A 257,251-nucleotide genomic window follows, 5' to 3' on the forward strand; every position below is an offset into this window, starting at 1 on the left:
AGGTGTCAAGAGGTTGGTGCACAAATGCATGGGCACCCAGCAGCAGGGAGGTATGGCTGTGTGTTTGCGCAGGAGAAGTGGGATGGGCTGGGGGAGGCCTATGCATACTCGGGGCAGGGAGTGTGGAGGGGGCTCGGGGCCTGGGCGCTTGGAATGCTGTATGTGGGGGGCAGGTGATGGGGTTCAGGTGCATGGGGTGTGGGGGGAGTCAAGGGTCGGGGGCAGTGGGTTCAAGGACACATTGCTTGGCTTACTTCCTAGTGCCCGTCTCCCTGTCCGTGCACTCCTGAGGGTTCCGGGCCTTCGTCTGGAAAGAGACGTGTTAGGCTGTTTGCACCAGCTGACGGTCTCCAGTTCTCTTAGTCTCCTTCTTCAGCTTTTGAAACCAGGGCCTCCATATGTGGTGTAGAAGACCTTCTGAGTTCACTTACACCCTGGAATCACCATCCCAGTCACCTTCCCATCCCTTCTCTAGCTGTTCCTTGGAGCAGTGGTGAACTAGACCTATCCTATCCCGCTGTCTTCCTGCTCAATGGATTGATTTCAGATATTTTACTTTTCAATTATAGGATTTCTACCTATTTTCCAGATCTCTTCTGAAATTTCCCACTTTTTGTTTATTACATCATTTTTCTGTATATATTTAAAACCTAATTATTTTGAAAACCTGGTCCCTAATTCCAACATGTAGGTCACAAGTGGGCTTGTTTTTATTCTTTTAAAACTTTTTTTTTTTAAGAAAATAAAGTCACTTTCTTGTTTCTTTATCTGTATATTAATTTTTAATTGTATATTAGACATTATGATTGAGGCGTTGAAAAGGCTCTGGATTCTGTTTTCTACCTTATACGACTTGAGTTCTGTTTAAACAGGGAGTTAAATTAACTGGCAAACCAACTTGATCTTGCAGAGGCCTGGCTTCAGGTTTTGTTAGATTTGATCTATTTCTGTTTTACCCTTGGTCCTAGGAATAGCCCCAAGACACACAAAACACAGTATTTACTCCTAAGCATGACCCTTCTTGTGTTTCAATGTAAAGTTCTAAGTGTTTATACAACTCTTCCAAATTGAAAGAATTTGAGCTGCAACCTCTGTGTTCTCAGTGCTGGGAAGCTGTTGAAATCTTTGCTCAAATCTTTCTGCCTTCTGGTTGTTGTCTCCCACTGGGCTTGAGTCTTATCCTGCATACGCTCAATTTGTCAGCCTAGTATTTGATAAAAGTTTGTAGGCAAATTTGGAGTTCCCCTTTTTGTGGCTCCCTTCTGTCCGTGATTTCCTCCTTCAATTTTCAGCCACTCTATTTGCTTCCAAATAAGACCTCCAGTCCCTTGGCTTAATAAAACTGTCACTTTTTCCATGAACTTTAACTCCAGTATGGCGTGTGTTGGGGTGGGCTGTCTGGGAAAAAGCCATATAAATGCGATTCTACCAGTGAGGTTCCTGTTTATCATGTCACCTAAATTTTCTCTTTTGCAAATCACTCTCCAGGGCTTACAAAAAAATGTTCTTTCTTGTTCCAGGTCTAAGATATTACAGGAGGATTATACAAGCTACTTTCATATTACTGGAAACCAGAATTAAATTTGTTTTTCTCTTAAATTACACTTGGTGGCTCATTTCCTCATTTTGATAGTGACTCTGTATTTGAATTGAATTTGCAGGAGAGTACAGCGGTCTTGACTGAGGACATTTTATTCTAATGGTTTCCAACAAGTGCTATAAATCTAGACTCATTATTGTCATCTGTGGATTTTTTGACTGTAGTTTTAAACCTCTACGAGAAAGCACGTGGCATCCTCATTATCATTATTTACTACCTAGAAAAGGGGTAATCTGTTAGGTTCTTTTGGTTTCTTTCACAGGAAGGCAGACTTTTTTCCTAACTCACCCTTTCACTTGTAGGTATAACTCCTTGAATATCCCAACTTTATGGAAGGGTCTTCAGTTTAATTCCCTAATTCTGCTCAGGCCCAAGGCCTAAGATCCCATTCTCCAAACTGAGTAATTACATTTTGTTCCCAGGACAGAAACAGCTTTCATATCTAATAGTTTCTATTGCGGTTTGAGTTCATGCATTGTTTTTCATTTCTTTTCTGACCCTGAAGGATTTTATTTTCTTGTGAGCTTGGTCTTCCATTTAAAAGTAAAGTTTGTTGCAATTTATTTAGACTTCGGATATTTTGTAGCAGTGGAAGGCTTTTTAGAAAACCTTGATGTCAGAAGTGTAAATTTCTTTATTTTTTTCACAGCACTTTACTGAGGTATAATTTACGTACAGTGCAATAATTTAAAAGTAGTGTCTAGGCATGAGTTACCATTACCTAAATCAAGATAGACAGCGAATGCTTCCATCATTCCAGAAAGTTCTCTCATGCCCCTTTCCAGATTATCTATATACTCTTTTGTGTCTACTTTTCCTTTGGTCAACGTTTTCAAAGATATACCCCTATTGTTATATCAGCAATTTGTTCTTTTTTAAAACTGCAGATAGTGCTCCATTGTATAAATATACCACTACTTGATTATCCATTAACTTATTGATGGGTATTTGGGTAGTGTCCAGTTTGGGGGTGTTATAAATAAAGCTGCTATGAATATTCCTCTATGAATCTTATTGTGGGACAGGCACTCATTTTACCTCTAGAAGTGCATCTGTTTAGTCATAGGGTAGATGTGTGTTTGCCTTCATAAGAAATTGGCTGTTTCCCAAGATGACTGTACCAGTCTACACTCCCACCAGCTGCTCCACATTCCCATCCTTCTGGGGGTGGGTACTAGTGTTTCCTTGTGGTTGCATTTTGCATTCCCTTATGGCTTGTGTTGAATACTTTTCCCTATGCTAATTGGCTATTTGGATATCATTTGTGAAATGCCTAGTCAAGCTATTTATATAATCCTATATATCATTTTTATATTGGCTTGCTTTTCCCACGGGTTCCAAGAGTCCTTGATTTCCCATCTGTGGCTTATTTATTCATTTTAACATTACCTTTTTGATGAGAAATTAATTTTGATGAAACTTAGATTTTTTTCTTTTATGGTTAATGCCCTTTGTGTCCTAAAGCAAAGATACCTTTTTTACTCTACGATCATGAAAGCACTCTGTGTTTTCTTCTAGAAGTTCTATTACTTGGCCTTTCACACTTATATCTATGATCTATTGTGAATAAACTGCATGGTGATAAGAAGGCATCCAGGCTCAGATTTTTTTCTCATTCAGATATCCATTGATTTCTTCTTCCACTGAACTGTTAGGTGCTTTTGCTGAAAGCAAATGACCATATATATATACGTGGGTCTATCTGTGGACTCTGTTCTATCCTTTGATCATGTATTGATCCTAACTCTAGTATCACACTCTCATCACTACTATAACTTTAGAACAAGTCTTGAAATTGGGTAGTTTAAGTCTCCAACTTTTTCTTCTTATAGATTATCTTAGCCATTCTAGATCTGTTGTATTTCTATGCATTTGCCATTTCTACGAGAAGACTTGATGAGATTTTGATTTTGCTGAATCTGCAGAGCAATTTGTAGAAACTGACTTTTTAATATTATGGAGTCTTTCAATCTATGGGTATACAGATTATCTCTTCATTTATTAAGGTGTTTTTTCTCTCAAGAATGTTCTGTTGAGTAGAAGTCTCCCATATCTTTTAACTTTCTTCCCAGGTATAAAAATTTCTTTAGTGTGATTGTAAATGATATCTTTTAAAATTTAATTTTCAATCGTTTGTTGCTAGTGTGTAGACATACAATTGACTTTAGTACCTTTACCTCATATTCTGCAAAACTATTAGTTCTAGTAGATTTACTGACACAGAATTTATCAAGCAAACACTTGCTGGTAATCTTCAAGAAATCAGAGACTGGAAGAAGTGTCATATAATTGAAAACATGGAATTTTTCAAACGGAGCAAAAAGTTATTTACTTTTTGGATATCATCTCATATAATCAACTCAGAAACACTACCTTTTGAATTTCATTCTCTTCTGAAGGAATTTAACTCTGGAGTTAAATTAGCTCTTGGTATACTTCTTGGAAGATGAAGACTGGCTTTGAGGAGAGAACCAAATTCTTACAGAACGGAAAGTTTGTCTTCCAGTTGAATGTAGAAAAAAGTACAATTTCTCAAGAATGCCAATGAGAATAGAAAGACAGACATATTAAAACAGAATGCGGTTGGGGTAGTGTGAAGGTATGGTCAGCTTTGTAAGATTCAAATTATCCTTTACTGTCACATTTGAGTATCACTCCTTGGTTAAACAATAATCCCATCTTTTCATCCTTTCTTTCTCATTCATTCTTTTCTTTTCAACTTGATTTAGAAGTGATTAGCATACTGTCTTGTCTACAAATGGCTACAAGGACTAGCTTTTTACCTTCAAATAAGACCAATATAAGGCACAACTATTCAGGAATGTTTTATATTTTCAAAGTTTTTAAGAACTCTTTAATTAGAAAAATAAAGGCAATGGAATTATCTATCAGGCTCTAAAAGTATGCATGAATTAAACCACTCATATTCCCCATTTAAAAAACAAAAAATGAAACCTTAAATCACATTGCTGTCAAGTCTTCTTACAGTAAGGAATAAGTCCAAACTAAACTAGAGTACAAAAATCTAAAATAATTTATTGATTAGACATCGGGTTTACTGAAGCATTAGGCCTAGTGAAGATAGAACTAACACAGCTCATGGAGTAGGAATAAAAATTCCACGTAGTACCTGCTTCACTTCAAATTTCCTGGGGGCAGAGTTTATGCATTCTGTATTATATCCTCTCTCTAAAGCATCTACATGTCCTTGATGTCACTTAACTTGAACAGAATACAAGAAACTTTGTGAATACTCAATTTGGCAAGTTATCATTAGTGATGTGACTTTCAGAAACATTCTTAGGCACAAGAAATAGCACTGCCTGCAGTGAGAGTCTCTGATAATCAAAGAAAAGAAGACTATTAAATATATTCTTACAAATAGGAAAGAAAAAATATGCACTTTGTCAATGGACTGGTTTACATATCAAGAAAAATGTCACACTGAGGTTTTCTTTTTATAAGATTAAAAGATTAACTTCTAATTGATACTCAGGTTGTTCTGTGGGATTAAAAATCAGAGAAAAAGAAAACTGATTTAACTTACATGGAATTTAGGGAAGAAATGCAGGACAAGTAATAACGGAGTAACAGCTGCACTTCTTTGGCTAACTCATTAAGAAATGCCAATTAAACATTTTCAGTCAAATTTTATTAAAAAAAAAGCAGCAGATCAACATTACAATTCAAGAATCTAATCTAAATATGCACTTGACAATGAAGCACATCTGAGTATGGAGTGTAAAAGGTTTCCCAAAAAACCATCAAATATATCATCTCCAAATACCCAAATAAATCATTTCTGTAGACTTTTCATTGAGTGGAATCATAAACAAAGAACTGAAGATTTATTGCTTGTGGAAAACAAATCTGTAGTACAGTAGTATGAATCTTGGGTATTAAGCATAATCAAATGAATCAAGTTAAGAAGTTGAAAATTTAATAAATTTTTTTGAGTGTAAAAGTCTACAAGCCAGTTGACCCAAGAGCAACTGAGATATCTAACTTCTTCAGTTGAGACCAGACATTATGTTAAACTTCCATTTTTCCGAAGGCCATAAAAAATTATAATTTCAACAGCCCACAGACCAAATAAAAAATTTAAAAAAACTGTAGAAAGAAATTAAAACTATTCTCAAAGAGCCATTTTTTTTCCAGCCCAATTTCAGCACCCCAAGGAAAAAAAAGCATCCATGACTATCACAGATGAAAACAAAATGAATGTCATTGGAATCAGTTATTTTTCCCCACTGAGGTATAAAATCTATATAGAAATTTGATACTATACTATAACAAATTGTACTTCTCATAGTTCTGATTTTATTTTCTTTAAACCCTGTTTAATATAGTTTTTTAAATTGTTGTAAAAATGTTGTTTTCATGATTTTGAGTCTGGTTCCAGTTCTTTTATTTTTATATCAATATTAATATACTGGCTACCAGTTCTAATCAGGAAAAAAAAAATCTTGGAAATCTCTTCATCATGATAGCACATTCAGCAGAAATTACTGATGTGCAAGCAAACCATAAAAAGTGCAGCTCTCCAGAAAGCACATTTTGTTGACTGTTTCATTGTTTGAATATTCTTTACAATGACTCTTGATGAAAGACTCTTTCAATCTTGTAAACATCAGTGTGCACAGTCTCACTAGTATGTAGTTTCACGTCCTGGGACAGGAAGGCTGGTTCACAGCTAGTGAAAAGCTAGAGGAGTCTAAGTTTTAATGGCTGATAAACCTTACATCCTGCAGAGCAGGAAAGCACTTTTCCTTTTTTGCTACTTAAGAATGTGGCAGAAATGTATGCTGAGGTAGCCCAGTCAATCCTTATTTTTTTTCTTTTTTTCTTTTTGAAAATTTGGTCTCAGAATATTTCTGGAAGGGTGACGTTTCTAAGAAGCCACTGCTGGGACCGGCTTCCACTGCAGTCTCGGATGCTGGGCACCTGGCTGTCCTCTTCCGTGGCTCTGTCCAGGCACTGATTACTGTTCACATGCTGCAGGGTTAACTTCTGAAAGAGAAAGAAAAACCTCTCAACATGAAAATGGGAAAAAAAACACAAAAGCTCCAACTAGCATTTGGTGATTATTAAATTCTTCTTCGTAGAAAGGTGACTTCCTCCTTTGTAACATGAATTATTTAAAATACAAAAGAGAAAGCCTAAAGGTAGAAGCAACCTATGTTTCCATTATCAGATAGATGAATAAACAAAATGTGGTGTATGCACACAATGAAATACTATTCAGCCACAAAAAAGAATGAAGTTCTGATACATGCTGCAGTATGGATGAACCTCGAAGACGTAATATTGCGTGAAATAAGCCAGACACAAAAAGTCTTCTATGATTTCACTTACATGGAATACCCAGAATATGTGAATTCATAGAGACAGAAAGTAGATTAGAGGTTATTAAGGGCAGGCCAGGGGGTGACAGGATGAGGGAGGACAGGCTGTGGAGATAATGCTTAAGGAGCACAGAGAGTTTGTTTGGGGTGATAGAATAGTTTTGGCAATGGAGGTGGTGACAGTAGCACAACAGTGTGAATGTAATTAATACCACTGAACTGTATACCTGAAAAGTGGTTAAAATAGGAAATTTTATGTTGCATATATGCTACAATAAAAATTTTTTAAATTACAATGAAAAGAAAACCTGATGTATTTAAAGACAGCATAAGAGAGCAGGGAGAAAGGCACTGGGTGCAGTGAAACAGAAACTGGGCTTGGAGCAAGATGACTGCTGTGGGTTGAACTGTGACTCCCCCCCACCCCCCAGGATATGCTATAGTTCTAACTTCCGGTACCCGTGAATATAATCAAGCTAAAATGCGGCCACGCTGGGCTGGGGTGCGCCCTAATCCAAAGACTGTCTCTGTAAGAGAAAGCAGCGGGAGATCTGGACAGAGACACACAGGGAGAAGACGACCATGTGACGATGTAGTTTTGCCATTCATCTGCTCAGCGACCTGGGATAATTCATTTCTATTCTGGGGTTCAGTTTCTACAACTCTAAATTAAGTCCTGGATTTTATTTCTAGGGCTCTAAGATTTCATGATTTTAGGTTTATCTTATAGGAACTAAGATAAATATTCTGCTACTTTCCCAGATTGCTATGGTTTAGGCTGACAGAGGCAGGGCAACTCTGACTGCCGCTGGGCTCCAGAGCTCCCTATGCAGGTGGCTTAAACTGTCGGGCCTGATTGTAGCTCAATTTCTCTGTCTGCACAATTCTGCCGTCTCCCTTTTACTTTCACAGGTACGAATCCAAAGGATGCTCCCTAAAAAGACATCTTGAACCCTGAACTCTATCTTAGAGTCTATTTATGAAAGAATCCAGCATGTGATATTAAAGTTTTACCTCAGGGAAAAAAAAAGTTTGGTCTCTCATCAAAGTATTAACCTAGCAAAGGGATCTAGAAGTTTTAAAGCTTGACACTCAACTAGCCCTTCCTCACCCAAACCATCTCTAGCTTCTTAATTTCTTATCATTTACTTTTGGAAAACTTGTTGTGGTAGACTCTGCAGGTTGGCTGCCCAAGAGCCATTCCCAAACTCTTCCACCTTGCCACCTCATGCCATAAAGGCTGGAAAAGCAAGTGCTTGCTTTCCCAACCTCCCTTGCAGCTGGGGTCACTATGGGACAAAGGTGAGGCTTATGAAACATAAGCAGAGATTGATAAGGGGACTCCAGGAAAAGTTTTTGCTTTCCTGATAAAGAGCAACACAGATGGTTGTGTAACCCTCTCCTTTCTTTCTGCTTTGAGGTGGGATTTGATAGTAAGAGCTGCAGCAGCTCTCTTGTGGTCACAAGGAAAAGTCAAAAGAATTGCAGAGATATTAGCTCTGATATCACTGTGCCACTGAATCCACATAGAAGCTACCAACCTCCAGAATTATTATGTAAGAAAAATAAGCCCCTCTTTAAGTTCTATATAAGTACATTTAGCACTGCCTAATATACTGTCATTTTCCAATGAACTTAAAAGTGGCAAGCTTTAATTTCTTTCTTTTTTTTTTTTCTGGTTGTCCCAATGACTGTGGGATATTATTGGCATTTACTGTCTGGAGCAGTGACACTATACATCCTATACTGTGTGGGGTGGTCACACTTGAAATGGCAATATTGCCTGCTCTGGGAAACCCTGGAACAGAATATTCAGGCCATTTCCAAGGTCACATTCAATGAGTATTAGTATACTATATTTAATATTATTTTTTACTATAGTTTGACTGTGAAGGGAAACCCAGGAACCATAAAACATAATCTCTACTCTCTAAGATCTAACAATAGATTGTTAGAGAAAACAACACATTGTTAAAGAAATCGGAGAAAAGGCTGGTAGATAAAAAAACTACAAAGTACAAATACAGCACGGGTCAGAGAGGATTATAAGTAAGTTAGGACAGAGAGAGCTTATTTCTGGCTGGGATTCATGAAAGTAATGTCAAAGCAGAGCTCTTAAGAATGGATACAATTTGTTAGGCAGAGGGAACAGTATGATTTTAGATGTGAGGTGGGAAACTACAAGGTATGGTCAGGGAACAGCAGGCTGATGACTAAAGTAGATCAGGGTTTGTATATGACACAGTATAGGGAGAAAAAACAGCTAAAGTCATAACTTTGGACAACACCTTCATTTAAGTAGTAGAACGAGGAGGCAGAGGGAGCCAAGCAGACAAAGTGAACAGAGAGAAAGCTAAGAGAAGATAAATTTTAGTGCACCTAAAGTCAAGGGATAAGAGGATCACCAGCTTAGTAATAGTATAATGCTACAGAGAAGTTAAGGAAAAACAGAGACTGGGAAGTGCCTGGCTTCGCATTCAGGAGCAGTTTCCTTACGGCGTCAGGCCAAGGCGAGAGCTAGTGTTGAAGAGCCAGAGACACGTGTGCACGCCTTTCACACCCCACTCCACAAAGCAGAAGTGTCAGATGGCATGTAAAAAGTAAAGCAGGAAATAAAGTTTTTCCTAAGATGAGGAAGAAAACTGGTTGTGCTTATAAACAGAAGCAAAAGAACGAGAGAAAGAGATACTAAAGATGCTGGTGCTAATTCAAGACTGTATAGTCGCAGGTACAATTTGAGATATTAGCTAGAGATAAAGAGGAAGAGAGGTTTATTGGAGATGCTTCTACTGAACTAGTACTTATGTGGGCATAACATATGTAGGCCCCCGAGGAAAACAAAAATACAAATATGAAAATTTCTGTTTTATATGAATCACGATAATTCATGTCAGAGAATTTTATTAATTAAAACCCACCTGTCACCTAAGTGTTTAATTCATTTATTTAAAAAGTGCACTTATGGCTCCATTCCTCCCATGCTAATGGTAGAACTTGAGGACATGCAGAAGGAAAAGTGGCTACTTATTAACAAGAACTATGATGGCACCTGTGATTTTGTAAGACTAATTTAAATACTAGGAAATATAGAATATGCTTATTTTATTTACATTACTTTTCCATCAGTCAATTTTTAAAACAGTTTGATCCACAGTCATACTCCACAAGAATTCATTTCTTTAGTCATGAAGTACATAAATATACCCACGATACTCATAATTTTATTCCTACAGGCAACCAGGTAACTTACCACTGAGTCATACTCCCACAATTGGTTGCCTTTTAGGTGGTGGCATTTGAGCATCGTGACTGGGCCATTAAGTTTGGAAACATCCAAGCAAAGGTCATCTGTTCTAATTTCTTTGTTGGCAGTATAAGAAAAAACCTCAAAAACAAAAATGCACATATATAAGCGTTCACAGTAAAAACAAATTAGCATTTTATAGCCCAATAATCTGGCATAAATCTCAAACTATTTTGAGAAAGATGATTTTTGAACTTTATTAAAGTAATGGAGAAATAAAACTTTGTAAATGTTTATTCTCTGAATAAAACAACTCAGAAAAGCTACCACTAAGTTTACAAAAGAAAGTGAAAATGACCTTGAATACACTGAGTACACTGACAAGAGTTGTCATCACCTATCTGACTAAAAAGGGCAAAATACGTCTTGTGCTCTGCTATGTAAATATTCTCACAAAGGGCCTTTTATAAATTTTTCATTAAAAATAATTAGATTAAATGCTCCCTTCACCTAAAGGTCTTTATTATTTTCTTTTTAAAGGCAGGAAACTATTTCCTGAATGATGTGATAAAACAAAAAGGGCAAAAGATAAAAGCAAATCTGAACAGTATCCCTTTTAAATTTTACTGATACTTACCTGATTACCTCCCATACCATGACAGTTAAATATTCCAACTTTTTCATTCTCTTTTCTTGCCATGTTATCCAGACATTGATTTGTTTCCATATTACGTATCTATGGGGCAATGAAAAATGAAAATATCAGGTGTGAGAGAGGTTAACTAGACAGACACATACACACATCACAAATAAATCTAAACTTTACACAACAATCTCAAACTCCCCAGGTAAAAGCTGTACCTTGGGGAATAAAAATCACTGTTCTGGCTATCTAAAATTCATTGGTCTACAAGTCTTACTAACTGCTTTTAGTAAATGCCTGTGTTTTAGAGTGTGTGTGGGGGGGTGTTCTTTAAATTATTGCTTTCATTTTTCGAAGCTGTAGTTCTAGGATTCGTATTTTGTTCAATAAACTCGACTTTGCCTAAAAACTTAAAGCAACTTCACAACTCTCTGTGGACATGGTTAACAACAAGATTAGGGACACTGCTTTTGGGAATGACTGATGATTTCTTAGGAAACTTAATTGGGATATTTTCTAGTCAAAGAGCTTTGAGCTTGGCTTAACTGGAAGCATAAGCATTGTATGGCACAAGCACACTGTTGTTAGATATTTGTTGATTAGATAAAAGGAATTTAAATCAGTCCTCAGTTTTAGGGAGAATATTTCAAACAATGCCCCTGAATATTTTGTTTCTTCTGAACTACTGCAGTTTAAAAGCATATGGTAAATTAACAGACATTTGAGTCTTAAATCCATTCCAATGGATGATATTGTTAGCAGGTGAGCCAGAGTGTAACAGACTGCAGATGGCATTGGTCATATATAGTCAAGAAAAAAATGTAGCTAATTTGTGTGGTAATGTAGGGAAAAAGTTAAAACCACAAATAGATCACTTACTTTTTTTTTTTTTTTTTTTTGCGGGGGGTGCATGGTCTGGGAATCGAACCTGGGTCTCCAGCATGCAAGGCAAGCATTCTACCACTGAACCACCTGTGCACCCCAGATCATTTACTTTTATAAACAAAAGAATGGCCTGGATATATTCCAATATTTTAATAAGGCATTAGTAAGTCCAGATCAATTTTTTCTTATAAAGATATAGGGGCAGAGGCATGAAAAACTACAATTTTCCCAGGCCAGGAATAAGAACTGAGCTTGGGCATAAGAAACATCTGGGTTTTTAACCCAAGTTACTCAAACCTTCAGTTTCCTAACTGGTGGATGATGTCACTTCTATGCAGAGATTTGTATACGTCTACACAACAACACAACAAATTCAGAGTCCAGTACTTTAGAGGCTCAAAAATAGCAGATAATCTGCATTGTCACCTGATAGCTAGTCATCTTCATATGCTACTCTATCAAAACCTAAAACTCAGTTTATACAAAACTTTTTAAGGCTAATAGTTCCTTATCTCAACATTTTATTATGCCTCTGCCACCCTACCTCCTACCTTGAGAATTGCTACATAAAACGCATTATCATTCTTCCAAAAATTCCTCTGTAACTCCTGAAATCGCTTTTATTTATAATCCCACAACTTGTCCAATTATTCAAGCTGGAAATACCAGGTCCATTTTCTCTCTGGTCCAACAACATATAAACATCAGTGCCGAGAAATCATTTTACCACAATTTATATCATCTTTTAAATCCATTATTTTGATTCAGGAACCTATTACTTCATACACTGATTTTATAGTTAAATACAAATTTGATAAAAACATAACTTTCTATATTCCAGTGGGTGACCAACTAATATCTGATGATCATGGCTATCTTATCTGATAAAGAATTTAGTTCAGATTGTAACAAGATGAGGCTTTATCTCATTTATTCACATAAAACAATACCTTCCTTGTACTTTTTTCCAACCTTCTATTTTGAAATACTTTCAAACTTACAAGACAACTACAAAAATAATATAAACCCTATACAGAGAACTCCAACAACCCCCATCCTCTCCCAGATACCCAAACACACCAATTTGAGCATTCTGCCACACTTGCCCTATCATTCCTTATCTCTCTTTATCCATCCATCCATCAATTTTCTGCACATTTAAGTGTAGAGTGTATACATCATGCTCCTTGAACACTTATGTAATCACTTAAGTGCTGTTATCCAGCTCAGGAAATTTAATACTGATATAAAGCTTAAAGTCTATATTTCAAGTTTTTCAGATGACCTAATAATGTCCCTTTGAGGTTTTTCTCCTCCCTTGTTAGATCCTATTCATGATCCTGTACTGCATGTAATTGTCATTGTCTCTTTAGTTGCTTTTTCTTATCCTTTTTACAATTATGGGCATATGAATACCAGATAAAACGTCTCAACTACTCCATTCAATGGGATTAATGACATTCACGATATTATGGTACCCTCATCAATTTCCATTACTAAAATGTTCCCATCTCTCCATACAGAAACCCTATACCCATTATGCATTAACTTGCCATTCTCTTGCCCCCCATCCCTGGCAGCCTGTATCTTACTTTCTGTCTCCATGAACGTGCATGATCTCGGATGTTTTCTTTGTGGTTACCATGGGGCTTAAATTTAACATTCTAAGTCTATAGTAACCTCATTTGCTTTGATAGCAACTTAACTTCAATAGTATACACAAACTATGCTCCTATACCCCTTTGTCCCCCTACCTTTATGTGGTCCTTGCTACAAATTACATGTTTATACACGGAGTTCAAAACCACTGACTTACCATTACTTTTTATACATTTTACTTTTAGAACCTGTAGGATGTAAGAAGTGGAATTACAAACCAAAAGTACAATAGTACTGGCATTTATATTTACCTGTTTTAAAATAAAGTTTTTTATTTCTTCATGCAGCTTCAACCTATTGTCTAGTGTCCTTTCCTGTTAGCCTACAGAACTTTCTTTAGCACCTCTTGTAATGCTGGTCTAGTGGTGGTGAACTCTCTCAGATTTTATCTATCTGGGAATGTCTTTTTTAAAAAAATATTTTTACTGAGATATCTTCACACACATACAGTCCATCCAAAGTACAAAATCAATGGGTCACAATATCATCACATAGTTATGTATTTATCACCATGATCATTTTTAGAATACTTACATCACTCCAGAGAAAAAAAAAGGAAAAAGAAAAAACTCATACCTCCCATATCCCTTACCCCTCCCTCTCACTGACCACTAGTATTTCCATCTACCCAATTTACCCCTATTATTTATTTTTTATCCATACATTTTTACTCATCTGTCCATACCCTGGATAAAAGGAGCATCAGACACAAGGTTTTCACAATCAGAAGGTCACACTGTAAAAGTATAATGTTATACGATTGTCTTCAAGAATCAAGGCTACTGGAACACAGTTTAATAGTTTCAGGTACTTCCCTCTAGCTGCTCCAATACACCATAAACTAGAAAGAGATATCTACACGATGCATAGAATAACCTCCAGAATACCTCTTTAACTCTGTCTGAAATCTCTCAGCCACTGAAACTTGATTTTGTCTCATTATCTCTTTCTCCTTTTGGTCAAGAAGCTTTCTCAGTCCTACAATGCTGGGTCCCGGCTCATCCTGGGTGTCCTGTCCCATGTTGCCAGGGAGACTTATATCCCTGGGAGTCATGTCCTACGTAGCAGGGGAGGCAGTGAGTTCACCTGCTGAGTTCGCTTAGAGAGAGAGGCCACATCTAAGCAACAAAAGAGGTTCTCTGGGGATGACTGTTAGGCATAATTATAAGTAGGATTAGCTTCTTCTTTGCAGGAAGAAATTTCACAGGGGCAAACCCTAACAATGAGGGCTCAGCCTATTGAATTGGTTGTCCCCACTGCTGCAAGAATACCAGAAATTTCCCAGGTGTTCCCAGTGCAGTCCTCTGGTACTAGTTTCACAAAGAGCACAGTAACTCTTATGCACACGTATGTCTGACCCAATCTGTCTGGTGGTGTCCTGAGGGACTCATCATCCCACAACTTGTCCTGCATGCAGAAGACCGCTCACGGAACTCTCCTACAGAATGCTGTGGGAGATTAGCCAAGCTGTCCTTCTGGGGCAAAGGACTTAAGTACAACGTCTGGGACCGTGAGGAAACTGTTCCCTAGGGAAGAGGGAAACAATCAGAACCATGTAAAATATAGGGGGATTCCTAGGGTCACACACACATGTCTACTAAAACAAGGCTATTTGACCTGTGATGATGGAAATGTTCTATATCTCTGCTGTCCAGTACAGTAACTGCTAGTCGGTCACAGGTGGCTACTGAGCACTCTAAATGTGGCTAGTGTGACTGAGGAACTGAATTTTTAATTTCACTTAAATATGGCTTGTGGTTTCCGTATTTTGGATGCACAGATCTAGATGCTGACCCATAGGATAAAGTTTTTCACTGTTTGTGATGAGCTACTTGTTTATAATGGGAAACTATGCCAAGTGTGCTAATGAACTTGAGTTATCACATCCTCAGGCACTCTGTGAAGTCACATGGACAGTGCCTCAAGTTGTACTTTCTGGGAATTAACAGAAGTCCTAGGGGTTCTAATGGACTGTAAAGGAGAAGGCTAGTAGGCAAAAGTTCTTTTTAAAGATTTCTTTATGACTGATTAGGTAACACATCGTTCCTTACTTACACAGACAGACATGTCAGTAAGCCAAGAGAAGGCAATCTAAGGAACCAGGTACAGACTGGGAGAATGCCACAAAGGTAAGGACTGTTAGAAACAGGAAGCTGTCTAGATGAATCATAACAGTATCTGAATTATGGTGGTCTGGGGAAATCTATTCATGTTCAAGAGTCTGGAGGGCAGAATGAGTAGTGGTGAAAGGTTAGGCCGTGGAGACATGCAGACCTGGGGTCTGATTTCTGACTCTACCATGAGTAGCCATAAAACTTTGGGCAGGTTATTTACTCTAAACCAACAAGTCCCAAAACTGTGATCTCAAGAGCAGTATCTTGCAAGCACATGTACCATTAAAATAGGATCTCTGTGTTCAAATACATTTGGAAAATACCAGGTTAAACAAGCTTAAATGGCTTTCTTTATTGAAGGACTTTTCAAAGCTTCTTAGTAACAGTGACTCTTGGTAGGGGTGGGAATAGTGGTTCAGAAGGATGTAAGATATAAAAAGCAGTATTTCCCAAACAAATTTGGTCACAAATTCCACTCCTCCCTCCTCTGACCTTTTAAAATCAAGGACCTTGAGGGACAGCAAATATCAGTATTGTTTAGAACACAGTAATTGGGAAATGTTGTTTTAACAACTTCATTTTCTCATCTGTAAAATAAGAATAAAGATCTCTCTCAGGTTTACTGAGAGCTTTAAATGAGATAATATATACAGAGCAGCTAGCATAGGCTGACGCATAAGTAGGCACACAATACTTGTTTGTTTTCTTTCCTTATTCACAGATCAAACAACTCTTCAAAGTGGCAACACAGATGTATACAACTATCATTTAAATATTTTTGGCCAAAGGAATTAAAAACAGTTGAGAATGCACTCATTCCTGGGAAACCAGGGAAGAAGTAAGAACCTACATTTCTTAGGTCTGCTAGTCTCTCACAAATACTGATACTCCATTAAGGTGGACAATACAGGAAGCTAAAGGGTTTTTAGAACCTGGTATTATGGAATCTGTATTCACTCTCTGACAAGAGGGAAATACAGGTTAGATCTGAGAAGGAGTGTGGGTGTTAGTGGTTAAGAGCATAGCCAGACTGCTTGTGTTCAAATCTTGTCTCTTCTACTTTGTGGCTGTGACCTTAGCCATGTTATTTAAGTAATTTATTTGCACCTCAATTTACTTACCTGTGAAGTGTGAATAACAACACCTATAGTGTTGATGTGGGATAAATGAATCAATATGTAAAGTATTCAGATTGGTGCTTAACAAAGAGTACATGCTCAGGAAATCTCAGGATGCCTAGATCTGCCTGGAGAAGCAATTGGTTGGCTCATAAGAAGGGCTAAACTGCCAAAGGTTTGGATCCTTTGCTTGTTTTTGCATCATTGAGAATATTTAGCAATGCAGATTAACAAGTATTAGAAAACACAACGAAACATATTTATTTAGTCCCAGGTCCTGCAGGAGCTATGGCAGTCAACTTTAGTTGAAACGAGAAACTCTAAATTGTACCTAATAACCTTGTCATACTTAGACCTAATTTACCTTTCTACGCTAAAATCCCACGATTTTAGGTTTCCCTGGGTACTTACAGCATGGCAAGAGATCTTGACTGATTACCTTCTAGGCTGTGGCTAAGGAAGCCTCACGTGGTGGAGCTATGATCATAAACGTAAGATCCTTGATGCACTGTGATGCATACTTGGGAATAACCTCAGCCCCAGGAATCAGAGCTTTAGAACCTGCATAGTATGGCCTGGTATTAAGGGCACAGAAAGTTTAAGGCTAACCGCTTAGGTAATAATGTAACAACAAGCAGGCCACATAGGGTAAAATCTGTTCCTTTCACAGGAAGCCAGCTGGCAAGACACAGGTAAGAGGCAAGCATACCTTGGCAACACCACCATTGGCTAGACAAGTGTCTCTTTGTAATACGCCTGTGCTCTGGCCAAGTTTACAATGCCTAGGTGTTTTCAAAAATTGGGTCAGTTCAAAGTTAAAAAACAACTTCTCATTCTCAATTCTAAAGGCAAGTTATAAGAGAGACTGCTCTAATTCTTCCCACAGCAATTACCCATACCCCACTCTTGACAGAATGGGGTTGTAACAAATTGAACAGACTCTCGTAATGAGGCATTGATGAGTAATTCTTATTTAACTGTAAGTGAGAATTACCTAAGGCTCAAGAAGCTCTGCATGCCTCTCACTTGTTTGAGGATGAATTCCTTAAATCACAACAAAGTTGAGAGGGAGTCAACCCTGAAGTAGCCTCAAGAACTACAGAGGACAGACACAGGGATCTGCCTGCCCCAGGACTGGAGAAAACACAGCCAGGCCGAATAGTTTCACACAAACTCACCACCACTCACCACCACTCTGTGACCTGTTTGCTCTCTCAAATCCTACTCTTCTATTTCCATTTCTTCAAACTCCCGTCATGAACCCCTTTTTCACTCTCAGCTGATGATGTGTGTTCAAACGAAGAAAGACGTCATTAAAAGAGAACTTCCTCATACTTGAAACTACAAACTATCAGTTTCTACCCAATAAAATCTATAACTCACCTGCACTCATGGCCATTCCCTCTACCTTCGTTCTTGTTACAATCCCTACCCCCCCACCCTATGCCCTTCACTTGTGCACTGGACCTCATCTTCTCACATGACTCTTAAAATCATCAGCCCTTTCTTTTGTACCTACAAATTTTCTTTCTTTCTTTTTTTTGATCATCATTCCCATCAGCATTTCCATCTTAACAAAACAAACAAACAAACAAAAATACTTACGCTTCCACCATTTCTGCTCTCCTTTACAACAAAACTCTTTACAAGAGTTGTCCACATTCATTGTCTCCACTTCCTCTTCTCCCATTCTCTCTTGAAGCCAACAGGCTTTCATCCCTACCGATCTCCATGGGAACTCTATTGACACTGTGAGATGGAAATCACCTACAGCTTCTCTTTTACCAAATCCAATGACCAATTCTCAGTGCTCATCTTACTCTTTTTTGAAAGCCATCATTTAGTCTCTGGGACACTACTCTTTTTTTTTTTTTTTTAATGTTGAAAATAGATTTCATTTATTACCTGGTAGTTTTATAACTGCCAAACTACCAGATTAATAAACTGGAGACTATCAAGTGCATATTCATTTATGAGACTTGAGTCTTGGTTGTATTACTTCCTTGTTTAAGATTAATTATTGTAGCATCTTTGGCTGTCCCAAAGAACAAAACAAAACAAGCCATTATACAAATGAAACTATGATTGATTTTAGGTTTGTGCCTGCTTTACGCCTTTAAGAACCTGATTTAAGTATTACCTTTGTTGTTTTTTACGTATTAGCAGTATTTGTGTTTTTACTATGATTCATCCAATTTGTCTAACAGCAGTTTTTAACAATTGTGATTTACAAGTATTATATTTTTGGAATTGTAGGTTGCTTGTTCTAAGAAACATTTTAGAAGTAACAATCACATAGTTAAATCCTAAAATAAAAATATCTAAATGATAAAATGAAAAAACATAAGTAAGAGACTCTTTGGAGTTGTGTCATTAATAAATTGCTGGGAAATATATAGGTGTTAATATAAAAATGCATATGATCTATTTATTTCCCTTTATTTATCTGATTACTTTTAAAAAATACTTCTATTGCCAAATCTTCACACACATACATTCCATACATGATGTACAATCAATGGCTCACAATATCTTCACTAGGTAGTGTATTCATCACCCTGGTAATTTTTTAGAACATTTGCATCACTACAGAAAAGAAAAAATGCCCTCCCCCCCTCACTGACCACTAGTATTTCCATTTACCCAATTTATTTTACCCCTTATTTCCCCTACTGTTTATTTTTTTTATCCATTTTTCTACTAATCTCTCCGTATCCTGGATGAAAGGGGCATCAGACACAGGGTTATCACAATCACACAGTCACACTGTAAAAGTTATATCTTTATACAATCATCTTCAAGAATCAAGGTTACTGGAACCTAGCTCAACAGTTTCCAGTATTTCCCTCCAGCCACTCCATATATCTTAAACTAAAAAGGGATATCTATATAATGCATAAGAATAACCTCCAAGATAACCTCTTGAGTCTGTTTGAAACCTCTCAGTCACTGAAACTTTTATTTTTCTCCTCTCCCTTTTTCTCAATCTCTTGATGCTGGGTCCTGGCTCATGCCAGGAGTCCTGTCTCACACTGCGAGGGAGATTTATACCCCTGGGAGTCATATCCCACCTAAACAGAGGGCAGGGAGTTCACCTGCCAAGTTGGCTTAGAGAAAGCGGCCACATCTGAGCAACAAAAGAGGTTCTCTGGGGAGAGCTCTTTGGCATAATTTTAAGTAGTCATAGGCTATCCTTGCAGGAATAAGTTTTACAGGGATGAACCTCAAGACTGAGGGCTCCGCTTATTGATTTGCCTGTCCCCACTGCTTGGGAGAACATCAGAAATTCTCCAAATGGGGAAGTTGAATATTTCCTCCTTTCTCCCCAGACCCCCCAAGGGGGCTTTACAAATAACTTCTTTATTCACTACCCAAATTACTCTGGGATATATCGAAGCATCACACTAACTTGTTCAAACCAACAAAATCTCATGCCCTATTCAAGATTCCATGTACTTATGGTGTTCAACTAAACTGACCATACAAGTTAAATTAGGTAATGCACTACCCAAAATATAAATTTTGCACCAAACAAACATCTCTCCGTCTGGTCTCACACATAAGTTGAAGTTTTAAAATATGGACACCACTCTTCTGATATTCCTCCTATTTCACTGGCCACTGCTTCTCAATCTTTTTTTGCTGATTCCTTCTCATCTTGGTTCTAAATTTTGGAGTTATCTAGGGCTTGGTCCTCAGTCCTCTTTTCTTTTCCACCTATATTTGCTCCTGCCAAGGTGATGTCATGCAGTTTTATGGCTTTCAAAACTATCTATAAACTGACAACCCCAAATTTTAAATATCTATTTCCAATTTCTCCCCCAAACTGCAACTACCTACTCAACACCTTCATTTGGAGGATTTATCTCAAATTTAATGTGTCTCAAACCGTACTTAGCACTGAATCCTTTCTGAACCTGCTTTGTCTTATAAACTCTCTCATCTCAGTAATGGCATCTGCGTTATTCCAGACTCTCAGGCCAATACTTTGATATTATCCTTGATTCCTCTATTCCTCTCAATAATACCCAAGCTTCTACTCTTGCTTCTGTATAGTTTTGCCCTAGTCTGATCCACTTCCCAAAAAAGTTTTTGCTCATATTTCTGTAGGGCTTTTCATGTCACTCAGAATAAAATCCAAATCCTTCCTATGGCCTATAAGTTCTATGTGATCTGACCCTCCCAAATGTCTTCCTCTTTGTTCATTCTATTCCAGACAACCGGCCTCCTTGCTGTTTCTGGAACATGCCAAGTATACTCTCATTTTAGAGCTTTTGTGCTTATCCTTCCCTGTGCCTGGAATACTCTTCCCCCACAAATTCATACAGCTTGTTCATCGACTTCCTTCAGATCTGCTCAAATATCACCTCATATGAGAGGACTTTCTCAACTGCCCGACAGAATGCAGCACCACTACCCACACCCACTAAAGTCCTTCTCTGTCCCCTTTGCTCTTACAACCTGACATACTTCTTATTCATTGCTGTGTTCCCAGTATTTAAAACAGTATCTATTCCACAGAAGGTACTCAAATATTTGTTGTATGGGTAAAAGGACTGAAGAATGACAACGTCTTACAGAGTGGGGGTCACTTTTCCTGAGTGTCAGGAAGATTTGGTCCTGGGATGGGACCTGGTTGTGGCCCTATCCACGAGTATCATCGTTTGCTACTGTGACACAGAAAAGGAAATTTTATCCTTCTCTCAATTTCTACAACAGAAAAGCTGGATTTTCCCCCCCTTTCTTGGTTTCGTATGTCTTTTTAAATCCAATTTTGTAATTAAATGTTTATAAAAAAGACTTGTAATGAATTGCTATAGTCCAGCCTCGTAAGGCAAAGTATTGTTATAGTAAAAGAATAATAGAAAAAAACCCACATGCTTCCCCAGAACACACATATCTCATGGTAAGTCAATTCAATGGAAACTGAAATTTGGGGTTGGGGAGGCGTGGGGGGAGAAAGAATACTGTTTGGACTTACAGGGGAAAGGTGTAGAAAGGAAGCAAACCAGTTTAATTTTAGACATGCCTCAGTAAGGCTTCTAAGTGACAAAAAGCAAGCGGGAATAATGGGTAGAGTGAGGATGAGGAAGGTTGCCAGGGAATCCTCCTTACCACACAACTCAGGTCAGCCAGCTATTTCTTAGAGTCAGAAAGTAAACATTTTAGGCTTGTGGGCCTCATGGTCTCTGGTACAGCCATGCAACTCTGCCACTGTAGCACAAAAGCAGCCACAGACAGTGTGTAAATGAATGGTTGTAGCTATATTCTAAGAAAATTTTACTTACAAAAACAGGCAGCTGTCTGGATTTGGCCTGAGAAGCGTAGTGTGCTGACCCTGCCACAGATATTCTTACATGTCTTTGCACCTGAATGTATTCCTCCCTCTCCCTCTCTGGAGCTTTTCTTTAAATCAGGTGATTATAAGGTCAAAACAAGGATTGATACATTTTTTTATATAGGGCCTATGTACAAATAAGGCTTTCTAGCACTAAGGACGTGCCAGAGGAAATGAGCCAGCTAAGCAGAGGAGTCTGAGTGAAAGAGTGGGGGAGGAGGTAATGACTCCATTATTAAAAGGCAGTAGGAGTCCTGTGTTCTCTGGTGAGGAAGGCAACGGGACACAGAAAAATCTGGGTATAAACCAGAGAAGTGGACAAAGAAGAGAGTAAGAAAGAGATGAAAAACATCTGATAGTAAATCAACTCTAAAAACATGAATTCAAGGCTACTGAGAAGAGAATTATTTACCCTTTAAATAGTGGCTTTCAAACTTTAATTGCAACTCATAGTAAGAAATACATTTTATATAAAGATTCAATAAAACAAAATTCTTTTATATAAGCAATGCACTTTCATAATTTATTTTCTAGACTATAGAAAAAACGGTGGTCGTGAGCACTAAATTGATTCATAACCCACTGCAGGGCTATGACCAGCCAACTGAAAAACAATACCTTGACCTAATAAAAAATAGGGACTTCAGGGAGTTAGAGGATTATTAAGAAAAGAGATCTGGAATCTTCATGGTTTACTGGTTTAGGGTATTACAATGTAGTGAGGAAGAGAAGTTCTGCTTCTAGGTAAGACAGCTCACAACTCTACTCCAATAATTAAGGGAAAATTAACAGTTAAACTGAAAAAAAATCCTATTTTTAAGGCTATCAAAGAGTCACAGAAGCAATAAAGATGAGATGAACTACGATTCCAGAGAGGGAAGAACCAGTTATGCTCTTCTGCAAGGACACTTGCTGGTGGGTGCAGGCTGAGGAGGGGCTTGGCACAGCAGAGAGATTCTCTTAGGGTGCTCAACAAAGAACAAAGTATGGGGCTAACAAAACTGGTTAGATGGGGCTAGACTGACAGATTGAAAATTAGAAGAGCAAGGCCATTTCCCTAATGAGACATTTGCTGAATTCTGGGTGGGTAGGAAGCTGAAGCTAGAAAGGCAGAGTGAAATTTTCCACAGTCTCTGGCACTTACGAGGCAAACTCTTGCTAGAGGGAAGGCCTGGAACAAATTACAACTGGTCCCACCACTGAATGAGGTGGGAAGCTGACATGTTACTCTCAAAACCTCAGAAAGGCAAAACTTTCAGGAATGAGGGACTAGAGAAGCCCCCATGTCATTACTCAAAAGCTCTAGAGGACCAGTTCTACCAAACAGACGAATCAAAAAGTACACTGTCTTTCTCAAATTGCAACTCACCCCCACCTAGTTCAATCCTGGACTTGGCTGAGGCAATCCATTTCTCACACTAATCTACCTAACCAAAGAAATCACTGTTGGTGGAAGAAATCATCTGGAGCCTCTATGATTCTTTTATATACAACATACAGCAGACAATAAAAAAAATTAGAGATGAGAAGAGGCAAGAAAATACAATCAATAATCATTGTGCTCTGGAGTTGGCTTCTGAGGTTACATATGTCAATGATGTGCTACTGTGCATCTCTTCCCAACACCATGTTCCGTGACATCACTGAAGTTTGATATGGTGGGTGTGCTGGTTTGAAAGGATGTATGTCCCCTAGAAAAACCATGTTTTAATCAAAATCCCATTTCATAAAGGCAGAATAATCCCTATTCAATACTGTATGCTTGAAACTATAATTAGATCATCTTCCTGGAGATGTGATTTAATCAAGTGTGGCTGTTAGGCTGGATTAGGTGATGACATGTCTCCACCCATTTGGGTGGGTCTTGATAAGTTTCTGGAGCCCTATAAAAGAGGAAACATTTTGGAGAATGAGGGCGATTCATCCTTTATATCAGTAATACTTAAAATAAACACATGGATATATTGTTACATATAATTTTTTTCGGGAGAATTAAGAGTTAGACATTTACCAGCTAGCTGCAGCAAATAATCAAGACCAAAAAATGAACAACAGGAACAGACACACAAATGATCCAAATGCTGAAATCAGCAAATACTTTGAAATAACTATGCTATGTTAAACAAATAGAGGAAAAATGAACAAATGGATGGGAGAATTTCACCAGATAATTGGAATCTATATAAAAGAATCAAGGAGACATTCAAGAATTGAAAAATATGTCTAAAATTAACGTAGTAAATAGGTTAACAGCAAAGTGGATACCACGGAAGAAAAGGTTAGTGCATTCAAAGGAAGGTCAATAGAAAAAATCCAAACTGAAGCACAAAGGGAAACAAAGAATGGAAGAGCAGAATGGAGCATAAGAGGCATGCAGAATCTAATTTATGTATAAATGGAGTCCCAAAGGAGAGGAGGGATAGAATGGGCCAGAAAGAATAGTTTAAGAGATAATGGCTAAGACGTTTCCAAACTGATGAAAGATATCAACTGAGATTCAATAACTTCAGCAAACCTCAAGCAGGAGTTTCATCTAAGTTAAACTATTAACAACCAAAGCAAAAAAAAAAAACAAAATATTTAAAGTAGGCAAAGAAGGTACATTAGGAGCAACAGTAAGATGGATGGCTGACTTTTCAACAGACTTTGGAAGTCAAAAGGCAACAGAAAAATAAAATATTTAAAGTGCTGAAAAAAGGAAAACAACAACAACCACCCTAGAATACTCAGTGAAAAAATTCTTTAAAAACAACAAAGGGCAAATAAAGCTATTTTCAAACAAATAAAAGCTAAGAGAATTTGTTGCCAGAAGACAGACTAGGATTAAAAGAAATTCTAAAGGAAGCTCTTCAGGTTGAAGGATAATGATTCCAAGATGGAAGCACAGAACTGTAGAAAAGCATGAAGAACTCCAGAAATGGTAAAGTGGTCAACAAATATAAGATAATAAAATAAAAGAATAACAACAATTTGAATTGTTTATAACATGGTTGAATGAAAATATACAACAATAGTATTAAAAGTAGGAGACAGTAAATGGAGTTTAACGGTTTGAGGTTCCTGCATTAGGTGGGAATTCATGAAAGTTCCAGCTCCACATAGACTGTAGTAATTCAAGGATGCCTAGAAAAGAATGATAACTAAAAAGCCAATAAAAGAGAAGAATGGCTTTTTGAGAAAAAAAGGAGAAACATGGATTTGCTGAGGGCACAGGTAAAAATAATCGTGTATTTTTCCAAAAGACGGGAAAAGAATTTCAGGCTTCTGGGAAAATTTTTATCTAGAGACTCTTTGATTTAATATTTAAGCATTTCAGATTAAAAAGACAAAACAAAAGACTGGGATAAAGAGCAGTACCTAATTTAATTTCCTATACACAGAGCAGAGCTTTGGCTAGGAGGTAGAAGGAATGACTACTGGCACTCTAGGAAATAGTGGAGCAGAGAATAAGGAATAGTTCTTTGTGACCATCTGGTAGTTACACCAGAAAGTGAGAGTGTAAATCTCTCATACTAGATCCTAGAGTTAAAAAAGGTCATAGAAGTAAAAAGGTCAAACTTCAAAGTATAACTGTGTTAACTAATTATTAAACATTAATAAGCAAACTCCTTCAAGTTTCAAGAAAAACTGCTGCTAAATTCTAAAATAAATAAATAACTAAAGGTATCACCAGAATCAAACATGTTCATTAACATTCTCTCCAATCTCCCTGCCCAAACTAAGATTTAAAACTCCCAAAGGAATATAAATGAGTGCAAAAAATGCAATTTATTATGAATGGTCCTTCAGGTTTCCTTGTCCACGCTCTAAAATTTACCCTGGCATTGAAGTTCCTTGAGGCAACATTAGGATATTAGCTTTAAGAGTATATGATCTCAACTAATTGAGTTAGTAAGTTAAAAAATTATACTAAGATATTGTAGCAAGAGTCCAACTTTCAAAGGTTTGGGGCAGAGAATTCTTATGTTAATAAAAAACAACATGATTAAAAGTTATATTTAATAAAATATAAAATGACTAAAAATTAAAAGCATTTCAAATTATGAGGTAAAACTCTTGTCAACAAACAAGAACTTTGCCATATTTCAGATTATTTAATTTTAATATGCAGATACTTTCCTTGCTGGCTCTATTCTTTTTGAGAAAGAAGTGAGAAATAACTATATATTATTATTATATATACATATATATATAAATCTATATATATTTACCTCCCCCAAAGAGAAATAGTGACGTGGAATTTGAGAATCAGGATAAATATTCTCCAGGTACCAAGAGAAAGGCCTGCATTGTAACTTTTGTCTTAGACCAAGTCTTGATGAAATATCTCCATAATCTACCTTTGTAACACCTGCAGAAGGAAATAATTGATATTATTAGTGTTCTATTAAGTAACATGCTTCTAATTACATATGACATCAAACAAGCCAGACAAACAGGAAGGGTAGCATTATTTTGGTGATGTGTGACTACACAAGTGATATACCATGAATCTACTCCCCAAGGTATAAAGTAAGGATTAAAGACATTAAAACATGCTTGAATTTTTCAAAGAAAAATTAAAAGTATATGAGGAGGAAATTACTAATTACTAAAAACTATTACATGCAGATTCAAATTATATGGGGTCAGAAAATTTTAATATATATTAGGACCAGAAAAAATAAAATCAAGTTCTCTTTTGCTCAAACCAATCAGATATTAAACACAGCAATTGTTTCTAATCAGGTTTCTCTCACACGATGCGTTAATTGTGCAAAGTATCACGTGAGGATCTCAGGTTAATACAAAAATGAGGATGAGGTGGTAACAAGGTCCGGCAGGCATAAGGCGGACAGAACTGAACAGCAGGGGGAGGTTCCCGGGGAGGAGTCCTGGAGGCATGTGGTGGGGCTCTGCACGGGCCTCATGCTCCCAGAACGTCTAGGAAAGCCTTTCACGAGGGCACTGAGGGGCTGCTTATGGAGAACGCACACCACATACTCCTGAAACTGTGGTGTGCTGTTTTGGTAACAAAGTCAAGGACCCAGAAAAATCAATACAATTAAGGAAAATGGCTGCAAATTTAAAAGATGAAATTTAGGAATAAATATAAAATGCTACAATTAGGCTTAAAAAATAGTACATGAGTAATGCCCTTAATAACAGTAATTTATGTAAAACAGACCTGGGTAATTTATAATTATTAATTGTTACTAATAATAAACCAGGTCTTCTGCTAAGCACATTTTACACTGTGTGTAATTTCACTTATTCCTTATAGTGACCCTATGGGGGAGGTGTTTGGCTTCTGTTGAAAGCTTCTCTTCCACCCCCCTTCTTAACCTTTTCTCAGAATACATTAGGATCGCGGATAGGAAAGTTACCATATTTAGGTTTTAATGCAAAATAATGCTAACCTGGGGAAATTATATAGAAGAAATTCTTGAATTCATCCATCCAAACTTCCGCAAGTCGTCTGTTATTTTTATTGATAATCTGCCCTGTGCCTCCTGGAAATGTGTAAGGTGTAGCTTTACGAAATACATGTCCAACATGTGAACATGTAACAATTTCTAAAGTACCTCCACACTGCCAAATCTGAAAACAGGAGCAAAGAAGATCATATGAGACACAGCTGGATTAAAAAAAATTGTTGACATCCACTGAGTTTCACTGCTGGAATTTCACAGAAACAAGGGCATACAGTGTAGCTTATATACTCACCAGGCCAGTGCATCTTCAGGAGCAAAACTCTCCCAAGTTTTGGGTTCTGATTAAACCAGACGTTGAAGGTTAAAATACAGAAAAGACAGGCTGAAGTCTTAATACCAAAAGATATGAGCTGAAGTCAAGAGCAGTGCTGCTCCAACTGCAGGACATGACTCAAAGATCACAAATTCAAATATGATGAGTTGCAACCTGCACTTGCTAACAAGGAAATACTGTTCATGAAATGTTTGCTTAAGTTGTTTGTGTGTGTTTAATATAAGTTTACTAATGTGGTTTGTGGTAAAAAAAAATCTTTGACCATGGAGTATTCAGCCACATTTTTATCTGCCTTCCCTGATTCACAGCCTGTGCATTAAACAGAACCTAAAGAATCTAAAGTGGATTCATCATGAGCTATTCAAGTGAGACTGTGAGATAGCGACAGCATGCTTTTGTTGTCTCTGTTAGAGTAACAACAACAAAACAAGGATAAAGCAAAATAGATCAAGTATGGTTTCACATCCTTATTTTAATTTAATGAAATTAGTCTTCTGCTTCTTTCGAAATACATTCTTAAAGTTCCAAATCTCATAACTATTAGTAATTAAAACTCATTATGAAAAGTATTCAGCTTGTTTACTTTAAAGTTTTCCAAGGATCATAAAACAGAGAAAACAGGATCTCCAAGATATGTGGAGACCAACCCTCTCTTACAAAGGGGCAAAGTGATTCCCAGGGGTATACAGTGAGCTGATTCAAATAGTGTGGTTTCACTATAAGAAATTATCTACATGTTTGAAGTTGATTATTTGTTTAAAATGCACGTTACTCAAGTAATATGTTGGTTTTAGTGAACATTAAATGCAAATGACTTAGTAGACTGGAATAAATGAGTTTAGACCAATTTCAGAATTCTTTGCCTTCTTTTCCCTTTTTTTTTAGGTGCATGGTCCAGAGATCAAATCCAGGTCTCCTGCATTGCCTTCTTTTTATTAAAAAAAAATGGGAAGCTGGTAAAGTTATTAGATTTTATGTAAGAAAAAATAATGTTCACACAAGAAGTGCAAAGCATATTACAAATCTAAAATTATGTTTTTGGTCATTAAACATTAAAGTAGCATTTTATAAAAACTATGTTTGTTTTATTTTTTACTTCTTTTTCAGACTTGAACTACTTCCTACAAAATTAATAAAAATGAATTAGGGAATCTTGTGCAAGTTTGATAATGGGATTATAACTTAAGATAATTGAACTATTTGTTTAAAATAGTTTACAATGAATTCTTAATAGCATCACCAAACTTCTCAGGGATACAAAGACAAGAATTATCTATAAATAATATAATTAGCAGTCTTAGAAAAATAAATATGAATTTCTCTAAATACTTAATTTTTATTGAAAGGAATAATTTTGTATTTAAAATTCTTATGAAGATGCTGAAATAAAATTAAATTTATATTAAATTCAATTTTTAGTTTTATGAAGAGATAACACGAATGATTAAAGCATATCCTTATTGGAGAAGAAATAAAATATTTAATTTTTTTTAAAAGGAACTCACCCTAAAGGAAATTTCTAAGTTTTCTCCTCCCCAAATATCCATTCCAGCATCATATGTTCCAATTTCCTGAAAGTAATCTCTGTCTATTGAAAAAAGTCCTCCTGCCATTGTCGGTGTTCTGAAATGTAACCATAATATCACATTATTAATCATAATTTAAATTTTACAATCAGTTTTTGCTTTTAAAAGTAGTTTTACAGTTCCTAATAACTACAGAATAAAGGCTTATTCTCACACTCTTCTGAAACCATCACAGGCGCACGCAGATTTCTGTATCTTTTGCTGTGTTTGGTTTACAGACAAAACTGGCATCCCAGTCATACCGTCCCTACTGGACCTGCTCCCCATCGCAGCTTCTGCCTGGGCATTGCTCTCTGCCACAGTTTTGACTTCCCCAGGGCTCTTCCTGTCTTTAATATCTTTCTTGCATCTCAGGTCCTGGATAAGCTTCCCCTTGAACTTCTTCTAAAGTTGAAGTTAATTCTCTGTAACTCCCTCCATCTGACTGTGTAACTATTTCATAGTTCCTGGCAACTATACATGCAGCTGACTGTATTAACCAGCTGGACTCTGGCTGAAGGTAACATGTCAGGTTCTATACAGTGGCAAACCAGGTGAAGGCGTAAGATTAAACAGGATGAAAACAATGAGGGCCTTTCTCTAAACCTATAGGAACCTTTCAGGAAAGGAGCTGAAGTGCAGAATAAAATCAATACACTCCTAAGAGGATCGTCATCCTGATCAAGTATGGTACGTCCTCTGCAAATGATGAGCCCAACTCATTAAAACAGGTGTGTGTGTGGGGGGGGGAAAGGTGAAATTAAGAAGAGAAATAATAATGGAGGATTTAATTAAATTATTAACAGTCAACCTTTTGATTTCCATGAAGAGTGACTGTGGATGAAAAATGGACTCCATTCAGGAGAAAATAAAGAAGTTCATGGACTGAGGCTATTAGGAAGCCCATATTGTAGGAGGAATTGGCCACCTATGAAATTTTTAAGTGTACTTCTTCCTTGCCTTAGTGGAGGTGGTAAGCATTTGTCCTTCCAGTGGAAACAGTTGTTTCCAATTGTAGGTTAAGGATTACTTCAATTTTAGAAGAAAAAAGCTAATATCTTAGGAGTAAAAGAAAACAGGCCAATATCCAAAGTTATTATTTAGTGCAGGGGCTTCTTTACCTAGTGTTTTGGGATTCTCTAAAATTTCTAGAGTTATATGCTAAATCTTCTGTTCTGTATATATGTATTATCCCCTATTGGAGAAGGCCTATAGCTTTGAGCAAATTTTCAAAGAAGTCCATAATCTAAGATTGTTCAGAAACCGCTGATTTAGATGGTGGACTGAACTGTCAGCTAAAGAGAGAAAAAGTCTCTTCTACGTCTAGAAAGGACTATAGAGTTATTGGGAATTCTCCAACTTTGTCACAACTGGAAGTGAATTTAAGGGAAAACAGAGCAGAGGAGCCTAGGATAGGAGGAAAAAATCAGAAAGCTTAAGTTTGGTTCTAAAGAAACTCCTCATTACTATAGAAGCAGCAGGGTATGCAATTGGGATAAATTCTAGGATGGCTCTCAGAAAGCTCAAAGGTCTCAATTTAAAGGTTCTAAATAGCATGAAGAATTTTACCCTTTTCTGAAAAAAAGTTTATAAATGACCAGGATAAAATAAAAGAAAATCAGAAAATGCATTAAAGAAAATTCCTTCTTACACTTGTGAATTCTAGTTATTTATATTTGAAATTAGCTTTTCAGACCTTACTGATCAAAAACTATCATCCATATGTAATAAATTTGGATTTAAAATCTTACTTTCTGATGTAAGAAACCTGTTTTAGGTAATATTTTCACACACAGACACAATTAATTAAGGGACATTCTGATTTAAACTAAAAATTATCTCTAACAACCAAAGTATACCACAATCTGACTGATATATCTGCAAGCTGTCGTTCATACAGGAACAAAAGCACACATCAGGCCATCATCCTTTCTCATGTGCATTAGATTTATATAAATGAAAAATTCTAATTTTATTAATTGATCAGAAGAAAAAAAATCCCTGATGAAGACACTGATATGGGAAAGATGACTCTACCTATAAGGTGTACAAATGCTTCACAACCCTCTAAACACACTTACGACTCCTTTGATATGATTCCCAAGCTTCACAATCTCCTTATAATAACCCTCTAGGGACTGGGAGAAAGATCAAAGGAGAAGGTGCAGTTATAACAGAGAAGATAGGATTTAACGAATGAACATGATTGCTGAATCATTATATATTGGTATTTTTTTAAGTCTCCAATGTCTTGGAGTAGTTAGAAGTAAAAACCTAAAATTGTGGAATTGTAACCCACATCATACTCTGAAATCTACAACTAATTTTTGCGGTATGCTTTAAAATTCATTGCTTTTTTGTATAGATGGTATTTTTCACAATCAAAAAAAATGCAAAAAGAAAACAAACCAAAAACGAACACTCCAGGGGGAACATTTGACAAACGAATTACCTGACAGGAAGAGTCCGATCACCTTTCCTTCTGTCCATTTCTCTTTGGGGAACAGGATACCAGCGAAAATTGAGCTTCCAGTTGAATCCCCCATAGGTCATATCAGAACCTGCCATGTACTCAAAAGTATCATCACTGATCACATCAATGATAGGACATACCACTGTTTTCCTAAAATCATAAAAGAACATTGAAAATAAAACTTTTCCTATGTGACAACTACCACAGCAACAATTATATACTAAACATTTTATACTACAGTTAACATTTTTATTTTATTATCTTTCAAATTAATAATAGACTTTATTAGAAGAACTTTAGGTTTATAGAAAATTGAGATTTCCCCAGATAGTCCCTCTCCATGGCTCAGTTTCCCTGATCATTAACATTTGCATTATGTGGTACATTTGTTACAAGTGAAGAACCAATACTGCTAACATTATTAACTAAAGTCCATAGTTTACATTAGGGTTCACTCTTTCTGTTGTACAGTTCTATGGGTTTTTGACAAATGCCTAATGTCATGTATCCACCATTATAGTATCATACAGAATAGTCTCACTGCCCTAAAAGTCCCCTGACCTCCACCTAGCCATCCCACCTGCCCTTACCCCTACTCCTCAAATTCTCGGCAACCACCAATCTTTTTACCATGTCTGTAGTCTTGTCTTTTCCAAAATGTCCCACAGTTGGAATCATACGGTTCGCAGCCTTTCAGATTGGCTTTTCATACTAAGCTATATGAACTTAAGGCTTTTCCACGTGAACTGAAGGCTTTATATGGCCTGATAGCTCATTTCTTTTTTATCACTGAAAAGTATTCCATTGTATGGATGAACCACAGTTAGTTCATCCAGTCTACTACTGAAGGACATTTGGTTACTTCTAGTTCTTTAGCAATTTTGACAAGGTGGCTATAAACATTTGTGTGCAGATTTTGTCATCAATGTAAGTTTTCTACTCATTTGCGTTAATACCAAGGGGGCATGATTGCTGGATCATATTGTAAGGCTATGTTTAGTTCTCTAAAAGACTGCCAGACTATCTTCTACAGTGGCCGTATCATTTTGCATTCCCAACAGCAATGGATGAACTTCCTGCTGCTCCGTATTCTCACAAGGATTTGGTGTGGTCACTTTTTTGGATTTAGTCATTTAATTGAAGTTTCAATTTATAATCCCCTAATGATATGTTATATGTTGAAAATCTCTTCAACGCGTATTTGCAATCTTTACACTTTCTGTGAGGTATCTGTTTAGATCTTTTGTCCATTGTTTATAGCTATCTGTTTTATTTAATTACACAGATAACAAACACAAATTCATTCTTGTATAAAATTTAAACTACACAGAGGTCAGAACCAGTGTGCCCCTTCCCACCTTAATCACACTGTTTTCTGAGATAAACTTGATTAGTAGTCTGGTGTTCATCCTTAAGGCCCTATCCTGCATTCCTACAGCTAAGACTTTCTTTGGTTTGAGGTTTATTGTTTAATATACCATTATACCATATTATACCATATAATTACATATTATACCATATAATATACCATTATTAAGAAATGGGTATATTTTATCCTTCAACCTACTTTTTTTTCTTATTGTGGGGAAAAATATATCTATCTATATAACATAACATATATATAACACATCAACTTTCCCATCTCAATCACTCTTCAGCATTCTATTTAGTGGATTCATCACATTCACTCCGATACTGTACCCTCACCACCTGCTGTTACGAAAACTTTCCCATCTCCTCCAACAAAACCCTACACCCATTATGCATTAACAATTCATTCCTCTCATCCCCTTTTCCTGGTAATCTGTAGTCTACTTCCTGTGTTGATGAACCAGCATACTCTCCAATATTTCTTTTGTAGTTACCATGGGACTTAAAATTAACATTCTAAATCTATAGCTATCTCATTTGCTTTTATACCATCTTAACTTCAATAGTATCCACAAACCATGTTTCTATACCCTCTGTCCCCCTACCTTTATATTCTTGTCACAAAATACATATATATATATGCACTGAGTCTGAAACACTGGCTTAGCATTACCTGTTACGCATTTTATTTCTAATTCCTATAGGAAATAACAAGTGGAATTACAATGTAAAAACAGAATCATACTGGTTTATATTTACTCATGTCATTATCCTCATTGGAGAGCTTTATTTCCTCCTGTGGTGTCAGTCTATTGTCTAGTGTCCTTTCTTTTTGACCTGCAGAACTCTCTTTAGCATCTGTCATAGAGTTGGTCTAGTGATGATGAACCCCCTCAGCTTTTGTTTATCTGGAAATGTCTTACTCTCGCTCTCATTTCTGAAAGACAGTTTTGCCAGATATAGAATTCTTGACTGGCAATTTTTTGCCTTTTGCACTTTAAATATGCCATCCTACTGTTTTCTTTCCTCCATAGTTTCAATGAGAAACTGGTATTTAATCTTACTGAGGCTACCTTGTACGATACATTAGTTTTCTTCTGCAGCTTTCAGAATTCTATCTTTATCTCTGGTATTTGACAGGTTGATTATAATATGTGGTAGCATGAGTCTATCTGAGCTGATCTTGTTCGAAGTTTGCTGAGTGTCTTTGATGTATATTCTCATGTCTTTTGTTAAATTTGAGAAGTTTCAGCCATTATGTCTTTGAATATTCTCTTTCTTCTCCTTCTGGGACTATCATAACATGTCTATTAGTTCACCTAATGTGCTCCACAGGTTTCTCAAGGTCTGTTTACTTCCTTCATTCTGCTCCTCAGACTGAATGATTTCAATTGTCCTAACTTCACATTCTCTGAATCTTTCTTCTCTCAGCTCCAAGCTGTTGTCGAACCCCTCTAGGGCATTTTAAATTTCTGCTACTGTGGTTTTCAGCTCTGTTTGGTGCCTTTTCATAATTTCCATCTCTCTATTGATATCCCCTTTGTGTCCCTTCATCGTGTTCCTGACTTCTTTTAGTTCTTTGTCCGTGTTTTCTTTTAGCTCTTTGAACATATTCACAACAGTTTTAAAAGTCTTTGGTATAGCTCAGGACTGGTCCTTCTCATGGATTGTTTCTAATGCTTTAAACTCCTTTCCCTAGACCACTGCATTCTTTCTATGTTTCTTTTTTTTGGGGTGGGGCACATGGTCTGGGAATCGAACCCAGGTCTCTCGCATGAAAGGGGGCATTCTAACCACGGAACTACCAGTGCACTCTGTTTCTTTTTAAACTTTGGTTGAAGCCTGGATATTTTGAATTTTAAGGTATTGCCATTGGAATTTAGACTCTGCAGTGTTTGTTTCTTAGAGCTATATCCAGCTAGCATTATGACAGAGCTTTCCTTGACTGCCAGGAGAAGGATAGAAAGACAGAAAGGAGGAGGAAGGAAAAAAGAGAAAAATCCACCTTCCCAGCCTTTGCAGACTGACCTGTACAAGTGCTCTCCTTCAGGGTTTATCCATACAGTGAGTTCAGAGAATAGCTCCAAAAGAAAACAGAGGGGTCTTCCTGCTCCTGCCTGCGCATGTGTCTTGTCTTGGGCATGTGGCCTTAGGATTTTCCCCATTTACATGGATCCAAATGTCTCTCTTGCCTAGGAAAGTTTCCTCATGGTCCTGGACACTGTTGTCCTATAGCCAGCAATCCCTTGTCCCAGTCAACCACAGCTTGACAACCCTCTCATGGTGTTCTGTAGGAGAGTTCTGTGACCTGCCTTCTACACTTGGGAGCCAGCTCTGGATGGCAAACAAGTATTCTGGGTTGGTCTGGGTTGGTCCACTAGTCAGACTGTGCCAGATATACATACTTCCAGCAAATGAGGGAGGGGGTTCTAGTTTGCTAGCTGACGGAATGTAATATACCAGAAACGGAATGGCTTTTAAAAAGGGGAATTTAACAAGTTGCTAGTTTACAGTTCTAAGGCCGAGAAAATGTCCCAATTACAAGTCTATAGAAATGTCCAATCAAAGGCATCCAGGGTAAGATACCTTGGTTCTAGAAGGCTGATGAAGTTCAGGGTTTCTCTCTCAAGTGGAAGGGCACATGGTGAACGTAGTCCGAGTTTCTCTCTCATGTGGAAAGGCATGTGGTGAACACAGTCATGGTTCCTCTCTCATCCGGAAGGGCACATGGCAAACACAGCATCATCTGCTAGCTTCTTCTCCTGGCTTCCTGTTTCATGAAGCTCCCCAGGAGGCATTTTCCTTCTTCATCTCCAAAGGCTGTTCGCTGGTAGACTCTGCTTCTCGTGGCTATATCGTTCTGCTTTGCTCTCTCTAAATCTCCTTTTTATTCTCCAAAATGTTTCCTCTTTTATAGGACTCCAGGAACTTATCAAGATCCACCCAAATGGGTGGAGACATGTTGTCACCTAAACCAGCTTAACAACCACTATTGATTAAATCACATCTTCAGGGAGATGATCTGATTATAGTTTCAAACATACAGTATTGAATAGGGATTATTCTGTCTTTATAAAATGGGATTTAGAGTAAAACGTGGCTTTTCTAGGGGACATGCATTCTTTCAAACCAGCACAGAAGGTTACTCTGCTCCCTCTGTATATGGGTGTAGGGACCCACACTGGGAGTGCAGGCTAGCTTTGTGTGGAGCTGGTGAGGGGGTAGGAGAGGGGCCAATTAGGGTGCCATGAGTCACTCCACATTCTTTTTTTAACTTTTTTTTATTGCATAGTATAGCATATATAAAAAGCAAAGAAATAAAAAAGCAATAGTTTTCAGAGCACTCTTCAACAAGTGGTTACAGGACAGATCCAAGAGTTTGTCATGGGCTACCATACGATCCTCTCATACTTTTCCTTCTAGCTGCTCCAGAATATAGGAGACTAGAGGCTTTTATTAATTATACTTCTGTTCCCCCTTTTGGTCAGAATGGACTTGTTGATCCCACGGTGCCAGGTCTGGATTCATCCCTGGGAGTCATCTCCCATGTCTCCAGGGAGACTTTCACCCCTGAATGTCATGTCGCACGGAGTGGGGAGGGCAATGATTTCACTTGCAGAGTTGGGCTTAGAGAGACTGAGGCCACATCTGAGCAACAACAGAGGTCCTCCAGAAGTAACTCTTCGGCATGCCTATAGGTAGTCTAAGCTTCTCCGCTACCTACATAAGCTTCATAAGAGGAAGCCTCATGATCAAGGGCATGTCCTATTGATTTAGGTGTCCCTAAAGTTTGACACACTATCAGGGGATTCCCTGATGGTAAGGTTTAATAGTTCCATATTCTTTCTCACCTCCCTCATGGGACTTCGTCAATACTTTTTGATTATCTGCTTAATATACTCTAGGATGTTTCCAGGTATTACAATAATCTACATAGGATAAAGGACTCCTTTCTTATTCTGTGCTTCCTGCATTTCAGTTGTTCAAAGGAACTATATAGATAGGTTGAATTAGATTATGCGCTACAAAAAATTTCAGTTCCAGATCAAATAAACCTTTCTTCCATTGGTTTCAAACAGTATGTGTGGCTCTAAAATACAGACACTGTCTTCCTTACTCCTATGTACTGAATTACTTTAAACCCAAACTGTTTAGTTTCATTCCTATCTCTAAATATCAGGTTATATATGCAAAACAGCCTCTCAAAATCCACAAATAATAATCACAATGAACAACTGGACTTTGAAATAAAAACCTCTTCAATTATCACCAAAAAGTTTGAAATATTTTGGTATAAACCTAACAATATGTATAAGTATTAGGAAAGCTATAAAACTGAATGTACTGGTTTGAATGATGTATGTACCCTAGAAAAACTATGTTTTAATCCTAATCCCATTTTGTGAAGGCAGCCGTTTCTTCTAATCTCCATTGTTCATTGTGACATATAAAAAAACAATTGCCATTTCTACATTAACCTTGTATTCCAAACCTTCTTAATTACTTATTAGTCCCAGGAGATTTTTGTTTTTTGTGTTTTAAAGATTCCTTGGGATTTTCTACATGGGCTATCATGTCATTTGTAAACAGAGACAGTTTTATTTCTTCCTTTCTAATGTATATACATTTTACTTTCTTTTCTTGTCTTACTGAATTGTTAGGACTTCCAGTACAAGGCTGAATAGGAATGGTCAGAGGGGACATACCTTGCCTTGTTCCCAAACTTTCTAGAGGGAAAGTATCCAGTTTCTCACTGTTAAGTTTGACATTGTTAGTTATCGTAGATGCTCTTTACCTGAAGTTGAAGAAATTCCCCTCTATTCTTAGTTAGCTAAGAGTTTTTTTCTTGAATGGGTGAATTTTGTTAAATGTTTTTTCTATATATTTTTGATATGATCATACGATTTTTCTTCTTTACCCTGCTGATGCAGTGGATTGCATTAGTTAATTTTTGAATGCCAAACAAGTTCTGTATACCTAGAATAAATACTATTTGTTTGTGGAGTATAATTGTTTTTATACATTGCTGGATTCAATTTGGTAATATTTATTAAAGATTTTTGCATCTATGTACATGAGATTTATGTCCATATTTTTTCTTTCTTATAATGACTTTGGCTTTGGTTTAGGGTATTGCTGGTCTCAAAGAATCAAATATAAATAAGTGTTCCTTACTCTTCTATTTTCTGGAAACAAAATATAGAGAATTGGTATCATTTCTTCCTATGTATTTGTTGAATTAACCAGTGAAACCTGGTGCTTACTATTTTGGAAAGTTTTTAACTGTTGATTCAATGTCTTTGGTAGATATAGGCCTATTCAGATGATTTATTTTTCCTTTGTATGAGTTTTGGTAGACTGTGTCCTTCAAGAAATTGGCCCATTCATTTAAGTCACCAAATTTGTGGGCAAACAGTTGTCTAACATATTCCTTTATTATCCCATTAATGTCCATGAGATCAGCAGTGATCATTTTTCTGCTGATATTAGAGATTTGTGTCTTCTCTCTCTCTCTTTCTTTTTTGTTAGCCTGGTATTTTGGTTTGCTAAAGCTGACAGAATGCAATGTACCAGAAATGGGTTGTCTTTTTAAAAGTGGATTTATTAGGTTATAAACTTACAGTTCTAAGGCATGAAAATGTCCAAATTAAGGCACCCAGAAAAGAATATCTAGACTCTGAAGAAAGGCCAATGGCATTGGGGTTCCTCTGTCACATGGGAAGACACATGTCTGGCATCTGCTGGTCCTTCACTCCTGGTTTGTACTGCTTTCAGCTTCTGATTCCAGTGGCTTTCTCCCTGAGCATTTGCGGGTCCTTACTTGCTACTTCGGGGACACCTCTCTGTGCTCTCTGTGTCCTGTGAGTCCACTCTTAGTGTCGCCAGGGCATTTGTCTCTCTCTCTTGGTTCTGTGTCAGCTTTCTCCAAAATGTCTCTGGGTGTTTTTATTGTCTCTCTAAAGGTCTGTGGGCTCTCTAGGCTTTTACTGTCTGTTTATCTTCTCACAAAGGATTCCAATAAAGAGGATTAAGACCCAACTTGAATTGGGTGGGTCACATCTCCATGGAAACAACCTAATCAAAAAGCTTCACCCACAATAAATCTGCATCCACAAGAATGGATTAGAATGTGGCTTTTCTAGAGTACATAACAGTTTCAAACCAGCATACCTGGCTAGAGGTTTATCTATTTTATTGTTCTTTTCAAAGAACCATGTTGTGGTTTTATTGATTTTATTTTTCTACTTTCAATTTCATTGATAGCTGCTTTAATTTTTACGATTTCTTTTCTTCTCCCTGCTTTAGGTTTATATTGCTCTCCTTTCTCTAGCTTCCTAAGATGAAAGTTTAGATTGTTATTTTAGATCTTTCTTCTTTTCTAATATATGTATTCAATACCACAAATTCCCCTCTCCAACACTGCTTTCATTACATCCCATAAATTTTGATAAATTTTATTTTCATTTGCTTAAAAATCTTTTTAATTTCTTGAAGACCTCTTTGATCTATGTGTTATTTTGTATTGTGTTAATTTCCAAATATTTAAAAATTTTTCACCTACCTATTACTGATTTCTAGTTTAATTCTACTGTGTTCTTAGAACATACTTTGTATGATGTCTATTCTTTTATATTTACTAAGCTGTGTTTGATGGACCAGAGTGTGATTTACTTGGTGAATGTTCTATGTAAATCTGAGAAGAATGTGTATTCTACTGTTATTGAATGAAGTATTTTATAAATGTCAATTAGATCCATTTGATAGATGGTGTTCATTTTAACTATATCCTTACTGATTTTCTGGCTCCTGGATCTGTCAATTACTGATAGAGGGGTGCTGTAGTATACAAATACAATAATGAATTTGTCTCTTTCTCCTTGCAGTTCTATCAGTTTTTATTTCATGTATTTTTGGTGCTCTGTTATTCTGCACACACAGATTAAGAATTGTTACACATTCTTACAGAATCATTATGTAATGCTTTTCTTTATTCTTGATAGTTTTCTGTGTTCTCAAATTTATATGGCTACTCCAGCTTTCTTCTGATTTGTGTTACTATGATATATATTTCTCCAATTGTACACTAAGTACTTGTAAAATTTTAAGAAAAAATTATAATGTTAAAGAAAATTGTGAAAACTTCCTGTGATATCCTCACCAAACTAGCAAACAATCACATTTTGTTGATTACCTACTGTCCCTTTTTATGTTCATATTTACCATATATAAAAATACTTAAAACATTGCTATAGTTTTCAAAATTAAGATTTTAATGACTGCACATTTAACCACTTAAGGTAATTTTCTTAATAATCAACTCTTGAGTATTTGTTCTTCATAGTTTTTTGCTATTAAGGTCTTATAGTGAACATGCTCGTATACATAGTATTTCGCTTTTGCTTTAAGAGTAAACTTTCAGAAATGAGATCACCCAGTTAAAAGGCAGGAACTTTTTTATGGTACTATTCTTTATTGATTTCATTTTGTGGTTAGTCTTTTAAATATTAATTTAGTCAGTCTTTTTTTAACCCAAGGTCATTAAGATATTTTACTAAGTCATCCTTTAGAATACCTATTGTTCTGTGTTTTACCATTTTGATCTACCATTCACCTTGTATTGATTTTTGTGCATGGTTCAAAGTAAGTGCCAAATTTCATTATAGTCTTTCCATGTGATTATCCAATTGATTCATAGCTTTTATTAAAAAGAATCATCTACAGTTCTTCCACCTTTGTCACAAATCGCATGTTCATGAATGCCTGGTTCTGGTTTTGAACACTGGGTTCTATTCCAGGGGTCTATTTATCCTTATACCAAAACACTACTGCTGTAATTATTACAGCTTTATAACAAACCTTAATAACCAGTAGCGAAATCCTACAACTCTTTTTTTCAAGATTATTTTAGTTATTCTCGGCCCTCTGAATTTTCATACATATTTTATTACTTAGTCTAATTCCATATTAAAAAACAACCTGTTGTGATTCTGACTGTTTTGAATCAATCTGTGAAGAACCGACATTTTTTGTAACAATGAGTTGTCACACATATGAGCATGCGTATCCCCCATTTGAGTTTTCTTTAGTTCCTCCGAAGAGATTTTGTTTTTTTTTAATGTTAAAGATTGTGTTAGTTAGATTCAGTTGTCAACTTGGCCAGGTGAGCATACCTATTTCTGTTGCTGCAGACACAAACCAATGGTACGTGAATCTCATCTATTGCTAATTACATCTGCAGTCGGCTAGGAGGCGTGTCTGCTGCAATGAGTGACGTTTGACTTAATTGGCTGGTGCTTAAATGAGAGATCGCAACATAGCACAGCTTAGCAGCTTGGCACTCCTCATCTCAGCACTTGCAGCTCAGCCCAGGCCTTTGGAGATGGAGAAAGAAATCACCCCAGGGAAAGTTGTTGGGACCCAGGGGCCTGGAGAGAAGACCAGCAGAGACCATCCTGTGCCTTCCACGTAAGAAAGAACCTCAGTGGAAAGTTAGCTGCCTTTCCTCTGAAGAACCAACAAAATAAATCCCCATTTATTAAAAGCCAATCTGTCTCTGGTGTGTTGCATTCCGGCAGCTAGCAAACCAGAACAAAGATGTTACATATCTTTGTTGAGATTTATTTCCAGCTAGTTCATGCTTTTTGATGTTACTGTAAATGGCATACATTTTTTAGACTTTTGATTTTCACATAATTTTAGACTCACACAGACATTGCAAAAATGTTACAAAAATTTCCCTTCACTCAACTCCCCACAATGATAACATTTATTTAGCCACAGAACAGAAACACTGCTATAATGCCATTAACTAAACTGCAGGCATCGTTTGATTTCCCAATTTTTACATCACTTTTTTTGCCCATAGTTCTTCGAGATTTTATCACATGTACAGATTTGTGTAACAGCTACCACCACAATCAAGGTACAAAATTTCCTCATTCCCCAAAGAAAATGCCTCATGCTATATCCACCCTCTTAAAGCTGGTACTAGCAGCCACTGACAGGTTCTTCAACACTTGCTAAAAATTTATCGTTTGAAGAATATTATATATATGGAATCATGTAGTATGTAACTTTTTGACATTAGCTCTTCTCAGTCTGTTTAGTAATGCCCTTGAGATCCATCTAAGTTATTGAGTGTATCAACAATTTGTTCCTTCCTATTGCCTAGAAGTCCATAATATGCATGTATCACAGTTTGTTTATCCATGTACCCTTTGAATGGCATTTATGTATGCATATATATTAGGTTGCTAATACTTTCTCAATGTTCCTGTTTCACTTCAGCAGGCCCTGCATGTCTGGAGACAGAGATATCCTCTCTCCTTGCTTCTGCTCCTTCTCCAATGGCAGACTGCTGTTGGTTCAATACTTGGTGCTAAGCTTGTGGTAGGGTTTGGAGAGATCCTCTGTGGTCCTGGCCCAGCCACAGTATTAGCCAGATCCTACGGGAGTGGGCCATGGTGATGGAGCTTTCTCAGTATTCCTAGTCCTCTTTTCTGTGGCAGGCAAACACTGCCTTTAATCTGTGGTTGGTCTTGGGCTCATGCTTCCCATCCGTCCCCTAGTCAAAGCAGACATCTGCTGGTTCTGGTACATGATCTTAGATCCAAGACCCAGGGGCAAAGGATTCTGCTTCTATCCCACCTCCAGCAGCACTGGATCTTTGCTATTTCCTGGGGTACAGCCTGGCAGAGGGAATAAAAGCACTTGCTACATCCTCCCTCTAACAGCAGCCTTTGACAACCATGGATATGTTCTTCTTTGAGTCTTGATTTATTTAGAAGCATATTATTAAATTTTCAAGTGACTATTTTCTTTCCACTTTGTCTCATATTAATAAAATTGTGCATTATCATGCAATTATTTAGTTCACTTATTTCAATTATGGATATATCTGAATTAATCCACCATACTATTATTTGCTTTCTAATGGTCTCTTGTTCTTCTTTCTATTAAGTATGTTTATTACCCATTTCCCTCTCAACTGGTTTATTGGATATAACTTTTATCAGTTATCCTAGAAATTACATGTATCTTTGGCTTCCTAACAGCTATAATATAGATTAATACTAGTCACTTCCTTAGCAATGTAAGGACCTTTAATCGCTTTAACTCCATTTATCCTCCCATCACTTTCTGTGCTTTGACTGTCGTATATACTAAGTATACATGTATATTTATGCCTGACAAGACACTATCATTTTTGCTTCACGTATCATTAACAGTCATTTATACTACTCATGTTTTTCTCTTCTCTTTTCACTCTACCTACCCTCAATACTATGGTAGCTCCATTTGGATCATTTTCCTTCTGCCTAAAGAATTCTTTTTGTTATTTCCTTTAGTGAGGGCCTTTTGCTCGTGGAATCTTTCAGTTTGTGACTAAAAATGAATTTATCTCACCATCATTTTTGAAGGACTTTTTTTTTATATAGAACTCTAGGCTGGTTATTATTTTCTCTCAGCAGTTTATGGATAGCATTCCATTGCCTTCTGGGTTCTACTGCTTGTTGAGAAGTCAAATATTAGTCTTCTTTGTACTAAGTCTTCTTCCTTTGACTAATTCTAAAATGTTCTCTAGTCCTTGGTCTTCAGCAGCTTTATCGTGATATGTCTAGATGTACCTTTCTTTGTGTTTACCCTGTTTACGGGCCACAGCACTTCCTGAATATGAGTTTGTTGAATTTTCTTAGTTGTGGAAAATTCTCAGATGCTTTCTCTTCAACTACTGCTTATTATCCTTTTCCAGTCTTTTTGGGACTCTTATTATACATATTAGGAAATTTTTTTTCATATCCCAGGTACCTCTTTATGTCTTTCAGTATTTTTCACTTTTCTGTTTCTCAGTGCTTCAGTTCAAGATATTTTTCTGACCTAAGTTCCACTTTCATAATACTACCTTTGTGTCTAAGAATCCATCTATTGTAGAATTCTTACTACAATTATTTTTTCAGTTCTAGAATTTCTAGAGCTTCCAGTTCTCTACTGAAGTCTTTAAATTCCTTGAACACATTACTCATAACTATTTTAAAGTCCTAGTTTAGATCTACTGTGGGTCTATTTTCATTATTTTTTCTTAGATTTTGTTAAGTCTTCTTATGTCACTGTTTATTTCTTATTAAAAGTCTGAGAGTGAATATAAAAAATTTAGAGATATTTTGATACTTTGGATGACCTTATCTTCTTCAGAAGAGGATTTCTGCGTCTACTAGTATCCAGGCACTAGCAATCCTAGATCATTCTAATCCAGTCAGACCCTGACATCTTTTGAAGCTGGCTTTAGTTACCGTAATGATGGATTTATCCTTGGTTTTCTCTAACTTCTAGGGCATAGCCTTTAGGGATCCTAACTGAACATTTGTGGCAATGACCAAGGCTCTTTTTTGCTACCTGTGAATTCCAATTTTTGTCTCCAACAGTCCCCTGCATCTTTTGAAAGCTTTCTTCAGCATCTGTCCTCTAAACCAACAGTTTTAAAACTGGCATCTGCTTCAAATAGAAAAGTGAATCCAGTGTGAGGTACTATTTTCTGGACTTCCCTCTACCCCACATCTTGGCCCCTCAACTCTGGCAGTTCACTGATGCTTTCAAAGAGGTATTTTTTAATATCATTTTTTAAGTTGTTCTAAATGGTAGGATTGTTCCAAATCTATGTAGTCAGCCAGAAGTGGAACGTGTGCCTGGATAATTCACCAGCCTGCGCTTTGCTTCACCACAGCTAACTACTTTCTCTATATGGATGTTCCTAGGATATTTTTTCTTTTTAAATTCCATTTTTTTTTACACCCTAGAATATGTCTACTATTGATGGACATTTGAGGTGTTTCCTAGTTTTTGCTACTTTGAACCAGGCACAAGAACATTCCTGCACATGCATCCTAGTTCATATGTACAAGAGTTTCTCTAACTATATTTCTAGAAATGGAAATGCCTGGTTGCAAGGTACATATGTGCTAAACTTCAGCTGGTAACCAAAAACTTTCTATTTTTCCAAAGCAATTGTACCAATTTGGCCTCCCCCATAAAGAGATGCTGTTCTAGTTTGCTAGCTGCTGGAATGCAATATACCAGAAACAGAATGGCTTTTAAAATGGGGAATTTAATAAGTTGCTAGTTTACAGTTCTAAGGCCGAGAAAATGTCCCAATCACAACAAGTCTATAGAAATGTCCATCAAAGGTATCCATCCAGGGAAAGATACCTTGGTTCAGGAAGGCCAATGAAGTACAGGGTTTCTCTCTCAAGTGAGAAGGCACATGGCAAACACAGTCAGAGTTTCTCTTTCATATAGAAGGTCACATGGTGAATACGGCGTCATCTGCCAGCTTCTTCTCCTGGCTTCCTGTTTCCTGAAGCTCCCCAGGATACATTTTCATTCTTCATCTCCAAAGGTCGCTGGCTTGTGGACTCTCTGCTTCGTGGTGCTGCAGCATTCTCTGCTCTTTCCGAATCTTGCATTCTCCAAAACGTTTCCTCTTTTATAGGACTCCAATAAACCAATCAAGACCCATCCAAATGGGTGGAGACATGTCATCATCTAATCCAGCTTAACAACCATTCTTGACTAAATCACATCATCCAGGGAGATGATCTGATTACAGTTTCAAATATACAGTATTGAATAGGATTATTCTACCTTTATGAAATGGGATCTTGATTAAAACATGGCTTTTCTAGGGGGCATACATCCTTTTAAACCAGCACAGATGCTATTTGTTATCATTCCACATCTTTGTCAACTATCAGTATTTTCTGACTTTTTCTGTTTCCACTTCAGTTTTTCTGTAGGGTTGTTGTCTTACTGTTTTGTACGTGTTCTTTATGTTTTTGTATATAAGTTCTTTGTCATTATATATGTTGTAGATATCTTCTCTCAGTTTGTGGCTTGTTCACTTTTCATGGTATCCTTTGATGACCAGAGGTTTTAAATTTTAATGTAGCAGAATTAATTTTTTCCCTTCTTTAAGAAGTTTTTCCCTATCTCATATCATAAAGATATTCTCCTATATTGTCTTCAAAAGGAACTGTATTTTTGCCTCTCACATTTAAGTTTTTACTCTGCAAGAAGCTGATTTCTGTATATGACATGCAGTTAAGTATCCAACTTTTTAAATTTTCTTTATGGGGAACCAACTGTTTCCCCACTATTTATTTAAAGGTTCATTTTTCCTCTGCTGTAAGTATCAGCACCTGCTCTGTCAAATTCATCATAAATCAAGTTTCCATATAAACTTGGAGTTATTTCTGGATACACTTCTCTGGTTCACTAGTCTATTGTGAATTCCTACATCTATAAATCATTGCCAATATTAGTATAGCTTTAAAATAAATCTTGATATCTGGTAGGGTCCCTTGTGCCTGATTTCTTCCTCAGGAGCTTTTTTTTTTTACTTCTTCATATAAATGTCAAAATTGGCCTGTTAATTCCTCAAATAAAGTTCTGTTGAGATTTCAATAGGAAATGTATTACATTTATAGATCAATTTTGGAGAACTGATATTTTTATGATATTGAATTTTCTATCCATAAGTATTATCCATCTCTCCACTTAGATTTAGTGAATTTCAATAGTTTTCTATCTTATGCATCTTTTACTAAATATATTCCTAAATAGACATGATTTTTACGGTTGTCATAAATGGTATCTTTCATTTTTTTTCTTTAAACACATGACATTTTCTAACACTTCCTTGATAGTATGGAGAAAGGCAATTGTCTTTTTAAATTATAATTTTGAAAAATAAGTTAATGGGGTATACTAAACAAACTGGTTTTCTCATATTAAACCAAACTTGCATTCCTGGGATGAACCAAAATTAGTCATGGTATGTTACAGTTTTAAAATATGTTGCTGGTATTGTGAGATTTTCACATTAGTGTTTATGAGTGGGCTTGGGCTATAATTTTCCTCATAGTTCTTTTCTGGTTTTTGTATAAAGGTTAATCTAGCCTCATAAAATGAGTTAGGTTGGCTCTCTCTGTTTTTATACTGTTTACAAACTAGTAGAGGAATTTTTTCCCCCCTTTCTCTACCCCAAATCTAGTAAATTTTCTTGCTGGTCCTTCTGGTGAGGTGAGATTTATTTCTCATTCACACTGAGAGTACAGACTTTCAGGATTCCAGCTTTATGCAGTTTTTGCTATTAGTCTCCCACCTTAGGATGAGCATAGGCGTTATCTCCCATCCTCTTATCCTCTTTATCCATCAAGGCAGAAGAAGCTCAGTGTCTCCAGGGTTCAGCAGAAACCTCGAGGTGAAAGCTAGCATTACTGTTTACTTTCACCTTGCTTTGAGATCTGCAAATTTCTTATTTTTGTGCCAAATGAGTGATGCATTTTTAAATGCTTTGTATTTTATCCAGCATTTTGACCTTGGCACTAGAAAGGTTACTCAGGATATCTTCTACTCTATCAGAGAGCCAAAAGTGGAAGTCAGTGTGGTTGCCATTTCAGCCAACTCCCCTTTTATACTTCTGTCATCACTTCATATGGTTTTCTCTCTATGGGTTCAGGCTCTTGTTTCATGAAGGTTATGTGTTCTCTTTATGCAAGCAAATTATTTCCTAAAGCAGTCATCTATCACTTGTAGGAAACAATTTACAGATAATCTATCCTTTGATTCTTCAGAGCAATGTCCCCCTTCCTAAGGCTGCTGCATCTTTTCAGTGGCCTAAAGATTGTTTTTCCTCTTTATTTTCATCCATGAAAGAGGAGGAATGTAGATTCAATATTTGTTTGTTACCAAACAGAATAGAAGCAGTGGCTTTAGCTCCCCCATGCTCCACTCAACTACTAAAAGTTTATTAACTGAAATCAAAGTCTTATAGTTAAATTGACATAGATAGCCTTGAGAACATATTACAGTACTCAGCAAAAATTCAACTGATAGAGCTAGGAGACAGATGTCAGGTTTTCACACAAGCAAGAACTAAGCCACAACCAAGTAGTTAGCAGTTCTTTGAAAAGTATGGCACATGAAAGACTATAACCATCGCCATGCATTGTTCTCAATGCCCTTCCTGCAGTATCTAACATTATAGAGCTTTTCCACGAACAATGGAGCATTTCAGGATGCAATGTATTGCTTTCCATCCCCTTCTAACTACCTGCTGTGCTACAAGAGGTGAGGCACAGTCTCTTGTACACATGTAGATAGAGATACGATGACAGGGCATGGCACACACACCTGCCTGCCCTAGCGTGAGTCTCAGATAGCAAAGACAAAGAAAAGGGTTTTATCCTATTGTGATGGTTTGAAGTTGCATGTATCCCAGAAAAAAACACATTCTTAAGTTCAATCTGTTCTTGTGGTTATGGACCCATTTCAAGTGAGACCTTTTAATGAGGTTACTTCAGTTAAGAAGGTGAGGACCAACTCAACCAGGATGAGTCTTAATCCTCTTACTGGAGGCCTTTATAAGCACAGTGAAATTCAGATAGGCAGAGACAAACTTATGGGGAGCAAGAGGCTGTACACTGATAGAACCCAGAAGAAAAGGGAGAGACCAGGAGCTGCCATCATATGCCTTGTCATGTGACAGAGAAGTTAAGTTTTGCTGCAGTCAGCCCCAGGACACCTAGTCTTTGGGGAGAAAGCATCTCCTTGACATCTGGATTTGGATTTTCTTTTAGCCTCAAAACCTTAAGCTAATAAATCCCTATTGTTTAAGCCAACCCACTGCCTGCTATTTGCTTGAGCAGCCTAGGAAATGAAAACACCTACCTTCAAGTTCATTGTCCACCTGTTCTGCTCTAGCTTAGTGAACAGAAAATACAGTACATGTTCCAACAACATATTTCCCAATCCAGCCCCATAAAAAGAGTTTTTAAACATTCCTTCTTCTAGACTCTAGAATGTGGTCTTCTCTCACGTTTAGTTTAGAATGCTCTTCATTGGAGGAAACTATTTTTGTATTTATGTAAAAATATACAATTTTGCCACTTACAACATAGTTTAGAACACATACACTGAAAACAAACTTATTTACCTGTCATGTTTGATTCTGGCTAAGAGAGGCTCCAGCCATCCCACTGTACACTCACAATGAGCATCTAAGAAGGTGATCACTTGACCTTTAGACACAGCAGCGCCTTTTAATCTAGCTCTGATCAATCCAGAACGTTGTTCCATTCGAATTACATGAACTGGTACTTTTAATTTCCTCACGTAACTCTCCAGAGGCCTTTTCAAAAAGTCTGAAAAATTAACAAAATGAACAAAAAATAACATGAAAAAAGGTGAACAGGGGCTATGTAGATGTATAGCAATTTTAATTTGCAATATTCATCCAACACATATTTACTGAGTACTTTCTCTACCAGGAAGCATTTTTATTCTTTAGAACCATGTACTAGAGCTGCCTCTACCCTATTACATGTGGAATAAGGAGAGAGCTTTTGCACTCAGGCTCAATCAAGGGGAGGCATGTTACCACATTTCTCTAACCAACTTTCTTGGCTCATTTCTTCTTTTTCTGTCTTGCTAAAGAATCAGGAACAGAAAGAGAGCAATTAAAAAGCCTTAAATCCAGACCTGAACAGTGAGAAGAAACAGAATAAAGAATAGCTGTTAGAAATCAGAAAATTGTGTAAATTCTTCAAAGGTAGAAATGAATCATCTTATTGATTAATATAGACTTTGACTATATATTCCTTGTATCAGCAGGCAAGAAGAGAGGTTGAGCTCAGGAGAGAAATGCTAGACTGTGACTGTAGGTCAAATAGAGATTCTTAACAGACAAGTAGGTCTAGGTAAAACAGTTCTGTTTGATTTTTAAAAAGGAAGGACGGCTGAGAAGGGAAAGAGAAAAATGGAGGGAAAAGGGAGAAAGAGTATGAGAGCTATCGTGCAGAATTCAGGTAGAGATTATACACCTAAGCAAAGATGTACTGTCTCCAAAATACTTAATTGACTTTAAAAAGCAGAAAAGGCTCCACTTCCTCAAAGCAAAAAGAATGGATTTTTCAGATAAGGTCAGTTCATGGAATTTATGCTAGGATGATCATATGGCCACATGTCTTTCCAATTATAATCTATCTAGGGAAAGAAATAATTGAGATGGAACTAGGGAGGGGGCTATGACTAGCTCTTCCCACAGAACTCAAGTATTGGGAAGGTCATACAGAGATTAGGAATGCATGCACTAAGGGCTCTTAACATACTAACAGTGGGTACTGAAAGGCTTCCAACATAGTGTGAAGGGAAAGATAAATAGCAGTGAAATGGTTCTTGCTTTTTTGCAACAGTAAGACCAGAATGACTCAATAAGTAATCAGAGATAAGGAAACTGTGAAAAGAAAGAGCTATGTGACTGACTACACCAGAATACTGATCATTTTCATTTCTGCTAATATACTTTCTAACATTGGGTCCAAAAAAGAGTATCTGAAAAATAACTGGACTAGAATTCCTGATTACCACTGTGACTTTAGGAACCAAGCAATGTATTCTGAATAAAAAAGGTTCTGAAGGTAGTGCTCAATCCTGGAGAAAAGCGACATTGAGCACTGGTAGCTATCTGTGTCTGGTGAGCACTATGCTAGTCTCTCCACATGTTTAATTTAATCTTCACAACAACACTATGAGGTTGAGTATTAATATGAGCACTTTCGAAACCAAAATCTGAGGCTAAGAATATTACATGAACTTGATCAAGGTGTCACAGTTGGGAAAGTGATGGAAACACAAGTCAATCAAACCTAGATGTGCCAGATTTTGAAGACTATTTTTTCCAACCACAGCAAGAAATCTTAGATGAGAACTTCAGAAAAAAACAGCTAAGGACTTTGGAGTCACACGATCTGACAGGTTTAATTACTACTTCATGTCCTGCATTTGATAGACTCTTATATGTTAGGCTATTGGGTATGTCACAGTGTGCTTCCCAATATGTTTTTCAAAAAATATTAGACAGATTAAAGTGCTTAAGAACCAAAGCAAACGAATTCCCGAGTTCCATACCTTTGAAAGCTGTAATACACTGTATTATCTGTGTATAGAATGAAAAAATATATAATTCCATAGTATAGGGGCTCAAAAAAGATGTTACATAAATCTGCTTGGTATCTTGAAGGCTTTCATATAACAAGACTAAGAAATTGGTCTTTCTATCCATTGGCACAGAATTATGGAGTCGGGGCTGGGTAGGGATTAGGAACTATCTATTTCAAAGCCTCATTTTACAAAAACAGGAGGTTAAGTATGTCATCTAAAAGTAGGAAAGAATCTTCTTTATCAAAATATCTTTATAGCTTTTAGGCTTATAAATGGACCCTTCGACCATCTTTCCATCAGGGAATGTGAGGTTATCAAGAAGTGCGCCTGCTAAGGAATGAATGTTAGTGTGATGGTCGGGGAATATTTCATTGTTCACAACATTTGAGAAATATTAGCCACCTAGGACGCTAAAGAGTTGTAGGAAGAGGAAAGAATGCAGAGTCTAATAAACTTAATCCCTACTAAATATGAACTTCCATTCCCTTTGTGGAAATTGAGAAAAGTAACAGTCATTTCAGTTCAGGAACATTAAATCAGTTGTAATTAAGTCTTAAAATAGCCTTCTGCAGTGGCGATTACATAACTTTAAGCATTAACTCGGATTCATCCAAACTCTATCTTCATCACAGACCCTGTAATAATAAAGTTGCTTCAGCAGTCATGTGCATGCCAGTTAAGAGGTCAGACTGTAGGTTTATCCTGGGTTTAGATACTCTATTTTATTAAATCTCATTCTCCTCATAAGTAAAATAGGGATAATTATAGCACTTAAATTATACTTCTTTAATAAATGGCTATTGACAACTGAGCAGGTTAACTGTGAACTAAAGTACCCTGAACACACAAGGAGATTGTGCATGCTACACAACCTCATTAGGAGGTTTGCACAGACAGGAAGTAAATGTCAGGAACTGACTGTAGATTATTCTTTCACTCATTCATCAAATAAATTCTGGGCTATTTACCATACAAGAGGCATTGTATGCACTGAGGAGACAATGGTGAGCAAAAAGATCTAATGGAGTGTATAATCTAAAGGAGGAAAACAGGCATTACATAGACAAGAAAACACTTAAATATTCTGGTGAGAGCTGTGGAGAAGTAGTATAGTATGTTATGAGATGTGTTCTGAGGGACAGGACCAGATCTGGCAAGGTCAAGGAGGGCCTCTCTAAAGAAATCACATTTGGACTGAACTCTGAAGAATGATTAGATGGTAATTAACTAGGCTGGGGAGACAGAGAACAATGCTCCCTGGAGAAACGATGTTTTAGGGAGTGAGAAGAGGATCATGTAAGTGAAGGCTTTGAGATAGACAGGAAGAAATTCAAATTCAAGGAAGAAAAACGTGGATGATGGGCAGAAATAGGAGGTAGGGAGGGAATAGTTCAAGAAGTGACTGGAGATAGAGGCAGGTGCCAGGTCATGCAGGACTCAGAGGAACGGCATTAATCAGAGAAGTGAGGCGACCAGATTTACAGGAATGAGAAGCACACCCTGCATGAGTGTGCATGAAGCTGAACAGGGGAAAGGGCTGCGAGTGGATGTGGGGAAACTAGTTATACTAGGTTAGTCTATTTCAGCTGTCCAGGTGAGAAAGGATGGCGCTTCGGCTGTGTTTCATGAAGAAAAAAAAAGGAAACTTAAAATATATAGGGCAGAGCTACTTAGTTTATAGAAATAAAGAGCCTGGTTTGGTCACCACCTAAACAAAAGGTAACAGAGCCAAAGATTTTTTCTTTTTAACATTTTTTTTATTATATAATATACATATATACAAAGCAAAGAAAGAAAAAAGCAGTAATTTTCAAAGCACTATTCAACAAGTAGTTACAGGATAAATCCCAGAGTTTGCCATTGGCAACCATACCATCATCTCAGATTTTTTCTTCTAGCTACTCCAGAACACTGGACACTAGAAGGAATAATATTTTTTAATCATCACAATCGACTTTTTTCATTTTTTTGAAAAATAATATATATGCAAAAAAGCAATAAATTTCAAAGCACATCACAACAATTAGTTGTAGAACAGATTTCAGAGTTTGGCATGGGTTACAATTCCACAATTTTAGGTTTTTACGTCTAACTGTTTAAGACACTGGAGGCTAGAAGAAATATCAATATGATGATTCAGCAACCATACTTGCTTGTTAAACTCTACCTTCTCTATATAACTCCACCATCACCTTTGATCTTTCTCCCACTCTTTAGGGGTATTTGGGTTATTCCTATTCTTACTTTTTTATGTTGGAATATGGGGTAGGGAGACGGATCAAACTGATATTCTGGAGAGGCTGGGCCCTCTAGGTTTTAGTATTTATTTTGTCCAGGAACACATCTGGAGGTTGTAGGTTTCTGGGAAGTTACCCTAGTGCATGGAACATTTGTAGAATCTTATATATTGTCCTAGTTGTTCCTTAGAATTGGCTGGAATGGTTTTGGTTGGGATTTGGCAATTTATAGTAGATAGCAATGTCTAACTGAAGCTTGCATAAGAGTGACCTTCAGAGTAGCCTCTCGATACCTTATTTGTTTAAATTTCTTTTCCCCTTTTTGGTTAAGATGGCTTTGTTGCTTCCATGGTGCCAGGCCAGACTCATCACTGGGGGTCATCTCTTATGCCGCAAGGGAGACATTCACCACTGGATGCCAAGACTCATTTAGGTGGGAGGGCAATGATTTCACTTGTAGAGTTGGGCTTAGAGAGAGTGAGGCCATTATCTGAACAACAAAAGAGGTCCTCCAGAAGTAACTCTTAGGCATACGTATAGGATGGCTAAGCTTCTCTGCTACATACACAAGCTTCACAAGAGCAACCCTCAAGATCAAGGGCTTGGCCTTTTGATTTGGCTGTCCCTAATGTTTGACACAGTATCAGGGGTTTCCCCAGTGTTAAAGTTTAATAGTTCCATATTCTTTCTTCCAGTCTTCCAGGGATTTTGCCAATACTTTTTGATTATCTGCTTAATATATTCTGTTTTCTTATAAGCATATTCTAAATGAGACCATACAATAACTACTCTTTTGTTTCTGGCTTATTTTGCCGCACCAAGTGTCCCACAGGTTCACTCACAATGTTGCATGCCTCACAACTTTGTTCCTTTTCTTAGCAGCACAATGTTCAATCATATATATACCATCACTCACCAATCTACTTTTCAATTAGTGTATCCTTCAGTCACCTGCATTCATTAGGCGTCACACATAATGTCCAAAGTACACAATCCATCAACACTCTCAATTTTAGACAATTTCACTGTTCCCAAGAGAAAGATAACCAAAAAACACACCTTCACCAAAAAGGAAACCTAAACCTCCCCTTACACTTGTCCCTTCCCCCCATTATTTATTCCCAGTGTTGCTGTGGTACTAATGATGTTTTCCTGTTAATTCAGCGCCCATAGCATGCAATGGCAGTTTTTCCCCAGTACCCTGAACATAAACACTCTTTATATGAGAATCATACCTTTGAAGTAGTTCATGCAAGAACTTATTTATATTTGTAGTGTTAATCAGTGGGACCTAGAGGTCCATACAACTCCTTTCAATCATGTTTACCTTCAATACGGTAATATTACTTATAGACCCACTAGTGAATGACTTTTACTTCTATCTATTCCCTTACATTTGAGTTCAACCTCATTAACTAACCCTTCACCCATCTCTAGTTTCTACGTATCTTTAAATCCCCTATACTCTATATTATAAGCCTCTGATTTTACCTTTACCATGGTCATAAAAGTAGAGTCATACAGTATCTATCCTTTCGTGTCTGGCTTATTTCACTCAGCATTTTGTCCTCAATGCTCATTCATCTTGTCATGTGCTTCAGGACATCATTTCATCTTACTGCCACATAATATTTCATCATATGTATATATCACATTTCGGTAATCCATTTGTCTGTTGATGGGCACCTGGATTGTTTCCATCTTTTGGTGATTGTGAATAATGCTGCTATTAACATCTGTGTGCAAATGTCTGTTTCTGTCACTGCTTTCAGCTCTTCTGGGTATACAGCAAGTAATGCTACTGCCGGGTCACAGGGCAACTCTATACTTAAGTTTCCTAAGGAACCACCAAACTGTCTTCCATAGTTGCTGTAACATTATATCTTCCCACCAGCAGTGGATAAATGTCCCAATTTCTCCACATCCTCTCCAACATTTGTAGTTTCCTGTCTGTTAATAGCATAGCCATTCTAACAGGTATGAGGTGGTATCTTATTGTAGTCTTGATCTGCATTTCCATTATAGCTAATGAACATGAGCATCTCTTCATGTGCTTGTGAGCCATCTGTATTGGCTCTTCAGAAAAATGCCTACTTATATTTTTAGCCCATTTTATAATTGGGTTGTTTGTCCTTTCGTTGCTCAGCTGTATGATTTCTATATGTATACAGGATGATATCAAACCTTTGCCTGATGTGTGATTTCCAAATAGTTTCTCCCATTGAGTTGGCTGCCTCTTCACCATTTCAGTGAATTCTTTTGAGGTGCAAAAGCATTTGATTTTCAGGAGTTCCCATTTATCTATTTTTTCTTTTGTTACTTGTGCTTTGGGTGTAAAGTGTAAGAAGCTATCTCCTATCATTAGGTCTTGGAGATGTTTCCCCACATTTTTTTCTAGAAGGTTATGGTACCACTCTTATATTTAGGTGTTTGATCCACTTTGAGTTAATTTTTGTATAAGGTGTGAAGTAAGGGTCTTTCATTCTTTTGGCTACTGATACTCAGTTCTCCCATGTGCATTTATTGAAAAGACTATTTTGCCCCAGATCAGTGGATATGGGGGGCCTTGTCAAAAATCAGTTGACCATAGATTTGGTGGTCTATTTCTGCATTCTCAATCTATTCCACTGCTCAATACCTCTATCTTTGTGCCAGTACCATGCTGTTTTGACCACTGTGGCTTTATAATAAGTTTTAAAATTAGAAAATGTCAATCCTCCCACTTCATTCTTCTTTTTAGGCTCCTTTTAGTTATTTGGCATGTCTTTCCCTTCCAGATGAATCTGTTAACTAGCTTTTCTAAGTGTTCAAAGTAGTTTGTTGGAACTTTTTTGGTACTGCATTGAATCTGTAGACCAATTTGGGTAAAATTTAGCCTTCCTATCCATGAGCAAGGAATGTCTTTCCATCTATTTAGATCTTTGATTTCTTTTAGCAATGTTATGTGGTTTTCTGTGTACAAGTCCTTTATGTCTCTAGTGAAGTCCATTCCTAGGTACTTGATTCTTTTAGTTGCTATTTGAATGGAATTTTTTCCTTAACTGACTCCTCAGTTAGGCCACTGCTTGTGTATAAAAACGTTATTGATTTTTCACATTAATTTTATATCCCAACACCTTGCTGAATTTGTTTATTAGCTCAAGTAACTTTGTTGCAGAAGTCTCAGGATTTTCCTAGTATCATGTCATCTGCAAGTAGTGAAAGTTTTACTTCTTTTCTAATTTGGATGCCTTTTATTTTTTTTTCCTGTCTGATTGCTCTAGCTAGAACTTCTACTACAATGTTGAACAATACTGGTGACAGAAGGCATCCTTCTCTCGTTCTTAATCTTAGGGGGAAAGCTTTCAGTCTCTTTCCACTGATTACATGCTGGCTTTGGGTTTTCTCATATATGCCCTTTATCATATTGAGGAAGTTACCTTCAATTCCTATCTTTTGAAGTGTTTTTATCAGAAAATGATGGAATTTTATCAAATGCTTTTTCAGCATCACTCGAGATGATCATGTGATTTTTTCCCTTTCAATTTGTTAATGTGCTCTATTACATTAATTGATTTCTTCTGTTGCACCATCCTTGCATTCCTAGTATAAACCCCACTTGTTCTGGTGTATAATTCTTTTAATGTATTGCTGGATTCGATTTGCTAGTATTTTTGTTGATAATTTTGGCATCTATATTCATTAGGGAGATTGGCCTGCAGTTTTCCTTTCTAGCATCTTTATCTGATTTTGGTATTGAACAGATGGTTAGCTTCATAAAATGAGTTAGGTAGTGTTCCTTTTTCCTCATTTTTTTGGAAAAGTTTAAGCAGGATTGGTGTTAGTTCTTTTTGGAATGTTTGATAAAATTCCCCTGGCGAGCCATCTGGCCCTGGGCTTTTCTTTGTAGGAAAATTTTTGACGACTGATCCAATCTCTTTACTTGTGATTAGTTGTTGAGCTGTTCTATTTTTTCTTGCATCAGTGTGGTATGTTCATGTGTTTCCAGGAATTTGTCCATTTCATCTAAGTTGTCTAGTTTGTTGGCATATCGTTGTTCATAGTATCCTTTTCTGATTTCTTTTATTTTCTCAGGGTCTGTGGTAAAGACCCCCCTTCTCATTTCTGATTTTGTTTATTTGCATGTTCCCTCTCTTTTTTTTTTTGTCAGCCTTGTTAGTGGCCCACCAATTTTAATGATTTTCTCAAAAAAACAAAAACACTTTTGGTTTTATTGATTCTATTGTTCTTTCATTCTCCCATTCATTTAACTCTGCTTTAATCCTTCTTATATCTCTTCTTCTATTTGCTTTGGGGTTAGTTTGCTTTTCTTTCTCAAGTTCCTGCAGGTGAGCAGTTAAGGCCTCGATTTTTGCTCTTTCTTGTGTGTGTGTGTGTGTGTGTGTGTGTGTGTGTGTGTGTGTGTGTTTTGGCATAGGCAGGCTCCAGGAATTGAACCCAAGTCTTTCACATGGCAGGCAAGAATTCTGCCACTGAGCCACCGCTGTACCACCCACTCTTTCTTGTTTGTTAATATAGGCATTTAGGGCAATAAATTTCGCTCTTAGCACAGCCTTTACTGCATTCGATAAGTTCTGGTAAGTTGTATTCTTGTTTTCATTTGTCTCTAGATAGCTAATGATTTCTTCAGTAATTTCTTCTTTGACCCACCGGTTGTTTAAGAGTGTGTTATTTAATCTCCATGTATTTGTGATAGTTCTCATTCTTTGGTGGTTATCCAGCTTTATTCCATTGTGACCAGAAAAGGTGCTTTGAATAATTATGATGTTTTTAAATTTACAAAGTCCTGTTTTGTGCCCCAGCATATGATCTATTCTGGAGAATGTTCCATGAGCACTAGAGAAGAATATACATCCTGGTGCTTTGGGATGTAATGGCCTATATATATATATATATGTCTGTTAGGTCTAATTCATTTATCAAATTGTTTAACTTCTCTATTTCCTTGTTGATTCTCTGTCTGGTTATTCTAGTTATAGAGGAGAGTGGTGTATTGAAGTCTCCTATTATTGTTGAAACAGCTACTGTTCCCTTCACTTTGCCAACATCTGACTCATGTACTTTGGAGCTCCCTGATTGACAGCATAAATATTTACAATTGTTATTTCTTATTGATAAAGTGTCTCTTTTATTAATATATAGTGTCCTTCTTTGTTTGTCTCTTATGATGTCTTTACATTTAAAGTCTATTTTGTCCGATATTAGTATAGCTACTCCTGCTTTCTTTTGGTTACTACATGCATGGAACACTTTTTCCATCCTTTCACTTTCAATTTATTTATATCCTTGTGTCTAAGATGAGTCTTTTGTAAGCAGCATTTTGATGAATTATATTTCTTAATCCATTCTGCCAATCTGTATCTTTTACAGATTGCTCCATGGGATGGAGTAGAACAGTGTGGTGATGCATTGCAGCACAGGTAAGTTGGTAAATTTAGTCTGTTAACATTCAAAGTTATTACTGAAAGGTTTTTTCTTGAATCCACCATCTTATCCTTTGGATTTTGTTTGTCAGATCTATATATTCTTTTCCCTCTTTCTCTTTTTATTCTTTGAGTTACCCTTAGTGGTACTCTTCAATTCTGTTCCCACCTCCAGACCTCCTTCTCCTATCTTTTTTTTTTTTCAACTGGCAGAACTTCCTTTAGTATTTCTTGTAGGGCCAGTGTCGTGTTCACAAATTCTTTCAGGATTTGTTTGTCTGTTAAAATTTCCATTTCCCCCTCCGTTTTGAAGGACAATTTGGCTGGGTACTGAATTTTTGCTTGAAGTCTTTCTCTTTCAGGATCTTAAATGTATCATATCACTGCCTTCTTGCCTCCACAGTGCCAGCTGAGTAGTCTGAACTCAGTCTTACATGGTTACCCATGTATGTAGTAGATTATTTTACTCTTGCCGCTTTCAGGATTTTCTGCTTCTCTTCAACATTTGACAGAGTGATTGGTATAGGTCCTGGGGAAGGCCTGTTTGGATTTATTCTATTTGGAGTTTGTTGGGCTTCTTTGATTTGCACATTTATGTCCTTTATAAGAGTTGGGAAGTTTCCCAAATTATATTTTCAACTAATCTTCCTAGCCCTTTACTCTTCTCTTCTCCTTTTGAGACACCAATGATTTTTATATTTGTGTGCTTTGTTTTGCCATCATTTCCCTGAGATCCAATTCAAATTTTTCCATCTTTTCTGCCATCAGCTGTTTTGAGTGTTCAAAATCAGTTATCCTGTCCTCTAGTTTGCTTATTCTTTCTTCTGCCTCTTCAAATCTGCTGTTGTATGTCTCTAGCATATTTTTTATTTAGTGTACAGCATCTTTAATCTCTGTGATATCTGCTATTTTTCTATTTATTCTTTCAAATTCCTCTTTATGCTCTTCTAGTGTCTTCTCAATCTCCTTTACATCATTCGCCATTCCATATATTTTATTTAGTATAGTTAATGAACATTTTTGATTAGTTGTTCCAAAGTCTGCATCTCCTCCAGTGTTGTTTTAATTTGGTGATTAGGCTAGGCTTTATCTGTATTTTGATAGGCTTGTGATCTTCTATTGTCTTTGAGGCATGTATCTTGATTGGTTTACTTTGTGAGTGGATTTCCTCCAGTAGACTAAAGCTTTGGATGTGCGGGATAGATGTGGAATAGAGTGAGGGGCACAGGATGGAGCAGAACAGTGTGGTGATGCAATGCAGCACAGGTACAGGCATAGGTTAGGGGCACTACGCTGGTGTCTTCGAGCAGTGGGCGTGGGTCACAGGGTTGCAGAGGTGCAGCATGGGGGTGGAAGGGCACGGGATGGAGCAGAACAGTGTGGTGATGCATTGCAGCACAGGTATAGGCATAGGTTAGGGGCGCTACGCTGGTGTCTCAGAGCATTGGGTGTGGGTCACAGGGTTACAGAGGTGCAGCGTGGGGGCGGTGGGTATGGGGTGCAGCTCAGGCAGACTTTGGAGTGCAGGAGCAGGGTGCAGTGTGGGGGACACAGTGTCTGAGTATTCCTAGTCCCTGTCTCCTCATTTGTGCACTTCTGAGGGCTCCAGGCTTCCATTTGGAAAGGGGCGCTTTAGGCTGTTTGCACCAGTTGGACAGTCTCCAGTTCTTCGCGTCTCAATTCTTCAGCTTTTCTAACCAGGGCCTCCCGTATGTGGTGTAGAAGGCCCTTCTGGGTCACTTATACCTGGAATCGCATCTCAGTCACCTTCCCATCCCTTCTCTAGCTGTTCCCTGGAGTAGGGGTGAACTCAACCTGTCCTATTCTGCCATCTTTCTGGAACCCTCTATTCTGCCATCTTCCAGGAACCCTGGGTCCAGTCCTTTTGCAGTATTTTACGCTGTCTGACTAAAAAAGTCTTGGAGTTTTTGTTTTCATTTCCATCAGCCCCACCCCTTCTCTGCCAAAGCAAAAACTCCTAGTACCTTTAATGCTTTTCCCAGGAATCTGTTTCCTTTCCCCTCAGGGAACCAGCCTACCGCTCCCATGGAGGAGGGATGCTGTCCTCCACGGCTTGGGGGATTTAACAGTTCTGTGTGGTCTCAACCAGTCCAGCTTGTCCAGACTTGTGTATGCTGTATATCTGGTTACTGATGTAGCCCCAGCAGTTGTTCTGTTCTTGGCTATTTACTAGCTGCTCTGGAGGATGAACTAAATGCCACACTTCACTAAGCTGCCATTTTGCCCCCATCCTCCAACGATTATTATATTAGATAACTTGCAATCACAAAGCACAATGCTTAGTGGTTCCCAATACCAGAAATGGCGACCTGGACACCTGAGGCTTCCCAGGCAGGAAGAAGGGAGGAGAGTCAGATCTCTGACCGGGACTCTTTGGGTAGCATTCTGGGATTCTGTTGAGTGCCTAAGAGTCTCAGGTAGAGCAGCAAGGTAAACCCTTTCTCACATCAGTTTTCTTCCACAGATTTCTATAGTTTACAGCAATAAGGAAGGCTCTGCATGTGGAAAGAGAATGAGAGAACTGGTGTATGTGGGTTTCTATGTCACTCTACAGTTGTGGGCACATGCTCCTTTCTGACTAGGTCATGGCCTAGAAAAACCTACTGCTCCAAATAGCCCTCTCAGACACTCAACAGAAGGGGGAACCAAAGGAAGAAATGGAAAAGTAATTCATTTTATCCGAGAGAAAAATCTCTCTCCTTGAGGAATATTTAATTTAGCTAACACCAATATATAAGTAACCCAAATACAAGTCACTTCCAGGATAGATATTGTATATTTCACTGCTTAAATTAAGAGCTAATTTTCTTAACAAGGGATTAACTCCTAGCACACAAATTAACAGAACAAATTTTATACTTCTAATGTCAACAGTAATTATTTGTTTAAGTATGGTATTCTTCATTTACAATAGCTGTCATTCATATCTGCCATTTAATTACATTATGTACTATATTTAAATGTTTTATATGATTCTAAATTGTCTCCTTACTTATAAGGTACTGGAGAAGGTAAGCCTGTATCTTATTCAGTTGTACCTCTTAGAATCTGGCAAAGTAATAAGATTTATTTTGCTACCAATGTGTCAACTATCTCAATAAGGCATGTTCATAGTTAATCACTCTTCAAGGTACATGGACACAGGATGAGAAATGTATAATATGTGACTAAACTATCTTGCATATGCAATCAGAGGACAAGCAAGAAAACTGAAGATCCTAGCAAGAGGTTAAAATGATAGATCATGAAGTTTAAGGCTGGTTAAGGAAGGAGGGAAGGAATAATAGAGGGCTGTTTTCTGTAGCTCTCTTGAGATTTTTCTCACGTGTGCATAAAAACACTGGGAGAACACATGACACTAATAATTCCTAAACAGAGGTGGAGAAAAAAGACTAGGTAATGGTGGTTCCCCTGAATTTAACAGGTTTCTTTACAAATGGACTAAGTAGAGCTACTTTGTGTTGTGACTCTGAGAAGAATTCAGAATAAACCATGCTGGGCCAAGATATCTTTAATTAATATATCCTTTCCCAAAAGTATTTTTGAAATAGGAAACTTTTGAAAAATTTTGACATTCATATTTTGGCAGAGTCAATGTAGATTTACCATGAGATGAGATTCATACTGTATTCCATACCTTTTCATAAGTTCTTTCCTAATTCTTTTGTTACCTAGATAAGATCATTCCAGAAACTTAGAAATGGAGAAACCTATGAAGAATCTGGAGAACTAGGGCTCACCCAGCTAAGGCTCCATTTTGCTATCAAAGATACTTCTGCCTACATGGAACTAAATTTCTCCATTCATTGCTCTCAGTGGGATCCAGTTTCTCTCTCTCTATTGACTCAGAGCTGGGGCTTCCCAGAGAGAACATCCTGACAAAATTATATGGATCCTGCACATGCCAAAAAAAAATTATATGAGCTTTTTCAACCGCTCGACATAAATGTTTATATTACATCATATTATTTATTTTTCAAACAAGATTAAGATGTGACACAAATGAAATGTAACCAAAATAATACTTTACGTTTCACAAAGCTGTAATTTTTTGCATATGTGAATGAGTTCAAATGCCAGAAATAGTTTAGGCTAAAATTAGAAGACTGGATACAACTATCACGTTAAAATTATAGCAACTATTTTTTAACCATGATAAAATTTATAGTATGCTATTGACATTAAAATTTAAAATTTACCTCTTTCACTGGCATCATCTACCAGAACAATTTCTTCTAACATGTGTCTTGGTGAGCGATTAATGACACTATGGACAGTTCGCAGAAGTGTGCTCCAAGCCTCATTGTGGAAAACAATCACCACACTTGTTGTAGGAAGATTATCCGGATAAACCTTTGTTTTACACCTAGAGATAAAGCAAAGTCTTTATAAAAACTGACTGTTAAAATGACTTAAGTTTTGGCCAATCCTGCATGTGTAATAAATAGTACCTATTTAAAATTACACATTTGGGTTAAAACTATTCTAAAGATGTCACTTACATTCTTAAAATAGATACCTCTTTCTGATGAATGTTTTCTGTTCATGTATTTAACAGATGGCAAATGTACTGGGCTATATTATCAACTTGAAATGAACCGTGTTTCAAGAATGCAGTAAGACAAAAAGTCTAATGCCACTAAAGTTTACACAGTTAAATCATCTAGAAAAATATATGAAGGAAGAGAATTAATATTTATCAAGTGCCCACCATGCACTTAGGCTTCCTAATAATTCTATAAGGCAGGCACTACTAGCCACGGTTCACAGAAAAGCTGAGGACATGTAGACAGCAAGTGAGCAGCAGGGACTGATTAAAGACTCCAGTCGATGCTCTTCTCACCAAACTGGGGGCTGCCTCCTCTGTAGTAAGTGTCACTATGGACCGACAGAAGGTAATAGGGGATGGAAAACCATGCTGTGAAAGGAGGACTTGGGTATGATAAAAAGCATGAGAGGAGCTGAAATAGAATTGAATGAAGGTCAGTGGAAACTCTGTGTCTCCTCTTCTTCTATCCACTGACCCAAAAGTCCCTTAGCGTCAGTTTCTACTTTACCCACTACTCCCCCCTCACTCCATGTTCTCATATCTTCACATCCCAAGATCCACTAAAAGCTCCCACATAGTCTGCCATCTCTCTTCAGCCCACTGTCAACAAGTGTGAGCTAGAGAGGTAGGGACCAAAAAACTAGAGGAAGAAAAATGTGTCCTTAGCATTCCAAATAATACTTCTGAAAGAATTACTGAGTTTCTCATCAAAACTCTGTTATGAACGGTGGTTAGAGTCTACAGACATCATTAGCACTTACAGAGCCCCAAGGGAAGTCAAGTCCTCTCCGTCTGGTCAGAGGAATGAAAGAGGGGTCTCCTAAGTAAGGGTCAGAGGGAGTGGAGAGAAATTCCTTTTTTCTTTTCCCCTTTTCTCCTACCCTGACAATTTTGAGAAATACTAGTTTGAGGCAGTGAGTCCCATTGCGGGGGAGGGTGGTTTGCATGTGTGTCCAGATAGCAGAATTACCAGAGTAAGTTTATATTTAGTTTTAATTTTTACTTTTATTAAAGTTATACACATTCATAGTTTAAAGAATCAAATAACTCTCCAAAGCTTGTGAAAAAAGTTGTTAACCCATCTCTACCCCTTCTCCATTAAAGCAAACTGCTCTGTTCTTTTACTTACTTCTTTCAATATTTAACTCCATAATTCTAAATAATATGTCTGCATTTTTACTTCCTCATTTTGTTTTTTAGCTTCAGGTATTACCTGATGACTTCCTACTACAGAACATGAGGATATTCACTCCTACCACCACCATGACCCTCACTAGTCCCTCAGCCTCTCAATGCAGTAATAGCGTAAGTTTAGTTACATTATTATTTAACGTTCATATTAGGACTATGTAAAATGCTATTCATAAGTGAGTTGTATATTATGAACACTTTTTTTTTTCTGTAGCATGTTCCTCTCCCCTTCACTCTGGGGTTATTTTACTTTCTTTTGCTTAGTTTTCTATTTATTTTCACGAATTTAAACCCAGACTCTCAATGAACTCTTAAAAAGTCTCTCTGGGAGTTTTCTGGGCTGGTGGATTCTCCACCACTCTCCCAAGATTCTGTTATCTCTTGCACATTACATGTCCTGCTCTCTGTATGCCATGTCTTTCTCTTCTTTAGTTTACTCCCTGTTTTGGCAGAGTTGATTCTGCAGTAGCTGCCTGAGAAAGGGTTTTTCAAACTACATTATTGCTACCACAGTAAACTATGCTATTAATGGGAGCAGTTACATACTGGAGTAGAGCTGGAGTTGACTGAAAATCTCGTGTTTTTAAACAATGAGTGACAATACAAGTAATTTCATTTATGTCATTATGCACAATACTAATTAAAAGATGGTCTACATAATGAACAGTCTTGTTATAAGCAAGTGAAAGGATTACTGAACAAGATATGCTGCAAAAACTCAACGTGGTCTGAGAGTTCGCTTGAGTGTTTACCTGCGTGGCTCAGTGGAGTTGTGAGGAAAAAGTGGATAATTAAAAGCTTGCTGAGGATAGTATTTATCTCAGCCAGATGGGAGGGGCAGGTGTGTACCAAAGAATAAATCCACACAAATACCTAAAAATTCAGGAGCACAAAACAACAGAAGTCCCTGGATAACTACTGTTTTTCAATTACTAATGTCTCTATTCTAACCCTCCCAGGACACCAGCTTGAAAAGGTACTGCTGACTGGCTTTTAATTAATTCAGAAACTGTATTAAGAGTTTTAGAGGCATCACCCACTTATTCTTAGAACAACTCTAAAACGGTATCACTATATCAATTTTACAGCTCAGGAAGGCTTAGACATGAAATAGTTTGCTTAAGATCACTTAAGTAAATAGCAGAACTAAAAGTCGAATTACTGTCTGACTTACTATAAAACCTATGCCTTACATCAGTCATCCCCACATATGTTAAAGATTACAGTGTGAAAGATGAGATGAGGGATTTTGAAGATTCCAAGTCAAGATGAATATGCACATATAATCCAGTCCTTTTACCCATGTCCCTTTGAGCTATGACTTTCAAAGTGGTCCACTAAAATGGGTCTGTCACTAGCATTTACCAACGACAATTCAATAGTTCATAAGCTGTCAGGCTACCTGCCAGACAGTGTTTAGCTACATTACAAAATTTCTCCTCTGTGTTCCTCCCTGTTGCTCACACAGACAAGATCAACTAAAGTCTAGCTCTAACCATAAAAGCAAAGGTACAGCCTAAGCTAAGAGCACACGCTTTGCCACTGAGCACAAGCTTTCTTAGTGAGACCCAAATTTAACTCGAATTGGGGCAAATCATTTAATCTCACTAAGTCTAAGTATCTCTATCTCTGTCTCTGTCTCTACCCAGGCATAGCACTAATAGTTTGCTCAATTGCTTACATATGACAACATGTATATAGCTTAGTAAGCACTCAATAAGAGGTATTATACTATTATTATTATTTAAACATCTGTTTGTGTTGTACAGTCTTATGAGTTAGTCACAAACAGACTAACTAAATAGGATGGAACTGGTTTACTAGATGGTTTGAAATATGTCTTCCTCCTTCTCTAAGATCACATGTTACAAAAGTTATTCATTGACTGTCAATACATTTAGCTTTGCTTTACAGTGGAACCGTGTAATTCTTTCTTCCACTTTCTTTTAGAAATTGTGCCCTTGGAGACTCTACAAGTTAGTAAAGCTTCCTGGCAGGCAGAGGATGATCTGGACACTGCCAGCTATACCACCAGCTAAGTCCATGCTTTCCAACATGAAAGACTTTTCTGGATCAGAAAAGGGGGTTAAAAAAGGTATATTCTAAGGCCTGTCCCACATTACTTATCCTTTTCTTTTCTGTCTGGTGGAAAAGTACCTGCTGACTAGCCTTGTCCAGTTTAGGGATATCTAGAGAAATATATATCTGATATTTCTCAATTAAGATTTCCTTGTGAATGTACATCAGAAGCCAGGGAGCATGTAAAGCAGGGACTCAGATATGTGCATACCAATGAGCATAGCAGCATTATTCACAATTGCCAAAAATTTGGTTTATACATGCAATGAAATATTATTCAACAGTAAAAAGAACTGGAATTCTGATACATGTGATGACACAGATGAATCTTGAAGACTTCATGTTGAGTAAACTATGCCAGATACACACAGACAAATATTCTATGATCTCATTGATATGAAATAATTAGCAGAAGCAAATTCATAATCAGAAACTAGAATGCAAATTACTAGGGTCCCAGTGGGGTAAGGTACTGGAGAGTTAATGCTTAGTTGGTACACAGTTTCTGTTTCGGATGAAAAAAAACTTTCGTTAAGAGACGGTGGTGATGATACCATCACACCATGAATGTAATTAATGGTGCTGCATTATATATTTGAATGTGGTTAAGAGGGTAAATTTTAGGTGGTATATATTACTAGAATTCCTATCTAAAGAAAAACTCATAGGACTGTACAATACAAACAGTCCTAATACAGATATGGACTATAGTTAATAGTATAATTGAAATAATAAAGCTTCATCAAATGTAACAAGGGTCCCACACTAATGCAGGGTTAACTATAGGAAAAATTCATGTGTAAGGGAAGTACATGGGAACACTGTACGTACTGTATGATATTTCTGTAAACCTACAACTTTGCTAATGTGACGTTATGAACAACATTTAAATGAATAAATTTGAGAATTTAGACTTTAAAAAAAAAGAAGCCAGGGAGTAGGTTGCAAATAAAAGAAGGGATGGAGGAACATGTTTAGAGTGAACTTCTAACAAGAGTAGACTAGGACCTAGAGCTCATTCACTGAACAGAGGCTTCTCTGTAGCCTCTCCCCCGCCCCCCTACTATCACTAGATCCCTACTAAAAGAAAGAATCTTGCCATAACCCTTTCTTTCCACAAGACAGGTCCTTCCTGGTGAGAGCCTAGAATACCTCAGGCTCTGTTCTGGCTGTTTTTCATAAGTACAATGCTCATTTAACCCTTCCAATAATCCTGCAAGGTGAGTGCTCTACCTGTTTAACAGGGAACAGAACCAAAGTTTGGAGTGGTTAAGAAACTTTTCCAACAGGGGGAACAAAGGTTAAAATAAATTGAACAGACTGAAATACTAGTGGTCAGAGACAGTGGTTAAGAGGTATGGTATATATGAGGTTTTTCTTTTATCTTCTTTATTTCTTTTGCTAAAGAGATGCAAATGTTAAAAAAAAATGATCACGGTGACAAATACACAGCTATGTGATGATATTGTGAGCCACTGATTTACAACATGTCAAGAATGTTTGTATGTTTGTTTGTTAAGCATTGACAATAAAAAATTAAAAAAAAAAAAAAAATGGAACCATTTTGGAAAGTGCCACGAGAGCCTATGGAGCCAGAGATCTTTGGCAATGAAGACGGAAAATGCCCCAGGGGGAGCTTCATGAAAGAAGAAGCCTGGAGCGAAAGCTAGCAGACATTGAGAAAGAAACCCTGTTCATCACTGGCCTTCTTGAACCAAGGTATCTTTCCCTAGATGACTTAGATTGGACATTTCTATAGGCTTGCTTTAATTGGACATTTTCTCAGCCTTAGAACTGTAAATGTGCAACTTAACCAACTCCACTTTCTAAAAGCCAAAAACAAATAAGCAAGCCAACACTAAACTTGACAATACTGCCTTTCATTCCTCTTCACTAATTTATTCATTGATACCACAAATATTTAAGTGTCAAATTTTTATTGTGGTAAAATATATATAATGTAAAGTTTGTCATTTTAACCATTTTTCTTTTCTTTTTTATGTCATGGGCAGGCTCAGCGAATTGTGGCATGGCAGGTGAGAACTCTGCCACTGAGACACTATTGCCCACCCCATTTTAACCATTTTTAATGGTTTGATGGTTAAAACTTCCAAAAATTTTCATTACATCAAAGAGAAACTCTGAACCCATTAAGCAATAATTCCCCATTGCCCCCTCAATCAGCCCCTAGAACCTCTAGTTTATTTTGCCTTTAGGAATTTGTCTATTCCACATATTTCTTATTATAAGCGGAATCATACAATATTTGTCCTGTTGTGCTTAGATTATTTCACTGAGCATGGTATTTTCAAGGTTCATCCATGTTGTTCCATGTATCAGGACTTTGTTCCCTTTTATGGCTGAGTAATGTTCTATGGTGTGTATATATCACATTTTGTTATGCGTGCATCTGTCAATGGGCATGGGTTGTGTGTACAAAAAAAAAAAAGAAAAAAAAGAAAAGAACTTTCCCAAGATCAAAAAAGGAGTGATGGAGTCAACGTTAAGCTCACTGTGGACTACAATGCCTTTCCAAGTAAAGAGCTACACTTGTGCACAAACAGATACGCATATACACTGGAGTATTTCTCTAACAGTTAAAACATAACAACCTAAATGTCCATGAACAGAAAATAAATTATTGAGGTTTAGTTAAACTAGGGAATATCATTTGCTAGTTAGATGAATAAACTAAATCTTACATCAAAGGGGAAAGTTTCAAAAACAATGCTGAACAAAGAAAGGTGGAGAAAAATGTGAAGCATGGTACGACAGCCTTTACAGCAACACATGCAAAACATTCCTATATATTATCTACAGAAATATACACACGTAATAAAATCATAAAGACATGTATGGGATTGATAAACTCCATAATCAGGATAGTGTTATCAGGCAGTGGTGAGTCAGAGGGAGCGGAGGGACTGTGTTTAGGGAGGGGGTACACAGCAGGCCTCAACTACCTTTATAAGGTTTATTTTTTAAGTATGGATGATGGAAGAATACAGGACATTTGTGAAATTATTCTCAGTACCTTTTTGTATATTTGACATATTTAATGATAAAAACAAATTAGAAAATTGAGATAAAAAACGTATGGAACAAAAAACAATCTTGAGATTTTCTGGCAGTTAAGGGAGACTAATGCAATAAAGCTAACATACTGAAGTATAATTTGTATAATCTCCGTGCCACACCAAAGGAAGCTAAAGGTACAGAGAAACTGGCTAACACAGTATTTATTTGTTTACATGAATATCCCACTGTAGAAGGAAAGGACTACAATTAACAAGAGTATTATAATTCAATGAAATGAACTACATGAGGTACTTAAGCATGAATTTAGACAGGAATACAACAAAAACTAATTTTTCCTTTTACACACAGTATTTTCCCAAGTGAATATTATCATGGATAAAAGTGGTTATAAAAGGTATATTTATATAAAAGGTATAAGTATAAACAGATTAAGTTTCTCCACAAATCAAGAAACAATATAACTAGCATTAAATACATAAAAGCACAGAAAGACAATATACATATAAAAGAACAGCTTTCAAATAAAGTCAGTCATATATCTAATATATAAAATATTTATAATATAAATATATTTATAAATTACAGGTGTATAATTTATATGATTTACATAATCAAATCATGTATCCACTAGAAATATATGGTTTCTTAGCAGGAGAAAATGATAAGACATAACACCAGCAAAAATTTTGTTCAGAAAAAACCCTAACGCATTAAACATTTAAAATAATTAGAAAGTAAAAGAATTGATATTAAGGCAGCTAGAAATTAACCAATTATTTCAACTTTAATATGATTCAAAATATGTTTTTATTAGAACAGAAATGTGTTCTGGTGAATCATGTCTGCTCCAAACAATGTCACATACAAAATAAAAAGAGAAAACTAAATAGCCATGCTCAAATACAAGATAAATACCTATGTGGACCAAAGACAAAAGAGAAATACAAAGTAGCAAGTAACCATAGGCGTGCAGGCCTTTGACCCCAAAAGAGGCAGTAGCAGTTAGGCATTAGTTTCCTTCTATAGAAACAGAGGTAAATATGTTTCAGGTGATCTGTGAATAAAGTCAGGCTGATTGTTTGAAGTCCAGATGCTGCAGAGGAACTTTTGCTCTAAGGCAGAAATACTAGAAAAAAGTTTCCATGGACCTCTATCTGAGGCTGCAGATTCAGAAAGGCCTTTGGAAGTCAAGAGAACTTTCTCATCAGAAACTGAAGCTGCCTAACAGCTCCGTGAGCATGTGGATAAGTAGAGATAAATCAACACCTTGACACACAATTACAATGTGCCCAGGTTATATTATTAAAGAAATAAAAATGAAATAGCTTGGGGGGTGGGAAATGGGGATGGGACAGGATTGACATGAATACTAAAAGCTTTATCAACTGAAACTGTTAATTAGCAAAGCAGGAAAGGAGGGAAAAATGACAGACAGTAAACAGAAAATAAGATACTAGGTTGAACTTTATGAAACTTGTTGGTTTCTTATACCAAAAATAGTTGAATGTCATTGATTTCATACGGTTCAAAACAAAAGAAATTAGCCTAAATATATCAATAATCACAATAAATGTATATGTATAAATTCACCTATCAAAAAACAAAGATTACGACAATGAATTAAAAAAAATAAAATCCAGCTATATGCTGATAAGAGATACATCTATAACAAAATCATACAGATAGCTGAAAATAAAGGAATAGGAAAAAACATACATCAGACTTACCAGGGAAAGGTTAAACAAAGTAAAGAGGGGTGGGTAGCAATATAAAGACCACATGCTAAAAGTTAATAAGAATACAGCAAATACTGCATTAAAAAATTAATGATATACTATGAATTGTCTTAAATGCATACACTGATGAAACCTTGAAAAATATTAAGTATAAACTAATAGAATGAGAAAGAGAAATTGTCTAATCCACATAGCGGGAGATTTTTTAAAAATATGATTTTATCAGACTCTAAAAGATTATGCACACTAAAACCAAAAACAAGTTAACAGTCAACCAAATGATGTTATTTTCAACCGTAGAAGAAACATTTTAAAAATTGATCACTTTCTGGATCACAAAGAAGGTTACAAAAAATTTCAAATAGGTACTAGATGTAAGGCCTGGCCCGGTAGCCTCTGGCTGGAAGGCCCCCACCGGAACTAAAACCTGTGAACATCTGGGCATACAGCTGTTCACACTCAGCCAATCAGGACCTGCCCTGACAAACAAAGGACCCCCACTGCGCACAGCCTGTAGCTATGCCCCGGGCCCTGGGAAACTCCTAACCTACCAAGGGAGGCCCGGGAGGCCCGTAGGCATCATCTGCACCCCCACTAGCTAGCCTATATCTAACCCCGCCGCTCCTAGGAGGCACGACTTCCCGGCTGGCACCCTGAGCACCCAGACCCGGGAACCTCGTCCCGGGACAATAAAATTTTAAACTCGGACTCAGTTTCTCTGATTTTTCAGTCAGCTACCGTCTAAAACCTGACATTAGACAGGTCATATTCTCTAACCATCATGAAATTAATCTAGAACTCAGTAATAGAAAATAATGAGAAAATCAAAAGGCAAAAAGAAACATACCCTAGTTCTAACTGCAACCTGGCAATCTAAAGCCCCTGACTTCTAAACCTTCCCACCATGCTCTCTGGAATTAGTAATTATTGTCATCAGTAAAATTCCCTGTATTCACTATCCCTTCTCTAACTTTTCCCTTCATTGTCTAGCACTAATGAAAACAGGGCTGAGCATACTGCCAGTCTCTGAAGAGGAGACTGGCTTTTCTTCCACACTGATGCACTATCGGGTCTAGAGGTGGAGTGGGTATCCTTCCTAACTGCTGACTCAAGTCCAGTTTTCCCCTCTTCTCTCCGAAAAGCATGCCGTCAGAAGTTGCCAACCCTCCTTATGGCAGTCAACTCTCATCTTTCCTATCAATTTCATTACTACTCCTGTCATCACATTCTTGGTCATCTCAACATCCTTGTAATCAATGTGATAATACCCATTATGAAGATCTTTGTTCGGCTTTTCTCTCCTTGAATGAAAACTGTCCACCACTCTATTTCATCTACTTAACTCTCAAGTTATACCACTAGACCATGTCATTTCTGCTACTCTCAATTTTAACCACACAGCTCTGGTCACCACCGTCCCCTGCCCTGGCTTGTCCCAACTCACTCTAATAACCCGAATTCAACACATTTTTTGCTTCAATGGAACCTCCAATCCAGATCCTTCCACCATCTTTTTACTTTCTGTTACCTTCCTCATATTTTCCAGTTCCTCTAATCTGTTTACATCCATGGATCTTAATTAAAATCACCACCTTGTATCTTCTTATCCCTCTATCACATTTGCCTGACAAAACTCCAACCCTATGAATATGGCTAAAGAAAAACAGAAGACCATGCTGAACAGTCTCTTTAAATTTATGACCACTGACTTCAAGCAGGCCCTCTGCACACTGCCCAGTGTTTCTACGACATTTCCTAACCAATTTACTATCTACTCCTCCAAGCTGTTTTCACATCATCCTTCTGATCTCCAACACTTCTCCCTCTACCCTTACTCATGCTAACCTTGTTTCCAATTTCACTGAACAGTAAAAATGGATAATAGCCATACTCCCATCAACACATGTACCAGCTTACAAGTATCTGTGATCATAAACACTGTGCTTTTTCTCACTACGCAATGGCTGAATCATCCTCACGTCTATCTAAAGCCAACTGCATCTCACGTGCTCAAATTCAAGGCTCCTGCCATGATACTCCACTCTAAAATTTTCCCTCTCTCTTGGATCATCCCTGTCAGCATGCAAACATGCTGGACTATATAGCATCTTAAAAAACAAGAAGTCTCCCTTGATTGGATGGAAAGATCCATCTATCATCCCCTTTCTCTTCTTCCCTTTAGAGCAACACATCTCAAAATCACTATCTCCACTGCTTCATCTCCCACTTTTTTCAAACTAATTTTATTATGAAGTATAACACAAACAAAGAAGTCCAAATAAACTGAGAGCTCAATGAACTTATCACACAAATACCCATGTAACCGCTGCTTAGATAAAAAAAACAGAATGCTATAGCACCACACAAATCCTCTCTGCTCCTGCTATCAATTACTGCCTTTGCTCTCCTCTTCGAAGGTGACTGTTCACAACCCTAAGACATAACATTATAATTTTGTTTTGCACGTTTCAAACCTTCTAAGAATCAGCAACATTCTGTTTTATATTCTTATATATGACTTATTTTGCTCAATAGAATCTTAGATTCATCCATGTTGTGGCATGGGTTTATTCCACTGGATAAATATATGACATTCTACTGTTGACAGACATTAAGTTTTCAGTTTGGAGTCATAACAAATAGTACTGTTTGTCCTTATCTCTTGACCATATGTACGAAACTTTATTGAATATATAACTAGAAGTGGACCTGCTGGTTCATGGAGTACGCAAATGTTCATTATAGTAGATACTGACATGTTTCCCTATGTGGTTGCACCAGTTCATACTCCTACTGACAATAAATGAGAATATGAGTGGTATGTCATTGTATTTTGTGATGTTCTGATTATCGGTGAGGTAAATTTGTTACATGTATTTTGACTTGCGGATAATCTCTTCTGTGAAGCAATGGTGAAATCTCTCACCCATTTTTCTATTGGACTGTCCATCTTTGTCATATTGATAGGTAGGAGTTCTTTATTCTGATATGAGCAGTTTGTTGGTTCTGAGTGCCAAAAATATCTTCTGTGCCTTCCTTTTTCAACGTATTTTTCTTTTCACTTAGTTTTGATGAACAGAATCTTTAATGGAATCCACTTTTTCCAACCTTTCCTGGTTATGAACTTTCTATTTTGTCCTGCTGATGTGTTTTGTTTTCTCTTCTTCCAACAATATCACATTGTCTTAATTATTATAGTTTTCTAAGAAATCTTGATAACTGTTCCTGCAAGTTTCCCAACATTGTTCTACTAAAAGATGCCTCTAACATTTTAATTTTCTTTTATTAAAAATAAAGTTGATATATAGAATTACAAAAAATTTTCTTTTAAATGTTGACCTTAAAACCATTAAACAAAAAGAACAAATTTTGTGTGAGTCCATTTATACTAAATATCAAGAATAAGCAAATTCATATTCAGAGACAGAAAGTAGATTTGAGGCTCCCAGGGGCTATGGGGAAGGGGAGATAGGGAGTTACTGCTTTACAGGTAGAGTTTCTGTTTGGGGTGATGAAAAGGTTTTGGTCATGGATGGTGGTGATGGTTTTTAAAGGTGATAACCTTTTAAATGTAACTATTGTCACTGAATTGTACATAAAAATGGTTATAATGGTAAATTTTGTTATATACATGTTACCAGAATAAAATAATCAGCCTTGTCAGGCATATTTATTAATTCTAACTCTTTACCTGTAATTCTTTTGCATTTTTTTACATGCAATCATATCAACTGCAATTAAGTTCTATTTCTTTCTTTCCAATTCTTATAACTGTTAACTTTTCTTGCCTCTTCACACTGGCTAAAATCTCCAGTTATGACACAAAAGAAGCAGTGATAACGGGCATCTGTGTCATGTTCCAGATCTCAAAAGGAAAGCTTTCAAAATTATTTTTAAATACCACCATGTGCTTAAAGGTAGTTTTGGGGTTTTGTTTGTTTTAGATTAAGGAAGTTCTTGTCTATTTCCTAGTTGCTAAGTGTTTTTATCATGACTAGTGACAAATTCTATCAAATCCTTTACCCCTGTCTACTGAAATGATCATATAACATCTTTTTTTCCTGTCAATGTAGTAAATTTAATGGTATTTTCAAATATAACACCAAGCCTGGAATAAACCAATTTGGTTTTAATGTATTATTCATTTTATATATTGCTGGATTCAGCTAACATTTCATTTAAAATTTTGCACCTATGTTTATGGATAACATTGGTCTGTAAAAGGCAATATGCCAAAGCCAATTATCAATAAGCAGGGTTATGGGAGAGGAGTATGGGATTCTTTGTGGGAGAAATGGAAATGTCCTCATATAGACTATGGTGGTAAAGCTATGGCTATGTGATTATACTGGGAACCACTGGTTTTTCACTTAGGTTGGATTGTATGATGTGTGAATAAAAATGTTTAAAAATTCAGAGAGATACAAGTACTGGAGAAAATGTGGAGAAGTATCTATTCACCCCTGGTATGGAAGGAGAGTAGTGCAGCCACTCGGGAGGACAGTGTGGTGGGGTAAGGTTGTGCATGATTCTGCAACCCTGCAGTTAGGTGCATACTTGGAGGAACTAAGAGAGAGGAAGGGATAAAAATGGACACTTTTTTGCATGCTGGGTATTTATGGTGGCAGTCATCGAGATCTGCAAAGGATGGAGGTAGCCTAAGGGTATATCAACTGAAGAATGGAAGGGGGAACTATGGTGATGCATACAATGCACAATGGGGTAGCTGCAAGAGGTAATGAAGCTGGAAGGCATGCAACTAGGTGAACCAATCTTGAGGACAGTATTTTGAATGAATTAAGCCAGAAACTAAAAGACAAATATTACCACATCTTACTAAGAAGGACTAAATATGAAATGCAAACTCTGAGAACTGAAATTCAAGAGTACAGGTTATCACGTGAAGGCCTACTGTAAAGGTTTCTAGACTGAAATCTTAGAGCAGTTAAATTTATTCCAGAGCTGCAGCTGTTGTTTTGAAATTCTGAGACACTGAGCTCTTCATGTATAACCTGGTCATTTCCAGGAACTTTGGATATTGTATGACTCCTAAGACTCAGACCTAGCATTTTGCAGCTCTGAAAGTCAGCATTACCCCATACCTGTTAATAAAAACACTGAAAAAGTGATTAGATGTCAATCAGAGATATGAATGAAGCTGATCTGGGTAAGACTAAGGTAAAGCAGATGAAACGATAAAAGATGATATTGGCTGTATTTTAAAACTTAAACTTCTGTGTGAAACCAATGGAAGAGTTGTTTATTTGGTGCAAAATTTATATTTTTGGTAGCACATTATCTAAGCTAACTTGTATAGTCAGCTAATTCAAACCTAATTACATGGAATGAGATCCTGTTGGTTTGTACAGGTTCATGGGATGCTCCAACATATTCCAGAGTAATATGGGCAGAAGATTGAAAAGTATTTGTAAAATCCCCTTGAAGAACTGGGGATAAAGGTGGAAATCTAAACTTCCCCACCTGGGGAAGACCTGATTCTCGCAAGGATCTGGGACGGCCAATTTGATAGGCCAGACCCTTGATCTTGGGGCCTGCTTGCCCTCATGAAACCTTTCCTGCAAAGGAGAAGCTAAGTCCACTTATGATTATGCTTAAGAGTCACCCATAGAGAATGTCTTTTGTTGCTCAGATTTTTTTGTGGCCTCTCTCTCTCAGCCAACTCTGCAAGTGAGCTCATTGCCCTCCCTTGCTACGTGGGACATGATTTCCAGGGGTGTAAATCTCCCTGGTAATGTAGAACATGACACCAGGGGAAGAGACTGGCCCTGGCATCATGGGAGTGAAAAAGACTTCTTGACCAAAAGGGAAGAAAAATGAAACAAAATAAATTTTCAATGGCTAAGAGATTTCAAATAGAGTTGAGAGGTCATTCTGAAGATTATTCTTATGCAGTATACAGATAACCCTTTTCAGTTTTTGGTGTATTAGAATAGCTAGAGGGAAATACTTGCAACTGTTGAACTATAATTCAATAGCCTAGATTCTTGAAGACGAGTGAATAACTACAGAGCTTTCAAGGTGTGACTGCATGGCTGTGAAAACCTTGTTACTATCGCTCCCTTTATCTAGTAGACAGATGAATGAGAAAAAAAACAAAGACAAAAATTAAATATATAATGGGGGGGAGTATGGGATGTTTTAGGTATTCTTTTTCACTTTTTTTTTTGAGTAATGAAAATGTTCAAAAATTGATTGTGAGGACAAATGCACAGCTATATGACGACACCATGAAACACTGATTGTACAATTTGGATGACTGTATGGTGTGTGAGATAAAATATATCTCAATAATATATCTCAATAAAACTGCATTAAAAAAAAAGATTGGTCTGTAATATTGCTGTTTTGTAATGTCCTTGTCATATTTTCTTACCAAGATCACGCCAATCTCATGAAAACAAGTTGTAGTATATTCCATCTTTTTCTACTATCTAAAAAACTATAAGTAAGTTTGGCATTATTTCATCCCTAAATGTCTGGTATAATTAATTGGCAAAGCCATCTATGCTTGGAAGCATGTGTGTGTAAAAGGTTTAAAAAATTAATTCTATTTATTTAATAATTATAGTACTTCATATCCTCTACTTCTTCGTGTCAGTTTTATGAAGGTGTATTTTTCTGGAAATGGTAATTTCACTTAAAATTTTAAAATAATTTATATGTTTATGATATCCACTTATAATCTTGTAAATGTCTGCAGTACATGCAGTGGTGTCCTCTTTTCCACTCTTCATATGTGTAATTTAAGAAAGGATTTTTCTATTTTGTTACTCTTTTCAAAGAACTTTGGCTTGGTTGAGCCTCTAACTCTGCTTGATTAGTTTGATTAATTTCTGATTTTTGTAATGTATTGTCTTTCTGATTTTTGTAATGTATTGTCTTTTTAAGATTTGGTTCTGTAGGGACGTAATCTTTTCTATCCCTTATATGGGTTATTTGTGCCTCTTCTTTATATTTCCTTTGACTGGTTGATTTTATTATCTTTTTCAATAACCAACTTTTGGCTTTGTTGTTTCTCTGTTATATATTTATTTCCTAATTGCCTCTATTATATATTTATTTCCTAAGAAGAAAATGTATTTATTTCCTTCTACTTGCTTTGAGTCTAATTTGCTGTTACTTTTCTAACTCGTTAAGATGTTTAGGTCACTGCTTTTCCATTTCCTTTTAAAAAACTATATGTATTTAAGTCATATATTTTCATCTAAGCATAGAACTAGCTGAGTCCCATAAGTTTTGATATATAGTACTTTTATTATCAACTAGGATAAAATATCAAATATACTTAATGCTATTTGCCTTTCCCTCCAGAAACTCCCACCTTTTTAGCAGTCCCCTGTCCCCCCAGCATCCCCCTCCTGCCACGCTAGCAGGCTCACCCTCCCCTCCAGCAGCCCTCTCAGTCTTGCCAATATCTACCCCATAGACAGAAGGAAGGCATAATGAACATCTCTTTAGAAGGATGAAACAATGTAAAATTAACATCCATTTAGGTTTTAAAAAAACACTTTCAGTACACTAGGAAAAAGAGGATTTTTTAATTTGCTGGAAATATCTATCAAAAATCTACAACAAAAATAAAATTCAGTGATGAAATTTTGAAGTATTTCCCTTAATGTATGAAATGAGTCAGGGATGCCACCCCACCAACACAACTTCTATTATACTTTGTATTGGAAGTCCTAACCAATGCATTCTCATAAGAAAAACATAAGAGATAAAATATACCAGAATTAGGAGGAAGTATGAATCACGAAATTTATTAACAACTACTATGAATGTCTACATAAGAAAATTATAAAATAACCCATAAACTCTTATAACTAATGAGTTCAGCAAGCTGCTAGGTATAAGAAATTTCTATAACTAAATAAAAATTGTAATGAAAACAGATGTCATGTACAAGAGCAACAAAAATAATAAAATACCTAGGGATAAATGTAATAAAAGATGTAAAACTCAAATAAATCTAATAAATGACCTGTATAGAGAAAACTATTAAAGAAATCTGGAAAATAGACATATAATATTCATTAATCAGAAGACTAAATTGTGTAAAGATACCAATTTTCCTTCAAATGAATTTAGAAATTCAATAAAATTCTAATTGAAGTTTTGCGTAGAAGGAAGTTAACAGAGCTGGCTGAGACTACTATCCTTAGAAACGTCTGCCTGTAAGGCTGGCACTTGCCTGGGAACTTGGCTCTCGGAGTGTTCCCAGTCAACAGTTAATTTATTAAGGCTGGGTCACTGCAAACAATATGGTTCACAATGGACACCTGCTTTCCTTCTGGGAGTCTGGAATTTGGGGTATGCGACAGGCAGAGAGCGCCTATGTCACCAGCTCCCAATAAAAACCTTGAATGCTGAGTCTTTACCACCATGTGACTGCACCTTCTTGCTGGAGGAAGAGTGTGCTCTGTGTGATCCTTCACAGGAGGAACAGAACATAAGAAAGCCTACACATGGAGTCTTCCAGACTTCATCTTTTTCCTTTTATATATGGCTGTGTTTTTTTTTAAACACAAAAAAAGTTTTATTCACGCACCATACAATCTACCCTAAGTGTACAATCAATGGTTCTTGGTCACATCTGTACATTCACCATTACAGTCAATATGAGAACATGCTCATTTCTTCTGAAGAAAAAAAATCCCATACCCTTATATACCATTGCTGACATTTAGTGTTAGCATAATACCTTTGTTACAATAATGAAAGAATATTACAATGTTGCTGTTAACTACAGACCTCAGTTTACATTAACTGTATTTCTTCCCCACATAATACCCTTTTATAACACCTTGTAAATGGTGTATGTCTGTTACAGTTCATGTAAGAACTCTGTTATTTATATAATTAACCACTATCATTGTCCACTCTATGTTTCACTAAGTTATAGTGAAACATAAAGTTTCACTATATATATATATATATATATATAGTGAAACATAAAGCTAGAGGATAAAGTCCCAGTCTTTATCCTCTAGCTTTCCTGCTGGTGACATACACAACTCTTGGCTACATATCTTTAATACTCCCCTGTAATAAATCTTAGCCATGAATACAACTGCACTAAATCTTAGCCATGAATACAACTGCACGCTGAGGCCTATAAGTCCATCCAGCAAATCTCTGAACCTAGGCATGGTCCGAGGGACACTTGACTCAAATTCCAACAGGGCTTTTGTGTGTGTGTGTGTGTGTGTGTGTGTGTCCAAAAGGTGGAAGCAACCCAAGTGTCCATGAACAGATACAAGGATAAACAAATTGTGGTATACACATACAATGGAATATTACTACCTGTAAAAAGGAATGAAGTTCTGATGCAGGCTACAATATAGATGAACTCTGAAGAAGACATCATGTTGAGTGAAAAAGCCAGTCACAAGAAGACAAACACTGTATGATCTTACTTATATTAAATATCTAGAAGAAGCAAATTTCAGAAGACAGACAGAAGATTATCGGTTAACAGGGGACGGAGGGGGAGGGGTATGGAGTGAGACAGGAGGAGGGAGTTATTGCTTAATGAATATACAGTTTATACTCGAGGTGATGAAAAAGTTATGATAATGCATATTGGTGATGGTAGCAAATTACTGTGAATATAATTAATACTACTGAGCTGTACACTTGAAAGTAGTTAAAATGGAAATTTAGAGTTGCATATATGTTACTACAACAAAAAGTTAAAGGAAAAAAAAGGTTAGTAACTGGGTCACAAAATCAACTACTTGGGGAAATGGGGGAAAAAGAAAAAAGAATGGAAGACCAAAGAGCAGAATGTGAGCAATTAATGCCTGGGGCTTAGTGAATATGAATTCCCACAGGGGTGATCAGGCTGTGCCATGTAGTTGGAAAGTAACCAAAGACAGTATCTGTAGGTTTCTTCTCTAAGGTAGTCCCAGTGGGAAATATCCTCCCGTTTCCTGCCTGGAGGGTGAAGGCCTGGCTGTGAGCATTCACAGGTGTCACATTTTTTGCTTTTAACTAGGTCTGTGGTTCCCTAGGCTGGGTATCTTATATTATTTTCCTAATATGGAACAATGGAATTCTTATATTGCTGATTAGGAGTGTAAATTGGCACAGCCATTTAAGAAAAAGTTTGGCAATACAAACTAAAAGTAAACAAACATATACCTTATTACCCACCAATTCCTCTTCCCAGTATATACCAAAGAGAGTTTAAGTCCTCCAAAAAGCATGTACAAAAATGTAACAGCAATTTTATTCAAAATAGTCAAAAAGAAGAAGCAACTCAAATGTCTGTCACTGTATAAATTTACTAACAAGCTACTAAACAACAATGGAAAATAATAAATTTTTGAAATATGCAACAATGTGGATCTCAAAGACACAAAAGAGTACATACTGTATAAGTTATTTCATAAAAAGTTCAAAAAGAGACAAAACTTATCTATGTTGTAAGAGGAAAAAACAATGGTGGAAATTTTGAGGTAGGAGTACTGACTGGAAAGGAACAGAAGGGAATTTCCCAGGGTGATGGGAATGTACTATTCTTCATCTGGATGATGATTATACAGGTGTATAAATATGTAAAAGTTCAGCAAGCTGTACATTTATGATGTGTACTTTGTTGTACTTTAATTTAAAAAAATCTTTTATAAAAAAGTTGAATGGTATGAATGATTTTGTAGTAACGAATGTTTAAAACTCCTATTAATTTGTTAAGACAATTATTTTCCAAACTCTGAAATACACAATCCTAATTATCAGTAGTAAATTGAGGTATTATTTTAATAGCATTTAGTTATTTTTTAAGTGGGGTAAGTAGTAAATTAGTGATGTAACATTCACTTTAAAAACAATCAGCATTAAAGGGCAATTTACTGGGAATTCAGAATATACTTTTCATTTAAATTAAATACTATCAGGACCACACTAGGTACTTACCCTTCTAACCTAACATCTGGTAAAGATCTGTTGAGTGCAATCATCTCACTCGCCATTAAGTTGAACTGATTGATTTTAAACATCTCTTTCATCTTTTCTTGATCCTCTTTAGGAATGACGACTGGTTTCCCCATTTCTCCAGGACCTTCATGAGGCTTCTGTACTGGCTCTAGAACTAAGAATAAGGAGGAAGCTAAATTAACACTAATTTTACAGCAATTAATTCATATTTCTGTTTAATAACATTTGAATTCAAACTGTGCCCTCCACAAGGCCACCTGTGCACCCACCCTCTCCCTGGGCACACACCTCCCCGGGGCAGCCCTACCCTCCACTTCCACACAGGGCCCCAACTCAAGACCTCAGCCTCACACTCACCTGGTCACTGCACAGCGTTCTACTCCCGTTCAAATACTGTTGCCACATGAGCGTAAAGGTTGAAGCACAGCCTTGATCATGTAATTCTCATGCTCTCCTAATCTAACCTCTTTAATATGGGATTTAACCTAACTTTCCAAGTTTACCACCTGTAAGGCACCCTCGCCAACCCCAACCCCAGTACTTCACCCTTCAGTTAAAGAGCCACTCAGTACTTTCCCCCAAGTGTTCCCCACTTTCTCTTGCTTTGGTGTCTTTGCTTACACAGCTCCCCTACCTGACATCTCTTATCACTGCAGCTCCAAATCCCTGTTTGTCTTTCAAGGCCCAACAGAAATGGCTTCTCTTGCCTGCCACGTTTTTGACTCTCTATAGTAACTATTTACCACCCGTTACTACCACAACATTCCATCAAGGGCTCTACCTAACTCTAGGTAATTAACTCTACCTAACTCTCTCTAACTAATTGCGTCTCTTTTAATGATGATTGCTAAACCTATCTTATCCCTCCCCTCCCCCATTAGATTATGATCTCTCTTTGGTCAGGGTTTGTTCGATTCATTCTGGTACCTTCTGAGAAGTTTAGCATAGTGCCTGAGCGGAGCTTTATAACTATATGCTGAATTAAAAGTGAGTAAAATGTGATTCAAAATAAGACAAAATGAAAACCCTAGAATAGAAGGCACTATAACAAACATAATGTAAGATACTAAAATAAACATTATGAAAGATAATTCTAGTCAGAATTAACATATACACAGAAAGAGCAATATTCCAGATCAGCATTTCCCACTCCTCATTCCTTGTTATATGCTTAAATTAAGAAAAAAACTTCTCACCTAAAAAGGATGGGAAGAGAAAGGGCTGAGACCCAGGACAGGGGAAGAGTATCTGTTTTGCACCCTACTTGCTAATTTTTTTTTCCTGTTTGCTAATTGTTAAGGTTAAATGTTAAGTAGTTTGCCTTTTAGGTACCCTCAAAAGTATCTCTGCACAAAACTGACACCAAGGCAGGAGAACAGCCCTCTTTCTTCAGTCCAGCTTCATCTGCCCAAGAACAGCATTAGATGGTAAAACTCACCTGTAGGATCATTATTCCAAAGTGGTACAAAACAGCCTACCAATACCAGAGCTACTCTTCAACATAAGTCACAGAAATGTAGGGTGAGAGAAGACTACGAAAGACTACGTCATCAACAACTCTGTTCAGAAATCTAAAAGTCTATATACAATCAAGAAAAAAAGAGTGTAAAACAAATTACCCCTGCTCTCAGAATAAACTGTGATTTTAGGAGGGACTTTAAAATATTAGGGTTAAATAACTTAAAAATTATAGGAAACGCAAGTAGTACAGTTTTTAAAAACAACGACCTGCCTAAAGTTTACCAAATGATTACAAAGCTCCTTAAATACAAGGATTGGCAGAATTTTAAAAATATTCTCCATGACAAGAGTAATAAAAATTATAATACAAGAACACGTATAATGGACATACAAACTAATATATCTTTTAAAATAATTACTGAACATCATAAGTACATGGAACCTTGAGTAGGGCATGAGATTATGTAGGTTTGTCCAGAGTGATACCTGGATAAATACCAGAGTGATTTGAACAGTGAATAAAAAAGTATTTGCAAAGTCCCCTTGGGAGAATGACAAGAAATGGGGAAAATTCAACTTCTCCCTGTGGAGAATTCCTGATATTCTCACAAGCAGTGGTAACAAAGCAACAGCCCGAGTCCTCAATCTTGGGGTTTGTTCATATGAAACTTATCCCTGCAAAGGATAGGCTAAGCCTATTTAAAATTATCACTCCCAAGAGAACCTCTTTTGTTGCTCAGATGTGGCCTCTCTCTCGCTCAGCCAACATGACAAGCAAACTCACTGCCCTCCTCCTCTCTATGTGGGACATGACTTCCAGGGGTGGGGACCTTCCTGGCAATATGGGACAGGAATCCTAGACTGAGCTGGGACTCAGCACCAGGGGATTGAGAAAACCTTCTAGACCAAAAGGGGGAAGAGAGAAATGAGACAAAATAAAGTGTCAATGGCTGAGAGATTCCAAACAGAGCCAAGAGGTTATCCTGGAGGTTATTCTTATGCATTATATACATATCACCTTTTTAGTTAAAGTATATTGCAGAGGCTGGGGGGAGGTGCCTGAAAATGTAGAGCTGTATTCCAGTAGCCGTGTTTCTTGAAGATGATTGTGTAATGATATAGCTTTCACAATGTGACTTTGTGATTGTGAAAACCTTGTGTCTGATGCTCCTTTTATCTATGGTATGGACAGATGAGTAAAATATATGGATTAAATATAAGTAAATAATAGGGGGAACAAATGTTAAATTTATTAGACTGAAATGTTAGTGATCAATGAAAAGGGAGTGGTAAGGGGTACAGAAAAAAATAGAGGAAACAAAGGCTAAAATATATTGGGTAAATGGAAATACTAGCAGTCAATGAGAAGGAGGGGTAAGAGGTATGGTGTGTATGAGCTTTTTTCTTTTTATTTCTTTTTCTGAATTGATGCAAATGTTCTAAGAAATGATCATGGTGATGAATACACAACTATGTGATGATATTGTGAGTTACTGATTATATACCAAGAATGGAATGATCATATGGTAAGAATATTCGTGTTTGTATGTTGTTACGCTTAAAAAAATAAAAATAAAAAAAGATTTTAAAAAACTCTCAAAAAACAATAATAAACTATAAAATTCTTAGCCAGAGTCATTTTTTCTAACTCCCCTATCTCTGAAAATAAAGGGCAATTCTACTGATTACAAACAATAGGATTTGGGATTGGGATAATCAGGAGACAATAGGAAGCAGCAGAGCTCTAGAAGTGACAATTATCTCTGTTTCCTTTTTTTTTTTTGGCATGGGCAGGCTCCCGGAATTGAACCTAGGTCTCTGGCATGGCAGGCGAGAATTCTACCACTGAGCCACTGCTGCACCACCCAATGATCATTTTTTTGTGATAACACAGATAATATAAGGCACAGGTGAGAGACATCTAGCCTCTTCCGTTACCTGTGCTTTATCTTAGTGTAAGACGATGATGCTTTAAAGAAAAGTTAAAATAGAAACAATTACATGCTGTTCAGTTTTTTATTAAGTGTATTAAGCTAAACACAATACCACCCACCTATAATGTATCTTTGCTGGAGGTAAAAACAGAATCTTGAACCTGATTAAGCTTCTAGACCTATCTATCAATTCAAGCAATATTCAGGACAAAGGGTCATGATAAATAACATTAAAGGAAGCAAATCCTGATTGTGGGAAGCTGGAAGGACATACAACCCAATTTCTTCTTCAACAACAACCAAAAAAGGGAGAGAGGGAATACAAAAAAGAGAGAGAGACATCCATGCCACAAGACTGACCACAAGTTGACAACTTAAAGCCAGTTGACAGTCATTTGGCAGTTCAATTTTCTATTCTCTCTACTTTTAGTTATGTTTGAAATTCTCCACCGGGGTGGGAGGCGTGAAGGAGAAAAGCATCTAGAATTATCCTCTTCTTTGTGAGCATCATGCCTTTTAAATCTTCTTTCAAGTGTAGTTAGTACTCAAAAAATTACCATTAGGACTATGAAGTATAAACTTGGTTGCTTTTAATATAAGAAACTATATGACCAGAAACTTAAAATCCTGTCTCATCAATGTAATCTAAAACTTTGCTTAGAATCTTAAAGAACCAGGCAAACATCTGTAACATAAAATACTGCTATTGCAGTATTTTACAAATTCGATCACTTGGTACCTATAAATAATATGAAAATCTAGTAGAGTGCCCATGTTATATACTCTAACTTACTGAACTACATGAGATTTCAGTTACATTTAAAATTACCATTAATAAAACATTTTATAATTACTTTATGACTAACAGAATCCACCACAATATTACAATTTAGAAATAACAATCTCCTGAAGAATTAAATGGACTAGTAACTTGTTTTCCTTGCCAAAGAGGCTGAATGAAATGCAAATGGCTAATGAATATATTTTGACTACAAATGCACCTATGGTGTTAGAAAACAACTAACAAAAAAGATGGTAAGTATTAACTTCCCAGTATTCTATCTACAATTTTTTTTTAGTAAATTAAGAGTGAGTTCAGCGAAATTTTTATACTTTGAAAGCAACTGAAATGAGGTTTGATATCTTTCCATGAAAAAGAAAAAATTTTCTTTGTATAAAATGTGACATGCAGATAATTTCTAAGAATCAAATCAACTTTAACTGACAGGGGAGTGACAAAGGTAGTGTTTCAAAGTATTATGTAAAAACAAACATATTTTACTATATACTTAATTAAAATTCATTTACATTAAGAATGTTCATGTTGTATGTTGATTGGATTTATTAGTAAAAATTTTCTAAAAAGAGAAAAAAACTCATTTACATGACAATGTAGAGAAGTGTCATGTTTTAGAAAACTTTATTACCAAGAGAATCACAGGTTCACTCTGAAAACCTCCAAATAATAGAAGCAACAAATACAAACTATATGCCGCACCTTTGAACATACTTAAATAAATCTTTCAAATTTATAATCTGCCTTTTTCTCATGGAAGTAGAATAAAACACATATAGTTATAAGACTCCCTTTTGGGGATAAAATTACTAATCAAAGGCTAAAATATCATTTCTCCCCAACTATTTTCCTATCTTACTATGCAATTATCATCTTTGCTGTCTTTATGTGCTATATCTCATCTAGTCTATAAAATACTTTTTCTACATTTTAATATGTCTGAATTTGGGATGTGACATAATAATAATTGGAATTTTTTTTCTTAGTGGTATATAAAATAAGTATTCTATAAGCAAATGTATGCAAGTTGCAACGAAATGGAGTTTATTACCTGATTTTTTAATATCAATACATATAACAATTATTGGTAACTCTGCTACTTCAACCTTCATTCCAATCTCATGCTCAATTTATTTGTAATGTATTAGGTTCAGCTTATTTGTAATGCATTTGATTTGTAAAACTCTAGCCATCTAAAAACTTTTAAAGCATTTCTGAAAGCCTTTACTAGTTAATATCTTCAAATTTTTAATTATCAAAAGTTTCTTCTATAAACTTTGTTCTGCACGGAATCCTAACGTTTGGTGGTTGAAGTAGTTCTAGCATAACCACGTGGAAACCTGAATCATCAACATTTTAATGATCTGAAAATCAAGTTACACTGAAAGCATGAAGGATCAATTTCTATTTGAAATTGCATCTGTAAAAATATTGAATACTCTATACAACATCCAAATCCATAAAGTGAATGAATGAACTAACTCTGGAAAACAAACGGATAGTAAAAGTATTTCCAGTTTATAATCCACACTAACCCTGTTTTTATCAGGGGAGCCTGTGATGGTTAATTTTTACATGTCAATTTGGCTAGGTTATAGTGTCCCTCAAATATTGGCCTAGTCGTTACTGTGGAGGTATTTTGTAGATGGGATTAGCATCTACAATCAGTTGACCTTAAATACATTACCTTCCTCATCAATCAGTTGTAGATCCTTACAGCAAGATCTGTAAGGTCCAGAGGTCAGAAGAATTTCTAGCTCAAGATGTCAACAGACTCTTGCTGGAATTTCCAGCCAGCCAGCTTCCCCTGAGGAACTAAGTTGGACTTAGGACTTCAACATCACCTTTACTGGAGTTTCCAATCTGCTGCAGGCCCTATGGAATTTGTACTTGCCAGTTTCCACAACTGCATGAGACAATTTCTTATAAAAAATCTCAATTCATATATACACACAAACACAAATAAATGCATATAATTACACATATACATACATTATTCTGTTGGTTCTGAGTCTCTGGAGAGCCCTAACTGATATAAGAGCCCAGCAAAATAACCAACTGAAGATTTTTGATATTCTGAGTTAACTTGGGGTAAAAAATACACATATAAAACTATGAGATAACTGCTTAGGAAAAAAAAAAACAAACCCCTCTGTAATCACCAAAGACTGGCCCACTGTTACTTCTAAGAATTCTAGAAAATTGATAAGAATTGTAACAATAACCTTATAAGAGTCTTTCAACATTAGCATAAAGATAATCCATTCGGTCTTCTTAAACCTAGGATACCATTACGTACAGAACTTTTTCTTTTTGTACAAAAAGAACAGAATTTGGTAAATTTCACCAAGTCGGCATGGGAAAGCAGTTTTAAAATGTTCAGAAATAAAATCCCTATGATCCTAAAACGGTACTCTAGAGAGTCATATACGCTCAGTGCACTTTGCATTTTTAAAAATTATTTAATTAAAAATTTAAATTAAATAATAAATTATTTAATTTTATTAAAAATTATTATTTAATTATTTGGCTGTCAAATGCCATAAAATGCAAAGATCCTGGAGGCCTTATGTGTTCTAACAAGAGAGATGTACATTCTTCTATTTTCCTGAGTGTACATGCTAATTCCACCAAGACTGTTCACATCCTTGGTGCCATTATCTCTCTTCCAACCACTTTAGTAAAAGATCTCTTCAGAGGCACAGCAGAATTTGTCACCAGCCCTCTGCACCACTTAGGACCTCTTAGCTCCCATATTACTGAAACTTCTCACCAGAGGAAATTTTTCAAATGCTTTTGCTTAGCATCAACTGCTCCCCTTCCCAAATAATTTTTCCTCTTTCCCTATAATCTCTTGAGTATATGTGGAATAGTTTGAAAACTACACCTCCGAAGCCCCACCTGCGACTTTGGCCTCTCAAACCCATCTCCCCTTAGCTATTTACTTAGCTTTTGGTTTACTGCTCAGCCCTTCCTTCTCTCATTCTTCCACTGCTGACTTCCTCCTCAGTCTGTCCAGTGAGCAGTCTAACTCCCCCAAGCCATTATAAAGCCACTTCAACAACTTGTCTCCCAACACACAGGTTTCAGCCATCAGAGTTAACTAAAATCTTGTCCCCACCCCCAGCCCACTCACTAACCTTACTGAAGGAACTATTCCTTCTCTTGCCAGGAGGCAGATGCTATCTCATAGCCACACACTATTACTTCCAAACCACTTCTTTACTTTGTTCTTTTGCTTGGTGCATAAAAGCTACTCCTTTTCTTTGAAGCGCATCCTACTACTGGTTTTAAAAACTGTTTTAATCCCAGAATCCTCTTCAAGAATAACCCTCTTCTTACGCTTTTGATACTGTACTCTCTCATCTGCTGAGTATTTGTTATTTCAAATATTCCTTTATCACTATATTTTAAGTCTCTCAACATTAATACATACATAAAAAAACATACTTTGGCTTCACTTCATTCTTTTAACTATATACTCGTCTTCATGGCTAAGCCTCCTGAAAAGAATAGGACACACATTTCTACTGCATCACTGATCCATTAAATCCACCTACCTCCACACTCACCACTCCCCTGAAATGGCACTTTCTAAGGTCACTAGAAACAGCCTGCTACCAAATACATCAGAAACACCACAATCTTCATCTTAGGTGAAATGTCTGAACAAACATCACTCCTAGTTTCTATGGTCCCACTCTCTCTGACTTATCCTTCTACCTGACTTCCTGAGAAGCCTTCTCTTCCTTCACTGTAACCCTTCAAGATGGGCTTCCCAATACTGGGTCTGTCTCTTCTACCTCTACATATGCTGCCTGGTGCAGCCTCATGTACAGACAAGGCTTAAATTCAACTACAACCCATGTTCCCCACCTCTGGTCTCAAACATTCTCTAACGCTAATCACTACCAGCACTGCCAAGTTAATTACTTCAAACTCAACTCACTGACCTTCTCATCAACGCTGCTCTCCTCTGGAGGCCCCTACAGCCTATCAATTCTTTCAGCCAGGGAGACCTGAGAGTCATACCTGGTTCTTTTTATTCTCTTATTACCGATATCCCATGGCTCCCCAAGTAAGGCAAATTCCACTATTTAAACACTTACCTTCTATTTCAATTCCTTTTCACCTCTGGTGTCATTTTAGCGCAGGTCATGAGAACTTTTCCAAACTTTCACAGGAGCCTCACAACTGGTCTCTGCCAACCCTCTCATTCCCTTCCAGTCAATCAGCCACAAGATCCCCAAAACTTTCTTTTAAAAGTGTAGATGTGATCAGGTTACTCACTCCCTTGATTAAAATCCTTCAATGGCACTCCACTGTCTATGCGATGAAGCCCAAAAGGCCGATTGTGAAATGGCCTCCACTGACTTCCCAAGCCTCATCCCGTGCTTTTTCCTCACCTTCTTCCATCCATTTTCTCTGTTTTCTCACATGCCTTTCTTCTGCTTAGAATACTTTCCCTTCCCTCATTAAACCTAACAAACTTCTGCTCACCCTGATATATAATTAGAGCATCATGTCTTCACTGGACCTTCTCACCTCCATGAGACATTTCCTCCTTTCTGCTCTTGTGTACATCTCTAGTATGATATTAACTGGTGTTTTACTATTATTCTCTCTCCCAGTAGACTTTGTGTTCTCTGAAGGGTGGAATTTTGTCTTTTTTTTTTTTTTTTTTTTTTTTTTGTGCTTCAACTGTGTATCACTAGCACCTAGTCCACTTCTCAGCATGTATCAGAGTTCTAAAAACATTCACCAGGTGAATCTTTACATACTACGGGTTTATTCTTTCCTACTTTTGTGGCTTGGCATTTAAAATAGACACCATGGGTTCCCCCTATAAATGGCTATGAATTAAGGTGGGTGAGGAGAAAGTTAATCCCATTCTATTTGGGGAAAGAGTATCAGAGTTTCTTACTGGTAAACAATAGCATCTGTCCTTTGATTTAAAGATAGACAGTGAGCTACAGCATTAACAAGTGAAGGAAGCAGAGTTTTGTCACCTAATGAAGTTGTTAAATGCTGAGCCATAAAGTAAACCAGGAAAGATTGTTTAAAAATTAACAGGCTGACGTTTAATAACAATGCATGTTTTTCAAAATCTAAGTGGAAAGTGAAAATTAAAAAACTAGAGGTTAGGGTGGTGAAACAGTGGCTCAGTGGCAGAATTCTTGCCTGCCATGCTGGAGACCCAGGTTCGATTCCCAGAGTCTGCTCATAGCAAAAAAAAAAAAAAAAAAAAGCTAGGGATTGGTCTAGGTATTGTTAGAGTCCAGTGCTAGCAAGAGGACCTAATGTTAGGCAAATTCCCCAAGAAGAAATAAACAACATCTTAAGAACTGGCTATACAAACTTGACTATAACATTACAGTAAGTAGGCACAACTACCAAAACAAATAATTTTTAGGTTACAAATTCTGAGGGATCAGTTGCCCTTCTCATTTAAAGTTAAAAATTTAGACATGATTATGTACTTACGTAAAAATTATACTGAAATATACAGTAATTAATTGTATAACTCCTAAAAATAGTGGAATTATTATAAAGCCATGTAATCTATGACTAATAATTTAGGGATTATTATTGATCTAAAGAGTCTAATACTATTCAAATTAGCCAGTAAAAATCAGTGATATATTTATCAAAATGGTTGGATTATTATAAAATTTCACTCACCATCTCCAGCAGGAAGTCCTCTTTCCTTTTTTTCATCACATTTGTTGCATTCACTGAAGTAAAGCAGCAGGAACATATCCAAGAGTACCCAAATCAAGGAGGTGGCTAGAACCACCTTGCAATATGCAAATTTTCTCATGGCACTTTAAGTCAAATGCAAAATTTTAAAATATATATACACATATATAAATATACAAATATCATGAAAATTATTCCAATCCAGTTTCATCAGAAAACACGTTCATAACCTATAGAGAAAAAGAAAAAATAGTAACTAAAAATTCAGAACACAGAAAATGAACTGTAAGACTTATGTGTTATGAAATTTCACTATGAAGAATTTTATAAATGAGACTTAGCAATACACTTGTAAATACATTAAAATTATTAGTACTAAGAATATGCAAGTAAATCCTACAAATCAATATACAACAACCCAACTGAAAAAGGGGTACAGGATATAAACATGCATTTCACACAGAAGGGAAACTTAGCCAAAAACATGGAGTCCATTCACTATAATTAGGAAAATGCAAATTAAAAAAAGTAAGATAGTACTTCATAGAGAAAGTATTTCATATCCAAATGAATAAAATTTTAATACTTGATCATATACAGCGTGGGAAAGGTCATAGAGAAATAATTAATTTTATACATTGGCTTTTTGTAGGACAGTTCATTATATCCATTCTGGAAGTAAATGTGGCAGTCCCTTCTAAAGACTAAAAAGGCACATATTCTAAGGTCCAGCACTTTCTCCTCCAGGCATCTCCCCTAAGAAATAACTCATGCACACAAAATTTATCTACAGATTTCACACAATACCAGGTGTAACAGTAAAAAAACAAACAAAAAATGGAAATAACCTAAAGGGCAATCAATGCATATGTATATGATGCATACATATATGATGGGTATATTTATATAAAAGAATACTGTGATAGTAGTAAAAGGTAGCTATAGGAAGGAAGTCAAATTTCAAAAGCATTATTAAATAATTGTTAAAAATATAACTGATATAAAAACTCAGATTTAGAAGAATATATGGACTTTCTATATTTGACTATAATTTTTAAACCAAATTCCAGTATAAACTGTAAAAATCTCCTATGAATCTGGAATGTAATAAACTTATCAAAATTATGACAGAAAAAGCTAAGGACATTTATGCTATAAAATACACATTCCTGCTATAGAAATACACATTCATGGTATAGAAATACACATTTGAAAAATACTTCAATTCAAACAGAAGTTACTGACTGGCTTTACAAGAAGAAAAATTTAAAGAACGGTATTAATGTTACACCGTCCTTTCTGTTTCATTTTAACCTGAAACAACTAAAAGTATTTCCATTTAAGCTCTAAAATATTTTATAAATGGATGTCAAATTAACCTTTAGAACGAAAATCAATTTGTCTGCTAAGTTTTTGCTACAAATCTTTCTAATAGGGCCCAGAGAACTATTTAATTATTGTTGACCAAAATGGAATTAGCACCCCTGAGATATTAAAATATCTATCTAGAGAGACATAAATCAGCAAGTAAATGTGTATTTTCCCAGTGCATAGCCACACTTCAATCTACTCTTTTCATTTTTGTAGGAACTTAGGTATATTTTAAAGCTTAAGAGGCAGACTTACGAATTCTCAGAGGTTAAGAAGACAAAACACACATCTATATCACTATGTCCAAGCCAAGTTTGAATGACTTAAGCAGAAAAATATGCCATTCTTATCTAGTACATTTTATGCACTAAAGACATTTTCAGTATTTAAGCCTTTAAATCATTATTATGCTATGTTTGAAAAGCTACATGTTCAAACAAACTGACAAATAATTCTGTTAGTAGAATGATTATGGCTCCTTTCATAGGAGCTCCTTTCATATTCAGTTGAATAATTCCAAAAACAAGTGTGTCAGATATCAACATGGAAAGTTGAATGCCAATCAATCACAGTATTCCAACACAATTTTTTACTGTCACTAAATTAAAATGCAAATAAAAGCTTCCAATACAAACAAAAGGTAGTTTTCTATTTTCTAAAGTATCCTGTATAATCAAAAATATGGAAAAATCCATTTTATTTTCCCTTATTCAGGAAGAAAGCTTAAATAGAAAGGGAAGACTAAACAATTCTAAGAAAACAGAAGCAGTCTAAAGTGCTCTTTTATACTTAAAGGTCACAAAATAATCACATTTTAATACACCTTATTATTCATGTCATTACCTCAAAGTCAACTTGAAATTACTGTGTGTATTCTGAATTATTTCAACTTAATAGTTATTTGAAACATCAATAAATACAACATAGAGTAATTTTAAAAATTATTCAGTATTTCAAACCTAAAAACAAAGTGCAGGAGAATTCTACAGAGAAAGTGCAGACAGTAGTTCACTTTCCACCCTACTTAAATCCTCCCCCCCAAAAAAGACAAAGCAACTAAGACAAAAAAAAAATCCACGGAAACCGCTATCACAAAACCAGGTGATAAAGTAATCTCACAAATGCCCAAAATCCAAGTGAGGTACAAAGAACTGACAGCTACAAGACCAGTTGGTAGGAGCATCTCCATAGGAGAAAGGAGAAAGACATGACAAGGCATCTGAATCATCCTAAAGTCTCAAAATAATCAAAAACATTCCCTCAAAAGTTTTATAGAAAAAAAAAAAGTTACTAGAACCCCAACCAAAATCATTCCTTCCAATCCTAAAGAACATCTAGGACATTATATATATAAGATTCTACAAAGGTTCCAAGCACTAGGGTAACTTTCCAGAAACTTACAACTTCCAGATGGGTCCCTGGCCCAGTTAAGTTTTTAAACGTAGAAAGGCCAGCCTTTCCAGAGGGAGCATCAACCAGCTCAATCCCCTATGCCGTATTACTGACAGTCCCTTCCAACATGAAAAAATTAGAATGGCCATAGCCCAGATACCCCTAAAGAGTAAAAGAAAGATTAAGGGTGACGGTGGAGTTATACACGAGTGAGTATGAGTGCTGAACTATCATACTGATATTTCTTTTAGTTTCCAGTATCTTAGAGCAGCTAGAAGTAAAACCCTAAAATTTTGGAATTTACAAACCTAAAATTTGTAAATTACAATTTACAATTGTAATCCATACCAAACTAGAAAATCTGTTCTACAACTAACTGTTGCAATGTACTTTGCAACTTATTGTTTTATATATGTTATTTTTCACAAAAAAAGAAAAAAAAAGGAGGAGGAGCCTAATAGATAAGATAGAATTTAATAAATGAATTACAACTGCTGAATCATTATATTGATATTTCTTTTGGTCTCCAGTGTCTTGGAGTAGCTAGTAGAAAAAATAAAAAATCATGGAACTATAACCCATATCAAACTTTAAAATCTGTTTCATAACTACTTGTTATGTACTTGGAAATTTATTGCTTTTTTTGTATATATGGTACATTTCACAATTAAAAAAAAAGTTTTATAGAACAAAAGAACAGAGTTGCAGCTGGGAAAATTGGAGCTGAGTGAGTGCAAGGGGCTGGAGAAAATCCAGCTCTAACTTTCAAACTAACTAGCCAAAGATCCCTTCTGGAACCAAGCTCAATGCTGAGGAGATAACACTGTGAATAAATTTCAAATGTAGCGGCTTGCAATCAAAGAAAACAACAAAAAACAAAAGTACAGATAAAAGCTGGAGAGGAGGCAAAAACTACAAGAGCAAGCGGAGATATTTTATACATTTCACAAAGGGAGATCCTAGAGGCAAGAAGTTAGAAAATCTCTTTTAAACCATGCCTCCCTTCAAATAGTTCAGGAAAACTAATTTCACATAAAAACGAGCAGCACAAATGGGCTGAAGTAGAATTCTAAAGTTACCATAGAAAAAAATAGAGAGTATAAGAAAGAGAATACATCCCTATAATGAATGTACCCCAGAAAAATAGCCCCCCCCCCAAAAAACAGACTAAAAGCTTGCCTTATCTTTCAAAATGGCCTTAAAGATACTAAGGAAATGATTCAAAATATGAAAGAGCAACGAAAATCAGAATTATAAAAACAAAATTGAGGTGACAGAATCTAGGAAAAAATCAAAGAAAAAAAGAAAGTTATTTCAGAAATGAAGACAAAATTAAAAGGAATAACAAAGCAGATAACACCTTAAAAGAAAAAGAAGAGGAAAAGAAACAAAATCTATAAAAATTTTGAAGAAATTTAGAGAAATAAAAAAAAGAGTTGAAAAGAATTTGATAGAGTAAAAAATGCAAAGCAAAGCTAACATACGTATAAGAGGAGTCCCAAAGAAGAAAATCAAAGCAAGGAAACAGAATAAATACTAAAACCCACAATCCAAGAAAACTTTCTTGAAAAGAATTAGAAAACGCTTAATGAAACCACTCATGCACCTGAGAATATCAACCCCAAACAGTTTCCACCAAGATATATTCCAGTAAAATAGTTGGATTTAAAAGAAAAGAACAACTTTGCACTTATAGGCAAAACAAGCCACTCACTTAGAAATAAAATCAGCTTGGCATCATACTGAGCCAGCAATGCTTTATGCCAGGGAGAAAAAAACGATAATATACTTAAGATTTCAACAAAAGAAAATGTGAGCCAAGAATTTTACATTTAACCTAAAAGGGCTTTAAGTATGAATTGTCAAAATTGCCAGTATAAAGCAGTCAACTGTCATAAAAAGCAAAATTTTGAGAATATTATTCCCTTGATTTGTTTCTAAGGAATCTACTAAGAAATAACCTTCAGACCATCAAAATGACTGGAGAGACATTTAATGATGAGAATTACATATCTATTTATTTGTTGAACTGAGGTCAACTAGGGGGTTCTAAGAAAGTGAATAGTATGTAAATGTTATATGACATAAACTCTGATAATCCAGAAACAGTACAACTGTAAAATAAACAGAGAGTGAGTAGGGAGAGCAAATGCCAAAGGAAAAAACAATTAACCATTTTCAGTTAACATTTTGCTGATGATACTGCTAACTTTGGTATCCTGAGAAAGTTAAGAATGTAATGCAAAATAAAGCAATTCAATATAAATTGCTATATTCTAATGATTGCTGGTTGTCTTGAGAACCAAAATTCTTAGTATAAAAAATGGATATGGTGATTTAAGATAAGATGTTAAGAAACACACTTCCTTCTCAAATTTGAATTAGAAGTAACAGTCTGAACTCCAATTCATACTTGGAAATACTGTGGATCAGTTCTATACCACCTCAGTAAAGCAAGTCTCACTGAAACTGTTAACCTTCACACTGAGCTGTAGTACATTAAGTGTGTTTGCAGTAGCATTATGATATAAAAACAATGTACGTACCTTAACTAAAAAATACTAAGGGTGGAGAGGGAGATGTGTCTATCCACTGTTGGTAGGGAAGCAGAGTGGTGTGGCCCCTCTGGAGGGCAGCGTGGTGGCGCCACAGGAGGCTGGGGTGGGGTTGCTATATGATGCTACAACCCTGTAGTTAGGAGTTGTGCTGGTTTGAAACTATTGTGTACCACAGAAAAGACATGTTCTTTCTATCTTAATTCACACTTGTGAGAGGAGGCCTATTGTTTGGGTGGCATCTTTTCGATTAAGTTGTTTCCATGGAGATGTGACCCACCCAATTGTGGGTGGAACTTTTTGATTAGGTGGTTTCCATGAAGATGTGTCTCTACCCACTCACACTGTGCTGCAGTGTATTAAGTGCATGTGCAGTAGCATTATGTCTAAAAAAAAAAAAACAAACAACATACATACCTTAACTAAAAAATACTAAGGGTGGAGAGGAAATGTACCTATTCACTGTTGGTAGGGAAGTTATCCATTAATAGGGAACCATTCTGAAAAATGCTCAGAACTGACACAGACAACTGGAAATGCAGAAAGAAATGCCCTGAGGAAGCTGTTTGAAGTAAAAAACCAAAGAACAAGCAGATGCCAGTCACATGCTTTCCCAGCTGATAGAGGTGCTCTGGACTCCATTAGCCTTTCTTGAGTTAAGGGATCTGTCTCTGGATGCCTCAGTGTGGACATTTTTATGGCCTCAGAACTGTAAAGGTGTAACTTAATTTTCTTAAAAAAGCCAACCCATTTCTGGTATATTGCTTTCAAGCAGCTTTAACAAACTTGAACAGGTGCAAACTTGGAGGAACTGGGAGGGAGGGGACAGGGCTGGTGTTTATAGTAACAGTGTTGGGGTTTTGCAATGGATGGAGGTGGCCTAAGGATATAGTGACTAAGAAATGGAAGATGGAACTGTGGTATATACATACAATGGACTACAGAGCAGCTGCAAGAAGGAATGAAGTTGAGGGAAAAATAACTAGGGGAATGAACCTTGAGGAAAGTATGCTGAAAGAGCCAGAATGGAAAAGACCATTTAATGCCTCACTAACAGGGACTGACTATAACGTCCAAATTCTGAGAACTGAATTTGATAATACAGGTTATCAGGTGAAGGCCTATTGTAAAGGTTTCTAGATTGTAAGCTCTTACAGCAGTCACATCTATTCCAGAGCGGTAACTGTTATTTTTACATTCTGAGACACTGCAACCTGGCTGTTCCCTGGAACGTGGGTATTTGTGTGACACCTGAGACTTAGACCTAGAGTTTGGCAGCTACACAAGTCAGCATTACCACATACAACACCTGTTAAAAACACTAAAAAAGTGATTAGACTTCAGTTAGAGATATGAATGAAGTTGATCTGGGTAGGACTAAGCTAAGGCAGATAGACAGATGAAGGGTTAGAGGATGATACTGACTGCATTTAAAAATTTCAACTTCTGTGTGAGACCAATGGTAGAGATGTTTATTTGGCGCAAAATTTCTATTTTTGGTAGTACAATATCTAGTCTAACTTGTATGGTCAGCTTATTTGAATTCCATAACTTAATGGAACCTTGAATAGGGAGTGAGATTTTGTTGGTTTGTACAGGTTGGTGGGATGCCTCTACATCCCAGAGTAATCTGGGCAGAATGCTAAAAAGCATTTGCAAAGTCACCTTGAAGGACTGGGGATAAAGTATTAAATATTAAATATTCCTACCTGGGAAAGGCCTGATACTCTTGTAAGCATTGGGGACTGCCAATTTGATGGGCCAGGCCCTCAATCTTGAAGCTTTCCTTTGTGTAACTTATTTCTGCAATGGAGAAGCTAAGCTTACTTATGACTATACCTAAAAGTCACCCGCAGAGAAACTCTTTTTGTTGCTCAGATGTGGCTTCTCTCTCTCTAAGCCAACTCTGCAGGTAACCTCACTGCCTACCACTACATGAGGCATGACTCCCAGGGATGTAAATCTTCCTGGCAACACCGGATAAGATCCCCGGAGATGAGTCAGGCCCTGACATCATGAGAGTGAGAATGACTCCTTGACAAAAAGGGGAAAGAGAAATGAAACAAAAGTTTCAGTGGCTGAGAGATTTCAAATAGTTGAGAGGTCATTCTGAAGTATGCAGTATGCAGATATCTTTTCTCTGTTTTGGATATACTGGAGCAGCTAGAGGGATATACCTGAACCTGTTTAACTGTAATCCAATATCCTTGATTCTCGAAGATGACTGAATAATTATAGAGCTGTTAAGGTGTGACCGTGTGACTGTGAAAACCTTGTGACAGTCACTCAGTTTATCCAGAATATGGACAGATTAGGAAGAAATAAAGACAATAAATAAATAGGGGAGAGGTGGGATATGGGATGTTTTAGCTATTCTCTTTTAAATTTATTCTTATTTTTATTTTTTTAAAGTAATGAAAATGTTCAAAAATATATTGTGATGATGAATGCACAGCTCTAGGATGATACTGTGAACCACTGATGGTACAATTTGGATGATTATATGGTATGTGAATATATATCAATAAAATTGCATTAAAAAAGAATTATGGGTATGGTTATAATACATGGAACTGACTGGAGTCAAATAGCTTACATAGATTTTGAGAAAACTGTTTTCCCAAATAAATCACAAGCCTGGACATATATTTAAAAAACAAAAGCAATCTCTGGGCCCTGCATATGCCTGGCCTATTGCAGGATCAAAGAAGGGCTGATCCTTCCGACTCACTCCTGGGTTTTCAGGACACCCTTGAGGGAGGGGCAGGATGATTTCTGAGGTCCCTTCTAACTCTGGAATTCCTTAATGCCAGGCATAGGGTTGGGCACTCACTCACACCCTGCTCAAGTCTCGCCTAACTAACACAGAAAAGAAACAACCAGGGAGCATGCTCCTACAGCAGTTCTCAAAGTGTCATCCAAGGGTCCCTGGGGGAGGAGAATTTGTGAGGTCAAAACTCTTTTTGTCATACTAAGCAGTTATTTGGCTTTTTTACTCTCATTTCCTCATGAGTGTACAGTGGATATTTCTAGAGGCTGGAATGCATGCAGAAGCAGATGAGAATCCAACTGTTTCTATGAAGTTAGTTTGAGAATCCAACTACTTCTACGAAGTTAGAGAATCCAACTTTGCCACTGCTTTATCAAACTGCTTTATCTACTAAGTCTATGTAATATTTTAAATCCCTTCCTTGTTGGCATTTCAACAATGTTCACAGCATATTCACCAGGAGCAGATTCTATCTTAAAAAACCATTTTCTTTATTCATCCCATAAGAAATAACTCATCTTGTAAACTTTTATCGCAAGATTGCAGCAATTTAGTCACATCATCAGACTATACTTCTAATTCCAGTTCTTTCTCCACTTCCACCACACCTACATTTACTTCCTCTACTGAAGTCTTGAATCCCTTAGTCATCCATGAGGGTTGGAATCCACTCCTCCAAACACCTGTTAGTACTGATAGCTTGACCTCCTCCCATGAATCATGAATATTCTTAATGGCATTTAGGATGGATCCTTTCCAGAAGGTTTTCAATGGATTTTGCTCAGACCATCAGAGGAATCACTACCTATGGCAGTCACAGCCTTACAAAATGTATTTCTCAAATAGGACTTGAAAGTCAAACTGATGCCTTGATCCACAGGCTATAGGATGGATATTATGTTGGCAGGCATGAAAACAAGATAAATCTCATTCTACATTTCAATCAAAGCTCTTGGGTGGCCAGTTACATTGTCAATGAGCAATAATATTTTGAAAGGGGTTTTTGTTTCTGGACAGTAGGTTTCAACAGTAGGCTTAAAATATTCAGTAAACCATGTTATAAACAGAATTGTCATCATCCAGCCCTTATTGTTCCATTTATAGAGCATTAGTGTGCCAGTTTGAAGCTATTATGTACCTCAGAAAAGCCAAGTCCTTTTAATCCTCATTCCATATTGCTGGGTGGGACCTTTTTTATTGTTTCCATGGAGATGTGACCCACCCAATTGTGGGTGATAACTTTTGATTAAATGGTTTCCATGGAGATGTGTCCACCCATTCAAGGTGGTGTTACTTACTGGAGCTCATTAAGAGGGATCCATTTTGGAAAAACTTTAGAAACAACAGAGCCTGCACAGCCAGAGATGTATGGAGATGAAAATGCCCCTGGGGAAGCTGTTGAAGAAGGCTGGAAAAAAGTTAGCAGATGTTGCCACGTGCCTTTCCAGCTGAGAGAGAAACCTTGAATATCATTGGCCTTCTTGATCCAAGGTTTCTTTCTCTGGATGCCTTAGTTTGGACATTCTTACAGTCTTAGAACTCTAAACTTACAACTTAATAAATTCCCCCTTTAAAAAGCCATTCCATTTCTAGTATATTGCATTCCAGCAGCTTTTACAAACTAAAACAGGCAAAGTAGATTTAGTATAATTCTTAAGGGCCCTAGGATTTTCAGAAAAGTACATAAGCAATGGCTTCAACTTGAAGTCACCAGCTGCATTAGCCCCTAACAAGAGAGTCAGTTGGTCCTTTGAAGCTTCAAAGCCAGACACTGCCATCTCCTTTCCAGTTATAAAAGTCCTAGATAGCATCTTCTTCCACTAGAAAGCTCTTTCATCTATACTGAAAATCTATTGTTTAGTGTAACCACCTTCATTAATTATTTTAGCTAGCACTTCTGGTGTGCTGCAGCTACTATAACAGCATTTGCTGCTTCACCTTATGCTTTTATGTTATGGAGATGGCTTCAACCTCTGCTGGCTTCAAATTTTTCTTCTGCAGCTTCCTCACCTCACTCAGTCTTCACAGATCTGAAGAGTGAGGTCCTTGTTCTGGGTTAGCTTTGACTTAAGGGACCGTTGCGGCTAGTCTGATCTTCTATTGGGAGCACTAAAATTTTCTCCAGATCAGCTATAAGGCTGTTTCACCTTCTTATCATTCATGTGTTCATTGGAGTAGCATTTTTTAATTTCCTTCAAGAACTTGTCCTCTGCATTCACAACTTGGCTAACTGCTTGGCACAGGAGGCCGAGCTTTCAACCTATCTTGGCTTTCAACATGCCTTTTCCTAAGCTTAATCATTTCTAGCTTTTGATTTAAAGTGAGAGACATATGACTCTCTCTTCACTTGAATACCTGAATATTTAGAAGCCATGGTAGGATTATTAATTGGCCTAATTTCAATATTGTTGTGTTCTCAATGAATAGGGAGGCCAGAGGAGAGGGAGAGAATCAGGGAACAGCTGGTTGGTGGAGCAGTCAGAATACACATATTTATCAATTAAGTTCCCTGTCTTATATGAGAGTAGTGTGTGATGCCCTAAAACAATTACAATAGCAACAACAAGATCACAGATCACCATGATAGATGTAATAATAATGAAGAAGTATGAAACACTGTGAAAATTACCAAAAATGTGACAGAGAAATGAAGTGAGCATACGTTGTTGGAAAAATGGCACCAAAAGACTTGCTCCACGCAGGATTGCTACAAACCTTCAATTTGAACAAACACAGTATCTATGAAGTACAATAAAGCAAAGTACAATAAACAGAGTATGCCTGAATATTTATGATTTATCATTGCCCATGAAAAGAAATCAGATCTTAGAGAAATTCTGGATTCCACGTCTGAGGCAGAAAATGAGATGAGGGTGGTTGTCAAAATAGCAAGAAAGTATTCAAAAATTACTAGGGTCGTGTCAAAAGATCTCAGGAGTCAACCTGAGGAGGCCCCACAGATCAAAGATGGAATGATTTAATATTAACAGATACAACAGCTACAATGTATTGAAGCACAAACATATTTAAATGTTTAAATTGATGAGTTCCTATCAATAGTAAAAAAGAAAAAAGGCAAAGTGTTTCTATAAAGGGGTAACAAGAGGAATCTTTGTTGTAATGGGACAGTTCTGTACTTAAAGTTATCTTTAATTAACAAACAATATGCTCAACAGAGGTTTCTAGTACCTTTCTCCATCTCAGCCACAGTGCCAATTCTTGGCAACAAATATCTTAATAATCACTTTGAAATAGCCCTGTTATCCACAAGGCTACATCAAAATGCCAAATACTGCTTGTTTTTTTTTTTTACTTTTTTTAAATTGTGAAATATAACACATACACAAAAAAGCAACAAATTTCCAAGTATATTTTAACACGTAGTTACAGAACAGATTTCAAAGTTTGATATGGGTTATAGTTACACAATTTTTCATTTTTTCTTCTAGCTGCTCCAAGACACTAGGGACCAACAGAAATATAAATATAATGATTCAGCAGTCATACTCATTTGTTAAATCCTATTTTCTCTGTTATACTCCTCCCTCTCTTTAAATAACATATATACATAAAAGCAATAAATTTCAAAGTACATCGCAACAATTAGTTATAGAACCACATATTGTCTTATACTTAAAGAATAAACAAACAATAGATATAAGCTGAGGTGACTTCCTGGCTCATGAATTTGACCCTCACTCTCCCTTACCCTTTGGGTTCATTTTGGTAATAGACCCAGTGACCTGGCCACAAGAGAGTCAAATGATCTAGCTTGATTAACCAGAGGGTCTCAGCCCCTTATCTCCTGAGTGACCATGCAGGATTAGGTGTTGTGCATCTAGGTCTGCAGTCAGCCAGTTCCCCACTTTCTGGAGAAAGTCCACCTGCAGACACACGAATGAGGCGAAGCAGAGAGGCACATAGAACCAGAGACAGAGGTCCCTCATGGTGATCAAGTCCCCAACTCTTCCTTGGCTTCTGTCACCACCCAGGAATCCTTCCATTAATCCCCTTTTTTGTTTGAGTCTGAACTGGGTTCCTAGTACAACCAGAACTCTAGGTGGTAGTGGGTTACAGACAAATTAAGCAGGTTCTCTACTGGTCATAAACAATTATGTATTATGAGGCAGAGAGCAGTATTTGAAAAAGATATTTTTTAATGCTCCAAATCACAAACCCATGATATCACTAAAGACATTTCAAATTGCATTTAAATGAAAAATCAGAAAAGCTCTTTCTGTATACAATATACTTATTCCCCAATCTTTAGTACATACAGTGAGCAAAAGTCAAATAATTGCCTTAAAATACAAATTAAATTTACAAACCATGTAATGTGTTCTTTTTTGCATGATTTGAGCAGACCTCTTTTGAAAACTGCTTTTATTGAATACTGAATAGCTACAACAGATGTCTAAAACGTGTTTAAGAAATAAAGGATCACAATACAACACACATTTACATATCACCACCCAGTTTAAGAATCAGACCTTGACTTTTTTTTTGCTTAAATACGTTTTTATTATCACAATCGACTTATTCTCCCTTTTTTTGTGAACAATAACACTTTTACAAAAAAGCTATAAATTTCAAAGCACAGCACCACAATTAGTCATAGAATATATATCAGAGTTTGAGACGGGTTTCAATTTCACAATTTTAGGTTTTTACCTCTCGCTGCTCTAAAATACTGGAAATTAAACAAGACACCAATTTAATGATTCAGCATTCATATTCATTTGTTAAGTCCTATCTTCTATGAATAATTCCACCATCACCTTTGACCTTTTCATACCTCTCTCTGGGGTTGTCTGGGCTATGGCAAATCTAAATTTTTGATATTGGAAGGGTCTGTCACTAATATGGGGTAGGGAGATGGAGCTATCTGATATTCTGGAGAGGCTGGGCTAGGTTTCAGGACTTATCTGGACCAGGGACCCATCTGGACCAGGGACCCATCTGGAGGTTGTAGATTTCTGGAAAGTTACTCTAGTGCTTGGAACTTGTGGAATCTTATATATTGCCCTAGGTGTTCTTTAGGATTGGCTGGAATGGTCCTGCTTGGGGGTTGGCAGGTTATGGTATGTAGCAATAAGACCTTGACTTTTTTAAAGTCTACTCTCCAATCGCATCACTTTCCTAGAATAGCAATCTCTAGTATGAACTATTTCCCGTCCTTTCCTTGAAACTTTTACTACACCGTTATCTTTAACAACATCTTGTTTATATTTGTCTTGATTCTAAACTGCTTACACTTGGAAAAACCTGAGACTTGCTTTATTTCCCAATACTGTTCCGTGCAGCGATAGTCAATTCATTTTTACTACTGCACAGTATTTCATTGGTTTTGCAAACCATGATTCATTCATTCTACTCAGGATGGACATTTGGATTGTTTCTTGGTTTCTGTTATTACGAGCAGTAATAACATTCCTCAATATGCTTCCTGGTACATTTATGCGAGGTTATATGTATTTAAGGCAGAGGTCAGCAAACTTCCTCTGCAAAAGGTCAGACAGTTAATACTTAAGGTTTTAAAAACCACATGGTCTCTGTTACAACCATTCATACTCTGGTGTTGTAGCATGAAAACAGCCATAAACAATTTGTAAATGAATAGGCATGGCTGTGTTCTAATGAAATTTTACTTATGCACACTGAAATTCGAATTTCATATAATTTTCATATGTTACTATATTAGTCAGGGTTCTCTAGAGAAACAGAACCAATAGGAGATATCTGTAAATATGAGATCTTATAACAGTGTTTCACAACTGTGGGGATACACAAGCCCAAATTCCAAACAGCAGGCCACTAGGTGGTAACTCCGATGAAGATTGTTGACGAACTCCCCAGGAGAGACCGGATGGCTAAAGAATTGAAAGTTCTCTCTTCTCTCTTAAAAGTCTACAACTGAGTGGATTTAAATCCAACTAACTGAATTTTCTCATTGCGGAGGATACTTTCTTAGTTGATCTAGATGTAATCAGCTACAGATGCAATCCACTGACTGATGATTTAATAAACCAGCTTTCTGGTTTTAGTAACCAGCCATGAAATATACTTGCAGTAATGGTTGGGCCAGTGCTTGCCTGACCAGAAAACTGGGCACCATCACCTGGCCAAGTTGACACATGAATCTAACCATCACAGTTACATTATTCTTCCTTTGATTTTTTTTTTCAACCATTTAAAAATGTAAAAACCAATCTTAAATTATGACTCCTAGGGGTGTTCGGTCATAGGTATATATATTTTCAATTTGACTAGATAGCACCAATTTTTTTTCCATATGATTGAAACAGCATAGAAAGTTCTGGATGTGTTATAACCTGGCAACACCAATTATGGACACTTCTTAATTTTTACCATGTGGTAGATATATAACTGTATCTTAATGAAGTTTTTTTTTTTTTTTTTTGCATGGGCAGGCACTGCGAATCAAACCTGGGTCTCTAGCATGGCAGATGAGAATTTTTTTTTTCAATTTATGTATTCTTTTTTTTTTTTGGCTTTTTTTTGAGTTTTTAAATTTATTTATTAATTAAAAAATAAAGAAACAAAATAAAACAACATACATAATCAGTAATTCACAATATCATCACTTAGTTGCATATTCATCATTTCTTAGAACATTTGCATTAATTCAGAAAAAGAAATAAAAAGACAATAGAAAAAGAAATAAAACGAACACAGGAAAGAAAAAAAAAAAAGATTATACCTACCATACCCTTTACCCCTTGCTTTCATTGAGCAGATGAGAATCTTAATGTAGTTTTTTTTTTTTTTTTTTTTCTTTACATTTTTTTTATTAATTAAAAAAAGAATTAACAAAACAATTAGAAATCATTCCAATCTACATGTACAATCAGTAATTCTTAATAACATCACATAGTTGCATATTCATCATTTCTTAGTACATTTGCATCGATTTAGAAAAAGAAATAAAAAGACAACAGAATAAGAATTAAAACAATAATAGAAAGAAAAAAAACAAAAAAAACAAAAACAAAAAACCTATACCTCACATGCAGCTTCATTCAGTGTTTTAACATAATTGCATTACAATTGGGTAGTATTGTGCTGTCCATTTCTGAGTTTTTATATCCAGTCCTGTTGTACAGTCTGTATCCCTTCATCTCCAATTATCCCTTCTCTTTTTTTTTTTTTTTAATTAACGGAAAAAAAGAAATTAACCCAACATTTAGAGATCATACCATTCTACACATGCAATCATTAATTCTTAACATCATCACATAGATGCATGATCATCATTTCTTAGTACATTTGCATTGGTTTAGAAGAACTAGCAACATAACCGAAAAAGATATAGAATGTTAATATAGAGAAAAAAATAAAAGTAATAATAGTAAAATCAAAACAAAACAACACAAAACAAAACAAAAACCTATAGCTCAGATGCAGCTTCATTCAGTGTTTTAACATGATTACTTTACAATTAGGTATTATTGTGCTGTCCATTTTTGAGTTTTTGTATCTAGTCCTGTTGCACAGTCTGTATCCCTTCAGCTTCAATTACCCATTGTCTTACCCTGTTTCTAACTCCTGCTGAACTCTGTTACCAATGACATATTTCAAGTTTATTCTCGAATGTCCATTCACATCAGTGGGACCATACAGTATTTGTCCTTTAGTTTTTGGCTGGATTCACTCAGCATAATATTCTCTAGGTCCATCCATGTTATTACATGGTTCATAAGTTTATCTTGTCTTAAAGCTGCATAATATTCCATCGTATGTATATACCACAGTTTGTTTAGCCACTCTTCTGTTGATGGAGATTTTGGCTGTTTCCATCTCTTTGCAATTGTAAATAATGCTGCTATAAACATTGGTGTGCAAATGTCCGTTTGTGTCTTTGCCCTTAAGTCCTTTGAGTAGATACCTAGCAATGGTATTGCTGGGTCGTATGGCAGTTCTATATTCAGCTTTTTGAGGAACCGCCAAACTGCCTTCCACAGTGGTTGCACCCTTTGACATTCCCACCAACAGTGGATAAGTGTGCCTCTTTCTCCGCATCCTCTCCAGCACTTGTCATTTTCTGTTTTGTTGATAATGGCCATTCTGGTGGGTGTGAGATGATATCTCATTGTGGTTTTGATTTGCATTTCTCTAATGGCCAGGGACATTGAGCATCTCTTCATGTGCCTCTTGGCCATCCGTATTTCCTCTTCTGAGAGGTGTCTGTTCAAGTCTTTTTCCCATTTTGTAATTGGGTTGGCTGTCTTTTTGTTGTTGAGATGAACAATCTCTTTATAAATTCTGGATACTAGACCTTTATCTGATATATCATTTCCAAATATTGTCTCCCATTGTGAAGGCTGTCTTTCTACTTTCTTGATGAAGTTCTTTGATGCACAAAAGTGTTTAATTTTGAGGAGTTCCCATTTATTTATTTCCTTCTTCAGTGCTCTTGCTTTAGGTTTAAGGTCCATAAAACCGCCTCCAGTTGTAAGATCCATAAGATATCTCCCAACATTTTCCTCTAACTGTTTTATGGTCTTAGACCTAATGTTTAGATCTTTGATCCATTTTGAGTTAACTTTTGTATAGGGTGTGAGAGATGGGTCTTCTTTCATTCTTTTGCATATGGATATCCAGTTCTCTAGGCACCATTTATTGAAGAGACTGCTCTGTCCCAGGTGAGTTGGCTTGACTGCCTTATCAAAGATCAAATGTCCGTAGATGAGAGGGTCTATATCTGAGCACTCTATTCGATTCCATTGGTCGATATATCTATCTTTATGCCAATACCATGCTGTTTTGACCACTGTGGCTTCATAATATGCCTTAAAGTCAGGCAGCGCGAGACCTCCAGCTTCGTTTTTTTTCCTCAAGATGTTTTTAGCAATTCGGGGCACCCTGCCCTTCCAGATAAATTTGCTTATTGGTTTTTCTATTTCTGAAAAATAAGTTGTTGGGATTTTGATTGGTATTGCATTGAATCTGTAAATCAATTTAGGTAGGATTGACATCTTAACTATATTTAGTCTTCCAATCCATGAACACGGTATGCCCTTCCATCTATTTAGGTCTTCTGTGATTTCTTTTAGCAGTTTTTTGTAGTTTTCTTTATATAGGTTTTTTGTCTCTTTAGTTAAATTTATTCCTAGGTATTTTATTCTTTTAGTTGCAATTGTAAATGGGATTCGTTTCTTGATTTCCCCCTCAGCTTGTTCATTACTAGTGTATAGAAATGCTACAGATTTTTGAATGTTGATCTTGTAACCTGCTACTTTGCTGTACTCATTTATTAGCTCTAGTAGTTTTGTTGTGGATTTTTCCGGGTTTTCGACGTATAGTATCATATCGTCTGCAAACAGTGATAGTTTTACTTCTTCCTTTCCAATTTTGATGCCTTGTATTTCTTTTTCTTGTCTAATTGCTCTGGCTAGAACCTCCAACACAATGTTGAATAATAGTGGTGATAGTGGACATCCTTGTCTTGTTCCTGATCTTAGGGGGAAAGTTTTCAATTTTTCCCCATTGAGGATGATATTAGCTGTGGGTTTTTCATATATTCCCTCTATCATTTTAAGGAAGTTCCCTTGTATTCCTATCTTTTGAAGTGTTTTCAACAGGAAAGGATGTTGAATCTTGTCGAATGCCTTCTCTGCATCAATTGAGATGATCATGTGATTTTTCTGCTTTGATTTGTTGATATGGTGTATTACATTAATTGATTTTCTTATGTTGAACCATCCTTGCATACCTGGGATGAATCCTACTTGGTCATGATGTATAATTCTTTTAATGTGCTGTTGGATACGATTTGCTAGAATTTTATTGAGGATTTTTGCATCTGTATTCATTAGAGAGATTGGTCTGTAGTTTTCTTTTTTTGTAATATCTTTGCCTGGTTTTGGTATGAGGGTGATGTTGGCTTCATAGAATGAATTAGGTAGTTTTCCCTCCACTTCGATTTTTTGGAAGAGTTTGAAGAGAATTGGTACTAATTCTTTCTGGAACGTTTGGTAGAATTCACATGTGAAGCCATCTGGTCCTGGACTTTTCTTTTTAGGAAGCTTTTGAATGACTAATTCAATTTCTTTACTTGTGATTGGTTTGTTGAGGTCATCTATGTCTTCTTGAGTCAAAGTTGGTTGTTCATGTCTTTCCAGGAACCCGTCCATTTCCTCTAAATTGTTGTATTTATTAGCGTAAAGTTGTTCATAGTATCCTGTTATTACCTCCTTTATTTCTGTGAGGTCAGTAGTTATGTCTCCTCTTCCATTTCTGATCTTATTTATTTGCATCCTCTCTCTTCTTCTTTTTGTCAATCTTGCTAAGGGCCCATCAATCTTATTGATTTTCTCATAGAACCAACTTCTGGCCTTATTGATATTCTCTATTGTTTTCATGTTTTCAATTTCATTTATTTGTGCTCTAATCTTTGTTATTTCTTTCCTTTTGCTTGCTTTGGGGTTAGCTTGCTGTTCTTTCTCCAGTTCTTCCAAATGGATAGTTAATTCCTGAATTTTTGCCTTTTCTTCTTTTCTGATATAGGCATTTAGAGCAATAAATTTCCCTCTTAGCACTGCCTTTGCTGCGTCCCATAAGTTTTGATATGTTGTGTTTTCATTTTCATTTGCCTCGAGGTATTTGCTAATTTCTCTTGCAATTTCTTCTTTGACCCAGTCGTTGTTTAGGAGTGTGTTGTTGAGCCTCCACGTATTTGTGAATTTTCTGGCACTCTGCCTATTATTGATTTCCAACATCATTCCTTTATGGTCCGAGAAAGTGTTGTGTAAGATTTCAATCTTTTTAAATTTGTTAAGACTTGCTTTGTGACCCAGCATATGGTCTATCTTTGAGAATGATCCATGAGCACTTGAGAAAAAGGTGTATCCTGCTGTTGTGGGATGTAATGTCCTATAGATGTCTATTAAGTCTAGTTCATTTATAGTAATATTCAGATTCTCTATTTCTTTGTTGATCCTCTGTCTAGATGTTCTGTCCCTTGATGAGAGTGGTGAGTTGAAGTCTCCAACTATTATGGTATATGAGTCTATTTCCCTTTTCAATGTTTGCAGTATATTCCTCACGTATTTTGGGGCATTCTGATTCGGTGCGTAAATATTTATGATTGTTATGTCTTCTTGTTTAATTGTTCCTTTTATTAGTATATAGTGTCCTTCTTTGTCTCTTTTAACTGTTTTACATTTGAAGTCTAATTTGTTGGATATTAGTATAGCCACTCCTGCTCTTTTCTGGTTGTTATTTGCATGAAATATCTTTTCCCAACCTTTCACTTTCAACCTATGTTTATCTTTGGGTCTAAGATGTGTTTCCTGTAGACAGCATATAGAAGGACCCTGTTTTTTAATCCATTCCGCCAATCTATGTCTTTTGATTGGGGAATTCAGTCCATTGACATTTAGTGTTATTACTGTTTGGATAATATTTTCCTCTAACATTTTGCCTTTTGTATTATATATATCATATCTGATTTTCCTTCTTTCTACACTCTTTTCCATATCTCTCTCTTCTGTCTTTTTGTATCTGACTCTAGTGCTCTCTTTAGTATTTCTTGCAGAGCTGGTCTCTTGGTCACAAATTCTTTCAGTGACTTTTTGTCTGAGAATGTTTTAATTTCTCCCTCATTTTTGAAGGATAATTTTGCTGGATATAGGAGTCTTGGTTGGCAGTTTTTCTCTTTTAGTATTTTAAATATATCATCCCACTGTCTTCTAGCTTCCATGGTTTCTGCTGAGAAATCTACACAAAATCTTATTGGGTTTCCCTTGTATGTAATGGATTGTTTTTCTCTTGCTGCTTTCAAGATCTTCTCTTTCTCTTTGACCTCTGACATTCTAACTAGTAAGTGTCTTGGAGAACGCCTATTTGGGTCTAATCTCTTTGGGGTGCGCTGCACTTCTTGGATCTGTAATTTTAGGTCTTTCATAAGAGTTGGGAAATTTTCAGTGATAATTTCTTCCATTAGTTTTTCTCCTCCTTTTCCCTTCTCTTCTCCTTCTGGGACACCCACAACACGTATATTTGTGCGGTTCATATTGTCCTTGAGTTCCCTGATACCCTGTTCAAATTTTTCCATTCTTTTCCCTATAGTTTCTGTTTCTTTTTGGAATTCAGATGTTCCATCCTCCAAATCACTAATTCTATCTTCTGTCTCTTTAAATCTATCCTTGTAGCTATCCATTATTTTTTCTTTGTTTGCTACTTTATCCTTCACTTCCATAAGTTCTGCGATTTGTTTTTTCAGTTTTTCTATTTCTTCTTTATGTTCAGCCCATGTCTTCTTCATGTCCTCCCTCAATTTATCGATTTCATTTTTGAAGAGGTTTTCCATTTCTGTTCGTATATTCAGCATTAGTTGTCTCAGCTCTTGTGTCTCATTTGAGCTATTGGTTTGTTCCTTTGACTGAGCCATATTCTCAATCTTTTGAGCGTGGACAGTTATCTTCTGCTGCTGGCGTCTGGGCATTTATTCAGATTTCTCTTGGTGTTGGACCCAGCAAGGTTGTAATATTTTTCTGTGAAATCTCTGGGTTCTGTTTTTCTTATCCTGCCCAGTAGGTGGCGCTCGTGGCACCCGTTTGTCTGCGGGTCCCACCAGTAAAAGGTGCTGTGGGACCTTAAACTTTGGAAAACTCTCGCCGTCCTGGGGGTTCGCTAGCCGAAACGGCTTGAGCCGGCCCGGGGTCCGAATGCAGGGAGGGTTGCTGGTCGCAGCAGCCAGGGAAAGAGCCCGTCCGAATTTCCTAGTCGGCCCTGGGCAACAAGCGTGGCGGGAGGGCGCCAGCGGCAGCGGCCCGCCCGAGAGAGTGCACGTTCCCCGGGAGTCACGGGTTTGGAAGGGGCCTCCCCCACCCGTCACCGTTCTCCGCGGCCTGGGGGTTTCCGATCCAATTCTCTCAGTTGGTCCGAGGGCTGCGCGTGGTGTGGGCGCCAGCCGTCTTTGTTTCAGGGGACCGCCTCTCCAATTCTCCCAGCTGGCCCGGGAAGGGGGAAGGGAATAACTCCGGCCGCTTGCCACCCCGCCCGGTAAGGCCCGCGCGCCTCGGCGATCTCACCCGAGCTGCTTCTCTCAGCCAGCCAGCCGTTCCAGGATGGGGTACGCTGTCTTTTTTATCTCTGTTGTGGCTTTGGGCGCTTTCTGTATCGTTTCTACTCCCCTAGTAGGTGTCCTGGAGAAGAAACTAAGATCCGCGCGTCTTACTAAGCCGCCATCTTCCAGGAAGAACCCCCTTAATGTAGTTTTAATTTGTATTTCCCCACCATCTCTGACATTACTGGTCATTACATGTTTTCTTCTCCTACTTAAGTCTGGTTTATTTTTCTACTGGATGGGTTGTTTTGCTTTTTACTGTTACTTTTTGAAGCTTTTATAAACTCTGGATTCCAATCATGTTACACGTACTGTGAGTACTGTCTTCCCCCCAATTGATATAGTTTGTCTTAATGAAAGGTCTTTTATGGCTCACATTTCCTGGGTTAAGGAATTATTTTCTATTCAGAGATCATTAAAAACCATGTTTTAATGTCTAAAAATGTTAAAGCTTTGCCTTCACATCTAACTAGAGATTCAGGGTCATTTTCTCTCATGTGATGATCAACTGTCTCAGAATTCTTTATAAATAAAAGTTCATTCTTTTCTAAAGGTGTGCAATGCCAACTTTATCATAAGCCAGATTTCCAGGGTTTCCATGTTCCATTCCACTGGTCTGTTTATCTCTCCACCAATACACACTGCTATCTTAAGTTTTATGATTTCATAATAATTCTTGATAATTTGGTAAAGCAAGTCTTCTCACCTTTTATTACTTCTTCAGGAGTGGCTTGGCTGCTCTTGACCTTTTGGCCTTCCTTAAAAATTTTACAATCAGCTTTCACAAGTTCTAGCAAAAACAACCAACTATTCCAACAACACTGGAATTCTGATTAGAATTTTCAAAAATCTATAAATAGTTGGAGAAAACTGCTATCTTTACAATAATGAGTATTCAAACCCAAAAAAACTTTTCTATTTTTCTAGGTCTTTGTTTAAATCTTTCAGTAGCTATTTGTTTATAACCTGGTTGTTCTCAGAAGCTTCAGGTATTTATGTGACACCTGAGACTCAGAGTTGGAGCTCTGAAACTATGAAAGTTAGCAGTACCCCATAGAGAAACTGTTTTAAAAGCTGAAAAAGGGATCAGACTTCAAAGTAGAGACATGAATGAAGTTGATCTGGATATGACTACAGTAAATCAGAATACAGGGTAAAGGATATCATTCATATTTTAAAACTTTAACTTCTGTGTGAGACCAAAGGGAAAGATGTTTATTTGGTGCAAAATTTATATTGTGGGTGGTGCATTTTCTAATTTAACTTGTGCATTTCCTAATTTAACTTATATGGTCAGTTTAGTTGAATACCATAAGTACAAGGAATCTCGACTAGAGCACACGATGTTGTTGGTTTGTGCAGGTTAGTGTGATGCCCTGATATATCCCAGAGTAATGTGAGCTGTGAATAAAGAAGTATTTGCAAGATCCCCTTGGGGGATTGGGGAGAAAGGAGGAAATATTCAACTTTCCCATTTGTAGAATTTCTGATATTCTCATAAGCAGTGGGGACAACCAAATCAATAGGCTCAGTCCTCGATCTTTGGGTTCACCCCCATGAAACTTATTACTGCAAAGGATAGACTAAGCCTACTTAAAATAAGGCCTAAGAGTCACCTCCAGAGAATCTCTTTTGTTGCTCAGGTGTAGCCTCTCTCTCTCTAACCCAACTAGGCAGGTGAACTCACTGCACTCCCCCCTAAGTGGGTTATAATTCCCAGGGGTGTAAATCTCCCTGGCAATGAGGGAAATCCTGGGATGAGCTGGGACACAGCATTATGGAATTAAGAAAGCCTTTTGACCAAAATGGGGAAGGCAAAATAAGACAAAATAGTTTCAGTGGCTGAGAAATTATTTAAACAGAGTTGAGAAGTTATCCTGGAGGTTATTCTTATGCATTTATACAGATGTTCCTTTTTAGTTCATGGTGTATTGGAGTGGCTGAAGCAAAGTAACTGAAACTGTTGAGCTGTGTACCAACAACCTTGATTCTTGAAGAGGACTGTATAAAGATATAGCTTTTACAATGTGACTGTAGGATTGTGAAAATCTTGTGCCTGCTGCTCCTTTTATCCAGGGTATGGACACATGAGTAAAAAATATATGGATGAAAAAACAAATAATAAGGGGGACGAAGGGTAAAATAAATTGGGTCGATTGAAATACTAGTGGTCAGTGAGAAGGAGAGGTAAGGGGTATGGTATGTAGGAGTTTTTTCTTTTTATTTCTTTTTCTGGAGTGATGCAAATGTTCTAAAAATGATCACAGTGATGAATACAGAACTATGTTATGATATTTTGAATCACTGATTGTACACCATGTATAGGCTGTATATGTGTGAAGATTAGTAAAAATATTTTTAAAAACAAAATAAATCTTTCAGTAATCTTAAAATGTTCTCATTTAAAAGTCCAACAAATTTGGTTACAAAATATTTGTTAGATACTTTGTATTCTTTTTCTACCTAAAACAGTGTCTCTTTTTATTTATTTATTTATTTATTTATTTTTTACATGGGCAGGCACTGGGAATCGAACCCGGGTCCTCTGGCATGGCAGGCAAGCATTCTTGCCTGCTGAGCCACTGTGGCCTGCCCAGTATCTCTTTTTAAAACTGCATTTTGTTTGTTGCTGACTTACAATTATTTATCTGACTCTTGTTTATTGATTTTAAACTTTGATAAGGCCTTTAGAACAATACTGACCAGGAGAGGTAATAACAGGCACCCTTGTTTTATTTCTTATATTAAAGGATAGGCTTTGTTTTTACAATATAAAGAAAGAACACAGTAGTTGTGATTGATCATTTATTTCCTTAAAATGGTATTCCATCTACTGCAAAAAAATCTAGTAAGGTATACAAATATCTATGGCTGAACAATTAAACTCTTTTCAGAAACAAAAAATGAGAGGTTATAAAAAGAAATTGGTGATGAGGAGTTAAATACAAGAGAAGTTTAAAAGAAAAGTTTCAAAATTGTTTTTTCAGAATGGTACATTATTAAAATAAATGTATAGCATTTAACTTTTGTTATGGATATTATATTGTTGTTATTTCCTTTAAAAAGTTTCAGTGCTATAAAACCACAACTCATCCATATTTTCTGGATATATATTTAGTCTTGGCCAACTACATTTTTGGTACCATATCAGGTTACTGTGGTTGGTGTAAGTATGAAGGCAATGAAGCACACCATGGAAGCCCTTATCACCTAATCACACTGTTATACACTAGTCTAGGAAATATGCCATTCACATTTCCAAAGAGAAACATCAACTCAGGAAGCATAGAAGAAAAAGACGTGTCCAGATAGGGAAATTTCTAATAGGTTTTATTGAAAGGCTATATAAAACACTAACTTTTCTGTACCAAAGTTTTATTTAAAATAAGTTTTTTCTATACTTGTTTTATTTCTCTCTCTCTTTTACCTAAAACTCTTTAATTGTATCCCATTGTCCTTAAGACAGTGTTTCCCACTCTCCTTGTGTTTTGTTCTTAAAATCACTGCTCATGTGGAGTCCATACCTAAGAGTGACTCGTCACTAAAAAGATTCCATGCTGGACTTCCTGGAAGATGGCGGCTTAGTAAGACGCGCGGATCTTAGTTTCTTCTCCAGGACACCTACTAGGGGAGTAGAAACGATACAGAAAGCGCCCAAAGCCACAACAGAGATAAAAAAGACAGCGTACCCCATCCTGGAACGGCTGGCTGGCTGAGAGAAGCAGCTCGGGTGAGATCGCCGAGGCGCGCGGGCCTTACCGGGCGGGGTGGCAAGCGGCTGGAGTTACTCCCTTCCCCCTTCCCGGGCCGGCTGGGAGAATTGGAGAGGTGGTCCCCTGAAACCAAGGCGACTGGCGCCCACACCACGCGCAGCCCCCGGACCAACTGAGAGAATTGGATCGGAAACCCCCAGGCCGCGGAGAACGGTGACCCCGTGACTCCCGGGGAACGTGCACTCTCTCGGGCGGGCCGCTGCCGCTGGCGCCCTCCCGCCACGCTTGTTGCCCAGGGCCGACTAGGAAATTCGGACGGGCTCTTTCCCTGGCTGCGGCGACCAGCAACCCTCCCTGCGTTCGGACCCCGGGCCGGCTCAAGCCGTTTCGGCTAGCGAACCCCCCGGACGGCGAGAGTTTTCCAAAGTTTAAGGTCCCACAGCACCTTTTACTGGTGGGACCCGCAGACAAACGTGTGCAACGAGCGCCACCTACTGGGCAGGATAAGAAAAACAGAACCCAGAGATTTCACAGAAAAATATTACAACCTTGCTGGGTCCAACACCAAGAGAAATCTGAATAAATGCCCAGACGCCAGCAGCAGAAGATAATTGTCCACGCTCAAAAGATTGAGAATATGGCCCAGTCAAAGGAACAAACCAATAGCTCAAATGAGACACAAGAGCTGAGACAACTAATCCTGAATATACGAACAGAAATGGAAAACCTCTTCAAAAATGAAATCGATAAATTGAGGGAGGACATGAAGAGGACATGGGCTGAACATAAAGAAGAAATAGAAAAACTGAAAAAACAAATCGCAGAACTTATGGAAGTGAAGGATAAAGTAGCAAACATAGAAAAAATAATGGATAGCTACAATGATAGATTTAAAGAGACAGAAGATAGAATTAGTGATTTGGAGGATGGAACATCTGAATCCCAAAAAGAAACAGAAACTATCGGGAAAAGAATGGAAAAATTTGAACAGGGTATCAGGGAACTCAAGGACAATATGAACCGCACAAATATACGTGTTGTGGGTGTCCCAGAAGGAGAAGAGAAGGGAAAAGGAGGAGAAAAACTAATGGAAGAAATTTTCACTGAAAATTTCCCAACTTTTATGAAAGACCTAAAATTACAGATCCAAGAAGTGCAGCGCACCCCAAAGAGATTAGACCCAAATAGGCGTTCTCCAAGACACTTACTAGTTAGAATGTCAGAGGTCAAAGAGAAAGAGAAGATCTTGAAAGCAGCAAGAGAAAAACAATCCATTACATACAAGGGAAACCCAATAAGACTTTGTGTAGATTTCTCAGCAGAAACCATGGAAGCTAGAAGACAGTGGGATGATATATTTAAAATACTAAAAGAGAAAAACTGCCAACCAAGACTCCTATATCCAGCAAAATTATCCTTCAAAAATGAGGGAGAAATTAAAACATTCTCAGACAAAAAGTCACTGAAAGAATTTGTGACCAAGAGACCAGCTCTGCAAGAAATACTAAAGGGAGCACTAGAGTCAGATACAAAAAGACAGAAGAGAGAGATATGGAAAAGAGTGTAGAAAGAAGGAAAATCAGATATGATATATATAATACAAAAGGCAAAATGTTAGAGGAAAATATTATCCAAACAGTAATAACACTAAATGTCAATGGACTGAATTCCCCAATCAAAAGACATAGATTGGCAGAATGGATTAAAAAACAGGATCCTTCTATATGCTGTCTACAGGAAACACATCTTAGACCCAAAGATAAACATAGGTTGAAAGTGAAAGGTTGGGAAAAGATATTTCATGCAAATAACAACCAGAAAAGAGCAGGAGTGGCTATACTAATATCCAACAAATTAGACTTCAAATGTAAAACAGTTAAAAGAGACAAAGAAGGACACTATATACTAATAAAAGGAACAATTAAACAAGAAGACATAACAATCATAAATATTTACGCACCGAATCAGAATGCCCCAAAATACGTGAGGAATATACTGCAAACACTGAAAAGGGAAATAGACTCATATACCATAATAGTTGGAGACTTCAACTCACCACTCTCATCAAGGGACAGAACATCTAGACAGAGGATCAACAAAGAAATAGAGAATCTGAATATTACTATAAATGAACTAGACTTAATAGACATTTATAGGACATTACATCCCACAACAGCAGGATACACCTTTTTCTCAAGTGCTCATGGATCATTCTCAAAGACAGACCATATGCTGGGTCACAAAGCAAGTCTTAACAAATTTAAAAAGATTGAAATCTTACACAACACTTTCTCGGACCATAAAGGAATGATGTTGGAAATCAATAATAGGCAGAGTGCCAGAAAATTCACAAATACGTGGAGGCTCAACAACACACTCCTAAACAACGACTGGGTCAAAGAAGAAATTGCAAGAGAAATTAGCAAATACCTCGAGGCGAATGAAAATGAAAACACAACATATCAAAACTTATGGGACGCAGCAAAGGCAGTGCTAAGAGGGAAATTTATTGCTCTAAATGCCTATATCAGAAAAGAAGAAAAGGCAAAAATTCAGGAATTAACTATCCATTTGGAAGAACTGGAGAAAGAACAGCAAGCTAACCCCAAAGCAAGCAAAAGGAAAGAAATAACAAAGATTAGAGCACAAATAAATGAAATTGAAAACATGAAAACAATAGAGAAAATCAATAAGGCCAGAAGTTGGTTCTATGAGAAAATCAATAAGATTGATGGGCCCTTAGCAAGATTGACAAAAAGAAGAAGAGAGAGGATGCAAATAAATAAGATCAGAAATGGAAGAGGAGACATAACTACTGACCTCACAGAAATAAAGGAGGTAATAACAGGATACTATGAACAACTTTACGCTAATAAATACAACAATTTAGAGGAAATGGACGGGTTCCTGGAAAGACATGAACAACCAACTTTGACTCAAGAAGACATAGATGACCTCAACAAACCAATCACAAGTAAAGAAATTGAATTAGTCATTCAAAAGCTTCCTAAAAAGAAAAGTCCAGGACCAGATGGCTTCACATGTGAATTCTACCAAATGTTCCAGAAAGAATTAGTACCAATTCTCTCCAAACTCTTCAAAAAAATCGAAGTGGAGGGAAAACTACCTAATTCATTCTATGAAGCCAACATCACCCTCATACCAAAACCAGGCAAAGATATTACAAAAAAAGAAAACTACAGACCAATCTCTCTAATGAATACAGATGCAAAAATCCTCAATAAAATTCTAGCAAATCGTATCCAACAACACATTAAAAGAATTATACATCATGACCAAGTAGGATTCATCCCAGGTATGCAAGGATGGTTCAACATAAGAAAATCAATTAATGTAATATACCATATCAACAAATCAAAGCAGAAAAATCACATGATCATCTCAATTGATGCAGAGAAGGCATTCGACAAGATTCAACATCCTTTCCTGTTGAAAACACTTCAAAAGATAGGAATACAAGGGAACTTCCTTAAAATGATAGAGGGAATATATGAAAAACCCACAGCTAATATCATCCTCAATGGGGAAAAATTGAAAACTTTCCCCCTAAGATCAGGAACAAGACAAGGATGTCCACTATCACCACTATTATTCAACATTGTGTTGGAGGTTCTAGCCAGAGCAATTAGACAAGAAAAAGAAATACAAGGCATCAAAATTGGAAAGGAAGAAGTAAAACTATCACTGTTTGCAGACGATATGATACTATACGTCGAAAACCCGGAAAAATCCACAACAAAACTACTAGAGCTAATAAATGAGTACAGCAAAGTAGCAGGTTACAAGATCAACATTCAAAAATCTGTAGCATTTCTATACACTAGTAAGGAACAAGCTGAGGGGGAAATCAAGAAACGAATCCCATTCACAATTGCAACTAAAAGAATAAAATACCTAGGAATAAATTTAACTAAAGAGACAAAAAACCTATATAAAGAAAACTACAAAAAACTGCTAAAAGAAATCACAGAAGACCTAAATAGATGGAAGGGCATACCGTGTTCATGGATTGGAAGACTAAATATAGTTAAGATGTCAATCCTACCTAAATTGATTTACAGATTCAATGCAATACCAATCAAAATCCCAACAACTTATTTTTCAGAAATAGAAAAACCAATAAGCAAATTTATCTGGAAGGGCAGGGTGCCCCGAATTGCTAAAAACATCTTGAGGAAAAAAAACGAAGCTGGAGGTCTCGCGCTGCCTGACTTTAAGGTATATTATGAAGCCACAGTGGTCAAAACAGCATGGTATTGGCATAAAGATAGATATATCGACCAATGGAATCGAATAGAGTGCTCAGATATAGACCCTCTCATCTATGGACATTTGATCTTTGATAAGGCAGTCAAGCCAACTCACCTGGGACAGAACAGTCTCTTCAATAAATGGTGCCTAGAGAACTGGATATCCATATGCAAAAGAATGAAAGAAGACCCATCTCTCACACCCTATACAAAAGTTAACTCAAAATGGATCAAAGATCTAAACATTAGGTCTAAGACCATAAAACAGTTAGAGGAAAATGTAGGGAGATATCTTATGGATCTTACAACTGGAGGCGGTTTTATGGACCTTAAACCTAAAGCAAGAGCACTGAAGAAGGAAATAAATAAATGGGAACTCCTCAAAATTAAACACTTTTGTGCATCAAAGAACTTCATCAAGAAAGTAGAAAGACAGCCTTCACAATGGGAGACAATATTTGGAAATGATATATCAGATAAAGGTCTAGTATCCAGAATTTATAAAGAGATTGTTCATCTCAACAACAAAAAGACAGCCAACCCAATTACAAAATGGGAAAAAGACTTGAACAGACACCTCTCAGAAGAGGAAATACGGATGGCCAAGAGGCACATGAAGAGATGCTCAATGTCCCTGGCCATTAGAGAAATGCAAATCAAAACCACAATGAGATATCATCTCACACCCACCAGAATGGCCATTATCAACAAAACAGAAAATGACAAGTGCTGGAGAGGATGTGGAGAAAGAGGCACACTTATCCACTGTTGGTGGGAATGTCAAAGGGTGCAACCACTGTGGAAGGCAGTTTGGCGGTTCCTCAAAAAGCTGAATATAGAATTGCCATATGACCCAGCAATACCATTGCTAGGTATCTACTCAAAGGACTTAAGGGCAAAGACACAAACGGACATTTGCACACCAATGTTTATAGCAGCATTATTTACAATTGCAAAGAGATGGAAACAGCCAAAATCTCCAGCAACAGAAGAGTGGCTAAACAAACTGTGGTATATACATACGATGGAATATTATGCAGCTTTAAGACAAGATAAACTTATGAACCATGTAATAACATGGATGGACCTAGAGAATATTATGCTGAGTGAATCCAGCCAAAAACTAAAGGACAAATACTGTATGGTCCCACTGATGTGAACGGACATTCGAGAATAAACTTGAAATATGTCATTGGTAACAGAGTTCAGCAGGAGTCAGAAACAGGGTAAGACAATGGGTAATTGAAGCTGAAGGGATACAGACTGTGCAACAGGACTAGATACAAAAACTCAAAAATGGACAGCACAATAATACCTAATTGTAAAGTAATCATGTTAAAACACTGAATGAAGCTGCATCTGAGCTATAGGTTTTTGTTTTGTTTTGTGTTGTTTTGTTTTGATTTTACTATTATTACTTATTTTTTTCTCTATATTAACATTCTATATCTTTTTCGGTTATGTTGCTAGTTCTTCTAAACCAATGCAAATGTACTAAGAAATGATGATCATGCAGCTATGTGATGATGTTAAGAATTAATGATTGCATGTGTAGAATGGTATGATCTCTAAATGTTGGGTTAATTTCTTTTTTTCTGTTAATTAAAAAAAAAAAAAGAGAAGGGATAATTGGAGATGAAGGGATACAGACTGTACAACGGGACTGGATATAAAAACTCAGAAATGGACAGCACAATACTACCCAATTGTAATGCAATTATGTTAAAACACTGAATGAAGCACATGTGAGGTATAGGTTTTTTGTTTTTGTTTTTTTTGTTTTTTTTTCTTTCTATTATTGTTTTAATTCTTATTCTGTTGTCTTTTTATTTCTTTTTCTAAATCGATGCAAATGTACTAAGAAATGATGAATATGCAACTATGTGATGTTATTAAGAATTACTGATTGTACATGTACATTGAAATGATTTCTAATTGTTTTGTTAATTCTTTTTTTAATTAATAAAAAAAAAAAAAAAAAAAAAAAAAAGATTCCATGCTTAAATAAGTCAGTGAAATGTTACATATTTGCCCTGGTAGATTTAAATATGGCGTATTATCGCACTAAAATCTCTGTGAAGTTCTAAGATTCTAAAGAAATCCATTTAACTTTAACTCAAAACTTCCCACTTTCAAGCACAGAACTTTTCCCATCTACTTTGTCTTTCATTTTCAAGCAACAAAGAAGTAAAATTTGGTTCCAAATCCTAGAATCAGGTAATGTTTAAATTATGGGTAATTTTCCTTCTAAAAAAACATATTTCTGGAAATCTGCAACATTCATAAAAAAGGGATCCCACTGTTTTAAAAGCCTCTCAACAAGGAAGACCCTCCTCAAATGAAGTTTTATTTCATAACATCTTGATTTAACCGGTTGAAGTTGTCAACAAAAGTGGGAAATCCAACAGTTACCATTATATAAATCTCTAAAAGGCTCTACAAACTTTCCCTCAAAGAAGTGAAATTGATCGACTATTTCTATCATCAATTATTTTTTCTAAATTAGACCCTCATATTCTAAAGAAAATATCTAGTAGCAAATATTGCATTTTGTAAATACACAATTACTTCCTGTAGGATACTGAGAGGAAAGAATTAACATAGTCTAGTTTACTTGGTTCTGGCTTGTCTCTGGGGATGCCTGGAACCATGGCAATGACTACTGGCCAAACTCTTGAGAACAAAACTCCTGGAATGTTCACATAGTCACTGGCTAATAATAATGTTCTGTACGCCTGAGACAGGGGGTCAAAATGTACCAGGGTGTCAGCATTGTTTAAAGCAAACAGGAAGATTTATGATGTACACCTGATATCTGGTCTGAGGGCCCAAGCAAGACTGGTCACGAGGCAGGAATGTGCCTACGTGACCAGCTTCCTACCAGAACTCTGGATTGTAGTACTTGAGGGGGCTTCCCTGGGGAGTCATATCTTACACATGTTTCTGTGATTTGCAGCTGGGGAAAAAAGTATGTCTGCATGATCTTCACAGAGAGAGGACTTGGAAGCCTGTGTGTGATCTCTCTAGCTTTTGCTAGTATATGTCTTTTTTTCCTGCTGCTCCTGCACTATATCCTTTGCTGTAGTAATAAACCTTAGCTATGAGCACAATTTTATGCTGAGACACGTGAGTCCTTCCAGCAAATCACTAGAGGGCTGTCATGGGACCTTCAATACAGATACCGTTAAAAGAATTTGGTTTGCCATAACACTTATTTTTCTCATTTGTCAGAAGTCCTTAAACAAATAAATCAGTATACAGTAAAGAGTTAGCAGAGCAGGTCTGAGACTGCTATCCTTAGAAAGGTCTGCTTGTAAGGTTGGCCCTTTGGCTGACATCTGGGAACTTGAATGGTAAACAGTTTCCTACACTAACACAAAACTTACCCTAAGTGATAAGTGTGGTTAACTGTGCCTAGATTATTTGTACAAACAATATAGGGGAGTCTAGAATTTTGGTAAGTGTTTGGCAAATGTGACTAGCCCCAATAAAACCTTGGACAGTGAATGTTCTAATGAGCTTCACTGATAGACATTTCACGTGTTCTCACAATTAGTTGCTAGAGGAACTAAGAACATCATATGTGATTCCAGAGAGGGATGACTCTTGGCAATTTGTGCCTGGTTTTCTCCAAACTTCACCAGTGCACTTTTTCCCTTTGCTGACTGATTCATAACCTTTTGCTATAATAAACTTTAGTTATATGACTATATACTGTGTCCTCTTAGCCAATCACTGAACTTGGGGATGGTCTTGGGGAACCCCAATACAACCAGCATATTAAACGGAAGTGAGTGACTATTATGCCAAATGCTTACGTTAATTCTTACACTTATTATATGATGCTAGCAATGTTATTTTATCTGTACAAATCTGGGGTTATTTGTTTGTTTGTTTGTTTAGCCAGCTAGCTGGCATGGGCAGGCACCAGGAATTGAACCCAGGTCTCCAGCACAGCAGGTGAGAACTCTGCCAGCTGAGCCACCGTGGCCTGCCTTTTAAAATTTTTTTTTAATTAGAAAAACAATACCCACCTTACATCCCATTGCACTAAATTAAGTGAGGTAATACACAAAGCACTCACACATCACAGTATATAGTCAATAAATATTACATAGTATTTCTAGAGGTATTTTCTTAGATGAAACAAACTATGAGGACCTTTTACATGTGTGCTGATGCAATGAGAATTCAAAATGGCCATTTGGAGTACCACAAAGAGAAGCTCAGAGACACACTCTGACCCTGTATCTTCGACACTGCCTTTGTGAGTGATTTCCAGGCCACCTGCTAGATCACTGTGAACACTCAAGCAGGTTAAACCTTGTATAACAAATATCTGCTTCTGAACTGGTCTTCACTTAGCTTCACATCAACCTCCTTAATAAAAAGTTAATATACTAATTAATTGGTACTTGGGCTATGCTTGAAGGTTACATTTCTCAAATCATTAAAACTGGATTTTTAGTAAAAGTCATTCTCTCTCTTTTTTTTTTTTTCTTTTCAGGGAAATACAGTAATTCCTTTATTTCAGAAGACTTCTGTTGCACTGCATTTTCTGAAACTTACTGCCCTAGAGATACGACACCCTAGAGCACCACATCCCAAAGCAATAGTGCAAGTCATTCTCTTTTGTGTATCTGAGGCATCAAATCCAATCAACGTAGGAGTCCAAACACAAAGAGCTATGACTCCCAATGCAATGAGAAACAAATAAAAACCCTGAAGTCATTTACTCCCAACTATCAACTTACCCCAAAGTTGTTTTTCAATTGAATTCATATCCCAAATCCATATGTCCCACATCTCCTGTTGAGAAATAAATTTCCTAAAATCAGTTTATTATGGAATTATTCTATCCTCCCTTCTAATGTTAGCTGCCCTGTTCTACCGGACTGTAATAATAAGTTTCACAGGGGCAAGCCCTAAGATCGAAGGCTTGGTCTATTAAATTGGTTGCCCAAAACACTTGAGAAAGTATCTAGAATTCCCCAGGAGGGGAAGTTTAATTTTTCCACATTTTTCTCCAGTCAGGACTTCTTTTATTGAGACAAAAATAAACCTGCATTTGTTTAAAGCATTTTTTTGTTTCAATTTCTTAAAACTTTTAGTTTTATTTTTATTGTTGACACTATTACAGATTGATAGAACAACCATGACCATATTAACACACCAAAAACCTGTGCCCAGAAACAAGATGGAGAAAATATATCAAGATGTTAATCACAGTCTTCGGATGGTGAAAATATGGGTGAGTTTCTCTTCTACATTTCTGCAACTTCAAAGTTTCTATAATGAACATGTACTGTGTTGATAATGGAAATATGCGTAACAAAGATGCACTATCAAAACACTTTAATATAAAGACCATTCAAGGAAACTGAGGCAAAATATTTAACCGAAATTCCACACAACTATTTCTCAGTTGTTTTCCACATTTCTTCCCATCTTTGACTCTACGTGTACTTCTAGTGACACCCGAAGAATCAGAGACCGGTGCACAGAAACAAGCCGAAGCAAACAGATCAAGATGTTAACAGTAGTTGGTGTTGGGAATATGGGTGATCTGTTTCTTCTGTGTTACTGAATTTTCCAAAGTTTTTTATGAGTACGTATTATATCTGTAGTGGAAAATACATATATAAACTTTATTACCACAACACCAAAGACTACTGAAAGAATCGGAGACAAAATATTTAACCATAATCCCACACATCTTTTTTTTTTTTTTTTGCAGGAGAGGAAAGCATCAGGATCTTTTAGATGTAGCTGAGCCTAATACTAATTGACACAAGCAAGTAGACAAAATGCTAAGGATAAGGCATGAGGAAGAGGTTAACACATGCTTGTTCCTTATCTCGTCTCCTGTACTTTTCCATGTCTTAAATTTTTTCTTAGTAAAAAACTATCTTTTATTCCTCAGACTTTAAACAGAGACTCTCAAGCATTACCCACTGGTTGGCCCACAGACCAAACCAAAACGCAAAGCCAACATGACAAAGTGGCCAACCAGAGTGAATCAAGAATTCACTAGAAATTTGTTAACCACATTCTGAGAGCACAGACAGTTCCTATACTATTGCCACCAGTACTGCCTTTGCCAGTCTGGATAACAAACAAGACTGTAAGATCCCGCAGTCTCTTGGCTTTGGGCTAGGCATAAGCGTAGAAACAATTTGCAGACTAAATGGAAATCTCTGGTACCTCCCTTTCCCCTATTTTTCCTTCTCCATGCATTCCCCAGAGCTCAGGGGCATACTTTTCCTCCTCCACAAATGGATCATCTGGGAGGTGAGAAGAAAGGAAAATTATCAAAGGGCAGTACCCTCAGAACTTTGTCTTTCGCAGCTGCAAATGTGAAGGTCCTGTGGGTCCTCATCTGGACCAAGTTGGAGAACAACTTCACGTAAAACATTGTCTGGTGTGACCTGGATATTAAACTTCAGTGAACTTTCAGGATTTAAAAAGTTTTAAAATGTGCTCAACCGACCATTTCAAAACAGAAATTTGGGGTGAGGGCAGATCTTAGATTTTGGTCCGAAATAATGGCCTAGAAATATTTTAGATAACATGTGAAAAACAATAATAAAACAGAACACTGTTCATTTCACATGTTACAGAAAGACAGTGTTCCAGTTAGCCATGAATTCTACTTCACAGGTACCACAAACTGCAAAACCCACATACCCTTCATTTCTTTTCCTTACCTAGTCAGCAGTTTAGAATACAGTATTTTCTATTATTTTGGTTTTCTCCTTAATGCCATTTAATGTCATTCCTTAGCTTATAACTATTATTATTCTGCACTCTCTCTTGAAGATTTTACTTAACTTTCTGATCCCTTGTCTTTTGTTTCTGTGAAAAGCTACAATGCTGCTCTCCTGTAGTCTCAGGTTGCTTCTTCATTGATACTAGTTGAGATCTATATTAACAGATAGCATCAAAAGGGCCTTTTCTTGGGATTTTTTTTCAATTCTTTGGGGGCAGATTATAGCATTTGCTTCCTGCTCTCAGAACCAAAAACAACAACAATTATAACCAAAAACACTGCAATTAAGCTGTTATTTATTTAGCAACATAACAAAGTTAAAAGTAAACTGTTGAAAAAGTTCCTGAAGTAACTATGCTATTTAATTCATGTCAATAACTGAAAACATTTTTTCTGCATTAAGAAAAATTCCATCTAATTCTCAAAATTGCATTCTGCTAAAATTTCTAAAAACTTGGGTTATCTTTCCTTTCCTGCTTAAATACACTAAACAGTTGCACATGTTTGTCCTTATTACTGATAAAAAATAACTAAAAATTCTTTTCAAATGGCATTTCTCTACTTCAGCTTTAGAGAATTTAAGAATTAAGTTCATTCACGAGCAGTCTTTTCCTAATGCACATATTATTACAGCCAAGTTTCATCTTCCTTCCTTCAACTACAAATTCAAGTGGGATAACTATAAAATGTTTAAAGCTATGTTTAAAGAGTATCAAAGGGCATACTTTTTAATGAATAAAAAATAACTTTACAAGGCGGTGAGACGGTGGTTCAGTGGCAGAATTCTAGTCTGCCACGCTGGAGAACCAGGTTCAATTCCCAGTGCCAGCTCATGCAAAAAAATAACAAATAAAAATAACTTCACAGCTTTTTAAATATATCCTAAAAGTACTACTGCACATACACTACCTCGATGCACTACAGAGAGCAGTTCAATTAAACTATAACTTTACTTTTGCCTTTTGCCATGCTGTTAACTGAAATAGTGCCCTTTTATACTTTAAGTGCCTGAGTCCCCATCCCTACCCCCACCCCCAACCCCCTAAAAAGGAACTGTAAAGCATTCTTCCCGGAGAAGATGAAACACTTAACTGATAAAGTTTATGGTTTCATTATAAAGAATTTTAATACTGAGGGAAAGTTATAAAAAGAGAAAAGAAAGGGGGAAAAGAGAGAGGAATAATAAAAACTAGGTATTGTATTATTTCTCTGTAAAGAAGAGCTTTTTCATAATAACCAAATATGTGGGTCCTGTTTTATATCGGAGTCTAACCAACTCAAAAACACATTTTAGGGAAGAAGGAGGAGGTATAACCGAGAAAATGAGATTTAACAAATGCGTATGGCTGCTGAATCACTATATTAATATTCCTTCTAGTCTCTAGTGTTTTGGAGCAGCTAGAAGGAAAAAATATGAGATGATGGAACAGGAGCCCAAGACAAATTCTGGGATATGTTCTGTAAGTATTTATTGAAGTGTGCTTTGAAAACTATTGCTTTTTTCTTTCTTTGTTTTGTATGTATCTTATATTTTACAATAAAAAAAGTTTAAAAAACATAAACACACACTTTAGGAACCACTGGGGAAATCTGACTATGGACTGAATATTAGATAATACTAGGAAATTGTTAATTTTATTAGGAATGAAAATGGCTTTGTGTTTATATACAAAAAAGTCCTCATTTTTAAAAGATTCATACTGAAGATTATTACAGGTAAAAATGACATGATGTCTCATATCTTTAAAATAATAGGGCTTGGGGGTAGGGGAAAAAGAGGAAGATTGAGAGGTGAAGCAAGTATGGCAAAATCTTGGTCTTTGTTGACTCTGGAGGATGTGACAGATTTAAGGGGGTTCTTTTAACTATTCCTTCTATTTTTATACATATTAGAATTTTTTTAAACACAAAGTTTAAAAAAGGAATCACTTTTAAATGTGTTTCAGAAAGGTAAAAGCTAAATTAGAATTACCAGTAGATTTAACATCCTACTTTGGTAGGCCAAATATTGCAAACACAGGTGTTTGGGGAACAAAACCAAAGGCATGTATACCTTCATTCATTCAAATTTAATAAGCATCTATTTACCATATGCCAAGCACTTTTGCCTACACTGGGAGAACAAAGAAGAGCTCGTTTCCCAGCTGCTAAAACAAATAGCATACAATGGGTTGGATTAACAAAAGGAATTTATTGGCTCACAGTTTCAGAAACCAGAAGGCTTTCTTCCTCCTGGGATGAATTTCTTCTGACTGGCTGGCAATCTCTGAGGTTCTTGGGCTTTTCTGTCACATGGCAATGTATATGGAGGTGTCATCTCCTTTCTCTCTGGCTTCCGTTGACTTCCAGCTTCTGGCTGCTCCCCATGGCTACCTCTTTCTTGTCCAATTTCCTTTGCTTATAGGGACTCCAGCCACACTGGACTAAGGACACACCTTAATGAAGAACATCTTCAAAGGTTCTGTTTACAAATGGATCCACACCCACTGGACCTAGGGGTTGAAACCTGAAGATGCCTTTTGTGGGGCATGATTCAATCTCCAACATTGCCCTTAGAGAGACAGGTAATATGAGTAACTGTGATAAAGAAATCTAGGTATTCAGATAGAAGAGCATGAGAGCACCGGCCATAGACAGAAGAAGATGTAGCAGGATGTGTCTGAAAGCCTGCAATGTACCATATGCATTACATTCAGGTATCACTGCTGCTCAAATGGGAGAGGAACTACTCATTAAGTTTTGTATGTTTTAATATCAGACCTTACTCCACCCTAAGTGAGTCAGAATCTATGAATATTGAGTTCATCTATGGGTGCTTATGTATTTAGGTAATTTTATCCTAACAACAACCTTTGACATGGGTTTTATCTTATTTTTCGGCTGAGGAAGGTGAAGTATTGGAAGTTCAGGGATGGGGAGATCAACATTTAGAGAACTGAAAGTTCTGAGAGGTCAGAGAGAATCTGGAGAATGCCATCATAAACTAAAAGAGGATAGATATCTGGGAAAGAACTCTTGGACAATGCTAAATTTTAAAAAGGCCAAGTGATATACTGGAAGCTGTTTCTGCCAAGGATTTAGCAAACTACAATAATTGAGCTTGGTAATTCAAACACGACACTAAAACATCCAAGAGTCTTAAAACTTCAGAGGGAGGACATTTCGTACCTCAGTATTAGTCACATTAGCCATAGACAGTGCAAGAGGAGTTTCCAAAACAATAAAGGTGACCCTTTCTCTTAATAGGGATATAAGTCCAAAACTCCTAAAAGGAGGAGAAGGAAAGCATAACAATTACTGAGCAATTACTATGCGCCAAGTACTTTAAGAGGCATTATATAACATAATCCTCCCAACATCCCAAAGGGTATTATTATGGTCTCCATTTTAAAAATAAGAAAACTGATACCTTTATAAGTAAGAAATTTGGCCAAAGTCAAAAGAGAGAATTCAAAATTAGTCAAGTCTCAGTAACCATGATAAAACCATAAATCTGTACCTTTTATATTGTCCCCCTCTGTATGTAAATAAATGGAATCATGCTGTTATATATTCCTAGCAACCCTTTAAATCCAAAATTATGTTTTTATGACTCACTCATTTTGAAGTATTAATACTCCTTTTTTATTTAGTGCCATAGAGCAAGGGTCAGCAAACTACTATTTTTGTAAACAAAATTTTATGGGGACACAGCCACATCAATTCATTTATGTACAGTTTATTCTACCTTTATACTTTGTTATAAATACCTTCCCATTTGGGCTACTCTACACTCTTTTGGGGATAAAGAAAAAAACAAAAGAACTTAACTTTAACATAGACAAATTTATTAATCTTTCCCTTCAACAACTGTACTTTTGGCATCTAATTAAGAAATCCTGTGGTCAAAGAACACTCTTTAATACTTTATTCTAAAGGATTAAGTTTTGTCTTTCACATTTAAGTTTTTAATCCATCTGGGATTGATATTTTTATATGGCATGAAATAAGAAATCAATTTTTTTTCTTCAGTGTGGGTAAACCTTAATTCCAACATCATTTAAAGAGTGCTCCAATCCTACTTGATTTGTAATATCATCTAACCAGATTTCAATGCATGCACAACTGTTCTGTTTCTTGCCTCAATTCCCTTCCATTATATAGTTGTCTGTCCTTGCCCTATTACTACACTATCACAATTTTTAAAATTTTACATTAAGTCTAAAAATCTGGTAGGACAAGCAATCATCAGGAGTATCTTTGGTATCGTAGGTATTCTTGGACCTTTGCTTTTTCAAATAAATTTTAGATTTAACTTAAGTTCCACAAAAGCAAACAAATAAAACCACACCCTAAAGGATCCTCACTGGAACTCCACTAAATTTATATACGAATTACAGGTTAATATATTTACAAACAAGTTGTACCCATGGACATTTATGCAGGTCTTCTTTAAGTCTTTCGATACATTTTTATTAACTTACTATACAAAGATCTTACCACCTCCTTTTATATTTATTCCCAGGTAGCTTTTTCTTTTGCTATTATAACATAATTTTATTATATTTTCAATTGTATATTGCTTGTTAAGAGTAACAAAAACTTTATTATATTGACCTAATATTCAGCAACTTGATAAACTATTATAAAGCCTAAAAATTATCTGTATATTCCTTTGAATAATCTATACAGATATTAATATTTACTATAATAGATATTCATATTTACTATAAGGAGTGAGCATTTTGTACCTTCCTCATAACCTCGTAACTTTTTCTTGTCTTATGGCACTGGCTGGCACTGCCAAGGCAATTTTGGAAAGATGTGACAGGGGGCACCCCCGCTCACTTTTAAAGGAATGTTTTTAATATTTTTCTATTAAGTATGATGTTTGTTGAAGGGTTTTTTAATTAAAAATTTTTTTTATTGTGAAATATAACATTTATAAAAAAGTGATATATTTCAAAGTATATTTTAACAAGTAGTTTTAATAAATTTCAAAGTATGGGATGGGTTATAATTCCACAACTTCAAGTGTTTCCTTCTAGCTGCTCTAAGACACTGGAGACTAAAAAGAAATATCAATATAATTATTCAGTAGTCATACACACTTGTTAAATCCTATCTTCTCTATTAGAACTCATCCTTCTCTTTTGATCCTTCTCCCAATCTTTAGTGATATTTGGGCAGTGACCATTCTAACTTCTTCATGTTGAAAAGGGGTGTTGACCCTATGGGGTAGGGAGATGCAACTGGCTGATGCTCTAGAGACTAGTAATTCTGGGGTTCTGGGCTTATCTAGCCTAGGAACCATTTGGACGTTTCAGTTTCTGAAAAATAAATTTCATGAGTGAAGCTTTTACAGCATCTCAGATAGAGTATTGGATATTCTTTAGGGTTTACAGGAATACTGTTGGTTGGGGCTTGGCATACTATGGTAATTAGCAATCTCTAGTTGAAGCTTGAATAAGAGTAACCTCCAGAATAGTTTCTAGACTCTATGTGAAATCTCTTAGCCACTGATACTTTATTTTGTTATATTTCTTTCTACCTTTTGGTCAGGTAGACATTGTCGATCCCATGGTGGCAAAGTCATGCTCATCGCTAGGAGGCATGTCCCACATTACCAGGGAGATTTACATCCCTGGATATCATATCTCATGTAGAGGGGAAGGTAATGATTTCACTCCCAGAACTGGGCTTAGAGAGAGGCCACATCTAAGCAACAAAAGTGGTTCTCTAGAAGTAACTCTTGGGCATTATTATAGGTGGGCTTAGTGTCTGTTACAGACATAAGTTTCATAAGAGCAAGCCTGGCTTTGGCCTATTAACTTGGGAGTCCCTAATGGTTGTGAGAGTATCAGGGATTTCCCAGGTGGAGAAGTGTGATAATTCCATATTTTTTCTCCAGTCCTTCATGGGACTTTGTCAATACTTTTAAATTATCTTATGCAGTTCTTCTGAATGTTAAATCTAATCTAGAAGGTAATTTGTCCAATTATATCTCATTCTGTCTTTTATGGAGGTTTTCTTCCTTTCATAAGAAGAATCAAATTTGAAGCTGAATTAAGTCACACCTTAAAATATTTGGCTCCAGATGCCAATGTTCTAAGAAATAATCATGGTGATGAATATTCAACTATGTGATGATATTGTGAGTCACTGATTATATACCAAGAATGGAATGTTAATATGTTAGGAATGTTTGTGTTTATATGTTGTTTTTTTCAATAAAAATATTTTTAGAAAAATATATGTGACTCCAAAACAAAGACAGTTTTCAGTTCTGAAATTATTTTTACTGCTTTCCTTACATCTCTTAAAAGGAATGCAGTAAAGCTAGATCTTATATTTTATATAAAACTGTTATAATTATATATAAGAAATGGTCTTTTTTTAAAATGATTCAGTGGAGACATTGAATTAATGTTCCAGCACATTTTACGTTGTCTGTCAGAAAAAAACTCACAAAAAGCAGAGCCTACAAAACTTAAAGACAGGATTTACTTGTAAAAAGAGAAGTTTTATAGGAACTGTGCTTGTGACCCTTTTTTCAAGCAAAAAAAAAAAAGGAGAGAAATGGTTTCACACAGAAACAATACAAAGTAGAGAATGCTCCCCAAGGCATACAAATATAATATTCTAACACAGCAACATACTAGGACCCACTAGTGGATAGGATGCTTAAAGCACTGTCCAAGCTCTAGTCTTTTTGACAGCTGCCATTCTCCACTCCACAAACCACGATAATTCCTTAGTATTGTCATGTAATTAGACCTTCCAATTCCCAAAAGTTAACTTCTTCCCACCTCCTTACTTCTGCCTGATAATGTACTGGGTCTTAAGTGAATTGCATTTCATATACTCTCAAATGTGCTAAGATAAATTGTCTTTTAGAAAATCTGAGTTAATGTTCAATAACACAAACATTTCTATAAGGTTGCTGCAAATTTCAGTAAATTTTCTTACTGATTTCTGGAAAACTGGAAAAATTTTATGCCCAAGAAACAAAACTAGGTCTCTGGTTGCAATTAAATCTTTTTTTGTGAAAGCAAAGCAATGATCATACACTTAAAGGACAATAGCCTTGATAAAATATTAATACTAATATTTCAATGGTTAAAATGTAAATAGTAAGCTATATCTAAGAAGCCATTAAATAAAATACTGTAAGTTAACATATAGTAGAGTGGAAAATCCTCAAAGTATGCTCATCTGCCTCACTCACTGTCACACAATATTCCTACCATGAAGGTATTGATCCTTTTTCTCATTAATTTTTTGTTTTGGAAAATGGTTATTTTTCATAAAAATATGTCTCTTAAGTTAACATATAATGGATTTATTGCATGAACTAATTTTTTTAATTTCTAGATTTTAATCTCTAATTTGGTAAATATCAATAAATAGAACACAAAACAGGAGCTCTTTGGGATCCTCAATCATTTTGAATAATTTTAATACTAATTTAAAGAGTATAAACGGGGTCTAGAGAGGGCAGGCCATGGTGGCTCAACAGGCAGAGTTCTCGCCTGCCATGCCGGAGACTGAGGTTTGATTCCCAGTGCCTGCCCATGCGAAAAAAAAAAGGGGGGGGGGGGGGCAGTGTCTAGAGAACAATAAGACTGAGAACCACTAGCCCATAGGACATATCCAAAATTCAGAGCATGACATATTCATTCCACAAACATTTATTAAATCCTAACTTCATGCTAGGTTCTAGAGATACAGCAATAAGCAAGACAGACAAGGTTCTTCCTGTCATGAAACTGCTGTCAAGTGTTGGGATACAGATAATAAACAAACAAACAAAAAAACTACAAAGTATCAGCTAGATGCTTCATAACGAAATAAAAGGGGGAGCTGATGGGTCAGCAAGTGACTGCGCAGCTACTCTACAGTGGGTGGTCGGGAAACGCTTCTCTGAGGAGCCACTGATGAGATCTGAACAGCAAGGAGCAGCCACAAGAAAGGGGCTCTTGGGACTCCACCTTGTACCAACCACACTTTCAGCTTCCACTTTACACCTCTGCATGTGCCCTGTTCTTCAGTCACATCCAACCAATCCTACTTCCCCAAATATGCTATGCTTTCTCATGCTTCCATGTCTCCACATCTGCTATTTCTTCTGTCTGAAGATGTCTCCCCTTACCTGTGTCTCTGCCCAACTCTGATTCCTCAAGACTCAGGTCAAAGCTCTATGTAGGTAGATGTTTTGCATCTGCAGCATCCAGGGCTATGCCTGCCAACACACTGAAAGGACTTGAGGAACCTGTCCTCACCTCCTAATGACTTCCCCCTGTATGCCCCTCTACTAAGGTCATCACACAGTTGTATTTTTGTACGCCGAAATCACCCACTTGACTGAGTCTCTGGAGGCATGTCTGAACTCACAGTGTTTAGCACAGTGCCCAGTCTACAGCGGTCAGTGCTGAATAAATATCAGATAAATGACTAAATCACTGAATCACATTTTTATTTTAACTATAGCTATTTTTATTCCTAATCTCTTAGAGGCAGAATTACGTCTGATTCACTTTTCTATCACCCACTGAGTCTAATGCAGGACCTTCTATATTACATATACTCTCCATAAATGTTCATCAGATTATCAAATTGAATTTATTCTGTATAGCACTTTATAATTTTAAAGTCATTTTGTAAAGGGTAATATACTCAAACACGAATATGCCTGTTCTGTTTCTACCTTAATGATGTAAGAGGTGGCTGGTATCCACATTAAGGGAATCACTATTTAAGGGAAGCAAGGCACCACTCCTCGTTAAACACTGGACTGTAGGAGTTAGCCAAAAACTGGGAGTTTAAGTAGAGCAGATCTAGCATTTCAGCTGGCAACTGCAAGCAACAAACAAGGCAGTAAAAGATAATCCCCAAGTTATTTTATGTAGAAGGAGGCTAGTTTGTATTGTTTCTAAATCTGCTGATCTGATTTTTGTTATGAGAGGCACTCTGCCTTAACTTTCTGTAACTCCATCATATTTTTAACTTTCACATGTCACAAATAGTTTGTTTAGTCATACATTTTTCTAGTGGTTCTCTTCAGCTGGCCATGCAATGAAGTTACCTGAGCTCGCAGTGCTAGAAGACAAGGCCTAATTGATATTACCTCTGATATAAAACACCATATAAAATTGGGTATGCTACTGAAATAAGATAAAGGTCCCCCAGAGGTAACTATCCTAAGGTAAACATTCAAGTTTTTAAATGATTTAACTAGCTAGCTGCTATCAATTATTTCTCAGCAATCACGCAGTGTTACCTAAATTTGAAGTGAATTCGCAAAATCAAAACACTATTTTATTATTACTGCCTAATAAAATTAATTAATTTATTTTAAAAGCTGAAGTAGTAGGGGTGCATACAGGTTTTTTAAATATTGTGAAATAAATATACAAAAAAGCAATATATCTCAAAGTACGTTTTAACAAGTAGTTATAGAAAAGATTTCAAAGTTTAGTTTGGGTTACAGTTTCAAAACTTCAGGTTTTTCTTTCCAGCTACTCCAAGACACTGGGGACTAAAAAGAAGCGTCAATATAATGATTCATTAGTCATACTCATTAGTTAAATCTCAACTTTTCTATTATCACCCCTTCTCCTTTGCTCCTCAATTTTTAGGGATATCTGGATTATGCCCATTCTAACTTTGTTCATGGTAAAAAGGGTGTCAACAATATGGGATAGGAGGATGGAACTGGCTGATGCTTTTGGAGACTTGCACCTCTGGGTTTCAGGACTTACCTGGCCTAGAAACCATCTGAAGGTTTTAGGTTTCTGAAAAGTAAACTTAATATGTGCAACTTTTGTAGGATCTCAGATACAGCCTGGGTGTTCTTTAGGGTTAATAGGAATGATGATGGTTGTGGTTTGGCAATTAGCAATATCTAACAGTAGGTTTTTAATAACAAATACAAGTCAGTTATTCTCTGTATCCTCCAAGCAATAAGATATCTGTCACACTTACATCAGAATGGATGGAAGGTCCTCTGCTACTCTTCCTTCTCCTTTTGGGGAGTCCTTTCAAGGCCCATTAGAGCTCTCAGAAAATTTACAGGATAATAAAAGAAATTTAAAGGATGGAAGGTCCTCTGCTACTCTTCCTTCTCCTTTTGGGGAGTCCTTTCAAGGCCCATTAGAGCTCTCAGAAAATTTACAGGATAATAAAAGAAATTTAAACCTCAACCAATAAATTGAGCCACAGGACAGCAACTATGAAAAAGACTGAGAAAAAAAACATTGAAGGGATAAAAACAATTCAGGGTAAAATTCTTTTAAGATTATTTATTTCAACTACCCATGCCATTATTTTTACAACCACTATGAATATCTGATCATTATTTTAAATTGCACTGTGTTAGCATGCCCAAAGATTTAAAGGTGGAAAAAATGAAAACCTTTAGAAGCATACATTTTTTAATGTTGAGGTTTTGGTTTTACTATACTGCACCAATTTATCAACATCTTGTATATAAATGCTACACATTCTCATCTACAAAAGGAGGAACTTATACTAAATAGAGATTTCTTTGCTGGGCTGGCTTCATGGTCATGCAACCTGTGCAGTCAAACAAGGGCCCCACAGTTTGGGGTTAATGTTCTGCTATTGCCACCTTGAAATTTTTAATAGTTTTTGAACAAGGGGACCTACCTACATTTTCACTTTCACTGGACCCTACAAATCCTAAAGCTGGTTCTGGTTCCTTGAAATTCTAACATTCTGTGATTCTATAAAAGCAAACTTAAGTGGGCCAAAGCACAATGAAGATAAAAAAAATAACAAAACTGAACTGACCTGCATTTCAATAGTTTCAGAATAATGACTTTCAGAATTATTTTCTACCTCCATCAAAAAGAATCAAATGTAAATTCAAGATAAGCCAAATTCTAAAGAAAAATTTTATTTCTATATGTAAAAACATTAAGTATTATCTGGGATATCATTAAAGTATATTCTCAAAGTAGAGAGAGAGAGAGATCTAAAGGGATTAACATTAAGCAAAGAGCAAGAAGCTGATTCTTATCAGTATAAAAAAATACACACACACAAAAAACAATAATTTATGTGGTCTCCTAGTCACAACTCTCACCCAGCCCAGATGCTTCTGGTGTTCTCTGTTTTTTGGACCCTTCGTTTTTTGAAATAATTCTCTTACAGGAAAATATATTTTGACAGTCCCTGCTGTTAAACCTACAGTTAATATAAATAAACTATTATGCATAGCAGTGGCTTTCACTCATACATGTAATAAGTAATCTGACAGAGCCAACAGAGAAGAGGCTCAATGCCAGCAATGGGTTCCAGGTAAAATTATCCAACAGAAAACCCCATTTTAAGGAAGAGCTATAAAGAACAAAGCTACTTCCAATTCCAGCAAATGGACTGCAGGAATGTTTTATTAATCTCATATCATCCTATACATTCTGCATAAGCACTTTAATTTACCTGAATTTTTGTATAAGACTTCAATTTCAACTTACGCTTACTAGGTAGATACACTCTAAAATACCACTAATGTCAACCAAAGATAAACTTCCTAAAAAAAAAAGCAGAAAGAAAGGAAATGGTGATTAGATTTAAAGTAAGATAAAGTTACTGGTGTTTATCATTGTAGACTTAGGGTTTGGTTTTAGAGAGCTTTTACTCTGCTCACAGGCTAGGAATAATTGGGAAGTTCTTCTAAGAAAGAATGTCTGAAATTTGGACTGACTGAGCTCCTGGATAGCTAGGTGCTTAGCTTAACACCTTTAACAAGGCAGTCAAGCCAACTCACCTGGGACAGAACAGTCTCTTCAATAAATGGTGCCTAGAGAACTGGATATCCATATGCAAAAGAATGAAAGAGGATCCATATCTCACACACTATACAAAAATGAACTCAAAATGCATCAAAGACCTAAACATTACATCTAAAACCATAAAACTTTTAGAAGAAAATGCAGGGAAATATTTTATCAATCTTATAATAGGAAGCGGTTTCCTAGACCTTATACCCAAAGTACGAGCACTGAAGAAAGAAAGAAATGGGAACTCCTCAAAATTAAGCACTTTTGTGCATCAAAGATCTTTGTCAAGAAAGTAAAAAGACAGCCTACACAATGGGAGACAATATTTGGAAATGATATATCAGATAAAGGTCTAGTATCCAGAATGTATGAAGAGATTGTTCAACTCAATAGCAAAAAGACAGACAACACAATTACAAAATGGGCAAAAGACATGAACAGACACTTCTCAGAAGAGGAAATACAAATGGCCAAAAGGCACATGAAAAGATATCCAACTCTGATGAAGGTACAGGCCTTCATCTTAAGGGGGAAAAAAAAAAAGCAGTGGAAGACGCAGTTACTTCTTATTGTATCATTCTAGTAGGTAAACTTTTTACCTTTAATGAGGATCTTTATTATTGCACTTCTCATACTATATTATCATTATTTTCTTATACATCTTTCTGCCAAACTTTGAGCTTCTTGATAGTAGGGGTCACACATTATTTCACTTTTGTGTCTTCCATAGCCAGTAAAATACCTGGAGTGTACAAAAGACACTAAAAAAAAGTTTGGTAAATGTACAAACTGATCATTGTTTATACGGATGAAATAATTAGTGAAGCAGAAACTTATGTGCAAATAGGCATGGAATGAAAAGAGATTGTGAATGACGAATTAGAATGTTTATCAAAAGTGCAGAGACAGTCTCATGTAACAGAGTTTACTGTCAAGACATATGAAGTACAGACAGCATGCCTTTTGCTAGGCATGAGGACCTGTAGACTAAAGACACATTTTCGAGTCTCTCATGCAGTGAAGTTCTAGTCAATGTACTCTGAGACAAATCTTGTGTACAACTTTCAGTGGTGTTCAAAAAGGACCAGAGCATGTTCCTTCTTCCATCTTTCCTCTATCCTGCTACATGGACATAAACATGATGGCTCCAAGCTCCATTTTAGACCATGAGGATGAAGACCAGATGAGAAAGCTAGAACAATCATGAGCCCAGAAAAGAGACTAGCTGTGAGCTGTTTAGGTCAGGACTCGGATATAAGAAAGGAGTCTTCCTGCTTCAGCCACTTTTACGTTGGGTTTCTGTAACAAGTACTCATACTTACTGCTAACCTAAACCTGCATGTGAAGAAACCCCATGCCATATTTATGTGATGTCTGAGACTCAGAGTTAGAGCTTTGAAGCTATGTAAGTCAGCAGTACCCCATACAGGGAACTGTTTAAAAGTTGAAAAAGGGATCAGACTTTGTCTAGAGATGTGAATGAAGCTGATTGGGATAGGACAAAGGTAAATCAGAATATAGAGTGAAGGATGATACGGTCCATATCATGAAACTTCAACTTCTGAGTGAGACCAAAGGGAAAGATGTATATTTGGTACAAAATTTATATTTTGGGTAGTGCATTACCTAATTTAACTTGTATGGTCAGTTTAGTTGGACACCACAGTACATGGAATCTTGAATAGGGCATGAGATCTTGTTGGTTTGTCTAGGTTAGTGTGATGCCCTGATATATCCCAGAGTAATTTGGGCAGTGAATAAAGAAGTTTTTGCAAAGCCCCCTTGGGGGATTGGGGAGAAAGGAGGAAATATTCAGCTTCCCCATTTGGAGAATTCCCGATATCCTCGTAAGCAGTGGGAACAACCAAATCAATAGGTATAGGCTTTGATCTTTGGGTTCACCCCTATGAAACTTATTTCTGCAAAAGCTAAACTAAGCCTACTTATAATTATGCCTAAGAGTCTCCCCTGGAGCATCTCTTTTGTTGCTCAGATGTGGCCTCTTTCCAAACTAACTCACCAGGTGAACTCACTGCCCTCCCCTCTTCATGGAACATGATTCCCAAGAGTGTAAATCTCCCTGGCAATGTGGCACAGAACTCCCAAGATGAGCCAGGACCCAGCATTATGGGATTGAGAAAGCCTTCTTGACCAAAAGCGGGGAGAGAGACATGAAACAAAGTTTCAGTGGCTGAGAGATTTCAAACAGAGTTGAGAGGTTATCCTGGAGGTTATTCTTATGCATTATATAGATATCCCTTTTTAGTATATGGTGTATTGGAGTGGCTGGAGGGAAGTACCTGAAACTGTTAAGCTTTGTTCCAGTAGCCTTGATTCTTGAAGACAACTGTATAATGATAAAGCTTTTACAATGTGACCGTGTAATTTGAAAATCTTGAGTCTGATGCTCCTTTTATCCAGGGTGTGGAAGATGAGTAAAAAAAATATGGATTGAAAAATAAATAAATACAGGGGAGATAGGGAGTAAAATAAATTGGGTAGATCAAAATACTAGTGGGCAATGAGAGGGAGGGGTTAGGGGTATGGTATAGATGAGCTTTTTTCTTTTCTATTGTTTATTTCTTTTTTTGGAGTGATGTAAATGTTCTAAAAATTATCATGGTGATGAATACACAACTATGTGATGATATTGTGAGCCACTGATTGCACACCATGTATGGACTGTATGTATGTGTGTGAAGATCTGTCAATAAAAATAGTTAAAAAAAAAAAAAAAAAAAGAAAGAAAGAAACCTCATGCCACATGAGGCAGAATCACCATAGAGCTGGGCCTCACTGAAGGAAGCAGAAAAGCAAAACCTCTGCAGGACACAAGGACTGCAGCAGCAACAATTAGAAGGGTGCCCACTAGGGACTCCAGGAACCTGCTTCCTTCTCTTCTCATCCCCAAGCAATGAACTCTACTCTCTTTTCTCCCCAATCTGGTGTTTCCAGACCATAACCTCCAACTGCCTATGGATGATTACGGTTTTTTTTCTCTTCCAAGGCATCAAGGTAGACTCAGAGTCTCCGTCTCAGTCTTGGAAGTTAAATTCTCATGACAGATCTCACTGGTCTCACTTATCTTTTAAGCAGGATCATGTCTCACCAGTCCAACCTATGTTTTCAAGCTACTGACCAGGCTGTCTTGGATCTGGTGGATATTTCTGTGGGGTATAAAATACAGCCACCCATGAGAACCCTTCAGCAGGAATGTGGGGTGGGGGTCAGGCAGTTTCCTGTGGTGGTGATGTTGATATGGCTGGTGCTATGAATGACATATATCATACAAGATGGCCAGAATCTTCTAGTTTAAATCCCAGCCTTTTAGAGGAAAAGACATGAAGATCTGATCTAGAATCCAGAACTCCTCTTGAAACATTCCAGGGGTCTGATTTGGGACCTTACCCATGTCAGAATTCAAATCCAAAATGCTACTTTAAAAAAAATGAGGGGAAGGGATAGGTAAGGTCTTCCTCTAATGTCAAGTAAGTAACTGCAATTATTCTGCCCTTTCTCTGTACGCTGAATTCCCAAAGAGTGAGTTAATTAGTCTCAGGCTGGCAGCCACAGAAAAAAAAAGTTTCAGCCCACTTTTTTCAGTGCTGCTCACAGTTATGTATTTCTCACAACCTCTGACTTAACTGTGGCAAAGAGAAACTTGACTCCTCCTTGGGGTTGGGACAAGTGGCTATGTTAAGTCAAAAGTATCCCCTAAACAAATTTACATCCCCATCCTGTTTTGGCTTAACTATTCTATTTCACAGAAAACATCATATTCAAATTTTCTATTTTAGGATTTACTAACTTGAACTGACAAGTTCATAACTGGACTATTTCCCCTTCACTAACTAGGACAAAATGAACTACAATGCACAAAGGCTACAGCACAACTCCCAGAGATGCAGGCAGGGATGGCCTAACAGGCACTCAACCGCAGGGATATTCAGGGTCACATACAGGTTCTCTGAAGTTGAGAGACTATACATGTAAACTTGTCACTGCTTCCAATATGTCTGCCACTAAATCTTACTGACATACACTCACAGAGGTTCCTTAATCCCAATCTTATAGACTACCAAGGATGATCACAAAGTTCATAGTTCCACTATGGCCCAGTTTCCTTGGCTTGCCAGCAACAAGGAAGGGACCCCATCAGCTGCTTCCAGTATGGGCTCTTCTCACAGCTAACAGTGCTGTATCAGAGAAGAAAGCTTTAGCACAACCATCACAAATCAACCCCTAGAGAAGCATTTGATTGAAGCCCAGGCTGATTTATCCATCCCTGGCTGCTGCAAGGAGACAACAGCTGACTGATACAGATAAAGAAGACTGACCCCTTATTTCAAGGTGGGACAACTCAGCCAGGGATTTTCATTCCAGAGCCTCATCCCCAGTCAAGCCAAGGCTAGACTATACCAGAGACACATCTTATTCCATTTCATCCCCCTTCCCTATCCTACTTCCCTTACTCCCTTCCAGGTTTTTCCTGAAGAATGCTCCTTCAATAAATCACCTGCACCCAAACCTCCATCTCAGGTACCATCTCTAGCAAGCCCAATATAAGACAACCTTCTTTTACCTTTTATCTTAGAGAAGTAAAAAGTCTGTTTTCTTGAAAAAAAAAAACAAAAAAAACTCGAGATCCAATCTCGAAATTAGTATTTCTTCTCTCGATGGCTTGTGCTAATTAACTAGTCTGAAAGTGGCTTTAAAATAAATAAGAACCAAGAAAACGAGGTTAAATTTAAAACCATCATCTACACTTGTTCCATGAGAGCAAACAAGTCTTAAAGCCTTAGCCATTATACATGAGATTTATACTTGTCAACAATCTATGATACTCATTAACGCTATCCACCAAATATTTCTGGTTTTCTTCGCAGAAACATGGTAAGTTTAGACTTTCTCACCCCCTTGAAATAATGACTTGCTTTGGCCAATGAAATGTGAGCAGAAATGTCACGTGTTACCTCCATACAGAAGTTCTGAGAGACTGCCGACTATCCTGCTTTCTTTCTTTCTGCAGCAATGCTAGCAATACCCAAGCAGTAACTATTCCTCAGCTTGTGTTCCAGAGGGAGGATGATGGCAGACTCCCCAGCTGCCCAGTGACAAAGCCAATAAGCTTTGTTGTTTTAAGCCACAGAGATTTGAGAGTTGTTTGTTAGCATATCATGGTTTACCCTACTTTGAAATGTACAAATACAAATGAATTATTTCAAATAATCAGATAATTTCAAATAATTATTGATTATAATTATTTCATTATAATTTGAGATAATAATTTCAAATAATTATTGAAATAATTATTTCAAATAATCAGAATTATTTGGCCACAGCTGCTAATATAAAGACTTGTTCTCATGGTGCTATACCTTCTCATGATGCCAAACGAACAGATTTAAATGTATGCAGGTGATTAAAACCTTGAAGCAAAGACATCTAGTTTTGTTGGGGGAAAAACCCTGTCTGGGAGAACCAAATGTAAGCACTTAAAAACTACTGGTTTTGAGATTTTCAAAATGCTGATAATCACTGAAGATAAATGATGAGTATATAAGGGTCCAATATACTATTCTCTTTACTTCTAGATATATTTGAAATTTTCCACAATAAAAAGCTTAAAAGGAAAGAACGACGACTCTCAAGGATCTTAGTGAGACCACACACACACACAAACACAAGCACAAAGCTATGGAACAAAGCGCTAAATAAATTCTAGCTATTTTTATTTTTTTTGTCTCACACAAGTTAACAACTCATATGAAAAGCCATGAAATTTTCTGATGCTGAAAAGGGGTTTGTAGGAGACATCTGTTGTTTTTAGCTGCCCGGCATCCATTCATTCCCCCTTCCTAATTTCTTTGTGGAGAATCACCTCTCCCCCATTTTGTATCATCTTGGTAAGACTGTATGTAAATCCACGGATTCATCCTCCCACTATAGAGGACAAAGAGATCCTGCAAGTTAAATCTCAAATCTCACTACTAATGTATCCAGAATAACCCAAGCTCAACCAGTCAAATGTGTTCTCCAGATTTAAATCTTGAGCAAGTGTCTTGCAAAGATGACAGAAATGGGGGTTGTTCTTTCATCCCAGTGGTGACATACTGATCAGAACATTTCTTTAATTCTGCTTCCCAGCCCTCCAGAACTGCCTTATTACATCACCTGTTTCCAAGCTTGGTTCTGGAGCATTCCTTCAGTTCTGTAAGCTTCTACTTCCTTTCCAATAAATTACCTCCTAATTAAGTTAAATAGAGTTTAATTTTACTGCCCTCAACCAAAGAACTCAAATGAGAAGCACACTAAGACCAGTCTTAAGAGGTAATATGAAAGTATATTAGGACCCAAGAATGGAACTGGGGGTTCTGCTGAGGACAAGAAAAGCAAGTCTTGGAAAGATGTTTTAGGGAATAAAGGGAGAAGCCAGAAGCCTATACTGGGATTTGGAAAGCAACGCTGGCTTTAAAAAGGTAGAGTCTTTGGGAGACGGGAAGGAAATATTATGAGCAATGGGACAAGGTTCATCCAGTTGTCTGAATGTGAAGGACTGTCCCAAAGGTTGTGCCAGGAGCTCGATGGGAAGAAGGGATCTCACTTACTTCGAAACTTTCTGCCTGGTGAAACTCTAGGACAAGAAGGAGCAGACACCTTGGTATTTTTATGAGGCCTCTTTGAAAGTTATATGATGAAACGGCTCAACCTCAGGTTCGCAGGTGCTATTTCTACAAGAACAGAGAGAGGGAAATTTTTCATAAAGATCCAGGTCCCTGGTAACCTTTCCTCCCCAGCCCTACCCACCTCCAAACCCTTGTTGGAAATCAGAGTATTTAAGAGTATAGAATATTCAGAGATAAGAGAACAATCAAAAAGCTACCTGAGGGACCTGGTTCAGGTTTAAAGACCTCAACAATTTTCTCCAGGAAATCTATTTTTACTACCTTAGCCTGCACCATTCTTCCCAGCAACTCTGACTTGTCTGGCTAGTTCTACTTTCCTCCCAATTTGAATCAAGCTGCTGATTTTAGCTCTCATTTGGGTTCTCCGGAGAAATGAGGTCTTTCCGGTTCAGGACACAGGTAAACCTCTGACTACACAAGCCTCTTCTCAATCAGACTTCATGCTTCTCTCTACCGCTAATAAAGTCTATCATAACGTCTACATTTACCACCTGGTTTCTAAGTTTTCCCTAACCTCTCTCGTGTTTTCCCTGGTCTTCACATCACCCTCTCTCTCAGAAACATACATTCCCCACTTTCTTCCATTTCTCAAAATGTACTGCAAATTTAACTTTTTAAAACTATCTACCAACAAAGTATACTCAACTGATGGTTTCCTTCCCCTCTAGCTTGGTTATCATAACACTTCATAATGTTCTAATTCACAAAAAACATTTGAGGCAACTCTCATCTAGTCCAGAAAAATCTATGATTTACATTTACAAAAAATTTACTGGGGTACAAGAATTACTTTTCACTATATACCTTTTGGCACTATCTGGATATGTTACTATGTAAACATGCTACTTTTTCTATTTTAAAAAATTTCCATTAACCAATGCAAAAAATTAACTGAATCTCCTTACTCTCCGAATAGAATTTTTTATTTAAATTTATTTTTTGACATTTTTCATTGTAGTAAGATACACATAACATAAAATTTACCATTTTAAAGTTTACAATTCAGTGGCATGTACATTTACAATGTTATGTAATCAACACCACTATCTATTTCAGAACATTTCATCATCTCAAACAGAAACTCCATATCTATTAAGCAATAACCAGTATTTGATTTTCTGTCTCCATGAATTTATCTTTTCTGGATGCCTCCTATAAATAAAATCAAACAATTATTTTTCCTTTCTATGTCTGGTTCATTTCACTTAGTATAACATTTTCTAGGTTCATCCATGTTATAGCATGTATGAGCACTTTGTTTCTTCTGATAACAAATACTATTTTCATTGTATGGATATATCATATCTTATTTCTTCATTTCATCTGTTGACAGTCAGATGTCAACATCTGGTTGTTTCCACCTTTTAGCTACTGTGAATAAGGTTGCTATGAACACTGGCTTACATGTATCTGTTTGAGTCCCTTTCAATTCTTTTGAGTACTGAAAATACTAGGAGTGGAACTGCTGGGTCATTCCATGTTTAAACTTTCAGAGGAACAACGAAACTCTTTTCTACATGGCTGTACCGTTTTACATTCCCACCAGTAATGCACAAGGGTCCCAATTTCTCCAGTCTCATGAACGCTTACTATTTTCTGGTCCGTTCTTGTTACTGTTGTTTTTTTGTTTGTTTGTTTGTTTGTTTTTTTACTTTTTTTTTTACATGGGCAGGCAGCAGGAATCGAACCTGGGTCCTCTGGCATGGCAGGTGAGCATTACTGTTGTTGTTTTATTATAGCCATCCTACTGGAATGAAATAATATCTCATTGTGGTTTTGATTTGCATTTCGCTAATGACTAATGATGGCAAACATCTTTTCATGTGTTTATTGGCATATGAATATCTTCTTTGGAGAAATGTCCTTGGTCCATTTATTTTAAAGTTTTTTTAAGTTTCATAGACTTTATGTATTATGTTTGATAGTATATAAAAGTAACTTTGGGAAATCCATTTTTAAAACAGATTGTCGTCTTTTTGTTGTTGAGTTAGTGTTCTTTATACATTCCAGATAGTAAACCATTACCAAATAAAATTATTTGAAAACATTTCCTCCCATTTTGTAGGTTGTCTTTTTACTTTTTCAATAATGTCCATTCAACAAAAGTTCCTAATTTTGATGAAATCAAATTTACCTATTTCTGCTTTTGTTGCTCATATTTTTGGTATCAACTCTAAGAATCTAGGCCAAATACAAAGTCTTGAAGATTTACCATTATGTTTTTTCTGAAAATTTTATAGATTTTAGCTCTTATATTTAGATCACCAATCCATTTTAAGTTAATTTTTGTACATGGTGAGAGGTAGGGGTCCAACTTCATTCTTTTGTGTATGGATTTCCAGTAGTCCCAGCACTATTTGTTGAAGAGACTATTCTTTTCTCTTTGAATAGACTTGGCATTCTTGTCAAGGATTAACTGGTCAAAGATGTGTGGGTTTATTTCTGAGCTATAAAGATTCAATGCAATCCCTACCAAAATTACAGAACTTTTTTTTTTGCCTCACAAAAAATGGAAAAGCCAATCCTCAAATTCATGTGGAATTACAGGGGGCCTTGAATAGACAGTAGTAGTTTTATGAAGAAACATAAAGACATCAAATGGAAAAGAGACAGCAATCCTAAATTTACAATCATTTTAAAATTTTGCTTTGTTTGTTTTGTTTAGAGGGTGAGGAGTGAATAGATAGCAGCTTGTTGCCACAGGTTTACAATATAGCATCAAACAGAAATTTGTAGATTTGTCCAAGTCCCCGAAGCCTCAAAAAACAGAAAAAAAACAGAAGTGCAAGTACTTTTAGGCCCCCCAGGGGGTGGCATGACTGGGTTAGTTTGTAACTTCCCACAAGTCTGAGAGCTGCTAGTAAATTGGCACGAGAGGGAAGGATTGGCAACCAATCATTTATGTGAGTGTAATTATTACAATAACATATCGTTAACAGTTAAATTTGGAATCGTGGATAAGTCAAAACTTACTTCGCTGAGCCTCTTCCCCCTAAACCCCCCAACATTTATCCTTCTATTCTGAGACTGATCTTTAAGGTAGTATCCCACTTTCCCCAATAACCTGATTTCAGAACCAGTTCACCCACCTTCCTTCCCACTTCCTACCCCTCCTAACCCTGGCAGCAACACACAAGCTACCTTTTAACTCTGCAGTCCTCAGTAGCCCCATTCAGGTACTTGTCTCCTGTCTCAAGGTCCAACACCAACCTGCCTAGCTACACCTTCAGCCAAAACCAAACCCATCCACAAAGTCCAGTCCTCTCATTCTGCCAAACCTGCTCTCTTCCATCTACTTCCAAGTCACCTCCTATTCTCCGACCTAGCCAGGCCTCTAGTTTCATGTACTAGCAACCACCCTGTAAGCCACACAACCTTTGTAATGATGACCTCTTTAACAGACACAAAAATCCTTCATGTCATTGAAAATCGACTTCTACAATCGCTACCCTTAGACAAGTCCCAGTGTTAACTTTTTCTGCTTCAACCTCTAGGATATTAACCTTACAGACAACATTCTAAAGCAATCCTGGCTGAGTCCATTGCAAACTCATACTAACTAGCCAGACTGACCCCTCAACTGCTCTTTACAACTCCCCTCCTGGTATCCATCTCCCTCTCAACCCCCAACTTCACCCAAAACTTCACAGCCTATCCAACACAATACTTGCCTTTGTAGAGACATTTCACCACACCAGATTCAAGTTTCTGACCATAGTTTTAAGAGTATTTTGATTTATTCACCATTTATTGACCACCTGTCAAGTGTAAGCACTAGTGCTTACAACATCTCTAAGAAAAGGTTCCTGCCCTTGAAATTCACAGTCAAGAAGGGGACACAAGTGGATAAACTGACAGTATAAGTATGATACATAATATGATAGAGAAAACAAGATGCACTAAGGGAAAGGCCAGAGGCTTTATGAAAGAAATACCGAGTCCAGTCCTCATCCTCAGACATACCCACTGCCACGACTTTAGCTCAGACCTCCTGCAATAGTCTCCAAATATCCCTTCTACCCATCCTACCCTCTCATCCAAATTCATTCCCCACATTTCAGCAGTGGCAATATGCTTAAAACTTGAAAGAGACCTCTCTTCTACTCAAAGCATTTCAGCAGCACTGACAGTAAGACCTGACGTGATCTGTCCCGTACCAATTTGTCTACTTCCATCTCATCCCACTTTCCTTCATACCAATGGCCTTCCAGCCATACTGATCTTTTCGTTCCTTAAGCAGAATGAGTTCTCCTTTGCTAAATGCCCTCTGCTCATACCATTCTTTTTACCTGGAATCTTCTTACCTCCACTCTGCGTATCATTAAAATCTTCTGCACTTTGAAGTTTCAGCTTAAGTGTCATTTCGCCATTATTTAATCGTTTCTCTTTTGTCTGAAGGGCCCTAAATGTACCTGTCCATAACTTATTTCTCATCCCTCTCTATGACCCCTGTTCTCATCAATTTGACGCTGATGATGTTCATCAGAACCTCCATACCTGAGCTATTCTCCAAAGACTAAGTCCCACAACTGATACCACAGGACAGCTCCACCTGGAGCTTCTCTTCGGTTCCTACAACTGGATATGTCCCAAGACATGCTCATTAATTACCCTCAAACAACTCTCGTGGGTTTCTGCTATTGCTAACGAACATCAAGTGACTGAATTCTCTCTTTCCTTTACCCACTCATGAGTACATCTGAATTCATCTCAAAAAATGTATACCTGGATGTTCCTAAATACATAGTCACCTGGGTACTGTATTAGACTCACCTCCTACCACTGTTCTTCTGAAATAAAAAGATTCAGGTCCCACCAATACTCTTTTGAAATAAAAAGAACAGTCCTCTACATAGGCATGCAAGCTAAATTCTGATCATGTCAATCAACACACTCATCAAAATCCCTTAATGGCCTCCTACTGCCTTCCAAGGGCTCTTCTGCTTGGTATTCAAAGCGCCTCTCAATTTGGTCCAAACCACTTAAGAGAGACAGTGTACTTTGGTAGTTAAAACTATAATCTCTGGAGACAGACATGGAGACAGGTTCAGATCTCAGCTTCACCACTTAACCTCTTTGTGCCAAAGCTTCTTCTTCTCTACAATAGATATAATAAGAGTATTTACCTCCTATGGTATCATAAAGACTAAATAATTACTATAAATAGAACCTGGCACATGGCCAGTGCTACACTGTGTATTGTTTTTGTTTTGCAGTTCTTTTTCCAACTATCAATAACCTACTTTCCAGTTTATCTGAACCAATTCACTGTTTCCCCTAACACTTCAAATTTTCCCTTCTGGAGCAAGAGTTCACAACAGGGTAAGGACCAACTAGATGAGCTGCCAATGTTACAACCCCTTCCCTAACTCAAGGGCATTTCCAGTCAAAAGTTGGGCTACAAAGGCCTTTTCTCTATAGAAGTGTCCTTGTATCTCATTAACTGAAATGCCCCAGAGGTGGCCCATGAAAGCATTTTCCATCCCTGTTTAAAGACACTCAGCCTAACCGTTAATCACCCTCTTCTTCCCGCTACTCCCTCATCCCTCTTCTAAATCAGAAATAATCCTATCACCATTTCCCATCCCCAGGCGTAAAGCTGTTGTAGTTCTCTGTCCTTAATCTGGACAAAAATTGAAACTCTCATGGCTACGCTCCCTGTAACAGTCCCGATACTTCATAGTCTTCTTGCATGGAAACTTAAAATAATTCAAATTAATTCTGCAGTTTTGACATAAGCAGAACATGGACTGTAGTCTTCAAAGCACTTAGACCTCACAACTATGTCAGTGCTGCCTTGCTGCCCTCTCCATATCCTACCATGCACAGTACAGACAGACTTGCACTTAAAGTGCTTACTGTTGGCTCACTAATTCTCAGGATGGAAAAATGAGTTAAAAGAGTTCCAAAATTGTTTACCCACTCCTTCACATTAAAGAAAACAATTAATTACAAAATTTAACATGCAATTTCCAAAAACCTATCCAGTAAACTGATATGTGGCTCCACCAATACAATGCAAATTCTACTCCCTTCTATAACTGAACGGATGCTTTAAAAATTTAAGGAGGGCGGGCCACAGTGACTCAGCAGGCAGAGTTCTCGCCTACCATGCTGGAGATCTGGGGTCGTTTTCCAGTGCCTGCCCATGTAAAAAATATTAATAATTAAAAAAAAAATTTTTAAGGAGAAAAAAAGCCAAAGTGGAAAAACTGAGTAAAAACCATAATATATAAGCCTAAGGAAGTATCGTAAAATCACCTCATGGCTCCCTAGAAAGGCTTTATCTACTGTACCACAGAATTTGCCCCATAGGCAAGATTGTTAACCAAAAGACAACATATCAGAAACCTATAGTTAGACATCTTTACAGACCAAAAATAATTATATACCCTGTGTGTAGCATTAGAAGTCATAGGTCACAATGATTTTTAAAACTTCTTATAAAATTTATTTTCTAATTTATAAAAATTGCAAAATTAAAAGAGAAATAAATCACATAAACTCAAAGAAAAACTCTCAACTTTCTGGTCACTGCCACAGCAGGTGCCTTAAAAACAATACCAAACATTCCTCTTCCTTAAAGACTAAAGAAATTTCCCATTGAGGATATGCCTACAAAAATACAAGGAAGACTGCAGAGGAGAAGCTAAACTGAATGGCTAACCGTTAAGTATAATTAAAAAAAAAAAGAATCAAGCAGTAAAACTCCAGGCAGTGCTATGAAAAGACGTAGTCCCTAAACAAAGACATGCCTGGACCTACTCCATTAGGATATATATAGAGATTAAGAGTTAAGCATTTAGAAACCTTGATAGCAACTTAAGAAAGAATCTTTATATCTATTGAATTTAATAATAGTAATTTCTAGTAATTAATTATTTATTTACATATTTTATAAAAGAATAATACCATAACAGTGGTTATTTTAAAAACTGGATCTTTGGGGACACTCACTTCTGTGATGATAAAGTAGATGCACTTTTCTCTATTACTCCAGATAAATATAACTAAAAACTTTGGACACTGTATATTAAGCAAAAGTAATAAAACTCCTACATGGAGAGAAAAAGGTAGACTGGCTAGAAGGCCTGGAGGAGCAACATAATGGCGAGTTCCCTGGGTTTTATTTTTGTCTTCTATATCCCAGACTTGGAGCTGAAATTGCCAGCATCCTGTAAACACCAATGGGTGCAGGCAAAAACGAGCCTCCTCTCTTTAGCTGAAGGACCACAAAAGAGACAGCCTAACAAGACAGAAAACCGTTTTTAAAAATCCACTCTACTCCAGCCTTGCATCTCAGAAAAAAATTGTGACCTTACCACCCCAAAACCCAGGAAAGATCAGGTGGGTAACCTCCACTTCCACACACTCAGCAGGCTGTAACGCAGCACCTCAAAACCCACCACTACCAAGGCAGTCTCAGACAATGCCAAGCAGGGGCTTTCACCCATGTCAGTTTGTGATGAGATGCCCAGCACCACCACGACGCTGTCAGTGGACATAGGTGGAGAGCCTGGACCTCCACCCCCATCACACAAGAAGGGGGTGCTCTACTCCTCTGGTATCAAGGGAAACGAGTGGGGAGTCTGGATTTCTACCCTCACCTGGCAGCAACAAGCACTTACCTCCCCCTTCCTCTGCCACAGCAGTGTCAAAAAAAGCCAGCTAGAACAGAAGGTTTAAATAAGATTCGAGTCTCATAATATAAAATAAGGCCAAGTTTCAATTAAAACTCTTATACCAAGAGCCAAGAAGAACACAAACGGAATGAAAAAGACATCAGTCAGTGCAAACACCAGGATAACAGAGATGTAAGAATAATCTAACTGGAAGTGAGACCTTGTTGGTTTGTAAAGGTTAGTGTGATGCCCCGAAACAACCCAAAGTAATCTGGGCAGAGAATAAAAAGTATTTGCAAAGCCCCACTGAGGGACTGGGGAAAAAAGTGGAAATATTAAACTTTCCAACCTGGGGAATTCCAGATATTCTTGCAAGCATTAGGGGCTACTAATTTAATAGGTCGAGGCCTCAGTCTTGGGGGCCTGCCCTTATGGAATTTATTCCTGCAAAGGAGAAGCTAAGCCTACTTATGATTATGCCTAAGAGTCACCTCCAGAGTTCCGGAGAAGATGGCGGCTTAGTAAGACGCGCGGGTCTTAGTTCCTCCTCCAGAAAAGCAACTAAAGAAACAGAAACAATACGAAACAGCTCCCGGAGTCACGACAGAGACCAAAAAGACAGCGTACCCCATTCTGGAACAGCTGAACGGGCAGGGAGAATCTGCTGCGGTGAGATACCCGAGGGGCGCGCGTTTTCCCGGCGGGGCGGCTGGCGACTGGGGTCCCCTCCACGCACGTGGCTCCCCGGTCTGACTGGGAACGTTGGATAGCGGGGCCCTCCCGTCACGCTTGGCGTTTCGGGCCAGCTGGGCAATTAGGACCGGCACTCTCCCAAGCCGCGGCGGCCAGCGACCCCCGCCTCCACGCGCAGTTTCCCGGGCCGACTGCTGTGCAGACAGACGAGCACCAGAGCGCCACCTACTGGGCAGGAAAAGAAAAACAGAGCCCAGAGATTTCACAGAAAAACCTTTCAACCAGCTGGGTCCCACACCCAGGGAAATCTGATCAAATGCCCAGACACCAGCAGAAAATAATGGATGACGCTCGGAAAATTGAAGATATGGCCCAGTCAAAGGAACAAACCAATAGTTCAAATGAGATACAGGAGCTGAGACAACTAATGCTGAATATACGAACAGAAATGGAAAAACTCTTCAAAAACCAAATCAATAAATTGAGGGAGGACATGAAGAAGACATGGGCTGAACAAAAAGAAGAAATAGAAAATCTGAAAAAACAAATCACAGAACTTATGGGAGTGAAGGACAAAGAAGAAAAAATGGAAAAAACAATGGATACCTACAATGGTAGATCTAAAGAGACAGAAGCTACAATTAGTGAACTGGAGGATGGAACATCTGAATTCCAAAAAGAAACAGAAACTATAGAGAAAAGAATGGAAAAACTTGAGCAGGGGATCAGGGAACTGAATGACAATACGAAGCGCACAAATATACGTGTTGTGGGTGTCCCAGAAGGAGAAGAGAAGGGAAAAGGAGGAGAAAAACTAATGGAAGAAATTACCACTGAAAATTTCCCAACTCTTATGAAAGACCTAAATTTGCAGATCCAAGAAGTGCAGCGCACCCCAAAGAGAATAGACCCAAATAGGCGTTCTCCAAGACACTTACTAGTTAGAATGTCAGAGGTCAAAGAGAAAGAGAGGATCTTGAAAGCAGCAAGAGAAAAACAATCTGTCACATACAAGGGAAACCCAATAAGACTATGTGTAGATTTCTCAGCAGAAACCATGGAAGCTAGAAGACAGTGGGATGATATATTTAAATTACTAAAAGAGAAAAACTGCCAACCAAGACTCCTATACCCAGCAAAATTGTCCTTCAAAAATGAGGGAGAAATTAAAACATTCTCAGACAAAAAGTCACTGAGAGAATTTGTGACCAAGAGACCAGCTCTGCAAGAAATACTAAAGGGAGCAGTAGAGTCAGATACGAAAAGACAGAAGAGAGAGGTATGGAGTAAAGTGTAGAAAGAAGGAAAATCAGATATGATATATATAATACAAAAGGCAAAATGGTAGAGGAAAATATTATCCAAACAGTAATAATACTAAAAGTTAATGGACTGAATTTCCCAATCAAAAGACATAGAATGGCAGAATGGATTACGACCCAGCAATACCACTGCTAGATATCTACTCAAGGGACTTAAGGGCAAAGACACAGACGGACATTTGCACACCAGTGTTTATAGCAGCATTATCTACAATTGCAAAGAGATGGAAACAGCCAAAATGTCCATCAACAGACGAGTGGCTTAACAAACTGTGGCGTATACCTACGATGGAATATTATGCAGCTTTAAGACAGACTAAACTTATGAAGCATGTAATAACATGGATGGACCTAGAGAACATTATGCTGAGTGAGTCTAGCCAAAAACTAAAGGACAAATACTGTAAGGTCCCACTGATGTGAACCGACATTCGAGAATCAGCTTGGAATATATCATTGGTAACAGAGACCAGCAGGAGTTAGAAACAGGGTAAGATAATGGGTAATTGGAGCTGAAGGGATACAGACTGTGCAACAGGACTAGATACAAAAACTCAAAAATGGACAGCACAATAATACCTAAGTGTAATGTAACTAGGTTGGAACACTGAATGAAGCTGCACCTGAAATATGGTTTTTTGTTTGTTTGTTTGTGTGTTTGTATCTTTTGTTTTTGTTTTTTTCCTTTTTCTTTATATATATATATAATTAGTATTATTATTTTAATTCTCTTCTCTATATTAACATTCTATATCTTTTTCTGCTGTTTTGCTAGTTCTTTTCCTAAATCGATGCAAATGTACTAAGAAATGATGATCATACATCTATGTGATGATACTAAGAATTACTGAGTGCATTTGTAGAATGGAATGATTTCTAAATGTTGTGTTAATTTCTTTTCTTTTTTTTGATTAATAAAAAAATTAAAAAAAAAAAAAAAAAAGAGTCACCTCCAGAGAACCTCTTTTGTTGCTCAGATGTGGCCTCTCACTCTTTAATTTATTAAACATACCAACATACAAACACAAACATTCTTACTATATGATCATTCCATTCTACATATATAATCAGTAACTCACAATATCATCACATAGTTATATATTCATCATCATGATCATTTCTTAGAACATTTGCATCAATTCAGAAAAACAAATAAAAAGAAAACAGAAAAAATTCATACATACCATAACCCTTCCCGTCCCTTTCATTGATTACTAGCATTTCAACCTACTAAATTTCTTTTAACATTTGTTCCCCCTATATTTATTTATTTTTAATCCATATGTTTTACTCATCTGTTGATGAGGTAGATAAAAGGAGCATCAGACACAAAGTTTTCACAATCACACAGTTACACTGCGGAACTATATCATTATATAATCATCTTCAAGAAACATGGCTACTGGAACACAGCTCGACATTTTCAGGCAGTTCCCTCCAGCCTCTCCATTACACCTTAACTAAAAAGGTGATATCTATATTATGCGTAAGAATAACCTCCAGCACAGAAGACCTAAATATATGGAAGGGCATACCGTGTTCATGGATTGGAAGACTAAATATAGTTAAGATGTCAATCCTACCTAAATTGATTTACAGATTCAATGCAATACCAATCAAAATCCCAACAACTTATTTTTCAGAAACAGAAAAACCAATAAGCAAATTTATCTGGAAGGGCAGGGTGCCCCGAATTGCTAAAAGTATCTTGAGGAAAAAAAACGAAGCTGGAGGTCTCATGCTGCCGGACTTTAAGGCATATTATGAAGCCACAGTGGTCAAAACAGCATGGTATTGGCACAAAGATAGATATATCGACCTATGGAATCGAATAGAGTGCTCAGATATAGACCCTCTCATCTATGGACATTTGATCTTTGATAAGGCAGTCAAGCCAACTCACCTGGGACAGAACAGTCTCTTCAATAAATGGTGCCTAGAGAACTGGATATCCATATGCAAAAGAATGAAAGAAGACCCGTATCTCACACCCTACACAAAAGTTAACTCAAAATGGATCAAAGATCTAAACATTAGGTCTAAGACCATAAAACAGTTAGAGGAAAATGTAGGGAGATATCTTATGAAACTTACAATTGGAGGCGGTTTTATGGACCTTAAACCTAAAGCAAGAGCACTGAAGAAAGAAATAAATAAATGGGAGCTCCTCAAAATTAAACACTTTTGTGCATCAAAGAACTTCATTAAGAAAGTAGAAAGACAGCCTACACAATGGGAGACAATATTTGGAAATGACATATCAGATAAAGGTCTAGTATCCAGAATTTATAAAGAGATTGTCCAACTCAGCAACAAAAAGACAGCCAACCCAATTACAAAATGGGAAAAAGACTTGAACAGACACCTCTCAGAAGAGGAAATACAAATAGCCAAAAGGCACATGAAGAGATGCTCAATGTCCCTGGCCATTAGAGAAATGCAAATCAAAACCACAATGAGATATCATCTCACACCCACCAGAATGGCCATTATCAACAAAACAGAAAATGACAAGTGCTGGAGAGGATGCGGAGAAAGAGGCACACTTATTCACTGTTGGTGGGAATGTCAAATGGTGCAACCACTGTGGAAGGCAGTTTGGCAGTTCCTCAAAAAACTGAATATAGAATTGCCATACGACCCAGCAATACCATTGCTAGGTATCTACTCAGAGGACTTAAGGGCAAAGACACAAACGGACATTTGCACACCAATGTTTATAGCAGCATTATTTACAACTGCAAAGAGATGGAAACAGCCAAAATGTCCATCAACAGACGAGTGGCTAAACAAACTGTGGTATATACATATGATGGAATATTATGCAGCTTTAAGACAGAATAAACTTACGAAGCATGTAATAACATGGATGGACCTAGAGAACATTATGCTGAGTGAGTCTAGCCAAAAACTAAAGGACAAATACTGTATGGTCCCACTGATGTGAACCGACATTCGAGAATAAACTTGGAATATGGCATTGGTAACAGAGACCAGCAGGAGTTAGAAACAGGGTAAGATAATGGGTAATTGGAGCTGAAGGGATACAGACTGTGCAACAGGACTAGATACAAAAACTCAAAAATGGACAGCACAATAATACCTAATTGTAAAGTAATCATGTTAAAACACTGAATGAAGCTGCATCTGAGCTATAGGTTTTTTTTTGTTTGTCTGTTTGCTTGTTTGTTTGTGTCTTTTTTTTTCCTTTTTTTTTTTTACTATTATTATTATTTTTCTCTATATTAACATTCTATATCTTTTCTGTTGTTTTGCTAGTTCTTTTCCTAAATCGATGCAAATGTACTAAGAAATGATGATCATGCATCTATGTGATGATGTTAAGAATTACTGATTGCATATGTAGAATGGAATGATTTCTAAATGTTGTGTTAATTTCTTTTTTTCTTTAATTAATAAAAAAAAGACAATCTACAAAACTGGAGCAAAATTTGGAAACTGTGTAGCTAGTAAGGGTTTGATATCCAAAATATATAAATAAAACCTACAACTAAAAAGACAAACTACCCGATTAAAAAATGGCAAAGAATTTGAGCGGACATTTCTCCAAAGAAAATATACAGTTGGTCAATAAGCAAATGAAAAAATGTTCAAGATTGCCAACCATTAGCAAAATGCAAATCAAAACCAGAATGAGATACCAAACCTTACACTCATTAGAATGGCTTTAATTAAAGAAAAAAAATAAAACACCAGAAAATACGTTCTTGCAAGGAAGTAGAGAAACAAGAACTCATACATAATTGGTGGAAATGTGAAATGGTGCAAATACTGTGGCAAGCAATTTGGCAGTTCTTCAAAAAGATGAACACAGAACTATCATATGACCTGGAAATCCCACTTTTAGGAAAACTCCAAAGGCTTGAAAGCAGGGAATCAAACAGATATTTGTACACCAACATTCAGTGCACCATTATTCACAAGAGCCAAAAGGTGGAAACAACCCAAGTGTCCACTGGCAGATGAATGAATAAACAAAAGTGGTACATACACACAATGGATGCACTCTTAAAAAGGAATGACGTTCTGACACATGTGACAATATGGATGAACCTTGAAAACAGATGCTGAGCGACATACAAAGATTATACAAAGAACAGATACTGTATAATTTCACTTATATGAATTAGAACATGCAAAATCAAAAAAAAAAAAAAAAAAAAGAATAACCTCCAGGATAACCTCTTGACTCTGTTTGTAATTGCTCAGCCACTGACACTTTATTTTGTCTCATTTCTCTTCCCTCTTTTGGTCAAGAAGTGTTTCTCAGTCTCATGATGCCAGGTCCAGGTTCATTTCCGGGAGTCATGTTCCACACTGCTAGGGAGATTTACACCACTGGGAGTGATATCCCATGTAGTGGGGAGTGCAGTGGGCTTACCTGCCGACTTGACTTCAAGAGTGAGAGGCCACACTCTCTCTCTCAGCCAACACGACAGGCAAACTCACTGCCCTCCCCCTCTCTACGTGGGACATGACTCCCAGGGGTGTGGCCCTTCCTGGTAATGTGGGACAGAAATCCTAGAATGAACTGGGACTCAGCATCAAGGGATTGAGAAAACTTTCTTGACCAAAAGGGGGAAGAGTGAAATGAGACAAAATAAAGTGTCAATGGCTGAGAGATTCCAAACAGAGTCGAGAGGTTATCCTGGAGATTATTCTTAGGCATTAAATAGATATCACCTTTTTAGTTAAGGTGTAATGGAGAGGCTGGAGGGAACTGCCTGAAAATGTTGAGCTGTGTTCCAGTCGCCATGTTGCTTGAAGATGATTATATAATGATATAGTTCTGCAGCGTAACTGTGTGATTGTGAAAACTTTGTGTCTGATGCTTCTTTTACCTACCTTATTGACAGATGAGTAAAACATATGGATTAAAAATAAATAAATATAGGGGGAACAAATGTTAAATTTAGTAGACTGAAATGCTAGTAATCAATGAAAGGGACGGGTAAGGAGTATGGTATGTATGAATTTTTTCTGTTTTCTTTTTATTTGTTTTTCTGAATTGATGCAAATGTTCCAAGAAATTATCATGATGATGAATATATAACTATGTGATGTTATTGTGAGTTACTGATTATATATGTAGAATGGAATGATCATATAGTAAGAATGTTTGTGTTTGTATGTTGGTATGTTTAATAAATTTTAAAAAAAAGGTGAGAGGCCACATCTGAGCAGCAAAAGAGGTTCTCTGGAAGTGACTCTTAGGCATAATCATAAGTAGGCTCAGCTGAGAAACTTCACATAGAATTCATCATCTGGAGGTTATTCTTATGCAGTATATAGATATCCCTTTTTAGTTTTTAGTATATTAGAAGAGCTAGAAGGAAATACCTGAAGTTCTTGAACTGTATTCCAGTAACCTTGATTCTTGAAGATGACTGCATAACTATACAGCTTTTACAATGTAAGCGTGTAAATTGTGAAACCTTATGGTTGACATTCCCTTTAAAGAGTATATGGACACATGAGTTAAAAAATAAGGACAAAAAAGTAAATAAATAATAGGGGGGATAAGATGTATGGGATGTTTTGGGTGTTCTGTTTCATTTTATTTTTATTCTTACATGTATTTTTTTTGGAGTACAGAAATTGTTCAAAAATTTATTGTGATGAATGAAAAACTGTATGCTGATACTGTGAACCACTGACTGTGCACTTTGGATGATATAGGGCATATGAACATATCTCAATAAAATTGAATTAAAAAAACAAAAACACATTTTACTTGTTTAAAAAAAAAGAATTATCTGGTAAAGATTTTAAAGCAGCCAAGATAGAAATGCTTCAATAAGCAATTAGAAACATGCTTAAAACAATTTTTTTTTTAAATAGAAAGCTTCAGCGAAGACAAGAAAAGTCTCAGAGAAGACTCTAAGCCAACTCAGCAGGTAAACTACATGGGACAAGTCTCCCACAGGTGTAAATCTCCCTTGGCAACATGGGACGAAACTCCTGGCATTTGCTAAGACCCAGCATCATGGGATTGAGAAAGCCTTCTTGACCAAAAGTGGGAAGAGAGAAATGAGACAAGGTTTCAGTGGCAGAGAGATTTCAAACGGAGTTGAGATGATTTTTATGCATTATACAGATATCCCTCTTTAGTTTATGGTGTATTGGAGTGGCTGGAGGGAAGTACCTGAAACTGTTGAGCTGTGTTCCAATAGCCTTGATTCTTGAAGACAACTGTATAACATTATAGCTTTTACAATGTGACTATGTGATTGTGAAAACCTTGTGTCTGATGCTCCATTTATCCAGGGTTTGAAGAAATGAGTAAAAAAAATATGGATAAATAAATAAATAATAGGGGGATAAAGGGTAAAATAAATTAGGTAGATTGACATACTAGCAGTCAATGAGAGGGAGGGGTAAGGGGTATGGAATGTATGAGTTTTTTTCTTTTTTCTCTTTATTTGTTTTTCTGGAGTAATGCAACTGTTTTAAAAATGATCATGATGATGAATACAGAACTATGAGATAATATTCTGATTGTACACCATGTATGGACTGTATGTGTGTGGCGATTTGTCAATAAAAATATATTTTTAAAAAGTCCCAGAGAACATGGGACATGACTCCCAAGGGTGTAGACCTTCCTGCCAATGTGGGACAGAAATCCTAGAACGAGCTGGGACTCAACCTTCTTGACTGAAAGGGGGAAGAGAGAAATGAGACAAAATAAAGTGTCAGTGGCTGAGAGATTTCAAACAGAGTCAAGAGGTTATCCTGGAGGTTATTCTTATGCATAATATCAGTATCACCTTTTTAGTTAATATGTAACAGAGAGGCTGGAGGGAACTGCCTGAAAATGTCGAGCTGTGTTCCAGTAGCCATGTTTCTTGAAGATGATTGTATAATGATAAAGCTTTCGCAATGTGACTGTGTGATTGTGAAAACCTTGTGTCTGATGCTTCTTTCACCTACCTTATGGACAGATAAGTAAAATATATGGATTAAAAATACATACATAATAGGGAGAACAAATGTTAAAATAAATTTAGTAGATTGAAATGCCAGCAATCAATGAAAGGAAGGCGTAAAGGGTATGGTATGTATGAATTTTTTCTGTTTTCTTTTTATTTGTTTTTCTGAATTGATGCAAATGTTCTAAGAAATGATCACGATGATGAATATACAACTATGTGATGAAAAAAACTTTTGCTCTTTTCTTTCTTTGCTTTGTATGTTATATTTTACAATAAAAAAGTTTAAAAAAAGAATTTAAACTTTTGAAAGTTTAAAGTTAAAGTGAATTGAAAGTTGAAGATTTCAAGACACCTCTCTCAACAGCTGATAGAACAAGACAGAAAATCAGCAAGAATACAGAAACTCAACAACATCATCAACGAAGAGGATCTAGTCAATATTTATAGAACATGCATCTTAAAACAGCAGATTATACATTATTTTCAAGTGCCACAGAACGCATACTAAGATAGACCAGGGAGGGCTATGGTGGCTCAGCAGGCAGAGTTCTCGCCTGCCATGCCAGAGGACCCGGGTTCAATTCCCGATGCCTGCCCATGTTAAAAAAAAAAAAAAAACTACACTAAGATAGACTGTATCTTGGGTCATAAAACAAACCTCAACAAATTTTAAAGAAATGAAATCACACAATCACACAGAGTGTTTTCCCTAATCACAATGCAATCAAACTAAAAATTAGTAACAAAGATAAAAATCTCCGAACACCTGGAAACCACACAACACACTACAAAAAAATCCATGGGTCAATTCGGAAGTCTCAAGAGAAATTTAAGAATGTAAATGAAAATACAACACATCAAGGCAGTAAAAATAAAAAAGAAAGAAAGAAAGAAAAGAAAATTACAGCCAAAAAACTCTCCTGAACACAGGTGTAAAAATCTTTAACAAAATATCAGTAAATAGAATTCAGCTCTACATTAAAAAAAAATTATAGGAATTTTCCAAAGTTGGCAGAGTAGGAGCTCCAGGACTCATTCCTTCCCCCCAAACAGCTGGCAGACAATCAGAAACTGTCTAAAACAACTGTCTGGGGCTCCGGAGGCTGGGGGGTGGGGGTGGGGGGGTGGGGAAGGGATTGGGGAGGGGAGCACTGTAAAGCATCCAGGGAAGAATGAGAGGAAGAGGCTGAGAAACTGTGGTAAAGAACTGTGAGTAACTGGCTCTGCGGTGGCTGCTGGGGCTCATGCCCCACTCTCCAGGAGAGCTGCTTTGGCGCCCAGTCCCTAGCGGCTGCTGTGAAGGAAGAGGGATGTGGAAGATCTCTCCCCAAGAACAGGCCAGGGCATGGCTAAGCAGTGATCACAGCTTCTGATTAGCAAATCCAGACTGTTGGGTCCAGGTTCTGAGACGCTGTTTCAGCCCATACCAGACAGGGACAGCCACTGTTTCAACTACGCCCCAGGGGCCAATACAGTGGAGGTTTAAAGACACACTGCCTCCCTGCTTTGCCTCCTTATTTGGAAGGGTAAGTAGTCCCAAATGGCCAAAACATCTGTAAAAGAAAATTAAACTTTTCTTTAACGTAAAGTCCCACTTTGTGACTTCAAAGCATATCACAAAGATACAGTGGTGAAAAACTGCACTGTACAGGCATAAAGATATACTGACCAATGGGTACAATTTGAGAGTTCAGAAACAGACCCTCACATTTATGACAATGGATATTTAGAAGGCTGCCAAGTCCAATCAATGGGAACAGAATAGTCTCTTCACCAAATGGTGCTGGGAAGAACTCGATATCCATATCCAAAAGAATGAAAGAGGACCCTGTCTTACATTTTATACAAATACTAATTCAAAATGGATCAAAAACTTAAATATAAGAACCAGGACCATAATAACCCCCTGAGTAAAACATGTAGAGAAGCATCTTTAAGATCTTGCGATACCCCGCAGAGAACCTCTTTTGTTGCTCAGATGTGGCCTCTCTCTCTAAGCCAACTCACCAGGTGAACCCACTGCCCTCCCTCCTACATGGGACATGATTCCCAGGGGTGTAAATCTCCCTGGCAACATGGGACAGAAATCCCAGGATAAGCCAGGACCTGGCATCAATGGAATGAGAAAGTCTTCTTGACAAAAGGGGGAAGAAAAAAATTACAAAAAATAAGGTTTCAGTGGCTGAGAGATTTCAAACAGAGTAGAGAGGTTATCCTGGAGGTTATTCTTATGCATTATATAGATATCTTTTTTTTAAATTTTATTGATAAAACAATATACAAGCATATACATTCTTAACATACAAACATTTCATACATGGTTATTACAATCAATGGCTCACAATATCATCACATAGTTGTATATTCATCACCAGGATTTTTTAGAACATTTGCATCACTCCAGAAAAAGAAATAAAAAGAAAAAACTCATACATATCATACTCTGTACTCTTCCCTCTCATTGACCACTAGTATTTCCATGTACTCAATCTATATATTTTTTTTAATATTTGTTCCCCCATTATTTATTTATTTTTAATCCATATGTTTTACTCATCTGTCCCTACCATAGATAAAAGGAGCATCAGATACAGGTTTTCACAATCACACAGTCACATTACGAAAGCTATAGATATTCTTTCTTAGTTTATGGTAAACTGGAGTGGCTGGAGGGAAGTACCTGAAACTTTTCTTGAAGACAACTGCAGAAAGATATAACTTTTACAGTGTGACTTTGTGATTGTGAAAACCTTGTGTCTGATGCTCCTTTTATCCAGGGTATGGACAGATGAGTAAAAAATATGGATAAAAAAAATAAAAAATAATAGGGGGAACGAAGGGTAAAATGAATTGGGTAAATGGAAATACTAGTGGTTAATGAGAGGGAAGGGTACGGGGTATGGGATGTATGAGTTTTTTCTTTCTATTTCTTTTTCTGAAGTGATGCAAATGTTCAAAAAAATAATCATGGTGATGAATACACAACTACGTGATGATACTGTGAGCCACTGATTGTATACCATGTATGGAATGCATGTATGTGAAGATTCCTCAATAAAAATATATATTTTTTAAATCTTGTGATAGAAAATGGTTTCTTAGACTTTATACCCAAAGCACAAGAAATAAAATAAAAAACAGATAAACAGGACCTCCTCAAAATTAAAAACTTTTGTGCTTCAAAGGACTATATCAAGAAAGTAAAAAGCCAGCCTACTAAATGGGAGAAAATATTTGGAAACCACATATCCAGTAGTGGTCTAATATCCAGAATATTTAAAGAAATCCTATAATTCAACAATAAGACAAACAACATATGGGCAAAAGACTTGGATAGACATTTTTCCAAAGAAAAAATGCAAAGGGATAAAAAGAACATGAAAAGAAGCTCGATATCATTAACTGCTATGGAAATGCAAATCAAAACCACAGTAAGTTATCATTTCACACCTACTAGAATGGCCAGTATTAAACCAACAGAAAACTACAAGTGTTGGAGAGGATGTGGAGAAACAGGAACACTTATTCACTGCAGATGGGAATGTAAAATGATAGCGCTGCTATGTTAGATCATTCACGGTTACTCTGGAAGCTGTGTACAGGACTGCCATACGATCCAGCAATCACACTATGCAGTATATACCCAGAAGATCTGAAAGCAGAAATGTGAACAGAAATCTGCACACCCATGTTCACAGTGGTGTTATTCACAATTGTCAAAAGATGGAAACAACTCAAGTGTCCACTGACCAATGAATAAACAAAATACAGTACACACTTACAATGGAATATTATTCTGCTATAAGCAGAAATGAATTCCTGATACACGTGACAATGTGGATGAACCCTGAGGACACTGTGTTGACGAAATGAGCCAAACACAAAAGGACAAATATGTATAATTTCAAAGAGTTAGAACCTAGAATACAGGTTACCCTGTGATAGAATGGGGGTAGAGAATGGGGAGCCAATGCTTAATTTGTACAGAATTCCTATTTAGACTAATTGTAAAGGTTTGGGGATGGATGCATGATGGTAGCACATCATTGTGAGTGTAATTAACAGTACTTAATTACATATGCGAAAGGGGAAGTTTGGGGTCATGTATGTTACTAGAAGGGAAGTTAGAAGATAAAATGAACGCTACTGTGAATGATGAACTGTAGTTAATGGTATAAATATAAAAATGTTCTTTCACGAATTATAACAAATGTTCAACACTATTACAAGGTCTTAATAATAGCGTGGTATATGGAGAAAATACTCCTAATGTGAACTATGGGCTACAGTTAACAGTGATATTTTAATATTTGTATATAGTCAAGGTTCACTAGGGAAACAGAACCAACAGGAGATAGCCGTAAACATGAGATTTTATAAAGGAATCTTGTGCAACTGTAGGGATGCACAAGTTCAAACTCCATGGGGGAGGCCATAAGTTGACAGCTCCAATGAAGATCTTAATGAATCCCCCTCGAAAGGCTGGCTGAAGCAGAGAAAGATATTCAACTCTTCTAACTTCTCCTTTAAAGACTGCAGCTGATTAGATTAAATGTCACTGACTATGGAAGACACTCTCCTTGGCTGACTTCGGATGTAATCAGTATGGATACAACGTGTTGATGATTAAATAAATCAGTCTTCTGGTTTACTAGCCAGCCACAAAATGTCCTTACAGTAACAGTTTAGGCCAGTACCTGCTTGACCAGACAACTGGGCACTCTCACCTCACTAAGGTGACACACAAACCCAAACCACCACAACGTTCTTTCATCGACTGTAACAAAAGTAACAAACCAATGCAAAGTCCAACAAATAGGGGAGTGTTCTAGTTTGCTAGCTGCCTGAATGCAACATACCAGAAAAAGAACGGCTTTTAAAAAGGGGGAATTTATTATGTTGCATTTTACAGTTCTAAGCCCATGAAAATGTCCCAACTAAAGCAAGGATATAGAAATGTCCAATCTAAGGCATCCAGGGAAAGATACCTTGGTTCAAGAAGGCCGATGAGGTTCAGGGTTTCTCTCTCAACTGGAAAACATGGCAAACATGGTAGCGTCTGCTAGCTTTCTCTCCTGGCTTCTTGTTTCATGGAGCTCCGCTCCCAGGGCGTACTCCTTCTTCGTCCCCAAAGGTCTCGGGATGCATGGGCTCTAGCTCTCGTCATTCTCGTGACTCTGCTCTGTTGCTCTCCCATTGTTCTGAAGCTTTCTCCAAAATGCTTCCTCTTTTAAAACTTTCCAGTAAACTAATCAAGCCCCGCCTGGAATGGGTGGAGCCACATCTCCCTCTAATCAAAAGTTAATATCCACAATTGGGTGAGTCATATCTCCATGGAGATAACCTAACCTAATTTCCAACCTACATTATTGAATAGGGAGTAAAAGAAACGATTGCTCCCACAAAACTGATTAGGATTAAAACACTGTTTTTCTAGAATACATAAATCCTTTCAAACCGGCACGGGGGGTATATGGAAACACTGAATGTTTTACATAACTTTCTGTAAACCACAACTTCTCTAACTAAAAAAAAATAATTTTTTTAAAAAAACATCATACTGGGGGTGCACAGGTGGTTCAGCAGTAGAATGCTCACCTTGCATGCGGGGGACCCAGGTTCAATTCCTGCACCATGCATCCAAAAAATAAAAAAATTAAAAAAAATCATGCTAAGTGAAAGAAGCCAGACACAAAGTACCACCCTTTGTATGATTCTATTTATATAAAATGTATATGTAATAAAGTTATAGAGACAAAATTAGATTAATAGTTATGTAGGGCTGGGAAAGGATAGAGGGATTGAGAGTTGAAAGCTAACGGGTATGAGGGTTTTCTTTTTGGAGTAATGAAAATGTTCTAAAATTGACTGTGGTGATGAACGCACACTCTGTAACTATAATTAAAAGCCACTGATTATATGCTTTGAAATTTATTGCTTTTTTGTATATATACATATTATATTTCAAAAGAAGAAAAAAGTTGATTGTGATGATAAAGTATTTATTCCTTCAAGCCTCCAATGTTCTGGAGCAGCTAGAAGGAAAAATGTGAGACAATGGTATGGTAGCCCATGACAAACTCTGGGATCTGTCCTGTAACTAGTTGTTGAAGAGTGCTTTGAGAACCATTGCTTTTTACTTTCTTTACTTTGTATATATGTTATATTATACAACAAAAAAAGTTAAAAGTAAAAAAAAAATTTTTTTAATTAAAAAGTCATTGATTATACACTTTGGATAATTGTATGGTATGTGAATATATGTCAGTAAAACTGCTTTAAAAGAAAAACATATACCATAACTGTGCTGGTTTGAAAGGATTATGTGCCCTAGAAAAGCCATTTTAATCCTGATCCATCTTGCAAAGGCAGCAATTTCTTTTAATCCCTATTCGCCACTGTAGACTGGAAGTTTGATTAGATTATCTCCACAGAGATGTGACTCACCCAATTATGGGTATTAACCTTTGATTAGAGGGAGCTGTGACTCCACCCATTCCACATGGGTCTTCATTAGTTTACTGGAATCCTTTAAGAAGGAACCATTTTGGAAAACACTTCAGATCCATGAGAATCACGAGAGTCCATACAGCCAGAGACCTTTGGGGATGAAGAAGGAAAATTTCCTGGGGGAGCTTCATGAAACATGAAGCCAGGAGAGAAAGCTAGCAGATGCTACCATGTTTGCCATGTGCCTTTCCAGCTGAGAGAGAAACCCTGAACCTCACTGGCCTTCTTGAACCAAGTTATCTTTCCCTGGACGCCTTAGACAGGACATTTCTATAGCCTTGCTTTAGCTGAGACATTTTCATGGCCTTAGAACTGTGGACTTGCAACTTAATAAATTCCCCCTTTTAAAAGCCATTCTGCTTCTAGTAGATCACTTTCTGGCAGCTAGCAAACTAGAACAATGACGATGTGTGATTTATTCCAGGGATACAAGGCTGGCTCAATATCTGAAAATCAATTAATGTAATCCACTATACCAACAGATTAAAGGAAAATAACATGGTCATGTGAGTCAAAACAGAAAAAACTATTTCACAAAATTTAAAAAATATTCATGACAAAAACTCTAAGCTAACTAAGACTAGAGGGGAACTTCTTCAACTTGACAAACGGCATTTATTAAAAAATTATTATGATAGGTAATGGTGACTAAATGCTTTCCCCAACATGAAGAACAAGGAGAGAATGTCCCTTCTCTTCTCTCTTATTCAACACAGTGCTGGATTAGCCAATGCAATAAGGCAAGTAAAGGAAATAAAAGGCATACAGCTCAAAAAGGAAGAAACAGGGCAGTCTATTTGCAGATGGCATAACTATCTACATAGACAATCCTAAGGAATCTACAGAAAATCTTCTAGAACTAATAAGTGAGTTCAGCAAGATCATAGGATGGATGCTACACTGACCTACAAAAATTAATTACATTTCTATACCCAGCAAGGATCACATGGACACCAAAATTAAAAATATAGTACCATTTACAATCACTCAAAAAATAGTTAGGTGTAAATCTAACAAAACATGTACAGGATTTGTATGCTGAAAACTATACAATACTGATGAAAGAAATCAAAGACTATCTAAATAAATTGAGAGATACAGATTGGAAGATTTAACATAGTAAAGACATCGATTCTTTCCAAATTCATATACAAGTTTAACATAATTCCTATCAAAATACCAGGCAAAAAAATTCATAGATATAGACAAGATTATGCTACAATTTATATGAAAAGGAATAAACCAAAACAGAACTAAAAATAGAACTCAAATTGCTAAAACAATTTTGAAAAAGAATAAACAGAGAAATCAGTCTACTAATTTCAAGACTTATCATACAGCCATAGTAACCAACACTCTGTGATACTGGTGGAGGGACAGACACATAGATTGAAAGAAAAGAACAGAGAACCCAAAAATAGACCCATACAAATATGCCCAACTGATTTCTGACAAAGATACAATACCAATGCAATGAAGGAAAGATAGCCTTCTCAAAAGTTGTGCTACAGCAGCTGGACATCAATAAGCCAAAAAAAAAAAAACACAAAAAAAACCACTCACTCTCCTTTATATAAAAATTAACTCAAAATGGATAATGTAAAACATAAATTATAAAACTTTTAGGAAAAAGCATAAGAGAAAATCTTTGGGATCAAGAGCTAGGCAAAGTGTTCTTACACTTCACATCAAAAGTTACAATCCTTAAAAAATAAATTGATCAAATGGACTTCATCAAAATTAGAAATATTTCTTCTATAAAAGACTCTGGGTAAAAAAACAAGCAACAGACAAACTACATATCCAATAAAGGACAAGTATCCAGGATATATAACACTCAAAACTCAACAGTTAAGGGAAAAAAAAAAAAAAAGACAGACAATCCAATTAGAAAATGGACAAGTCATGAAAACCCTTTTCACTGAAGAAAATACACAAATGACAAACACATGAAAAGATGCTCAATATCATTAGCCATTAGGGAAATGCATAACAAAACCACAATAAGATATCACTACATACCTATCAGAATGGCTAAAATTAAGAACAGTGGCAACACCAAATACTGGTGAGACTACAAGAAACTGGATCACTCATACATTGTTACCGGGAATGTAAAATATTACAGCCACTCTAGAACACAATTTGACAGTTTCTTAAAAACTAAACACACAACTATCATCCAACCCAGCAATTACAGTCCTGGGCATTTATCCCAGAGAAATGAAGACTTATGTTCACATAAAAATCTGTAGATGAATGCTTATAGCAGCTTTATTCATAATAGCCAAATGCTACAAATAACTTTATCTCCTTCAGAGGACAAACGGTTACATAAACTGTGGTACATCCATCCTGAGGCATACTACATGGCAATAAAAAGGAATGGACTATTAATACAACAGACTGGATGAATCTCCAGATAATTATGCTCCATGAAGGGTGAAAAAGCCAATTATGAAAGGTACTTACTGTATGATTCTGTTTCTGTAATATTTTTGAAATGATAAAATTAGAGAAATGGAGAAGAGATTGTGGTTGCCAGGGGTTAAGAAGAGGTGGGAGGGAAGCGTATGTGGCTTTAAAAGGGCAAAATCAAAGACCTTTGTGGTGATAGAATACTCTGTTTCTTGAGTACATCGATGTCAATATCATAGGTCTGGTACTACAGTTTTACAGGATGTTACCATTGGCTGAAACTAGATAAGGTGTACATGGGATCTTTCTCTATTATTTCCTATAACAGCATATGGATCTATAATTATGTCAAAATAGAGAGTTAATAAACAAAAAAAGCTTGGTCCTTCCCCTCTGTTCTACAGCTCACCATTCAAGTCTTAATATTTCCGAATGGACCTGCCCTCTTAGCAAACCTTCATTAATCTTAGCTTTGTGATGGACAAAGGGAGGACACACTGAGGTCCTCAATTATACATATACACACATGTACATCTATCAGGTATATCTGATAAATGTACCAGAATGGCTAAAATAATCTAAGGCGACACAGATATACAACTTACAATGAAATAGGGTGACAAAGGCATAAATCAACAGTGACAGGTTTCATAAAGGCGTGGGATTTGAGCAAATCCTTGAACAAGAGATAGCACTTCTACATGTGGAGGTGGAAAAAGGGGACATTTTGGGAAAGAGAATCACAGATAAAGGCATAGAGGTGGAAATAAGCACAGTGTCTACGAAGAAAGAGGCACGTGTGTGTACTGTGATATTACAGAAATGAGATGCGATAAGCACTGCGGTGGGAGAGAGGGGTCCCCAAAAGCCAGGGAAAAGAGTTCAAATGTCACTTAAAAAAAATGTTTCTCAACTAAATTTTAAGTTGCCCTATGACCGAGCAATAGCACTACATGGTATATACCCAGAAGAACTGAAAGCAATGACACAAACAGACATTTGCACGCTGAAGTTCAGAGCAGCATCACAATCGCCAAAAGATGGAAACAAACCAAATGCCCATCAACAAACAAGTGGATTAACAAAATGTGGCATATACATACGATGGAATATAATGCAGCAGTAAGACGAAATGACATCCTGAAGCACATGACGAGATGAATGAGTGTTGAGGACATAATGCTGAGTGAAATAAGCCAGACACAAAAGGATAGATACTGTATGATTCCACTTCTATGACCATGGTAAAGATAAAATCAGAGGCTTATAATATAGAATATAGGGAACTTAGAGACACACAGAAGCTAGAGATGGGTGAATGGTTAGATAGTGAGGTTGAACTCTAATGTAAGGGAATAGATAGAAGTGAAGGCAGTTTTCTAGTGGGTCTATAAGTAATATTACCATATTGAAGATGAACAAGATTGAAAGGGGTTGTATAGACCTATGTGTTCCACTGATCAACACTAGAAATATAAATTAGTTCTTACAAGAACTACTTTAAAGGTATGATTAGTGTACACAGAGTGTTTAAGTCCAGGGTACAGGGGGAGAACTGCTATTGCATGCAATGGGCTGTTTAACAGGAAACCATCAGCACTACTACAACAACAGTAGAGGTAAATAATGGGGAGAGGCACAAGAGTTAAGAGGAGGTTTAGATTTCCTATTTGGTGAGAGTGGGTTTACTGGTTTTCTTTCTCTTGGGAACAATAAAATTATCTAAAATTGAGGATGCTAACTAACTGTGGACTTTGGGCATTATACATAATGCCCAATGAATGCAGGTGGCTGAAGGATGCACTGACTGAGAAGTAGACTGGCAAATGGTGACGTATACACATGATCAAATGTGCTGCTACAAAAAGGATCAAAGTCATGAGGCATGCAACGATGTGAATGAACGTGTGGGACACTTGGTGAGGCAAAATAAGACAAAAATGAAAGAACATTTATGGCGTGGTCACCTTTAGAAAATCCTTATGAGAAAACAGGGACCTAGATTGTAAGCCCTTATAGCAGACACACTCAGTCTAGAGTGGTAATTACTATTTCTGGGTGTTTTTTTTTTTTTCCACAATATTTCTGGGTTTTGAGAGGTTGTTTGATATATATATATATAAATATATATCCTAGTATGCAGAAATAAGAACGAAGCCAATCAGGTTGGGGTTAAAGTAATTCAGAACACAGAGATAAGGAAGACAGTGTCTACATTTTAGAACCACACATACTCTGAGACCAAAGGAAGAAAGATGTATTTGGTCCGGAACCTAAATTTTCTGTAGCACATAATCTAATTCAACCTATCTGTGTAGCTCATTTGAACAAATGAAACACAGGGAACCCAGAATAAGAAAGACGTCTTTTAATCCTGTATAGTTTAATGTAATGCCTGGCTACACCCTAGAATATATTAAGCAGATAATCAAAAAGTATTGGCAAAGTCCCCTGAGGGAGGGGAGAAAGAATATAGAACTATTAAACTTTTCCATGAGGGAATCCCCCCATACTGTGTCAAACTTCAGGGACATCTGAATCAATAGGCCAAGCCCTTGATCTTGAGGCTTACTCTTGTGAAGCTTAGGTAGGTAGTAGATAGAGAAGCTTAGACTACCTATAGGCATGCCTAAGAGTTACTTCTGGAGGATCTCTGTTGTGGCTCAGATGTGACCTCACTCTCTCTAAGCCCAAATTTGCAAATGAAATCATTGTCCCTCCCCACTATGTGAGGTGTGACATCCAGGGGTGCAAGTCTCCCTGGCAACATGGGAGATATTCCCAGGAATGAGCCTGGTCCTGGCACTGTGGGATCAACAATGCCATCCTGACCAAAAAGAGGAAAAGAAGTGTAAATAACCAAGTATCAGTGGCAGAGAGAGTTCAAATAGTTGAGAGGCTACTCTGGAGGTTGCTCTTACCCAAGCTTCAGTTAGACATTGTTACCTATCATAACTTGCCAAACCAAAACCAGGACCAGTCCGGCCAATCCTAAAGAACATCTAGGGCAATATATAAGATTCCACAAGGGTTCCATGCACGAGAGTAACTTTCCAGAAACCTACAATGTCCAGATGGGTCCTAGGACCAAGTAAGTCCTGAAACCTAGAGGGCCCAGCCTCTTTAGAATATCAGAGAGTTTCATCTAACTACCCCATATTACTGACAGACCTTTCCAATATGAAAAAGTTAGAATGGCCACAGCCCAAACACCTCCAAAGAGAGGGGTAGAAAGAACAAAGGTGATGGTGGATTTATACAGAGAAGACAGGATTTAACAAATGAATATGATTACTGAATCATTAAATTGAAATCTCTTTTAGTCTCCAGTATCTTAAAGCAGCTAGAAGCAACAAACTAAAATTGTGGAATTGTAACCCATGCCAAACTCTGAAATATGTTCTACAACTAACTGCGGTGCTGTGCTTTGAAATTTATTGCTTTTTGCATATATGTTATTTTTCACAAAAAAGAAAAAAAAAGTCAATTTTTATGATAAAAAAATATTTAAGCTTTCTAGCCTCCTACATTCTGGAACAGTTAGAAGGAAAAATCTGAGAGGATCGTATGGTAGCTCATGACAAACTGTGGGATATGTTCTGTAACTACTTGTTGAAGAGTGCTTTGAAAACTATAGCTTTTTTCTTTCTTTCTTTGTATATATGCTACATTATACAATAAAAAAAGTTAAAAAAAAAAAAAAAAAAAACCTTCCTCACCAACCCAGGAAACCGAAAGAAACAGCTCCTTCAACACAGACAGAGTCTCTCCACCATCTTTTACTTTTTCTTTATAGCTCTCATTGCAAGTTGAAATTATTTATGTACTAATCTCATGTTCAGTTCCCTCTCCAGTTATCTCGACTATCTATCACTGGGTCTGGCACACATTAAGCATTCAATAAATAGTAACTGAATAAAATGAGCAAACAATAAGTATTCACTCCTACTTCTCTTCTATACAGTTGTCCACTTCTCTTACTCCACTATCTCTGTACCTCTCTTCACCTTGGTCTCTCTCTGACCCACTGCCTCTTTCATCTGATCTCTCCTCTTTCCTTCCTCCTCCATCCTCAGCCCAGCTCATTAGCCATCATTTAAAAAAATTTCAATATATTTAAAGAAATTCACAAATGCAATGTTATAACACCTCAACCAATTAGGAAATGTATTCCAGGAAATCTGTTTCTGAAAACAAAGAACTAAAGTTTATGATAGATGTTCTGTATTATATAAAGAAACTAATAAACAAGAGCAAAAACAGGGACATCCCTGTTGTGGCCTCACTTTCCTGGATCTGGGACTCTTTTCCCAAAATTGGACGATCCTATCTGGTCTGTGCAAGCTGTCCACACAAGACAAGAGAGGACTAGTCAAGGCAATCAAGGTTATGAAAACCAAGGATAGACAGAAATTGTCACAGACCAGAGACTAAGAAGAGTAAATGCAATATGGTGCTTTGGATTGGATCCTGGAAAATCTGGTGAAATCCACATAAAGTCTAGAATTTAGTAACTTTAAAAAGAAAAATAAGATATCAGTTGTTAATATATGATTAAGATTCATATTTATTAAATATTATTTTATACTTTTAAAAGAGAGAGACAGAGACACAGAGAATGTGCAAATGAGTCAGAGTGAAGCCCAGGCCTGGGTAAAGGGACTCCACCTAAGAAGCTACACATAGATCTTCATTCTGATTCTCTGGTCTCATGTTCTCCCCTAACACCATGAGAATTACCTTACCTGTAATTTCTTGAGATTAACAACCAGTTTTAACTCTCCGAACACACCTATTCATTTACTCACAAGCATTTATTGAGTGCCTACTGTTTACCGGGGACTATAAAGGCTCTGGGGATACACGGTTAGAAAAGAAAGACACCACTTCTGCTCCCATAAAGCTTACACTCCATAAGGGGAAGCAAGGCATTTAACAAGTATTTGTATAAATGGTGACTGCTCCAAAGAGTTTTCCAGACTACTTTATAAAAGATGTACCAAAAAATCATCAGTACATCTTTAAACCCGGTGATAGCTTGTGTTCTGAATTAGTGCATCTCAGGTTTCAATGTTCACACAATGTTAAAACAGATTAGGATTCGGTCCACTTTGGATAGGGCCTGAGAGTCTTCATTTCTGCACTTCTACCAAACCCCCTGGAAAAGGATGCTGCTGGTCCACCAATCACACTTTTAAAAGCATGACTCTTAAGTCCCATGGAAACATCATCAAACTATCAGGTAAAATGCATCCACGGAACACACCAGCATTGCTCAATGGTATCCACTCATCACATTTGGCTACTGAACACTGAATTGGAGTTAGTACGACTGAGGAGCTGAACTTATTTAATTTAAATTTAAATGGCCACATGTGGTTAGTAACTACCATATCGGACAATCCAAGTCAAGACAATATACAGATGTGATGTTAAGGGCACTGGACAAACAAGGCCTAGGTTTGAATTCCAGTTCTGCCGCCTATTGTAACCTGGGAAAATTACAACTTTTTAGAGCCTCAACTTCTCCATCTGTGAAATGAGGATTAGAATTCCCTATCTCTAAAGATTCTTAGCAGTAATTATTATGCAGCAATGTATTAAACATAAGGTTTGATTAAGGTGACATTCTCTGCGCTCCAGAAACTGCTCACAATCACAAAGAGTACTCTGCCTATTGCCCACACTTGCCAGAAAATGCCAAGCACGTTTAGATGAAGGGTTGGTTAGTTCAGTGGCTTTGAGAATGAGGCCAAGGTCATAAATTTTGTGGGGTTTTTTGAGGGGGGAAGGTTAGCACCTTCACTTCACAAGGCTGATCAGGCAGGTGAGGCAATGACAATGCAAATCATCACAATTTCTAGTAAATCTGTAAATGGGAAACGTATTGATTTTGAATGAGTAAATGACATTTCATTCATTCATCCTTCCAGAAAAGGCTGCACATTACTTAAAGCCCGCTACTTTTCATCCACACACACTGCTAATTCAGGACCCGGTCCTCTTCGGGGCAGCGCGCTGGGAAGCCCCCGCCTCCGGCCGCCGGCTTGTCTTCCCCTCCCCCGCCGCGCCGGCCCGGCGAGGGTCAGCCTGGCACCGCGGCTACAAGTACCGCACGACGGAACCCAGGAGCCATATTTAACTATATATTTGGTCAATAAAACAAACTTCCGTCTTCTAAAGAAAAACGGTTCTAACTCAATGTCAAACTAGGACGGAAACTCGCTGCTCTGCACAGCTGCCAAACGAGACGCTGCGCGTCCAGCGGCCCCTGACTCCCCGATCAGGACCCCGCGCCGAGCACGCCCGCGCCCCGGCCCAGAGCAGCGCCGGCCACAAAGGGACCCGGGACGCCGACGCGGTCGGGCCTCCTCCACCGCCTCCTCCCCTCCTCCGGCCCCGCGCAAGCAACCGCGGCTCCGGGACAGCCCGGACGCGAGCAGGCACTCACCTCGGTCAGCGCGCGGCGGCTGCGGCGGCGGCGGCGAGCGCTCCTCGGGCCAGCCCGGGCGGTCGCGGCACGGTCCCGCGGGCGCTACTCTCGGGCCGCCGTCAGCCGCGCCGCCTCCTCGGCCACTGCCGGCGGCTCCCCCGGCGGGCGGGCGGGCCCGGCGCGGGCCACGCCTCCGCCGCACCCGCGCCCGCCTCCGCGCCAGGCCTCCGCGGACTCGGCGCGCTACTCAGGGCCGCTCCGCATATTGCCGCTGCCGCGCGGTCGGGGCCACATCAGCGTCGCGGGATAGAGCCGCAGGGCCGCCCGCGCTGGCAGCTCGGGCGCGGTCCTCCCTGCACGCGGCGTGCCCGGCGGCCGCGGCCGGTGCGGCTGCGCGGGGGAGGCGGGGGCGCTGCGCCTCACCCGGATGCTCCGCTTCCCCCCACCACTCTCCCGCGGCGAGCCCCCCTCGGGGCCGGGAGGTTGGTATCTCTGCCCCTCCCTGACCGAGCGGCGGGGAATGGAGGCGGCCAGGCGAGGTACCCCGGGTGGCGCGGTCAACCCAGTCTCGGATCTCGAGGTCATGACTGCGACGGTGTCGGCCGTGCCGTCCGGACCCGGTGGTTTCCACCTGAACCTGGGTACTGACAAAGAGGCTGCGGCAGCAAGTAAAATAAAACTGGGGCCTGTTCCACGTCGAACAGATCTCGGGGATGGTAGAAAATGGAGGTGCCCTCACCGCGCCGTGGAGGCCCTCAAATCGGCCCCGGGACCGAGACCGCGGCCGCTAATGAGCCCGGTAGGGCTGCCCGGAAGCGCGAGGAGGACTTGGAGCTGGGAAACTGTCGGTGGCGTCTTCGTCCAGCACTGCTGAGCCCTGCGCCCGACGAAGGGGATGCAGGAGATCCGATAACCGAGATAGGAGGGAGAGGGGAGGTCACCGCCCGGCACCGCCGGAAGAGGCAGCCAGGACTGGGGTTCCAAAAGGCCCGGGCTCCCTGCACATTGGAAACTCAGAAAGTCTCTTGCGCAGTGCCCTAAGAGGGGCCCTGCTGCGGTACTCCCCTAGGAAACAGGCCACCTTGGCACTCATTCCAATACCCAGCCCTGACCTCCCCTGAGCAGTAGCTGACAAAAAAATCCTGGTCCTCTATCACTCACAGTAGGCATAACCAACTACTTGTTTAATAAATTAAATATTTTACTTTAGTCATTCAGAGGTTTGTGTCTGTTGCTTGCCAACTAAGCAGTGGAATGATGAGAGTAATATTTGTAATATTATTTAAATAGTCCCTTTTTATTTTTTTAAATATATGTTGTATATGTTCACAGAAAGTCGAATGGCTGTACGCAAAAAAAATGTAACCACAGATTATCTCTGAAGTTTTAGTATCCTGTTTCGTGCTTATCTACATTTTCCAGATATTCTAAAATAAAGTAAAAAGATGCTTTTTTTTAAAGTACTTGAATATTTCGAAACAAAGTCAATCATGATGAGCCTGTTTGTATACCATAAGGATACTTCCCCTTTTGAAATAAAGAGGTAGCTCTTTTAAAAATACTATGTCTTACAGCTTAATTGAACACCATAAGTACATGGAATCTTGAGTAGGGCATGAGATTTTGTAGGTTTGTCCAGAGTGATGCCTTGATAAATCCCAGAAGGATATGAACAATGAATAAAAAAGTATTTGCAAAGTCCCCTTGGGGGAATGATGAAAAAGGGGGAAAATTCAACTGCTGCAAGTGGAGAATTCTTGATATTCTCACAAGCAGTGGGGACAACCAAAGCAATAGGCTGAGCCTTCAATCTTGGGGTTTGTTCATATGAACTTAACCCTGCAAAGGATAGGCTAAGCCTACTTAAAGTTAGGCCTAAAAATCACCCCCAAGAGAACCTCTTTTGTTGCTCAGATGTGCCCTCTCTCTCTCTCTCTCTCAGCCAACACTATAAGCAAACTCACCACCCTCCCCCTCTCTACGTGGGACATGACTCCCAGGGGTGTGGACCTTCCTGGCAATGTGGGACAGAAATCCTAGAATGAGCTGGGACTCAGCACCAGGGGATTGAGAAAAGGTTCTCAAGGGGGAAAGAGAGAAATGAGACAAAATAAAGTGTCAATGGCTGAGAGATTCCAAACAGAGTCAAGAGGTTATCCTGGAGGTTATTCTTAGGCACTAAATAGATACCACCTTTTTAGTTAAGGCATAACAGAGAGGCTGGAGGGAAAGACCTGAAAATGTAGAGCTGTATTCCAATAGCCATGCTTCTTGAAGATGATTGTATAATGATATAGCTTTCACAGTGTGACTGTGTGATCGTGAAAACCTTGTGTCTGATGCTCCTTTTATCTACCTTCTGGATAGATGAGTAAAACATATGGATTAAAAATAAATAAATAATAGGGGGAACAAATGTTAAAATAAATTTAGTAGATTGAAATGCTAGTGATCAATGAAAGGGAGGGGAAAGGGGTATGGTATGTATGAATTTTATTGTTTTTATTTCTTTTTTTGAATTGATGCAAATATTCTAAGAAATGACGATCATGATGAATATACAACTATGTGATTAAAAAAAGAATGTTCATATTGTATTTGGATTGGCTTTATTAATAAAATTTTTTTTTAAATTCTATGTCTTAGAAGAAAAGATTTGCAAATCCCATATCTGATTGATTGTCTTTGTTTGCCAGGGCTGCTGTAACAAAGTTCAGTTGGCTTAAGCAACAGAAATGTTTTGTCTCACAGTTTTGGAAGCTGGGAGTCTTAAAGATGTCAGCAGAATCATGCTTTCTCTGAAGTTTGTAGAGTTCAGGTGGTGGCTTACAGGCAGTCAATCTCTGCCTCCGCAAACTCCTGTGTTCAGATTTTTCCTGACTGTGTCCAAATTTCCTCTGCTTATAAGGACTCCAATCATATTGGATTAAGGCTCACCTGATTCATTTTGGCCTCACCTTATGTTCTAGTTTGCTAGCTGCTGGAATAAAATATACCAGAAACAGAATGACGTTTAAAAGGGGGAATTTAATAAGTTGCTAGGTTACAGTTCTAAGGCCAAGAAAATGTCCCAATTAAAACAAGTCTATAGAAATGTCCAATCAAAGGCATCCATCCAGGGAAAGATACTTTGGTTCAAGAAGGCCGACGAAGTTCAGGGTTTCTCTCTCAAGTGAGAAGGCACATGGCGAACACAGTCAGGGTTTCTCAGCTGGAAGGGCACATGGCAAGCAAGACATCATCTGCTAGCTTTCTCTCCTGGCTTCCTCTTTCATGAAGTTCCCCAGGAGGCGTTTTCCTTCTTCATCTCCAAAGGTCACTGGCATGTGGGCTCTCTGCTTCTCATGGCTATGTCATACTTCTCTGCTCTCTCTGAATTTCTCATTCTCTAAAATGTTCCTCTTTTATAGGACTCCAGTAAACCAATCAAGCCCCACCCAGTTTAACAACCACTCTTGACTAAATCACATCATCCAGGGAGATGATCTGATTATAGTTTCAAACATACAGTATTGAATAGGGATTATTCTGCCTTTATGAAATGGGATTTTGATTAAAACATGGCTTTTCTAGGGTCCATACATCCTTTCAAACCAGCACACCTTAACTAATAACATCTTCAAAGATTCTACTTACAAATCGGTTCACACCCAAAGGACCAGGCAGGGGTCAGGACTTGACCTAGTCTTTGTGGTGGACGTGATTTCGTCCATAATACTGAAGAAGGATTTGTATCCACAATATATAAGGAACTCTTATAATTCAATAATGAGACTAATAGTCCAATTAAACATGGTCAAAATGGAAGAGACATTTTACCTAAGAAGATATTTAAATGTCCAAAGATGTTCACCATCATTAGTCATCAGGGAAATAAAAATTAAAACCACAATGAGAAAGCATCTCACATCCACTACTGTTCTAGTTTGCTAGCTGCCAGAATCCAATAACCAGAAATGGAATGACTTTTAAAAGGGTAATTTAATGAGTTGCTAGTTTATAGTTCTAAGGCTGAGGAGATGTCCCAATTAGACAAGTCTATGGAAATGTCCAATTTAAAGCATCCGGGGAAAAATACCTTGGTTCAAGAAGGCCAGCCACGTTCAATGTTTTTCTCTCAGCTGGAAGGGCACATGGCAAACAGGCTCAGTGTTCCTCTCTCATCTGGAAGGGCATATGGCAACCATGGCGTCATCTGCTAGCTTCTCCTGGCTTCCTGTTTCATGAAGCTCCCCGGGAGACTTTTTCCTTCTTCATCTCCAAAGGTCGCTGGCTGGTGAACTCTCTCCTTCATAGTGTTGCTCTCTCTGAATCTCTCATTCTCCAAAATATTTCCTAGTTTATAGGACTCCAATAAACCAATCAAGACCCACCCAAATGGGTGGAGACATGTTGTCCCTTAATCCAGTTTAATAACCACTCTTGACTAAATCATATCATCCAGGGAGATGATCTCATTACAGTTTCAAGCATACAGTGTTGAATAGAGATTATTCTACCTTTATGAAATGATATTTTGATTAAAACATGGCTTTTCTAGGGGGCATACTTCTTTTCAAACCAGCACAACTACAATGCCTCTAATCAAAATGACAGGTCATAGCAAGTATTAGTGAGAAGAAGGAGAAACTGCAATCCTTGTACATTGCAAGGTACAATGGTATAGCAACTGTGGAAAACAGTTTGACAGGTCCTTAAAATCTTATATATAGGGTGCACGGGTCATTCAGTGGTAGAATGCTCGCCTTGCATGCCGGAGACCTGGGTTTGCTTCCCAGACCATGCACCTAAAAAAAAAAACTTATACATAAAAGTATCATGTGATCCAACAATTCCTCTCCTATGTACATACCAAAGAAAATTGAAAGCATGTCCACACAACAATTTTGTACATGAATGTTTATAGCAGGATTACTTCTAATAGTCAAAAAGCAGAAACAATCCAGATGTCCAGTGACTGATTAGTAGATAAGCAATATGTGATGTGTGCATACAAAGGGATATTATTCAACAGTAAAAAGGAATCAGGTGCTGATAAAAAACATAACACCAAGGAACCTCAAAAACATTGAGTGAAAGATGCAAAAGTGCATATATTCTATGATGCCATTTGTATGAAATGTCTAGGAAAGACAAATCTATACACTCAATTAGTGGTTGCTAGGGTTGAAGGTAAGGATGGGGAATGATTGCAATGGGACAGAAAATTTGGGGTGATGGGAAATGTTCTAAAGTTGGATTGTGGTAATGATTGCAAACTGTATAGATTTACTAAATAATACTGAATTGTGTATTTGAAACATGCATTTCATGGTATGCAAATAACCTCAGTAAAGCAAATGGGGGGAAAAATCTTTGTATACCATTGTGTACATAGCCCAGAATAACAGTAGCTCTTTAATTTGGTTGCCATCAGTTCTTTTTAATAAAAAAAAAAAGACTTTAAATGCATTTTTGGTATAAAGTGCTAAGTAATGTCCCTCACTATTGTGTGCTGTTTGCATTGTACAAGAGGGTAATATGTTGCACTTTTTGCAACTGGTTATATAACCCAGCACAGTTACCTTTCAACACCCCCAACATCCCAGTCCACCTACCCCTATTCAAATTATATTATAAGGGTACACAGCTGGTTCAGTGGTTAGAATGCCTGCCTTTCATGTGGGAGACCTAGGTCTGATTCCTGGATCATGCATCCCCCCCCAAAAAAAATTGTATTATAAAAATGCATCTCAAAAAAATAAAAATAAAAAATGTGTCACCACTTTACCCACAAAGAGAACAGAAAATGTGGTAGAAAATAAACAGGTTTGAAAGCAGGAAGGAACTGGATGCCTGATGACAGAGTCAACATTTGCCAAGAAGGAAGGGGTGAAAGGGCACAGATCAGGGAATACAAAGTAAGGACACGGGCATAATCTTTCTCAGTGTTATTCTTGTTTGCCTTTCGCACTGTGTCCTGGGGCTTGCTGGCTTCCTCCTGTTGTGGAAGCAAACCTGAGCACTGCCTCAGCCCGAACACTGCCTTTGGGCCGAAAATGGTAAGACTTGGGATTTTTTTTCATGATGTCTTATGGATTTTTAAAAAGGAATTTTCATTATTTCTATGACTTTACCGAAGAAGAACGTAATCCCCAGAAGGTTAAGGGAGATCCATTGAACACTGGACTATCCCACAAGGAGTAGCCTGTTTTACCTGCCCTCCATTCCCTGGACCAGTGCCCCCCTCTCCCTCCGAGAGGTACCTCAGGAGATGGGTACCTTTGAATAAATCTTTAGTTAGCTCAGCACATTGTTTCTCTAAGGCTTTCTTGAAAAGGTTATTATCTGAATGATGTTAGCATTCTTTTAAGTTGTGAATAAGGTCTAGTTATTTGTTCGCAATTAGCTAGAAAGCAAGGTAATGGCACCTAGGATGGATTCATTTTAATGTGAAGATGTGAGATTGCCTAAATCAAGGGAAATTGCCAAAGAATAGTTGACAGTGCAGGAGGGGAGGAGGAAAGAATGGGTCTGTTATACAAAATTGTGTGCCAGGCTCCCTGGCAGTGTGGGGAAAAACAGAAGAGAGTGATATTGAAAGAGGGACAGGCAAAGGCAAGCCCACACAAGAGTCAAATGACACGAAGCATGTGGTCATCACGCAATACGCATAAATACTGTCATTTTTTATGAATTTTTTTACTCCTTGTTTGTGCTTCTGCCAACCAAATGCCCAATAGCCCTGCCTTGTGACCAAAAGCCTGATGAATGTGGGTGCATTTCCTGTTGCAGCCCTGCCCACCACTGCTGAGGTCACTGTCCTGCTCTGAGGCTCAAGGACAAGAGGGCCAAATTGGGCGGAGGCAGGAGCCGTGGTCCTCTCATCCATCGGGTGTTGGTCATATATAAGGTCCAGAAGTGGAGCATGTCGGGGCATGATAAGGGCAGCCCTGGGTGGATGAAGGTGGAATCAGAAGTACTCAGGAGAGCCCCACAGCCTTGAATCTGGTAATAAGAACAGTGGGTTTGTTTTTGCCTTGTTTGTTTGTTTTTGTAAGGTACCGGGATAAGTAACATTTGTATTTGTAAGGCACTGGGATAAATAATTATAACTAATTGTTGTGTTACAGTGATGGGTATATTGAAAATCCCCACATCCCAGTGGCTTAAAACTATACAAGTTCCTTTCTAGCTGACACTCCATATCCTTTGAGGGTCAGTGGGGGCTCTGCTTATCATCAAGGACCCACCTGAAAAAGAATCCGTCGCAGCACATAGCCCCTCATTGGCATAGGCAGTAGGAAGGACACATGGCAACTTGCACATGTGTCTTAAAACTTCCTCCCCAAGTGTTTCTTTACCATGTATTTGAATGGCCAAATAAAATCATGTGACCATATCTAATTTCAGAGGCAGCAAGGAAATGCTATAAATCCCAGTATGTCACCAGAAAGTAGAGAGCTGGAAACATTTGGAGAACATTAATAACTATCAAAAGGGTTAAAATTGGAGAAAACCTTTGACTTTATGTTTTGAAATAATTATAGATTTGTAAGAAGTAGTAAAATTTTTACAGAGAGTTTCTTTGTATGCTTTACCCAGTTTCCCCAATGGTTACATCTTACATAACTATAGTACAATATCAAAACCAGGAAATTTGTATTGGTACAATGTGTATGAATAGTTCTATACCATTTTATCATGTATGGATTCCTGTAACTAACCCCAGAATCAAGTTACAGTACAATTCCATCATTGTAGTCAACACCCACCCTTCCCTCCATCTCTAACTCTTGGCAACTGCTAATCTATTCTCCAGCTCTATAATATCATTATTTCAAGATGTTATATAAGTGGAATGATATAGTGTGTGACCTTTTGGATTGCCTTTTTTCAATAAGCATAATGCCCTTGTTTGTATGTGGTTGGGTCATGGTTTTTTAATATCCACTCTGCCAATGTCTGTCTTTTAATTGGTGAATTAGGTCACTTATATTTAATGGAATTATTGATATGTTAGGGCTGAAGTTAGCCATGTTAATTTTGTTTTCTGTTTTTCATTTCTATGCATTTATTGCTGACTTCTTGTAGATTATTTGAAAATTTTTTAGAACTCTATTTTGATTTTTGAGTAGATACTTTGTATAGTTTTTTTTTACTGGCTGCTCTAGGTATGATACTGTACATAGATAACTTATTACAGTTTACTGATGTCTTCAGTGAAGTGTAGAAACTTTATCTCCCTTTAAGACCCTTTATCCTCCCTCATTTATAATCTAATTGTCTTAAATATTTCCTGTAGATACTTTGAGAACCACATCAGCCAATAATTGTGTTGTTTGCTTCAACTCTCAAACAAAATTTAGAAAACTCAAGAGGATAAGAAAAGCCCATTGCATTTATCTATATGTTTACTTTCTGTTCTTTCTTCCTTCATGATGTCCCAAGATTCCTTCTTGCATCATTTATTTTCCGTATCAAGAACTTTCTTTAGCCATTCTTTAAAGATAGATCCATTGGCAACAATTTCTCTTAGTTCTTTTCACATGAAAATGTGTTTATTTCTCCTTCATTCATGAAGGATAATTTTGTTGGATATAGAATTTGGAGTTGATGATTATTTTCTTTCAGCACTTGAAAAATGTTCTGATGTTCTCCATGGTTTCTGATGACAAATCTACCATCATCACATTGGTTTCCCCTATTGGGAAGCTGTCATTTCTCTATGACTGCTTTCGAGTTTTGTTTTGTTTGTCTTTAGTTTTCAGACCTTTGATTTAGGACATGTCTTAGCATGGATTTCTTTGAGTTTACCCAGTTTGAGTTTCATTCAGTATCCTGATCTATAAGTTTATATCTTTTTGCCAAATTTGGGTACTTCTTCAGCCCTACCCTCATTCTTCTCTCCTTCCAAGACTCCAATGACACAAATGTTAGATCTTTTGTTATAGTCCCACAAGTCCCTGGGTTTTGTTCATTTCATCTAATTCTATTTTCTCTCTGTTGTTTAGATTGCGTATTTTCTTTTATTCTATCTTTAAGTTCATTCTTCTAGCCTCACCATTCTGCTTTTGAGCCCATCCATTGAGGTTTTATTTTGCTTATTATGTTTTTCAGCTCTAAAATTTCCATTTGATTCTTCTTTATATCTCCTGTTTCTTTGCTGAGACTTTATATGTTTTTCTTTCATTTAAGGAGTGTCTATAATTGCTCACTGAAACATTTTTATATCTGCTTTACCATCCTTGTCATATAATTTTATATCTGTGTCATCTTGGCATTAGCATCTATTGATTGTCTTTTCTTATTCAAATTGAGATTGTTCTGGTTCTTGAAGATGACAAGTGATTTTTAATGAAACCTTGGGCACTTTGGTATTGTTGTATGAAGACCCTGCATCTTGTTTAAATTTTAGGTTTTAGCATCCTCTGATACTGGTGCCAGCAGGGCAAGAGGCTAACTCACCTTGTTACTGTCGATTGGGATGAAAGTCCAGTTTTCCCTTTGCACATTGGGGTTGGGTGCCTCATTATTGCTGGGAAAGTTGAATTTCAGGGTCCCCACTAGGCCTCTGCTGACACCATCCTGACTGGGAGGGGGATTGATACCTTGTATCTGCTCCCCACATGACTTCCATTGACACTGTAAGGGCAGGAGTTCCCCTTACCACTGGATGGTGGTGAAAGTTTCAGCTTCTTATTTGGTTCCCTCTGTCACAGTTGGAAAGGAAGAAGGATGCCTCATTATTGTTTGTTGGGGGTGGAAGTCTAGGATCCCTGCATGTCCTCTACTGACACCATGCAGCAGGCCTCATTACCACTAGGCAGGTATGAAAGTCTTGGCACCCCACTTGTTCTTTTTTAATACCACCCAGTAAAGGATGGGGGGAGGTACACCGTGTTACAACATCATGAATGAGGGTGTCCAGGCTCTCTATTTGGCCTTGGCTGACAGGTGTGAGGGTTAGGCCACATAGTTTGGTTTATATACACTGTTCAGAGTTTTCAGAGATTCTTAGCAATAGGAATAAAGACAAGTATACTCCATCCACTATTCCATCTCAGCCTGGAACCAGACGTTAAGAATAACATTTTTTTTTTTGGCATGGGCAGGCTCCAGGAAGAGAATAACTTTTTAAAACATAAATTAGTGTAATTCAGCAGTCATGCTCAAAGTAGATTGCAGATTATTCCTACAAACTGTCATTCCCACTTACTTGTATTCCAATAGGCTGTCTTGAGTCAGAGAAGAAAAGGAAGATTTACTGCTGGTATATTGGTGATTCTACACATATATTCTGGTATACGTTCCTGTGGTATGAAATGTTTATCACAATGGCAAGAAAAAGATACTGGAAACTGCTAGATCAGAGACCCAGTAAGCAGAGATCAGCAAGTATGGAGGATTGGAAAAGTGTAAGATGTCAGAAGAATAAGCCTCAGGTGCTACAGGTGGAAGAGGTCTTTCTTTGATGAGACCCAGGATATACCATTCAAACAGATGGCCCATGAAGGGTGAAGACGGTAGTTGACAAAAATAAACCTAAGAAACTGAAAATCCAACAGTCAAACAAATCATCAAAATGAATTTTTTTTTAATTTTAAGGGAAAGCAAAAGTCAGGATAGAAAAAAACCCTAAGTTAGGTGCAAAAATATCAGGAGAAGAGGAAGCAAGTCTTAGAAGGCCATCGATTTTGGACAGTAATGATTTAAAAGGAAATCAAAGTTCAATTCCTGGAGCCTGTCCATGCAAAAAAAAAAAAAAAAAAAAGAGGGGGCGGGGGTGGGGTGGGGAATCAAATGGTACAGACTTCAAATGAATGGAAAAGTAAAGAAGTGGTGGTTTCTTTGTCCAAAAGGTGTAGAGTGGTTGTGCCAGTTTTGAAAGGATTTATGTACCCTAGAAAAGTCATGTTTTAATCTTAATCAATCTTGTGGGAGCAACCACTTCTTCAAATCCCTATTCAGTACTATAGGTTGGAAACAATTAGGTTATCTCCATGGAGATGTGACTCACCCAATTGTGAGTATTACCTTTTGAATAGAGGGAGATGTGACTCCACCCATTCCCAAGTGAGTCTTGATTAGTTTACTAGAATCTTTAAAAAGAGAAAGCATTTTGGAGAAAGCTTGAGAATGAGGAGAGAACTGCAGAACTACACCAGAGCCACAAAGCTGAGAGTCCTCCAGAGACTTTTGGAGATGAAGAAGGAAAATGCCCCTGGGAGAGCTTCATGAGACAAGAAGTCTGGAGAGACAGCTAGCAGATATCACCATGTTCGCCATGTGACTTTTCAGTTGATAGAGAAACCCTGAACTTCATCAGCCTTTCTTGAGTGAAGGTACCCTATTGTTGGTGCTTTAATTGGGGCATTTCTATAGACTTGCTTTAATCTGGACAATTTCACAGCCTTAGAACTATAAACTTGCAACTTATTAAATTCTCCTTTTTGAAAGCCATTCTATTTCTGGTATATTGCATTCTGGCAGCTAGCAAACTGAAACAGTAATATAAGATGATCAAAATTTTAACTACAAATGTATAAGAATTTATAGTATTGTTTGATGATATTTAGGAAGACCAATTGAAAACACCATGTTAAATAGCATAAGGTTGGGGAGAAAAAATCAGGAGTAGCTTTGATAAGTTTGTAAAATACATTTTATTCCCCATTCTTTCCTTAGATCTTATCTTTCCAGTCTTGCAAGGCAAGCAGTCTGTCCAAATAATGGTCTACATATTCTAGCAAAGAAGTGAAGTACTGCTTTTTGTAAATTTGGGCCCAAGAAATGTGGTAACAGAAGATATAATGATTAATAGCAATTCCTCGACATAGCCCACATTGCCTGCCTGAACACTTGAGACAGGTTCCACCAGGTCTGTTCCCCTATGTGATGGTTAGGTTCTGGTGTCAACTTGGCCAAGTGATGATGCCCAGCTGTCCAGTCAGGCAAGCACTGGCCTGATCATTGCTGCAAGGATATTTTGTGGCTGGTTGATAAACCAGGTTTGTGTATTAAATCATCAGTCAGTTGATTGCATCTGTGGCTGATTACATCTGCGACCAATTAAGGCACGCCTCCCACCAACGAGATAATCCAATCAATTGAAGGCTTTTAAGGAAGAAAAGAGACTTTTTCATTGCTTCTTCAGCCAGCAAGACTCTCCCATGAAGTTCATCCAGACCCTTCATTGGAACATCCAGCTTCACAACCTGCCCTATGGGTTTTGGACTCTTCCATTCCCAGGGGTGTGTGAGATGCCTTTATAAATCTCATATTTACAGATCTCTCCTGTTGGTTCTGTTTCTCTAGTGAACCCTGACTAATACACCTTCTCTGTAGATCCAGGATGGCTACTGAAGACTTTATTTCCACCCCAATACAATCCATCCTACACAGCCCTGCTGTACTGGTCTTTCTAAAATTTGGTTCTAATGAATCACTCTATATCCACGCACTTTTACCAAGCATTCCAGGCCCATCACAATCTGTTCACATTTCTCTTTTTCATAGACCTTTTACTTTTGCTTACCAAATAAGAATTCTCTACTCTAGCCACACCACCCACCTCACTCTTCTCACTGTCCATATTCATTATGCTATTTGTTTCTTCCTTGCCAACTTTGCTCTACCTATCTTAATCCCTAAAGTTTCAGTTCCAGTTTGATTTTTTTCTGCATATCTTCAGTCAGCTTGATCTTTTCTTTTTTTCTAAATTCCCACAATTTCATCAGCTGTAGCATCATTTTCTTTCAGACAGAAATGAGATAGCTCATTATAGTGTTCTGCATTACATTTTATACATTTTAAATATAAAATAATGCATAAATATGATAAATAAATTCAAATAGGACAGGAAGATTTGAAATTAAAACTTAAATTATTTCTCCCAACACCACCCCCTAACTACCCTTAACTCCTTTGATTGGTGATGGTCTTTCCTAACTCTCCTGGTGCTTACTTCCCTGAACACTAAATAATATACTCATAGTTCCAATTCTCCATTTATTAACCCTTAAACAGTGTGTTTGTCAATTTTTGCTGCCATACAAACAATCTTCAAATTGTAGCTTACAACAGAAGACATTATTTCAAGCTCACAGGCCTATACATTGATTACAACTGTGCTGGACTTGGCTAGGCTTGGCTCTGTAGTACTTCTCATTTTAGGATTCAGGCTAAAGAATAATCCACATTTGGGACATACTTTTCTCATGGCAGAGAACTTTTGCTCAAGAAGAGCAACAGAATTGCATGATACTCCTTAAACCCTCTATTTTTTTTTTTTTTTAACGTGGGCAGGCACTGGGAATCGAACCCGGATCCTCGGGCATGGCAGGCAAGCATTTTTGCCTGCTGAGCCACCGTGGCCTGCCCTAAACCCTCTATTAAAGCTGGCTGCTGTGGCCTTCACCCACATTCCATTGATGACACCACATATGCTCTAATAGGAGACAGGAGCAAAAATCACATGACAAAGAGTATGACTGTATAATCTATTACAGAGAGGGACAAAGAGTTGGGAAAAATGACCCAACCTGCCATACACAAGTATCTGTTGATTTCCACTTATCAAAGAATTTAGCTCATTCACACCACCCTGATCCCCCTCCGTGCCAGTTTGAAAGTATTATGTACCCCAGAAAAGCCATGTTTTAAACCCGATTCTATCTTGTGGAGGCAGCCATTCCTTTAAAATCCTGATTCAATACTGTAGATCGGAAATTTTTGATTAGATTATCCCTATGGAGATGTGACACACTCAATTGTGGGTGTTAACTTTTGGTTACATGGAGATGTGACTCCACCCATTCTAGGTGGGTCTTGATTAGGTTACTGGAAATCCTTTAAAAGATGAAACATTTTGGAGAAACCTCAGAAATGACAAAGCCTAGAGAAATGACAGAAGCCTCAGAGCCAACAGAAACTTCACAGCAGAGCTGACACATGCAGACACATGGAGAACAGGGACACGGATGTTTGGAGATGCTTGTGGCCCAGTAGATGTTGCCATGAGATGTTAAACAAGCCAGAACCTAGAGAGAGACGAGGGAAGCAAAGAGATGAAACCCAGCCCCAGAGAAGCAAAGTAAGGAAGACCCACAGGAACAGAGGCTAAAAGCAATGGAGCCCAGGAGCAAGGGATCAGCAGATGCCAGCCACATGACTTCTCAGCTGACAGAGCTGTTCCAGACCCATCAGCATTTCTTGTGTAAAGGTAACCTCTTGTTGGTGCCTTAATTTGGACATTTTCATAGGTTTAAAATTGACACTTGTAACTTATTAAATTCCCTTTATAAAAGCCATTCCAGTTCTGGTATATTGCATTCCAGCAGATTGCAAACTAACATCCCCTCCTTTTCTCAAGTTTTATTAAATATATTATATTTTCTAATGGATTACTTTATAACTTTAAATGACATAAAGCTCTTTCTTCATTATTCACCTTTAGATACTAGCTCTTTAGACTTCATTATTGAAAAAAAAAAAGAGTAAGGGAGAAAAATTCAATTTCCCATTTGAAGAATTCCTAATATTCTCGTAAGCAGTGGAGACAACCAAATCAATAGGCCAAGCCCTCAATCTTGGGATTTGCCCCTATGAAACTGATCCCAGCAAATGATAGGCTAAGCCCACTGAAAATTAAGCCTAAGAGTAACCCTCAGAGAACCTCTTTTGTTGCTCAGATGTGGCCTCTCTCTCTTAGCAGACACAGCAAGCGAACTCACCACCCTTCCCCCCTCTATGTGGGATATGACTCCCAGGGGTATCAATCTCCCTGGCAACATGGGACAGAAATCCTAGAATGATCTAGGACTTGGCATCAAGGTATTGAGAAAACCTTGGCCAAAGGGGGGAAGAGAGAAATGAGACAAAATGAAGTGTCAGTGGCTGAGAGACTTCAAACAGAGTTAAGTGGTTATCCTGGAGGTTATTCTTACGCATTATATATATAGTCCCTTTTTAGTTTACGATGTATTAGAATGACTAGAGGGAAGTACCTGAAACTGTAGAACTGTGTTCCAGTAGCCATGTTTCTTGGAGATGATTGTAATGATATGGCTTTCGCAATGTGACTGTGTGATTGTGAAAACCTTGTTTCTGATGCTCCTATTATCTATGGTATGGACAGATGAGTAAAACATATGGATAAGAAATTAGCAAATAATAAGGAGAACAAAGATTAAAATAAATTGGGTAGATTGAAATATTACTGGTTTTAGAATGACTAGAGGGAAGTACCTGAAACTGTAGAACTGTGTTCCAGTAGCCGTGTTTCTTGGAGATGATTGTAATGATATGGCTTTCGCAATGTGACTGTGTGATTGTGAAAACCTTGCGTCTGATGCTCCTTTTATCTATGGTATGGACAGATGAGTAAAACATATGGATAAGAAATAAGCAAATAATAAGGAGAACAAAGATTAAAATAAATTGGGTAGATTGAAATATTACTGGTTAATGAGAGGGAGGGGTAAGGGACATGGCATGTATGAATTTTTTCTTTTTTCATTTTTCTTTCTTTTGCTGGAAAGACACAAATGTTCAAAAAAATGATCATGGTGACAAATACACAACTATGTGACGATATTGTGAGTCACTGATTGTAACCATGTCAAGAATGTTTGTATGTCAAGATGTTTATATGTTCGTTTGTTGGTCATAATTAAAAAAAAAAATGAAAAAAGGAGAATATGTACAGCCTTAGCTTTCCATATGCCCTATTCCCTCTCCATCTCACAACTCTTACATCATGAAGTTCATGACATTTCCATCTGTTTTGGAACTATAATTAAGTCTTATATGCTTTATATGTAAGATAATTCAAATAGTTAAAACCAATAAAGAGCAATAATTGTGTGCATATTATTTTCTACAGAACCAAGAAGTGCAGTTGGACTTAGAGAGAAGGAAATACAACCGTTCTCATAAACCAGTGTAGGTCTAAAACGAATATTTAAAAAACCTAGGATCAAATGGTTTATCAATTATTAAACTCCATACTTCTGAATCACATTGCATTTTTGTTTGCTTTATCCTAGGCCATGATTTTGCTGTAGCACTTTTTAAGTTTTCAGTGTTTCTGTTTGCCTTTTTTCTTGTTGGGAGAAGAAACAGTTACCTTCATTCTATCACTGAGTTCATGTAACTTTTAAGTCATAATTATTTGTTGAAGTAAATCCATTTTCTTCTCAAACATATTTGTCTCCAGTTCTTCTGACTATATTGTACTTTGAACCAATTGCCTTTAGATCTGTTGCCCAACCAACAGCCTTCTTTTTACTGTTGTTCCGCATTATAGCCATTATTTCTTGGCTTCTGTAACTTTTTATTTCCTTTTTTCATTTTGCTACAGCCTATGTTCAAGTGTTTTTTTTCCAGAAAGGGAGGTAAATGTTGAATCTTTGCAGTTTGACTTACATACTGATAAATCAGTTGGGTATAGAATTCCATGTTTCAAGTCTCTTTGAGCACCATGAAGGTCCTGCCTCCATTGTCACCCAACTGAGAGAGAGCTGGTAAGTCTGAATGTCAGTATGATTTTATGACTGCAAATGATATAATTTTTGTTCTGAAGAAGGTTTTAAGAATTTTCTCTTTAACCTGGTTTACTGAAGTTTCACAAAAGTCTGTCAATTCACAATGATTCCTTTTTTAAAAGCAGTCAGTTATTTAACCAGAAGGTATTTTTTTATATCCTATTACATGGTCAGCAGTGTTGAAGACATGTGGGGTATATATGAGAAAAACTCATTCTTTCTCAGAGAGTTTCAATCTTGTAAGGGGACATTTGCAGTGTAATGAAAGAAAAAATTCTTATATGGCTCATGTAATGAATTATTAATAAGAAAAATTGAATTCAGTAATTTATTTTTGGTCTGATGAGATTGTGTATAGTAGAGTCTTTATTTTTACATTTGCTGACAGAAATCTATGAAATATTAAATTCTGTGAAGAGGGAAAAAACTCAGCCATTCCTTTGTTTTATTGCCTCTTTTTGCTAAAAATGAGAGTTACTTTTTCTTATACTCTTTCATTATTGTTATTTAAAAATAATTTTTAACTAAATATTGCATACTATAATAGGCCATTCACTTAGTAAATGACTGTACTGGCTGGTTTGAAATGAGGTATGTACCCTAGAAAAGCCATGTTTTAATCCTAATCCCATTTTGTAGAGGCAGACATTTCTTCTAATCCTTATTCAGCATTGTATGTTCGAAACTGTGACTAGATCATCTCCCTGGAGATGTGATCTAATCAAGAGTGGTTGTTAAACTGGATTAAATAGAGGCGTGTCTCCACCCCTTTGGGTGGGTCTTGATTAGTTTCTGGAGTCCTATAAAAGAGGAAACATTTTGGAAAATAAGAGAAATTTGGAGCGAGCAGAGAATGCTGCAGCACCACGAAGCAGAGAGTCCACCAGCCAGTGACCTTTGGAGATGAAGAAGGAAAACACTTCCTGGGGAGCTTCATGAAACTGGAATCCAGGAGAGAAAGCTAGCAGATGATGCCATGTTTACCATGTGCCCTTCCAGATGAGAAAGGAACCCTGACTGTGCTCACCATGTGCCCTTCCACTTAAGAAACCTTGAACTTCATCAGCCTTCTTGAACCATGGTATCTTTCCCTGGATGCCTTGAATTGGACATTTCTATAGACTTGTTTTATTATTTTTTTTTATTTATTTTTTAGTTGCATATTCATCATTTCTTAGTACATTTGCATCGATTTAGAAAAAGAAATAAAAAGACAACAGAATAAGAATTAAAACAATAATAGAGAGAAAAAAAAAACCTATACCTCACATGCAGCTTCATTCAATGTTTTAACATAATTGCATTACAATTAGGTAGTATTGTGCTGTCCATTTCTGAGTTTTTATATCCAGTCCTGTTGCATAGTCTGTATCCCTTCAGCTCCAATTACCCCTTCTCTCTTTTTTTTTTTTTAATTAACGGAAAAAATGAAATTAACCCAACATTTAGAAATCATACCATTCTACATATGCAATCAGTAATTCTTAACATCATCACATAGATGCATGATCATCGTTTCTTAGTACATTTGCATCGGTTTAGAAGAACTAGCAACACAACCGAAAAAGATATAGAATGTTAATACAGAGAAAAAAATAAAAGTAATAATAATAGTAAAAACAAAACAGAACAAAACAAAACAAAACAAAAACCTAAAGCTCAGATGCAACTTCATTCAGTGTAGACTTGTTTTAATTGGGACATTCTGTCAGTCTTAGAACTGTAAACTAGCAACTTATTAAATTCCCCCTTTTAAAAGCCATTGCATTTCTGGTATATTGCATTCCGGCAGCTAACAAACTAGAACAATGACTATAGAAATAGTGAGTGTTTATTATTTATACTAAAATATAATTGTAATTATAATTATATTAAAATAATTGTAATGAATTATTTTCATTTCCTCCTTTGGCTTATTCTTAAACTTGATTGATCTACAGTGAGATTCTTGGTGTTTTGATTTGTCTTCTGTAAACTATTGCTTTATTTTCCTTTAAAAGCAGAGAAATCACATCCTTTACCCTAGGTGTCCATACCAGCAAAGAAAATAAAGCCACGGCCATTTTAGTTTTCTTCTAGTGTCTCCACTACTGGAAGTAGACTAAGGCCAGATTTCTGCCATCATAATGAGTTACAACAATGATCTCCTTTCAAAAGTAGATGAGAATAAATGAGATGTGATTGGAAATGTAGGCCCAAGATTATTTCCAAGTACTGAATAAAGTGAGCATACCACCTCCAAATGCCTTTATGATCTCTGTGTCTCCAACAGAATAAAACAGCCATGTAATGTTCTAGAGAAATTGATACTCAAATGCATGGGGAAAAAAAAGAGTATACTGCTCTTTTGCAAAATCTTAAGAACCCTTGTATTCATACTTCTCATCATTAGCATGACTCAGAATCCTCTAGAGATACTTGTTAAAAACACTCTGGTCTCCGCCCTTGGAAAGTTTTGGAGCAGGTAGAGCTGGCTCTATCCCCTCCAGTCTAGGAGACCTTCCAGGAAAGTCTTGGAGATTTTTCAATGATCTTGATCTAGTAGTTAAAAACCTGAGGCTCTGTTTTGCAAAAGAGTAGCTTAATGCTATTACCAAACAGCTGCCACCCACCCCACCCTCCAAAAGTGTTAGCATGTTCAGATGACTTTGCAATGTTTATCTTCCTTTGGATAGCTGATAGGAATTCAGACAACCAACTACTGTTGACTCAGTTAGATGAGATACAACATTAAAAGTTTCCTTATGGGAGTTTTTCAAGCATACCTTAGACAAATGATAAGAAGACAAATTTTACAGCAGAGGAAATTGAAGTTGTAACAGTGGATTTAATATGTATATGTCTGAAAACTTTCTAGCCATGGGAAAATGAAGTAATTTGAAAGACAGTGGGGAGATCAAATATGAGGATTTCAAGATAGCAAGAATCTTCGCGGTTGTTAAGTCCTATCTCTCTTCTGATTTTTTGTTTGTTTGTTTTTTGTTGTAATTGTTTATTTTTAATCCGCTATCTGTTACCCTATCAAGCGGTCATCACCCCAGATTTGAATTTCTCAAGGGATAGGGAATTCAGTGACAGCAGAGGCAGCTCATTCCACTTTTGTGCAACTCCTTTAGAAATTTCTTCCTTACTTTGACAGGAAATTTCCAGCCTTTAATTTTACCGCAGTTCAGTTTCACCGCAAAGTCTAACATTAATACAGTTATACCACCTATTTGGGAGGTGGTATTTTTTTCCTATCCTTTCATTTTAACTCACTGTGCCTGATGTCTTAGACATGTCTTGAAAACTGGCATATAGTTAGATATTTTAATATGTTCAACAAGTTCTGTCTTTAAAACGGAATTCTTAGAATTATATTTTTATTTATTTCCTCTACTTAATTTTATCCTGTTTCTGCTAATTTTTGCTTTCGGGTGTTTTTTTTTTTATCCTTCCTTGTATTCTTTTGCATACATTGAGCCTTTCACCCTTCATTTTATATCTATCTATTAGTAGTTTGGAAATTATATGTTCTATTTTTTCTAGAAATTTGAATAACATTTAGATTTACTGATAATTTTATCAATTTATTTGCCAGCCATTTATTCTGATATCTTAGCTTGTTCTGAGATTTTTTTCTCTTGCCTGAAATACTGTTAGTATTAGCATTACAAAGTATCTTTTACTAATAAACTGTTCCTGTTTGTCAGAAAAATTTTTCATTTCATCTCAATTCTTGAAAACATTTCAGTGGAATACAATCCTAGATTAGTAGTTGTTTCAGCATATTTGAAGACACCATTCCACTATTTCCTGGCTTCCATTGTTACTCTTGAGAAATAAACTTTTAGTCAAAATATTACTTATTAATATTTAATCTGTCCTTTGTTCTTGGCTGCTACTTTTCTTTTTTAGTTTTTATTTTAAATGATTATAAGTTCATGGGACGTTGCAAAAATAGTAGAGCGAAGTCCTTTGCATCCTTCAGCCAGTTTCCCCAATGGTTAAATCTTATATAATTATAGAGCAATATCAAAATTTTAAAACTGGCATTGGCTCAATGTATATGTATCGTTCTATACCGTTTTATCACATGTGTATATTCCTATAGCCACCACTAGAATCAAGATACATAACTCTTCCATTCTTCATGCTTCCTTTTATAGACACACCCAAACCCTCCACCATTCCTGACCCCGTCAACCACTAACATGTTCTCCATCTAAATAATTTTGTCATTTTGAAAATGTTTTATAAGTGGAATCATTATGTAACCTTTTGAGGCTGGGTTGTTTCACTAGGGCACACAGTCTTCTTAAAATCCATTCAAGCTGTTGTGTGTATAGATAGTTTTTTTCTGTTTTATGTTGGGTAGCATTCCACTTGGCTATTTTTTAAGAGCCCCTAATTGTCTTTTGGGTTCTGCAGATTAGCTAAGATGGGTCTAGGTCACAATTCTTTTTTTCTTTTTATTTATTTATTTTTCTTTATGAAGGGAATTTAATAATTTACAAGTTTACAGTTCTAAGCCTATTGAAAAGTCCAAACTAAGGCATCCAGGGAAAGACACCTTAATTCAAGAAAAGCCAATGGGTCAGGAACACCTCTGTCAGCTGGGTAGTCACGTGGCTGGCATCTACTGGTGTCTTGTTCCTAGACTCCATGGGTTTCAGTCTCTGTTCCTGTGAGACCTTTTTTTCCTTTCATAGGCATGCACCAGGATTCAAACCCGGGTCTCCAGCATGGCAGGCGAGAACTCTGCCACTGAGCCACCGTTGACTGCCCCTTTTTTTTCTTTTTAAATTCTTGGGATTTGTTCTGCTTCTTGAATCTAAGACTTGATGTTACTAATCAATTATGGAAAATATTCAAGCTTTGTCTCTTCTGAAGTTGCTTCTTTCCCCTTTTTTTTTCCTTCTGGAACTGATTAGATAAGTCTAGCTGTTCTTATTCTATCCTCCATGATTCTTAACTTTTCTTGTATATTTTCCATCTCTATATGCTTATGTCTTATTCTTGGTCATATGTTCAAATTTATGTTCCAATTCACTAATTCTTTCCAGTAGTATAAGCTAACCATTAAGTATTTAGTATCAATTATTATTTTTAATTTTTTTGTTGTATAATATACATACAAAGCAAAGAAAGAAGAAAGCAGTAGTTTTCAAAGCACTCTTCAACAAGTGGTTATAAGACAGATCCTAGAGTTTCAATTATTATTTGTATCAACTTTATTAAGATATAGTCAATATACCCTAAAGTTATCTCTTTAAAGGTACCACAATTTAGTGGTTTTTACTGTATTCCCAGTGTTGTGACTCCTCACCATTGGGAACTTCCAGAAGATTTTCATTATCCCCCAAAGAAACCCCATACCCATAAGCAGTCCCTAACCATTCCCTTTTCCTCCATCTCCTAGAAACCACTAATCTACATCCTGTCTCTATAGATTTGCTTATTTTGGATATTCCATATAAATGGATTAATACAATATGTACCCTTTTGTATCTTGCTTCTTTCACTTAGCACAATGTTTTCAAGATTCACCCATGTTGCAGCATATATTAGTACTCCATTCCATTTTACTGCTAAATAATATTCCATTGTGTATATCACGTTTGTTACCACATAATGATTAAATATTCATCAGTTGATGGATATTTGGGTTATTTCCACCTTGGGGCTATTATAATTAATGCAACTGAGCATATTTATGTACAAGGCCTTGTGTGGATGTATGTTTTCGATTCTCTTGGGTATATACCTAGAGGAAAAGTTTTGGGGTCATGTGATAATTTTATGTTTAACTTTTTTTTTTTTTTTTGAGGAACTGACGTACTGTTTTCCAAAGTGGGTGCACCATTTAAAATTTTCGCCAGCAATATTTGGCAGTTCCAATTTTTCCACGTCCTTGTGAACACTTATTATTGTCCATCCTTTTTATTATAGCCATCTTAGTGTATGTGAGGGGTTTTGATTTGCAATTTACTAATGCTTAGTGATGTTGAGTTTTTCTTGTGCTTGTTGGCCATTTGAATATCATTTTTTGACAAATATCTATTCGAATCTTCAGCCTATTTTAAAATCTGGTTATTTGTCTTTTTATTGTTGCACTGTAAGAGATTTTTATGTTTGTGATACAAGTTCCTTATCAGATATATGATTTGAAAATATTTTTGCTCATTCAGTGGGTTTCCTTTTCACTTCCTTGAAGGTATCATTTGAAGTTCAGAAGTTTTTCGTTTTGCTAAATTCCAACTTATTTATATTTTCTTCTACTACTTTTGCTTTTCATGTCATACTTAAGAAATCATTGTGTAATCCAAGCTCAGAAATACATAGCTCTATGCTTTCTTCTAAAATTTTATAGGTTTTGTGTCTATATTAAAGTCTATGATCCACTTTCAGTTAATTTTTGTGTATCTTTTGTGGATCTTCATTTTTGCTTGTGGATATCCAGTTGTCCCAGCACCATTTGTTGAAAAAAACTATTCTTTCCTCCCATAGAACTGCCTTGGCACATTTATTGAAAACATCAATAAATTGTAAGGGTTTATCATTTTGCTTTTTATTTAATTGTTTTCCTATTCTCTATTTCATTTATTATCTCTCTGCTCTTTATTATTTCCTTTCTTTAGTTTGCTTTGTTATTGGTTTGTTCATTTTTTCTAGGTAGTTAAGGTGGAAGGTTATTGATGTGAAATTTTTCTTCTTTTTTTAATGTAGACTTTTATAGATTTAAATTTTCTTCTAAGCACTGTTTTTGCCCCATCAGTAAGTTGTGGTATGTTGTGTCTTCATTTGCATTCATTTCAGAATATTTGTCTATTTCCATTATGATTTCTTCTTTGATGCATTGGTTGTTTAGGAGTATGTTATTTAATATCGACAAAATTGTGATTTTCCAAAATTTCCTCTTGTTGATTTCTAATTTCATTCTATCATGATCAGAGAATACATTTGTAAGATTTCTAGGTTATTTTTAATTTATTGAGGCATGTTTTATTGGCCTAGCATATCATCTATCCTGGAGAATGTTTCATATAACTTGAGAAGAGTGTGTATTCTGCTGTTATTGGATGGAATGTTCTATATATGTCTGTTAGTTCTAACTGGTTTATAGTAATGTTTAATGTATCTATTTCCTGGTTGAACTTCTGGCTATTTATTTATTACAATTTTCATTTTTAGTTCTTTTTGTCCTTTAAAAATTGTTTGGTTATTTTGTGTTAGTTATTTTCTTTTTTAATTTAAAAAAGCAGTTTTGCTGAAATATTTTCACATACCATATAATACATCCTAAATGTATAATCAATGGCTTTTAGTACAATCACAAAGTTGTGCATTCATCACCACAATCAATTTTAGAACATTTTCATTACTCCAAAAAGAAAAACCTCAGACCCCTTAGCAGTCACCTCTCAATCCCTCTATTCTTGCCCAACCCTACATAACCACTAATCTATTTCTGTCTCTATAAATTATTTATATTTATATCTTGTATAAACGAAATCAGACACTATGTAGTACTTTTAGTCTGGTTTTTTTCACTTAGCAAAATGTTTGATTTTTAATTATTATTATTTAAAGATAGGTTGTAGGCTTACAAAAAAGTCATGTAAAAAATACATTTCTATATACCCTCCTATTGTTGGACTTTGCATTAGTGCACTACCTTTGTTACAATTGATGAAAGATATTAAAACATTACTGTTAGAAGTTCCAGGAAGATGGAGAAATAGGATAGGTCGCGTTCACCCTTGCTCCAAGGAACAGCTAGAGAAGGGATGGGAAAGTGACTCCAAAGGCCATTCCAGGGTGTACATGAACTGGCAGGGCCTTCTACACCACATAGGGAGACCTGGTTGCAAAAGCTGAAGAATTGAGAACCAGAGACTGCCCCAGTTAGTGCCAACAGCCTAAAGCACACCCATTTCCAAATGGAGGCCTGGAGCATCAGGAATGCAGGGATGGGAAGACTGAACTAGGAAGTAATCAAGCCCTGCTCCTTGAATGTGCTATCCTCACGCATGCCGTCCCCTGCATCCCAAGCCCCTGAACCTCCTCACCGGCCTCCTGCCAACTCAGCTTCCCCCCACAGCATGTCTCCACCCCACATCCCCACCCCATGCACCTGTATGCCTGCCCCAGCCCGACCCACCTGTCCCGCACAAGTGCGTCTCCTGCCCCCACCCTCCCCGCCTTGGGGAGACCCCTGCACCCACACCAAGTCCCTCAACCCTTACCTCTCCCTCCCTGCCCCCTGCAGGTGGTTGCCTGTGCATCCAGGCCACACCGCTCACCTTCGTACCCAGGTCACACCAGCATCCTTCCCACATAGTCACAAAACCCTGTCCCGATCCCCTGAACTCTGCGCATGTGTACAGCAGTGTAAGGACCTCCCAGATACGCACACCTGCACATACACACTCAAGCCATGCCCCCCACCTTTGGACAAGGGCTGACCTGCGCATCTGGGCCACACCCACCTCCAGCCCAAGCAGGCTTAACCCCAGATGGTTGCCCCTGAGCTCTCTGCATGTGCACACCTGGGCTCTGCGCCCTAGACTCAAACACACCAGAGCCCCGCTCCCCAGAGCTGTGCACACTCACAGTCACATCATCCCAGTCGGGCATCCATGCATCAGTGCACCGACCTCTTAACCCCTACACTCCAATCCCCTGCCTGCCTACATGCACACCTTTGCCCCACCCCCAACCCTGGCAAAAGCATCCTGTTCCCACACATGGTAGGTGTTCATGTGTGCATCTGTGCTACATGGTCCCTGCTGAACACATGTGCACCCCTACTCCAACCCCCCATCCCCACACCTGCACACCTGTGCCAGGGCCCCACCGACCAAACATTACCCACCCTTGACCCATGTCCTGCAATCCCCATGACCTGTGCCCTGCCCCTACATACTTGCACATCCGAATCCTGGGTCCCCTGAACCCCTTCACCTGCGCAAAGACACACTCGTGTCCTGTCCTCCCTGTGCCCTGACCTCTGAGTCACCTATCCCACACCCTGATACCAACAAATCCCATGCTCCATGCATCTACCCACATCCTGCCTGCGTACCAGCCCCTGTGCATCTGCTCAGCCCTGTCCATCTGCCTCCCTCTGCGCCCTACGTCTGTGTTCCCCACACCACACCCTGCTCCTGTGCTCCAAGGCATCCCTGAGCTGCACCCCACCCCCATGGCCCCCATACTGAACTTCCACAACCCCAGGACATGCACACCAGGCTCACAGGCACCCTCATAGAGTCCCTGACCCATGCCTATACCTGCACTGTAACCCATCACTGCACTGTTATGTCCCATATCCTGCTCCACATCCATCCAGCAGATACAAAGCTTTAGCTTATTAAAGGAAATCAACTTCCAAAGTAACCCTATTAAGGCATTTGCCTGCCTCAAAGGCAACAGAAGATCACTAAGCATATCGTGATGCAGACAGATATAGCCCAGCCTAATGACCAGATTCAAACACTGAATGAGACACAGACTTTGAAACAACTAATCAAAGATGCTCATGTAACTACACTAAATAAAATCAGTTGGATGGCTAATGACATAAAAGAGATCAAGAAGACATTAGAAGAGCATAAAGAGGAATTTGAAAGAATAAGTAGAAAAATAGCAGACATCACAGAGATTAAAGATGCACTAGACCAAATAAAAAACATACTATAAACACAGAACAGTATATTTGAAGAGACAGAAGAAAGAATAAGTGAACTAGAGGACAGGGCAACTGATTTTGAGCACGCAAAAGGGCAAATGGCAAAAAGATGGAAAAAGTTGAATTGGATCTCAGGGAAATGATGGACAAAATAAAGTGCACAAATATAAGAATAATCAATGTCCCAGAATGAGAAGAGAAGAGTGAAGGGCTGGTTTGAAAGGAAGTATGCCCCCTAGAAAAGCCATGTTTTAATCAAAATATCATTTCATAAAGGTAGAATAATCTCTATTCAATACTGTATGTTGAAGCTGTAATCAGATCATCTCCCTGGATGATGTGATTTAGTCAAGAATGGTTGTTAAACTGGATTAGGGGATGGCATGTCTCCACCCATTTGGGTGGGTCTTGATTAGTTTGTGAAGTTCTATAAAAGAGGAAATATTTTGGAGAATGAGAGATTCAGAGAGAGCAGAGAAAAACGACATAGCCACAAGAAGCAGAGTCCACCAGCCAGCAACCTTTGGAGATGAAGAAGGAAAATGCCTCCTGGGGAGCTTCATGAAACAGGAAACCAGGAGAAGAAGCTAGCAGATGATGCCATGTTCACCATGTGCTCTTCTAGATGAGGGAGGAACCCTGACCATGTTCACCATGTGCCTTTCCAGATGAGAGAGAAACCATGAACTTCATCGGCCTTCTTGAACCAAGATATCTTTCCATGGATGCCTTAGATTGGACATTTCTATAGGCTTGTTTTAATCAGGACATTTTCTTGGCCTTAGAACTGTAAACCAGCAACTCATTAAATTCTCCCTTTTAAAAGCCATTCCGTTTCTGGTATATTTCATTCCAGCAGCTAGCAGACTAGAACAGGCAAGGAAGATTAGTGGAGGATATAATGGGGGGAACTTACCAACCTTTATAAAAGACATAAATATGCAAATCAAAGAAACCCAATGAACTCCAAATAGAATAAATCCAAATAGGCCTTCTCTAAGACATATACTAATCAGTTTGTCAATGTTGAAGAGAAGCAGAATATCCTGAAAGCGGCAAGAGAAAAACAATATACTACATACATACAAGGAAAACCACATAAGGTTGAATTCAGACTACTCAGTTGGTACTATGGAGGTGAGAAGACAGTGGTATCATATATTTAAAATACTGAAAGAAAAATTTCCAGCCAAGAATTCTGTACCCAGCCAAATTGTCCTTTGAAACTGAGGGAGAGATTAAAATTTTCATAGACAAACAAATGCTAAAAGAATTTGTCGATAAGAGACTGTCCCTATAAGACATACTAAAAGGAGGCACTTCCGGGTCAAGATGGCGGCTTAACAATGTGCGCGTTTTAGTTCGTCCTCCACAACAACTACTAAATAACCAGAAACAGTATAGAACAGTTCCTGGGGCCACATCAGTGACCAGACACACAGCGTACCCCAGTCTGGACCAGCTGGACCGGCTGCGAGCACCCCCCCGAACCGTGAGTTCCCAAAGTTGCAACGGCCAGCGCAGGGGAAAGGAAAGGACTTGACCAGGAGCAGGGACTGGGCACAACCAAATGCCAATTGTGGAACTAATTAACAAATTCTGACTACTAAAAATAGGCCCCCAGCTTAGGTGAACCTGATCAAAGTGGAGGTTGCTCATTTTTGCCCCGGCGCCAAGGGGGCAGGACTGACAGAAAAGGGGGGGGGGGGAGAAGGAAACAGAGGTTTTTGTGGCTGTGTATCTACAAAGGCTTGAATGTCTCTGGATAGAGTGGCAGGACTTTTCAGGCTGCAACTGCCCCAGGCATAGGCAGAAGTGAGCTCTTTTGGGGGCTTATCTGGAGCCTATGCCTTGCCCAGGGGAGGGGTGAAGCCCCACCCAGGTGGAATCCCTCCATCAAGGAATTCAGACACCAGGGCTTGGTAATTTGAAGCCATTAAAACCAGCCTACAACCTCTTCTCTGTCTCCACCATGCCCCCAGCAGGGAGAGTCTGCCAAAGTTAAAGGTACCGCATCATCTTATGCTCGTGGGACCTGCAGTCAGACAAGCGCCACATACTGGGCAGGATAAGAAAAACAGAGCCCAGAGACTTCACAAGAAAGTCTTTCAACCTGCTGGGTCTCACCCTCAGGGAAAACCGACGCAGGTGACTCTTTCCTCCTGATAGGAGGTCAGTTTGGTCTGGGAAAATCTGGCTGGGGTATATAATATCTAAGTAGACCCTCCTAAATGTGGTGGCGGGGAAGGCACCACACAAGCAGGGCAAGAAACAAGAAAACAAGAAGTGAAAAATTCTCCTCTGTTAAACAAAACTTAAGCTAAAGGTCCAGATAAAGGTGAACGGAATGTCAAACAACAGATAGACAACAAATTCATCCAGCAAGAAAACCCTAGATAAAAGAAGTGAAAGTAATCTCCAGAATAAACTAATTAAGGTAATTAAATGCCTAGATGCCAGCAAAAAATAACAAATCAAACTAGGAAAATTGAAGATATGGCCCAGTCAAAGGAACAAACCAACAATTCAAATGACATACAGGAGCTGAAACACTTAATTCAGAATGTACGAACAGACATGGAAAACCTCATCAAAATCCAAATCAATGAATTGAGGGAGGATATAAAGAAGGCAAGGAAAGAACAAAAAGAAGAAACTGAAAGTCTGAAAAAGCAAATCACAGAACTTATGGGAATGAAAGACACAGTAGAAGAGATGAAAAAAACAATGGAAACCTACAATGGTAGATTTCGAGAGACAGAACATAGGATTTCAAAACTGGAGGATGGAACATCTGAAATCCAACAAGAAACAGAAACTATAGGAAAAGAAATGGAAAAATATGAGCAGGGACTCAGGGAATTGAAAGACAATATGAAGCACACGAATATACATGTTGTGGGTGTCCCAGAAGGAGAAGAGAAGGGAAAAGGAGAAGAAAAACTAATGGAGGAAATTATCACTGAAAATTTCCCAACTCTTATGAAAGACTTAAAATTACAGATCCAAGAAGTGCAGCGTACCCCAAAGAGAATAGATCCAAACAGACATACTCCAAGACATTTAATAATCAGAATGTCAGAGGTCAAAGAGAAAGAGAGGATCTTGAAAGCAGCAAGAGAAAAGCAATCCATCATATACAAGGGAAGCCCAATAAGACTATGCATAGATCTCTCAGCAGAAACCATGGAGGCAAGAAGACAGTGGGATGATATATTTAAATTATTAAAAGAGAAAAACTGCCAATCAAGAATTCTCTATCCAGCAAAACTGTACTTCAAAAATGAGGGAGAAATCGAAACATTTTCAGACAAAAAATCACTGAGAGAATTTGTGACCAAGAGACCAGCTCTGCAAGAAATACTAAAGGGAACACTAGAGACAGATACGAAGACAGAAGAGAGAGGTGTGGAGAAGAGTGTAGAAAGGAAGACTATGAGTAAAGGTAAAAAGAAAGAAAATTAGATATGACATATAAAATCCAGAAGGCAAAATAGTAGAAGAAAGTACTACCCATGCAGTAATAACACTGAATGTTAATGGATTAAACTCTCCAATCAAAAGACATAGTCTGGCGAATGGATTAAAACACAGGACCCATCTATATGCTGTCTCTACTCAAAGGACACGAGGCCAAGGACACAAATGGACATTTACACACCAATGTTTATAGTAGCATTATTAACAATTACCAAGAGATGGAAACAGCCAAAATGTCCATCAACAGACAGTTGACTAAACAAACTGTGACATTCACATAAGATGGAATAGTATGCAGCTGTAAGACAGAATAAAGTTATGAAGTATGTAACAACATGAATAGACCTTGAGGACATTATGCTGAGTGTGATTAGCCAGAAACAAAAGGACAAGTACTATATGGTCTCACTGATATGAACTGACATTAGTGAATAAACTTGGAATATTTCGTTTGTGACAGAGACCATCAGGAGATAGAAATAGGGTAAGATATTGGGTAATTGGAGCTGAAGGGATACAGAATGTGCAACAGGACTGAATATAAAAACTCAGAAATGGACAGCACAATACTACCTAACTGTAAGGTAATTGTGTTAAAACACTGAATGAAGCTGCGTGTGAGAATGATAGAGGGAGGAGGGCTGCGGACATAAATGAAATCAGAAAGAAAGATAGATGGTAAAGATCGAGATGGTATAATCTAGGAATGCCTAGAGTGTATAATAATAGTGAAATATACAATGTACAAATTTTAAAAATGTTATTGCATGAGGAAGAACAAAGGAATGTCATTATTGCAGGGTGCTGAAAATAGATATAATTAATACTTTAAAATGTCACCTTATGTGTGAGACTAAAGCAAAAAATATTTGTTACAAAATTTATATTTTGACTAGAGCATTTCCTAATATAACTCATGTAGATAGTTTGCTTGAACGTCATAAGTACTTGGAATCTCCGGTAGGACATGAGATTTTGTTGGTTTGTTCAGAGTGATGCCCCAATGAATCCCAGAGTGATTTGATCAGTGACTGGAAAAGTATTTGCAAGCCCCCCTTTGGTGAATGGTGAGAGCGGTGAGAAATTCAACTTCCCCAAGTTGAACTCTTGATATTCTCACAAGCAGTGTGGACAACCAAAGCTATAGGCTGAGCCCCTAGTCTTGGGGTTTGTTCATATGAAACTTAACCCCACAAAGGATAGGTCAAGTCTACTTAAAATTTAGGCCTAAGAGTCACCCCCAAGAGAGCCTCTTTTGTTGCTCAGATGTGGCCTCTCTCTCCAGCCAACATGACGAGAAGTCTCACCACCCTCCCCCTCTCTGTGTGGGACTTGACTCCCAGGGGTGTGGACCTTCCTGGCAACGTGGGACAGAGATCCTGGAAGGAGCTGAGACTCAGCATCAAGGGACTGAGAAAAACCCATTAGAATGAGCTGAGAATTAACAGCAAGGGATTGAGAGAACCTTCTCAACCAAAGGAGGAAGAGTGAAATGAGACTAAGTGTCAATGGCTGAGAGATTCCAAACAGAGTCGAGAGGTTATCCTGGAGGTTATTCTTATGCATTAAGTAGATATCACCCTGTTGTTCAAGATGTAGTTGAGAGGCTGGAGGGAACTGCCTGAAAACGTAGAGCTGTGTTCCAGTAGCCATGTTTCTTGATGATGATTGAACAATGATATAGCTTTCACAATGAGACTCTGTGAATGTGAAAACCTTGTGTCTGATGCTCCTTTTAGCTACTATATCAACAGAAGAGTAGAACATATGGAATAAAAATAAATAATAGGGGGAACAAATGTTAAAATAAATTTAGTTTGAAATGCTAGTGGTAAATGAAAGCGAGGGGTAAGGGGTATGGTATGTATAATCTTTTTTTTCTCTGTTATTGTTTTATTTCTTTTCTGTTGTCTTTTTATTTCTTTTTTTAAATCGATGCAAATGTTCTAAGAAATGATGAATATGCAACTATGTGATGATATTAAGAATTACTGATTGTATATGTAGAATGGAATGATATCTTAATGTTTTGTTTGTTAGTTTTTTTAATTAATAAAAAAAGTTTAACAAAAAAAAAGAAATACTAAAGGGAGTTCTGCAGGCTGAAAGAAAGAAAACACAGGAGAGGGAGATCTGGAAGAGGGCTCAGAATTGAAAATACCAGAAAGAATAACTTAAAGATTGAAAAGAGAAAGAGGGAAAAGAATATATAGACCTGACAAATAAAATCCAAAGGATAAGATGATGGATTCAAGAAACGCTTTTACAGTAATAACTTTGAATGTTAACAGACTAAACTTAACCACTTAAAAGACCCAGATTGGCAAATGGATAAAAAATGTAATCCAGCTATATGCTACTTACAAAAGCCTCATCTTAAAAACAGGGATACAAATAGATCGAAAGGAAAAGGATGTTCCCCACAAGCTGAAAACAAAAGAAAGCAGGGGTAACTTTACTAATATCAGATAAAATGGACTTTAAATGTAAAGACATCATAAGAGACAAAGAAGGACACTATATATAAATTAAAGGGGCAATTTACCAAGAAGATATAACAATCATAAATGTTTGCACTCCCCAGTCTGTCTTCAGAGCCTTGAAATCGTACTGTTGATGCTTTGAGTTGGACATTTCCACAGCCTAAGAACTGTAAATTGTAAGTTAATAAATGCTATTGTAAAAGCAAAAAAAAAAAAAAAAGAAAAAAGAATAAATAAGTAAATGTTTGTGCTCCCAATCAAGAAGCTCCAAAGTACATGAAAGAAACATTGGTAAAACTGAAGAAAAGGATAAATGTTTCAACAATAATAGTAGGAGATTTCAATACATCACTCTCCTCTATAGATAGAACAACCAGACAGAGGATCCGCAAGGAAATAGAGAGAACTTAAACAGTTCAATAAATGAATTAGATCTAACAGACATATATAGGTTGCTATACCCCAAAACACCAGGATATACATTCTTATCCTAATGCTTAAGAATGTTATGGAACATTCTCCAGGATAGATCACGTGCTGGGACAAAAAACGGGTCCTTATACTTTAAAAACTTTGAAGTTATTCAAAGCGCTTTCTCTGATCACATTGGAATGAAGCTAGAAATCAATAACCACCAAGGAATGAGAACTTTCACAAATATATGGAGAAATAAGCCGGACACAAAAGGATAGATACTGCATGATTTCACTTTTAGACCATGGTAAACATAAAATCAGAGGCTTATAATATGGAATATAGGAGACCTAGAAATACACAAAAGCTTGAGGTGGGTGAATAGTTAGCTAATGAGGTTGGACTTAACTGTAAGAAAATAGATAGAAATGAAGGTAGTTCACTAATGGGTCTATAAGTAATATTATCATATTGAAGGTGAATATGATTGAAAGGGGTTGTGTGCCACTGATTAACACTACAAATATAAATAAGTTCTTGCATGAACTACTGCAAAGGTATGAATCTTGTACAGAGTGTGTAAAATTTTGGGATATAGGTGGAAAATGCTATTGCATGCGATGGACTGTATTTAATAGGAAAACATCAATAGTACCACATCAACACCAGGGGTATATGATGGGGGCAGGGACAAGGGTTAGGAGGTTTGGATTTTCTATGTGGTGTTTGTTGGTTATTTTCCTCTTGCAAACAGTGAAATTATCTACAACTGATGGACTGTTGACTTTGGAAGTTATACATGAGGCCCAGCAGATGGAGGTGGCTGAAAGACACACTGACTGAGAAGCAGATTGGCAAACGATGATGTATACATATGTTGAACATTGTGCTGCTACAGAAAGAGATGAAGTTGTAAGGTATGCAAGGATGTGAATGAACACGTGGGACATTTGGTGGGCAAAATAAGCCAGAAACAAAAGAGCAAATATTGTATGCCCTCGTTTTAAAAATACTTATAAGAAAACTGGGGCCTAGACTGTAAGCTCTTATAGCAGGCACATTTAGTCTGGAGTGGTAATTGTTGTTTCTGGATTTTGAGGGGTGTTTTATATATGTATAACCTGGTATTGAGAGATAAGAACAAAGCTGATGAGGTCAGGATTAAGCAAATTCAGAATAAAGGGGTAAGGAAGACATTGCCTATATTTTAGAACTTCACCTACTCTTTAAGACCAAAGGAAGAAAGGTTTATTTTGTCCGGAACCTAAATTTTCTGTAGCACATAATCTAACTCAGCCTGTCTGGATAGATCATTTAAACAACTGAAACATAGGGAGCCCTGAATAAGAATGGGAGCCTTTAATCCCATATAGTTTAATGTCATGCCTGGATACATCCTAGAGTATATTAAGCAAATAATCAAAAAGTACTGGCAAAGTCCTTTTAGAGATGGGAGAAACAACATGGAACTACTAAACTTTACCATTAGGGAAATCCTGGATACCATGTCAGATATTAGGGACACCCAATCAATAGGCCAAGCCCTTGATCTTGAGGCTTGTTCTTGTGAAGCTTATGTACGTAGCAGAGGTTAGCCTACTTATAGGTATGCCTAGGAGTCACCTCTGGAGGGCCTCTTTTGTTACTCAGATATGACCTCTCTCTCTCTCTCTCTCTCTCTCTCTCTCTCTCTCTCTCTCTCCGCCCAGCTCTGTAGGTGAACCCATTGCCCTTCCCCCTACACGGGGCATGACATCCAGGGGTGAAAACCTCCCTGGCCGGGTGGGAGATGACTCCGAGGGATGGGTCTGTCCCTGGCATGGTGAGACAGATGGTGCCATCCTGACCAAAAGGGAGAAAAGAAGTGTACCAAATAGGGTGTCGGTGACTGAGAGAGTTTTGGTAGAGTTAAGAGGCGACTCTGGAGGTCACTCTTGTATGGGCTTCATTAGACATTCTACTATCATAACTTGCCAGACCCCAACTAAAACCGTTCTCCCCAAGCCTAAAGAACCCCTAGAGCATTATATAAGATTCTACAAGGGTTCAATGCACTAGGGTAGCTTTCCAGAAACTTACAACCTCCAGATGGGTCCCTGAACCAGATAAGTCCTGAAACTTAGAGGGTCCAGCCTCTCCAAAAGGGAGTTCCAGCTCCATACCCCATATTATTGACAGCTCCTTCCAACATGAAAAAGCTGGAATGGCCATAGCCCAAATACTCCTAAAGAGTGAGAGAAAGATCAAAGGTGATGGTGGAGTTTCAGAGGAAGGTGGGGTTTAACAAATGAGTACTAGTGCTGAATCAGTATAGTGATATCTCTTTTTGTTTTTAGTACCTTAGAGCAGCTAGAAATAAAAATCTAGAATTGTGGAATTGTAACCCATACCAAACTATGAAATCTGTTCTACAGCTAATTGTTTCAATGTACTTTGAAATTTATTGCTTTTCTGTACATATGTTATTTTTCACAAAAAAAGAAGAAAAAAGAGAAGGAAGACTATAATAGAAAAGATAGGATTTAACAAATGAATATAACATATATACAATAAATTGATTTTTGGGGGGGGCTCCAGTGTCTTGGAGTAGCTAGAAGAAAAAATGAAAAATCGTGGAACTGTAACTCATACTAAACTTTAAAATCTGTTGTATAATTATTTGTTTAAAATGTACTTGAGGGTGGGCCACGGTGGCTCAGCAGGTAGGAATGCTTGCCTGCAATGCCAGAGGACCCGGGTTCGATTCCCGGGGCCTGCCCATGTAAAAAAATAAAAAATAAAATGTACTTGAAAAGTTACTGGGTTTTTTTGTATATATGCTATTTTTTACAATTAAAAAATGTTAAAAACAATTACATTACTATTAACCACAGTCTATAGCTTACATTAAGTATATTTTTCTCCGTATACCACTCTAATATTAACACCATGTATTAGTGCTGTACATTTGTTATATTTTTTGAGAAAACATCCTTATATTTAAACTATTAATTCCAGTCCATTGTCCAAAAGAGAGTTCACTGTGTTATGGAGCCCCTTGTTTTATCTTCTAATTTTCCTTCTAAGAACATGCATGACCCCAAACTTCTCCTTTAAATAACCATATTCACATACATAATTCAACACTGCCTATTATACTTCAATACTGTGCTACCATCATCAGCAGCATCCATTTCTAAACCTTTACAATCAACTTAAATCAAAATTCTGTACAAATTAAGCATCAGTTGCCCATTCTCTATCTCCACTCTATTTTCTGGTCACCTATTTCTAGATTCAAATTCTATGCTTGGTCGTCTTTCAGTAACTCTTTCTCTGCAGTCGTATGTTGTCTCCTCCTTCTTATTTATGTATGCATATTAAATAAATTTATTTTACACTTACTGTCTGATAATTCCAATAATTAAAGTCTTTGTAGATTCATTCTACTAATGCTCACTCATGTTGCCTTGTCTCCTTCTATATTCTGTGATAGTTGATAAGATCCTATTCATTGGAACGCTGCAGAAATTCTTTAAGGCCTGGGTGAATGTATGTTCTATCAGAAAAGATTTGGCTTGCTTCTGTGGGTGCCTGAGGGTACTTTAAATCTTTAGACTGAGGTTTTCAAAATATCAAAGGTCATTTCAATTTAGGCCCACAGCCCATATAAGAGCTGCTGAGGATTGTACATTATCAGGGCAATCCATGCCAGTGTCAAGATAGGCAAGTTTCCTTGCTGTCATTTCCTTCAGGTGGGTTTATTTAATTTATCATACACCACAGGTCTTGGTGTAATCAGCTTTATACAGAGTGTTCTTTTAGAACTTAAATTTTGGGCAAGACTTGGATTTCAGTTCCTGTATTTCATGTCTGGAAGGGACATCCAATGGAAGTAAAAGGCCACCAGGGTTGGGCAGATGGTCTCAAGATGAAAGTCAATCTCAGGGCTGTCTTTCCTATTTGGATTTCAACTTAAATTTCATTTTGGCCTGTGAAGCTTTCTTTATATTTTGCAAACTTAATGATGCATTTATAAATATTTTTATTTTAAAGTTTTGGTTGCTGTACTGGTTTGAAAGGATGTATGTCCCCTAGAAAAGCCATGTTTTAATCTAAATCCCATTTCATAAGGCAGAATAGTCCCTATTCAATACTGTATGTTTGAAACTGTAATCAGATCATCTCCCTGGAGATGTGATTTAATCAAGAGTGGTTGTTAAACTGGATTAAGTGATGACATGTCTCCACCCATTTGGGCAGATTTGATATATTTCTAGAGTCCTATAGAAGAGGAAACATTTTGGAGAATGATAGCAATTCAGGGAGAGCAGAGCAGAATGACATAGCCATGAGAAGCAGAGTCAACCAGCTACCTCCCAGGGAGCTTCATGAAACAGGAAGCCAGGAGAAGCTAGCAGATGATGCCGTGTTCACCATGTGCCCTTCCAGATGAGAGAGGAACCCTGACTGTGTTCACCATGTTCCTTCTCACTTGAGAGAGAAATCCTGCACTTCATCAGCCTTCTTGAGCCAAGGTATCTTTCCCTGGATGCCTTTGATAGGACATTTTTATAGACTTGTAATTGGGACATTTTCTCGGCCTTAGAACTGTAAACTAGCAACTTATTAAATTCCCCTTTTTAAAAGCCATTCCATTTCTGGTATATTGCATTCTGGCAGCTAGCAAACTAGAACAGTTGCTTTCTGTAGGAGGGTTATGTAAGGTATCTTGTCCACCATACTGCCCCACACCACCCATTAGGATAGCTAAATTCTACAGTTAGAAGAGAACATATTAAAAAGTTGCCACTTTTTTTTTTTTTTCACATGGGTAGGCACTGGGAATCGAACCCGGGTGTCCTCGGGCATGGCAGGCAATCACTCTTTCCTGCTGAGCCACTGTGGCCCGCCCAAGTTGCCACTTTTTTACTACCTTCCCCATGCATCTCACAGTCTGAAAAGACACCTCTTTAAGAGAAGCTGCTGGGAGAGCAAACACTACCACCAGTCACCCTTAATTCTTCCACTCTTGTGTCCACCCAGCCTCCTACACATCAATATCTCAGCCTCCTGTACACCAAGAGAGTTTTCCCAAAGCCGAGAGCAACAGGAAGAAGCAAATGTGTGTGGACAAGCAATAGGCTCAGAGGGCCAAGTCAATGGTCAGGGCAGGTGGATTGTCAGATATAAGGTAGCAGTGACGTATGAGGGGCCATGCCATGACTGTGAAGAATTAGAGTGCCACAGGATAGTCCTCAATATTTGAGGTTAATTTCACGTCAACCTCAGCCTTTCTCCAAGCCATGCCTCTCTATTCAGAGTGTGACATGAAACTGCCACTTTGGGTGTTACTAGTAGAGCCCTTTTATTGCAGATACTATCATTCAATTCACATGGTCAGTTAGAGCTGCTCTAGTTGATTCATTTCCAGCCCTTACCTAAATACTCCAATTCTTTTCCACACCTGCTATTAAACTTCATCTCTACCATCTTTATCTGATTGGGCGGCTTTTTATTTTGTTGCAAATGTAGGAACAGTCATTTATCACTACCTTGTTAGATTCAGTCTGCCATTCTATGCAGAGAGAGCTTTAGGTACTGATTCTGTCTTCCTATTTACTGTCTCTCTTGGTTCCAACCTGCCAATTTGAAGAGCACTCACTCTATATTCCACCAAATCGTTGAGTAAAAATGTTTAGCCAGACCAAGTCACACCTTTTGAAGCTTCTAAGCCAATCAACATTGGCTGGTGCATTACTCAAAACCCTTTGAATATGATTGTTCAGTTATTAGTCTGCTTAGTTGTACTAGCAGCAGAGGAAGTCTGTAAGAATGTCATTTATGCTCTGGTCAGTAGTCTTGTGAAATTCCGAGTACGCATTTTCCTGACCTACTGGTGCAGTAACCATTTCAAAAAAGTGAAACAAGGCAAGTTTAATAAGACCCATTCTTGGTGCATCCATTTTAGAGCCTAACAATTCCTGCTGCCTTTTTAAAGTACCGATCCACATGCCTTTATTAATCTACTCTAGAAAATGAACCAAGATTGCCATCAGATCCATCAGTCTGAGGTTTATGGACTTCACCTCATTCCCTCTTTCAAAAGATCAAAACTGTAGTCTTGGATTAATTTCCCTATTTCCTAGAACATTTCAACAAACTAAATAAAGGTTTAATAAGATAACCTGTGTAAAAAAATTAACAGTAAGGTGCTCAGCACTCGGCACGATCAGCTAATGCTATTTCCATCCACCTCTTCCACTCAACCAGGAAAATCAACTTTCCATTTATATTTATTGAATTTATTTAGCCTATCTAAATGATTGGGTTCTACATTAGTTAGGCCTGTAACAAGAGCTAAAACACAGGGGCTTAAATAAGATAGATGTTTATTTCTCCTTCACGTAAAAGGCTGAGTAGGCATCCGTGGTTATACCCCATAATAATCAGAGACCCATTGTCCTCTCTCTTGTTGCTCTGACATTCTTAACAGGCATCTTCCTGAATAGGCTATGCCTATTCTTGCCATCATTTCTTTCAAACCAGAGAAAAGAAAGGAAAGAAGGAAGAGAGTCAGGTTGGTTCCTTTAACGTGAAAAATTCAGAAATTTTACCCGTCACTTCTGCCTTTATTTCATTAGCCAGAACTTAATTGCAAGGCTGCATCCATCTGATGGGAGGCTGGGAAATAATCATCTTCAAATTGTACAGCCCGGTCCCTGGAGCTGGGGTGACCAGCTCATCCCATCCTGCTAGGATCCTTCCAAGTTTTAGCACTATAAGTCTTCCATACCAGGAAAACCCTCAGTCCTGCGCCACCCTATGCTTATCTAAAATTCAGAGTTTCTAAAGAAAGAAGGAAAAAGTAGATAGTGAAGAATCACTGGGTCGCTGCCTCACTCTCCAGTTTGTCCTGTGGGGCTGTTATTTCTTCTGATTTCTATGGCTACTATTTCCTCTGTTTAGCTCGAAATAGAGGACCAAAGCAAAATAGTAGTTGAAGAGACTGCATTGTCCTTATCACGTGCGAACTGATAAAGTCTCTTCTCTTGGCTTTGAACATTTATTTTTAAGTCCCTTATGTTGATCTTAGCATTGCTTTAAAAAAAAATCCAGACAATTCACAAAGGAATACATACTAATGACCAATAGCCACATGAACAGACAGTCAAGATCACTATTAGTCAGGCAAATGAAAATCAAATGCATAAAAGATGCTGCAACACACCATTAGAATGGCTAAAATTACAAAACTGAAAATATGAAGTGTTCTCTAGGATGTGGAGCAGTTGGAACCCCAATACACTGCTGGGAGGAGCACAGAATAGTACATCACTTTGGAAGACAATTTGGCAATATCTTCAAGAGTTAAACATACACCCCTACCATATGACCCAGCTATTCTACTCCTAGGTATTTGCCCAAGAAAATGAAAAGCTTATGTCCACACAAAGACACACAAGAATGCTCATAGCAACTTTGTGGTAGTAAAAATCTGTTAACAACCCAAATATCTGTAAACAGGTGAATGGATAAACAAATTAAAGTACATCCATATAATAGGATATTACTCAGCAGTAAAAAGAAATGAACTATTAACACATGCAATAACATGGATGACTCTAAAAACCATTATACCAAGTAAAAGAAGATAGATGTTATTTATATAAAATTTTATTACATGGGAACTAACCTAAATCGGGATAGCAGTTAGGTGTGGCCGGAGATTGGGTTTGGGGTGTAGGATGATTGGCAGAACCATGAGGCGACTTCTGGCATTCTGGCAATATTGTTCTGATTTGTATGCTGGTTACATGGGTGTGTTCAGATTTGTGAAAATTAATTGAGTGGTATGTTTATGACTGATGTGTTTTTGGGTATGGGTGCTATAGTTCAATAAAAAAATTCAAGCCCCATTTCCTCTTGTGCTTTATTCTTCATCTAACCCCACAAAGTCATCCTCAGTTCTGCTCCCTTCTTTCCATCCTCCGTGTATTTTAAAATAGACTGATTATATCAGCGCTTCCAAAGAAAACACAACATTCTGGCAGTTATGTTATCCCTTCTACATTGCAACTTTCCCATTGCTATTTCAATATATCGCTGGTCAATGTAAGAAATTAAATGGGAATTTGGGGGGAATTTTGCAGAAGCCACAAATGTCACCCAAAAGCCAGTGCACAAAGGATAGAAATGTGCAGGATTGTTATTAAAATAAAAAAAAAAGGCATTGTGGTTGACTCTGGCATCATAGGAAGAAAAGCTAAGCCCTTAAATGATTCCCTAAAGGAAAGTAAAGGTGAAGGGACTACCCAGTGAATTTTTTTTGCATGGACACGCACTGGAACTGAACTCGGGTCTCCGGTCTAGCAGGTGAGAACTCTGCCACTGAGCCACAGTGGTCCACCCTACCCAGTGAATTTTCAGGCCAGCAAAGACTGGTTTGGAAAAAAAAGAAAAGATTTAACTCATGCAAAAAAAAAAAAGTTAGCTTATGCAAATTAAAAAAAAAAGATTTAGCTTATGCAATGCAAAAATAACTGGACAGGCAGCGTCTGCTGATCAAGAGGCAGCTAGGGACTTTCCCGAAACCCTGAAAAAATACAGACTTTCCAGATCATGGGGAGTACAGCACCCCTAATCCCAGTGATGTGGAAGGGATAACTGTTCATATTTCCTCACTAGAATAATTTGAACTGGTTTATACCTGGTTGATGGTTTATACCTCTAAAAAGCAATTTGAGATTTTAGACTATGAGCTTCTTTTTTTTTTTTTTTTTTTTTTTTTTAGAGAGAGGGAGGAAGGGAAGGAAAGACAGAGAAGGAAGGAAGGAAGGGAGGAAGAAAGGGAAACATTTTTAAACATTTTCTTGTTTTATTATATTTTGTTTGTTTGTTTGTTTTTTACATGGGCTGGGGCTGGGAATCGAACCGGGGTCCTCCGGCACGGCAGGCAAGCACTCTTGCCTGCTGAGCCACCGCGGCCCGCCCGACTATGAGCTTCTTGATAGCAATGTTGGATTCCTATACCTACAACAGTTCCTGGCACATAATATGCACTCAGTAAATATCCATTCACTTCATGAAGGTTGCTACATATTTTTCTTGACATTTAGTGCTACCTGATCTGCTACCTAATATGGGTTTCTTTTGAATAAAGTATATTCTTCCTTCATATTCTAACTTTGAATCTCATCATACCAGTCTTAATTGATTTAAAATGTAAATTTATTTTATTGACAATGCTTGTGCAATGAGAAAATTGAGGCCTTAAGCATATCATTTCTCAATCCTTTTCCTTATAAGAAACTGGAAACCTCTTGCCTCTTGTTCTTCTTCCCAGGTCGTATTTGTTTTTGCCCCTTCCTCTTTCATCTTGTATAAAAACCTCTTAGGTATTGTTTGAATTCTTTCTCACATGTGCATAGTTTATTTATTTATCTATCTGGTGTACTTTCATATCAATTTTGTTCTTATCTTTGTGCATCCCTTTATTTTAAAACACCAACACTTTATTTTTAAAATTCTCTTGAGCAGATAAGCTGGTCTCTGAGAAAACCCTTCCTTCCCTACCTTTGTGGCAGCCACGTCATATCTAGATAGGATCTTCTCATTATGTAAAGGTCCAGAAAGCCAAATGCCCCCAGACCATCCAGTGGAAAACCATTCTCCTTCTATAGTTGTCCCCAATATCCCAAAGATGGGACTACAAGAAGAAGCAAACAAAACAAAACAAAAAAAGATTTATGTTTCTTAGGGCTTCAGTTTCCCACCTAATAAGTTAGAAATATTAAAAATTTCAGGTCTCCTTTAGCAGTGCCACTTGTCTTTCTGTAAATTAGCATGTGCAGAGATATGTGAGTGGGTCTAAGGTATGTTTGACCCACCTTCATCCAATAGGGTGGCGCAGACCCTTAGCCATGCTTAGACCCATCTACCCAGCTATCATATATCTCTTTTTATCTATCTATCTGCCTGTATCATTATCAATTTACCCTTTTCCATCACCCACCCATCCATACCTATCTATATTATATTCCTTCTCCAGAAGAGCTTTTAGATTCTCTCTTAGGTATATTTCTCTAATATTACACAAGTTCTTCACTTTCCCTTTCTTCTCTGTTACCTTTTTGTTCTAGTGACCCACATTTTGATTCAGGTTTTATTTCTATCCACTTCCTCAGAATCTTACATTTCCTAGCTTCTTTTCTTTCTACGAGGGATATTATTTCTTCCAATATATCTAGGAATTTTACCTGTTTTCTCAAGTGGAATCAGAGTAATATAAAATCACTCCTTTGGCAGGGGAAACATAAATTCAGAAACATGAGTATCCCTTTTAAGAAGGGAACCGGCTTTTGATTAAAGAGAAATGAGGAAGCAAACCCATGGGTCTCTGTTGATTCAGGTGCAGTGCAGTACGTTGCCGCACGTGAGTTACCCAGCATATGACAAAGCTTAGCCTGGGTGGACTAACATCAAAGGTTCGTGCAAAGGGCACTGTGGTCTCGCTTTCCCTCCTGAATTTCATTTGCCTTTTCTTTTTTGTCACTCAACATCCAAGGAGATAAGCGCTTTCTCAGATGTGTAACAGAGTCTGTCTTTATCTTTAAAAATATAAACACTAACCTCTATGCCTGGGCACACTTACTGCCTTGTGAAACATCTTAGATAACCACACAAAGCCGTCAACATGCCAGTGAGGAAGAAAGAGGAGTGGAGCGACTGCCCGACTTCCATCCAGGCTCTGAAGTTCTAGTGGCCACAGCCTCTGGCCTGGGCTCCAGCATGGGAGAACCAGCACCACATACAGGCCGACGCTCAGACGTGTGAGGAGGGAGAAACCCTGCTGTGGTCCCTGAGGGCTTCTTGCTTAACCACATGTGATCAGGGTTCCTGTCACTAGTAACCAAAAGAGACTTGAGCAACCTATGTGCCCCCCCACCCCCATCCCAGTGGCATCCCAGTGGTCATCGTCAGTATCTGAACTTCTGGTAAGGTGGGGCCAGATCCAGTCACTGAATCTGCAGGCCTGAGCTTGGATGCACAAATGGGAGGGAGGAGAGAACAGAAGGCAGCCTGGCAAGCAGTCCAGGGATAGAAGTAGTGGCTTGTTCCTTTGGATTCCCTGCCAAGGTCACCCTAGGAAACCAAGTTGTCAGCATCTATAAAAGGAAAATGAGAATAGTTTCCAAGCTTTACACAGACTCTTAGTTCTCAAAGCCCATTGATAGCTTCCCATTTGGAGGGGAAGCATTCCACAGCAGTCTGTTTGCTCTAACTATCAGATTCTATGGCAGCCTTCTCCTCTCCCTTTCAATAAAAATCCTTACTAGGCTTTCAGGTACTGACTTGTTTTATTGCAAAACAATATGCAATATGAGCTCGGTACTATTATTACAGCTCCATTTTATAGATAAGAAAACCATGGCACAAAGAAAATAATATGTCCCAGATCATATAACTGGTAAGTGGTAGAGTCCCCAGCAGTCTGACACCAGAGCTATTTAGCCCAACAGAGAAATTTAAATTCAACACCTCACTGACTTCTGTGATGAGCTCGGTGTGGCCCCAGGGTCTTTCACAGCTGTTATTTCGCTATTGACACCTCTTCAAGGCAGATCAAGCCCAGGCACTTTCTACTCTCCCTCTAAAGCCCCACAAAATGTTAGTAAACAAATGAGAAATAAACTCAACCATGAGGATAAAGAACATAAAAGAAGACAATAATTGGCAAGAGATTTGGACACTTTATTTTTAAGGATGAGCAGAACAAGTAAGGAGAGAGAACTAATTTAAGAAACCTCAGATAGAGCTGCAGCTTCTGATGAGAAGGGAACAGGTTCATGTAGAACCTCAACATCTGCTCTTTGGCGGCCTAAAGAACCTCAGGAGAGGGGGGTTATGGGCCTGGATCCAGGGCAGAGGGACCACGGGGTTGATGCTTCTCTTAGATGTTCCCTACCTTCATTCTCTTGAGAAACTGAATGGGCAGGGTTGGCTTCATGCAACTTGTGCGGTCACCCAGGGCTCCACACTTAGAAGGACCATATGGTTTGATGTCCTACTGTTGCTATTTTGAAATTCTTAATGATTTTGGAATAAGGGGCTCCATGTTTTCATTTTGCACTGAGCCCTGAAAATTATGTAGATAGTCTTGTGAACTGGTGAGGCTCGGATATCAAGATGCTGGGTACAGTGATGGCTGGAGTGGAAACCTGGCAACAGAATTAAGTGGATGTCAAATGCTGAACCATGAGACTCTCCTCCTGTCCTATTTCACAACACCAGTTACCACACACTTAGTACCTCCTCACACTCCAGTTTTTGTCGTAATTTCTTCCTAATTTTATTTGCTTATTTGCGTTGCAACCCCCACTCATGCTGTAGCCAAGTTACTTCTCCATGCTCGATGATTCCAATAATCTCTTTTGTGTCCATTTACCCAGGTTCCTTTCATACTTTTTTGGTTGTGAATTCTACCACAAATTCTCCATCATGTTATTGATGGAGTCTCTTCTGGAGAGCCTGAAAAGCCCAGAGAAAAAGGCTTGTAGACCAGACCTTTGGAAGCAACCCACAGAAAGGCCCCCATCACTCTTTCATGTACTCCACCCTTCCATGCACTCTGAGCTATCAGCTCTTAAATATGAGTAATCCCTCTAAGTCATGACCACCAGATATTTAAGGAAAGCCTCAATATGAAAGTCAAATTGCAAGAACAAAAAAGCTAACCAAACAAAAGCACACAGACAACATACAAAAAATAATTAGGAGAAGATAAAAGGAATCTGGACAAAACAGAGACAATGTAGAAAGGAGGAGAAAATGTCAACCAAAAACTTTAAATAACATCCTTAAAAAAAAGAGAGAGAGCACAAATATGAAATAAAGAGGAGTCTATGAAACAGGAACAATCAGAGAACAAGAAAGAATATTTGGAAATTAAAAATATGATAAAATTGCAATGTAAAAATTTGATAGTGTGCATAGAAGATGAAGTTGAAAAGAAATATCCAAGAAGGTAGATTGAAAAGAGAAGTATGTGGATATTAGGACAGTGTGCTGGTCCGAAGCTGTTATGTACCCTAACAAAGGCATGTTCTTTTAATCCAATCTTGTGGGGGCAGACCCATTGTTGGGTGGGGCCTCTTGATTAGGTTGTTTCCATGGAGATGTGACTGCCCATTCAAGGTGGATCTTAATTCTTTCTTAGAGCCCTTTACGTGATAGAACTCAGAGCTGACACAAAGAGCAGAGAGATGAAACCAAGACACAGATGTTTGGAGATGCAGAAGGAGCTGAAAGAGCCATCTGAACCCAGAAGCCAGGAGAGAAGGACAGCAGACGTCACCATGTGGCTCCCCATGGGACAGAGAAACCCCAGATACAATCAGCCTTTCTTGAGAGAAGTTATCTTCCTGTTGGTGTCTTAATTTGGACATTTTCACAGCCTTAGAGTTGTAATTTATACCTTACCAAATCCCCTTTATAAGAGCCAATCCACTTCTGGTATATTGCATTCCAGCAGCTTTAGCAAACTGAGACAGAGGACAAGAAGGATAATATAAGAATCCAACATCTGACAAAGAGGAATTCTGGAAAAACAGAACATGGAAACAGAAGAGAAGAAATTATCAAAAAAATAATACAATATCTCTAGATTATGAGCCCACCAAATGGCCAACCCAATATAACAAAACAAAACAAAAATCCACACCAAGGAACATTCTCATGCCATTTTAGAACACAAGAAATGAGGTGAGGGGAGAGAGAGAGAGATAGAGAGAGGAAATGAAAGACTTCCACACGGCCAGTGAGGGGTAGTGGGGTGCAGTTGGGGGTGCGGGGAAAGCTACACAAAAGGGGGAAATAGAAGTGGATTTTACAAATGTAATGCCAAAAGTTGAGGGAAAACAATTTGGCTGACTATTTATCTTTACTGATTTTCCATCTACTTGTTCTGTCAATTACTGAGAAAGGAGGGTTAAAGTCTCCACTATAAATGTGGATTTGTCTTTTTCTCCTTTTAAATTCTAATGGCTTTTGTCTCATGAAGCTTGAATTTCTGTGATTAAGTGTATACTCATTTAGCATTGTTATGTTTTCTTGGAGAATTTACCTCTTTATCACCATTATGTGATATCTGTCTTTATCCCTGAGAATATTCCTTGTTCTGGAGTTTATTTTGTTTGACATTAATAACAGCTTTCTTTTGGTTAGTGTTTACATCTTATACCTTTCTTCATTTATGTGCATTTAATGTGATTATTGATATGATTCTATTAAACTTACTACCTGTTCCTTATCTGTCCTTTGTTTCCTTATTCTTTTCCTGCCTCCTCTTGGGTGAACTGAAAACCTTTTGTGTTTCTATTTTCTCCCCTCAATTGAATAATTATTTATTTATACCTTCTTAAAATTATTTTAGTGGTTTCCCTAGAGTTTATAGTATACATTTAAAAATAATCAGAGTCTACCTTGAAATAATAATATAGCCTTCGTGTATAGTACAATGGCTTTATGACAGGATATCCTCAATTTCCCATCCTTTGTACTATTGTTGTCATAATTTATACTTTTACATATGCTGAAATCATGCAATATATTGCTACTATCGTACTTAAAGCTGTTATCTCTTAGAACAGTTAAAATAAGAAAAAATGTATTTTCTTTTCTTTTCTTTATTCAATATCTAGCTCTGTTCATTTGTTTCTGTTGATCCAGGTTTCAGTCTGATATTTTTTTGGCCTGAAGAACTTCCTTTATTATTTCTTGTAAAGTAGGTCTGTAGGCAATGAATTTCTTCAGTTTTTGCTTGTTTGCAAAAATATTTATTTCTCCTTCATTTTTGAAAGGTATAGATATTTTTGCTGGGTTTAGAATTCTGAGTGACAGCTTTTTCTTTCAGCACTTCAAAGCTGTCACTCAAATGCCTTCTTATTTTCTTATGAGAAGAATGCTCCAATTCTTATTTTTGTTTTTCTGTACATAATGTTTCTTTTCTCTGTATCTGCCTTCAAGATACTTTCTTTGGTTTTGATTTTGCTAATTTAAACACGATGCACCTAAATGTGTTTGTATGTGTATATATATGTTTTGCTTGTTTGTTTTGTTATTTATCCTGCTGGTGTTTTCTGAGTTTTTTGGATCTGTGGTTTGTGTCTTTCATGAATTTTGGAAAATTCTCAGCCATTATTTCTTCATATTTTTCTTCTGTCCATTCACTTTCTCTTCTCATTCTGGAATTCCAATTATCCATATGTTAGATTGTTTGACCTTGTCCCACAGTTTGGTTTTTCTGTCCTTTTTTTTTTTAACCCTCACTTTTTTTTTCTGTCTCTCAAATTGGATTATTTCCATTGAGCGTTTTCAAGGTTATTAGTTATTTCCTCAGTGACACTGAGTCTACTGATAAGCCGGTTGTTACCGTAGTTGGCTGAACCCAATTGAAATTGAATGCCAGGGAGCCAGGGAGGTGGCTGATGTGGTCTACCCAGGCTGCCTCCTGGGCCACAGCATGGGGGCAGGTCTAGGGGCCTGGGATAGGCTGTCCACAGCACCTACCTGCAGGGAAGGAACCTTGGAGAAAGGGCAGCCCTTTGATCTCTTATTTTGAGCACTGAGTCTGCTTCTCATTAATCACATGCCTTTGGGCAGACTCTCTGCTGTCTCTGATCCTGTTTGTTTGTTTGTAAATACTAAGAGCACAGTTGAGTGGTTGGGGAATTTAAATGAAATAATGTATTGTAAGGAAAGCCCTGGGACCTTAGTTAGCTCTCTATAACTGGGGGCTGTTTTTTTTTAATTGCAGTACTTATTACTCTAACTGTTAGTATATGAGAATGTCAGCCCAACACTGTGTGGAGAAACAAGAGAGGAGAGTATTCTCCCGAGTGAATGATGGAGCCAAAATGGGGGAGCCATTTGGAGTATTTACCAGGAATATTAACATGTTTCTACCTTTTGATCCACTTCTAGGAATTTACCCTAAGGCAATAATCATTTGAAAAGCAGATAATGAAGTGGTTTATATTCTGGGCTTTGCAGGTAGAGATCTACACTGAAATCCCAGATAGATCATTAAATATTTATTTGGCTTAGGGTAAATTATTCGACTCCTATGTCTCTCTTCTATAGAATGGGGAGAGAAATAGTGCCTGATGCATAGTTTTTGTAAGGATTTATGTAAAAATTTAGCATTGAACCTCATCCAACAAGACATTCAGCATATAATACCACTTTCATTTACAGTAGGGGAAAAAAGGGTATACTGTCAGGATTCAGATACAAGAAAATGATGAATTTATGAGATGAAATATTTACCATCCATTACAAATGATGTTTTAGGAGAATATCTCCATGTCCTTGTTATAGACAAAGATTTTTTTAACAGGGCACCAAAAACTCAAGCCAGAAAAGACTGATGCATTTGACTTCATTGAAATTAAGAACCCTTACTCATCTTAGGAAACCACTCAGAGAGTGAAAACACAAACTACATGATGGGAAACTCATATTCAGGATATAATATATAAAGAATTCCTTCAAATCAATAAGAAAAAAGGCAGATAAATCTCACAGGCCTAATACTTAGTGAAAGTAGTCAACTATGAAAGAATATTGTGGTAAGTCTCCATTTAAATCAAGTTCAAGAATAGGCAAAAGTGATCTACAATAATAAAAATTACCTTTAGAGGAATATTGATTAGGAGGGGACAATATATAGACATAGATGGTAGGTTACATGGATGTATACATATGTTAAAGTTCATCTATCAGTACACTTAGGACTTGTGTACTTATTAAATATAAGAAATAGGCAAAAAAGAAGTAAATAAAAACTGATGTTCACAAATAATTCTTATGCATTCTAATGGAAAAGTTTTGGTATGATGTTAACTGGTAATCAAAATACTATATATATATATATATAATAATCACATTATCTTAAAGATTTAAATGAAAAACAGGAAATATATACACTGAAATGGTAACAATTATTCTCTTTGAGGGTAGGATTGATGGTGGTTTAAAGGTCTTCTTTATATCTTTCTGTTTTTTCAGAATTTTCTTCAGTGGCATATATTAACTTTATAATCAGAAGGGGAAAAAAACAAATATTAAAAAAAAAAATTAAGGTGCCTTTTAAAATTTGCAAGCCAGAAATTAAAAGAAAGAAAATAAATAGCCTGACAAAATAGATTTAGCCTAAATGCTTTAATGTTGCCGCAATTGCCTAATTTTCAGGCTTTAAACCCAATTTAAAAATAGATCATATGCTCAATAACTTCAAATTGGTTAATTTTCTGTTATTCCTTTATATCATAGACCAAAATCAGAAGAATAAATGGATATAGTTAAGTAGTTAAATGTATTCAACACTGAAAGGATATCTGGCAATTTTTATTACAGATATGTTCTTGTTTAATTTTGCTTATAGCGTGTAAAGCTGTATTATAGAGACTTAAGTGGTTTTTAACATTTCAGCAGAGCTCCCACAACTCCTATTTCCCCTCACCTTTGAGTTGGGAGTACTCGTACGTTTGTGGTAACGTGGGCCCTTGTGGTTGGCGAAAGTTCAGGTTCTGAACAAAGCAGGAGCCTGCCAGGCCTCTTTGGGCCCCTGCCTGCCAGCAATGCATTCAATCTTATCTGATTGTTTTACTTCTTACTAAACCATGTTCCCAGTAAATCAGCATAGGAAAGAGCCACAATTAGTCAGTCCTGTGGTAGCCTCAGAGCTCAGCCCCTTGTTGGTTTGCCCTGAATCTGTTTTTCGGCTTGCTATCCCACTGCCACACTCAGGCCCCAGCCTTCAACCTATAGCAGGGAAAAGACGTTAAGGAGAGGGAAGGGTTCAGGCAGCATGGTCCTGCTGCCAGATGTTGTCTTCTCACATTCATTCATTCATTCATTCAGGTTAGTGAGCCCCCTCTATTTTCCAGGCACTATATCAGGTACTCAGGACAGGGTAGGGTTGAAGATACAAGGTTCCTACCTTCTTGGAAACTGCTTTAAAAAAGACCCAACTTTTTATAATGGATTTTTCAAACAGACACAAAAGTAGCCAAGAACAGTATAATGTACCCCATTGTATATATCACCCCATGTTGACACTGCCGATCTTGTTTCCTCTGTACCTCCAACATTCCCTCTGGATCTCCACTCATTCTTTTAAAGAAAATCCCAGTTATCATATAATTTCATCTGTAAGTATGTCCAATTATATATCTAAGAGGTAAGAATTCTATTTTTAAAACAGAGCCACAGTATTGTTATCATAACTTAAAATATAACAATAATTCATTAATATTACCTAATATTCAACCAGTGTTCAAATTTCTTGTATTGTCCATAAAAATTGTTTTTTTTTTTTCAGTTCATTTGTTTGAATCAGGACCCAAACAAACTCTACATACTCCAATTGACTGGTAGGTCTTTCAAGTCTCTTTTAATATCTAAGTTTCCCTTTCTTCTTTTGTTTTCTTTTCTTATTATTTATTTGTTGTAGAAACCCAAGTCATTTACTCAGCAGAATTTCCCTGATTCTAGATTTGACTGATTACATTCCTGTAGCATGATTTAACATGTCCTATCTCTTATTTCTTATAACTGGTACTTGGATCTAGAGGCTTGATTAGGTTCAGGTTGATTATTTAACAATAGTAGATCATAGGTGGAACTATGTGTTTTCTATTGCATCACATCAAGAACCATATAGTAGAAATCAAAGAAGATCTAAATAGGTGGAAAGACATTCAATGTTCATGGATAGGTAGATTAAATATAGTTAAGATGTCCATGCTACCAAATTGATCTACAGATTCAATGAAGTACCAATAAAAATTCCAACAACCTACTTTGAAGACTTGGAAAAGTTAGCTACCAAATTCATCTGGAAGGGAAAGCTAAATAGCTAAACCCCAATAGCTAAAAGCACCTTAAAAAAGAAGAATGAGCAGGCCATGGTGGCTCAGCAGGCAGAGTTCTCACCTGCCATGCTGGAGATCCAGGTTTGTTTCCTGGTGCCTGCCCATACAAAAAATTAAAAAAAGAACGAAGTGGAAGGATTAATACTTCCTGATTTTAAAACTTATTATAAAGTCACAGTGGTCAAAACAGCATGGTACTTGCACAAAGATAGAAGTATTGACCAATGGAGTCAAATAAAGAGTGTAGAAATAAACCACCAAATCTATGGTCAACTGATTTTTGACAAAGCCCCCCAAATCTGCTGAACTGGGACAAAATAGTCTTTTCAATAAATAAGCATGGGAGAACTGGATATCAATGGCAAAAGAATGAAAGAGGACCCTTACCTTCCACCCCATACAAAAATTAACTCAAAGTGGATCAAACACCTAAATATAAGAACTAGTACTATAAAGCTTCTAGAAGAAAATGTAGGGAAACATCTTCATGACCTAGTAATAGGAGGTAGTTTTCTAGACTTTATATCCAAAGCACAAGTAACAAAAGAAAAAATAGATAAATGGGAACTCCTCACACATTTGCACACCGATGTTTATAGCAGCATTATTCACAATCACCAAAAAATGGAAACAGTCCAAATGCTCATCAACAGACAAGTGGATTGACAAAATGTGATATATACATACGATGGAATATTATGCAGCAGTAAGATGAAATGACTTCCTGAAGCACATGACAAGATGGACGAGCATTGAGGACATAATGCTAAGTGAAATAAGCCAGACATAAAAGGATAGATACTGTATGATTCCACTTTTATGACGATGGTAAAGATAAAATCAGAAGCTTATAATACAGAATATAGAGGATTTAGAGATACATAGAAGCTAAAGATGGGTGAATGAGGTTGAACTCCAATGTTAGGGAATAGATAGAAGTGAAGGCTGTTTACCAGTGGGTCTATAAGTAATATAACCATATTGAAGGTTATCGAAACAATTATTGTATGATCTTTAGAAAATGCTTATAAGAAAACAGGGGCCCAGATTGTAAGCACTGATAGTGGTCACATTTAGTCCAGAGTCATAATTATTATTTCTGGATTTTGAGAGGCTGTTTTACAAATGTATAACTTGGTATTTAGAGATAAGAGTGAAGCTGATCAGGTAAGGATTAAGGTAATTCAGAATATGGGTAAGGAAGACATTGTCTACATTTTAGAAACTCACCTATCTTTGAGACCAAAGGAAGAAAGGTTTATTTGTCTGGAACCTAAATTTTCAGTAACACATAATCTAACTCAACCTGTCTGGATAGATTATCTAGACCAGTGTAACCCAGGGAGCCCAGAAGAAGAATGATGAATTTTAATCCTGTATAGCTTAATATAATGCCTGGATACATCCTAAAATATTTTGAGGAGATAGTAAAAAAGTATTGGCAAAGTCCCTTGAGTATGGGAGAAAAAATATGGAGCTATTAAACTTGACCACCAGGGAAACTGTGACAAGCATTAAGGATACCCAAATCAGTAGACCAAGCCCTTGATCTTGAGGCTTGCTCTTGTGACATCTATATATGTAGCAGAGAAGCTTAGCCTACCTATAGGTGTGCCTAAGAGTTACTTCTGGATGACCTCTTTTGTTGCTCAGATGTGACCTCTCTCTATCTAAGCCCAAATCTGCAAGTGAAATCATTGCCCTCCCCACTACTTGGGACATAGCATCCAGGGGTGAAAGTCTCCCTGGAAGTGTGGAGATGACTCCCAGGGTTAGGTCTGGCCCTGGTACTGTGGATCAAAAAGGGGAAAAGAAATGTAACAAGTAAGGTATCAGTGGCTGAGAGAGTTCAAATAGAGTCTAGAGCCTACTCTGCAGGTGACTCTTATGCAAGCTTCAGTTAGACATTACTACCTATCATAACTTGCCAACCCCAACCAAAACTATTCCAGCCAATTCTCAAGAACACCTAGGGCAATATATAAAATTCTACAAAGGTTCCATGCACTAGGGTAACTTTCCAGAAACCTACAACCTCCAGATGGGTCCCTGGACAGAGAAGTCCTGAGCAGCCAGCCCCTCCAGAACAGCTGGTTCCATCTTCTTCCTCCATATTACTGACGGCCCCTTCCAACATGAGAAGGTCAGAATGGGAATAGCCCAAATACCCCTAAAGAATGGGAGAAAGATAAAAAATGATGGTGGAGGAAGGTGCAAGGGTTGTTCATGGTAAAATTCTCACCTGCCATGCAGGAGACCTGGGTTCAAATCCTGGCCAATGCAGTTCCCCAAAAAACAAACAAACAAACAAAAACCAAGCAAGCATAAAAAAAAAATTTCAACAAATGGTGCTGCAATAACAGGATACTCACATGGTAAAAGAATGAAATGTGACCTCACCATACAGTATACAAAAAAAAAGTGGTGGTGGAGTTATACAGAGAAGGTCAGGTTTAACAAATGGGTATGATAGCTGAATCATTATATTAATATTTCTTTTAGTCTCCAGTATCTTAGAGCAGCCAGAAGTAAAAGCTTAAAATTGTGGAACTGTAACCCATACCAAACTCTGAAATCTGTTCTACAAGTAATGTTGTGCTGTGCATTGAAATGTATTGCTTTTTTGTATATATGTTGTTTTTCTCAAAAAGATTAAAGTCAATTGTAATGATAAAAAAATATCTATTCCTTCTAGCCTCTGATGTTCTGGAGCAGCTAGAAGGAAAAGTCTGAGATGATGGTATGGTAGCCCATGACAAACTCTGGGATCTTTATGCTTTTTTTGAAGTATAAAATACATTGTGATTTCATATTGCTATTTCCAAACTTAAAATCATAGGATTTTCAGTCAATTTCTTTGATTTTATATTTTTCTCTTTTCTTGAATGCTAAAAATTTCAACTCAACAATATTAACATTTAAAATCTTTTTTCTCGATCTTACTCAGATCTAATAATTTTCGTTGATCTTTTAGTTTACTGTATCTTTCCTCTGTTATCTTTATACTTCTATTGAGCCCTTCCTATGAATTTTTTATTTTAGCTATTGTATTTTTCATTTCTAAAGCTTGTACATTGTTCTTTTTTATATTATGTATTTCACTGCTTAGATTTTCTACCCTTCCAGTCATTTCATGACCATTCTTTCTCACTTATTTAAAGATAGTTAGAGTATCTGCTTTAAAATTTTTGTCTGATAACTCAAATTTATGTGTGAACTTGGGGCTGAATCTTTTGAGTGTATTTATTTGTGAGTTGTTGAGATTTTCTGGTTTTAACATTGAGTACATTTGGATTGTATTTGGGACATTTTGAATTATTGAGACTTTAAGTCCTGGTTGATTCCTAGGGAGAATGTTATTTGTTTTGTTTCAGCAGAAAATGGACAATTGGTTAGGCTACAAATTTTGTCCTGCTTTCTGTGGGCTATGTTTTAATGTCAGTTCAGTTTTCCAAGTTTTTGTAGTACTAATCAGATATGCCCCCATGTGTTTGCCTCCTAGAAGGCAATTTGGAATCTTGAACCCCATAGTTCAGTTCTCAAAGCTTTTAGTATGCTGTTTAGGGTCAGATTCATGCACTTGCAGGACAAATAAAGGTGAACATATAAAACTTAATAATATTGTTTCTTGACTTGCTTTATCACCATGATCTCATCACTTTCTCAATCCCTTACCTGGACTTCTGGCTAGAAAGTTGGAGGCTTTGTTTCTTCACTTCGCCACACATTGTCTATGACTGCATCTGCCTCCAGAGCTAAGCAGTGGGAAGATCAATTAAAGAGATTAAAAAGTAATAGAAAATGAGACAAAATAAAGTGTCAATGACTGAGAGATTCCAAACAGAGTGGATAGGTTATCCTGGAGGTTATTCTTATGCATTATATAGATATCACCTATTTAGTTAAGGTGTAATGGAGAGGCTGGAGGGAACTACCTGAAAATGTAGAGCTGTGTTCCAGTAGCCATGTTTCTGGAAGATGATTGTATAATGATATAGCTTTTGCAATGTGACTGTGTGATTGTGAAAACCTTGTGTCTAGTGTTTCTTTTATCTACCTTATTGATAGACAAGCAAAACATATTGATTAAAAATTAATAAGAGGGGAAAGAAATGTTAAAATAAATTTAGTAGATTGAAATGCTAGTTATCAATGAAAGGGAGGGTAAGGGGTATGGTATTATTCTAGTTTGCTAGCTGCCAGAATGCAATATACCAGAAATGGAATGGCTTTAAAAAGGGGAATTTAATAAGTTGCTAGTTTACAGTTCTAAGGCCAAGAAAATGTCCCAATTACAACAAGTCTATAGAAATGTCCAATCAAAGGTATCCATCCAGAGAAAGATACCTTGGTTCAAGAAGGCCGATGAAGTTCAGGGCTTCTTTCTCAAGTGGAAGGCACATGGTGAACACAGTCACAGTTTCTCTCTTGGCTGGAAGGGCACACGGCGAGCAAGGTGTATCTGCTAGCTTTCTCTCCTGGCTTCCGGTTTCATGAAGCTCCCTAGGAGGCATTTTCCTTCTTCATCTCCAAAGGTCACTGGCTCGTGGACTCTCTGCTTCATGGTGCTGCAGCATTTTCTGCTTTCTCCGAATCTCCTTCATTCTCCAGAATTTTTCCTCTTTTATAGGACTCCAGAAACTTATCAAGACCCACCCAAATGAGTGGAGACATGTCGTCACCTAATCCAGTTTAACAACCACTCTTGATTAAATCACATCTCCAGGGAGATGATCTGATTAGTTACAAACATACAGTATTGAATGGGATTATTCTGCCTTTATGAAATGGGATATGAAATGTTTTAATCTACATGGCTTTTCTAGGGGACATACATCCTTTCAAACCAGCACAGGTATGTATGAGTTTTTGTTTTCTTCTTATTTCTTTTTCTGAATTGATGCACATGTTCTAAGAAATGATCATGATGACGAATATACAACTATATGATGATATTGTGAGTTCTTGATTATATAACAAGAATGAAATAATCATATGGTAAGAATGTTTTGTGTTTGTATGTGGTTATGTTTAATAAACAAACAAATAAATAAAAAAAGAAGATTGGATAAATAAAATGTAAAGAAAAAAAAGTAATAGAGTCTTCCTATGCTCTTGGAACCACATTTCCTCTGACCACAATCTTTCTTTCCCATCATCAGACCACAGGGAGCTTCTCTTGGAGTTCTTACTGTCCACTTCTGGTACACAATACTGAGTTTCAGAATGTCTTTGATTACAGGTAAGGCAATATTGGGATTAAAAAAAACAACAACAAGAGGAAATTCATCAATGGATAAGTCTTACTTGGAAGTTTGGCTTTCTTTCCCAATCTTCCCGCTACCATTTTCTTAGGAGTCCTTAGTTCCTCCATGCATTCTGTCTATGATTTTCAGTTGCAGTCAATGGTAGAGACAAGATAGGCTGTGCTTTTGATTTCTTAACTGGAACTAGAATAGGAAATGGCTTTCAATATATAGAAGTTTATTTTTGAAGTGGTTGGTCTGCTGTGGCCCTTCCATTATAGATATGTACTTTCTTGGGGAATTCTCTATTTAATGTCCATCCAAGAGATTCTAAATCCCTTCAAACCTTATTTCTTTTCTGATGTAGTAACATCTATGTCTGGGAGATTGTGTATTCTGTTCCACCAAGGGTAACTTCAGCCCATGTTCTTGATCCATAGAGGTGAATGTGGAGATCTCTGGAGCCTCATAATTCCTGGGACTCCACATGAAACAAGTGCTGGACAAACAAGGATCCTGGTATATTCTAAGGGCTTAGGGGCAGGCAATGGTGGCTCAGTGGCAGAATTTTAACTTGCAATGCCGGAGACCCAGGTTCAATTCCCGGTACCTGCCCATGCCAAAAAAAAAGAAAAAAGATAGTCTTATAAGGGCTTAGGACTTCCCTTGAGGGAAGCCTATCTAGTTTGGGGCTAGCATTACATATACATAGCATATGTATTCTGTTGGTTCTTTTTCTCTGGAAAACCCTGACTAATACAAGCTTGGTGTTTCAAACTGTATTTACTACAGAAAAGCATGTTCTTAAAGTTAATTCATTCCTAAGAGTGTGGGCCTATTGTAAGTAGGACTTTTTGATGAGGGTATTTCAGTTAAGGTGTGACCTCATTCAGGATAGGTCTTAATCTTTCACTGATGTCCTTTATAAATGGGATGAATACAGAGCGAGAGAGAAAGAAAGCCATGGAAGCAAGACACTGAAAGCAAGGAAACCCAGAAGAGAAGGGAGGGACCAGCAGACACTGCCGTGTGGCTTGCCATGTGATGGGGAGTCCAGGATCACTGGCAGCTGGTCTTCAGAAAGAAAACATTGTCTTGATAATACATTGATTTGTACATTTTCACATTCTCATAGCTGGAAGTTTGTAAGTTAGTCATTTCCCATTGTTAAAAGCCAACCCATTTCACGTTATCTGCTTTAACGGATATATAACGAGATTTATTATAAAGAATTGCCTCACATTACTATGGCAGCTGGAAAGTCAAATTCTATAGGACAGGCCATAAGCCAGAAACTCAGATAGTGATTATGCTGAAGCTGAGTCTAAATTCCCCAGGGGAACCTGGTTGACTGAAGTAAAGGCAGACATTCTTTCAATTTCTGAAATCCCCAGCTCTTGCTCTTTTTTTTTTTTTTTTTAATCTTTCAATGCAATTTTATTGGGCTATATTCATACACCATATAATCCATCCAAAGTTTATACTGGCTCACAGCATCATTATATAGTTGTGCATTCATCACCACAATCAATTTTAGAACATTTTCATTACCCCAAAATTAAATAAAAATAATAAAGAAAACCTTAAACATCCCATACCCTTTATTCTCCCATTATTACTATCTCTCTTTATTTTATTACTTACCTACCCATACACTGGATAAAGGGAGTATCAGCCATAAGGTTTTTATAATCACATGGTCACACAATAAAAGCTATGTAGTTACATAGTCATTATCAAAGATCAAGGCTACTGGATCACAGCTCAAAAATTTCAAGTGTTTCCTTCTAGCTATTCTAATACACTAGAAACTAAAAAGAAATAGCTATATAATGAGTCAGTAGTCATAATCATTTGTTAGACCCTGATTTCTCAGTTACACTTCCTCCCTCTCATTTGATCATTCTCTCAGTCTTCAGGAATATCTGGGAAACTACCATTTTAACTTCTTCCTGCTGGAAAGGGGTGTTAACCTTATCTGGTAGAGGAATGAAATGGGTTAATGTTCTTGGAGAGACTGATACCTTGGGTTTCAGAGCTTATTGGGGTAAGAACAATTTGGAGGCCTAAGTTTCAGAAAAAATAAACTTACAAGGAAAAACTTTTACAGAGTGTACTAGACAGAGCCCACAGCATTCTTAGGGTTTTCAGGAACACTGTTGCTCAGGGCTTAGCATGCTGTGGCAATTTGCAATATTTGGCTGAAACTTGCATAAGAGTAATCTCCAGAATAAATTTACAACTCTGTTTGAAATCTCTTAGCCACTGAAACTTTATTTTGTTTCATTTCTTTTCGCTCTTTTGGTCAAGAAAGCATTTTCAATCCTATGACGCCAGGGCTGGGCTCATCCCTGGGAGTTGTGTCTCACATTGCCAGGGAGATTTACACCACTTGGAGTCATAGTTCATGTAGGGAGGCATGTAGTGACTTTATTTGCAGAGTTGGCTTTGAGAGACTTGCCACATCCGAGCAACAGAAGAGTTTCTCTGGGGGTAACTCTTAGACATAATTATAAGTAGACTTAGAGTGCCCATTGCAGAAATAAGTTTCATAAGGGCAAGCATCAAGTTTGAGGGCTTGACTTATTAAATTGGGAGTCTCTAATGCTTGAGAGAATATCAGGAATTCCCCAGGTGGAAATTTCAGTTCTGGCTTTTAAGATCTACATCTGATTAGATGAGGAGATTCCCCACATTGCTGGGGGCAACCTCATTTGTTGATTATAGGTGCAAGCCATTGATGCAGTCAAGTGGTTATAGATGCAAATCCATCTACAATATACTCTCACATTAATAATAGGCCAATGCTTGCTTGACCAAAGAACCAGTTACTCTAATTTAGTCAAGTTGACATGTGAAATTAATCATTAGAGAGATGAAAAGCAATGAGGGAGGCAAAGTGGGAGACCCAGGGGAGATCCCTGAAAGTAAACTTTAGGTAAGAGTTCTTGGAACCAAAAGGGTATCATGAAATATCTTCTAGGAATGTATTTATCCTATATTTGACACTGAAACCATAAAATGGGTGTGAGTATGAGTATCTAAAATTTTCATGACATCCAGTTTCTAGAATCCAACAAAGTCAGCATCTTCTGGAGCATCAATCTTAGGACTATATGCAATTCCACACTTAGACAATAAAAGTGGCCTCTTTCATTACTTGAGCTGGACTTGGGATGAGTGAAATTTATTAAATATTCCCCTATCCTGAACACGCACATCACCTGCCTTCAAGCAAACTCTATTTTATCATTCTTTCCTACCCTAGGATGAAACTTCAAACAGATCCTAGGATGAAACTTCAGACAATAATTTTTTTCCGGTCATGTTCAGGTGAATAGTCTAAAAGTCCAGTCTACTCTAACGCCAGATGGTTTAAAATGTACAGTAGGCAAGGGTAGGTTCATGTGCTGGTTTGAAAGGATGTATGGCCCCTAGAAAAGCCATGTTTTAATCAAAATCCTGTTTCATAAAAGTAGAATAATCCCTGTTCAAAACTGTATTTTTGAAACAGTGATTGGATCATCTCCCTGGGTGATGTGATTTAGTCAAGAGTGGTTGTAAAACTGGATTAGGTGATGACATGTCTCCACCCATTTGGGTGGTCTTGATTGGTTTGCTGGAGTCCTATAAAAGAGGAAATGTTTTGGAGAATGGGAGATTCAGAGACAGCAGGACCACAAAGTAGAGAGTCCACGAGCCAGCGACCTTTGGAGATGAAGAAGGAAAACGCCTCCCTAGGAGCTTCATGAAACCGGAAGCCAGGAGAGAAAGCTAGCAGATGATGCCATGTTTGCCATGTGCCCTTCCAGCTGAGAGAGAAACTCTGACAGTGTTCACCATGTGCCCTTCCACTTGAGAAAGAAACCATGAACTTCATTGGCCTTCTTGAAACAAGGTATCTTTCCCTGGATGGATACCTTTATTGGACATTTCTATAGACTTGTTTTCATTGGGACATTTTCTCAGCCTTAGAACTGTAAACTAGCAACTCATTAAATTCCTTTTTTAAAAAGCCATTCTGTTTCTGGTATACTGCATTCCGGCAGCTAGCAAACTAGAACAGTGCAGCTACCCAGCCCCTTCCCTGTCTTCCCCAGCTTGGCCCCTGCCCCTTGCCCCAGGCTGTCGCTAGCTTCTCCAGACTTGAAGGACAGATAGAAAAGAGAAAAGTTCTTGCTAGATTGGGAGTATTTGGTTTTGGTACACTCGTAAAATGGCTTTCACATCCTCTGGGTGTAACTGATGTTCAAGTGCTAATTACCGCCCCTCATGGATCACTTCTGTGGGTTCCCCAGAATCCCTCTGTATTAGTTTGCTAATGCTGTCAGAAAGCAATATACCAGAAATGGAATGGCTTTTAAAAAGGGAGTTTAATAAGTTACAAGTGTATAGTTTTAGCACTGAGAAAATGTCCAGACTAAGGCACCAAAAAGAGGTTTCCTTTACTCAAGAAAGGCCAATGCCATCCTGAACACCTCTGTCACCTGGAAAGACATGTGGCTGGCATCTGCTGATCCTTTGCTCTTGGGCTCCATTGCTTTCAGCCTTTGTTTCCTATGAGGATTCCTTACTTGGCATCTGCAGGCCTTCACTTAGCTCCTCTGGGACACAGTTGTGGGTTCTGGCTGGCTTAGTGTCTCATGGGAAGGCACATGGTGACATCTGCTGGGTCCTACATCTCCAAACATCTGGGTCTTCTGTTGGCTCTGCCAGCTCTGAAGCAACTGTTCTCCAAGCACCTGCATTGGCTCTGAACTCTCTCCAAAACGTTTCCTCTTTTAAAGGACTCCAGTAAACTAATCAAGACCCACCCTGAATGGGCAGAGTCATATTTCCAGCTAACCAAAAGTATACCTACAACCAGGCACGCCATATCTTCGTGAAGATAACCTCATCAAAAGGTGACCAACCCCCCCACCCCACCCCCACAACTGGGAGCGCTGCATTTCTGTGAAGATAATTTAATCAAAAGGGATTCCACCCTACAATACTGAATCAGGATTAAAGGACATGGTTTTTCTGGGGTACACAACACCTTCAAACAGCACTCTCTCCAATCACAATCTTCTGTCCCACGCTGTGTCTCCTCCAGGTGATGATGACTACTTATGACTCCTAAGTCTACCCTACACAGACCTTTGTTGGATCATTTGATACCTGCAGGAGAGCCTCTGGGTAGAGTCCTGTTCAAGACCACGTAGAGTCTGTCCCTCTTGGGGAATTCATGGCTGGCCCAGTAGACACATGTTCCTTTGCCTCTGAAACTGCCACTGCCCATCCTCACCCTCCTCCTTCTTCTACCATCAGGGGCAGCTTTAGCCACAATACCTCATGTTTAGACATTTCTAAAACATCAGTCCTTACAATCCCCACCTTCCAACAGACTTGTGTCTAGTTGTCTGTCCCTTCCCCTGCTACCTCTGCCATGGGAAATAACTCTCTCTTAAGAAGGGCCTACCACTAGTTTTACTTGATTCTCTTCCAGAAACTGTCCTACACCTTAGAGGGAGTTCCTGAGCTAAGGGTTGCTCTCCAGGTACAGTCTCTTAGTGTAAACAGCACTGCTGGTCTAGCCCTGTTATTTTTGACATCAGAAAAATTCTTATTTAGCCTCCTGTTGTGCACTCAATTTAAGACGCTTCTGTACAACATATTTTTCAAACTGAAGGTTCGAAACCTTGGAACAAATCCTACATTCACAGGTGCTTTTACATCAGTCCAGGTCAAATGGTTCCATGTGTGTGTGCCCAGTCTTTCTGCTCGGGCCAAAGCAGGGTCCTGGCTTCGGCTCACATCTGACTCTCCAATGTGGAGTAAATGCAAGTTCTCTCCCTTTTACATTCCACTGCAAGTTTCTGGCCTACCAGACTCATGTTCCAGCTGCAATAGGTCAAGGAGAGGGGAAGGACTTTGAAAGCATCAGTACATGGTTCCTTTGCTGAGTCAGTTTACCCTTCCAAACAGCTCTAAAATGCTGTTCCTGAAACAGCATCTAAAGAGACTTCATCCCTCAGCTTCTGATTAGTACTTGTATCCTAAACCTGGATGTGATCAGACCATGATCCTGGTCTGGTTCCTGACTAGGCAGCTAGCCTGATTATTCAGTGATCTTGGCATCTGCTTGTGCTCAGGCTCTGGCTTTCCATCTCAGTGCTGCCTCAGAGGACTCTGCTCATGATAGTAACTGTAAGAATGACAGTTACCCCTTCTTGAGTGTCCACTGTATGCTGAGAACTACTTTTGGCCGTTTAATGTGTATTAGCCCATTTAATTCTCCCAATAACTCTGGACAATAGACTACTAAGGTTCAGAGAGGTTAAGAGACCTACCCAAGCTCACACAGCACAACCAGGTCAATGACTGAGTTGAGATTCACATTTAATTCTGCTTGATTCCAAAGGGCATGTTCTTTCCTCTGCACCAAACCTGTGACCTTCGGCTCAGCAAGGGCTTAGAGGGGGTGCTGAGTTCTGGGTATGTTTGTAGTTGACATGCTCACAAGCTCATGCCTGACTTGTGGTGATGGTCTGTTCCCTTGGGGTAGATTTCTGGTCCGCTCCTGCCTTCTCTGTGAGGTACCACCCGTCCTGCCTGAACCACTTCCCTCCTCAGTATTCCTGTTCAGCTCTTGGCAATACCTCTGCATACATACAAATTCTAATTTGTCAGCCACTCATTAAATAAGCCAGGTACACTCCATGGAGAAAATCAGATTGATGTTTTTGGAATGAACTCAGTGGGTGACAGAATATCTAAAGTATTCAAAATACACCAAAAGAGTTTAAAAGAGTAGGGCCCTTTAAAGATATTAGAGAATCTGGGGCTGAGGTTTAAAACTGTTGTCAAACTGTTGGCCACAAGTGGGGAAAGACAAGTGGTGGAATGCAGATTTCTTCTTAAAAATAAAGGGGAGAAGGGACTTGGTTGAAAGTCTTAGCAGCAGCTAGTTGCCATGGCAACACAGAAAAACCAATACGAATTAGGAGAAAATTACTATAGGGTTGGAGTAGACCTAATAGAAAGAAGGATCTTAATGTGTAAAGGGGGCAGGTGAAAGGAGGAAGGGAAGAGTTCAGCTGGAAAGGAGAAGAAAAAGAGGGAAGTGGTTTAAGAAAGGACGGAGCGAAAGGGTGGGGGGTGGGGGTCTAGGGATTGCAGTCCATATCTAGGCAGGGAGAGATCTCTCAGGGTTATCGCTCCTTTTTTGTACTTTGGGAAACTAAAAGGAGAAAAGCAAAGTACAGGGACTGCAGGTGAGATTGGTCCTGCCTCAGGGCCCTATTTACTCATTGTTTAGCTGGCCATGAGGGATGGGCTGTGCCAGGAGCTGGGACAGCCAAAGTCTTGGGGTGTCCCCCAGGTGGCCTGCAGGCCGGAGCTGAGCAGGCGTGGACTGAGTGCCGGCCCACGTTCTTGGAGGCTCTCCAGAAGCTGCCTGCAGGGAGCAGGCCAGGCAATCTCTTGTTTGTTTTGAACTTTAGAAAAAGATAAAGCAAACACGAAGTAAAGAAATGTTTAAAAAGCGCTTCCCAGCCTCTAAGAGGTAAAATATCGTGAGCCCGTTTACGGCTGGGCCAACCCTGGACGAGGGAGGCAGGAAGGGAGGCCAGTCGCCTCCCAGGGCTGCTCCCTGACCCGACCCGACGCGGCGCGCCCTGAGAGGAAACACGCGGGAGCGCAAACCCCACGTCTGTCCTTGCTGGTTTCTGACCTTGGGCAAGTCACTTCACTTCTTAGTGCCTCACTTTTCTCATTTGTGAAAAAAGGAGTCATAATAATGGGGCTGTGGAGAGAATCGAAAAGGATGAAGTGTTCAGAACCGTTAGCATAGTGCCTGGTGCAGAATAAGCGCCCAAGGACTCTTATTACCGTAATTCCTTCTGGGAGCCGGACCGGCACTGGCAGCGTGGCCTGTCGCGGTCGCTGCGGCTGCGGAGGACACCGCATCGCGGCCTAGTGTTTTTCACCCAAACCTTTGAGGGGGCGATGTTGTCAGAGCACGTGGTGCTCAGGACCAGGGACTCTGAAGGTGTGGGCTGATTATACCTTTAGAAATACTTCTGTGTGATTTTTTAAAAACGAAATTAAAAAAATTGATTGTATAATATAACATATATACAAAGCAAAGGAAAAAAGCAAGAACTTTCAAAGCACTCTTCAACAAGTAGTTACAGGACAGATCCCAGAATTTGTCGTGGGTTACCATTTCACCATCTCAGATTTTTCCTTCTAGCTGCTCCAGAACACTGGAGACTAGGAGGAATATATACTTTTTTATCATCACAATCAACTTTTTTTCCCCCTTCTTTTGTGAAAAATAATATATATACAAACAAGCAATACATTTCAAAGGACATCGCAGCAATTAGTTGAAGAACAGATTTCAGAATTTGGTATGGGTTACAATTCCACAATTTTTGGTTTTTTCTTCTAGCTACTCTATCAGTGACTAAAAGAAATACGATTCAATATGATTCAGCAATCATCCTCATTTGTTAAAAATGCAATTTTACTGGGATGAATTCACACAGTATGCAGATCATCTGAAATATGCAATCAAAGGCTTGCACTAACCTCACATGGGTGGGCATACATCACCATGATTTTAGAACATTTTCATTATTCCAAAAAAATAAATAAAAAGGGAAAAGAAAACCCAAATCCTTCCATACCTCTTATCCCCCCGATTAATGTCCCATAGTATTGGTGTAGTACATTTGCTACTGTTGATGAAAGAGTATTAAAATATTACTGTATTATTATAAAATATTAGCTCTATTCCACAGTTTGCAATAGGTACATTTTGTTTGCATTTACCCGTCTATTATTAACTCCTTGTAACAGTGTTGTACATTTCTCCCAGTTCATGAAACAACTTTTTTTTTTATTTGTATGGTTAAATCACAGTCATTGTTCACCACAAGATTCACTGTGTTATACATTCCCATGTTTTAACCTCCAACTTTCCTTCTGGTGACATACATGACTCTAAACTTCCCCCTTTCCACCACACTCACACACAATTCAGTACTGTTAGTTATCTTCACAATAATGTACACTATCACCTCTAAGGGACTACTTATTTTTAAGTGTTTTCTTAATAAAAGTTCAATCCGGTTAGGAAAATAGGAGCTTACAGCCTGGGGAAAATATGAATTCCCACAAGTGGAAGAGGACAAAGAGTAACATTGTCAATTTGTTCAGGAAAATGAGCCCTAGAATATGTGCTCAAAGAGCATTGAAGCTAACCCCCTTCGTGTTGAACTTAAATCAGGAGACGGTCAGATGCGTTCTGTTGCTTGCCTAGGCCTCCATCCCCTTGAGGAGCGGAGCTTGTTCATTGTCTTGACTCCCAGTCCCCAGCACAATGCCAGGCACAAGGTAGCCTGTCAATGAACGTTTGATAAATGGATGAATAACTAATAAAAAGTGTGAGAGCTCACTCCCATAGGCTGCATTTCTGTTCCCCAGGTCCCTCTTCCTACCTCTCTGTCACTTGAAATCTGGCATCTCTGCAAGTGCACTGCTAAGTTTCTCTGTAAGAGGAGGGAATTTTCCATGGTAGAAATGTCACAAAGTCAAGGTAGGTCACTATGTACTCAGATATCATCCACTGGCTTTGTTCAGGTTTTAAGCAACTCCTCCCAGGTACTCCCAAACTTCCCTCCTCTCTGAAGGTTGTAGGCCTGGCCTCCTTTAAATCCCAGCTCTCAGAGTTGTTCATTCCAGTTGTTATCATCAAAAGCAAACAGTTATTGAGAATCTGTTACCATGCACAATGCTGGATTCTGAGGATTCAGGTAAGGTGAGTCATAGAGCAGGCCCTGAAGGGATTTAGAGTGTTGCCTTAGCTAGCTTATGCTGTTTAACAAACCACTCCAAACCTTGTTGGCTCATAAAAGCAAACATTTATTAATTTGTTCACAATCCTGTGAGTTAGTGGGATGGCTTTCCCTGATATAGGCCAGTTTAGCTAGGGCTAGGTGATTAAGGAGAGCTTCACTTACACATCTGGCAATCGGCAGGCAGGTTGACCTAGGACAGCTCCTTTTTGGTTGGTCAGTTGGGATGATCAGTCTCTGCTCCCTGTGCTTTCTCATCCTTTACTGGCTAGCTTAAGCTTCTTCACATGGAGGCCTCAGTGTTACAAAGGGCAGCTAAAAAGGACAAACTCAATGCACAAGCACATTTCAAGCCTTTTATGAGCTGTCCCATGGTTCCCACGGGGTATGTCCTTCCTGGTGCAACTCTTTCCCCAATAACTGTGATCATGGTAGGTTTTGGCTGTAGAGCACTGACACCTGCTCATTGCAAACACCTTCAACCCTAACTGCTCTTCTTGTATAGGCTGCGGTTTAATGTTGGCTGAAGACCTGAAGAAACACCTAAGTACAGCCAGCATCACCGAAGGTGTAGACCAGTGAACACACAGAAGGAACCCAGCATGCCCACTGTGGCCATATGGCTGTTGCCTTGGCCCTGGAGCACTGTGTTCCTATTTTTGAAAGTTTGTAATAAGAAAATTGTCCAGGGGCACTAGGCAGTGAGCATACTAAGCCGGATTGACTTGGGGCCTCAGAAGCAAAGGAAATCTTGGAAGCCAAGAAATAGAGATGCCCTTATTGAGGGTCCTTTGCAGAGTCTGGATAATGGAGGGAGGCTAAAGGGAGTCATTTGGAGAATCAGGACAGGAAATGACTTTTCTTTTCCAGGAACTGGGACATGATCTGAAAGGATGCATGTCACCCACGAGGTTGGTGCCATGAGCAAGGCTGGTTCACATACCTACCGTCGGTGCTGCTGCCCATGCCTCTGTGCACAGAAGAGTCCTGTGTGTAATTTAATGGTCTCCTGTCACCATCTTGAAATTCTTAGTAATTTTTGAACAAGGGGCAGTGCATTTTCATCTTGTACTGAGTCCTGCAAATTTTGGAGTGGGTCCTGACCATGCGATCTCCAGCCCCAATTAGGAAACCAGTGCTAGGTGCAGAGAAAGAGCCTGAGGCCAGACTGAACCCCCAGCCACCTCGGTCAGTAATGGTGCCAGCTGAGCACACACACAACCAGTGCAGAGCAGGCTGGGCTAGAAGCTGGCAAACCACAACCTAAAAATTTCTTTTTCCACAATTAAAATTTTCTAACAAAGTAAATTAACAACGTGAACCCCTTCTACCTTGTGTGTGGCTGTCCTCCATGCCATAATTGGGGGAAGGGAAGGGGAGAAATGAGGTGGGGTGGATCCAGGAAGTGGTCAATGGACAGAGACGGTGGAGTTGCTGGAGGTGGCTCAGGGAAATCCTAAAGGAGAACTGTGTGGGTTGCTCTGACTTGCCAAGAATTCCATCACAATTTTCCACATCCCCCCTTATTAAACTTGCTTGATGTCTGGTGCCAGCACTCAGGATGCAGGAAACAGCAGCATTCAGGCATTAGCAGAGAATTTAAGATTACTTTGATTTAAGTTAGGCTATGACTATTACTTGGTCAATTTTAATATAAATATTTATTTTTTTCTGTTTGGCTTTATTATCAGATTATAAAAGTATTGTTTTCTACTGGTTTGACTGCAAATAGAGTGTGGATTTGTTTATAATGTGGTTTTTATGTGAAACTGAGTTCTGAGTGCCAACTTACTAACTTCCAAATTTACTTTTGGAACACAACTTATTTGTATGCTGGGGCTGTGCATGTTTAAAATTAGTAGAAGATTGTATTGCAAAGTCCCAAAGAGCAAAAGTGCCCTAAATATATCCTTAGGAAAATTACAGAGGTAACCAGTGTTCATAAGAATCTTAGCACAAGGAAAAGACTATGACCAAGAAAAAATCAGATACAGAATGGCTTCACGCAGACCCTTCACAACTACTTTTCCGTTTAAGGCCATGAAATGGTATTTGACTCCATGCCACTTCTATGAGGTTGCTGGAACCGACTCTCGGTATTCATTTTGACAGTCAGAAAAACCAAGGCCCAGACAGAGGTCTCCTGACCGATGCAGAGACAGAGGGAGTGTGTGAGCGGGGGGAGCTGCGGGACCCTGTGCTCATGGGAGGGTTTTAGGAAGCCAAGGATGCCTCCTGGCTGGAGGAATCCTCTTTACTTCTGATCTCTTATTTTTTTTGTTTTTGGCTCGTGTGTCTGGTCTAATGTTTTATGACCGTATCTTTACATTTTTCCCCTTCTTCTATGTTCCCTTTCTCCTGCTTCTTGTCTGAGCTGCAGTTGGCTCTGTCCTCATTTCCCCTTGGGAGGGATACAGTAGGCAGGCGAGTAGAGTGGCCCCTAGGTTTTCTGGCTTTTATCTTCCAAAAGTCTGTGCTCTTAAGACAGACCCAGATCGTCTGGAATGCACGTCTGGAAAGGAATTTTCCCTAGCTAGAAAAAGTCTCCTGGGTTGGGAGAGAGTTGGTCTATGCATAGATCTGTTGAACTTGCGAAGGAAATCCTCTGTCTTTAACACATTTAAATAGTTGGTTTTCTATTCTGAGTCTCTTGACATCTCAGCCTTACTTTACCTTTAGGGTTATAAATGTCTAGTGCCATCGATTTCAAATGCCAGCTCTCCATCTGATTCTAGTTCTCTCTGCTCTCTGCTCAGGGCCCAATTCACATGGAAGAAGGGAGTGGGGCATTGCCTTGACTCTCCCTTTTCCTCCACCTCCCAGGCAGCTCCAGTTGCATGGAGAGGCCACATCCCGTTCTATTCGCTGACAACTCTTCTTCAGTAAACTGTCCCATTAGAATTTCTCTCCTCCTCTGCTGCCTGGACATGGGTTGAAGGTGCCAGAGCCAAGTTAGCCCCCTCTGAGACAGTTCTCTGGGGTTTTCAGTTATACGATATTGACTTATGATCATTATGGGACCTGTGCATTAAATAAGTGATATATTTGAGTTAAACTGCCTTGAGGGAACTCAAAGGATTTCTCACCTGCACTGCCATTTGAGTTTGTTGCTCTTTTCTGTTATGATTATACTTCAAGGTGTCTGTATCCAAAAGTCATGTGACATTTCAACCTACCATTACTTCTGAAGGGAGATTTCAAATATTTTTCAAAGTCTAATAGCAGGAAATCTATGGCACATTCAAATTAGGATAATTCATAGAAATGTTAATAAAGGAAGAGTTTTAAATGGTGTGGGCTGGGTGTCAGGAAGGGAGAGTGCAACTTTCCCAAGCTGTTATTTGAACTGGAAGGAGAAAGCCCCATAGAAAGACCAAGGGGGAGCTAGGGGCCTCAGAACCCTGACCCCACTCTCTCCTACCCATCTCCTACTGGGACTCCCCATTGTCTGGACACAGCTGGGAGGCAGAGGGCCAGAGAGCATGTGGACATTCACTTCTTGGGTCAGCCCTTAGGCAGCAAGCAGAGGGAAGGAGAGTGGAGGGCAGAGCTCTCCATTTGTCCGGAAGACTGGTACTTTCCAATTTTTAGATCATGCACATTAGGGACAGAAAATTGAATGAGTTCCCTTCAGGTATGTAAAATATAAGATGATAACATCTAAAAAGGAGCTAAAAGGTAACCTGAGTGTAGAGTAATCCAACAGAAACAAACAGTAATTGTGTAAAGTTCACACAAGCATCATGTCACCTAACCTGAACTGTGATCTGCATGCCTGCTGGGAGTGGGGTGTCTGTGGCTGACTCCCTTTTACATTCAGGATTGGGGTCTGCAGTTTGAGGCACCCGCAGTGTGTCACACAGTCTCAGTTTCTCTTTGGGATTATATGAAGGAATAAATATGCAGACATGTGGTTGAACTAGCTTTCTCCGGTGCAAGAAGTAAAACTGTGTTGGCCTTTCAAAAGCTCTCTCTAGGGCTATGTAAGAGTTTTCTATCACCTCCTTCTTGCCCTGACAATTTTATTCTGCCCAGGACAGTTGCTGCCTTTCTGAGTCCTGATTACTAAAGACACTGGGTGACCCACTGTTGAGCCAGCCCAAGTTATGACAACATCAAAAAGATTAAGAACACAATAGGGAAAGGCAGGAGGAGGGGAGAGAAACCAAATAGCCAGGACACACAGGCACAGGCAGTGGCATGAGCAAACACAAAAAGACACTCAAGGATATATACACAGACAAAGAACTATCAGGAAAAAAGGGGAGCTAGAAAATTAGAAACTCTTATGCAATGTGCTATAATGACAGTCAAGCCCATGTCAGGTGTTCTGAGGCAAATAAGTCAAGTAATTTATAGTCTATTTGGAGAGAAAAATACACAGGAACTGTTGCGAAAATAACACAAGGCGGAATTGAATAAAGGGCTTAACTGTGTATGTTTTAGCTGTCAGAGTGATAGAAATTCAGAGAAAGGTCAGAGTGGTATTGACAGGTTCTCAGGGAGGCGGGATAGACATCAGCTGGGCCTGGAAGGACAGAGAGAATCTGGACAGTGCAAAGGAGAGAATATGCTGTTAGAGGGGAGAGGGTGGCAAGACCACAGAGCGAGGTGTGAGAGCCAACTGCACTGAGGGCCCTGGCTTGGCTGCTCCTGAGGGAGATGGCTCATGGGCCAGAGCCTGCAGGATCCACTAAGGCCTTGGGAGCAGCTGTTACTGCCTCTCAGAAGCCATTGGTTTCTGGGATATTTGAGTCAAATGAGAAAGAAGCTCTTTGTGAGTTCAACCCCACAAGGTACCCTAGAGCATCATTCACTTGCTAGCTTCATTCTTTCTGTGAACTGGCAGGAATGATTAAAAATAATGACATGATCTGCTTAACGGTCAGGATAGTGATACTAACAGTTGGGATTGTGAGTTGTTGACGTTCCCTGGATTATGATTGCTATTAAGCAATGATATCCAAGGAGCCTCAAAACAGCCACAGATGGCTTTGCTGTTGGACTCTAGCAAGCAATTATGGAAGAAATAACAAAACCTTGTGTAAAATTGGATAGGAGGGAATACTTCCAAACACAATCTATGAGGCACATTAACCAACACTGAAACTAGGCAAAGATATGACAAGAAAAGAAAACTACAGCCCAATATCCCTCATGAGCATAGACATAGCAAGTCAAATTCACCACTATTTGAAAAGGATAATACATTATGACCCAGTAGGATTTAACCTGAAATGCAGGGTTGGTTGAACATTTAAAAATGAACATAGATACAACGCTCCACTGCCGCAGCTACTGGGACTTGGTCTGTGCTCCAGCACCCCGCTCCCCGCCCCCCGCCCCCGGCCCCCCGCTGACAACTCCACCACCGTGGAGAATATGATCGAGTACAGCGGCGTAGAAGACGTCGCAGAGGTATCCAAGATTAACGCGAGCAAGAATCAACAGGATGACGGTGAAATGTTTATTGGACGCGCTTGAGCTGGATACAAGCAAGAAAGATCTGAGTATTTGTCTCATTTTGGTTGCAGGCTGCACAATTCAAACAGATCCAGGCACTGGGAGATCAAGAGGATTTGGATTTGTGCTTTTCAAAGATGCTGCTAGTGTGGATAAGGTTTTGGAACTGAAAGAACACAAACTGGATGGCAAGTTGATAGACCCCCCCAAAGGGCGAAGGCTTTAAAAGCGAAAGAACCCCCCCAAAAAGTTTTTGTGGGTGAACTGAGACTAGATACTTGTGAAGAGCAAATAAAATAATATTTTGGAGCATTTGGAGTAATTGAAAATATTGAAGTTCCCACAGACGCAAAAACAAATGAAAGAAGGGGATTGTGTTTTATCACATATACAGATGAAGAGCCAGTAAAGAAATTATTAGAAGGCAGAGATCATCAGTTTGGTTCTGGGAAGTGTGAAATTAAAGTTGCACAACCCAAAGAGGTATTTAGAGAGTAACAACAACAACAGAAAGGAGGAGGAGGAGATGCAGCTACCGGATGAAGTGGTGCTAGGGTCGTGGACAATCAGGGCCAAAACTGGAACCAAGGATTTAATAACTATTATGCTCAAGGATGTGGAGATTACAGCAGTGCCTTTGGTGGTGATCAGAATTGTAGTGGTTATGGCGGATCTGATTATACTGGGTAAAACTATGGGAAGCATGGATATGCAGACTACAGGGGCCAACAGAGCACAGATGGCAAGGCATCACGAGGGGGAGGCAATCACCAAAACAATGACGAGCCATACTAAAGGAGGACTTTGGAGAAAACAGGAGGAAATGCTTACATAACCCATCTTGCAGGATGATGTTGAAGATTGGTCTTCTGTTGATCTAAGATGATTATTTTGTAAAAGATTTTCTAGTGTACAAGACACAACTGTCCCACTGTATATAGCTGCCATTTGTTTTTACTTTGTCCTTTGCTATCTGTGTTATGCCATGGTGTGGAATTGTTTTTACAAATTTTATTGGTATGATTTCATGTTAAACCTCAAATCAATGCTTCCTTATGCAAAAAAAAATCAATGTCAAGTGGTATACTAACAGACTGAAAAGGAAAAAAACTATAGATCACCTTAATAGAAGCAGAAAATGTGTGTGATGAAATCCGTTCTCCAGTCCTGATAAAAACTCTTGGCAAAGTAGGCACAGAAGAGAACTTCCTCAGTCTGTTAAAGATCTACGAAAAACCCACAGCCAACATCATACATAGTGATAAAAGATGAATGCCTTCTCCCTAAGATCAAGAATAAAACAAGGATGTCTGCTCTCATCACTCCTATTCAACATGATATTGGAGATTCCGGTCAGTGCAGTAAGCAAGAAGGAAGGAACAAAGCTTTGACAGGCTAAGGCTTGACACTGAGAAGAGGGGCCAGGGTCTCCAGGAAGACCTCCAGTGTTCTCCAGCATGCAACTCAAGATCACGTATGGCGCTGATGCAAACCAGCTCAGCTATTATGTGACCTGAAACATCCCTTAACTTCTTGGAACCTCAGTTTCCTAAGTGATGGGATAGGCATGATAGCATCCCACTGGCAGAAGATTAAGTGAAATAAAATACGTGTGGGGAAGTGCTTGTAAACTGCAAAGGTCATTCTGTGGTTTTACTACATTCATGTTGACGGTGAGGGGAGCAACATGTTCGCTGAGATCATGGACAGGGTGTGTCCGGGTTTGGGACTTGTGAAGTGAGGTCTAGACAAGTTGCTTAGGGGGAGCTGGGCATGGAACTGCACATGTGGCCCAATACCTGCTAAGGTGGAGCTGAATGGAGCCCCAGATTAGAGCACAATATGGAGCAGTCAGCCTGCTCTGGAGCTGGGCAAAGATGGGGCATGGGGGCTGGTGGAAGTATTGGTGTCAGTTCCGGGGACATGGAGGAAGGGACAGGGGACACGAGGTGCCTGGATCAGATCAGTTAGCAGGTCTCCTTACTGCATGGCTTCTTTTGCTTAACTTTAGAAGCTCTTCCTTCTTTGACTTCCTCAAGCATTCTAGTTTGCAAACTGCTGGAATGCAATATACCAGAAATGGAATGGCTTTTACAAAGGGGAATTTATTCAGTTGCAAGTTTACAGTTCTGAGGCCATGAAAAGGTCCAAATGAAGTCAAGACTATAAGAGTGTCCAAATTAAGGTGTCTATGGAAAGATACCTTGGTTCAAGAAGGCTGATGATGTTCAGGGTTTCTCTCTCAGCTAGAAAGGCACATGGTGACATCAGCTGGCTTTCTCTCTAGGAATCTTCAGTGGCTTCCCCAGGCCTCTGTCTGTTCTGCCGGCTCTGTCAGTTCTGGTGGCTCTATAGCTTTTTCCAAAATGGTTCCCTTTTAAAGGGCGCCAGTAAGCAACCCCACCTTAAATGGGTGGAGACATATCTCCATGGAAACCATCTAATAAAAAGTTACCACCCACAATTGGGTGGGTCACATCTCCATGGAAACAGTCAGAAAGGTCCTACCTAGCAATATTGAATGAAAATTAAAGGGCATGGCTTTTCTGGGGTCCACCACAGATTCAAACTGTCTTTTCCAAGGTACATGATAGTTTCAAACTGGCACACCAACCTTAAAGATTCGATATTTCTTTTAATTTTCAGTGTCTTGGAGCAGCTAGAAGGAAAAACCTAAAATTGTAAAACTGTAATCCATACCAAACTCTGAAATCTGTCCTATAACTACTTGTCACAGCGTACTTTGAAATTTATTGCTTTTTTGAATATATGTTATATTTCACAATAAAAACACAAACAAACAAAAACTAGGACAAGCCACATAGTAGTAGAGTTAGGAACCAGGATATAGGGTAGGGGTAGGGTGGGGTTGGGGAGGTGGTTCTGGGGGAGTGAAAGCAGTCAGCAGCCTTTCCATTTAAGAAGGCAGGTGTCATCAGAACCTGGGGATTAGCAAATTTGAGGTTTTGGTAGAACAAAATAGGGAGGGAAACTTGAAAATGGGAGAATTATAGTAATTTTAATTATTGTGTTCCTCTATGGTATGCACAAAGAGCAAGTGTTAAAAAAGAATTCATTTTAAGTAATGGGTGGGTCCTCTGATAAGAGAAGAGAAGGACCAGAGTTTTCCGGGGGGTGGATAGCAAGGAAAGGAAAAACAAAACCATCCTGGGAGCAAGAGTCTGGCTCTTGGAATTAAAGGTAAGTACCCTCCTATTTGGGAAGGCCTCTGTCAGCCTCTTTTGGGCCATATTTGTAATGTCAAATTGGTGTTTACTTAAAAAGCATGGATTAAGAAGTAATCCCAGTAAGCAAAATGGTCTTTAAAACTATTTTCTTTCATTTAGAGTTTGCAAAGTGATATTAACTAATGAGGTAAAAATTCTCAAGGAGGAGTCTGCGTGGGCCTGGGCATGGCTGCGCCCAAGGCCAGGCCCAGGGGTGAGCGGGTCACATTGTAGTTGATGAAAAGGTTGTGTGTTGGAGTTGAGCCACAACCAACAAGCCTGCATGCACGTGAACAGCCATGGGTAGACTCCTGGCACTACCAAGAAGTCCCTTGCAGGTCCCTCATTTGCCCTCTCTCATGAAACTGACATGGCTGGCTTTCCTAATCTTTCCTAAGACCCTTCCAAGCCTCTGCCACTCTCCCTCCACCTTCACTGAGAAAACCCAGGCTAAGAGTTGGAAACTTCCACTTCCAGCCACTTAATCTAAAACAGGATTTCTACCTTGTCCACCCCTCCCTGCACCCCCAGCTCTAGATGCAACCCAAGCCCCCTGCCCCTCGCCTTCCCAGAACTCAGACCAGGGGCTGAATCCCTGGTCCAGGCAAGAGGCCCTCTGCTGCCCACACTCTTCAGCACTGAGCAAGGAGTCTGGAGACAGAGAAACGTGTCCACGCAAGGTCCACGACTCCATCCCTTATAGATCGTGTTTTGGGTACTGGGCCCCCAGGGTTCCCTGCCCAGTGGCCCCGTGCCTGTTTCTGGGGCCTGCAAAAGCCTCATTGCTGGATTTGATGTGTACACTCCCAGGCCTGGACTTGTCAAAAGGAGGCAGTTGGTGTAGAGTGGGGACAGGGGAGCAGGGAATTGTGGAGGGACAGATGGAGTATGGATATTTAGACTGGGGTGTTCACACACATGCATACATGTCCACTCATGATGCCCAGTGGAACCAAAAGTGCACTGGAGGCCTAGGACCAGATCTTCCTATTCTGGAGCAGTATTCCAAGGAGTTTGAAAATCCTCAATTCACATCTGGCTTTCAAGTTATGAAGGCTATGTTAGCCAAAGTGGAAGGATAAAACATGTTAGTTCAGTTTGTTAGCTTGATTTGTATGCTAAAATGTCAAGGCATATGGTATGTAGGCTTCATTTGTATTTTGCCCTGGATCCTGCAAATGGTAGGGTCAGGCCAATTTTCAATTACTCTGTCTCTTAATCTCTCTCTCTCTCCTTTATTCATGTGTCTGTCAGATGAAAAGCATGCAACTAAGTGAACCAAGGACCCTCTCAGGCCACCACTGGCCCGAGCTCTGTTCTTGTAGGTGCTAATTGTTTAAATGATGAAGGCACCCAGCAGGTAGTCACTGAGGACCTGCAAAGCTTAGAATATAGTGATAAAGAAGAAAATGTCACTGTCCAAATGAGCCTACAGTCCCAGAACACTGACCAGTACAATATGCTGTGTGCCAGAGAAACAGCCTGCTGCAAGCACCTCCGCATAGAACACCTTTGACTCAGCCTACAGGGTGGGAACAGGGATCAGAGAAGTCTCCTGAGAGATATCCAAGGAATGTGTAGGAGTTGCTATGCAGAGCAGTAGGGGAAAGAAGGGAAGGATTTGCCAAGATATAAAGGCCAGAGTGTCTGAGGCCAAAGACCAGTTTATATTCCCTGCTCCTTCCCTCTCTTCATTCTACTCTAGGTAGGTCTTAGTCCTCTCCACCACAGCCCATCTGTTCTGGCAAAAAGTCATCAATGTCTTCTTAACAAATAATATCTTTCATCATGATTTTCCTGACTTTGCCACACAGAACCCTTTGCCATTCCATTTTCCCTGTTTCCCAAATCCCTTGGCTTTTGTGATGCCACTCTTCCCTGACCTTGTCCTGACCTCCCTTCTAGCCTCCTTTGACAGCTCATCCCAGGGCTCTATCACCTATCAGTTTTCCTTGATGATCTCACTCACTCCCACAGCCTCGCCTCTTCCAGCTCTAGCCCAGTCACATCTTCCAAAAGCTCCAGATGCTCATCAACACCCAAAGCTCAGTATGTCTGAAACGTATCATCTCTCCACAGATCTGCCCTAACTTCTGATAGTTCTTTTTCCCTATGGATGAGCCCTTTGCGTGGCCACATCCTCCTCCTCATCCTGGCTCAGATGCTCCTCTGTTCTCAGGAGCTGCTGCTGCACATCCCATTTGGTCTCCTTTCATCCTGCCTCACTCTGACCCATTCACTTCTCTGCCACAGGGAACTTGTAAAGAAGAAATCGAATTGCATCACTTTCCTCTTGAAGACTCATCAAAGTCCATTTCCTTAGCATGCCATACCAGCCACGTCTGCCTTTCTGCCATTTTCTCTCGCTGTGCTGCCAACCCTGGACCTGCGCCCCTCTTGTCTAGCCACATCTGCTTACTTGCTAATTCCCTGACCAAACCACATTGTTTCTCATCCAGGCATCTTTGATCAGGCTTCTTCTTGCCTGGAGTTTCCACAGTCCCCCTCATTGCCCGGAAAATAAATAAGTGTTCCTCTTCCAAGCTCTGCTTGAGTACCCTCTATTGAGCCTGGCTTGAACAATCTGCTGGGAAATCAGAAAAGTCAGCCTAATGAGTTGTTGTACCCTCCTAACTTATGTTATTCCCATTTATTAAAGCAAAAATAAAGCTATCGTAGCTTTATGATGCCTGGGGGGTTCTCAAGCATGTCTCTGCTGTCTTTCTTGGCCTTCATACAAAGTTGGCAGATAGGCAGCAGGGCCAGTTTTACCCTCTGCTCCCACCCGACACACAAAAGAACCTAACCTACAGAGGTCAAATGGCTACCCCAAGGTTATACCACTAGTAAGTGGCAGGGTCCTGACAGGCTCCAAGATGAGTTCTGTCTCACATAACAGATGTGAGACTGCATGCTCTGGAATGGAGGGTTCTCAACTCTTGGAAAGCTCCTGTAGGGAGTCACAAATGGTATCAGCTGTTAGTGATTAAGACTCCTGGGTCACCGTCCGATTTGATTCCTGTAATGGTCAAAACTGTCCAAGGTGTTGGTCAAGGTGGTCTCTACCCCACATCAGGGCAGGCCACATGGTGGTCCTGGTCGTTCCATAGGTTCCAGATCTGGACACCACATGCTTCCTCAGGGAATGTAAACTCCATGGAGTAAAAACCTCTCTCCTCCTACCTCCCCTCACCGAGGGAGAGCTGCTCTCACACTCAGGAGAGGACTCCAACTGATTTCTGAGGGACTCCATCAGCTTCTTCACTGCGGTGGGTTCGTGCATCCCTACAGTTCAGCATATGCACTGCACACTGTACTGCCTTTTTCAACGACTGTGAGTTGTGGATTTTGAGAGTCTTGAGGTCTCTTCACATCATTAATGAGTCTCACATCAACTA

At 37.9% G+C, this 257,251-nt stretch overlaps 1 protein-coding gene across 3 annotated transcripts; it reads right to left on the reverse strand.

Moving 5' to 3' along the window:
- Positions 1–4,412: 4,412 nt before the first annotated feature.
- Positions 4,413–178,632, reverse strand: GALNT1 (polypeptide N-acetylgalactosaminyltransferase 1). 3 transcript variants are annotated; one of them, XM_077135619.1, is made up of 13 exons: positions 178,598–178,632; positions 126,142–126,196; positions 92,208–92,455; positions 82,314–82,488; positions 62,981–63,147; positions 49,095–49,302; positions 31,712–31,882; positions 29,200–29,317; positions 27,346–27,526; positions 26,158–26,297; positions 10,827–10,925; positions 10,196–10,330; positions 4,413–6,610 (listed from the first exon to the last, which is right to left on the reverse strand). In XM_077135619.1, the coding sequence occupies exons 3-13, from the start codon at positions 92,344–92,346 to the stop codon at positions 6,464–6,466; spliced, it is 1,680 nt and encodes a 559-aa protein (XP_076991734.1). In that variant the 5' UTR covers positions 92,347–92,455; positions 126,142–126,196; positions 178,598–178,632; the 3' UTR covers positions 4,413–6,463. The 3 variants fall into 3 exon arrangements, with proteins under 3 accessions (XP_076991734.1, XP_076991736.1, XP_076991735.1); XM_077135621.1 differs by lacking the exon at positions 178,598–178,632 and adding an exon at positions 146,548–146,714; XM_077135620.1 differs by lacking the exon at positions 178,598–178,632 and adding an exon at positions 131,325–131,498.
- Between the last annotated feature and the right edge of the window lie 78,619 nt (positions 178,633–257,251).

This window comes from Tamandua tetradactyla, chromosome 18 (genome assembly GCF_023851605.1).
Source record: "Tamandua tetradactyla isolate mTamTet1 chromosome 18, mTamTet1.pri, whole genome shotgun sequence".
In the NCBI taxonomy this organism is placed as follows: Eukaryota; Metazoa; Chordata; class Mammalia; order Pilosa; family Myrmecophagidae; genus Tamandua; species Tamandua tetradactyla.

What these genes read in the sequence shown, in the direction of transcription:
- GALNT1 (XM_077135619.1), bottom strand. Translation starts at nt 92,346, where the DNA reads ATGAGAAAATTTGCATATTGCAAGGTGGTTCTAGCCACCTCCTTGATT. An exon ending in GATCGGACTCTTCCTGTCAG is followed by an intron (nt 29,318 to 31,711) that starts GTAATTCGTTTG and finishes GTTACATTTCAG; the next exon opens with AACACCGACAATGGCAGGAG. An exon ending in CTTCTATATAATTTCCCCAG is followed by an intron (nt 26,298 to 27,345) that starts GTTAGCATTATT and finishes TTCCTTCTGCAG; the next exon opens with GTGTTACAAAGGTAGATTAT.